At 45.0% G+C, this 288,358-nt stretch overlaps 1 protein-coding gene and 1 long non-coding RNA gene across 2 annotated transcripts; one reads left to right on the plus strand and one right to left on the minus strand.

The window, feature by feature from the left end:
• Nucleotides 1-5,640: 5,640 nt before the first annotated feature.
• LOC142769295 (uncharacterized) lies at nt 5,641-75,181 on the minus strand. Its single transcript, XR_012885754.1, has 3 exons — nt 75,100-75,181; nt 33,008-33,071; nt 5,641-5,768 (listed from the first exon to the last, which is right to left on the minus strand). It is a non-coding gene; the product is annotated as an uncharacterized LOC142769295 (long non-coding RNA).
• Nucleotides 75,182-107,047: 31,866 nt separating this feature from the next.
• LOC119166842 (neural cell adhesion molecule 1) lies at nt 107,048-232,914 on the plus strand. Its single transcript, XM_075891440.1, has 14 exons — nt 107,048-107,573; nt 184,575-184,922; nt 201,036-201,146; nt 206,547-206,753; nt 210,087-210,238; nt 212,444-212,588; nt 213,059-213,352; nt 220,552-220,839; nt 224,280-224,591; nt 226,288-226,431; nt 226,778-226,805; nt 227,386-227,609; nt 229,197-229,271; nt 231,333-232,914. The coding sequence occupies exons 1-12, from the start codon at nt 107,489-107,491 to the stop codon at nt 227,564-227,566; spliced, it is 2,295 nt and encodes a 764-aa protein (XP_075747555.1). The 5' UTR covers nt 107,048-107,488; the 3' UTR covers nt 227,567-227,609; nt 229,197-229,271; nt 231,333-232,914.
• The last annotated feature ends 55,444 nt before the right edge of the window (nt 232,915-288,358 follow it).

The raw sequence follows: 288,358 nt of genomic DNA on the forward strand, positions 1-288,358 counted from the left end.
TGCTCAGGGCCACGGTAATTTCCGTTTGGTGGGGGCGAAATAATAGACCTGTGCATTTTTTTCATCTTAGGGAAAGTGAAAGAAAACAAGATAGTCGGAATTTCCGTAACCCACAATTACGGTGGGCCTTATTATGATATCGTCGTTTCAACGAGTACCAACCCTCGATATTATTGTTAATATTACTATTAATATTATATGTTCGTTGGCACACACCAGTAGGAACACGTAGATGATTTGGGAGGAGAGTAAGAGACACGACGAGAAATTATTTCATGTGTAATACTGCGGAAGCATATTTACCGACCATTCGTCATCAGTATATGTCTCCGTGCAGGGCAATACCTCCATACAACTTTCGAAATTGCAAAGAAGAAAACCCTTAACTGGCTGTGAAACGGGACATTTATCGCTCGTGTGCCTTGAAATGGCAATAAATGGTGACGAAGAAAATAGACGCAGTACAGTTGAGCATACGCAATGGCGACAGCTGGCCATGCGATAAAACGTCCGAATAAGAAACTCGTGTGTCCCGGTTTCTAGATTGAACGGTATACTGCGCTGATCCTATGATGCCCACAGGGCTCAAACCAAAGGGCGAGAATTTTGTTTTCGATAGGATGCCTCTGCAAAGCGAACTGGCTCAGATAGAGGCCCCCAGGTACACAAAAATGCACATACGTAGCTTCGCTGAAGCACACTCGCATAAAACAGCAAGCACGCAGGCAAACGCGGCGCGAGAACGAGCGAAGCTCGCTTTGGCACCTATTTCGTATGTGACGGGACATCACGCCTTCTTCAAAAGAAATATGCGGCGCAACAAAAAGTGACGGAAGAAGTAAAAAAGAACGGTATTCAGCTGTAGCTGAGGCAAAGGGCTGGTATTACGATCACTATATAGCACACATTCATTCGAAGGCTTCAACCCTGTTGTATACGACGATGTGCATGGTTCCACGTTCTTTTTTTTCTTTTTTTACTTTTACTGCTTCTCCTATTCAAAAAGAGCATTCTTTAATTTATTTCTTCTGTTTGGGTACGTGCGTGGGTTCCGAGCAATAAGGGACACGATAAACGAGGCGGATCTAAGGGATCATTCCGCACAGCCTTCGTTCCATTTTTTTTAGAGCAACAGGTTTGCTTGAGAACGTGCCCATGGCACTACTTTTATTCCCCTCCCGAAAGTCATTTGTTACGGCCTTTTGAAGTATGCTTTTATATTAACGAAATTTTCTTCGAATATTTCCTGCAGCGATGCTTGTATGAAGATTTCAAGGTGCGAGCGCATGAAAAGCCAGCTTGTAGGCTACGTAAACAGACTATACTATAGCTTGGCTTAACACCATTCAGACCCCACTCTGAACTGCTGGTATAAAATAAATCTCCGGCATCTATGGGGAGACTTGAAATTATGGCATCATTATGCTCCTTATCGTGATTCTCCTTCAGCTGAAGGTGACATTCTTAAAGAGAAAGAATACGCTGTTTTTGAAGCACTTAACTTGTTATTTTATTTTGAAGAACTTGACAAGACCTTTTGGTCAATGCTTTAAGCGTACAGTTGCTCAAGAAAAAAAAAACGTATTCGCTAACTTTCGTTGGACAAAGAGAAATATCAAAATGTTTGAGTCAAGAGATATATCAGTTTAGTTTCTCTATAGTTCAGAAATCGTAGAAATTGGTAAACTGTTGAGGCGGACAACCGAGCTCTATTAGGTTGACATGGTGGGGCCACATGAGAAATACGAGGGGAGAGGGAGGGCCTTTCTGATAATTGTCAGCTATCAGTGAATATTATCTACAGTCATTAAAATTCGCAAATTATCATCGTAAGGCGTTGCCTATGCTTAAGTGTGAAGAGAGGGCAACACCAGCTAGAAGGGATCTTACTTTGTTCCGGTCTAACTCCATTAGACAACAAAACTACCATGTTACATTTCAGATAGGAAGTGAAAGAGAGAGGAGTGTGGTTCTGAAATCGTGCCCGGAGCTGCATAACACTATACTACGCGGGCCGCAGGTTCCCGGCACCTGCTCTAGTCAGTTTTGTTCTCGCTGCATACAAATCACGTTTCAGTGTGAACACTGTACAATGCTTTCGAGATAGTCAGATGACTCCTCCATAAAATCAGCCAGTGTAAACAGAAAAACAGTCACTGCGTGCTTTATAAACGAGGACACGGTAGCTTTAGATGAAAATACCACCGCAAGCCGCGGCTCACTGCTATAGGTATGACTAACTTCAGTTCACATTTGCGATATTCATGGCTCCGTCGAAACGACCGCTATATGCCCATCTGCCATCGTGCTGATCTAATGATGTGTAGTGCTTGTCTGGTAGCGCCGACAAAAACTTCCGACGACTCCAAGAGCAAGAGCTCTTGCTATCCAGTAGTTGATGTGAGTATAGATGACTATATAATACTGGCAACAAAATTAAGTCTGTCAAGATCCACAATATTTCAGGAGCTCCTATCGAGTTTAGCCGTCACTTACAAGACAATGACTGCTATAGAGTTAATTGGGAGTTTTCGATTAAAGCCCCTATAGTCTTGGGGCTCGAAGTGCTTTGCTTCAGGTCAAGTAGTTAAAAGGTTTTGAATAGCGAGTAGTGATTAATGTTTGCGGCGTAATTCCCGTTGACGGGCAAGCTATGCTTCATAATATTTAAAAGCCATCACGGAATATTACTTTCAGTAAATGTATTCTTTGAAACATTACTTTGCAAGGTGTAGTGATAACGGTTTCGCTGTTAGTCTCTGTCGCTTCTGTGGGTCGACATTGTTGCCGTCATCAGCCAATGCAATCCAACTTCTAGCCGCTATAGCTGCCCGAAGCTTGCACGAAGCAGCGTAGTGCTCGATACGCAGCGAAAGTGATTGGAGTCATGCTTATTTATTGCTATATATAGGCAGAACTTTTGCTTGGACTTCCGCTTGAACTGCGCTTGAACTTAACTGTATACCGATGTTGAACTTGGCTTGAACTAAGATTTAGTGATGTTGAACTTTTGCCTGAGCTTATTCGTCCAATATTGAAAAACTTTGCGCAACCGCCTTCTCTTAAGTTCAGTTTCATGGTGATAATATTCCGGATGCCATCGATGATGCCACTCCCGTCCTCGCTCAGCGGCAAGTCTTGCTTCTCAGATCACGGATTCTTTTTCGGGAGCACGATTTAGCGCGATTTATTTTCGGTCGATCCGTGGCTGCGTATGCTTAGGCGCGAGCTGAACACTAGCTTTTGCAAACACAAAGTATTACGTGGCAGGGGTGTGGCCAAGGTCGCGCACGCCTATGGCCTGCTGTTCCGAGGAGGTGGAATGGCGTGCTCGGATAGCCTTTCCATCAAGCACATATGCACTTACGATTACGATTGTCTTCTGAAAGGCCACACACATTTCGGTGGCACACACCCATTTGTTCGGCTAACTGCTGTCCTCCTCATCCCTAGTGCACCACTGGTAAGTAGTGGCATTTATCGAAACGTTTGGGTACATACAGTTTTATGATGACGATAGGGTCCTGGTACAGGGTGTCCAACGAATGCTTCTTAAACAGCTTCTCCATTGAATCATAAACTGTTTCCAATTTATTTATGAACATAAACTATTTATATTTATCTGTGTAGGCCATAAACTTAAGTAAACAGAGTATAACCCATTCCCCCCCACCCCCCCCGGCACAAACACATGTGAAAAACCAGGAGCTGATGAGGCCCTTATACCCCGATAACCTGCTGTGCCATAACGTTTTTTCTTTATATTGTCAGAAATCAGGTCAGTTTTCTTTTGGGCGAGAGCCGTCACTTCAATAGAAGCAGCCTCAATTTTTTGACGAAAAGCTTTCGGGCAGCCTTTCGGACTCCCGTTATATTTCGACATATAGCTTACCCAACGCAAAACCCAAACACTGGTAGGGTCTCGCACATGCTCTGTGTCCTAGATGCTATTTCTCTGCACACGAAACATAGGATTCCGCTATTAGAAAACTCCCTGAATGTGTTTGCGACGGCATTGCACTTAATGGAACGTTTTATGCCGCAGAGAAGATAATAGTCCGTCAACGCTACTTATCTCCACAACGCGCTAGTTAATAGCTGTGAACAGGATTAGCTCTTTGTCACTTTTGCGTCCGATAATACCTATACCACAACCAAAACAAATGGAATTGTGCATAGAATTTGTGCTTTTGCGCTGGCAAATTGTTATGCTATATACTCGTCACTGTGTGCTTTAGAGATTACGAGGAACTTTTCACTAGATGCCAATTGATTTATGAACATACACAATTTAAATTTATAAGTGCAGGTCGTGATCTTTTTGAGTCAATACAGTATAACGCCCCCCCCCCCCCCCGACCCAAACCCATGTGAAAAACCAAAAGGGCTGGCGAACCCCTTATACCCCATAAATATGAAAACAGCAGCAAAAATTTCAGAAATTTTTTTTTTTGCAGGAACGTATGTCTATGTAGATTAGTCGTGGTATAGAAAAGCTGGTTTTCCAGTTCCCGTCAGGATATATAGCGCAACTCCCACAACTACGAAATACCCTACTTCTTCAACTTTATAAAACATTATTGTTTTCCCATACTTCCGAATGCATTCACTCGGGAAACAGTGTAGGCCTTTCATTTTAAATTTCAGCGCCTGTCACGTCCCTTTTTAAGGGAGTGCTGTATCTATTCCAATATTTGGTTTGAAACAGCCATTGAAAACAAAAGGCAATGCAACTTACAGTCATTTGCATTTCAAAGACTCAACTTTGTTAGCATAAGCTCCGTGCATTCTAGTTATACGCGTGCGCGCTAAACAGCCTATTAAAGACAGGCGCAACGCAATCATGCGGCTCTTTGTTGTGGTGCTATGTGCGTTGGGACTGCATCGCAACCATCTTTAAAGGGCTATATTGGGAGGCATCGCATTCATAGGGAGGAGATGAAGCAAACAGAGTATCTACAATAGTAAGGCAGCGGGACCTTGCCACGTGTCTATAAACTGTTGAAGAGGGCTATACATCTGACGCACGCTCGCAAGAAGAGCGAGAATGCTATAAGGCAACGCAAATATCTGAACGTCGCTTGGTAGTAGAAACAAAAACCGTTACATGAGAAAAGTCATCGACACGTGTTGTATAGGACCATTAGACACAGCCACACACGGCAAAAGAGACTGCCACCCATTACTTGCATGTAGCTCATCTCTACAAGTGGCGTTCATGAAGGTGATCGCGCGAGTCGCTCGACCAACTTGCCGAGGCAAAAACAGCGCGTACTGTTGAAGATGAACCGAGAAAACACAGGGCAGATGCGCTGTGCCTCGTGTTTGTGACACAGCGCCTCTTTCTTGTATCCGTCCGTCCTCGTCAGTACTCGCTGTTTTCGCCTCAGTATGAACAACCAACTAGCTGTAAATGTTTTAATCCGATTAACTTTGACGAGAAGAGATGAAAAGGACTAACGCGACCATAGAGAGCAAAGATTAATGGATGATCCAAGGAGTACGCACATTGACTTGGGTAGATGACTGCTTTGATGGTTTTGGGACAGCCCCGGGATTTCGTTTTCCTTCACGTTTAAAGGAATTTTCAACATTACTTTTGAACCAAGCAGCAGTACACTGGTGTATACACTGACGCTGTTTTTTTGTGCGTGTCTACCAGAACCCCATGAATCACCAGAAAATCGGATTACCATGCAGATATGGTGCTTCCCAGTGAAAAGGCCATTTGGCAATCACCACATCAGTGGTCTTTATGTCACACTCCACTGAAAGGAAAATGATAAGCGTATGCATAAGGAACAAGAAGACCGAAGAGTGGATTAGGGAACAAAAGGGTGTTTAGATTATCATAGTCGTAATCAAAAAGAAATGGTCAGGGGCAGTGTACGTAGCGCGAAGGCAAAATAAACGCTCGTTATTTAGGATCACAGACTAGATTCTAAGAGAAGGCAAGCGGATGAAGTGGAGACAGAAAGTTAGGTGGACAGATGGGATCAGGAAGTTTGTGGGTATAAAGTGGCAGCGAAAAGCAAAGGACCAGGTTGACTGGCGGAACATGGGAGATGCATTTGCCCTGCAGTGAGTGCAGTAATGAAAATGATGATGATGATGATGATGATTGTATCGCTGGGCACTCACGCTCAGTAGCATGAACAACACCTGTGACGGAATTCTTGTATGTATGCGAAGACACCCGAGGGAGTTTTAGGTGGCAAGTACTGTTTGTTGGTGTGTAAACGTATTCGAGTGATTACAAAAAGAGAAACGTCGAAAGAAGCAAGCAATATGTTACGTAGCTACGCAGCATTATAGCTACGCAGCTATATGATAATGTTTTTTTGCGTCAACCATTGAAGTCGTACATAACATTCAAGCTATGATACTCATGTAGACATGTCATTTAGGTTCGTCATACGACGTCATCCTAGGCAACCTTTTGTATACATCAAGTTAACGCAGTGGCAACGAGAGCACAAAAAAGACACACGTATGTTCACTATAATCAACATGACACGCACGCGCTGTGCAATATCATTTATGTTCATCGCACGCTTAGTTAACACAACTGGAAGAATTTGGCCAGGTAGTGTGAGTGAGAAGATCGGGGTCATTCACCGCTGAGAGACAGCCTTCATTGCAAAACTTTATTTTTTACATATCTCACTTATTTGAAAGAGATCCTCAACTTGGACATGTGATTGTTCACAAGAATAAATGGCACATAAAATAGTCAAATGCTTATTGGGCAGTACACTTTGTACGCTAACGTGTCCCTGCTACGTGTAATGAGAAACTGCCGTAAACAATGTGTCTGCCGCAATGGTCATGCTACATTTCTTCCCCTCTTTTTTAGATATTTTACTTCTGTTCTCATTTTATGTGGTGCACTTAAATTTCATTCGCAAAAGTAATGCTTTCACTGCTTCTTGCGTTATTAATTTCAAAAATATAACTTGCAACACGCAACCCAGTGAGCTTCAATTTACGGGCTGCATATCCATCCTCCGTCAGAAAATACGTTCGTTTTTCAGTTGAGCCCACAGGCATCCTTAAGGCCGATTTCATCGTATAAATACAAATTGCTCCCGCAGCACTTTCTCGCAGTGGCTCAAAACGTCCTCTCGCCCCAATTTCACCGTCCTATCGAGAAGTCACGCCATGCGGACTCGTGCCGACTGCTCGTACATTCTCAGCTGTCTTGACGGCCACTTTCCTGTCCGCCGAAATAAAACTCTTCGTCATCAAAGGAGCCAGGGGGACGGAATTGCATGAAATTGTCCCGGGCATTTTGCCGACGTCACGCAATGCGAATGATGATCGTCGGGATAGGTCCCGTTTTGAAGTTGTGCGTTTTCTTCCGCTGCATGCCTTTGTATTTCACCCATGTATGGGAGGCTTAGACGAGTGCTCATTCGATGGGAGATCATCATTGCTCGGGAGCACTGACGATATTATCTATCTATCTATCTATCTATCTATCTATCTATCTATCTATCTATCTATCTATCTATCTATCTATCTATCTATCTATCTATCTATCTATCTATCTATCTATCTATCTATCTATCTATCTATCTATCTATCTATCTATCTATCTATCTATCTATCTATCTATCTATCTATCTATCTATCTATCTATCTATCTATCTATCTATCTATCTATCTATCTATCTATCTATCTATCTATCTATCTATCTATCTATCTATCTATCTATCTATCTATCTATCTATCTATCTATCTATCTATCTATCTATCTATCTATCTATCGACATCAATGTGGGGCATCACGTGTCAAAACGACATCCTTAATAGTCATGGCTTATTGGAGTGTGCTGTATTAATTCTGAAGTCTTGCATCCTGTAACGTACACCCAAATAAAAGCATGTGATGGCTATTTCCACAGCAGAATGAACGAGAAAACAATTGGAGGGACACAACACAGCGCTAACTCATTTCGCGCTGGGGAAATATGTCGATGGTAAATCATCTATTAGTTAAGCTACTGGGGAATCAAGCACGCGAGTCTTTTTCGCACTTAGCCCCCCAATCCTTCTCCGCCCATCAAAAATCAGCCATGATGTTGCCGGAAATGAGACCCTACATAGGTCTTCGACATCAGTTGCACAACACCTAAGCCGCTAAGGTACCAGAGCAGGTAAGATTATTCTTCAGGTACCAGAATTATGAACAATTTTGGCAGAAATAAGTAGCAGAAATCAAGCAACGCTGAGACGTAAAACTCGACATATTATTATTCTGAACCAATCAAGCAACAGGCATCTGCGGTGAGCGCCGTAGGGTGGTCCAGCTTAGGTCCGTCTTACGACACGGTGTCATGAGAACAGACGGCTTTCTGATAAGTTTCCTCTCCGAGATCATTGAACCACCACAAACTTTTTTCATGAACGTGTGCACTTTATCTCAGGAATTCATTTTAATACTTTAACGACTACAGGGCCCATTCGCCAATAGGATGGGTGATGAGTTCTCTACATGTACTAACTTACGTGGCCTCGTTCTCGTCTTCTCAGCGTCTCCCTGGCGCCTGTTCGCACGCGCATACGGCGCATAAACAGATCACGTTGGCCCCCCCCCCCCCCCCCCCCCCGCAAAAAAAAAGACTGGCTGCCCCCCTTGGAGCTGGTGCTCTCCATTTTGAATTTATCAAATTTATCACGTCTTCATCGCGCACTCTGTGACCCGAAGTCACAAACTGAAGCTTCTATTTGCTTTAAGTTAATATGCTAATTAGTATGCTTTAAGTTATTATTCCGAAAAGAACGATCTAATTGTTAATTTATTAGGCTTATCAGTCAGTGCCTAACATATGGCTTATGTAGCAAATAACACACGAATGCACGTGCTGATTTATTCTCAATGTGAGAGGGCCCAAAGCGTTGACTTACTTCCACATTTGATTTTCGCTAACGTGCAGAAATGTGGGCGAATAGCAAGCGCAAGTTCAGATCGAAGCAGACGGTCCCGTCTGCATGGACGCTGTCATGCTGATTTTCAACCCCAATTTCCAGTGGTCACTTAAACAGCTCTTAAAAAACACGCACATCAATGCGAAGAAGAATAAACATATCGTGCACGCACAGTAGACTTTCATGCACTTGCCCTCATAAGAAAGTTTATCTGGGAGTTGTGGGACGCTTGAGAATGCTGGGATATGGGAGCTTCATATTTGGCTTTTTATAATCTTTAAACACGAGCTTGGACAACTGAAATACGCGTCTGGCTTGAGCACGTTTCTTGCGTCAATATGGACGAGTTCTTACTAAATGAGTACGCTGAATGTATTCTCTTTTGCTCATTGCACAAAAACGAGTTTCATTCAACTTTGAAAATTTCTGTGTCAATGTACCATTTTGCGAAGCCTAAAAAGTAACGAATGGTCATTAAACTCGGAAGACAGATGACAAAGCGAGTAATCACTCTGCTGCAGCTTGTCATCCGTTTCTTTCTTTCGCCGAATGATTAGGCTGTAAAGGAGAGTGGACCTTTATAGTAGAATATAATACACGTGCATAGGGTTCGTTTATAGAAGCATTGTTTTGGGAAGCCTTATATGCCCAGCCGTATCCACTTTTTAGCCGAAGGCTCGCTCAACTCCAGACAACAAAAGCCTCGCGGACTCATACTGTCATTCCCATCGCGGCAACTTTTAAGGGTTGCATTCCTTCAAAATTGTGCAATGGTGGTGGCGCTAGGTTTTGTTCTCGGTATTATTGCGAGAAACTCTGCGTCATGCACCGACGTGACGTAACACGAGCCAAACAAGCGCAAATGTCTCAACGCTGCCTATTGTAGGGAACTATCTGGAACTACGTACTGCTGCGTAAACGTGTAGCTTGCTCACACCCCGTAGCCTTGGTAGTTGTAAACGGCAGTTGCGCGATAAAGTACCGCCCGAATATTCAAAGGTTTGACTTGAACAGTCCCATTTACTTCTCAGTATAACTACACTGTGACATATTTTTCGTAGCGTTATTGCGTTATCTATACATGGTTGCTGTATACATAACACCACTTCAACTTCCCCCATCATCGCACTTTGTCACGCTTTCTCCCCTTTTCCTTTACCCCTGCACTGAGATAAGCAGATTAGAGTGCACTAGCTCAGGCCGTCCTCTCTGCCTTCGATTAAATACTCTCTCTCTGTTGTTCGTGCGCTGACGGTGTTTTTTTTATTATATTCTTCTGAAGGCCCCTTTACCCTTTACTCGCTCAGAAAACTAAGAGTGGCACTTTATTCAGTTAATCCTTTCATTTTTGGAATCAATAATTATGTTCCTACACTAGGCAATCTTTCTCTCGTACACCCCACGTTATGATCATTAGAAAACGTGCCAATAGCGAAAGAGCTTCGTTATACAGTTTCACGTGCTCAATTGATGGTGCCCTAGTACACGTGACATACGTTTCCAACTCTTCAGCTGCTTTTTCGGGACCAGCACAGCCAACTGAAACACCGGTAATCTTTGCCCATGGTAGGGGTAGCTAAAGGTTGCCGACGTGTATTGGTAATACCAACACTATTAGTATGTGAGGTTTACGTCCGGAAACCAAGATATCAAAATCATATGTATTCGGACGCTCCAAGCTCAGTTCCCGGAGGGTGAAGGAATATCTTTTAACGCTTACTTTTTGATCGCTGCTCCATCTCGTTTAATGGTATATTCTCGAGCCGACAAAGCGTGTTGAAACGACCATTATCTCAAGTAAAAATAAAAAAAAGCTAGTTTAGTAGAGGAGTGCAGGCCTGGATTCGAGGCGCATTCGGTTTCACCACACACTTCAAGAATGCGGAAATAAGAATGACATAAATATCCGCACTTCTCAAACCTCCGTCTGCAGCACCGCATTCGTCTCCTAGGACACTACCCCCGCATCTCAACGCCTCGAGGATCCCCGCATAGCGTCGCGACAGGAGAATGGGTCTCTGGAAAATTTAAGGAAGCGTATCACCGCAATCAATTGCACCCGAGGCGCGTTCTCTATACAGCTGAATGAGATGGAAAAGGGAGATGCAACGGCCCTCCTGGGGTGATCCCAGCTTACAAAAGGATGCGCCAGACGCCGCAGCCGCTAAAGGGCTGAGGGAAGGAGAAACGACCTGAAGTGAAAACAAAAGTAGAAAAAAAGGCAGGGAGAACTATGCATTCGCGAAGCCCAGTTTTTCCGAGGAAACTGGCTGTTAGTTGTTTTCAACATTTGGTGAATCGTGGTTGCTCTTTTTACCGTTAAGCCACTTGATGAAAAAAAAAAAAACTGCAGAGCTTTATGGAGAAGAAAGATACCTGATCTTGAATCAAACCACTGCTTTTAAGTTTTGAAGCCAGGCTGTGTAAAGAACACGACACTTTACTATTATTATTATTATTATTATTATTATTATTATTATTATTATTATTATTATTATTATTATTATTATTATTATTATTGGTAGTAGTAGTAGTAGTAGTAGTAGTAGTAGTAGTAGTAGTAGTAGTAGTAGTAGTAGTAGTAGTAGTAGTAGTAGTAGTAGAAGCTTCTGGAGGACGCGCGCTGATTGGTCCAGTGTGACATGCCGTCCCTCTGACGGGCAAGCTAAAAAACGCGTACAGAGCGAAAGAGAGAAGGCCACAGATAAAACATTTAGAACGAGCGAAATTGAGAGGAACAAAGGACAAAAAACACAAAGAAAGGCAGATAGAGGAATAGAAAGAAAGTTTATAGAGAAAAAGACAGACTCAACGAAAAATTAAGAAAAAGAAAGAGGGCCAACATTGGCATTTCTATTGTAGTAAAGCATTGGTTAGAAAATAAATGCGAGTGTTAAGATGAAGGAAAGAAGGACTTGACAGTCCAGAGCACAGTATATCCTTGTACGCTATGTTCTTCTCTATTCACTCCCTTTTTCGTTCTTTCTTCACTCTTTTCTCTCACTTCGGTTTACTGCTTGCTTGGCTATACAGAGAAATGATACTGCATAGTTTGCCTGCGCGACGCTGCATTACGCTAAGTGATGACATGAGATTGCAGCGTACGCTAACTAGCACACTTCCTTCCTCCTTTCGCCTCACAACACTGCCTACTCCAACACTGACATCGATGCTCACACCGAAATTTCTCTGAAACGAGCCCTTTGATGATGTCGTGGTAATTATTTTGCAATGCTTCAATAGTTTAGGAAAGAAATCGTAGCGACCACACAACGCACGCCAGGAAAAAGCTGTGTAATTGTGTATCGAAAAATGCTTGTTGATTTTTCTGATTGCATTCTGCCTCAACTCGCGTTATCTCTAATTTTGACACTTGTCGAGCACTCCATATCTGGAACAAAAAGAAAAAAAATCACCTAGAACACCATGTGTCGGAAGCCATCGCATAGCATGAGACGCAGAGAGGTGCACGCACCACATAAAAAAAAAAGGATTGTCGACACTTTCCAACGCGTTGCTCAAACACAAAAACGTATAAAGTGTGACAGTTGTCAATTCAATCCCATTTTTCACATTCATATTTTGTCAATTCACACACACACACACACACACACACACACACACATATATATATATATATATATATATATATATATATATATATATATATATATATATATATATATATATATATATATATATATATATATATATGGCCTGGACCTAAAATTACAAGACCGAAAAGAATCAAGCTGTGGAATTCCCTTCCTTACGTAATAAAATCATCAACCACAGAACATGCATTCAAAAACCAAGTAAAGAAATATTTTTTGCAACAGTTGTCTTCATCTTAGCAACTGATTTTTAATGTAACGATAACAATTGCTACATGTTATATTGTCCTTACGTTTTGTATTATAACTTGCGCTTGTTTGTTCTTCAGAGTTTTCTTTTTTGCCTTGCTAAACATATATGTATTTTCTACTTTCGTTTTTTCGCACTGTGCTTTTTTTTTTCTTACTGAAGATACCGTAACAACTGAATGTTGTATATTTTGTTTCTTCTCCCGTTAACATCATGTATGGAAGCCCCCCTGACAGTTTCCAACTTTGGGGCTCCTTGTGTGTATTACCAATCCTGTACTCACTTTTCTGTAAACTGACATCGTTGTTGAATAAACTTGAAACTTGAAACTTGAAAACTTGAAAATATATGCCTATATGAAGCACACAAAAAATGTACGGTGAGCGGAGGCAAAAAATAAAACAGAACTAGGAGCAGGCGACGACTAGGCGATGTCAGTTCAACCCAAGCATGTACAACTTCGCTGATAACGGATGTGAACACACGTGAAGTAAAACTCTCGCCAAGAGCTTCGCTTCGATTTAGCTTTTCTAACGTAGCATCTATTCAATTTTAACGCGAGAGCATTAAAGAGCTCAGTTCGCAGGAAACCCGCCGCTGGCGTCAGCCCCGTTGGTTGTGAACGAAAAATTGTCTGTGCGTCCGTGACTGAAAAATCAAGTTACCGAGACAGCCGTGGGAGGCCGCTACTTGTCCACGCGCGCGCGTGTGATCACACTGAAAAAGCGGCGCATTCCAAGAAAAAAACTCAAGGTCACGAGGCGCGATAGTTTCTTTGCCCTGCCACCCCTCTCTGCTTAGCTTCAAGCGATTTCGTTGGGATGAGAGAAGAGATAATGCAATTGCAGCATGCGACAAACCTTTCTAACTACACTCGCACTGAACGAATTCTTAAAATTTTTGCGGCATTGCATTCGTAAGGCAATCAGCTCTTCTAGCGAATTCATTGGATGGCTACTTAAAAAAGTGTTTCAGAGCCCACTAACGCATTTCAGTCGACAGGTGTCACGACCAAAAACAAGCCCATTCGTCGATAATAGCGTGCGCTGGTCCAATCAATTGTGTGGGTGTTTGTGTGCGTGCGTGTGTATGTAACAAAACATATGAATAAGTATGCACTTAGCGGTTGAAGGGTGCACTATAGGGGCTGGATTTTGCTATCGCGTTCAACTCCTAAAGGCGAAGTTTAAGGATCTCTCAATTCTTTGTTGATTTTTCAAGGCTTTCAAACTTTCATCTATACAGCAGTAGCAGAAGTGTTGTAGGCAGTAAAGCATAAAGAGTGGTTGAAGGACAGTAAAGTTCGTAAGGGATAAAAGCGGGTGGAAAGGGATGGTGTTGGCGCTTACAGGTTAAAGCTTCTGATGTTGTCTTTCCTACTTTAATATTGGATTAGCAAAGAAATCAGGACGAGCGGAAGAAGAGAAGAGTACAGAAGAGACCAATATTGCAGCGAAAACCGAACTATTCTACATGCGACTCAGAGAACCAAGAGTCAAAGTATATGATGGCAATAATACTACAGGAAGCGCGTACGAAGCATCAGGTAATACTAAAGAACTCACACAGAAGAAACTAAAATGAAGGATATGAAATAGCGAAGGAATGAAAGCGGCAAGACTTACATTATATTTTTAAGAAGAAGATTTGAAATACGGAAAATAGCAGCGCAGAGTGGTCTGTGTAAGTCTTCTAGAATTAGAAATGAATTGGCCGAAAATTGGCCAGTACCGCTTTTGGTTGAAACCAAGCTCTGTAGCTATGGGAATTTCAGGATTGCCGACAGATATCACCGCTCATCGAAATAAATGTATAAATAAATCAAGAAATGCTGGGGCTTTACGTCGCAAATACACATTGTGGTGGTGACGCTGTAGGAATGGTATCCGAGACTACATACTGTGGCTATTGAACGCACTCATAGATTTAAGCACATGCTACTCTTACATTTCGCCTGCATTGAAAGGGAGCCATCACGGCCGGGAAGCGATCGTGCTACCTTCGGAATGAAGAAATAGAGAAACAAATGAAGCATAAATGAGGAATTGAACGAATAAATAAAACGGGAAAATAGTTAGAAGAAAAACCAAAATTACATCGTAATAACCGTCAATGGTCAACGAAATATTCAGGCGGCAGTTAAATTCACACTCACCTGAATGATCAACGAAATTCGCGGCCCCGGACCAACAATGGAAAGCTTCGAACTGCGAGACGCGAGCACCCTGCGTTCAATATCGCACACCCGTCTGGGGCTACGACTTCGCAATCTGGAGCCAGCTGCACTCAATAGATTGTCTTAGACTACAGGAATAGGATCTGGTCGAGCCGAGCACTGGGTCAATCTTGCACGAATAACGGCTCTGCTCTGGTAGGATATCTCACGGCGAGCCCTACACACCATACAGCGTGAGGAGCGAGAATATGAAAAAAAAGAAAAACAAACAATTGATAAAGGGATAAATTGAGAAAAAAAGCGCGAGAGTAAGAAAGAAGAAAGAAACAGAAAGGAAGCGTTGAGGGAGCCCGCAGCTGTCCTCTGCACGCCTTTGATAACGGTTATTCTTTTGAATGTGCCAAACTGTCCCTGCTGCTGCTGCTGATGCTGCTGCTTTCGTTTTCTGTAGAAGCCTTTTGACAACCGTAGGATGTCTAACAGCGATTGTATCAGCCGTCTACGTCTATGCGTGTCACATGGTCGTGCCATGACTCCAAAGCTGAAAAGACTTAAGAGACATGTTTTTTTTTTCTTGCAACACTGCAGATAAATCAGATCCAGAGGACGTTAGGGAAAGTATTTGACTTCGCTTTCTGTGAGCTGGTTGCCTGTGTACTTCTTACGCTCTATCCCGGTTCCAACCAAAATGTCCTGTTTTTCGAAGGCGGTGTTCATTTATTGGTTTAAATAAAAGTGATACAGTAGAGCCTGTATAATAATAAGCGTACAGCATCTTGGAAAAGATAATAAGTACAAATTAAAAGGAATTGTGAGAGACGAAAATGTGTGTCATGTTTCTCACAAGATTGTACTTGCTCGCAAACAAATTTATGCATCCTTATAATGAGGAACTATAAATGACAAACGTGATCTGTTTTCACACTCTTTAGTAGAGGGGAAAAGTATGAGAATTTTAATAAAGTCATTTAATCACCACACTTACGGTTATGCTGCTAGTGCAAACAAAATAGTATATTTGTCATGAGTAAATGACCCGGGCGACCTAATCAGTATCGGAAAAGGCGACAAGAAATGCGAAAATGGATTGTCATGACATTTAAAGCACACTGGATGGTCGAAGTCCTTAACAACGGCGTCCCTCATAATCGTATCATGGTGTTAAGACGTAAAACCGGAATCAAGTTTATTATTATCAGATTTACATGACTCTATTCGCTTCTTGATCGAAAGGATGCGCCGCCCGGTGGCCACTGGCTAAAGCGGGCCTAGTGTGAATTGCTCCCTGCATCGTCTGCTTGCGCCTTAAGACTAGCATGTGCGTTTACGTCGAACTCGTTCACGAATGGCTTTTTGATCCGCTCTGTTAGCGCAAGTTTAACTTTCTGTACGTTTGCCTGGCACCATGTACAGAAGTATTTGGTCTTGCTCGGCTGTATGTGCAATGCAATAAGATCGGTTCGAGCACTTGCAGAGAGGGCTGTGTCGTCGTAACCTACGTTAACCAAGATCATGTCGATGCAGATCTGCTCTTTAGTGGAAGCACATGTAAAATACACTTGGTGTCTTTCCATACATGAGGAGTATTGAATATTGTGTGAATGCAGCGTTTTAACAGCTCAGTGGTACAGGAAGTTTTGCATTGTTGTTAGGTGTCTAACTGCGGTGCCGTAACTTATTGGACGAGCCTTCATTGGGGCTGAAATAACTTTTTACTGTAGGGTCCGGTTCCACTACAGCAAAATATTTTTGTCTAGTAAGCCCTGCCATTTATCCCATTCAACCCACGTATCCGAAGGCAAGTTCATCTAAATTCATTGGAAGGCAAAAGAAAAAGTTCCATGATCGGGAGTCAAACCCATGATTCCAGGCTCTGCTGCAACAGATGCCCTACACGCTATTCACCGCGCCATGATCATTTGTTTGCTTTATTGCCTGTTCCCAGACGCTATATACAAGAGCAATGCGTAAAGGTCACAGCAACAGGTAGTGCCAGTCCTACTGCATAGACACCAATTTTGAAATTCCTTGTGAGCAGTCAAGAGTTTTACCCTCGACCACCACTCAGGGACAGACTTCTGTGTTTTCTGAAGATCCACAAATTTCGACATGCACTCTGTAAACTACAAAGTTTGTGGCCATGGGGCAGTGGGTCTTGGGTCAGATGCACAACCCACTGTGCCGTGCTCACATACTTTGGACCCTTAAAAATTACGCTTTTTATATCTACGACAGTCTTCTCAGCGTTCTTGGTAAAGGGCCGTAACGCTTCATGACCATAGCATCTGAGTTAAGTTCCTTCAACGAATCATTTAAAAGCATCCACCTGGAGGCTGAATATAGCCTTCGTCTTTTTACACGGCGCTAGTAGAGGCACGTCCACAGAAAATTGACCGGTAGTCTTGTTTTAATGAGATGGGCATCACTCAAAGCTGGTCGTATACGCAATTTGACGGTGAGGCTCAATCAACAACCCGAGCTGTTCCGATAACTACTTGCCTGAAACTGCTGATTTATGAGAAATGGCGAAAAAAGCACCGTAAGTCACTGACAGCTTTATAAAGGCGTTCCTTTCGTGGGATAGGAAAAAAAGAGCTGTTGGTGAGGTATTTAGGAACAGCAACACAAAGGACAGGGGGAGCGCTATTTCCTCTTTATGGAAATTCAGTACGTCATTTGAAGTAGCTTTGAATGCAATGATATGTTTTCCCAAAGCGTGGGGGTGCTGTGACCCACTGATCCTTTTCAGGTGCCTCACTGTGCTAACTATAGGACACACCGTTTTCATATCACACCTTCATACACCTTCATGCCTTCTGAGGCCACCTGTAAATCAAGCTAGTTTGCTTGATTTTACAGGTGGCCGCAGTTACCAGCAGATGCAGTTCTTCGTCGTCCGATGTGCGCGTGCTCCCATCATGACCATTTCTTGTTGCTGCTGCCGGACCCCCTGCCTTGCACATGCACTGTGAATTCATTTTTGTGTTGGCTAAGAATGCTACTCTTGATTTTTGGAGACGTCGAGTCTAATCCTGGTCCCCAAATTGAAGATATGCTGAAGGAGTTGCTTGCCGGTCCACAAAAAATTAGCCAGGACATAGCCAGCCTCACTACTACAGTAGCGGCTCTCGATAGTAGGTTAATAACCGTAGAGGCAAGGACAGCTGCGGCTGCGGACCTGGTTCCTCGATTGAACGAGCTCGAAAGCACTGTGAGGGACCTAAAAAACACCGTTGAAATTCTTGACCACCGTAACGACGATTTGGAAAACCGCCTTCGCAGGAACAACCTGATCATTTACGGATTGACGGAAACGGAGAAAGAGACTCCGGATCAGCTACTGGAAACTGTGCACGAACTCATAAATGTCAAACTAGACGTCAAGTGTGAAAACATTGAGCGGTGGCACAGGCTAGGAACGCAAAGAAAGAATAGCAGTCCACGACCTGTTATTATTAAGCTCATTGATTTTCGTACGAAACACAAATTTTAGGTAACGCAAGAATACTGAAGGGATCAAAAATATACATAAATGAAGACTTCTCGGCACGTGTTCGACAAATACGCAAGTCTTTGTGGCAGCACTCGGTTGACATCAGAAAAAATGCAGATAAAGTTCGACTTCGCCACGATGCTCGTATCGTGGACAGCGTCCGATATAGCTGGGACGAAGCCAGCGGCACCCTTGTCAAACATTCTCAACACGCGCCTGAGCGGCCGCCCGCGCATGCGCCTTTACATTCACGTCAACCACGACCTCCAGAGTGACTGCGTATTGATCGAAATTTGGTCATTTTGAATATTAATGCACGTAGCTTAGCAAACAAGATTGATAGCTTCAATTGGCTCATTGAGTGTCACCAGCCCTCAATTATTTGCGTCACCGAAAGCTGGTTAAATGATTTGGTTTTAGATGTTGAAATCTTGCCCCCGGGTTATGTAATTTTACGCAAAGACAGACTATGTGGTCGTGGAGGGGGTGTAGCACTTCTTATCAAAAATCACATTGACTTTTCTTTGCTTCCTGATGTTCCAAACACAGAATCTATCTGGTGCAAGTTAAAAATTTCTGGCCAGGCTATTGCTGTAGGAGCTATTTATTGCCCTCCAAACGAAAATTCTGACGTTTTTTCTGATATTACCAACTATATTTTAGATCGCAAGCTTCACCTAGGCAAATTAATTTTGACTGGCGATCTCAATGCCCCGTGAATTGACTGGAACAATTTTGCACCCTACGGTCGTGACAAAAAGCTTTGTGACTGGCTCGTAAATATGGCACTGTCATTTGACCTCACTCAAATTGTCACTTCCCCTACCCGTAAAAATTCAATACTTCACCTTGTCTTCATAAGCGACGAATTTTGCAAAAAAGGATACCACAGTGAGGTTGTCACAGGTTTGTCTGATCACAATGCTGTAATTGCGTACATCAACATAGTGTGCCCACCAAAACGACCTGAATTTAAGCGTGTGATTGATTTTAGTCGTGCCGATGACAACTCTATTATCGATAGAGTTGTCATCGGCACGACTAAAATCAAGTAACGTACAGTGCGTACAGTGTGAAACTAGATACGCTGGCATCTAGTTTTGAAGATTTTTTTCCTAGCAGTGAACACAGTGATGTAAATGTACTCCTTGGTCATTTTCATGGTATAGTGCAGGAGTGAATATCAAAGTTTGTGCCTCAAAAGTGCATTAAACGCAATCCAATACATCCGTGGTTTACACGGGAAATCATTCAACTAACTCGCCGTGTAAAGCAACTTCGCAAAGGTCGTCCTCTTTTGTCAGCGGCGCGATCACCACTGCTTAATTCTTTGAAGTGTACTTTGAAGGCGAAAATGCAGGAAGCGAAAAATTTCTATTTCAACAATACATTGTCACGGTTTATGGTAGAAAACCCGACCAAATTCTGGAAGTCTATTAACCCGAAGTCATCTGTTCAGTCTTGCTTCCTTATAAATGACCAATCATGCTCCGATTCTAACACTATTGCAGAAAGCTTCAACAACTATTTCAAGTCTGTTTTCTCTCGTGATGATGGCACTATCCCAGATTATGCTTGCAACTTTGTTCAGTCTACAATTCCAGACATCACAATCTCTTGTTCAGGTGTTCACAATTTGATACTAAAATTAGATGTGACTAAAAGTTCCGGTCCTGATGGCATTCCTAATACGTTCTTGAGGCGGTACTCCGAATGGTGCGCTCGTTACTTGACTGTCATTTTTAATAAATCGTTTGCTTTAGCCACTGTTCCCATACTTTGGAAGACAGCTAATGTTGTCCCGTTATTTAAATCTGGCAATAAGCAGCTCATTCGAAATTATAGGCCAATTTTCCTAATTTGAACAAGCTGTAAACTACTGGAACATATCATTCATAAACATATTGTTGAATATTTGGACGTAAACAACCTTCTGTCCCGGTGTCGGCATGGCTTCCAAGCTGGATTTTCTACAACAACGCAGCTCCTAGAATTCACCCACGACATTGCCACATCACTTAACAAAAGGGGTCAGACAGACGCAATTTTCATAGACTACTCGAAAGCTTTCGACAACGTATGCCATAAAAAACTTCTTCTAAAACTTAGTTCCTTTCTTAAAGATTCTAAATTACTCGGTTGGATTGCGGATTACTTGCGTTCTTGATCTCAGTTCGTTACTTTCAACCAGGTGCAGTCATCCCCTGTTGAAATCACATCCGGTGTGCCGCAAGGCTCTGTGCTAGGGCCTCTCTTGTTTATTATATTTATTTATGATGTTGTTAATGTCATCTCTGGAACCCCTGTAAACATACGCCTGTATGCTGATGATTGTGTACTGTATAACTTCATTACTACCTTTCAAGACCAGTCAGTCCTCAACAACGTATTCTCGTTATTTTGCGAGTGGAGCTCAACGTGGCAAATGCCCATAAATTACAAGAAAACTGTAACTATGACTTTCGCAAATAAAAAACAGCCTCTCAGTTTCAGTTATAACTACAATGGGTGCACCCTAGCACATGTGAGTGAATTCAAATACCTAGGCATCACTTTTACACATGACCTTAAATGGGGCAAACATGTTGATCAAATAACTTGTCAAGCTCTAAGGAAACTTGGTTACTTAAAGCGAAGATTGAAAAACTCGACCAAAGATTGTAAGTTAACTGCCTACAAGACACTAGTGAGACCGATACTCGAGTACGCCTCTGTGGTTTGGTCGCCTCATCATAGAGAAATAAAGGTTAAGAGTGGACACTCCCGTAGACCCCAGCGGCCCAATCGACACTAGCACACCTAGTGGTTGGTGAGAGCAAGTGGCGTGCGCTTCCTGTTTCGGTTTCACTGGCGCAAATTTTGAATTACTTTGCATAACCGACGTTTGGCTATGACGAAAGTTCATGATTTCAGACCACTATTCATCGCACAAATGGATAGGTTTTGTAGGTCGTTTTGATTTAGCGATTCCCTGTTTTGTTTTGTTCAGTGGTTCGTGCGAATCGGTCGTGACGTAATTTTTATTTCGATTAAGTTATAATAAAAAGAGATGCAGGTAATGAAAATTCACTACGGTTTTATTCATCGCGCTTGTGTTTTTCTTTTGGAACGAGTGATCAATGTATATATCAGTCAAAGAGACAGAGTATCCGTAATGTTTTATTCAAAGGCAAGGTAGAGTCTGAGAATATAAAAAGCACAATATGACAGAGGTAGACAACAAATGCATCTCGCCTTACAAATAAATTGTAACAAATACAGAGAGAACACAGACAACGCACACATCGCTAGAGTTGGCAGAAGCCGAGAAGCTGGTGAAGTATGACACACCGGGCCAGTGGGTAAGTAAGGATCTATGGCAAAAACACAGCGCACAATGCTGATGAAGAAGGAAGAAGTGACATATACACAGCAATGAAGTCGCGAATCACGCCTGGGGTTAACCGAAATAATGCATATAAAAAAAGAGCACACAGAAAGCACACGACACAATATAGCAGAAAGGCAAAGGTGCAGTGTGCTGGCTGTGCTTAAGAACAGCTAGTCCAAAATGAAAAAAAGCAGATTTGATGCCTGCTTGTCCTCAGAAAGGTAGGGCTTTGCAGCTTGCTCACTACGTGAAAGACAAACTTTATGCTACAACACTGGCAGGTTTTGTGGCTTTTGTTATGCGTCGCCTTCATCAAAAACTTAAGATCCCAAGTGATTTGCGTCTGGGTGTTGCTGTGACGCTTGCGAGCTAAAATAGATCGTAGTCATCACTTATCCAGAATTGTGGACCTTAATTGGTGCTACGAGAGCGGTATTACAGGGCTAATAAATAGCAGAAGGAAACCACTTTGGCTCATTATTTTTCACAAAGGCTCTACATCGTACGTTATCACTCAAAAGCTATATAAAAATAAAATGGCAGCGTCCGCAGCCCCATCAAACGCTACAAGTTTGAGTATTCTTTTGAAAATTTTGATGGGCGCGATGAGGAGGTTGATGAGAAGCTAAAATACGAAAAGCGTGATAACGTGAACAGTGCCCACTTCATACTGTGTTCCTTACCCGCTCGAAGACATTTCAACAAGCGGTTTTGTTATCGATATACTACTTGAGCTGGAGAGATAAAGCATACACAGTGACCAAGCGAGCCACAGTAAAGTGTACAGTTCGCCTGCATTTGCTACAAAAATACAGACAGGATACCCAACATTCTTTTTAAGGTTATGCAAATCACTTCGAGCGAATACACAGTGTCCCTACTCCTCATAGCGGGTAACCTAAACAATGTATGCAACGAAGGAGTGGCTAGTCCAGTTGAGCTGAATATAAGCATATAAGACCATAATGAAGTCTGCTGTAACGAAGTAATAACATAACAAAGCTATTGCAGGATTCGGCTCAACTCGAATACTTTAGTGTAAACCCGCCGCTAATTGCTAACCTTTGAACTTGTCAAGCTGTATGCCTGAGATTGAAGACTGGAACCTAACCCTATCTAAGTTTCGGTTCACAAAACGCACATGCCAACATAAACGAACCCGGCAAAACATTTTCAGAAACTTCGCGCGACACCCAGCAGAGCAGAAATGAAAATCGCCAACACTTGACAGATGGTGATACAAAACATCGCACACTTTCAGGTGATGTGCAGTGGCCTCAATTATGGCAAGAAAGTGAGATTCAAGTTGTTGTACGTATACAAAAGCTGCTTCTGATGGCACAGTGAGATTCCCAAAAAGTTTGCTGGGGACGTGGTATGCTTTGAGCATTGTGAAATACTGGTGGGTACCCTTAAGTGTCTCACTGTCGTCTTTTAGTAACTGTGGGCAACTGCAACCGTCACATGCATTCCGAAGGAAGTGTTTGATGAGAAAACCAGCTACATAATATGCAGCGGAGTAATCGATAATATGGAATTGAATGTTGGTCGCAAGTTCAGAGAGATCGTCTAGAGCGGGAAAGTCGTCAGGCTGTGGCTGTGCACACTCCTCATTATCCACAAGAGACGCACTGGTGAGGGAGAATGGCGAGAGCTGCTCCTGGAGGAGGTCACATTCATCATCCTCGACATTTACGTATTCTGACAGCTTGAAGAGTTTTTTATGCAGATGTGGTTCAGGTCACAAATAAATTGTGCTACATTGGGGTTGGTGTTGCAACCCTGTTTTTGCCTAATGTGGCCAAATATGTTCTCCAGAGGATCCTGTTGAAGCCTGCGTGTTAACAAGTATTCAAAATTGCAATTTTTGGAGAGGTCGTCCCATAGTTGACAAATTGCCTGAATTGTAATTTGCCAACTTACGATAGTTTGTGGTTGACGTCTGCCAACAAACTGCCATGATGCAATCCAGGGAAGCTGGCCTCGGAGGAAGTCAATCAGCTCTGAATCATTTTTCATGATTGCATGCCGCAGCTTTTGCGAAGTTCTTTTTTTACTCGAGCTGTTCAAGGCATCTAAAATCCTGTCCATACAATCACAAAATTGAGCTGTAGTGATGGCCGAGGCAGGCAGCACCTTCGCATACACCAATGCCGTGATAGCAATCAAAACTGATGCACTGAGGACCTGAGTTGCTCTGCTGACCTTCATATTAGAAAAAGGTTTCTGATGAACGTGCCGTTCAGTCAACTTTGGAGCCAATCGCAACCGCAACTCATGTGAGGATTGGTAAAGGCCTACAATGTGCGACCAGTTAACGATGTCATCCCCAATGTATAACTTGTGTGCTTGGACATTATTGCGCGTTGTTTTAATTAAATGCGGAACATCAAAAATGTAATATACCCGCTGACCATTAACTTAAAAAAAAAGGCTTTGCTACAGTCACTCTTAGTTGGTTAGCAAGACTTACATTTGAACTGCCCTGGTCACAAATGACTGCTTTCACTGTAATATTAATGCTCCTAAGCTCCAAAATGAGTGACACCAGCAAGTTATGCATAACAGATGATGGTGTTGACGTGTGCCCTATAGTAAAAGCAACCGGTTGAACCCACTTTCTCGAAACGCCAACAAGAAGAAAAACCAGTGCTCGATCAGCGATGGTTGAAGTGCGATGAGTGCTATCATCTGTAAAACCCTGGACAACGTCTCTTGCAGCATCATAGTACAAATTCTTTTTGAGTGCTATTTCGTCGAAAACTAAAGCGCACACTCGGTCCCGTTCATTCTAAGCTTGAGTATTTGTTGCAATGGAAGAACGGATTCCTGAAATTATGCCTGGAGTCATCTTTACATTAGCTAGCCACCTCCTTAATGAACGCCGGGAGGGCAAAGAAAAATATGGAGCCAGAAATCGGTATGCTCGCGGACCTCGGAAGATGGAAGAACGGATTCCTGAAATTATGCCTGGAGTCATCTTTACATTAGCTAGCCACCTCCTTAATGAACGCCGGGAGGGCAAAGAAAAATATGGAGCCAGAAATCGGTATGCTCGCGGACCTCGGAAGTTTAAGTGAAGAGCAAATTTCTTGAACCACACGAGAAACCGCTTGCCCTTGCGTTTGGGCCTCAAGCGAACATGTGCAGAAAGAAGTTTAAAAACCTCCTCGGTGACGTGCGGTCGGATAACTTCAAGGGCCTTTGAAGTCGATGACGGTGCTTGGTGAGGCTGTCTCCGCAGTCTTTTGATAGTTTTCCGCTGTGCTGCTACTTTGGCTTGCAGATGTTTAATGATTTGCTTGTACTTCATTGATGGAGACATTGTCGCTGGCACACAGGAACGCACTGCAATAAACAAAAAAATGGATGTAAAAGCGAAGAACAACTAATCCCATACGAGCACTTTCCTCACTCTTTCAGACCCAAGGTGCACAACTTTCTGTGTTGCAAAGTTTTCGATTCCACTACCTAAAAACAAACCATTCACAATGTTGACAATGCACACAAAAAAAATAAAAATCACTGAGAGCCCACCCTTACATTTTGTAAGTGCACACGTAGTGTCCTTTTGAGGATAGTTTCCTCAGAATGTCCTAAACATAAAATAGCACATTAAAAACAGCTGCAATAAAAGCATAGTCACCATTTTCTCTAGGGCACTCAGGCGTGGAGCTGTTGGCGGAGACGTCTTCTGGAGGATTTTGTGAAGCTTGTTCAGTGCCTCGGACAGTGCTGTCGGAACAATCTTGCGAGCGGCCTGTGGAAGTCTCTATATCAATCCACTCTGGTGTCGAAGTGAACATACAACTTACCGGTCACGCAAGTTCCTTTTGTGACAGCTGAATGACTGGTTAAGGTTTTCTCCGGCAAGACGAAGTCAGCGGAAATTCTTTCACCAGCTACAAGGGAGCTGCCACCTGCAGAGGTTTGGTCAACAGTCAATTTCGGTAAAAAAAAGAAATCGCGACACTGAACGCACCCTGTTCATCGGGGCACCTCAATGTGTAGGAGCCGCTTTTTGAAGCCTCTACCGCAGGTCCTGAAGAAATGAAATTACGACAATGTATCAGTAAGAGGCTTAAAATAACACAAACTGAAGCTCATCCGCACCTTGCAGTGCAGCTTCTGCAGCCATGTCACAGTCACTACTTGAAGCGACGCTCAGAGAACCTGCATATATGTGCAGTTGGTACAAGTTACAAAGCTTGTAGCATGGGGAAACTTAAACAGCTCTTTCAAATGCATAAATTGGTCGAACGTGGAAGAAAAGAGAAGGCACCAACTAGGAAACAAGTAATTTGTGATTTTTGGAATTATCAGCAGTGGCAGCTTTCACTGATGAAAGGTATACGTACATGTGCACTCAGGCTTGAAGATAACGTGAAATAGCCCTTTAAAGTCTTTTAAAACAAGTTGCACAGGTCAAGAGCATCAAAAAATGACAGAAATGTAAAGCTGCTGTTAGGAAGGTAATAGCCCACAATTCACAAAATTTAAGACTTTCCAAGTGTTACTTCCATAGTGAGGCTTCTCCATCGGCTACAAAGATCTTCACGGTTAACTGTCGCCACTGATTCAATACAAGTGGCTGCTATTGCACATATTTGAGTTTCAGTCAATCACTTACATGGTGCAGCTGGTTGCACACTGGGAACAGCCATTGTTGTAAGCCTTGTGTGCCCAGGGTCCATGAAACTTTGAGCAGTAAAATGGCCGCTACAAACCCTGTACGTTGCGTACAATAGGCTGGCCGGCTTATTAAGGAGACCATCGCGTCCAGCATGCTGCATCCATGCTTTCATCCTGCATTGGCAATGAACTATCAGCTGAAAGGGGAAGTGCTTGAATAGTGATTTTTTATTGTTACCCTCACTGAGTAAGTACGAACAGTAAGCCTAAAGACATGCAAATCATACAAAAGCTTTAACACACCTGCCGTCCCGTGGTATGCGGAAGAAACTCGTCCCAGGCTTCTTGTGAGTTCTGCCATTGTTGAAGCACCACGATACACAGCAGTAGCTGCCGTAGCTTGGACCGCCGGACGGCATGGCGTCAGCGCGGTCTGAAAATGTTAGTAAGTGGATGCTTCGCTGTCAAATTACGAAAAAGATATGTGCACGTCATAAGTGTACCAACAAACCCCTTTGAATGATTAGCTAATCGATGCACAATACAAAACCAGTGATACATCTCTGACCCGTAAAACTCTGACTTGCAAAGATATACGTCAAGACCACGTACAAAGATCTTCAGAAGTTTCCAGGCCGCTATCCCTTGTAATGCAATGGTATCGCGGCCTGGGAACTTTAGAACACCTTCGTACGTACGCAGTATCAGCAGTACCTTGGGAAGAAAAATCGTAGTTGAAATTTATGCGGTAAAATTATATTGGAAACGTCCAAAAAATTTGTGAGCAGCTTGCACTAGTGGCACAAGGCTAGCGAAAAAACGAAGATGATGGCCACTTGGCTAGTCCAGATGTGCCTCCGGCACACCAAGAAATATTCGTGTTCCGAGCCTTCGGGAAACGCGTCGTGAAGCATGCGAGGCCCAGCGAATGCTTCTCAATATTTTGCACCGAGCCTATGACCTAGCTGCCCAGCTACGCTCAGCGCACAGACGCTCGCGTCCGTGGCAGACGCTGCACGCGTCGCCTCGGCTTGACGCCGTGCCGCCTTTGCTATACTGCATACGTTGCCCAATGTTCCCGTCTAGCCGCCGCATAGAGCCACAAACTTTCTTTTTAGCGAACCTCCCAGTCCTTACAAGCTTCAGAAAAAGGTTACAACTGCGTGAATGAGACGCCACGTAAGAAACAAACTCGCACACTCGAAGCGCAACGTGTGTGTGTGTGCATCTTTCTATGTTTGTTGCATGGTGTCTTATTCGCGCAAGTGTAACCGTTTTCTGAAAAAATCACCCAACAAGACCAACAACATGTCATTCAACGAGCTTCGCTTGAAAACGTGCCTCACCAGTTATCTCACGCACGAAAACGCCGACGCAGCCGACGTTGACGAAAGCGACGAAAGCTTCTCGCTGTCAGTCATGCATGGGCTTGTCGCTGGGTAGATGGTGTTTATGACAGTACGGCTGAAGAAAAATAATCGCGTAAAGTGTGTTGAATAAATTGTTTTTATGTATAAAGAACATACCAAATTTGGGCGTATAATTATTATTTTGTAAAAACGATTCTGTTGCATTGATTATAACTGTTTTTTTTTGCGCTTGCGCCCTCTGACGTTTGGTGAGAGCACTAGTTCGTTACGTAGTCGTGACGCACTTCCTGAGGCCAGGTTTCGCGGAGTGTCCGCTCTTGTATTCTTCTTTCTCTATGGCCTCATCTTGAGCAAGATAAAAACAGGTTAGAATCTGGGCAGAATAAGGTTATACGGTTCGCTTTTAACCGTTATGATCGGGACTTCTCCCCGTCTTCACATGCTCATTTGTTGTCACTTAATTCACTGGAACACCACCGTACACGTGAGAGTATTATCTTGTTGCACAAGATTGTACACAAAATGACCCGCGTTCACGCGCCCTTATCTTTCGCTGATATACCAGCGCGTACAACACGTGGAACAGACGCTTTGAACCTTGTACCCTTCAGGTCTCGTTTGGAATGTTTCAAATTCTCTTTTTTTCCGCGTGTGGTGGAAGTTTGGAACAAGCTTGATGGTGCATTGCGTAGACTGAACACTGTAGAGTTCGAGAAAAATTTTATATGTTAGTCACATAAGTTTGTGCGCACTATTGTTTGTTTCTGTGCTTTTGTTGATTTTTCTGTACCCGCTCCTGCAATGTCCCAGGCATGGGACAGCAGTACTTCTAAATAAAATTCATACTGCACCTTCATATTATTATCTATACCTACAAGCAAGTCACTTTTAGTGCAGACTCTATTTAACTCATTGGTTATTATTATGATTTTATTAACATTTATCTTATTCTGTCATACAAGGCTTTCATGCTTCCTATGCGTTATTACTAAAACCATCTGTGTCTTTTGAATGACAGCTGTTATCTGTTCATCCATTTGAAATAGCATTGTAGGCCTTCAAACAATGCCCATTCTCTTGAAATACCACTGTAAGTATTCAAGCACCATATTTATTAAACAGTAGGTGATTTCAGCTATGTCAGTAGTCGAGGCAACTGGCGAATAAAAGAACACAATAATGACGAAAAGGGAAGCGTATAAACGTAATGTTGAAAAAAAAACAATGCGTACACTGTTGTCTTGATTACGAACTTAGGTGAATACATGCACTGTCTGATATCAGAGCACCAGAGTGTTGTTTATCCTGCCAGCTCTCTTTCTCTAAACAGTCCCTTGATTGATTGATTGATTGATTGATAAGTGTGGTTTAACGTCCCAAAACCACCATATGATTATGAGAGACGCCGTAGTGGAAGGCACCGGAAATTTAGACCAGCTGGGGTTCTTTGACGTGCACCCAAATCTGAACAAACGGGCCTACAACATTTCCGCCTACATCGGAAATGCATCCGCCGCAGCCTCTAGGCAGTCCGTGTAAGGACAATCAAATTTTGGTCAGCTCTACAATAAAGACTGATGGTTTCTCCTGGGAAAACTGCGATCTCTTAATTATTCCGTAACCGTTAAATCTGCCCTATATACAAATTGCTTCAGTGAAGACTCGATTTGCATTGCATGACGTTCATGCCTTCTTCGGGGTCGATAACCCTTATGATGGAAGAATTTGACAACTCACACCGCAGATGATGCAGTTCCTCATTTGGGAATACGCACACGCATCATTAGGTCGAAAAATTGGATTATCTCACGTACAGTGTGAATTGATGATATGCGAAGCACGAATGAGAAGTGTTGATATGTCACTTAAAATCAGCGCAACGTTACGAGGTGGAGGTAAATGATGCCGTGCATCATTTACCTCCGTGCATCACTTCCCTGTCATGATTCTCATGTTTGGATGTGTCGCTTACCTTCATCATCTATTCGCTTCACGTGATACCAAATTTAGTATAAGACGAAGCTAGCAAAACGGCCGTGGGCACTCCATGAGGGTGGTATGTTGTCATGTTTTTACATGACACGCGTGTCAGGTCATCATGTTTGCACCAGTCATATATTTCGTCATCCATTGACATCATGCAACACCAAATTTGGTACATGTGGAGCTTGGGAAATGGCCGCGAGCGCATCATGAAGGGCCTAATATAATCCAATGTAGCGCTGACGCGTGTGCATGCTGGGCACATAGACGCTGCGTTAGCAAAACGCGAGTACACTATAGTCTGACGCCAGGCGCGACCAGCGTCCACTGGCGCAGCTCCACGGCGACCGGCGCCAAATAAATCATTCTGCATTTTGCTCCGATGCGTCACCCAGACTACGCTTCGTCTCCCTCGTATTGTGACAGAGGGATGCCGGACGCTCTCAAACGCGCATGCGTCAAAGCAACGCAGCACGGCGCGCGCCTGCGAGTATATGGCAGGATTGGTACCTGCAGCGTGGCAACGCCGGCGTGACGCGACGAAATGAACGCCGGTGAGTACGCGCATGGCGTTACGTCTAAATGTATTGGCGTCATCACTGTGCCATGTAGTCATGTTGTCACATGACAGGCATCTCATGATTATCATTTTTGCACAATCACATACCTTCGTCATCCATTGACGTCACTTAATACCAAATGTGGCATATGTGAAGCTAGCGAAACGGCCGCGAGCACATCATCAGTTCGTCATCCATTGACGTCACCTAATAGCAAATGTGGCATATGTGAAGCTAGCGAAACGTGCGTGAGCGCATCATCAGTGTGGCATGTAGTCGTGTTCTTACATGACACGCATGTCGTGATTATCATGTTTGGATGTGTCATTTACCATTGCCGTCCGTTCGCGTCGCGTAATACCGAGTTTGGCGCATGTGAAGCTAGCGAAACGGCCGCGAGCACATCATGAGCGTAGCATGTAGTCATGTTGTGACATGACGCGCATCCAATGTTTATTATTTCATTAGGTTTGCACCAGTATCCAATCTTCGTCATCCATTCACGTCCCGTAATACCAAATTTGGTATAAGTGAAGCTAGCGAAACGGCTGCCAGCGCATGATGAGCGAAACATGTAGTAATGGTGTACATGACACGCGTCTCATGATTATCATGTTTGCACCAATCGCATACCTTCGACATCCATTCACGTACTGTAATACCAAATTTAGTATATGTGACCCTAGGGAAACGGCCGCATGCGCATCATGAGCGTGGCATGTAGTCATGTTGTTACATGACACACATGTCATGATTTTAATGTTGGGGTTTGTCGCTTTGCAACATGCCATATGAACGAAACCACCGCAACAGCTACAGGACCATGAAATGTAAATCATGACATTCATGACACACATTTCATGATTTTCATGTTATGACTAGTCAAGTATGTTCTTCATACAGTCACAATATGCCATACCAAGTTTGGTATCGATACCATTAACGAAACAGCCAGGAGAGCTAAAAGTCGTAGGTGGCTAGATAGATAGATAGATAGATAGATAGATAGATAGATAGATAGATAGATAGATAGATAGATAGATAGATAGATAGACAGATAGATAGATAGATAGATAGATAGATAGATAGATAGATAGATAGATAGATAGATACGCTCAAGGTAGCTGAAGTTCGTTAAGAAATGCTTCGCATTTAACTAGTAAATACGTGGCACAGATTCGGGCATTTAACAATTCTTGGCAGCCTCCATATACGGAAGCGGCACTTACTTCTATACACTGGAGTGTTTATTATGCTTATAAACTTTCATTTATTCTTAAACACTTCTTTATACTTATGACCTAATTAGTATATTTATGAGTCTGATTTTAGTAGTCAAAGTTTTGAGAGCACTCTCTGTAGGGCATCGGGGACAAAGGGTACAGATAACGTAAATGAAAAAAAGTTCCATTCCAACAATACACATTGTTCGATAGGTGTTGGTGAGACAGGAGGTGCGAGAAACAATTATGAATAACAAAACAGCGGAAAGTTGACCAAGTTGGTAATAATTCCTGATAATACAAATTGGGCGTCCATACGAGGACACAAGGGAAGAGATCACGATTGGACAATGGGAACGGACTTTGTGTGGTCTTCATGTTTTGTCTTGGGCCGCAGCTTGTACGCCTCCTTCCTTTTACCATGGAGAAGAAGCATGGATAAGCGAAAACGTAAAAAGTTACTCACGGTAAGCAACCCGCAAAGAAAGCGGTAAAATAAAAGACGCCTCAATACTACGGGAAAACTGATGCGAGGTCACATGCTACCCCTAGTCGTCTCGCTTGTATAGGGAAAGTGGGCGGAAGACGATGGAGGGCCGTGGGCGTAGCAAGGGCACCGCTTGGTTTCCCTGGCGCGGTACTGACGTGTGACTTACGCTAGGCAAGGCATCGGTGGCAGATGTTGCCCTGACGAGATGGAAGAGGTGCCAGAGTGGTGTCTGGCGATTAATTTCCACGCCCTCGATAAGCGGGTTGTCTTGACGCCTTTGTTTCTTTCAGTATACGGAGGCGTCCGCCCGTTTCTTGCCCAATCTGTCAACTTCCACTTTTCGGCATGCGCGAATAGTCTCGCCAATTTACGATGCTGCTTCATCTTTCCTGAGGCGGGATCATTCAGGAAACGTCGTAAGGGGGCTCGCTGGTATGTTTAGTGCCGTTTTTGTACGCGGATTCGTGCTGGGCCCTCATACGTGGGCTGAGGCCTTTATTTCTGAATCTACGCTTGCCAACCACGTGATTCAACAGATCTTCAAGCACACACCATATTGTGCGCCGAGATTATTGAGAAGTTAACAGCTATGCCTGCGTTATAGTACACGTGTCGATTTTCGCACCGTGGTGCATTTTGCCTGTGCATGAGAATGCCTTATTTTATTTTATCAGAGAGATATGGGGCCCATAGGTCGCCGTTTAGGCCTCCTCTGCTAATGGGTGTGCATAAGTGTGTGGCACAAAATTTTTCAAATCCGAGAAAAGCCTTTTTTAAAGAAATGATCACGTTAGCCACTTCCCCAGTTAAAAATATATTCGTTGAGTTAAACAGATTCCTCCCGTCGTCTCTGGTAAAACTTGACATAATTATTTCTCAAGTAAATTTGTCATAACACTCGGGTATGCACTTACCTTCAGCGATACCTGATAAGCGCCAGAAAATATTGCCATCGTTTTGCTGCTTCTAAAGGCACTCCTGCAAAAAATGTTCATACTGGAATTATCCTTTCTATCCGTTTAACTCAGACGAACGAAGAAATGCACATAAACGTTTACGCGAATGAGTACATCCCTTACATAGTCGTTATAACTATTTTCTTGTGTTATCGCTTGCTGTTCTGCTAAGCTAGATAACTGGGGAGTGCATTAAGGGTCCTCTATAGGCACTTTTCAAAGATACCAAAAACGAGCGTTATTCTCTTCCGGCGTTTCCCGTCGTGATGCCAGCACTTACCTTGTGGGACGTCAGGATAAAATAAGCTGTCGATCGGTCATCATACGAGACATATCTGCTGTGAATTCTCTCGTATTCTTTTTTGTCCAGCAGTCGCATGCCCATACTGCCTTCCGTCACATCGCAATTATTCGCGATCAACTGATCTCACTTTGTTTTTGCATCTTCCCAAGCGCAGATGGCAGCGTGTCATTGGAAAGGGCAAAACTCTGACTGGCTCAACGCTTACTGCTAAAATTCCACGCGTTTTATGAAAAGATAACTGGTTAGGACGAAATAGCGCTTCTAGGAAGTGTATATAGTGAAGGCGAAAGAGAAAAGATACCCTTGTGCCTTTTGTTGGCGTGGTTGAGGCGCCCTTTAGGGTTTATACACCCTCGGTTATTACCTTTCATCAGTTTTGCAGCAAGAAAATGAATGCAAGAAGAACTGCTTAGCCAAAATGAAAAAAAAAAACGCCAGGCCTGCGCGACAACAAAAGCTAGAAGAGCTGTCTTTCGAAGCCTTTTCTAAACATTCATCGGGTAACTGCTGCAAGCACACTTGGTAGGTAGCCTCTACGGCATTATTAACAACAATTACAAGGTAGTAGAGCAGCATTTACTATGCTATTTTTCGTCATTCTTCTGAGAAGCGTTGTATACGCTTAACACTTGCAAGGAATTTCGTGCCAATTGTTCATGTCATGGTTGATGACGATGAGGAATTATCCCTGAATCGGGTATGCGCCGCAGTAATTTCGGGAAAAAAGATTTTGTAATGGGTTGGAGCATTGGGCGACCCACTAGTTACGCCATTCGCATTGTGTGACGCTGGGTTGTTCATTTGCTGATCTAAAACGCTTTATTACTCATATTAACGCAATTCTTTTTCCGACATCAAGCCTGCCTAAGGCAAGTTTGCGAACAAGTCTCAAGCAGCGGCGTGACTCAGTGATAGAATACTGAGCTGGCACGCAGTGAACCCGAGTTCGTGCCCCACTGCATGCGTGCTTGGCACTAGGTTTTTATTTTATTTCGCGATAGTGTTTATGTACACCAGTGGCGAAAAACTACTGCGCCACGCATGACCCGAGCTTTGATCTCATAACAGCTTTCACGCTAAAAAATCACGCCATATCCATGGAGTGAATGATAATGAGTGGGTCGAAGCGTTCATCCATCCGTCCGTGCATTTGTGCTTCTGTCCATCTCTCTGTCCGTCCGTGCTTCCACACGTACGTACATCCATCCGGGCGTCCGGATGGATGGATGGACAGAGGTATGGACGGACTTATGGACGCACGGACAGAAGCAAGAATGAACGGAAGCATAAATGAATGGAAGCATGGCTGGACAGACAGACAGACGGGCGGACAGAAGCACGAATGTATGGACGGACGGAAGCCCGGGTGCATGGACGCGCAGACGGACGGACGAAAGCATGCATAGACAGAAAGACGGACGGACACACGAACAGACGGAAAGAAGCACGGACACATGGATGGACGGACGCACGGACGGTTGAACACATGGATGAACGGATGAATGCTTCACCGAACTCAACCTTCACTCCGTGGATAGCTGGGGAAACCATTAATGCCATGGAATGAAAAAACTTTATTTCGGTCCTGCAGGACGCGCTTAGCGCGTAGCGGGCGTCTCCCACGTAGGGACCGACAGGGAGTACCTGGCGGCCGCTTCGTGGGCCTGCTGGACGGCCCATCGCTGGTCGGCGAGAAGTGAGCTCCTGAGGGACCTCTCCCACTTGCTTGAGGTAGAGTCGGGAGGAGTTGTTCTACACTCCCAGAGCATGTGTTCGAGTGTCGCTGTGTGTCCACATGATGGGCATGTGTCGCTGGGGTATGCATCGGGATAATAAACGTGAAGCGTGGCGAGGTTTGGGTACGTGTGTGTCTGTAATAGGCGTAGGGTTAATGCCTGCGGTCGGTTAAGTTTCGGATGTGGGGGTGGAAAAATGCGGCGTTCCAAGTAAAAGTGCTTTGTAATTTCATTGTACGTAATTGGTGCATCCCGATTGGTATCCAACCCAGCAAGATGAGGTTGTCCTGTGGCAGTGCGGTCGGTAAGTGCGCGCGCTGCATCATGGGCGATCTCGTTGAGGTTGGATAGGGCACCCGGCACCTGGCCGAGATGGGCGGGGAACCAGATGACAGTGTGGTGCTTCAGGGCACTCGGGTCCGCATTGCGCAGGATACGTAACGCCTGGTTGGAGATGACTCCGCGTTCGAAGGCTTTGATGGCCGGCCTGGAGTCGCTGTAGATGAATTCCCGTTTGCTGTCGAGCATAGCTATAGCTATAGCTACTTGCTCCGCTACTTCGGGGTTTCGGGTCTAGTTATATTATTCCCAAAGACATATACACACAACGCCAACTCTTCAGTAAGTCATAAACTATAGGTGGTGTAAGGATGACAGCGCCGCTGGGGTTCTGGCACTTGATTAGCCAGAACTTGGGCGCATACTTGGCTCGAGGAACACAAAGTATACGACATTTAACACTCCTGGCCGTTTCGATAACGGTATCTCTAAGGAGATTGGTATGGGATAACATGACTGTATGACGACCATTAGTGACTAGTCATAACATAAAAATCATGACGTGTATGTCATGAATGTCATGATTTACCTTTCGCGGTCTTGCTGCTCTTGTGGTGGTTTCGTTTACATAATATATTTCAAAACTGGTATGGTATGACGTGACTGCATGGCGAACATAGGCGACAGACTCTAACGCGGAAATCATGACATGCATGTCATGTAAGTCATGACTACACGTCACGCTCATGGTGAGCTCGCGGTCATTTCGCTAGCATGGAAAGAGCGCAAGAGTTGCACACTTAACCTGACCTACATAAAAACACAACAATGACTGTACAACAGAGACACGTAAACGCACATGATCACAAACAGATACACGTTGACACCGATGTACTAATAACTGCAAGCAAGCAAGTACACATCGCACACACTGGCACTTTGGTATGGTCCTCGGACAGGGCCATTAGCTAAGTGCACCTTCCACATCTCGACAAAACAAAACGAGCCATCTGTTGCGCTTCCACTCGTTCTTTCCGTGTCGACGGGACTTTCATCGAAGAATGCCACCGAACACAAACGAGTCGGCTGCGGAAACTCAAACCTTACAGGAAGGTTCTTGTTCATCAACACAGCCTCCATCAATTTCTTTTTGTTTCAGGCTGCTATAATCAAAAACACTGTTTTCAAGAGACTGTATCTTACGTTACAGTAGTATATATCTTTTTTTTTTACAGTTAGGCGTCAGTCAAAACTTTCGCAGAACGTTAACGATTATTTGCGAATTTAGTTTTCTCTGCTGTCATTTGCTATTGTTTCTGCGTCTATTTCGAGGATGGAGTGCGACAATTACTGCGAAAATGAGCACAAATATTTTTTTAATGGCGATTTGTACATTTGTCCGCACCTGCATGCCCTGCGCTTGAGATTCCTGGAACTTTCTTGATCTTAGTTCAGATCACAACAAAGCATCAATACAATCAACCGAAAAGGAAAGGATGGGGAATAGGAGAATAAAAACGAGAGGAAAGAAGAAGATAATGAAGGTAGACTCTCTCAGGCCACATTGTTTCACGGAGCTACATTAGGTTATAGTCACAATAATGTCTTCTCTACTGCATTCGATCAAACAAGTAAAATACGTAGCATCCTCATTCATTTGTTTTTGTTTATATTATAGTTTTCTATATATTTGTTTTTATATTGATTATTTTTATGACGTACTATCTTTCATGTTTATTATCACATGTATGATCATCTCCGTCACAGTTTTCACCTGACAGTCTCATCATTTCTTTGTTATTATTTTCGTTCATTCGGTGTTTCAATTACAGTGGAGCTGTTATTGCCATGGTCTGCTTTGTGTTGTAAATGAAAAATTATCACCTACATGAATCGGCACAGGCTCTCTTCATCCTCCACTTCCACTTCTGCTTCGCTCCCGGAGCACGTGCTCTGATGGGACCGGTGTGGGATGCACTGACGGGCGAAAGAAAGAGTAAAGAAGGAGAGAGAGAGAAGGAAATACAAAGAAAAAGAGAGAAAGAAAGAAATTCTTGGTCAAAAAGATTTCGTGGTGAGGCGTTATTGAATCATGCGTATACATGATGCGTAGCTGAGCATCGTAACCTCTCGGCTATGTAGGCATGCTAGCATAGCATAGCATAGCCTTGTATAGAATAGCACGGTATGGTATTGTATAGTTTAACATGGCAAGGAAAGGGAAATGATAATTAGGGTAAGAAAGAAGGGAAATTTGGGAAAGTAAAGCACAGCAGGAAAAAAAAGAAAAGAGAGACAGCAAGCGGGGAAAAGAGAAAAAAGCGAGAAAAAAAATAACGAGAGAGAAAGACAGGTCGAAATAGAAATAAGCGAAGACCAAAAAAATACGAAAAAAGGAAAGCATTGCTATGTGTAGTAGAGTTAGCAAGGTGTGGGAGAGGAAGAGGTGAGAAGGTAAAAACCAAGCCACGTCAAGACGAGCTAGGTGCCAAACAGCTCTGATCTGTCCCAACCTTGAGTGACTTAGTGGAAGCTGCAATAATTAATAATTCTTTCACCTAAAGTTTTTTTAACTCTTTAAAGTCTTCAACTTAAATATCGTGTCTCCCGGTTCTTGGCCTACCACCCTTGTGGACGGGTGCCATTCAGAAGGGGACACGTTAATGATAACCATTATTGTCGTCGTTCGGTCAATGCGTAGAAGACACTGCGACTTTTACTTGAAGTGAATGCGCCTATTACCTGCATCCCTCTAGATTAAAAAATCACTCTTCTTGTTGATTTCTATGAAACAAATAAACGTTTTTTTCCTAAACACAATATTTCAATAGGCCTTGCTAGTACACTTTAAACACAGCATGTCCCCCATTATGTATCGCTGGCTGCACTCATCTCGCGGTTTAGTTTGCGCACTTTCTCATAAGATCGATGGCGTGGCTGGGGTTGGCCGCGCTTACATATTGTATTTCAATACATTGTTCCAAAAGAAAATGCGCTTTTACCAACATATCTTTCTGGCAGCTTTGTCAGTGCCAGATCGCGTTCATTTGAATACATCACGTTGCCTATACCGCCGTCTGATTCGGGGTTACGTCTAGCTGTCGCCCAAGACAGCACTCCCATTTCAACGAGGGTGCGACGACATGATGATGCTTCTCATGCAAGCCGTACGTCACTAGCGCCGATTGCTATGACGAAGGCGAGTGATTGCAGGGAGGGTGTGAAGGTACAGCGAGCGGGCTCGCACCATCACTCTCATAGGCTCGATATGTACGCTACCGGAATGCGTTATAACTGAGGACACGCCGAAACGATTGCGACGCGAGCTCGGAGAGCATGGCAACTGAAATTGATGGCGAGGCACGGAATAGGGTCACAGAGAGTCCCGTCATCCTCCCAGCTCCAGTTATTTGCAGCGGCACTGTTCTAAAGACGATAGCCTGCATGCTTCCACTTATTGGTCTGGTGGTAAGTCGTTTATGTACGAATGATAATATAGCACAGTTTTTTTTTTTGTGCCGTGCCAGTAATTCCTTCGACTTTGTGATTAAAGAATACACAATGAACGCTGAATGATTTCTGTGAAAACACGTTACATTTTTTTGTTATACCGATTCTCATGACCCAGGAATCAGTCATGTATGTTTTTTTCTCGTCCCTTTTTGCCCATTGATGCCTTTCGGTGAGGTCAAGCAGGTTCAGCAAAATTTTATTCTGCCCAGTTTTTTTGCAACTATTTCACCCTTTCCCGAGCATGGAGCTGCCAAAGGTTTCACGGCCAATCGCTGGAAATAAGGAACGCTCAAGACATAACTGCTGTGAAGTCTCCCCGTCTTCTGGCTTCCGCGATTCCGATGCAAAAGCCAGAATTTACAAACGAAGAGGTAATAATATAGTTATTTGTGTTGTTTCACGTACCAGAAGCCCAATATACTAATGAGACACGCCGTGCGTTCCACATTATTTAAACCACTAGGGTCTTGTAAACGTCCACTGAGATCACCAAATGCACTTGTATTAAGCCTATCACCTCCACCACCACCAGGACCTGTACCGTAACGAGAATGACTTGTATTACATATTCCTTTTGTTTCTATTTTTTATTATTATTGTGTTGCGAATGAGCAATCCGGAAAAATGATTGGTAAAAAAATATTGGCATATCCCACGTACAGTGGGAATCAGTGATATGCGAAGCACGTAGGAGGGCGGTTAATATGTCACTCTAAAAATAGCACAATGTTACGAGGTAAAAGTAAATGATGCCGTACATGACTTACCTGTCATGAATATAATGTTTGGATGTGGCCCCTCCACGGTGGTATAGTGGCTGAAGGTACTCGGCTGTTGACGCGCAGGTCGCGGGCTCGAATCCCGGCTGCGGCGGCTACATTTTCGATGGAGGCGGAAATGTTGTAGGCCCGTGTGCTCAGATATAAGTGCACGTTCAAAAATCCCAGGTGGTCGAAATTTCTGGAGCCCTCCACTACAGCGTCTCTCATAACCATATTGCCACGTTCCATTTCCCAAGTTTTTGTTATCATCCCAAAACACCACACAATTCTCAGCGCAAACGGCGCCTGCAGTTTTCGAGAAGGTTCCGGACTGTAGTAGATCACTTCGATAAGATCACGCCCACTGTGCGAACGGTACAGATTGTTCTGGAACCTACGCCACCGCCAGCGATAACGCCAGAACATTCGACGGCAAGAGTATAAATGCCGACGTGCTTCGCCGCTTGTCAGTAGTTGATCGAAGGCCGACGCTCCGTTCGCCGCTATCAGTCCGAGACTGCTATCTGTGCGAGACTGCTGCTGTAATTGGACTTTCCGTTTACCGGGCACAGGTTCGCCCAAATAAACAGTTAAATCCCAACACGAAGTCTCCTGTCTTCGGCCACGTCACGACCCCGTGACATCTGGTGAGGTGCTGCTTCGTTGATGTACCGGACGCCCCCGTCAAGCCGTGAGCCCAGCCCACGTCGCGGAGAAGACACCGACGTCAACCAGGAGCAACGAACAAGCCGCCGACAGCAAGGGCTACCACCGGAGTACGCGCTGCTACAAGACAAGGCGCGGAAGACCAAGGCCATGACCGCGACTGCAGCGACAATGACAACCGCAGCGTCCCAGCCCACGATGGTCATGCATCAACTCAGGGAACCACCAATTTTCCATGGGTCATCGTTCGAAGACCCGGAGCCCTGGCTCGAAACATACGACCGTGTGGCCGCCCTCAACCACTGGGACCATGACGAAAAGCTGCGTCGTGTGTTCTTCTATTTGGAAGACACCGCAAGGACCTGGCTCGAAAATTGAGAGTCCACGCTCCGAACGTGGGATGTTTTCTGCGGCGCATTCCTGCAAACGTTCGCGAGCGTCGCTCGCAAAGAGAGGGCCGCTGCTTTAATAGAAACCCGGGTTCAGCTACCAAATGAAAATGTCGCCATTTTCACAGAAGAAATGACCCGACTATTCCGTCACGCTGACCCAGACAGGCCTGAGGAGAAAAAAGTTCGTTTCCTCATGCGAGGGGTAACAGGAGCTCTTCGCGGGACTGATGAGAAACCCACCGAAAACCGTCCAAGAATTTGTAGCCGAAGCGACCACTATCGAAAAGACCCTGGACATGCGCACCAGACAGTATAATCGTCGCCTGACTGCAGACTGCGCTGCTGCTCAAGCCAGTAACTCCGGAGACCTGCGTGAAACGATCCGAGCGATCGTGCGGGAAGAGCTGCGCAAGCTGTTGCCTTTGGCACAGCCTCAAGTGGATTCAATCGCCGACATTGTGCGAGAAGAAGTTCGGCAATCGCTTCAAATTCCCCACGCACCACTGCCCGAGCCGGAAGCTATGAGCTACGCCGCTGCACTGCGCCACAACGCTCCTCCCCGTCCACGCCAAAACGCCGCCCCATCGCACTTCCGTCGACAGACGCCGCCGCCGCCACCACCCCCACCGACGTCATACCGTTCGCCAGCGGCCCAGCGCAGTGCACCGAGGAAAACGGACGTTTGGCGTGCACCTGACAACCGACCGCTCTGCTACCACTGCGGCGAGGCCGGGCACACATACCGCCGTTGCCAGTACCGACAGATGGGATTGCGTGGCTTCGCCGTCAATGCACCGCGTCCACAGCCAGGAGAACGACCACGTGACATCGCCGACTACCTGACAGGAACTCGGTGGACACCACGGAGCCCTTCGCGTTCGCCGTCGTCCAGCCGCCGCACGTCACCGCACCACCGGCAGTACTCTGGCCCAACGCGGGGCCGGTCTCCTAGCCCGTATCCGGGAAACTAAGGGCAGCAACCGGTGGAGGTGCGGTTGCTGTGCGACGAACTACCGAAGATCCTCCGACGATGACGACGCCGCGACGGAGCTTTCCGAACACAACGCCAACCAGGCAAAGCCCTGATGGCGAAAGCTCCCTTACCGAAGGTAAGTGAGCTTTCGTCATCATCGAAAATTCGGCAGACCCCAATCACGGAACATCGCATCATAACCGAAGAAAATACCAGACCACTCCGTCAGAGTCCGTACAGGGTTGCGACGCGAGAACGTGAGGCCATGAAGAGACAAGTTGATGAAATGCTTCGGGATGACATTATCCAGCCGTCCCAGAGTCTATGGGCATCCCCCGTGGTGTTAGTGAAGAAAAAAGAGGGGACCCTACGTTTCTGCGTCGATTATCGCCGCCTGAACAAAATCACAAGAAAGGACCTGTATCCTCTCCCACGAATAGACGACGCACTTGATCGGCTTCATAACACCAAGTACTTTTCGTCAATGAACCTCAAGACTGGCTATTGGCAAATCGAAGTCGACGAAAGAGACCGAGAGAAGACGGCGTTTATAACACCGGACGGCCTCTTCGAGTTTAAGGTGATGCCCTACGGCCTTTGCTCAGCGCCTGCAACTTTTCAACGCGTTATAGACACAGTACTGGCAAGATTGAAGTGGCAGACTTGCCTTGTGTACTTGGACGACGTCGTCGTGTTTTCCTCGAGTTTCGACGAGCATCTTCGGCGCCTTGAAGCTGTACTTCAAGCCATCAAGACTTCCGGACTCACACTGAAGCAAGAAAACTGCATATTTGCGTATGAGGAGCTCTTGTTTCTGGGGCACGTTATCAGCAAGTCTGGAGTTCGTCCCGATCCACGGGAAACAGCCGCCATCACCGACTTCCCGCCGCCCACTGACAAGAAAGCCGTGCGCCGATTTCTGGGCCTGTGCGCCTATTATAGGCGGTTCGTGAAAAACTTCGCCCGCATCGCCGATCCTCTCACTAATCTTACCAAGGCCGACGTGGAGTTCAAGTGGGAAACGCCACAGGAAACGCTTTCCAGGAGCTTAAACATCACCTCCAGACGCCTCCATTACTTGCCCATTTCGACGAATTCACCGAGACAGAAATACATACTGACGCAAGCAGCGTAGGCCTTGGCGTCGTTCTTGTGCAGAGGGCTGACGGACTCGAAAGAATTATTAGTTACGCCAGCCGATCGCTATCAAACGCAGAAGCAAATTATTCCACAACAGAAAAGGAGTGCCTCGCCATCATCTGGGCTACGTCGAAATTTCGCCCCTACCTCTACGGCAGGCCCTTCAAACTTGTGAGCGACCACCACGCATTTTGTTGTCTAGCCACCTTGAAGGACCCTTCAGGTCGCCTCGCACGATGGAGCCTGAGACTTCAAGAATATGACATTACTGTCATTTACAAGTACGGCAAAAAACACTCCGACGCCGACTGTCTCTCTCGTGCGCCTGTCGAACAACCGCTACCCGACGACCCGGATGACGACTACTTCTTAGGAACGATAACTACCGACGGCTTCGCTGAACGACAGCTGGCCGACCCGGAACTTAAGGCCCTAATAGAATACCTCGAAGGCAGCACCGCCGAAGTCCCGAAGGTATTCAAGCGCGCACTTGCGTCGTTCTTTCTACGAAACGGTCCTCTACAAAAGAAAAACTTTTCACTGCTTCGAGCTAAGTACCTCCTTGTGGTGCCTTCAGCCCTGCGACCAGAACTCCTGCAGGCCCTGCACGACGATCCGACGGCAGGGCACCTCGGTGTTTCTCGCACGCTCGCGAGGATACAAGAAAGGTACTACTGGCCACGTCTTACCACCGACGTCACTCGTTATGTTAGAACATGCCGGGACTGTCAGCGACGCAAGACACCGCCGACAAGGCCAGCCGGACTTCTGCAGCCAGTTGATCCACCTTGCCGACCTTTCCAGCGGACTGGTATGAACCTACTGGGGCGGTTCCCGACGTCGGCTTTCGGAAACAAGTGGATCGTGGTAGCTACCGACTACCTCACCCGCTACGCCGAGACAAAAGCCCTGCCAAAAGGCAGTGCATCCGAGGTAGCTAAGTTCTTCGTCGAAAATATCGTCCTACGTCACGGCGCCCCGGAGGTCCTTATCACCGACAGAGGAACGGCATTCACTGCCGACTTAACTCAAGCGATCTTGGCATACAGCCAAACAAACCACCGCCGGACGACAGCGTACCACCCACAGACCAACGGCCTCACCGAGCGGCTTAACAAGAGGATCACCGACATGCTGTCAATGTACGTCGATGTTGAACACAAGACGTGGGACGCCATTCTTCCGTATGTGACCTTCGCATACAACACGGCGGTGCAGGAGACGACGCAGATATCTCCATACATATTGGTCTACGGAAGGAGCCCGGCAACGACGCTCGATGCCATGTTACCCAGCGTCACCGACGAAGAAAACCTCGATGTGAGCGAGTACCTTCAACGCGCCGAAGAAGCCCGACAACTTGCGCGTCTCCGTATCAAGAATCAACAGACGACCGACAGCCACCGTTACAGCCTTCGACGACGCTTCGTAGAATACCAGCCCGGTGAACGTGTTTGGGTGTGGACGCCGATACGCCGACGTGTACTAAGTGAAAAGCTTCTGTGACGGTACTTCGGACCGTACAGGGTGGTTCGACGTCTCGGCCCACTTGATTACGAGGTTGTCCCCGACGGCATCACGAACTCTCAACGACGCCGATCGCGACCTGAAGTCGTCCATGTCGCGCACCTCAAGCCATTTCATACGCGTTAACAAACTGAACCACTGTCTTTTTTGTATTATTGTTGTATCGTAATTTATTCATTGTACTTTCTTGCATTATTATTGTACTTTCATCTTTAGTTAAAGCATCGGGACGATGCCTTTTTTCAGAGGGGGGCAATGCCATGTTGCATTTCCCAAGTTTTTGTTATCGTCCCAAAACACCACACGATTCTCAGCGCAAACCGCGCCTGCAGTTTTCGAGAAGGTTCCGGAGTGTAGTAGATCATTTCGTTAAGATCACGCCCACTTTGCGAACAGTACAAATTGACAATATGGTGAATTTGGGACGTTAAACCACGCATATCAATCAATCAATCAATCAATCAATCAATCAATCAATCAATCAATCAATCAATCAATCAATCAATGGTCAGTGATTGATATTTACATTTTCATATATACAGCGAGAAGCGTATAAACATATGCAATGCACTCGCACGCATGACTGAACTGTCGTAGCTTTAGGCTCGTAGAGGTAAATGGTATGTTCAGCGATGGCTCTTTTCCGGATTGGAGACACCATGACAAGCTGCTTGTGAAAACGCAATAATTGCCCAGTAGGACGTCTGTTCTCTGACAATTCATTTAAAGATGTTTATCAGCATTGTGACTACGAAAGCACTGGAATTTTACAGCAAAAGCGAACGTCTGAGCGTTACTTGTACGAAGACTATCTGTTCGGAATATTCACCATAGATTTGTCAATGTTGCTTCCAGGAAAATTGACAGGATGTGAACTACACTGAAAAGGACTTAGCGGGAGGCAAGCGGAGAATAAATTGTTTTTATGCGACTGTGCTAGTTTGTACCTGCCAATGACCCAGCTAAAATTGCGTGACTGATGTTGGGAAGCCAGCAGAGGATGTCGCCAGCCTGTCGCGTCATGTATAGCGTGTCGCGTTGTAAGCGCTTGCCGTCCCAAGTGTCTCTCAATGGGCCTCACGCGCGCGATATGCGTGGACGCGTTGAGCGGCACAGATAAGCGTGTACGTATGAAATCGCGTTCATTTGTCATAGTGTTAGAAAACATGCTGTCTCCTACGACACTAGCTTTAGGTTCGCCGATAGCGATGTTTCGAACGAGCTACGCCTACACGAGAGGGCCATATAGGGCTTAGAGAGTGCGGCTGGCCTTGGTTGCAGGAACAATGATTTGTCGGATCGGTTCGCTGATCATGCCCGCCTTCGATGCGGTTACTGCACACAGCCGTGCCTACCTTCGCGCAGCTGGAGAGCGTGGGCTATATAAGCACGGCATAGGACGAGATGCGTATTGACGCTTTTTTACGGGGTGAGAGACCGCTCCGCACGATTACTCAAGAGCGCCAACGATCAGGGTGTGAGTGTTTTTTTACCGAGAATTAGATTCTGGCAGCTTGGTTATCAAGTGGTCACTCCTAATGTTTTGTGTTTTTTCTTTTTTTGTTCCCCACGATCTAGATCGCCTAACAAAATGCCTCTCTTGGTGTCACTAGAAAAAAACAGATTTGCGTGTGCTTCATTTCGTGAAAAGTTGTCGCAGCTGGTGGTTATAGTTGTGTTGAGTTTAACGCGACAGTGCTAAAAAAGTCGTTTCGCAGAATTTCTGCCGTCGGCGTCGGCGTCTGCGTCGTTGGTCGTGAACAGAAAATAATCATCTTGTCCATGGTAGAAAGGTCAACTAAGATGCAAATAAAATAAATAATAAAAATTTCCTGGTCTATGCGAGGTTCAAATCCAGTCTTTTGCGTCACAAGGGGGTGTTCTACCACACAGCCATACGTTATTCTTTATCAAAATGAATCATTTTAGTTTTTATTTTGCAGAAAAACTGTAAGTACAATAGGGGATTATAGAGATACAGATGAAGGTTCCACAGTGAACAGACTGTACAGGGGACGTCCAACAGGCAATGAGTAAAAAAAGGTACGTACAATGGAGAGAATTATGAACACAAAGTAAACACTCTAACAAAAGAAACATAATGCTATTGTAGCGAAGCCTCCAAACTATGAAATGGGTCGAACTCTTGAGTACCTTCTAGTGGGGCTACCCAACAAGGACGCCGCTCGCGCTGAGAGCCCGTGCTTGGCTGTGACTGTCGCCATTGTATATTCTCGCTCGTTGCCGGCTGATAAACGCCTTAACAATTTCGTGGAGAGTGCTGCGATCCCTGTCTATGCCTTCGGAGCTACGATCACGTACCCTGCCATCTACTATGTACCACGACGCTTCTCAGCAAACGCCTCCTCCTATGCCACCCCCTTGTCCCTGTGTCCCCAGTTTATTAGCTCGTTGCCGGCTAATAAACGCCTTAACACTATCTAATTTTATAGCAAAAAAGTGCCAAAAAGCGATGATAATGAAATAATTATGCTGAGTGCAAGTAAAATCGAAAGTTGAACTTCACTGTGTGGGAATTAGTCTCCATGAAAATACACTGAAAATAACTTCCTTTGCTTAGAAATGCAGCGAAAATAACATTCCCGCTTTACAAACACACTCGTCATGTATACAGGATTCATAATACAACATGTAATATCGTAGTAATATTGCGTGGTCACCCTATCTGGCGTCAGAACATGGAATAATCATAGAGACTTTGTGTTTTAAAGCAAGCCGGCCATTCCAAAGACCGTGACGTTACTGCACGTATTCTCTTAAGAACATCTCATGGGTGCATAGCAAGCTCGAAAAAATTAGCGCGCCTAATTTTTCGTGGTTAAAGCATGCTACTCAACGCGCGAAATGGGGCCACATGCGACAGCTCCGCTGACACAAACCACTTTCTGTTTTATAAATTACATTGTAGTAATTCACAATTGAAACTTCTCGAGTAGCATAAAATGTATGCATTTGAGGGTTGAAGATATCGCTATCACGCTCATCTTTCAAATGCGAAGCTTAAGGATCCTCCAGTCTTTATGTGAAGAAGAGGAAACCAGTAGTCAAAGCAGGGTCAATAACCAGACGATGTTAGTAAAAATGAATATTTACTTGAAATAAAACAACGCATAACTGTGGGGGCAGCATTAAAGAAGTGAAATAAAATATCAAGAAAGGATCCATGAAGCAAAGTAGAAAAATCAGGCGCAATAAATTCGGGACGCGAACGTTTTAATTCAGCTTGCCCAATTTCAGTCTGACTGATTTATAATGAAGAATACAAACATTTGCGGCGGGTAGGGTATATAAAAGAAGATATGGTTATTACCCTTGACTGATGAGCTAAACGTATACGTAAAGTGAATCTATCTAATAAAGGTACGGTGCACCAGTTCTCTTACCCATAGACGTACAAATCGGTCTTTCGATGCAGCATCTGCAATACTAGGTCGTCATATCGTCAAAAGCTTAATATGTCAACAACCATAATAGGACAGCTCCGAACGAGCAGAGGTAAGGGGCAGATTAGGTGCCTTCTATGATAACTGGGTAAGGGATGGGGAAGGGGCAAATGCCCTGTTTTTTGTGCGCTTATATAGCTGACAACTTTGCGACAGCGTGTATTTATTTATTTATTTATTTATTTACAGATACTGCAATCACCTTTGGTTATTTTAGCAGGGTGGTACATGAAGTTAGTCATGAACAAATGGCAAGTACAGTGTCATATAATATATACAGGTTATACAATGTCTATAGGGCAAATACAAACTTCAACTGGCAATATCATACAATAAAAAATAGAAGACTACAATTATACAAGCATGTACAGTGGTATGTAATACGATTCAACAATTCAACTGGTTAGTGCACTTTCTAATTTCGAGGAAAACAATGCCAATGAGGGTGCTGAAACAATTGCATTAGTTAGTTTGTTCCACTCGACTATGGTGCGAGGAAAAAATGAATACTTAAAGCAATTATTGTGTGTGGGAAAGGGGGTTATGGTGAGGTCATGTCTCTGCCTGGTGTATTCGTAAAAATTGGGAGCAGCAGCGGAAACTGCCAACAACACCAGATCTGACCCAACTATAGTTGACATGTAAGCCATGCGCACGTGTAAACACATATAAATTGCTATTCACACTGGTTTGGTACATCTGAGAACCGTTTGCCAAATTGGATAAAAACGTGATGTCTGGAGGTTTGAAAACTAGGTCGTACTAATAGTAAGTAGATGCCAAGGTGCGGATTTTTAATTCGCTAACTGCCCGGAAAAGATGCCACCAGTGGTGAGAAACAGCACAGTGGTTAGGACAGAACACTAAAAACAATGAAAAGAAGTAAAAGTGAGGACTGCCTCAAGAAAAGAATGGGAACGCTGTCAGCAAAAAAAAAAATTACGTCGCAGTTCCTGTTCCTCTTGTCTGCGGCGCCATTGCGAACGTAAAGGCGCACTTTCTGTGTCCATGCAGTTTTCGCGTTACGAGCACGTATAATCTAGTCCGGGATAAAATAAATTTGCTGCGAATCATACCGGCTGCCGCACGGAATCCCAGTAGGCATTACTTCGAAGCACCACTGGTCCGTTTGGCTGTCTTTTATTGATGCATTAGGTGAGTTAATGAAGTATAGACCCACTCAGTACCAACTTATCTTTTATCCACTCTATTTTGATGGTGTACTTAGCGGCACGTCTGAAGCCATTTAGGAAGACGAGGGGGCTACTCGGCCTGAATCAATCGAACAACTGAATAAGGTCAAAACTCGGTTCAGACTCACGGCTTTCTCTCCTGGGCTTCGTCGGCAATTAGGTTTGGATCCCCGCATCCTCGCCTCTTAAACTCTCTGCACTCCGAATTGGGTCGCTGTTGGTTACCTCGGCTGACTTATCTCCTTGAAGCCACCACAGAGGTGGCCTCTCGTTAACGCAATTAGTAGCTTCCCATGACCAGACGTCTACTTCAATATCGATGATCTATTGCTATTCGTAATTGTACAAGAGATGTTTTAGTCAGCTACTGCCTTTGTTGTTGCGAAGAAGACTTGCCTCGCAGTGCAATGTAGCTCGATTCTTCTATATGTGCTGTAAGGATATCTTCTACGTCGTGGAGTGGGGGCAAAAGTTAAACCTTCCTCATACATCATACTGGCCAGAAAGCTTGTCATTACAGAATGATAATTCGTTCAATGATTTGTTTAATATTTTATAATGAACAAGAGCATTAAGAAAAATCTATATAACCAGTTTTGGTAGAATCGTGACAACTCTAGCTCACTTTGGTGAGCCCAGTTCACAACATTTTGAGGTGAACTAAGGTATGAATCTGATGTTTATGGTAAAGCGATATCACTGCAAAGAGCATGACAAGTGCCGGTCGAAGTGAGCGGAGCCACAGATGCCGAACACTGGGGCTTACTAAGTTGCCGATTGTGGTGTGTGTACTAGGAAAGCCCTGGTCATTCGATTCCACCAAACATTACTTGAAGATGCGTGATAACATAAAGTACGTATTTAAGTTTCTTTGATGTTTTCATACGGTGTTGCGACTAAGTACAGAAATTCATGTTTTTTGCAATGAACATTTGACTACATTATAGCTTTCAATGTTCTCAATGAGTTGCAGCCCAGATGCCGAATAATCCCGCAAAAAAAGGAGAGCAATATACTTACTAAGCCATGTGGGCAACTGTTCTGAGGTGTTATGTTATTGAACTAAAGTTGCTACATAAATGCATACAACTTAATTTCCTGGAGGCTTATAATAACTGGCTGGCCGTAGGTCAACAAAGATGTGCCTGAGAAGTTACGGAAGTCGCACGATGTGGCAGATAAGTAAATAATCGTAACTGATTCACTGTCTACAAGGTTGTGCTTGATTCGCGGCATGGGTTGCCACATGTTGTTGGTGGCAAAACAGAAATGGATTGCGCATCATTTGCATTCTGAATAAACCCATTTGACCGCAGTAAATTCAAATGTCGTAAAGAAAACCAGCAAAATGTTCTAATTTTCTACGTTCGACATGATGGTACACCCCGCATCACTGATGAAGTAAGCTCTGTTCTGAAGTTTCCGGCTTACTTTTCAAGACAATAGGGTTGCCTCAGAAACTTCGACTGTTCTCGGTAGTAGTTATTCCAATGGCTGCCATGGTAACCTGTGCCGTGACAGGGAATACGGCTGCGATTTACTGTATCACTGTTCCCAGGTCGCAGATGAGTTAGTAACATCCGCAGGTATGTTCATCGTCGCGCCTCGGAACGGGGCACCATGATTTGTATGAACAACTTGATTGCCTAATGCTTCGTAATTAAATCGTACTAACTTTTAAATGTGTGAAGAATTTCTGTGTTCCCGGACCACGAAAGTTTTCCCGTCAATGTAAAGCAACCGTGCAAAGTGAATACAAGGTCTATATTCAGGCCTCGTAATGTCGGCAGGATCCGTTACACAGGGCAGCCACAGGACGCATACATAAACTCGGCACACTCAATACACAGGAATGTAGATTCCGCATAAATGTTACAGAAGTGACAGAAAGTACATAGGATGACTGTAATCACCTATAACTATAGTATTCGTAATGGTTCGCTTGCGTGTTTTCTAACTAGACTATTGCGCTAGTATACAAAAGAGAGTCCTTCGAAGTGTGAAATTATCCTCTAGTGTAGCAGTTCCTCTTTCATAAAAAAGCTTCATATTGTTAAGGTTTTCGGTCAGATTAACGTACAACGTCAGTGGTAAATATCGAAGATGGGAAAAACTAGACACATCATGAATGGCTCTGTAATTTGCCCTTGCGGGCATCTGCCACCAAATTCCGTACGCCAGATAACTCTAGCACGTACACATCCACGAGTGTGAATATTGTGGACATTTGTTATGCGCTTCTTTTCATCTTTGCGCTAATATAATAATCATCATCCGTTTTTTTTCATAACATCATCATTCGTTGCGAAGCCCCGCAAGTCGTGGAATCGAATCTCGGCAGTGGCAGCTGCATTTTCGATGGAAGCGAATATGCTGTAGGCCTGTGTGCTCAGATATGAGTTCACGTTAAAAAAAACCCCAGGTGGTCGAAATTTCCGGAGTCCTCCACTACGGCGTCTGTCAATCATATGGTGGTTTTCGGACGTTAAACATCACATTTCAATCATAAATGGTTGCAAAGTAAGGAGCGATGACAGGCATGCCATTTTTCACATTTTAGCGCATGATCCTGCAGCACCGCAGGGGTATCAAGTGCATACGATAATGGTTGCGTACACATTGCGGTATTGTTGCGCTGGACTTAGGACCAGGTTGCACTTGCTCTTGGCCTGAGTGCTCTACTTGATGAAGTGAAGGGGGTCGCGCCTCCTAGCTGAGGTCAACGCTTCAAACGGCGTCATGTTTCACGGGTGGACAAAAGAGAATCTGGTCGATTTCAACATGGCGTGCCATGTGTGTGACCTCCGAGTGGTAAAGACCAATGTCCGTGTGCGTGTACAATATCGCTCAAACGACGAGCATGATTCTTTATTGCAGATCAAGCATTTTGACGGTGTCCTGTTAGAGGAGTGGCCCTTAAGGTCAGCTCAATGGCTTTGAAGTTCTGCTGCTGAGCACATGATGGGGGGATTGTTTCTCGTTGGTATGCGCAAAAACGTTTTTATACTGACCACTGGTGCATGTCAGCTACGTAAAGTTTAATGTAACATAAGGCCTGACGGCTGAAATGAGGGTTTAAGCATAGAAAATGACGCAAAGTTCTTACTTGCCTGATATATATATATATATATATATATATATATATATATATATATATATATATATATATATATATATATATATATATATATATATATATATATATATACGTAATACTATTCCCACTATAGACAGAAAAATAAGATAGTAATACTACTTAAAGTATTATTATACGCTCTGCATACAATGGCTATTTTCCCCTTTTATTTAAGAAATGAATTTTCCAGCACTAGTAACGAAGGTTAATTATTTGTGCAGTCTTCGTATAGAATAGAGAAGAAAATGAACCTCGGATGGTATAATATTATTGCAGCATCTTGCTTCACCCTCGTGATCCCAGGAGCCTGTGTGCAGTTTATTCTACAAGTGGATACAAAGCAATAAAGAAGTTCACACCTAAATTCACAATCGTACAGCACGTAGAAACATCCGGGAGTGGCCTGATAGCCTTCGACTGAGAGGTAAGCCAGGTACTACATGTCATGCACATAGTGGCAGTCCGTAGCACATTTGGTTGCAGAGAGAGAGAGAGAGAGAGAGAGAGAGAGAGAAATAATTAAAAGGAAGAGACAGGGGGGTTAACCTAGACGAACTGGTTTGCTACCCTGTACGGGGGTGGGGAAAAGGGTCTGAAAGAGGATAGCTATAGAGAGATATAAAATAAATTTTGGTTGCAGAAATTTACAAATAACGTCACGGTCAGCTTAAATACACAAAAACGATTCATTTCACTTACCTCGTGACAAGTTCACTCAATAAAGAGCAATGTATCATTTCACAGTAGAGAATCACACCAGCGCAAAATTATTATCACCGAGCACATATTGACTGATGTGTGGGGTTTAGCGTCCCAAAACAATCATATTGACGCAAGACAAACGCAGAATTCATACTACGCGTGCTAGTTCGTGCGCCCCCTAAGAGACCAGCAGCCCGATGATGAGACAAGAAGAGGCCGTGACGGGTCGCGCCTCCTCAGCACGCGATTTGGACGAAAAAGAAGTGGTGCACCGCTCGAGGGCTTCTCGGAGATCGCTTCATTTTGCTGCTCATCTGTTAGAAACGCTGCTACATTTTTCATTACTTTTCGGGCACAAGTTAGCCCCAATTAACAGTTATTCTTACACCATTTGGATTGTGTGTAACAATTCTGGTGGAGGAGCCGGGTAATGATCCCAAACCCAGTTGGACTTCGAGGAAGCAGCCCGGAACCACGACCAGTCGGACCAACTGAGCTCACGCCAGTCCATCAGCGCTCCAATTCCGGTGGCTCAAGTCTACGTCTTCAGCCACCGGAATTTCCTTTGTCACCTGAGCCTATAGAGTGTCTCCAGCTGTCTCCCGTGAGAGTATCGAAATGTCGTCTCCAACCGCCACCGCACACGTCGTTTCGTCTCCAGCCGCTGCCACGCACGTCGTTGTCGATGAGCCACGGACGCCCGACCCTTTTCATGGCGATCCTCATGAAGACGCCGAGGATTGGCTGGAGGGTTTTGAGCGCGTCGCCAACTGCAACGGATTGACCGAAGAACCGAAGCTCCGCAGCATTTGTTTCGTGTTGCAGTACAGCACACGAACGTGGTTCGAAAACCATGAAGGTGCCATTCGGTCGTGGCATGACTTCCGACGGGAGCTACTGGCCACATACCCGAGCACAGACCGCAAGGAAAGAGCTGAAGCTGCCTTGAAAGCAAGAAACCAGCACAACAATGAAAGCGTCGCAATGTATGTGGAAGACATGTGCCGGTTATTTCACCGGTATGATCAATATATGAGCGAGGACAAGAAACTTCGGCACCTGATGCGTGGGGTGAAGCAGGAGATTTTTGCTGGTTTGCTCCGATGCCCCCCGCAGAATGTCGTCGAATTTCGCCCCTAGGCGACAGTGGTTGAAAAGACTCTGCAACAGCGAGTGAGACACTACAATCGAGATGTTAACGTCACATCTCTAGACGCGGTGTCAGCAGTCTTCGGGAACGGCATCGACGTATTACGAGAGCCAATTTGATCGGTGGTTCGAGAAGAGCTCCAGAAGCTAAACGGCAACCCCTCAATAGTCTCCTCATAAGCGGAAGTTGTTCGGGAAGAAGTGAGACAGGCAGTCCGTGAGCAGCAGCCACAAGCACAGCTGGTTCTAGCGCCGGTTCCGATGCAGCCCGCAGTCTCGTACGTCGAGGTACTGAGAGGCGCCCCTGTACCTCCTTTCGTCACTCCTGGACCTTATTTCGCCGCAGCAAGCACGCATCTGCCGAAACCTCGATTCACGCCGTCCCCAGCCGAGACGAGGATCCGAAAAGCTGATATATGGCGCACTCCTGATCGAATTCCACTTTCATATCACCGCGGCGAAGCTAGCCATCTTTACTGGATGTGTGAATATCGCTGAGCTGGACTCCCGTCCAGGTCCGGTATTCCCGTAAACGCTGCTTGTCCAAGGATTGGGGAATGACCCTTTGAAATTGAGGAGTACTTGTCAACGCGTCAAGGTACTCACTCCTTGCAGCAGCACCAGTCTCGGTCGACAGCGCCACTGAGGTATCGGTCACCAAGTCCGCGCTTATCTTCAAACTCTCCGAGGCGACTTCCCCAAAGCCTGCTTTGGGAAAACTAAAATCGGTGACCTGGAGAGGTAAGGCCGCTGCCAACGCAAGAAAACAACCTCCAGTGGCGATTTCGAAATGTGATGATGGACACGAGACTACGTGCGGAAATGGTAACGTCGCTTCTGTTTTGTCAGTACTTAATGACGGCTACGAAACGAATGCTCTCGTAGACACAGGTGCAGACTATTCCGTCATGAGCAGGGGACTTGCCAGAATGCTGAAAAAAGTGCTGACCCCTTAAATAGGACCGCAAGTGTGAACCGCCGGGGTACACCTTATCGATCCGGCAGGTATGTGCACCTCTAGAGTCGGAATACGCGGTTTAACCTACATCACGAGCTTCATTGTCCTGTCAGAGTGTTCAAGAGATGCAATTATCGGAATGGACTTTTTGCAGGCCACTGGTGCAGTGATAAACTTGCAGGAAACTTGCGTCTCGTTCTCGACGAAACACGCCATCGCGACATTCGAGAGTGAAAAACAATTCGATGCGCTCCGGATTTCAGGTGATGATGTAACAGTAGCTCCAAGATCCATCATCGTTTTCACCGTAAAAATCAATGTATGCAACGACTATGAAGGAATGCCAGAAAGCAATACTGGGCTATTACTCGAGAAAGGGATATGTGCAGCAAGAGGTATTGTACGACTGCGTGATGGGTGTACGAGTGTCTTCCTGATAAATTTCAGAAATGAGGTGCAACATCTTGCGAAGGAAAATGTTGTTGGTCACTAGCACAATTACGTTCCGATTATGGATTTAAATTTTTCCGAAACTGCACCACTAAACCCTCATGGTATAGATTCTATACTCACATCTATCCACATCGAAGCAGCCCTATCACCGAACCAGAAACAAGAAATCAAGAGCCTTATACGGGAGTATGCCTCGTGTTTTTCCACGTCATCGAAAGTGCAAAGATCATCCATTACCAAACACCGCATCATAATCGATCAATCTGTTAGACCTATCTGCCAGCACCCGTACCGAGTGTCACCAAAAGAGAGAGAAGTCATCAGAGACCGAGTTGAAGAAATCCTTAGAAACGGCGTAAATCAACCATCAGCCAGCCCATGGGCCTCACCTGTAGGGCTGGTAAAGAAAAAGGACCAGACCTTGCGCTTCTGCGTTGACTACCGAAAATTAAACGTCGTCACAAAGCGGGATGTCTATCCACTTCCAATGATCGATGACACCCTTGAACACTACGAGACGCAAAATTCTTTTCCTCTCTAGATTTCAAGAGCGGATGCTGGCAGATAGAGGTGGACGAACGAGATCGCGAGATAACTGCTTTTGTCACTCCAGGTGGGCTATACGAGTTCAAAATACTCCCATTTGGCCTGTGTTCCACACCCGCCACATTTCAGCGGATGATGGGCACGTGCTGTCCGGTTTAAAATGGCAGTCCTGCCTTGTTTATCTCGAAGACGTCGTGATTTCTTCGGCTACCTTCGATCAGCATGTGGAGACTACGGACTGTGTTCGAAGTGATTAGTTTAGCAGGGCTGACGATAAAACCCCAAAAGTGCCCTTTTGGTTTTCATGAACTGCTTTTCCTCGGTCATGTGATTAGCTCTGAAGGCATTTGACCTGACGCCGAAAAGACAGCAGCTGTAGAAAAGTTTCCTAGACCAACGGATAAAAGGGCTGTGAGACAATTCTTAGGACTTAGTGCCTATTACAGAAGATTCATCAAAAATTTTTCGAAGATTGCGGAACCACTAATCCGACTGACGAAAAAAGACACACCTTTCACCTGGACAAGCGAGCACAAATAAGGGTTCAATGAGCTACGACAGTGACTCCTAAACCACCCCGTCCTTGCACAATCCCAAGAGGAGGAGGAGGAGGTAAAACTTTATTATACCAAGGGATTTGGGCACTTACGTCCCAGGGTCCCCGCACGACCCCACTGCGCTATGCGTTCATGAGTTCATGCAGTTCCATGACGTGGGCGGCCCGATCAGTGGCGATTTTCTGCTTGGCCGGGTCCGTCGAGTGCACCAAGGTCTCCCATTCCTCCCATGTGGTCAGTGGCTCCGGGCCCCGCGGGGGAGGGTCCGCCGGGCATTCCATGAGAATGTGGGTAAGGGTAGCTTGGGGGTGAGTGCATTGAGCACAGGACGGGGCGTACGCTCCCGGGTAAATGCGGGAAAGAAAATAGGGGGAGGGAAGGGTGCGGGTCTGAAGGCGACGCGATAATATTTGGTGAAAATTTTTGAGGGATCGGTGGGGTGGTTAGTATAGCTGGCGTTCGGCGCGATATGACTGGGTCATCTCGTTGAACGAATGCATGCGCTCCCTGGAAGAGCCCGACTCCGATTCCGCCGCCGCCCGGTTGATGAGACCTCGGGCGTGGTCATTGGCGGCTTCGTTGCCGGGATTTCCAGAGTGCGCAGGCACCCAGATTAGCTCCACATGGCGGGCCGGGTTTTTGGTGGGCGAGCTGAGAATTCTGAAAGCGCTCTCGTGGACTCGTCCTCGCGCGAAATTTAGGATTGCGGTTTTCGTGTCGGAAAGGACGTACCGGGCATCAGTGTGTGCGAGGGCAAGCGCGATCGCCGCTTCTTCCGAGGATTTCGGGGTGGATGCTGGAGGAAGGTGGAGAGTTGCAATGGGTTGGAGTGTGCGATTAACGACTGCAACTGCCGCGTCGTCGCCCGTGCAAGCTGCATCCACCCATACGGCGTCCTCTTCAGAACCGTAGTATTTGTGGAGAGTTTTTGCACGGGCCATGCGGCGGGCCGAATGGTAGGTAACGTGGGTGTTTCTTGGGAGAGGTTTAACTATTATCTGTGTGTGTATGGGTCGGGGGATGGGTAGAAGTGTGGGGTCGGCTGCTGGTATGTGAATATTGAGGGTGTTAAGTATGTAGCGTCCGGTGAAAGTCTGAGCTAAACGAGTGTATTGCGCTCGTCTGTGGGCCTCAATGAGTTCGTGTGTGGTGTTATGGAGCCCAAGCTGAAGAAGTTTAGTGGTCTGTGTGTTAGGGGGGAGGTGTAAGGTCGGCTGCTGGTATGTGAATATTGAGGGTGTTAAGTATTTAGCGTCCGGTGAAAGTCTGAGCTGAACGAGTGTATTGCGCTCGTCTGTGGGCCTCAATGAGTTCGTGTGTGGTGTTATGGAGCCCAAGCTGAAGAAGTTTAGTGGTCTGTGTGTTAGGGGGGAGGTGTAAGGTCGGCTGCTGGTATGTGAATATTGAGGGTGTTAAGTATTTAGCGTCCGGTGAAAGTCTGAGCTGAACGAGTGTATTGCGCTCGTCTGTGGGCCTCAATGAGTTCGTGTGTGGTGTTATGGAGCCCAAGCTGAAGAAGTTTAGTGGTCTGTGTGTTAGGGGGGAGGTGTAAGGTCGGCTGCTGGTATGTGAATATTGAGGGTGTTAAGTATTTAGCGTCCGGTGAAAGTCTGAGCTGAACGAGTGTATTGCGCTCGTCTGTGGGCCTCAATGAGTTCGTGTGTGGTGTTATGGAGCCCAAGCTGAAGAAGTTTAGTGGTCTGTGTGTTAGGGGGGAGGTGTAAGGTCGGCTGCTGGTATGTGAATATTGAGGGTGTTAAGTATTTAGCGTCCGGTGAAAGTCTGAGCTGAACGAGTGTATTGCGCTCGTCTGTGGGCCTCAATGAGTTCGTGTGTGGTGTTATGGAGCCCAAGCTGAAGAAGTTTAGTGGTCTGTGTGTTGGGGGGGAGGTGTAAGGCCACCTTGTAGGCTTTACGCAGCATGGCATCCAGGGTGGCTATTTCTTCTTGTCGAAGTTGGAGATACGGGATTGTATAAAGGAAGCGGCTCAGTGTGAAGGCCTGAATGAGACGACACAAATCGTGTTCCTTCATGCCATAGTGTTTTCCAGAAACTCTGCGGACGAGGTGCGAGAGCGCATCCGTCACCCGCTTGAGTTTCCGGATAGTGAAAGTGTTACGGCCGTTATTTGGATGTGAAGGCCCAAGATTCGGATTGTGTCGACCTCTGGGATAGGGCGCCCGTTTAGAGTAACGGTGATGGGGGCAGTGGGAAGAGTACGTGGTGAAGGGCGTATGAGAAGCAGCTCAGATTTTTCCGGGGAACAGGAGAGACCAATGCTTTGTGCGTGTTGTTGTGTAATGTTTGCGGCGGTTTGTAAGGTTTCCTCTATGTCGCCATCACTACCGTGGGTGGTCCACAGTGTGATGTCGTCTGCATAGAGGGTGTGGTGAAGGTGAGGGATATTGTGAAGAGCGCGGGCTAAGGGAATGAGTGTGGCATTGAAGAGAAAAGGGGAAAGGACCGAACCTTGTGGAGTGCCTACACCACTGAGGGTATATGGAGGGGACGCATGGGGGCCCATATGAACCTCGGCCGTGCGTCCTGATAGGAAGGCTTGTATGTAGGCGTACATACGAACGCCCACATTGATGGGGGAGAGAGTCGCCATGATCGCTTGGTGTTCTACTCGATCAAAGGCCTTGGTTAAGTCCAGGGCCAAGACGGCTTCAGTATGAGCGGGGATTTGATTGATTTGTGGGGTTTAACGTCCCAAAACCACCATATGATTATGAGAGACGCCGTAGTGGAGGGCTCCGGAAATTTTGACCACCTGGGGTTCTTTAACGTGCACCCAAATCTGAGCACACGGGCCTACGACATTTCCGCCTCCATCGGAAATGCAGCCGTCGCAGCCGGGATATGAACCCTATGAGCGGGGATGAGAGGATCAAGAATGCCGTGCGTCAGTTGAAGCATGGCATCTTGGGCGGAGAGACACGGGCGGAAGGCCACCATGCTGTGCGGGTATAGGTTGTGGTCGTGCATGTGTTGAGTCAGTCTGTTTAAAGCAACGTGCTCGAGAAGCTTCCCGAGACACGATGTGAGTGAAATGGGGCGGAGGTTTGATATGGTAAGGGGTTTGTTAGGTTTAGGGATGAATAAAATCTTGGCATGGCGCCAGGATTGCGGCAAGGTGCCTTCCTTCCAGCATTTATTAAAGTAATCTGTAATCTGTGCAATCGATTGATCATCCAGATTACGGAGCATGGAGTTAGTTATCCCGTCTTTCCCCGGTGCAGAGCTTGTTCGGATGTTCTGGAGGGCCATACGGACCTCTTGCTTCGATATGTCGTTGTCCAGGGCTTCATTCGGGGCTCCCGTGTAGGGCGGGAGAGGGGAGGAGGTGCCGGGTGCCGTGTGTGTTGTGCGTAGTTGGTCCAGAAGGGTGTCAGGGGAAAGCGTGGAGTTGTGAAGTAGGCGTGTAATGTGATGTTGTGACGTTGTGCGTGAGTGTGTAGGGTCGATAAGGTGCCGTAGGATGTGCCATGCGTACTTGGTAGAGAGGTTGCCAGCTATGCTGTTGCACACCTGACCCCAGTTGGAACGACACAAATCCTCGGCGTGCGCAGTTATTTGTGTCTGTAGCGTAGCCAGTCGGCGTTTTAACGTTCTGTTATGTTTCTGTCGTTTCCATCTCTCCAGTATGCTGTCGTGCGCCTCCCAGAGGTGGCCAAGCGAGTGTCCAATGTAGAGGCGTTGGGTGGTGTGGTAATCTTTTGTGTTTGTGCGGTTATATCATCTAGGAGAGATGAGACCCAATGATCAATGTCTTGTATCGGGGTATTGGGGAGTTCCCGACGAGTGGATCGGATAGCGTCCCAGTGAATCAGATTGTGGGTGAGGAGTCGAGGTCTGTGTGGTGTGTGAGGTATTTGTATGGCGATAATAAAATGGTAGCTTCCAAGTGTGTGTTGTGTACGAGACCATGAGATGTCTTTGAGAGAACGGCTGAGTGTGAGGTCTGGACTAGTGTCCATTGTTACGCTATTGCCGATTCGGGTTGGTGTGAGAAAGTTGTTATGTGTAGTGAGGCGCAAGTCTTGAATGGTAGTCCAAAGCCTGCGACCCCGTGCTGTGGTGTACCGATAACCCCAGTCTGTATGCTGAGAGTTAAAATCGCCGCCTATGAGTGGGGGGTTTCGGCCCGCGATGCGGTGAATTCTCTTCAATAGCGCATCGAGAGTGGTCATGGCCTGGCGTGGGGTGTGGTAGATATTGGCTATAAAAATCGGAGGTGTGTTAAGTTTTGTGGGGATGAGTTCTATGGGGACGCACGGAGTGGAGGAGGTGATTGTGTGTTCTTGGTAGGTAAGGGTGCGATGAATAAGTGTGGACACTCGGGGAGCGTCAGTGGGGTCTGAGTGTACTGCATGGTAACTTGGAAGTTTGGCTTGGTGTTGCGTGTCCTGTAACAAAAGAAGTTTGGGTATGGCAGGGAGGGCAGGTATTAAGAGCTGCAGCGGTGCGCGCTTGCCCCGAAAGCCGCGGCAGTTCCATTGGATTAGTGATAGGTGGGTAGAAGTATCACGACCCACCATATTGGAGCGTGGGCGGAGCTAGGATTGGTTGTTGTTGCTGTAGTGGAAGTGAAATAGAAGGAGCAGGTGTGTGTGAGATGTAGGTAGAAGACCCCTCATGTGATGAGCTGGTAGTTTCGAGCCTCTGAAGGCGGGTCTCAAATTGCGTAAACCTAGTTTCTAGAGTTTGGGTTAGGCGTGTGAATAGTGCATCCATCTGTTGCTCAAAACGAGTAGACAACTGCTCGACTATTGTTGAAAATTTAGCTTCGATGCGCGCCTCCAACGCTACCAATTTGGCGTCGAATTTGGCTTCCAAGTTTCTTAGGTCAGCCTGATAATCGTCGACTGAGTCTGAGCTGCGTTTCTTTTTAAGGGGGGGTGAGGAGTGTGTGGCGGGGCTGTTGGGTGACTGCGCAGTGGGTGGGGTGACTTGTTCTGGGGACAGCTGTTGCGAAGGAGGTGAGGGGGGAGTAGGGCTTTGTGTTAGAAGGGTCGTGAGAAGGCTTACCTCCACACTGTTGCGACGCTGCCACCGATCCCGCCGATGCCACCGCTGTTGCGAAGCGCACCTCCGACGACGTCACGAAGGGCGCCCCGAATCTCACCGCTCCAACCACTGTTTCGAAAGACGGCGACGCCAACACGGTCCCGAAGGCGCCACTGGTTCCAACTCCGCCGGGAAGGTCACCAGCTGTTTGGTAGCGTATGTTTCTCAGCTCGCGACTGCTTCTGCGCAGAGCTGATAAGACGAGCGGACGAGACGACGGTGAGTTAAACAAGGTTTATGTACAGCATATATACAGAGGCATTACAAATTCGGCACTTGGGCCGACAGAGACTCGAAGAGCCGAGCTCTCCTCTCTAACACATAGGTCTGCTCTCAAACGGGTCCGATCTGACACACAGGTCAGCTTTCCCTAGGACCGCCGATCGCGACGCGCCGCAAGGCTTCTTTTATTTGCACCGGGTCCAACCAAAATGTCCAATCAGAAGCGCCGCTGGTCGTCAGGGCAGACTCCTCCAATGGGGTCGCCACGCAATGCGTCAGACCCCCAGACATGAAGACGCCAGTTGTTTACTCGACGGGTCGCTTGCCGAGGCTGACTCACTGCACGTGCACGCCAGAGAGGCGCCGTTGAGTTGTTGATCGCGTCAGGCGGACTGGCCTTGACACAGATTGCCTTTTTCAGAGGCACGGCCGTTCGCTGTGGACTCGCAGGCATAACAGCACACCCGCCGCCAGACAATGCGCCGAAAAGACGAGCTGCTTCCACGGGGCTCGGATGACAGGCGCGCTCGTTCGCCAGGTTCCTCCAGGTTCGCCTCCAGGGCCATGGGGAGAATGCAGCTCCAGACTCGGTTCCGGGAACACATCCCATTCTTGACGACAGATCCCAGCTTCACTGGCTTGTCGCCACAACTTGCTGGCCAACTTCGCTCGTCTCTTCTGACCATCTTCGGTTTCAGCACTTGTCGATGGTTCTGCAACTTGCTAAGAACGGTTCGACAACAGACAACATACGACACAAGCAAGTGCCCTCGGTCACCCAACAGAACACCAGACAAAGCATAGTACAACATATAGCTATCTACGTGTCTATCGGAATTTTGTTCCCTCTACATCAAGAGGCACATGTGGGACAAAAGACCCTTAAAATGACAACTCAAATTTTTTTCCCAAGTACAACAACGTAACGAATTAGAATACCACATAAAGTTGGCCCCTTGAGATCACATTGAACGAGAGCGCTCAGCCCAGGTCGTGACGAGGTCAAAATTTTGCCCCGAATCACCAGCGAGAAACCGAAAGGTTGAGAAGGTACTAGCTAGAACGCACTGCTCAATGCACCTGCATTAGCGTTTAGCTTTCCTTTTTTTTTGATAGCGAACGTCAAAGTTGCGCTGTGGAGCAACATGCTCCATCTCAGCAACCGGCCACCTTTACGCGACGATACCTATGCGGCACCAAGAGCGGCTCACACTTGCGACGTTGCACAGGGGAACAACGATACGGCTTGCTACGAATTGACTCCTCACCGCTTAGCTCGATATCGTGTTCGATCACCCTCGTGTTTCCGGGGCGGTCCGAAAACACGTCTCCAAACTCGGAAACAATCCTTCTCGGGTCCTCCTTCCGGGTTTCACTTAACCTAGGCTCTAGGTTTATCTGCTCCCAGATTACTTTCGATCCCCCTGCGATTACCTCACTAGTACTCAAAATTTCTGCTTCCTCTTCCTTTGAAGCATTCAACAGCTGATCTACGACTGCTTTCAAGTTACTGTGGTAAATTTTGTTCGGCCGCCTTCCTAATTTCACTTCATAATTCGTATCGGAAAGCTTAGATATTTTGGCGGACCCTTCCCAATGAATCTCAAGCTTGTTCCTTTTGGACGGCTGCAGCAGCATTACCTGACTTCCTACTTCAAAAGCGCGCTTCTTCACCGATTTCTCGTAGTGCTCCTTCGACAGCACTTGTGCCGCGTTTTTGTTCCTTTCCACTGGCGCTTCAATCGAGAGATCCTCACGCTGCTCTCGAATGAGCGTCTCTCGATCAACTCTCGGCAGCTCGCTCCAACTTTCCGCTACAGGCGAGAGCGTTGCAACCCTCTCGCTCTGACTCAATGGCGCCATGTCGTCTCCCCCTACGCATACCTCGCCGGCCGCTTCCGCGACGGGCCGCTCGCGTGACCGCTCACATGACTCATGCGGAAAATTTCCTTTCTTGGGTTCCGTCGACCCGCCGACAAGGTCACTTGAGAGTTCACTGCATTGAACCAGATCAAGCTGCCGCGATAGCTTCCGCGCTTGCGATCGCGTGAGGGCCATGCACGCTAAGTTGGGGAAGAACGATTTGCCCTGCTCTTTGAGAAGCTGCTCTGAGTTGTTGGAGAAAAGATAAGGAAAACGATCATTTAGCGCGGCAGACACAGCCGCTTCGGTGCGAAGCTTACCGAACGGGCCTTCAATGACAATCGTGGCGATTGGTAAGCGAACACTCAGCTCCTCGGCGACTTGCCTGATCCACGCGCATTCTCCTGTAAAGTCATCCGGAGACACCAATGAAGGATGGACAACGTCCATGGTTGCCGCTGAGTCTCTAAGTGCTCGGCGCGTTTTCTCATTCACCCTAATTTCTTGGAGATACGGCTCCAACAACCGCATGTTTTTTTCTGATTCTCGGATCATTGCCAAGGCAAACTTTTCCTGACAGTTTCTCGCGATGTGTCCTTCCTTTTTGCAGTTGTAGCAGATTAGCGGCTTCCGTTTGTTTTCCGATTCAAATGTCTGTGTGGTAGAAACCTCACTCGATTTCTCCGCTTCTGTTTGCCCTTCCCCTACACTGTCCTTCGTAAGACACGGGTCCTTGAAATTACGGTGCGGAGCGGGTCTCCGTTGATCAGGTTTCTTTGAAAAGCCCTCTTTTCTCTCATCCTTTTCAACGCGCATGGCCCTTCTGTGCAACTTTCGGCGAGTATAATACTCCTCAGCTAACTCTGCTGCCTTCTTTAGCTGTACTTCACCAAGTCTGTCCTGCAGCCAAAGCCTGACATTATCCTCGATGCAGCGGTAGAATTGCTCCAATGCAACGCATTCCACCACTCTATCGCGGTCGTCATAAACACCTTCGCCCTTGAGCCATTCAATTAAATCGGCCTTAAGACGAAACGCGAAGTCAACGTGTGACTCATTCCCCTTTTCAGCATACCGGAACCTTTGCCTGAAAGCCTCGGGTGACAACTTATAACGTCTCAAGAGCACTTCCTTAACCTCGTCATAGCTCTCAAACGCTTCCTTCGACAAGCAAGTTATCGCGTCGGACACTTCGCCGGGAAGAAGAGCTAACAGGTTCTGCGCCCAGAGAGACCGCTCTAAAGCATTTCGCTCACAGACATGTTCAAACTTGACGAGATACTTCGCCATGTCCTCGCCTACTACGAACGGTGGCAGTTGGTCCCGAATTCTAAAACCGCTGACCTGAACTGTTGGAGAAGCTACGCTAGGCGCCTGCGAACACTGTAGTATTGCCAATTCTATTCGTTTCAACTCGAGGCGCTCCTGTCTTTCGGCTTCCTCACGGCGTTCTCGCCTTTCAGCTTCACGAACTTCTCGCCTTTCAGCTTCTTCACGTTCGCGAGCTTCTCGCCTTTCAGCTTCTTCACGTTCGCGAGCTTCTCGCCTTTCTTCCCGTTCGCAAGCTTCTCGCCTTTCAGCCTCCTCGCGGCGTGCTTTGATATCCACCCAGGCCTCATCGACTTCCTCAGCCGACACTCCCTCATCCTTCATGATCTCAAGGATCGCTTGCTTTCGTTTCGCACGGCCCAAAGTAATGCCGAGTTCCTCACAAATTTCGATGAGTTCCTTCACTTTAAGGTTCTCCATCGTTCACACTAGCCTCTTGCTGTTTGCCCCTGTTAAGAATCTACTTGCCGTATCCACTATAAGCCTAATAGCAAGACGCGCAAGCAATTTTTCACACTCCCGTGTTTACCCCCTCTGCGTTAACTTTGGTTTCAAAGCGCTTCGACTTGGCTTGAAACGATCAAAGCTCATTTCAATGCTTCACACAGCCCTTCTCTAAACTACTACAACCTGAGCTAGAGTAGTCTGGTGAACTGAGGGGAAAACATCAGGCACTCACCGCATCGATGTCGCTGACGCCGGCCGATCCCGCAGCTGCTAACCACTGTTGCGACGCTGCCACCGATCCCGCCGATGCCACCGCTGTTGCGAAGCGCACCTCCGACGACGTTACGAAGGGCGCCCCGAATCTCACCGCTGCAACCACTGTTTCGAAAGACGGCGACGCCAACACGGTCCCGAAGGCGCCACTGGTTCCAACTCCGCCGGGAAGGTCACCAGCCGTTTGGTAGCGTATGTTTCTCAGCTCGCGACTGCTTCTGCGCAGAGCTGATAAGACGAGCGGACGAGACGACGGTGAGTTAAACAAGGTTTATGTACAGCATATATACAGAGGCATTACAAATTCGGCACTGGGGCCGACAGAGACTCGAAGAGCCGAGCTCTCCTCTCTAACACATAGGTCTGCTCTCAAACGGGTCCGATCTGACACACAGGTCAGCTTTCCCTAGGACCGCCGATCGCGACGCGCCGCAAGGCTTCTTTTATTTGCACCGGATCCAACCAAAATGTCAATCAGAAGCGCCGCTGGTCGTCAGGGCAGACTCCTCCAATGGGGTCGCCGCGCAATGCGTCAGACCCCCAGACATGAAGACGCCAGTTGTTTACTCGACGGGTCGCTTGCCGAGGCTGACTCACTGCACGTGCACGCCAGAGAGGCGCCGTTGAGTTGTTGATCGCGTCAGGCGGACTGGCCTTGACACAGATTGCCTTTTTCAGAGGCACGGCCGTTCGCTGTGGACTCGCAGGCATAACAACACGCAGGGCCCGGAGCTCCTGGTCACGGGGGTCCGGGGCAGGCGTAGTGTTGGTTGCCGGTGGTCTGGTCCCATTGGGCGTCTTCAGCTTGTCCGCCCATGTAGGTTGGTCGGAACTCTTCGACTGCCCTTTTCGTTGGCCGGCATGTGGCTCAGAGCGTTTGGTGCTTGCACCGCGTAGTGAGTGGTCTACTCCTTCCTGTGATCGTGGTTCATGTGGTGACTTGGGCCTGGTTACTTTAGGTAGGTGCCGGTGCTTACACTCCCGGGTCCCTGACAGATGTGGGCCTTCGCAGATGATGCAGACTGGAGTACACGTTGGATTTGCCTCCTTCGGGTGTAATTGGCCCCATCTGGGGCACCTGTGCGTCCTAGGTTGTATGCATACATCCGTGCGGTGGCCTATGGTCCGGCAGTTACTGCACGTCTCGACCCTTGGTGTATAGGGCGTGCACAGATGCAGTCCTCCACCATAAATAATCTTTCGTGGGACGGTGGCTTGTCCAAAGGTAATGAGAATCGATCGCGTGAGTCCCATTCGTCGAGCGTCTAGTATAGTTTCGTGGGGGTTGCGGGAGATCAAGTCCGCGAGTAGTTCTTGTGGTGATTCCTTCCAGTAGGCGTTTGTAATAACACCCCTGACTGAACCATCGGGGGGTGCGATGTATGCCGTCATGGCATACTCATGCTTGTCGTAGGTGATGTGCTGTAGCTGCACAAGCTTGAGCGCGTCCTTTTCATTCACCGCAGACACTGTGCAAGTGTTATTGACAGGGTGAATCCGGAGGGTCAGCGTAGGTGGGTCGGTCAGCGCAACGGCCTGCATGAGAGCGGTGAGGAGGTAGCGTGGCTGGAGCGTCGTAAGGTCAAGGCCTCCCTGGGAGCAGAACACCACCTTAAATCCGTCGGGTGGAAGGGGCGGTAGTTGCTTGATCTTTTGGGCGGTTGTATGGAGAACGCGCAGCTGCGTCGAAGAGCTCTGTAGCCCGGGAGTTGTGGCGGTCTGCGGAGTCTCGCGCGACTGGCTCGACGTCTCTCGCACAGAAGGATCGGCGTTCGTACCGTGGGTCGCGTTTCGTGTTTCCCGGAGGTTTGCCTGGGCTCTGAGGACTTGGGTCCAGTCCCGAGGGTCATACTGGCTTGGGTCCATGTCCGTGCCTTGTACTCGAACCTCCATGCTGGCCTAAGGTGAGGAGGCTGCGGCGCGACGCCTCGCAAGGCCTAGCACGGCGGTGGCGCGACGGGGCCTGGTTTTTTGGGCCTGGTGGCCCTCCTGGGGCTCGCCGAAACCTCAAGAGGGGTTAGTGGAGAGCGCTCACCTGTATGAAGGCGTTTGTGTTGTTGAGAGCACTCGAGATACCAGCGATTGGCAATTTTCGCTGTCGCGGTACGGAGCCGAAGCGAAGTGCTGCTGCACTCCAAGACCCCTAGCGGCCAATCATCCCAAGAATAAGACGAAACAGAGATTCACACAGACGCAAGCAGTTTGGGATTTGGCGTCGTCCTCGTGCGGTTGCAAAACGCAGAAGAATGAGTGGTCGCATTTGCTAGTCGCACACTTTGAGAGGTGAAATAAATTATTTGGCGACGGAAAAAGAATGTCTGGCGGTAATATGGGCCACAGAGAAATTCCGAGCGTACCTATATGGTAGACCATTTCGAGCAGTGGGTGACCATCACTCGCTGTGCTGGCTCGCAGGCCTAAAGGATCCTTCTGGGCGACTTGCTAGATAGAGCCTCAGGTTGCAAAAATACGACATAACAGTCGTATACAATTCGCGTCGCAAGCACAGCGATGCTGATTGCCTGTCACGCGCACCAGTGGAATCTGCACTTGTGGAATGTGGAGACGACTTTCCGTTTCTTGGAGCCGTCAGCACCGCAGACATGACTGAATATCAACGATCTGACGCTGAGTTGCTTCAACTGATCAAGCATCTGGAAGGGCAACCCGTGCGTGTTCCTCGAGTCCGTTAAACCACACATATCAATCAATAATTGCCATACCATTAGATGCAATGCTGCCTGTAAGCGACAATACAGAGCACAAGCCTGACGTCAGCGAGTTCATTCAGCAATCAGAAAAGAGCACGGTAGTTGGCGCGACATCACATAAAACTACAACAACGCGTGGATGCAAACCGTTACAACCTTCGGCGGAGAGGAGTTGACTACGCACCAGGTGACTGAGTTTAGATTTGGACTCCCGTGCGGACGCCTCGCCTCTCCGAAAAGCTTCTGCGCCGCTATTTCGGCCCTTACCGAGTCCTTCATCGCGTGAGCTCCTTGAACTACGAGGTGTCACCGGAAGGACAACTGAGCTCATCAAGATGCCGAAGGAGCACAGAAATTGTGCATGTAGTCAGAATGAAGCCATACTATGACAGGCAATGAACATCGAACTATACACACCCAATCATAAAAACTACCTATATCTCCAATGGAAACCACGCACTCAGACTATCTCAGCAACATTGCTCCAAGAACGCATCGGGTCGATGCGTTCTCGGAGGAGGGATAATGGCGCTAGACAAACGCAGTATTCTAATACGTGCGCCCCCCCCCCCCCCCCCCAAGAGACCAGCGGCCCGATGATGAGACAAGAAAAGGCCGTGACGACGCGCGCCTCCTCAGCACGGGTTTTGACGAAGAAGTGGTGCACCACTCAAGGGCTTCTCGGAGATTGATTCCTTTTGCTGATCGCCTGTTACAAACGCTGCTACATTTCCCTTTAGTTTTCATGCACAAGTTAGCCTCAATAAACAGTTATTCTTACATCAATTGGGTTGTGCGTAACAATATCATTATGAGAGACGCCGTAGTGGAGCACTCTGGAAATTTCGACCACCTAGAGTTCTTTAAAAAGCACCCAAATCTAAGCACACGGGCCTACAACATTTGCGTCTCCATTCAAAATGCAGCTACCATGGACGGGATTCGATCCCGCGAACTGCGGGTCAGCAGCCGAGTACGTTTGCTACTAGATGGCCGCGGCGGGGCCATCGAGCACATATACGTTAAACATTCAGCGTTGTAAGTATGCGTGATATATTCCAGCACACTGCATAGATATTCCAACAGCCCCATAGGACTTCATTTTTTGAGCTTCTAGATCACTCGAGCTTTCCTGTTTCCGTAGGCATGCGTGAGCTCGACTGCTTCTAATGGAGAGATTAGCCTTACACAAGGGCTACTGCCGGAAGCACGCGCGAGGCATGGTATTAGGTCCAGAAAGTAGACCCATCACTAGTATCAGTGATGTAAAAGCCGATTCGGAATAATAGTTCATATGATGCGATTTATCTTAACCTTCTTTTCTTACAGTAATGAAAATACGGCACATTTTCAGGAAAAAAAAATGGAGCCTTGAAGAAGAGAAATCATTGCAACACGGGTTGTCACTGGAGGATGAAGAGGGAGATTCAAAGAGGAAGGACAGGGATGGTTGTCACCGGAACCTACGTTTCGACAAGCAGACTTTTATTGCTGGAACATTTGTTCCAGCTACACCCTTTTTCCGAAGGATTTTTACGGCGCGTCTCCTGATCAGTTTGTCTCGTCGCCCAAGAACTCGATGGTCTTGTCTTGCTCGCAGCGAACGTTGTGGTGGACTACTAGAGTTTCCGCTAGATTGACTTTTATCGCAAACAACCGTTCTTCACCTGCTCTTAGAATCCCGGCTGCAGCTGCTGTATTTCCGACGGAGGAGGAAATGTTGTAGGCCCGTGTGCTCAGATTTGGGTGCACGTTGAAGAACCCCGGGTGGTCGAAATTTCCGGAGCCCTCCACTATGGCGTCTTTTATAATCATATGGTGGTTTTAGGACGTTAAACTTCACATATCAATCAAAATGTTTCAGTCAAAGGAAGACTAGCAAACCATCAGTGTGGCATATCCACGATGAAGCATCAGTGTGGCATATCCACGATGAAGATAGATATTGCTAGATATGAATTCAAGCTTGAATACTCTCGGATAAGGTGACCGATTGTTGAAACGTGCGTCGCCTGTTATAATAACGCCCACCTTAAGCAAATAATTTGTAGCACTGTCTGCGACTGCTCAGGCCACTGGCGAGTGGTCACATGTTTCCTGCAGTGACCCTCCAAGTTAGGTGTTTCCGTGTGTTGTAAGAAAGCTGTAGTTACGTTGACAAAGAAATTAAAAAAAACAGTCGTGAGTGAATAGACAGGGGTATTGAAAAATGATATCCAGTTTTGGCGATAAAAAAAACAAGATGTACCAATAGTTTATTTCACGTATTTTTTCATAAAGGAGACAAAATCACACTCAGGACGTCGGTATTAGTAACTAATTCGAAATTAAAAAAAGGTGATGGGAAAGCGCATTGATAAAAGGCGTATTCAGCGCATTTCGGCGTGTACAGATAGGCGGTACACGGCACCTAACATATTGGACTACTTAGGCAAAGGGTGGGTACTTCGGTTGATGAGTACACCTTCAAACTTAAGTTTCCAGATTACCTTTTGCTTCTAGCATTTTTCAGTTACAACATAAGTGGTCTATGTCAGTCACATGGATAGAAGCGCAATCTGACTTTCCGTTTGCGAACACTCTAAGCAAGAGGTGACGTAAAACGGGAAAAATACACAATTCAGACACAATTAAGTTGTCATTCAGCGTACGGGGAAGCGAGTTATTACAAGCGCAGATGGTGGCAAAGTTTGGGGATGTTGTGTTTGGGGAAACTGTCCGGGGTTTCTTTAACTTGTTGCTATTTAATTTTGTAACAAAGGGTAGCAAATAATTATGGCCTGGATTCACAGTACCAGCATACGATCTTATAGTTGGCAAGATAGAACTTCAGCTAATCTTGATACTCGAAATATTTAATGACAGAGTATTTTTTGTATTACGACACAGCTATCTGTTTATGCATAATGCTTTCAGTTTACATGCGTATTAGATGTGTGCTGTATGACCGGGGTTGGGTATGGCGAGAAACAGTGTCTTGTTGGATCTGTTTTAATGTACCAAGTGGTCATAGCTGGTCGTGTCACAGTAGCCAAGGCTCGACTGCAGTATTGGACGTGATTGTCTAGATTGCAACCGTTGAGATGTTAATATGGTGTGCATGTGTTCCATCAGTGGAACCAAGCAGTGCGAAACAAGTGGACTCCCGCGGTTCATACTGCTTTGTTCATACATGTTCATACTGCTCCGTTCCAGTGACGGGGCAGTATGGAAGAGAAATTTTGGGAGCTTTGCTATATGACTATTGAGTGACAAAAATGTGAAACAAGAGTGCGCCAAGGCACCACACTTCACTCTGATCATGACGGCGAATTTTTATGGCCTTGAGGCCCCAACAATTAGACAGTTTTGTCCCTATACACAGAACTATGTTTGTTCAACATAGGCAATGGAGCGTCGCGTGTGCTCTAACCTCTTTTTTTAACATTGCGGTAGCCAGATGGAAACAAAGATGGAGAGGGACAGATGGGAGAAGGATAGAGCAATACAGAGAGACTTTTGAAGCGTGAAACATCAACTACCAGTTTTTGCTACCGTAAAAAGCTAGCGGCGAAGGTCATACTCCTCTGGGACGGCGTGCCTTATAAGGTTTCAGATCAGCGAGAACGCGTGCAAGAAAGGGCGATGCAGAATAGCAGGCGTCTATTAATGCCCGCCGCTCTCGTGGGAGCATGGTCTGCGAATTCCGCGCATTAACGCGGAGCCAGCACTACGCTTTTGCAGTCACCGCCGTCATGCGCCGAAAACTATGCGAGCTGCCGACGAAGTTACAGTATGTTTCGTTTTTGCTCGTCGAGCCGAAAGTCTTGATTGTAGGTGAAAGTGTGAGTTGGTAGTGGGAACTTTCTTGTGGGTGCAAGCTGTGACCTGGGCTCGAAAGAGCGCTTTTATTTAGTTTCTGACAGGTCTAATTGTAAAATAACGCTCGCACTGAATAAAAACGCGTAAGCCGAGAAAAAATCATCACGGCAATTCGTGGGCTCAAAACACAATGATGCTCTAATGTTCTCGTTGAGTCATATTGGTTTTCAATATACAAACGAAAAAATTACTTACTTTTCGCCTTTTCAAAGGCTATTTTGAAGCCTAACGGAGACGCTTGAAGGAAAAACACAACATAACGATGGCACATGCGAGGATTTTATGGAAAGGAGGGAATAGGCTGCTATCTTGCGTGCATACGTAATCTGGCATACTCGGTAGTCATTGGGATTGCCAGCGTAATAGCGTGCAGTGCTCGATTACTGCGCAATGAAAGTGGAGATTTGCATTTTGTTGCTGTTCAGGTATTTTAGATGTGTGTATTTAATAAAGCCGAATCCCCTTCCTTCACAGTTTACTAAGTACTTCACAGCACTTAGGTACTAAGTTCTTGCTTTGCCTCATTTCTGTACACATCATCAATATCCAAACGCTTGATTTAAGGCGGACTCGAAACTACGTCACACAGCGCACCACGATAATTTCATCGTTCGGTTACGACCACAAGAATGTAATTTTCTTCTCCGAGTGATTCATAATTATAATTCTTTGAAACGTTTCTGTCCCCGCCGCGGTGGTCCAGTGGCTAAGGTACTCGGCTGTTGACCCGCAAGTCGCGGGATCGAATCCTGGCTGTGACGGCTGCATTTTCGATGGAGGCAAAAATGCTGTAGGCCCGTGTGCTCAGACTTGGGTGCACGGTAAAGAACTTCAGCTGGTCGAAATGTCCGGAGCCCTTCACTACGGCGTCTCTCATAATCCTATGGTTGTTTGGGGACGTTAAACCCCACATATCAATGAATCAATCAACCGCACCTTTGTCATGTGTGTTATAAGTCAGTTCATTACTACTTTTTTCCCTTGCGGCTGTTAGCACTTCAATAAGCTGTGTTCAATTGCACCAGTTGTAGACCCGGACTGGGGTTCTTTTATTTTTAAATAAAGTTGTTCTCACTGTTCTCCCTTGCACCAGTCTGGGTTGGCCCACATAGCCAAATTGTACCATCCGAGCTGCTAACACTTCATGTAAATTGTGCAATAGAGTAACGTGAAGCCACGCACTATACGCTTGTCAAGCTTTGTGCTACCTCAAACGATGGCAGATAAAACGGCTCCCCGAAACAATGCTTCGCATAATATAGACGTCTACAGTGCACGTTATCTGCATAACGCTATCATCGTGTTTTAGTGCCCGAATACACACTAAGGGAGACAGCGTGTTTAAGATAGATAAACTGAGCATTTAAGTTTCTGTGCTTGTATGAAGCCGAAAAGGGCTGAGGCGACACCGACGCATGACAAAGTTTCAACGCTCATGTCAACAGCGCAAGGCTGCAGAAGACCACTCTCGACAAGCTCCTCTCAGCAAAGGTCGTCAAGGCTTCCTTACGCGTGGTGATGCCTAGCAGACTGCCTGTCCACTATGCGCACTCCCCCTTAATCTCACCATCAGAATAGGGTGCCGTTTCTACATTCTTTCCTTTAACCTCCGTTTTTCATCTCCCAGCATCACACTCTCAAAATTTCTGCTTGAATTTTTCTTCTATTTAAGGTGCTCGAAGGCAATAAGAAGGCCGCACTTAGTGTCACGTAAATTTATGGGCGCTCCCAGTTTACACAAATAAAAAGTGACAATCTTAAACGAATATTAGCGTGACGAAAACAGGTACGGGAAAGAAAAGACAAAGTACAGCGCTGGCTCGCAATGTGACCAAGAGGCAGAATATGTAGTGGTGGTGATGGAACGCTTATACCACGTCGTCTAAAGTGTAAACTTGTGGCCTGTCCACGCTTGTTATCTCTGAAACACTTCTGGATCCCTCTACCCTGAGCCACGCCTTAACACTGCTTGCTTGTTTTTTTAATTACATTTGTTCCTTACAACTTGAGCCTATAAGCTTTGTTTTTTTGTTGTTTCCTGAGACACCTTATTCATTTCTTGTATAGGGTAGTTTGTCATCGAAGCTATCGGGCACCGAGAGTGCACAACGCGCTTTTTTTTTTACTGATAATCGCCGTTCTACAATAAGCTGGAGAAAATGGTGCGAGGCGCTTTTGTGCACTACTACCCTGTCATCTTCACCCTCTTTTCGGTTATTAATCTGATCATACTCTACAACAAACCGCGGTACACCAGCGCGCTGTAGACTTGTCTAATGCACGCTCCTCTAAAGCAGGATATATCTCGAACACTCCACGGGATTTTCTTAAGGACAGTAACTTAGTTATTCTGATGTATTGATGACGGTTTATCAAAACTTTGTGTATTGAGTGGGTGAATAAACGACTCCGCTAAATATACATTAGTCTATTTTCAGCGAAGTTATGCTTTATTGAAGCGTGACATAGACCTTTGCGCGTGTGCGTATTGATCACTTCTACTCGTTTTGTTGATTTATTTTGTTGTTCATATCATGCAAATCTGATACAGTATCACTTGTTATGACTTCAAAATACACAAAATGGCTAGCTTCGACACCAAAGCTTGTGATGAACAACAACAACGAAAATATTTCGGCGAATTCCACGTACTTTGCGAATCGGTGTTATGCGAAGCATGTGGGTGGAAGGTGGTGTTTTTTTACTGAGCGAGGCATTATGAAGTGGCACTAAATATAATTACAAATTCATGCACATGCACAAGTAGCACAAATCCATGCACGCGTAGCACCATAAAGGTAAATTGAAATAAATACACACGTACTTTTGGCAGGTTTGCATGGTGGTGCAGATCAAACGTTTTCAACAGTTTGCCACCAGAGACGCCCTTGCAATTTTTTTCTCTATTCTAACAACTGAAGCTAGACAGTAGTCAGAGAGTTACTGCTACCAGAAATATTGTTTTGTTCAGTGTAGTAGATGCCTAGTAGCGTACCCTTTTTCGCCTCATTGTCCGCATAAATACGCGCCTATTTCACGTTCACACATTGATGCCTTGAACTTTTCAAGTAATTGTGGAAGTCTGAGTTTCTGTTTTTTTTTGTAATATTGAACTAGGTCCGTTGAAAGTTGTATAGTTTTCATCTTAAACGCGCTATAAAGACAGACTCAGAGCCTAAGAATCGATTTAATTAACGATATTTACTTTTTTGTGACTTTATATTTGTCAGCACTGCCATCTCCCCGCTTTTCAAAATAGAACAACTATGAAGCGACGAACTAAAACTTGTTGACAGCTAAATTTGCTCCAGTCAGTGGAGCTCCTGACAGTGGTAGCTGGTGATGGTTTAACGTTATCAAAATTTAACATGACCAAAATTAGAGAAACTACTAGTATAAATTTTATCAGTGAAGTAAAAAAAGCGAAGAGTAGGAAGATTAGCGAAAATCCAACATTCATGGATGGAGCTGACTGCAGCATAAAGCCTGTTCTATTCTGAAGTGAATACTTCGAGAAGTAAAGAAGCGTTGAAAGGGGGCCGGAGATAACTGTGTTAAGTCAAGCAAACGCTACATACGCGTAACCATAAAAAGTAAACAAAAGCGAAGCACACGAAAAAGAAAAACAGCCACTCTGCGGCTGGTAATGGCTTCTCAATTCCAGCTGGCGTTTTCTACATTGTTCTGCTGGCTTTCAGCGCATGAACTGCTTTGGCTGATTACACAGAAACGCAAGCGTTGGTTTGATTTGGGGAGTAGGCAAAACTTTTATTAGGAAAAAGATGATAAAAATAAAACTAATAGCTTAGTTGAAGAGCTGATAACTGTTTGATGAGTGAGTCGAATCAGCGTTGAGTCAGAAACGAAAGCAACGTTGTAATGGGGCTCCAGTTGAGACCACTGTTCGCGGAATGAATTTGGCTCATTCTTATCCGCCTAAAAACACACAAGCGTTCTCGCATTGGCTTTTCAACGAAAAAAAAAACGAGAAGATAGACAAAAGATGGTTGGAAAGTGACACACCAAATTTCGTAGTCTTGATACCAAAAACCAGAAAGAATTTTAACTTATGAATATAATATTGAATATCTGCTGTAAGGCTTGGTTGGAAAGCTGTTAACAGAAAATAATTGATGGTCAGAAGCCACAACCCAGCTAATATTATCATAATATTTGTTGCTGTAAGCTCTGCGTATTTTTTTATTTTTTCAGAACATCGCGGTTGATCTGCTTCTCGCCTATCAACTTTACGTCGCATGAGAAAAAGAATAGAAGTGTCAGGACTAAAATAGGAAGTAGGGTTGATTCCAACAAGCACTGAAGGCGTGATATTAAGAAAAAACCAAAACGAATCGGAGTAAATAATAAACAATATTAACTTATACAAATTGACCGAGTGGTATTTTATTGTTTTACGAATATTTTTACTGTGGCTAAAAATATAAATACGAGTTTGACGCTATAAAGTTCACCAAGATCTAGCATAACTCTTGTTCACACTCTAGCCGAATTATTATGAATGTGATTCTAAATGTCAGAGATTTGTTTGGTTTTCTATTATTTATAAAAAAGTTCGTGCTTCATTGTGAGGCGTTCTTCAAAGTGCTGAGGCGTTTTCTTTTGTCTGCAACCAGTCCTCCTCCTTTTTTTTAAAACTTAGATAATTTTGAACACAATAAATCACGTGCTTGATAAAAAAAGTGCAATGGAATGCGAAGCGAGGAAAGAAGTTGCACACACTGTTGCCCTTGTGCCCTTGAGTTTTCGACCTACACGTAATAACTGTACACTAGTTTGAATGGCCCCAGACAACCAAACAACTAAGCTTCTCACTAAAACAATACGTAAAAGCAGCGATTATTGGGGCCTCGCCTTTTTTTCCTGGTTGGAGACAGTCATGGTTTGTCACTGTCAACGCATAGGGGGTGAAATCGACTGTATGCCTGACTTTGTCAAATAGGTTATTCAGGTCTTCCAGCACCAACACTTTGAGAACTACAGTGTCATTCTACAAAATTCGCAACAATTTTGTCTCCTGGCTATCTAAAATGGGCAAGTGATCAGCCCTTGAACAAATTGCTGCTGGGTTCAAATCTCAGATTAAGAGGAATTTCAAATGCCATCCGACCGCTATACGTAGAAACAGCAGAGAAAATAGCTATCACTTTGGCTACTGTACAATTACAAAGGGACGTAAAACTTAATGACTCACAGATGGTGACACGAAACTTTACTAATGGCAGAATCTCCCCAGAGGCACCACGGATTCTAAAACCTTACTTAAAATAAAAAAAAGTGGCTATGTCACTCGGAGACGCACTCACACACTATCAGAGGACAGCAATGAGGCAGCGCATGTCATGGCTTGATGGCTTGTAGACAGAGCACCAGCTAGCCTTCCTCAAGGAATACCGACGAGTGGAAATGAAAATACAGAATGCGCACATTTCACGAAATAAGAGCACACCGTAGTTTGAAAAGGCGTATATTACCCCCCCCCCCCCCACCTCAGCCGAAATTGACCAAGAAACAGTCTGTTCAATGGTGGCAGTTACAAACCCGATGATATAGAGCCCAGCTATCAATCACGTATTAAGCCCAGATTAATACACGAAAGATAAGGGAAGACATTGCGACTCTGGAGCCATGTTAGAATGCATACTATGAGGGTGAGCAGGCATAATAAAAATTAACATTGATTCATCCCTAAGCAGCGACAGCCTCGGTGCACGCTGGAAGTCAGCGTTGCTCGACGAGGACCTGAAGCACCAACTCTGGATAATCTAGCGAGCCGAGAAAGCCACCATAGGTTACCCAAGCTTGGGCAAAACCTGGTCGGGGTTCAGGCCCATCCAATCAATTTTCGAGGCACTGAAAAAAAATAATTTAACCTCTCTAATCTGCGCAGCTGCTTTTCCGAAAAAAGTTACGAGTGGATTTTCTTCGTAGCTTTCTGGTGCAAACTCCTGAATATTATCTTTTCCCTTTGATGTAGCTTCTTCCATGCTACACACTTCCCCAGAATTAATTTCGGCACATTGAGCAACTGACGCTGCCATACCGTGACAAATAAACGAGATTATACGAGACAAATCATCACTTACTATATAGTCCTAACTTGCGTTGCGAGGCACGAAAGTGCGGGTTCGTTTCTGAGCGAAGAATACATATGAAGGAACAAAAAACAATCACGCTTTTCGATTTGAGTTGCACAACTCTCACTGAAAAAAATCATATTATAAACAAAACAATTTATATAACAGGGCACCAGCCGTTTCATGGCCGATCCCCCATGATGGGTAGCGCCGGTCTATTAAGGGTCAGCCAACCAGCCAACATCTTATTATACTTTTTTATTTGGCTGTTATTTTCTTCTTCTTTCCTCTTCTTTCTTTCTTCTTCACTTTTCCAATTATTTTTCTCTTTTTTCTCCTCATTTCTATTTATTTCTGACTTACATTTTATTTTTATTCTCTCTCTCCTTTTAAATTTCACTCTTGTTTCCTCTTTCAATTTTATACTTGGTTTGTGTCGTCGTGTTTCCCTATAGTCAATAGTAGTAAAATCCACACTTACTATCATGATTAAGGCGCTCGAAGAAGAAGAAGCCTTTTCTTTGGCGCGAGTGGGCGCTTTTTATGCTACAGCTAGCTGTGTGAAATGTCGTTTTGCATGCGCTACACCAACTAACGTCGACAGCATACTACAGCTAGGCCCCTTAAAGAGCTCCGAGCGTTGTTATGAAGGGGAGCAAACAAAAAAAAACTATGAGCACGGAGAGCGTTGCCACATTTTTTTGTGGTTCACTGTGACAGCAGCGGACTCAGCGGGGTATCATGGGTAATGGGTATTAATGAGGGCTCCCGCTGTGCGTCGGGGCCATGGGAAGCCTACGTATAATATGCAGCCGCAAAGGACCACAGGCGGACGGATGCGAAGGGAGCGCTGACGCACGCTTTCCGACGTCACTTATAACACCTCCACAGCGTCAATACGGAGCGTGCTGGCATAGATGGCAGGGAATAGAAAGTGACAGTTACAAAGTATGCTTTTGCGACGAAGGAAAGTCTCTAAGTGGACTTGTGAATGGCGATAAAGCCATCGTTCAGAGAAGTACAGCTGACTGCTGCTGTAGTATTGATAGCGCTTTCTCGCGATGGCTATATTTTTTTTAATTACTTGCATTCACCCACTTCCTCGCGACAACAGCTTTTTCGATCTGTTCAAGAAATCAAGAACAGAACAGCATCACAATCATTATCGCTTATACCACCATAAACACTGGAACGAATGTCCAGATCGGATACTTCGGCATATATACTGAAGCACACGGGATTCGTTTTCGTTTCCCGCATGGCCGCTTTGCCTCGGTGGTGCCGCTTGCACAAGAAATTTTGTGATGAATTGGCAATTCGAAACCAGGATTCATTTGCTACGCCAGCGCAGTGCGAAGAGCACAAAACTTATTTATCTGATCTAAAAATGATGCCAGGTCAACCGAAAGCTTGTTCAACTGAAGTGTTCACTATTTAGATCTTGGGTTAACCTATATTGGACCGTAGGCAGACTAACAACTATTTTATTTTCAGACGTTTTCCTCGAAATCATACACTGTGCTTTGTGCTTGTGTATGTCCAGTCCCCCACTGTACGGTTAAAAGCCCGTTAACTCAAGATGCAATACCAAGTGGCCCATGTAGCTGCTCTTATCACTATTTGAAAGCTCATTTACCTGAAAGATTCCTGCATGAAATGCATCAAAAAACCACAGAGGATTTCCCTAAATATTGTTATTCTAAAACAATTGTTAAACCAACGTTCATACAAGCGAGGCTTGGGTTCACGGTAATACAAAAGTGTGGTCCCGGGAATGATTAGAAAAGCAGTTAAGTGACACAGTCAGCGGTATCTTCTTACAGGCGACGAGAACAGCCGTGATAAATGCCATGCGAATAATGATGATCGAAGTAAAATCTGTCCAACCACTAAATGGCAGATTCTAAACAGCTTGCCTGCTTATGACGAATTGAAACACATTTTGGATGCCGTCACGTTTGCGAAAAGCGTAGATAACTTGCTTTTGTACTCAATAACCTGCAGACGCCAGAAGCCTGGCACCGAGCAGAATCGCGGCTGCGGCGGCTGCATTTCCGATGGAGGCGGAAATGTTGTAGGCCCGTGTGCTCACATTTGGGTGCACGTTAAAGAACCCCAGGTGGTCTAAATTTCCGGAGCCCTCGACTACGGCGTCTCTCATATCATATAGTGGTTTTGAGACGTTAAACTTCACATATCAATCAATCACCGAGCAGAATAGCGCACGCCATCTCGGAACGTGCTTCTCAGCACGGACATGCACGCAATGAGCCACGCTCATTATAGCGATTAAGTGGGGATTTCTGAGAAGGCCGTTGAAGTAATGTTCGAGCTAAACGTCACTCTATATCAGGCGTAGATGGCTGTCATCTCTCCTCCTGCCAATAGTCTCCCTCCACCTTACACCGCGATTCGAAATTCGTTCGGCCTCTATGCGCTAAACTCCAGAAATAGTTCAGACGAGAGCACGAAACAAGAAAAAGAAAGAAAAACACACACCTTGAATAATTTGTGGCAGCTGGTGGTTAAGCTATTCACTTGAGGATACGCATTATTATATACACTGGCTTTAAATATGAAAACATAACTACGGGCCGTCCAACTCACCTACAACGTGGCGTGGAGGCCGATCTTTCTCAACGTGCGAGCAGCCCTTTACAGGCTAGTTCAGGCCACGATTGACATCAATAAAGTTTTTTTCCCACATTTCATTCTACATTTCCATATTTCAAGCCTCGAAGTTTAATGAGTCGTAGCGATGTTTTCAGACTTATGACGGCTAAATTTACAGCCTTACAAACGCCTATATGAAAGCCTTAAAACCGACGTGTAGTGAGGATATTGAGAGAAAAATAGACAGGGAGGGGTGTGATTACCCCATACATTGACCTAAGACGACAGGAAGGCGAAGTTAATACGGTGCGGCAATTTTAATCTGCAGACTGTGTCTACGTCTAACGTTCAAAAATTAGCTGGCACTAACTATCAGTAATTATCTCACTTTAAGCTAAATTCACTGTGGCTATCATTATACACACGAACTTTATGATTTTAATAAATTTTACATACGTTCCGCTACCAACACACCAGTAGGCCGGGTTGGATGCACGTGAGCGCTGCTTGATTTTATACTGTCCACGCGGCCGGCTATGCCCCACAATGACTTCTAATGCCATATTGGTTGTTTCCTAGTACCATAATACTGAATCCTATCCACTATGAAGCGGGGAGAATCCATGACATCTCGGCTTTATTGCGTCGGTTTCAGGCTTTCTCAAACTTGAGGTGAATATTAAGCCGAAGCTGTTCTCAAACCTCCCCTCCCCCCCCCCCCCAACACACACACACCACAGGCGCAGGCGCCTACATACACACGTGCAAGCATGAACGCACCCCCGCACGCACAATACGCACAATGGCCTGCACGCACACACACACACACACACACACACACACACAAACACCACACACACAACACACACACATACAACACACACACACACACATATATATATATATATATATATATATACAGACACACACACACACTCACACACACACACACTCACACACACACACAACACACTCACACGCACACACACACAACACACACACAACACACACACACGCACACACAACACACACACACACAACACACACACACACACATATATATATACACACAGACACACACACACACACACTCACACACACATACTCACACACATACATACACACACACACGCACACACACAACACACACACACACACACACATATACACACAGACACACACACACTCTCTCTCACGCACACACACACACACAGACACACACACATACACACACGCACACACAACACACATACACACACGCACACACAACACACACACTCACACACACACACACTCACACACACACACACATACACACACACATGCGCACACACACAACACACACACAACACACACACACGCACACACAACACACACACATATATACACACACAGACACACACACACACACACTAACACACACACTCACACACACACACACACACACACACACACACACACACACACACACACACACACACACACACACACACACGCACGCGCGCGCGCGCAAGACAAATTCCAATTTAGCTACGTAGTCAGGAATTGGGAGTGCGATGTTTGAGAGTAAACAAAAAGCCCCAGGAAGACTGCATTACTCAAACACGTAGTGTCAGGAGTTTTTATAAACGGGATTTATAAGAGAAAAAGCGGTAGTAAGAGCGAAATTCGATATCAATACGCGATGAATGCACGAAGCCTCTAATAACTTGCAGACAAAGGAAACAACGAAAGAGGCTATTTTGTGGCTGTCAAAGGCACGTTCCCACGGAGAGCGGTTTGTTGCTCGGAAATCAATGCCAGAATAGAGTGGCGAAAGAATAGCAGGCTCCCAACAAAAGATGTCATCAGACAATGCCAAAGAGAGATCCCATAAGACTGCACCTAATGTGTCTTTCCCTGGATGTATCGTAATCATCAGACACAAAAGCCCCCCTTCACCCCATTATTCAATGGTGGTTTTTTTTTGCGTTTCAAGGAACCATGAATCACTTGGTATTCGAGAAGAAACCTTGCCCACAGCCTATGTTGATTTTGTGAGCGGCTTATCTATACGCATCAACAACTGCTTCAACCACAGCGAAAATGAAAGCATATTGCTCTAAGTGAACAAGCGTCCCTTCAGAAAAATTACAGAAACGTGGAAATAAAAAGGTATTTTTAAACCACCTGCACGGCTTCCCTGTGAGCGGAAGAATACCCTCTTAGAGTTCCATTATGTAGAGGCCCTACAGTCTTTAAAAGGATTATCCGGCCTTATGAGTAGGAGCTTTATGTAAGCCGTTAAGGCTAGCTAGCCAGTAATCAGCGCATAAAAAATAGTATATAGTGGTCCAGCTGACGTTGCACAAAATGGATACTCTGTTACCAAAGTTAAAACAAAAGATATCCACCATTATTTGCCTGCATGTACGTATGACGGAAGACCAATTACACAAAAGCCTACATATAGCGAACTCATATATAACAAAATACATGTTATAACGAAGCAAATGAAAATGTTCTTGCAATAAATACAGTGTTAGGAATATACCTTTATGACGAGTTCTCATATATAACGACCTTATTTTCTAGTAAGACGCAATTTTGTTATAGTGAGGTTTGAATTTAGCTTGACAAGTGAATTCGTTTAAGGACAATAGGATTGGGCGTGTTGGTATAACGTTATAAAGAGTGCTTAACAGCGCAAACGACACTCATCAGTGCTCTGTCTCGTCTCCTTTATCACCTCCTGTCGTTTGCACTGTTAAGCACTCTTTACCGTCTAGGGACTTGTTTGTTTGTTATTTATATTCTTATTTTCACAGCGTCAGCTAAGCTCGCAACACACTCTCCCGGATTGTGGTCGCGAAAGACCTACTGAGAAGGGCTTTGTGTTTTCATGTTCAAAACTGTCAAAACTTGACCTTTTGCACACGTCACTATGTCGGAACGCCGTTGTAGCGTCATGTCGCGAAGGGATACAGGAATAAAGGGTGTTTCTGTGAGGTTTTAACAGACATCCATGTATACATGAAGTACCCCTTGTAGCGTAACTATACTAATGCGCATACACCGAAATCAAATAGATACGCCTAAAGAGAAAAACGAGAGAACAAAAGAGAGAGAACAAAAGTAATAAAAGATGGACCCGTGGGGTGGCCTTAATGCAATTCGTAGAGTGCAGTTTCACAACAAAAGGAGTGCGAGGAGGCTGGGATCTATTAAGAGAGGGAGGATAATGGCCCACGTTTGCTGCTCCAGACTTTGTTTTACCCTTTCTCGAAAGAGACGTCAAGAAAAGTACCATAGGTGTCCGGCACGAAGTGAGAAAAATCACAGCATATCCACGAACTTCTTATTCTTCTCCTTCTTCTTCTTCATCATCTTCTTCTTCTTCTTCTTCTTATTATTATTATTATTATTATAAATTATTATTAATAATATTATTGGTCAGCACACAGCTGTACGAATGTTTACATCATTAGAGTATGAAGTAAAGAGTCAGGGCGAGGGATCATTTCGCGCAAAACACCCGAAGCACGTATGTACGAAAACTCGTACTTCCTCAACTGTCCACGTGCAATGCAGCTATACAGCATTCGAAATCTTGCCCAAAGAAATGCTTTACTGGGTGTGAAATGAGGCAGCCATCCATCGCATCTGGTGAAACGGTTCAAGGATAACTAAGAAGGCAGACCGCGAACCGTCAGGCATTCACAACGGCGGCAGCTGGCCATGAGATAAACCGTCCAAAAGAGGGAATTGTGCGTCTAACATTCCAGAGTGGACTGTGCAGTTCCAACGACGCCCGGAGGGGCTCGAACGGGTGTGGGAGAACTTAGTTTGTGATAGGAGACCTCTGCAAAGCGAACTGGCTCAGAGAGAGAGAGAGAGAGAGAGGCCCCCAGGCACATACAGAAACACATATAGGCAGATTCACTGAAACACCCTCACGTACACTAACAAGCACGCACGAAAACGCAGCGGCAGATGAAGCGAGGCGCGCTTTCGCACCTATTGCGTATATGACTATATACCGGAATAGTGGCAACGTGAGCGGACATTCGTCGAGCCTTCTTCAAAAAGAATCTGCTGAGCAAAAAAAAAAAAACAACAGAGAAATGGAAGAAGGAAAGAAAACTAGTAGAAGCAGAGCATTGGTATTTCGATGAGTATAAGATACATACATTCAAAGGCTTCTACAATGCTCTATGAGATTATTTGCGTGGTTTCCCGTCCTTTTTTTTTACTTTTAAAGCTATTATTAATCAAAAAATGCAGTTATTCAATTTATTATTTGTATGTGTGTGCTTGTGTAGCTGTGTGTGCATGTGCGCCTTTGGAGCAATAAGAAGGGCGATGAACGAGAAATATGTAAGCGATCATTGCGCTAAGTTCTTATACGTTTCTTCCTTTTGAGCAACAGGTACAGGTTTGCATAAAAAGTGCCATAGGCACTACTTTTTCTCCTGAAACGCAGTTGTTATGGCCTTTCAAAACATACTTTAATCTAAAAAAAATACTATACGAAGATACCCAGTTTTGGTGTTTGCATTATGACTCCCAAGGTACGTACGCATTAAAGGACGATGTGCAAGGCTCGCAAATGAACTGTGCTATACCCGGGATAAAAAATTGGCAGATCCCACGTACAGTGGTAATCTATTATATGCGAAGCACGAATTAGAAATGTTGATATGTCACTTTAAAACCAGCACAACGTTACGAGGTGGAAGTAAATGATGCCGTACATGACTTCTGTGTCATGATTATCATGTTTGTATGTGTCGTTTACCTTCGTCATCTATTCACGTCACGTGATACCAAATTTAGTATATGCGGAGCTAGCGAAACGGCTGCGAGCACGCTATGAGCGTGGTATGTTGTGATGTTCTTACATGACACGCGTGTCAGGACTATCACGTTTGCTCCAGTCATATATTTCGTCATCCAATGACGTCACGTAACACCAAATTTGGTATATGTGGAGCTAGCAAAACGGCCACGAGCGCATCATGAAGGGCCCAATATACGCCAATGTAGCGTTGAGGCGCGTGCACGCTGGGCACAGCAACGCTACGTTAGCAAAACGCGAGCACTCTATAATCTGACGCCAGGTGCGACCAGCGTCCGTCGGCGCGGCCCGACAGCAACCGGCGCAAAATGCGACACGCTGCATTTCGCACCGATGCGTTACCGAGACAACACTGCCTCTCCCTCTTTTCGTGACAGGGGACGCCGGACACGCTGAAACGCGCGTGCGTCAAAGCAACACAACGCGGCGTGCGCCTGCGAGTATATGGCAAGACCGGCGCCTGGCGTGGCAACGCCGGCGTCATGACGTGATGCGCTCAATCAATTCCGTACATACATATACACTTATACAAGCACGCGTAAATACAGACAAACCACATGCATACAAACGCCATCGGGATGGGTAATGTGCCACTAAACGTCAACATGGGTGCAGATAGATAGATATGTGGGGTTTAACGTCCCGAAACCACCATGTGATTATGAGAGACGCCGTAGTGGAGGGCTCCAGAAATTTCGACCACCTGGGGTTCTTTAACGTGCACCCAAATCTGACCACACGGGCCTACAACATTTCCGCCTCCATCAAAAATGCAGCCACCGCAGCCGGGATTCGATCCAGCGACCTGCGGGTCAACAGCCAAGTACCTTAGCCACTATACCACCGCGGGGGGGCGTACACGTGGGTGCATCCACGTAAAACATTGCCATGGCCACCAAGCAAAAAAGGCGTTGCGCGAGCTCTGATGCATCCATGCCCTACTGCTGTGAAGACACGGTTCACTTTCGTGTTATACCGATTATTGTTATACTAATCCCAACGCTGTTTCTTGCTTTTACTTTTCATGTGTATGCACCCGAAATTCATTCGCAAGAATAACGCATTCACTGCTTCATGCATTTTTATTTACAAAGAATCGTTTATTATGCGCATCACAGTGAGCTACCATTTACGGGCTACATGACCTGCGTTAAAAATACTCTCTCTTTCATGCGAGTGCATGCATGCATGGACATACGCCTGCCGACTTCACCATACATATATTTTAAATGCGAAGCATTTCATAGCGAACTTCAGCGACTTTGAGCGTATCTATCTATCTATCTATCTATCTATCTATCTATCTATCTATCTATCTATCTATCTATCTATCTATCTATCTATCTATCTATCTATCTATCTATCTATCTATCTATCTATCTATCTATCTATCTATCTATCTATCTATCTATCTATCTATCTATCTATCTATCTATCTATCTATCTATCTATCTATCTATCTATCTATCTAGCCACTTGCGTTTGGGTGCTTTCGTGGTGACCCCCTTAACTTGTCGTGAACTAAAATTAGCCTGCGAGGGTAAGATGATTTTACGAATACGACGCGCTGGTCAAGACATGAATAATGTTACAATTCCATCGCGTACGTCGTCAAACACTTCCCGCCAGACAGTGGCACATACCCATGTTCTGGTATGTGCAGCTGGTATGCGGATATGGGCCGCAGGTGATTAACACTTATTATTTACCCAGGAACGACGAGGACACACATTGGCAATCTCAACGCGTGAATGTTAAGCAATACCCGAAATCAGTAGCGTCGACCCAACGAAGGTATAGAATAAATGTCAGTATTAAGAAAAACCTGAGATAGGCAGCGTTGACCCCTCGACGAATGCTAATAATAAATTTCAGGGTCTCAGCAGTAATTGAACCCAAGCATTCATCGTGGCAGTCAAGCATTCTACCACAGAGCTACGCCACGTCTCAGAACTACATTTCAAATGAAAGCTACTCTTAGTGAAACGTCAATAGTAGTTGCATTGCTGCCTACCAAATTTTATAAACATTACGTATATACTGCTTCGATAGAACTTCGGGTTAACGTCGATTGTTGTTAGGTGTCACGCTCTGAAGTAGATTTATGTAGTAGTGTCCAGGGCCACCTTCGTCAGCATCAGCGCTTTATATCAGCTTCTGGGGTTGCTAATACGCATGTTCCAGTTGGCATCATTGTGCAAGGGCAAGCAACTGGTTATATAAACATCTACAACTCTTCAACATACGTCGTACGTGCAACATTTCTACATATCTTTAGCGTCATGTCATAATGTGTCGCTCAATAAAAGAATCGCAACACGGTCACCTTCGCTTCGCATGCTTCGCACAACGTAGATTCCCAGCTACGTTGGATCTGCCGAATTTTTTGCTGTAGCGTTTTTTTTTTGCAGTGGCCTAAAACCTCATCTTGCACCAACTTCACCGTCCAAGGCACCTCACCATGGTTCGCCATCATCTCTAATATTGAGAAGTCACGCCATGCCGACTCGTGCAGACTGCTCGTTCATTCCTTCCGTCTTGACAGCCACTTTTCTGTCCGCCAAAATAGAGCTCCTCGCCATAAGAGTAGCCAGGAGCACGGAATCACACGAAATTTTCTCGGGCGTTTTACCGACGTCACGCAATGCCGATGGTTACCGTCGTGATGTCTCTATTTTCAAACTCGTGCGTTTTCCTCCACTTTATACCCGTGTACTTCACGTATGTATGGGAGAGATCAATGTGCGCGCTCTTGATTGGAGAATGCATACGTTATCTATCCACTTCATTAAAAGAGAGAAGAAAAGAATGAGGTTGAGTGAAAGGCAGGGAGGCTAATCAGAAGGAAATTCCCGGTGGGCTACCCATCACCGAGAAAAAAAAATGGGCATGAATGCGTAAGGAGTGAAAAAAAAAAGAGAAAGAGACGGTTGAAAAAAAGAAAAAGAAAACGCGCTCACACTTCAGCTCTTACTCAATAAGTGGTCATACCCACTTACAAAATATCGTGATTCTGAGCTGCTCACTAAGAGCTTTCGTTTTCCTCAACTGATTGGAAATATTTCCTGCCTTTCTTGTTTACGTCCGGCGTATTACGGCCGCAGTAGTTCACTCTGGTCGAAATGACCAGTACGCTTAGGCCTGAACGTTTTCGCTCTGAAGAAAGTGTATAATGACTTAAGAAGTGTCTGATAACCATTTCAATGTAGTTTAGATCATTTCTGACTCAACGCAGGCTATATTTACATTTCATGACGCACAAATTATACTATAAATAGGCCGAGATAGGGCGTTAGAGTGGCTTACTGCTTCCCGCAGGTGACACACGGACTTACGTGGTAGGAGCACATGTGTAAGGACTGGCTGCTAGAGTTGATTTACTTTGGTTCTCAGAATAACACTAATGTCGTAGTGTGCTGACAATGATCACTTCTTTCGATGACGTGGTTATAGGAACTACATTCATGACACTCAATCACACACTTCAGAGGAAGCGCACACGCGCTTCGATCGAGAGATGACTGCTTTAGCGCATACGTACGTTTGTCCCTAACTAAAACTAAAGCTACATATGTGTAGGACACCGAATAGCATCTTAATTTCAAAAAAATTTACGATCAACAACTCGCGATCCAGTATCAAATCATACATGTCCACCCAGCACACCCAGTTTCTTCCACTGTGCTGCCAGTGTTCCCAGTGTGTACGGACACTGTACAGTGCGACTAGTGTCTTTAAACGAGCTGTAAGACGCTGGACAACATTATGTAGTGTCTCCAAATTCTTTCAGGGCCCTGAGCACATCCCGCATTGGCGACGCTGTACAGTGTGTCCCAACGCTTACCTCCGCAATGTAGTACACTGGGACACACTGTACAGCGTTTCCAGTGCCACCCAAAGCATTTAAAGCCGTTGGGTGATACTGAAAACGATGTTTTTAATAGGGTAGCATGCATTCAATATGTTTGCAACACTTGAACAGACTCTGGAAACCACCACAACCGACACAAGCTCACCCGCTCTTGACTCGTGGTAGGCGCAATTAAAGGAGACACCAACAGCGGGCCCTGTGCATTCGCTCCGAGCTGGATTCCTAAAACAATCGAGAGACTTCCTTTCAGCGCTTGCATTGGCGTTTGGTTACGCGTTTTAGTGATCCCACATTTTCGAAAGAACAAAGCGCGTTGAAACGAACACTATTCAACCAAACGTAACTAAAATATTCTATCATTCACTCGCTGGATTTGGTGCCGACCGGTTGTGCCCTGACTATCTCCAACGACAGCGTAGCTCTGGCCAACTGGACTCGTCCTACGCCATCTCCTGACGCCGACAAGAGCTCTCGTTAAGTGGTTCCCCGTTCTCGGACTCCTGAGACCGTCTTCATCTTTCCTATCTTCTCCTTACTTTGGTAGTTCGCTGTCCCTGCTGCCTTGCTCTCTTCTTCCTCTCTCTCTCTCTATCTCTTTACCTTTTAATCCTATCCTTTCAATCCCTCTTTACCCCCCCCCCCCCCCCTCGTGAGCTACTGTTGAGGTGTCCTGCCCCTGACAGACAGCTACGGGGCTCACTTTTCTCTTCTTTTCATTTAAAATTACTCCCCGTATCAGAGGAGCGCAGGTCCGTATTCGGAGCACATTTGAGTTTACCACGCAGTTCGAGAATGCAGAAATACGGATGATATAAGCGCCAGAACTTCTCCTGGAATGTGTAGTCTACAACACTTCAATTGCTTTTCAGGAAACTTCCCCCTTCCTTGCATCTCAACACCTGGACAATCCTGCATTGCATCACTGAAGGAGAATAGGTCTCTACAATTTATGGAATCGCATCACCGCTATCAAGTGCGTCTAAGACGCGCCCCCTGTATATCCGAATAATAGGAGAAAAAAATTAACAAATGGTATCTCCAGGTGTTATCTGGTGCGATAGAACAATGCGCCCGATCCCGTCGCCGCTAAAGTGCTGCGCAACGAGGAGAGGACCTGAATTGAAAAAAAAAGAAAGAGAAAAAGTAGGACAAAGACACCGAGAACAGTAAAGTTGCCAAGTTGGCTCTTTAAAGGGCTACCGGTCGTTGGTAGCTTTTGAAAGTGGATCGATTATGTTCACTTTTTTTTCCGTTAATTATGCACCTTGCTAAGTAACTGTACAACATTATGGAGAAGTGGGGTGCTCGGTCTGGACTAAAACCAGGACTGTGGAGTTTTTAAAAAGGGCGGTGTTGCTAAATTATATTTTTCTTCTTCTTCAACTATACTACTACAACTACTACAACTACTACTACTACTAATTATTATTATTATTATTATTATTATTATTATTACAGTGCAGCTCGTAAGATTTTTTATGCCCTGTGGCATGACCTGAAAACAATCATCATCAATATTCGGTAATCGCTCTCCGTCCTGCTCTTCATCTCCCGCTTCGCTTCTTGAACACGGGCGCCGATTTCTCCGGAGTGAAATCTAATAACTCTGATGGTTGCTGACCCGCAGGTCGCGGAATGGAATCCCGGCTATGGCAGCTGTGTTTTCGATTGAGACGAAAACGCTGTAGGCCCGTGTGCTCAGATTTGGGTGCACGTTAAAGAACCCCAGGTGGTCGATATTTCCGGAGCCCTACACTACGGCGTCTCTCTTAATCATATGGTGTTTTGGGACGTTAAACGGCACATGTCAATCAATAATTCTGATGGGCAAAAGAATAAGTGTAAAGAGGGAGAGGGAAAAAGAAAGAAATAGAAAAAAAATAAATAGAGAGAAACAGACGCGAAGAAAGGAAAGAAATAGAGAACAGTTAAAAGCCAGGCGAGAGAAATGAGAGATATACAAAACAAAATAACGGAGATATCGATCAAGAGCACTAATGTACAGTACAGTGTAGCAAGCTGTGGGAAAGGGAAGCGATACCAAGGTGGAGGGTAAAAAGGTGACATGGTAATGCTTACCATAGTTTTTAATGGTATGATATGCTCGACCCTCTCTCCTCCTATTTCTCTCCACAACCCTTCCCTTTTCTGCATACTTACTACACCATACTGTACATGACTAGGACACACAGTGTTTTGCCCAGGTGGCACCAAACATGATTATGACATGCTTCATCCTCTACACTCCTTCTCTCCTTTGCCCCTTACCTTCCTCATCCATTTGCTACAAATGGCTCCGCCATGCATTGTCGGCCTTCATGGCGTCAAACCACGACATGAGATGATAGGGTAGGATATTGCCACACAGTTTTTTCAAGTTTGTCTTCATTAGAGCCTCCTCTTTAGGTCATTGTCACCGGAATAACTGTTTTGCTGTACAAACAATCTTAATCGAAAGATGGTGGTTTTGAGTGCAAATCTCTCAATAAGTAAAATTTAATTTCTTCTAACCATTTCGTAGTTCATTAGATCTACAAGCAATATGTAACCCCCCTTTCTATTTTCTCGTCTCTTGGCCAATCCGCCAGAGTGTGTGTGGGTCATGCACTTAGGCCATCGTCACCATAATCATTGTTATCACCCCATTACAAGTGTTAGTGCTGCCTCAGTGCGCAAACTGCATCGATACTCTCGAGATAATCGAGATACCCTCGAGAACGTTCTAATCTTGGAACCTTCCTACGTGATTACGCGCACAGTATAAACAATGCAGATTATTATGGAACTTACTTACGTGGCCACTTACGATAACACTGGAATATTAATCGGCACAGGTGCAACTGTTGACGCGCTTCACCGCTTCTAGATTCTATCGAGGGCCGTCGCTATGTGCGCCGGCATCAGTGTACAGCGTGCGCTGCTTTCTGTATAGTTTCAATTCTCATCTTTCCAGCCTAAACTTCAGCCAAATAGAGTTCATTTTGGACATGCCGTCTCTGCCTTCTTCAACGTCAGGACTGTGAGACAATTTGACCATATACTTCATTTCTATAACCACCTGTCTTTCTTCATCCTAATCACCCTCGTGCCACTTCTCTCCGTCTTCGCTTACTTTCACTTACACTCATAGCAAAGTAACTTTTACGAATATGATATAGATGGCTACGCTATAATATTTATTTAGTTATTTGCTTAAATACCTACAGCGCCCAATTGGCATTAGTGTAGGAGGGAAAATAAAAAAGAATTCATTAAAGATGGGATGCTACATCAAAAACAGCAATATGTTTAAGATTGCATGACACTTGTACATTGAGCACAGAAGACTCGGAAAATAAGTAAATGAATAAATAAATATTCTGTTCAGGGATGTAATGTACTGTTCTCGGCTTGTCTCAATATATATATATATATATATATATATATATATATATATATATATATATATATATATATATATATATATATATATATATATATATATATATATATATATATATATATATATTGAGACAAGCAGAGAACAGAGCATTACATCACTAGAAAAGGCTGAAAAAAATCACAGCATACCTACGGAGTGAATGATTATGAGTGAGGCAAAGCGTCCATCTGTCCATCCATCTGTGCGTCCAGATAGACGGCCGGTGAGAGGCACGGACACACAGGCGAACGGACGGGTGGCTGGAAGCACGGACGGACTGATGGACGCGTCGGAATTGCGCTTCGCCAATAAAATTGAGTGCTAAGCGCGTTAAGGTTGTCCTGTTAGTCTACTGTTATTCACCATCGACATTGAAACATTATGTCCGTCCTGATCCTTTCCGTCCTGATCATGTCCGTCCTGATCCGTCCAGAACCTGATCCTTTGTGAGTTCAGAGTACAATCCTCAGAGGTTAAACTACTCGCATGTGCTGACGAAGTTGCACTATGTGGTACTTTTTATGATAGTATTGGAAAATCACCAAGAGATTCTATTTTTTTCGCTGATTATACAGGAAGCCACATAAACTGAGGTAAATGCCTAGGCTTTTGTCATGGACCTTGACCTACAACCTCTGTATTTTTCGCAGCCATTATATACAAAAAAAACGGCAGGTGAATTTCTTGGAGTTCCATTTGATTCCAATAACCATCAGCATTCAAAAATTTTGAATGTTATTGGAAATAACGAAGAAAAGAAATAACAGAAAAAGCAAATAGGTGCAAAGCAACTTATATGTTTATGTTTGCTAGAGCTAACAGTATGCAACTGGTGTTTAGTTTCTACGCTATGGTCTGTGAAACTAATGCTGTACTGTTCCCAGGTCCATGCGCGAAAATTATATCAGATGTTTACAATATTCTGTGGGTGTCTAACTGGGCAAGGTGCAGTCGCACGAATTTGTTTAGATGAGTGAACAGTGGAGGCCTTGGCACACCTGTTCATCAAGCAGTTAGTATACAAGTTTTTTTTCTTTTTCCGTGAAACCAGATATCTTTTCCTGCTAAGAGTGTGTCAATTAAGATAGGTAGACTATTGCCTAAGTTTGTTGTGAGCAGTGAAGTTGTGACAAGTGCAGTGCAAGGCTGCTTGAAGGAAGTTGTCGCCAGTGTACGTTTCTTGGTTGCGTGCGTGCGTGCGTGCGTGCGTGTGCGTGCGTGTGTGTGTGTGTGTGTGTGTGTGTGTGTGTGTGTGTGCGTGCGTGACTCAGCCACGCCGGTGATCAGAACTTTTTTTGCAAATTCACCTTAGGCAGGCTTTATGTCGGGAAAGGAATCGCGTTAATACGAGTAAGAAACGTTTCAGAACAGCAAACAATCAGGTGCCACATAGTGCAAATTGCGCAAAGAGTGAGTCGTCGAATGCTGCAACCCTGTACAAAACGTAATATTCTTCACTTGTTATCTGAGGTAAGAATTGTGGGGATCAAAAAGCTTCTGGTATAGTTCTTCATCGTCTTCAGGCTCAGCACAAAAAAATACACAAACTTTCCTTCAAGTGTGCAGCAGGCACCACACTTCTCCGAAGATTAATAAAAAATGGCACAGTGAATGTCAGCCTACCACACAATAAATAATAGCATAGTGGGTATCCTGCAAGTGCGCTTGCAGCAGCAATCAAAAGAGTGTTTAAAAAAGGGCTATGAAATGCCGCTCTTCCAGCTTTCGCCGGGACAGCGTTGCGAGTTTCGCGCAGGCCTGCATTTTGTTTTGTTTCTCCTAACCAAACACAGATTTCACTCTAAGAACCTTTCACACTATTGAAATTAGTAGGCATTCTCTTAATTACAAATAGTATGTCAGTGGCGCGCCTTGCTGCACGTGTACCAACGTTAGCAAATAATTGAAGTCTTCTCAAGACAAGTGATGTTATACAATGCTGCACGCAGCTGTAATAATAAAAGCGCTTTGCTGGTGGAAGGATATCCGGATGATTTGGAGGTTATTTGAAATGCGAGCCTCCGAGCCCAACGCATAACGAAAAGATATGTGCCACACAGCTTCGCGAGCGTTAAGTTGTTCACCACCACCACACAGTCTCGCGAAAGCGATTCGCTAGAAGCAGCTAGAAGTAACCAGACACAAAGTGAGTCTTGTCGAAGCTCACGTATGACACACACCACTGGATACCATTCCTGCGGCAGCTCAATCACTAGCTCCCCACTAATATGGGAAAGCTAAGGAATAGTGTGTCTTAAAACCTAAGACACCATCCACCGGTTGTCCCGGGCAAGTAATCGTGTTTAGACTCATAAGTTATTCAATGCCTTAAAACGAGACAAGAAGGTACTTTTTTTTAGACCGCAGTGTGAATACATTGGAACCATAAGTCATGCTCCGGCATGTTACTATATTATATTTAGCCGCACGTGCGCTTCTGAAAGCGGTGCTGCAGTGGAAGAATATTCACGCTGTATTTGCCTGCGTTTTTGGGACCTGGAAGTCGACTGCATTGCACTAACTCAAGTATACTCCCCAGAGAGTCAAATAAATGAATGGTCTCTCAATACACCTCCGATCTCTTGGGCGATTCCGGGTGCAGGTATATATGTCACACTATCATTGCATTCTAGTTTGTAGCAGTGCTTCTCACAAATCTGCCATGATGTATTATTGTCTGGCTTGACCATTAGTGCTTTTTCACGGCAGAAAGAGACATCGCTCCAACTAAACAAATGTTTGTGTCCGTTAATTGAAAGACAATAGCTTCATAGCGCAGTTTGCCCACAGAATTCAGTTTCGCAATACATTAGCATACAGCGCGTGAGCATTTTTGACTTCTATTCATGTATATCCTAAAGAAGAAAAAAAGAACTGGCCAAAAGCACCCAGCAGTCTCTAACTTTATGTGCGTTGGCAGTTCCACAGGAGTCCATAGCTAACATGCAGCCGCAAACGTTTTTTTTTTATGACTGCTGCGTGTAATAGCATATTTGCGCCCGTACCGCGTCCAGTTAATGTCAGTGTCCTTTGATGTCGATGTGTGGTAATAAATGCATTTTACTCGACACAGACCCGTGTTGATAATATAGTGCTTTTAGGAGAAGTTTTACTGTTTTACTGCTGTAGCTCTTAGTTCTACGTGGTGGTTTCAGAGGATCTCTAGTATGTTTTCAAATGCGAAGCATTTCTCAGAAAACTTTGGCAACTTTGAGCGTATCTATTTATCTAGCCGCTTACGTTTGGGTGCTCTTGTGGTCACCCCCTCAACTTAGCGTGAATAAAAACTAGCATGTAAAGGTAAGATGGTTTGACGAATATGACGGGCTTGTCAAGACATGAATAATGTCACAATCCCGTCGCGTACGTCATAAAATACTTTTCGCCAGGCAGTGGCACATACCCACGGGCCGGTATGTGCCGTTGGTATGTGCCACAGGTGCCACTTAGTATCTACCCAGGAACGACGAGAAGTCACATGGGCAATCTTAACGCGCTAGCGTTATTAAAAACTCGACATCGGTTGAGTCGACCCGACAAATGCAAATAATAAATGTCAGAGTCCCAGCTAGAATCGTACCAAGCATTCTGCGTGGCAATGAAGCATTTTACAACAGAGCTCAACTCGTTCTCTGGCAACCCGTGCGAGGGCATTCAAATCTCGGTCAGTTGTACATTAAAGACTAGCGACTTGTACCAGAGAAACTTCGATCACCAAATGCTTTGGGAAATGTTAAATCTGCGCAAACTTACGCACACATACACAGCGCCGCGGTAAAAGCTCAATTTTCATTCAACGTTGTCCATGGGGGTCGATAAACCAGTTGGTGGAGGAACTTCACAGTTCATATCACTATAGTGACAAAGATTTCTATTTTTTAGTATAGTTATGGCGGTGTCATTGCGTTACAAAGCGAAATACATTGCGAAGATCTGGACGTTTAACATTGAAAGGCTACTTTCATATATAGGCAGGATAATTACTACACACTGTGGCGGTGACCAGACTTGACATCGTTCATTTATAGTCTTTAGTAAACATATAAATATTTTCTGCCCAACGGTGAAGTATGCGGTGGAAGGTGGCTGACATCACCGCTGTCTTGATAGCCCACTCAGTGGTGTGTTTGCGTCAAAGTGTATAAAGGGCGCACATGAAGAGAAACAGCATTCGAACGATACAATTTGTTTAATAGGCGTTTGTGAGGCAAAAGGCAAAAAAAAAGATTGTGCGTAACAAAGCCTATAAATTTTAGCTAGTTGGTACGAATTCTTGATAAATCTTGTAGGCGCTTACACATAGGCAAAAGCGAAGAGCAAAACATTGAAAACGCTGTGGCGTTTGTTGTGCCTTGACATATTCTCTAATATCCCTGTCTGTACGCCTTTATTCTACCATCACCAAGAAGCATGATTAAACCAGAAGGTAGGAAGTTACTAATCGCAACCAAACTGAAAACAGAACGCTACGAATGAAAGCCCTGTTAATAATACTCCAATACCGCTTCACTACACCCCGTCAATGGGAGTAATGAAGGAAGGTCACTGGCTATCCCAATTCGTTTCGCTTGTATAAGGAAAATAGGCGCAAGACGTCGGCAGGGCGTGGGTGGGTTTGAGTGCGCCGCTCAGTTTCCTTGGCGCGAAACTGACGTGTGGCTTACGCCAGACAGGGCACTGGTGGCAGATGTTACCCTTTTTGAAAAGTAGAGGCATCAGAATGGTGCCAGGCGATTGATTTCCGCGGCCTCGACACGCGGGTCGTCTTGAGGCTTTTCTGCACGCACAAATGGTTTGACCAATATTAGACGCTCCTTTGTCTTTCGTGAGCCTGGAGAGTTCATACAATGTTATTACATGGGCTCTTCGCTTTGTTTGGTGCCTTGTCTGGTAGGTGGTTTCGCGGGTCCACCCTAATGAGTGGACTTGTGCTTGCCTCTGCGACTGTGCACGCACTTATTGATAGCATGGTTTAACGGATTTCCGCGCGCTCTCCGCGCTGCGTCCCGAATGAATTGAGGGGCCAATCTTTACGTCTACATTTTATCGCACATCTCGATGTTCGCAGTTCAGCATATTTTATTGCGATAGCAATTATGTATACACTCTCTGCGGATTTTGGCAGTCATCACCTTCCTAACCCGTGTCAGTGTGTATGTATGTATGTATGTATGTATGTATGTATGTATGTATGTATGTATGTATGTATGTATGTATGTATGTATGTATGTATGTATGTATGTATGTATGTATGTATGTATGTATGTATGTATGTATGTATGTATGTATGTATGTATGTATGTATGTATGTATGCATGCATGTATGTATGTATGTATGTATGTATGTATGTATGCATGCATGCATGCATGCATGCATGCATGTATGTATGTATGTATGTATGTATGTATGTATGTATGTATGTATGTATGTATGTATGTATGTATGTATGTATGTATGTATGTATGTATGTATGTATGTATGTATCTTTACCCAGTGTGCAGCGCTTCATATAATGTTATGACGGAGCGCTCACACAGGTTCCATAAATCCGTGTGCTTGTCTGCAAGAGTTTATGACAGTTTAATGAAGGTGATCGTCACCGTGATAACTGCGCACCAGCAACTGGGCAGGACTTGTAATCAGACCTTTTCGTAATCGCGGTGACCAGGATCGATGTTTAATGAACAACTAGTTTTAGAAATCGTGGATGTCTTCCAAGATGAAATGGTCTTTGTTGTTTTCTGTCCTGGACGAGTAAGCGAGGTGTTTTGAAGTCCCGTGCACATTGAAAACATATTTGATGTGTAAGCATCATGCGTTGTAACAGATGAAGTGAAAATTGCGTCGTTCAGGTGGGCAATGTGCGTGGCATCAATTAGTTAGAATGTGGAGAGACCCCGTGCCAGCTTCTTCAAGTGGACTAGTTCCCACTGACAGGCCTGCATCTTCTCTTATTCTACGTAAAATAGTGCTGTCATCAGTTTCCCTCGGTGACTTCTGAGTGTTTATGCAGGAAACGAAACACAAAAGTGTCACAACGCGTGCGCTTTCAAATATACATCGCCATGCATGTTTCGAACAAATTAACTTTAGAGTTTTGAGAACGCTGCTCTAATGGGGAAAAGGCCAGCCATCTGGATACACCGAGTGCTATGACAGCCTTTCTACGATTGCGGAGTATACTATAGGAGTAAAAGCGACTCTCTTTTCTCAGAAATCGTCTTTCTCTGTCTATGTAGGCCTTATTGCTTTTGCGTATTTGTTTTCACAATTTCCTGTTACTGTCATTGGGTACCGAAAAACTGTGGAGTGGTGATGGTTACAGTGGCTTATTTTTGCGATGATCTTCACGGAAGTTCATCTTCTTTCGGTGCTGTTGCTTTTGTCATTTTTGAGTGTGTTCACTTCGCGACAATTTTTTCACTCTTCGTCTCTTCCCTATTCACAACAACCGCTGACCGACGAACTGCAGTTGACGGAATTTAAGGCTGGTGCAGGTGTAGGAATTACTTTGATGAAGTTGACGGCTGACAAAGAATCCGTCCGTAGCGCAACGAAATAGGCAATCAATCCAATGAAGTAGTCTGTTTAAAGACTTTCGCAATGCAATTTTAAGAACTAAGTTATACACCACAGAGCAAATGTGCATCAATTGTTTTGTCTTAATATTTTTTTACAGACGCACATAATGGGTGACAAAATAAGGAACAGCTCCGGGGAACTGAACAACGGCGTATTCTCAACCGCAGAGGCAGTTCTCTATATTTCTTCTGAGAGCAGTCCGAGAACGAGTAGTGTGCTAGTTTGTACGGTAAATTCAACAAAACGTTTTTTATCATAAAACTGCTTTTCAATATCACCATCTGTTTATGTTCAAGCTTTCTCAGCAATGTCCCCGACACACTGAAATATAGCGAGAAAAAGTAATAATTGCTTACTTATGGCATGTCTTTTCGCAATGTGCCACTGATGACTCGTACGTATTATCTATTTATAATCAGCTGCGGGTCTTTCTCAACTGTATTTTCTAAACCACACTACAGCGACATCCCAAACCAGATTTAGTCACCAGTGGCTTGACCCTGTAATAGCAATAGGCAACAGTTAACTCCAAAAAAATAAAAGAATAACAGGCGAAAAAGACAATTATGTTTCACAGACTTTCCTCTGCACAAATCCAGGTCCCTTCGTAACGTAGTTTTCGCCTTTTGTCATCGGTCCCATGCCTTTTATCTAGTTAGAGGGATTTCGTGCATGGTTACAAAACAAACGAGCAGAGGCAGTGACGAAACCTTCGAAGACAGTGGATAGGTCATCGTTATGAAACACCGCGCTTTCCTCATCGCTTGAACCGTGGTTTATAGTGCAGTGATGGGGTATCCTTGACGCTTTGTGGTGCTACGCACATGCTCTCTGGCATATACCAACTGTTACGCTTCACGTACAATTGAATCACTTAGAATTGCTCGCGGGATTGCTGGAAGAAATGAAGAAAGCACAACTAGAGAGAGGGCAGGGAGGTTAACCAGGCACAGGCCTGGTTGGCTACCCTATACTCTGGTGGAATGGGACAGGAGAGCATAAAGATGAGAGAGAGAGAGAGAGGAGGCCTCAATCAGCAGCATAGTGGAGTATCTAGCAGGAGGAATACTGATTGCAAAGCTGAACTCAAAGCAACAATGCCAAGAGAGAGAAGAAACAAATATGAGAAAGGTAGGGAGGGTAACTAGACTACATCCAGTTTGCTACCCTACACGGGGCGAGGGGAATGAGAGGAAAGAGAGAGAGAGAGAAGAATGCGAGAAGATGAAACCGCAAACCAAAGTAACAAGAAAGAGTACAAAATGTCTTGAAAATTGCAAGCTGACCAGAGTTAGAAATCAGAACTCTAGAAAAAACCTCGTAGCAAATAAGTTCAGCAGCGTGTTCTCTGGACTACAATGAAGTCACGTCAACATCAACATCGCCTCTGGAAAGGTCGCTGCAAAGCGTCGCTGAGCAGTGCACGTAATTGCGCTCCTTTTTGATTCGCGGCTCGCGTATATGACCAGAGGAATGAAGAATGGCCGGCTCTGCATTTTATTAGGTATAAGCTTTACGACCATTTACGAGGCCCTGTCACCAAGAAAATAAAGCTCTGAGCATCGCTTATGGTATTAAGTATTTAAGTAGATGCATTAAAACCAGATTTGTCCCCATGTGCACGTCACCCGCACTACTATAGGCGCAGTAGTTTCCTAAAACCCAGCGTCCATGCCGAGACGAGCCTGTTTCATGTATGTCGCATCGGATTCCCGGACACGCGCTGATTTATTTATACTTCATCCTTCCTTGTTAGCTTTAGCTGCGGTCTCTGCAGACGCGAGAAATGCTCTAGTGTCGGCGCTGTCAAATTCACAACCGAATTTCCAGCCGGACGCAAAATTGACGGTTCCCAAGAAGCATGAGCCACGAAATCGCATGGTATGGCGCACTGTGGATAACGATGTGCCATCTGATACCGTGTGCCGGAAGCACTCCAGAAGAAAACTAAGATGAATAAGCTTCAGTGCTAGATACCACTGAAACAGCGAAAATCTAGCCTTACCCCCGCGTCCTGCGTAACTAGCAGAGCAAACGTATAACCTGTTCAGTTGTCTCCGTAACTTCGGAAAGTCGTAAGCAGTAAAGCGCCATGGTTACTCCACTTTTCTCTTTTTAACGCCAAAAGAATGCAACTAACAAAGAAACAAGTGATAACCAAAATAATATTATTGATATGTGTATGCTATGTCCTGCCTATAAAGTGCAATCGACAATGTACATCGAACATCTGTACCCATCTGAAACCATTAGTGCTCCCGCTCTGTTGGTTCTTAGGATCTCCTTATAATCATGAAGATAATGATGATATAAGATATTGACAGCCGTCTTGCCAATAATAGCACTCTACGTCTAACGCTGCATGGACATCACACTGTACAGCAAATGAAAATGACGAAATGGACTCAAGATGCTCAAGATGATGACCTCTTTTGGCAGGTGTCTGGTGAAACATCGAACAAGCACTGATTGTTTATATTCATATTGTGAGGAGTAAATGCATAGTGAAAGTGAAGTCAAAGTTTACACTTCACCTTTAGCTGTATGTGCCTGCATCAAACGGCGAGTATAGAGGGTCATGTTTTTCGCAGGAATAGTTTCTTAATAAAGGCAAGGAGCGTTAAGACAAGATGCGAGAAGAGACCGCGAAAACACAGCGCTGTCTCGCTGTATTTGTTATACTGCATGCTTTTAGTATACAAAGCAAAGAGAGTTTAAACAAAAAAAAAAAAAAAACAAGGCACCTAAACAAAAGTTTCGCACGCAAAGATCTGTTCTAGCTGTTACAGCATTAATGAAAGATGGCTCATTTTTTACAGAAAACATTACAAAATAAGATTGCGAAACATTACATAGGCACCCTCACAAGAGAACTCGAAAATATTGGAGCCTTTTGAGGTTTATGATTGAGCATGCACTTTTTTTCGTATATAAAGATGTCTGGAAAGAAAACTGAACATGTCGCTGCGACGTCACAGCAAGAATGTTTTCGTTTGCTGAACGTTTCTTTCGTTATGTTTCTCGTTTTGCTTATGCGGACTTGTCTAAAAAAGCACATCATCATAATAAACGTGTAAGAGTTGTTTCTCAGAATATTTATTGCTTATGGGTTTAACTGAAGCCATTGGTATCAGCTTGTATAGTGTCATATAACGGTGCTTGGCTTGCAATCTCCACTTGTGCGAGAATGTTTTCTGCACTTCAGTGAAAGAGCGTAATTTCGAGCTATGATTCATAACGCATTATTAAGAGCAAGCCCGATAAAACAATAGCGCAATACCTAAACAAGACATGTAAGCACCGCAAGAAAGATGAGGCAAAGTAAAAATGCCAAGGGAGGTTTTAGTCCTCAGAAAGGTCTCGAAATCACGGATAAACAAAACAGCTAAACGATGCCCTGTTAATTTAGATAACGCAAGTTCACGCAAAATAAAAAAAACCAAAATTAAGAATGCAGCTAATGACATTCAAGCCCATTTATGTGAAAAACAATGGGTTATTATCACTTCAACCCTTGTCAACTCGGTTATAGCGTTTCTTCCAGCACATATAATTTACTTTCCTATTATCTCCCCACAGAAGAGCGCTATGCTTAAAATATATATATATATATATATATATATATATATATATATATATATATATATATATATATATATATATATATATATATATATATATATATATATATATATATATATATATATATATATATATATATATATATATATATATATATATATAGATATAGATATAGATATAGCACCTCTTACACGATTCGTAAGGAAATGATGCCCTCTTTCAAGCAAGATTGCATGATGAGCTGTTTGTTGGTTGTTCTTCAATGGGGCAACCCACCACAGGGTATCGGCAGTGAAACGAGTGGTACTTTGCTTTAAAACTAATGTTTTTATATTTTCAATATACTTATAAATATATAGTTTTCTATATATCTAATTGTTACACTTATGAGAAAAGTTATATTAACAAAAGTAGGGTTGAGAAGTAAGCTTATGTCGAATAAGCCTAAAGTAGTGGTGACACCAAATTTCGAGGTTATCCCAAGCCTGTTGTGGGTTTACTCTGTATGCAAAGACTCTCCACACGAATAGTCGCCCACAACAAATGCGCAGAATATATTTAAATTCACTTCTAAAAGTGTAGCTGAATGCTCACTCTCGCATGCTAGGCAAATCGCTTGCGCAGCATTACTGACGTTTCAAAATAGGAGAAGCAACGGCAGTTTTCGTGACGTCACACCAGCTTTGTAGTGACGCGAGTGACCTCCGCCATCTCCGAAACGCATTTTGTGAACAAGGGGAGAACTAGCATGCCTGCTGTTACGAGCGTGCTGGCGTCTCTTTAAAAAAACCGTGGGCATCCTCAAGGACTCGACGTGCTTTCGAAAAGACACTCGACGCGTCGTGCAGGGACGCTGCGCGCGTCCAACAGCGGGGCTGTCTCATCCTCCATCAGCATCTCGGCGCCTATAAAAGGCTGGCACATCGAGCATCAGGAGGCTTCCTCGGCCACCTTCTGTACATACGTTGTAAATATAAACGCTTTGTTTCCTTCTTGCTGCCTTTTGCCATGCCTATCCATCGATGCCACTGCACCTGGCCATGGCGACTCAGCGCGTTTGTTTTGCTGGCGCTTGGTGTGGCACGTGTGCATGAGAGCAGACGAAACTCAACACGATGTGTGTCACAGCATTCTGTGCTCACGTGACCAAGCCACCTATGCATCGACGTCACTGCCCGATTCAGCACCGCGAAACCGAAACCGAAAGTGCTCCACATAACTAGAGCAATATTAAATTACTTAGCGAAAACACATGAATCTTGTAGTGTGTATCAAGCTACCTGGAGCTGAAGGAAACGCTCACATAAAAAACACGCATGCCACAAATTCGATGGCACCGCCCCTTTAACATTCAGTTTGTTTTATCTCACATGGAAAATTCCTTATGGCGTCACAAAGGTTCCTGTGGCGAAGACCAAATACGGTAGCGCTGAGAGCAAGAACAAGAGTAAGGGATAATATTAGGTGACCGTTCAGAGGTATTGCTATAAAATCTTTTGCTTTAGGCAATCTGTATATTAAGAATGTGTGATATAGAGCTTCACTCTCATTGCAATGGATGAAAGAACGTGAATGAGCCAGAGCAGACCTGTGTTAGGTAGAAGGTCCATAGGTGGGAGGAAAGCATAGTCTTTACTTTCACGGTGCTCGTGTATTCTACGTCTATGGTCCCCGTGAAGCTTTTTAGCGGAACGGCTCAGTGCTCTCTCATAGTTGAGTACGAAGTACTCGAAATCGTTAAACACTTTTTCTAAACACACATGGGACGGCTTTATGCTCTCTCTTAGTAGAGTACCAGTACTCAAAACTGTTCACCACTTTGTTTTAAACACGCCTTTGCTAATGTTTTTTTTTTTGTAAGATGTCCTCACCCTTCGCCTCCCATTAAGATGAGAAGGGGCATGTAACACTTTGGAGGCCGTTTCGAGTGAAGCTGACACCTTCGCACTAGAGCAGCATACACTCATGTCTCTTTAAGGTGTCCGATTACAGCAGCTATCACACTCAGGTCTCTTGAGGGTGTCCTATGGAAGGATCCATCAAAATGTGTTCACATGATCAGAAAAAATTGGCAGATCTCACGTACAGTGGAAACCGATGATATTCAAAACACGAGTGAGAAATGCTGATGTGTCATTTCAAGTTCAGCTCAACAATACGAGGTGGAGGTAAATGATACCGCATATGACTTCCATGTCATGATTACCATGTTTGAATGTGTCGTTTACCTTTTTCATCTATTCACGTTACGTGATACCGAATTTAGTATATGTGGAGCTAGCAAAATGGCCGCGAGCACGCTATAAGCGTGGTATGTCGTCATGTTCTTACATAATACGCGTGTCAGGAATAATATGTTTGCACAACTCATATATTTCGTCATATATTTACGTCACGTAACACCAAATTTGGTATATGCAGAGCTAGCGAAACGGTCGCGGCAAATAACTAGCCGTGAGCAGTTATTTTTTCACCCACTTTTCATTCTTCTTATTTACATTACATTGGTTCTAATAACTTTTCCCTGTACACTCATATTATTACCATTGTGTCAAAACACGGAAAAACGAGCCCTTAGGTATAGACTTCTTTCATTATATATATATATATATATATATATATATATATATATATATATATATATATATATATATATATATATACTATAAGTCATATCACGCTTCCTTATTATTTTTTCCTCTATTTATAGCTTTCTCCCACCGGTACTCTACGGCACTTTCAGATTCCCATTAATGTCTCTAAAACCCTAGAGTTTCACGTAGCCTCACACCCGAAAGTTCAATGGGATGGCTATCTCGATATTTCATCAGAGAATGCTCCATATTTTCTTTGTATATCCTCCCCAGCACGCGTGCAACAGAACGGGAAGCAATGAGTAGCAAGAATAGAGATAGAGTCACAAGAAAGGCTGGGAGGTCAACCAGGGCTAAGTCAAATAGGCTACCCCGAACTAGAACGTTGACACTACTAAAGGGGCTCAGACAGAAATGTTATTTGTCCGCGCTGCGAAAAAAAAAATCGTAAAGAGGGGTTAAGTCAAGCCGACGTTTCGACAAGGGGAGATTGCTGGAACGGGCTAGAACAGAAGGCTAGAACAAGGCTAGAACAGTACTCAAGGCTAGAATGGAACTTATTTCTTTAGCGCTACTGTGTTTACGCTTCGTACCCCCTCTTCCGTCCTAACAAGGGAGGGGGAGAGGGCAATCTTGAGGAAGACAAGTCCCTCCTGTCGAAACGTCAGCTCGACACAAACCTTGTTTATGAAATTTTTTCATTGCAAGCTTCTGTCTTCCCCTTGGTATACCATTTGACACCGCTGTTGCTCATGCTATACATGGTGAGCATGAAAAAATGTACTACAAGGTAGCAAGATCGGTCTTAATATGCCAGACAAACAGGGCGGTGTGATGACTGAGCAGACGCTTCCAGATTGATTTTGTGCTGACGATATTGTGTTATTCGTGGACACTCCACATGATATACAGCGGCGGGCGGATATGTTGGGAAGCGAAGGTGAAGCTTTAGGACCATGATTTATTGTACCAAAATTGTTATTGATGGTATGCAATGGTCTAACGACTGTAAAATGGTTCAACGACGGTAACAAAGTGTGGCCCGCCGTATTGCGGTGTGCCGTGTGGCGCCCTCTCACGTCTGAGTTCGCGACCCTTTCGGAGACGGAGGCAAGCTCGGCAGAGAGAGGGCGAGCTCCAAAGCGGTCGAAGGTGCGTCGCTCGCGGGTACGGGGCTTCGCCTCCACTTGTTGACGGGTGGCGAGCGCTGGGAGATGTGGTCCTTCCGGGACTTCGGCACTTCGATCTCGAGAGCGTTAACGCCGCCGTATCCGCCGACGGCGCTTGTCGGTAGCGGAGCTACAACGCCGCCCTGTCCCGGAAAGCGGCAGACGACACCATCGATGCCATCGGAGATCGCCCTCGCTCTCCGTTGAAGAAGCGAGAAAAAAGAACAAATTGAATGGTGCACTGCACTTCTCGGATTTACACTCCGTGTGTATGTGTGTCTGCGCTTTCGCCGGTCGAGCTTTAAGGAAAGAGTTACGGGTTGTTACCCGCTCTTAAAGACACAATCAACTGATCTCTGCCTGCCTGCTCGCTCATATGTGAACCTTAAGTTTCAGTCTAATTGATTCATTAGAATCTGTCCAACCGGTGCACTGGATAACGGTGGCGATGATTGACGCACGCACCTGGATTCTGTGCTGGGCGCTCACCTGTCTTGTTCTTCGCGGACCTCGGCCTGGAATAGCGCACGAAGGTGAGCCCATCAAACGTTTGCTTTCTCAAGAACTAAGAGAAATATGGTCGTGAAATTTTGAAACTTCTATTTAGTTGCTACAAGAATAACGAATTTATGTTCCTTTGAACACACGACATTATTTTTTTCCATAATGGAAGAACGAGATCACATGCAAGTTCTTTCGATAGTGTGTCATGTAAAACGCAATTTTGTGCTGAGTGGTTTCTTTTTTTGTTGTTGTTGTTTTCTTACACTGAATTCGGCGGTGAAGAACAGTAAAGATAACTGTACCACATGCAATTCGGAAAATAAATTAAGTGCATAGCAACTCAAACCCAAATGCTTTATGACTTAAAACCTAAATTAACAAATGCGTCAGTGAGTATCGCATTGATGTAATTTATTGTTAAAAGCGAATGTTTTTGTCGATTTATATTGGTGACATTCAGTACGAAGCTGCGATGTATATCTCCACGAAAAGCAAAACGACGTTGCTGCTCTGTTTCGGACCTCGTAATGTTGTAAAAGTTGCACTTGTATAATAAATGTTATGTTAGTATACATTTTCTTGGCCGTGCTGCATATATATGGGGGGGGGGGGGGCATATTCTCTGAAAATTTTTCATGACCATTCATTTATTTATTTTTTCATTTCTGGCCCATCAACATGTGGTCAATGTAATGCTAAAACGAACTTTCTCTCATCAATTCATCCGCACATTTAGCAGCTACAGAGGTGAAACGGTAATACTTTCAGTAACCGAGCCGCTCGCTGCTTTCTACAACCGAATGAAATAAAGGAAATACTTTTTTTGTCAAATAGAGATATACTTTCACAAATATTAGTCAGAAAAAAGAATGAATTTGTAATCTGGAAATATTCTGTGGTGGTCCGTACACTTTAGGACTCTTAGCGGGACGAGTGCCCTGCAGTGGAACAGTGGTTGTGGTGCTGGGCTGCTGACCCAAACATAGCGGTTTCAATCGCGGCTGGGGTGCATGGTCGCATTTTGGTGGACGCGAAATGGTTGAGGCCCGTGTACTGCGCTATGCATGAGCACGTTAAAGAACACCAGATGGTCAGAATTTCCGGAGCCCTCCACTGCGGTGTCTCTCATAATGATATCCTGGTTTCGGGACATAAAGCCCCAAATATTATTATTAAGTTCGCCAGATGAATTGTGAGCGCTAGCTAGAGAGTAAAAAAATGCTGGTGGCGGCTCCAGATAAATCGCGTGAATTTGTTGCTTTTTCTTTTTTGCTTTTCTCGTTAGGTTGTGGTAAGTGTTCCCGTCTGCCCCATTTAACCAGGACTGCCAAGATTTGTAAGCTTTCTGCGATCCTCCACTGTAATGCATTAGAAACGGTTTTAAAACCTTAACAACTAAATTACGCGTATGAGACCCCGTCTTTTTTTTTTCAAGTTACGCGAGTCCATGCCACGTGTTACCTGCTGATATAGCACTCGTTGTGACCACAGCGAAGAGAAACAAAATAGCGTTGCATTATACAAATGAAGTCTGTACCGCTGCGCTATCACGCCCTGTAAAGCCCCTGTGTAAACAAATGCGTGCGCTGCTTGTTTTCGCCATTTCCCTTTAATGGTGGTGGAAAAAACAAAGACTTTTGTACAACGTAAATTGAGGTTCGTGCAAATGAATCCCTCTGCACGCAAATTGTAGTCATATATGTTTTTAATGTGCTGCGCAGTGCAACACAGCACCACTTATTTGAAGTCCCTTCGTTCGACGAGGTCTTTACTGAGTTTCACCCCGCAAGCCGCGGCAAGACATCTTCTCTTGAGTAACGGCTCTTTGAATTTGCAATGTGTACGTGGTACTGAGAGACCACGTCTTTTATTATACTCTGGACAGCGAGGCGTCTTTGATGCATAACAAGTGAGTACTTAATTATTCTGCATTCAAAGGCCACCTAATGAAATGTAGAAAGCGTTATACTGTAATGTCAATGTCGTTCCAAAGTTTGAGTGACAACATCGTTTAGTACTTTCATACTAATACCTCTACGTACAATATATAACAATAATTTATTAGGCATGAAAGACACTGTTTTTTAGGGACTAGTTGTTTGTAAGACACGACCAAAATAATTCTGCGGTTTATTCCGAGGAAAGCGTAGGAGATGATAATGGTTTGGGGTTAATTGAAGTGCAATAATAACGGCGTGAATTGAATGAATTAAGGAGGTCAGAAAAACACGTTTTTATTGGGATCCATACCCACATTTCGAATTACTTGGCGTCATCTCACTTCAACGATTGTCAGCTCATGTCCCACTAGCACAGAGAGTGTTTGTTATTCATTTTATTAATAGCTTTTTACTTTGCTACACTAGTGCTAGAAACAGTTAACGGCCCCAGATCTTCCGTTTGCTGAATTGATTAGGTTTGGCCTAATATTTGAGGCTTATGCGCATATATAAACCCTGACGCATTTGTAAGTGCCGCTTATATTGAGCCCAGAATGAAGAAAATGGACACGTCGAGCGGGAAGCGATCGTGCGCGCGCAGCCGGGGAGCCTATCACGAAACCGTCATGGTCAATTGGTCAGAGGAGTTCCAGGGCACGGCACGCAAACGATCTCGCAAAGGCGCGCTCAGCAGCAAGTGGACCAGAGACATCGAACGAGAGTGGTCGGGCGCGGATGGGAAAGATCGGGAAAAACTGCTTGCTTCCACGGTGTCATTGGCATCGAGCCGCAGATGGCCGCTGCATGGTCACGTCACGAGGCCAACCATTACGAGGGGCAGACGTGCGTGGCGCGTTTCCTAGGCCGGCTTCATATGCACGCTCCGATGGGTGCTTTCCTGTGTTTAAAATGTATTCATTGAAGGTTTTTCGGCGACTTTCTTTTTTAGATAGCTTTTTAACGCTTATGAATTTTACGTTTATTACGTCCCCGTGGTTATGTCACTCGTCCTGCCGTGGTTTTACAATTGGTGATTACACGCTCGACAAGTGCATTCGTTACTTCGCCCTAAAAATAACACGTAAAGTACATGCCCTGTGTGACTCCTGTCGATTTGTTTCATATGATTTAGTTAGAAAAGCTTTTAACGAACCTTGATTTTGTACATAGCGAAGACCTTCAGTCAACAGAAACAAAACAAAAATCACAGTTTCACCAGAAGGGTGAAGCTATATGCGATAGATATGTGGGAATGTCATGCGAAGAACGCCAAGAAGCTCGATACTTGCTGCACGCTGCTGAAGCACAAAGAGGGATGCTCGAAAGGAACGCAAAGTTTTCATATTGAAGGAAAATATGAAAGTGCCACGTCTTAATGAGGTCAAGCTCCTCCGAGATCTGTGTACCGGCAGCGGTAAGTTTTGTAAGTACAGAAATAGCTCTCCGTTATTACGAATGTGTTGCACCTGGCTTAGCGTGTAACGCCGCGCGCTGAGCAGTGAGAAGTGGCTTGCTCGAATCCCTGGGCAAGTGGTCCGAAATTTTTTCAGGCGAGTGTCTTCTGTGGATCCACTGATAAATAAGAATAGGCTTGGGGTGTGGCATTATTGTCGGTTAGATCTCATTATTATTGCGTCAAAACACGGAAAAAATGAGCCCTTAGGTATACACTTCTTTCCAGTATATATATATATATATATATATATATATATATATATATATATATATATATATATATATATATATATATACATATATATATATATAGATATATATATATACATACATATATATATATATATATATATATATATATATATATATATATATATATATATATATATATATATATATATAGACAATGCCATTTATGGAAGGTGCCATATTTGCATCCATTCAACCGAGTTAAGTGACAGAAAAATGAGCGGTGGAAGTTAAGGATGGGTTTCTTGGTGATGTTAAAAATTGTATGTTTGTTGGTAATCTAGACTCTTGGAACGCAGCGCTATAGCCTCAGAGCGTGTGACAGACTTCTCTCTCTCTCTCTCTTTCTGTGTCGCACACACACAACGCGCGCACGCACGCACGCGCACACACACACACACGCACGCACACGTACACAAACATAGTTTGCAATGCGGTTTCACTTTGTTTTCCTATTGTCTGCATGGATTGCTCAAAGATCTATTCTACAAGATGGTGTTTAATGAAAACTACAAGAAATGGTGTACGTATGCATTTGAGCAACTACTAAAACATCAAAATATGGTAACGTCACTTGAAGCTCACCCCATGTTGTAAACTGCGCATCTGTAAAGACGAATGGTCGTTGTGCAAATTATTTCTACATTGAAAACGCTGCGAAAACCCCGGGGAAAGCAGTAAGAAAAATGTCTTACTCAGCACACCCAAAAGATAATTATGAGGAAACCTAGTTTGCTACGCGAGGTTAAAAAAAACGAACAAAGATTCTAAAGACGTGAGGCAGAGCTCCCCAATAAGTGCGTAAGTACATTAGCTATGCAAACGAAAATGTTGGCTCTAGCTATGCCTTTTCGAAGAGCTGCCTCGGTGAAACAACCTTTTTCGTCTTAGTGAGTGTAAATATAATTTTGCCACTCTATTTACAAAGAAACTCATTCTTTTTGCCACATTACTATCATTTCTTTGATGAATTGAACACTCGACTTTGCTATGAAGGAAAGCGAGGTTCCGTAGGATTGGCCATTGTTACTGTTAAGAAATAGTTCGTTTAACTTGAGTAAACACTAAGTGACCTATCTTCCTTTCGTATAGTTCTTGTTCTTCAAAGGAGCATAAGTTACGCAACATAAGCGTTTGCGTTTGTATAGTGAGTGCTATAGGGCCTCCTGCTTGGGTTTATGAGTGCTGTCCATAGACATATGCCAGCGTCATCAAAAAATCACTTACCCCTCGGTTATAAGACTAGCTAGTACTTGAGCATGCATGATAGTATGCAAGCCCGAACGGAGACCTTTAGTGCTGCAGTGGTGAGATGGCAAGATTGGTTGGAAGTGTAGTAGTCAATTACCGCCGCTTCAGCATCGCGTAGTGGAAACGCAAAGCAAGCACCGAAGCTTTCTGCATAATTACGCCCCCTATATGCACGAAGGTAGCGGTTGCTCTGAGGATAAAAAAGGCCGTCAAATTTACTAGCACTGATACAAAACATCAGTCCTCTACGCACGGAAAACAAGGCATAAATTGGTTAACGCAGGCTCATCTAACTTTATATTTTCATTCAAGTAACCTTATGTTTTCATCCAAGAAAATGGTGGACACAGAAAATGTTACCATTTTTCTAACCGTACGATGGGCTGTCCGTCTGTCTGTCTGTCCGTCTGTCTGTCTGTCTGTCTGTCTGTCTGTCTGTCTGTCTGTCTGTCTGTACATTTGTCTATTTGTCCGCTCTTAACGACTCTGGGTATACGAAACAGTACCAGCCGATACCCCAAACGGCCAACACCATCCGAAGCGCCCACCAGAGTTTCTCATGATTCAGCGTTCATACTTGTGCGATTGTCAATTAAAAAGCAATTATTGCGCATTTCTGAGGCACCATAACAACACGTATATATTCTGTATGGGCACCTTTTCCTAGAAAAGGTATACGTAAGTAATTCTAAGGAGCGTAGCGTTTATCACGCTGCGCTCACCATGCAACGCTTGCAGGAAAAGGCTAGTGCTTCCAACGCTTTGCTAAAACGACCCGGTGGTGACACCTACCCGTCGCGTTGCGTTTTACACCTTATCACCTCTGAGGCAGGCCCGCACGCCCATCTTCGAGCCACGCGCTTCGTTTTCGAAGAAAACTGCCAGATAGCGCTCATGTCTCACGTGTGACGTGACTCGATGCACTCGTTAGCCTCCGCTGCCCGCTCGAGACACTCTAACGCAGCGCCTCTAGAATACCATTTGCGAATTTCTTGCGCCGAACATCAAATAATTTTTTCTTTACTCTCTCCACACTCAAGACTATCGTCTTTTGGCGACATTTGCAGTGTAACATGCAGGTACGGGGCAAATGTTTTTCTCGGGGCAAGCGTAAGCGGGAACGCTGAGTTGCCAGGCGAGGCAGTTGCGCGTCGCAGCGCTGTTCTTCTTAAGGGTCATGGCTACGAGCGAGGCCGGTGCTTGGGCTAAGTTTGAAACATTGCGGTGTGTTATGGCACACTGAATTGCCCGTGTCATATTAGGAAAGTGCCGAATGAGACGTAAGCAGAGGGATGACATCCTGAGAAGTTAATTATAGAGGCCAGGGTCATGATTCATTATTTCACATCACCACCCAGCCAGCCAGTGAGAGGAAGGTGCACTAGTAAAGCCTCCAGAGTGTGCGACCGTGATACGGTGAATGGCGTGCCCGGCACGTGCTGTCAAAAACTGAGATGTCATGGGTTTGACGCACATTGACAAAGCTTTATTTCTTTACAGTCCTGTTGTGTTTTTTACGTTATTTTCGTGACCGGAATACGTCACCGGAGCTTTGATGGACCCCCGCATAAAACACTGCAGTGCTAACAGAATATTCTGGCCCTACTTCGTAGTACCACTTGCCTTTAACTACCGAATTAAAAAAATATAAAGACAAATCACAATAAGGTTTAATCACTGCCATCAAAGACAAGATAATCACATAGAACGACAAAACATTGCTATTTCTATACGATGTGAATCACGCGCTGAATTGCGTTGAGTTTAGGATTTGAACATCTTCATCTACGTGCATATCTACGTGAAGAAAGGCTCTTCACGTGTAAATAAGTTTAGTAAGCAATAGAAAGTTAAGCATCCACTACTAATTTGTTTCAATTTTTGATCCCTCGTAAGTAAAAAAATGTAGATCAAAAGGTGCTGCAACCAGCTCAAAAAACATTTTCAGAACTGCAGTACACGTATTCAACGCATTCGTGGAGCACGCATTTGTTCGAGCTTCATATGGTCATGCTTCCGACTACAAACATGGCAACGTGTTGATTCGTGCGTGCGTGCTGTCGAAGTTAAGTTACAACATATCTTCGCTAAGCAGTTGCCTACCGTCCTCTCGCTGAAAAGCCCGACGTGCCACCTCACGCACCCAAAGTTGGCCGCGGCAGGTACAGGTCTCGTTGAGGCGACGCCTTTCTATTTAGGTATGTTAAAGTACTGCAACGCCTCCTGTAATGATGGAGTGGGCCATCACTTTCTAGGCGGATAACAAAGTGTCAGAGGCTCGTCAAGTTTTTCTGACAGCTCTTTTATCACCTATGCTTTCAAACTTGATGCACAGTCTTTTTGGCGCATTTTTTAGACGATACCTAGTACCGTGCTGCTGAGTAAAACATGTTTTGCTTACTATATGCAATTATTTTGTTGGCTAGAAATAAAGTGTGGTACGTGCTTTTTGTAAAATATTTATTGATAAGCTCTTCAGCGAAATTCATGTTTTTGTGTACTCCTACCTGCCAGGGAACGAAAAGTACATTTACCTGTCACGGAAGGAAAAGCAGCAAGACAGGAAACCGGGAAATAAACGTTTCATCATTGTGTTTTTTATACCCCTTTTCTTCCTCTACAGTACGAACCGCAAACAATCTCAAGTATTTGCTCTATTCCGCTGTCTACCCAGAGAGTTGGCTATTGCATTATTTGAGACAGAAAACAGTGCTATATACTGAGCGTCGCTTTTTCTTCCCCAGTTTCTCGTGGTTTCTTTTATTCTCCAACCTATCATACGTATTCATAGCGTGAGACACGCAAAAAATGGGAATCTTAGCTTTGCAAATGTTGCTGGAGCGGTCCATCAGTAGTAGTGGTTTACGAACGAATACGCTACGCTCTTTCTTACTTTATATGTAGGCGAATGGTAGATACTGTAATACTGAGTGGTGCCTGGCACGTGTACATAGTAGCGAAGGAAACAGCAAGATGGTGCACATCTTGCTTTTGTTTCTTCGTTCTCGTTCTTGATCTTGATCTTAATAATAAGTTAGAACAACTCGTTCAGGTATCCTTTACATGTGTAATATAGGCAGACAAGTGCTGACATAACAGGTCTGACGTTGTAGCATTAGTTTTACAGCGTGTAGTATTTAGTAGCATGCCTCATAAAATATGCGGCCGAGCACTCAATCCCTAGCTAAGAATGTAGTGATGTGACAGAAAGAAAGGGGATAATAATAATAATAATAATAATAATAATAATAATAATAATAATAATAATAATAATAATAATAATAATAATAATAATAATAATAATAATAATATGTGGGATTTGACGTCCCAAAGCCACGACATGGTTATGAGAGACGCAGTAGTGGAGGGCTCCGAAAATTTCGACCATCCGGTGTTCGTTAACGTGCCCTGACATTACACATGAGCTTCAAGCATTTCACCTCCCTCGAAATGTGACCGCCGAGGCCGGCATCAAACCCATGACCTTCGGTTCGTTAGCCGAGCACCCAAGCCACTGACCCACAGAGGTGGACTGAAAGGTGGGGGATATAATAGAAAGATATTAAACAATTATCAAGTAAATAACCACAAGAACTCCTACTTAGACTATGGCAGTCCAATAAGGTATATATATATGTGCGAAACAGGCTTGCCAAAGCCCTTCAGTTAAACGCGCGTTTTTATTTGTGAGTAACACAATAAACGCACCGCTTGAAACTTTGTTCTTTGGGGTTGCAATAAATGTAATGAATTATACCTTTTTAAAAAATATTCGTATGAAGACACCAATGGCAAGCCACTGAGCACTTCATATCTGTTGGCTTGCCACAGATGTAGGTATAAACAACGGGCCCTTCCAAACATTCCGCTTCTTTCGTTCATCGCATATGCCTAGTCATGCAGCTGACCAAGCCATCAAGCCAGCATTATTCGAGTGAAGCGTTTGCCCGCCATTATAAAATATGACCGACCATTGGTGCTAGCTCTCACACCCGGGATCTTATTTTACCACATAAAGTCAAAGCAAGACCAAAAGTTCAGACAGCAAGCCATTGCGATGCAGGTGCATTACAACGTGTGTTGCAATGACAAAGTTGATGTGGCCTTCACTATGAAACCGACCAAGCAGATGAGTGGATGACTGAGTTAAAAACATGGAAGAATCTGGGTTATCACAACCTCCTCTATGGCTTCAGCCTTGCACATGTAGTGCAAGCTAACCAAATTCTTTTTGTATGCAAACAGGCTGACGCTTAGCGTCCACCACATGAAACGCTTGAAAATCACACCGGCGCCATGACAGTCACGAGTTGAACCATGACGTTCTAAAATCATCGATTTAGCGTCGGAGTTGAGGCGTCAATGAGCTTGACAAACGACCACGGTGAAGATCGGGAACATCCACCACGTTTATTCTAGCCGAGGAGCAGCGCTCACGCTGTGGCGCCACAATCAATCTATCAGTTTTATCCTGCAGACTATGCACACACGTATGCACACAGAAGTATAAGTTATATTATCACGTGGCCACCACGTCTCGCATTCAATTACACCGCGCTGACGGTGTATCCACTCACAGCCGCGTATACGCGGCTGTGAGTGGGCCTTAGACGGGTATAGGCGGGTAAGTATAGGTGGGTATAGGCGGATAAGTAGGGGAAATTTAGGTGGGTATACCCGCCTAAAGCCCATATACGTTGTGAAAGTACCACCATCTGCTCTCCCCTCGCCTCCTCCTCTACGCCACGTTGCTTTTTCAATGCGAAGCATTTCTTAGCAAACTTCGGCGACTTTGTGCGTATCTATCGATCTATCTAGCCGCCTAAGACTTTTAGCTCTCCTGGCAGTTCAATAATGGTATCGACACAATACTTGGTATGGCATAACATGACTGAATGAAGAAGATATTTGACTATATAACATGAAATCCATGACATGGATGTGATGAATGTCATGATTTACACTTCATGGTACTGTAGATCTTGCGGTGGTTTCGTTCACGTGGCATGTTGCAAAGCTGGTATGGTATGACGTGATCGCATGGCGAGCCCAAGCGACAGACCCTAACATGAAAATCATGGAATGCGTGTGATGTAACAGCATGACTACAAGCTCATGAGGAGCTTACGGGGTTTCGATAGTGTCACATATACCAAATTTGGTATTACAGTACGTAAATAGATGACGAAGGTATGTGACTTGTGCAAATATGATAATCATGAGATGCGTGTCATGTAACAACATGACTACATGCAACGCTCATGATGCGCTGGCGGCCGTTTGGATAGCTTCACTCATACCAAATTTGGTAGTGAGGAACGTGAATGGGTGACGAAGGTATGATACCGGTATGATAAACATGAGATGCATGTAATGTAACAACATGACTACATGCTACGCTCATAATGCACTCGCGGCCGTTTCGATAGCTTCACATGTACCAAACTCGGTATTACGTGACGTCAATAGATGACCAAGGTATGTAACTAATGCAAACTTGATAATCATAACGTGTGTGACATGTGAGAAAATGACTACATGCCACAGTCAAGGCGCCAATACATTTAGACGTGACGCGGTGCGCGTGCTCACCGGCACTGATTCCGTCGGGTCACGCAGGCGTTGCCACGCCAGGCGTTGGTCCTGCCATATACGAGCAGGCGCGCGCTGCCTGCGTTGCTTTGACGCATGCGCATTTTAGCGCGTCCGGCGTCCCTCCTTCACGAAAACAGAGAGACGCAGTGTTGACTGGGTAACGCATCGGCGCGATATGCAGCATGTCTCATTTCACGCCGGTTGCCGTCGGGCCGCGCCGACGGACGTTAGTCGCGCCTGGCGTCAGACTATAGAGTGCTCGCGTTTTGCTAACTTAGCGTCGCTCTGCCCAACGGGCGCGCGCGTCAACGCTACATTGGAGTATATTCACCTTTTCATAAACGCCTCCATGGGCACAGCCATAGCCATCCTATGGGCTGCGCAAATTGGCGCGTCCCCTCGAAAATGCACTGGAAACGCTGCGCCCTATACCTTTGTACTCCAACGCACAGCCCATCATAGCATGTTTTTTTTTTTCCTTCCTGTGAAACGGCGTATAACGGGCTCTTCGTGATGCGCTTGCGGCCGTTTTTCTAGCTCCATATCTACCCAATTTGGTGTTACGTGACGTCAATGAATGACGAAATGTATGACTGGTGAAAACATAATACTCCTGACACGCGTGTCATGTAAGAACATGATAGCATACCACGCTCATAGCGTAATCGCGGCTGTTTCACTAGCTCCAGATATACTAAATTTGGTATCACGTGCCGTGAATTATTCAGATGACGATGCTAAACAACACTTCCAAACACGATAATCGTGACACGGAAGTCATTAACGGCATCATTTACCCCACCTCGTAACATTGTGCTGATATTAAAGTGACATATCAACATTTTTTATTAGTGCTTTGCATATCATCGATTCCCACTGTACGTAGGATCTGCTATATTTTAGGAACCCGCATCTCATGAATATCACGTTTGCACCAGTCACACACCTTCATCATCCATTCATGGGACGTTACACCAAATTTAGCATATGAGAAGCTAGCGAAACGGCCGCGTGCGCATCATGAGTGTGGCATGTGGTCATGTTGTTACATGACCCGCATGTCATGATTATCATGTTTGAATGTGTCATTTACCTATGTCGTTTGTACGCATCACGTAATACCGAATTTTGTACGTGTGAAGCTAGCGAAACAGCCGCGAGCGCATCATCAGCGTAGCATGTAGTCATGTTGTTACCTGACACGCATATCATGATTATTGTGTTTGCACCGCTTTGGTCATCCATTTACGTCTTGTGATGTTATATTTGGTGTATGTGAAGCTAGCGAAACAGCCGCGAGCATATCATGAATGTGGCATGTATTCTTGTTACATGACACGCATCTTATAATTACTATGTTTGCACCAGTCACATACCTTCGTCATTCGTTAACGTCCCGTAATAACAAATATGGTATATGCGAAGCTAGCGAAACGGGCGCGAGTGCATCATGATTGTGGCATGTAGTCAAATCCTTACAGGACACGCATGTCTTGATTTTCATGTTCGGGTCTGTCGTATATGTTCACCATGCAGTGATGTCATACCACACCAGTTTTTTAACATGTCATGTTAACGAAACCACCAAGAGAGCAGCAAAACCATGGAATGTGAATCATGACATTCATGGCAAACATGTCATAATTTTCATGTTACGACTAGTCTCTTAAGCTCGTCATACGGTCATGTCGTGCGATGCCAAGTTTTGTATCAATACCATTACCGGAACGGACAGGAGAGCTAAATGTCGTAATCGGATAGATAGATAGATAGATAGATAGATAGATATATAGATAGATAGATAGATAGATAAATAGATAGATAGATAGATAGATGTTAGCTAAGAAATGCTTCGCATTTAAAATAATATGAACAAGTGTAGGACCGCGGTTGGAATTGGTTGCGTGGCAGCTAGATTTTCGTGCCGTCAGCTTGGGGAGGCAGGTCGCCGTTGGCAGGCAGCATTGTTTAATTGGCACTCGGTCGAAGCGTGTCCGATAAGATTTGCTGTAAACGCAGATAGTACGGCGCCAGCGTGGTACCCTGCGTAGTTCAGCAGCGCCAGAGACGGCCGAGCGTTTCGAGTTCCTGTTAACTCAGGAAAAGGAAACCAACCGCCACGTGGGCAATAAAAAGCATGAGATTATAAACTTCATTGTGACGGCACCCTAATTGCCTCACGGCACTCGCAGTCGGTTCACCAACGAGCCTCTTCCGAGACCCAGAGTGGCACGGCGACTCCTCATTTCGGTTCAGCTGAAGCCGAGCCGCATGCTGTGTTCGCGCACACCGTTTCGAGGCAGCGCGCGTTGCGAAAACTCGGAGGTCACCGACAACCTTTTGTCCCGGACCGGCTTAGCTCCGGTAGCAGTCGGAAGTGGGCGGGCTGGCGACACGCGAGAGCGTGGCTGATGTCGCGATGATTGGACGCCCAGTCGCCGATTTGGTGCGTATTGTCGCAGGGGCATGTCTTCGACTGCTCCCGCGCAAATGAGCTCGTAAGTGGAACCACGGGCGGTCAGCGAGGAGTTCCTCTTACAGAGCACAAGGGACAGGCGGATTGTTGCCCCGTCGTAGTTAACGCGTTACGGGAAAGCGTTAACTACGACGGGGCAACGGCAAAGCCGTTCTATGGACACCAAGACTAGTATGTGTAGCTCTAAGGGTCCAGATAATTGTTCGCTGCGGAGCTTGCCCAAGCCTCTATGACTTTTTATAGTTCTGTTTTATTTACATTTTGGTTGTTGTGTTATTCGGGGCGAGGGTATGAGCCTTCGCACATGCACAAAAGTTGCATCCTCGTGGCGAGTTTTTCATCCACCAAGTGTACTTTCTTATCAGTGGACAAGCTGGCGATGACGATTCGCCGAGAGCTGTGTAAGGGAGGAGCACCGCGGGGATAAGAAGAGGCTCCGAAGTTCCAACAAGCGTTCTGAAGCGGGCTTGCGGTTTAGACACCATTGGCTCTGCCGAATCCCGTAGGGTCACGCTACAGAAGTCGGTTCCTTTCCAAAGTGTTTCTTTTTTGTGTAACGTTGACGTCTGTACTCATGTAACTTTTGTACCGTCTGTAAATACAAGTTTTTCTCAGCCGACCACAACTTCTCCAACGTTTCTGCTTCATCTTCAAGTGACCAGAGAGTCAATCAGTGCTATTGGAATAGCAGCAGCACGTTTTGTCTCCCACTTTGCTATACCACCTCAGGTGGTGCGTCTCGGGCGCCGAGTGTTGAGAATTGGTTTTTACAACAGTCGAAAGAACCTGGATTTTACTACAAGTGAGTTTTAAAGTATTTTGTTACTGAAAAATCAAACCTAACACGCTAGTTAATTTCCGTAGCTGCACATCTTCCTCGGTGAAAAATGTTGCGTGCCGTCCGGTAATTTGCTATAATTTTGGCGTCTGACTCGTTCTCTGCACTTATGTATGTATACTCAACGAGTTTCGCTTAACTGAAGACTGAATAAGAGCTTTCGTAATTCCAGTCGACTTCCATCGGCTGTCCTTTATATAGTTAGCAACATTTTCAGACATCCCATTTTGGTGCAGCAATCAATTAAAAAGTTATTTTGCTTCGTTGTATACATATCATACTTTGCTTTTATGAACATACCGTATTTACATATGTCATACAGCTTCGCGTGTCTGGAGGCAATTACTTTCACTTAGCACTCAAATTAGCTGGGCGTCGGCGGTAGAAGTATTGTCGAAAACAAACTACCTGCGCAATTTACTTTTAAGAATCTTCATTAAGAGCAATCGAATGAGCGGAAGTAATTACTGGCTACGACAAATCACTCTGCGCACTTTCAAGAAATGCAAGCACATGCACAGAGCCTATAATACAATATTGCAGCAGCTACGTAAATTATCTCCGTGTCCTTAAATTCTTCTATCTGTGAGCTGTGTGACGTTTAAATAATGCACGGTGATCCTAGGCAAACGGCAAACGAGTAATAAAAATAACTGAAGAACGTGCATGCTAGGTATGTTTTTCGAAATTAATTTTGAGTCGAAAGAGATGAGTAGCGTATTGGAAAAACTGGCGCAGATATCATATTTGACAATAGGGGAAAAAAGCGAATCTCTCTGTACAATGTTTGCGAGGTCTGACTTGCCACACATAATTCTTTTCAGGGACAGTTTAACTAAATTTCGTCGTGACGCGCCGTCCATGATTCTCCAAAGATATATAATCTGTCTCTTCAGGAATAGTCGTCTACGGAAAAGTCAAAACTCTCAATAAAAAGTGTAATGAAACTTTTTACTATGGTCGTTTAACGTTTTTGACATCCAAATTCGCGGAAGAGTTTCTTCGTATCAATATGGACTGTCGTTACTGTATTTCAAAAATGTGTTTCGACAAAAATGAACGAGTGTAAAAGGATAATATTATAGGTACATTCATATGTTTGTCTCATTATGCATAAACTTCTTGCACTAAGTTATTAGAGCACAAGGCAGCTAACTAGGGACTGCGAGGACCAACACTAATGATGTTCTCTTGCTTTTAATTTATTAGCTGGGATAGCAGCAAGCTGGCGAATCGAGCGTCAGCATCTTCCTAGTAAGCGCTTGCAGGACCTTTAATTGTGCTACTGCATTTTCTAGAGGTAAAGAACACTTTTCCTTACGGCAATATATCTTCACCTACTAAATATTAAAGGAGGCCTTGATGTAAATGTCACAAAGAGTCATACAGATTGCTAACACCAACTTACTTGCAACTTGCTTGCAAAATAAAAGGAGGATAATGTCGAATGTAATGACCAAGGTAAAAACATAGCAACTGGATGGTACTGCGGAAACCCTGCGTCTTTCTTGAGATTCTTTTTAAGTTATTCTAAATGAAGGCGGTATTTCGGAGGCCTAATTTACCACATATGTTAGGTGAAACGTGCACACATCAACGAAGGAGAGATAAAAGTATTCGTCGGATCACTGAACTAATACAAAGGCCAATGAGGCCGAAATATGTAAGGCACTCATTCGGTGTAGTCACTCCACAATTTTCAAAACCTTTTTTTAGTCCCCTCTAGTTCTGCATGTTCCCATGGCACGTTAGATATATTCGGGCATGTCTTGGAACCCATTAAGACAAATAGGCAGTTTCACAAATTGATTGATTTTTAAATTCAAAAGCTTTTCTTAAATACCTCCTGAAGTTTCTTCATTGTCAACTCGTCTTCACTGTTTCGCAAAGGTTAAGTCAGTGCGCAACTGGTACACTTAAAGCATCACTTTATTATTCAGTTTGTATTTGATTTTTTTACGATTCGGGGGTAGGAAGCCACCTGAACTCAAGGGCTTGACACGTACATGGCATTATTTACGTAAATGTCTAAATAATTCGCCAGACCATTTAATAACGGTGTGTGCTCTGTTTTTTCATTTCAGTCAGTGCCTCGTGTTGACACCAACTACGCTGGCTTTTTTAGCTTGTGAGGCATATAACGCCTTAACAAATATAAACACCGTCATCATTTTTTTGTTTTTAAATTATGTTCTCGCCATGACAATTCTCGAGCACAAGGAAGTTAATTACAGATCTATTTAGTTAATACGGTGTGAAAGCCTGTCGAAAAGACTAAGATTTCCCAGCACAAATGGCTGCGAAGAACGTTGCCATGAACTTTTAGATGAAATATGTATCCACGTGGAATACGAAGAAATACATCGAAGGAGCGAGTTCGACAGAGACAAACTTTTCATTAGAACTAACTTGGTGAATTGAGCCCGGGATATATTTTAAAGACCTTCTCTGGGGAAGCCGGAAGTGGGAAAAAAGTAGGAACCTGTTCAGAGCACAGAGGCCAAAGGGAAGAAGCTTGCACATAAAACGTAGGTCTACTCATAGCCTTAACTCCAATCCCAGTTCATTCTCCCTTAATGAAGCCGAACTATCTTCCATATGAACCGGCACATAAAACCGGCATATAAAATGTATTAAAATTTCCAAATTGTTGAAGACGCGGAGGCGCGTCCTGGAGGGAGCATAAACTTATCTGCAGTTCTTCTCCCAATTCTGTCATGGATGTCGTGATTACCTCCCTCGTTCTCCCTTAATGATTCTCGAACGGCTGCGGAAGCTTGCCTCCACGCTACCGAGTTAAGCTCTCCACAACATTTTACTGAACCTTCGTTCATTTTAATGAACTCAGCCTTGCGCAACAAGACTGTCACAAAACTCAAGAAAAAAGAAGAGCAAAACGATGGGGTTTGCGAGCATTAGGAAGGTCGATGATGACGTCGTCGTCTGATGAAAACGAGGAAGGCTTCGCGAGGCATCTAAAAAAGAAGCAAAAAAAGGAAAGAACTCAGCAGCCACAGAGGGGCTTGATCGGTGCTTCTGGATAGCGTAGGAGGCTATGAAGGGACACGGTGGAGGACCGAGGGGAGCAGAGGGAATCTTCGCTTTCAACGTGATTGGCGCCTTACCGCCCACAGAACCGATTTGCGGGTACCCAGAAAGGGAATAGACTTCGCTCTGATTTCATTCCCTCCAGTGATTTGTCTTGTCGCTTTACCATGACAAGACCACTCAAGGCTGCTTAGGCTGCGTTGCCGGAAACCAAGCGCGTCGAGTTGGCAAACAATGCGTGCCGTGGACTATTGTGGGATGAGCGCACCCTCTAGCTTATTTCATTTGAGGGTCGAGTAATCTGGTTCTGATTTAGAAGTGCGTAATTGCACTTCACCGATTCATCATATACTGGACTCATCGACTGCCTTTTCTCCCATAGGATGCCTACTGAATGTAAGAGCTAGGAATAATCCAGCGTGTATAAATACGCGTGTAAACCTTGAAAGTGTCTAATATGCTTGGGTGCATGACACTTTCAGGCTGACCAAGTTAAATGCAAGAGAAAGGTGCTGCAGCCAGGCTACAAATAACAAATATATATATTTTAGTAATCCAGGCACTGAGATACGAGTAGAACAAATCACTCTTTTTTTTTTTGCTAGCGGAAAAACAGCGTGAACAATAATAACATAAAAAGAGCACAATACAAATACTTGCGGTGCAAGTGTAGACACCTAGATTCGCGAAGAACCACGTGAATACATACGCGAGATGTTTTCTCCAATAACATACGAAAGCAATGACTGCAGGTGCTCACTAAGAAATGATGTAGTCTGCGCATGCTGAGAGTGGTTTTCGCGACAGTTTGACCGACGATACACGTAATTCATTTTTCTGACAGTATAATACATATGATGCGCTCATCCAGTAGTGACCATGCCATGTCTATTTGCGTGTGCATGTTACAGACGAGGCCCCCTTGCGTATGTACCTATATACTTTCGTCGCAACAATAGAACTCAAGTGTTAGTCAGCGATATGTGTGCTTGTTTGCCTCTTTTGCTTCCTCAAGCGCCGTGGTCGTCTTGTGCGTGTATGCTGACCCTTTTTTTCAAAAGTGGCGGTATAGAATTCTGGCTGCAGTGGATGCACTTTGGTGTAAGCAAAACGCTATAGAATCCCGCGTGATTAGATTTACGTGCATGTTATAGAGCACGCTCCTACAGATCGAAGTTTCTGGAGCCTTCCCCTATACGGTGTTACTCACAATTACATCATGCATGGTTTTATGACTTAAAACCACGGTCATCAATACTACCTTCCTCGCTCTTAGTATTTCGCATTCTTCACCGACTTCAATATATTTGAACCAACTAGTTAACAGGTTCACCTGTATAGACCATTTCCTTTCGTTTGTTTGTTTGTAAGTCTAGAACCTTTTCCTGGAACTCTATGTGAGTGTGGGTCCCACGAGACAGCTCATTAGCGGCAAAGAGTGTCTCGTTTTGCAACACCGAACACTGCAACAAAGGAATAGATGGGAGAACTGAGTATGTCTAATGGTTTTTCCACCATCTTTTATGATAGCTTTCTTTTAGGGCAGCAAAGAAACGCTTCATTTTTGGCCAGCGTAGAAATTTACGCAAGAAAACAGGAAAGAAAAGAAAAAAACAGAACAAGATTGGTGCGAAAGCCAAGGGACTAGTTTTAGCGAAGCGGGTCACGGAGAGTTTCGAGCGTGCCTCATAAAGACATGTTCACGTCGTACGAGCGCCATACAGAGTGCAAAAGTAAATTAATAGTTCGAGGTCACTGGCAGAAAAGACGCGCAAGAAACAAGAGAGACAAGTGAATGTCATCAGTGCGCCAGGCAGAATCATTAAGGTCGCCACGTCCGGGACAGAACGGAGGAGGCCGCTTACCATTAACTTCATGCAGGATTCAAGCACAAACCTGTCGTACGTGGCACGCAGTGACACGGAGGAGTTCGGAAACCCAGCAATGGTAGAAGAAAAAAAAAATGAAGACAAAAGTGAGACATGAAGTGACATATGAAGTATTAAATGCTCAGGGAAGATGAGATAGCTTTCATTACGACACCTCTTTTTTATCTGTGTTTTCTGGCATGAGTCCCGGCGAGCTTTTACGCATATTCCTGCTCACTACGAATGCGTTGCGTGCACTTTACCGAGGTTGCCAGAGTACATGCAGCACGTCCCGGAAACGAGACGGGCGTTAATCCCATGGTCGGCGTGTCTCTCGGCTGTCATTATGCCCAACACGGCGACAACCCTTGCCATTCGCCACTGCTGTAAATGTGTGAGCGGTGAGGCGTGAAGCCTGCGGATCAAAGATGTTCAGAGAAAGGGGAACTCGCTAACGCCTTCAGGATTAGGCTTAGTACAGATGCGAAAATACAGGAGGAGTTGTGAGTTGGGGGAGAGCCTTCAGTGTGAGTCTATTGGAGACAATTATGCATTCCATGCGTTCCATGCGGAGGCTCTGTGTTTGGGTGTCACACGTACAACGTTTTCGTCTCATAATTTCGCTATTACTGCTTCTACCAAATCGACATAATAACAATGAAGTTGAACGCCCCTAAACTATAATATAATAACGAGAAAAGCAGTAGTTAAGGACTGCGGAATTTTCTACCCTCTGGGTTTTTTAACCTGCAGCTAAATCTAGCTACACGGGCTTTTATCAATTTCAGCTCTCCGCTGCCATTAAAGATGCTGCCGCCATGGCTGGCGTTCGATCCCGCGAACAGCGGGTCAGAATTCGAGCACCTTGACTTCTAGATTGCCGTGGCGGGTCTCGAAGGAATTCAACACCTCAACTAAAGATATTGACGAGCACCTACGCATTCATTGGCCTTATTGTGTTCAGTTTAAATATATATAACAAAGCTACTAATACCAGGCTGTGTCCCTGTTGCTGCACTGAGAGAAATTCAGTGCTTCTGCGTAACTTCACATTGTGTAATATTACTTCCAGCATAGGATGTGATCGTGAGACTAAATTTTACGTGCTTTAGAATTGTGTGATCGATCGGAATTTTGTCTTGGTTTTTGTGTCAACTTTTATAGCTTGACTGATTTACACAAACTTTCGCTAGGTGTTCTTTTATGTATTTATTTTTAATTGCCATGTCTTTTGTTTTCGAGTCTTATTATCCATGAAAAAGAGTAGGTAACTGGCGTTATGTAAAAGCGCTAACGTTTCCTATACGAGAAATATTATTAAAAAGAAAGATGGTAACAGAAACATCTATTCAGATTTATGGTCACAGCGGAAAAAAACAACAAATGAATACTTTAAACGGCAAATACGGCGCTTACTTGAAGCCGGTGTTTTGAATGAAGACTACTGAAGCCTTCGCTGTGGAGAGTTAAGTGGAAAACCTGCATATTTTTGCCGTCTTTTACAAGCCACCTCATTTTTTTTTCCTAGGATGCAAGTAAGTAGGACCTATAATTGAGAAAGGCATCCAATAAGCGAGCGAGGTACGAGTGGTTGGGTCACAGACGTTAACCTTGTGGCAACACCGCGTCGTAAATATTTGAACGGCGTTCATGAGAGTCATGACGTGCCCACAGCCACGGGTATATATAATGCATTCCTCCGAGAACGTGAAGACGCTTAGATGTGTCACATGGGGTGGAGGTCAAGTAAGCCATAGCTCGCTAATGCAGCTTTCATGGCTCCTGGTCTACTATGCGGTGTCCTCGCGTGCGTGCCCTCATCCGAGTGGGCCTGGTACTAGCAAACGTCCTTCGGTATGTCAAGTTTCCCCCGAATGAGAATCGCCAGAGCTAGAAGAGTAGGCTGAAAAAGGTGGCTTATCCCTCTTTCCAGGAATTGGTATAACATTGAAGTGAAACGTGTCTTCACAGAGGACATTGAGCGTTTATTGTGCATTGTTTCACAACAAGGGTGACGTAATGAATGATACAGCAACAAATTTTAAAGTCCCTTAAAGAACGGCCAGCAGCTCAAAACTTGCAACGCGCAACTTAAGCAGAAAGCTCGAATGCAATGAGCATTCACAAAGCTAGCGCGGAATAACTACTGTCAAAGAAAGACGCAAGAGACGAACGCACAAGTATGCACAGGCCAAACGTGAACGACTGTCAAAATTCCTACTTTGTGTGTAAGCGGCGTGCTCTTTTCGTAAATGCGGCCGCGGCAGCAAAGGAAGTGACCTTTGTGCTCTCTCAAGTAAGTAGTCGGTGAAACACGTGCGTAGTAGAGACTATGCTCTGTGGAGTTTCGGAGCTTTGAGCAGCGTTAAATCGTATATGGTGTATATAAACGCCTTGCTGTTAGCAAGTTTCACAACGTAGCCTAGTGGCTAGCACCGCGCGCTGCAGATCGAGAGGTCTCTGGTTCGACGCCCCACGACTGAACTTGTCGTTTGTGTTTTCATTGCAATCGGTTGGTTTATACTACGGTTGGTTTATAATTGGTTGGTTTACAATCGGTTGGTTTATAAATACGTCAGTGAAGCAGTGGTGTACCCCGGCATAAAACAATTTCATCTTGAATAAATGACCAATGGAGTTTGTGAAAGAAAGGTGTTATTTGTGCTAACGTGCCCTAGTGACTTCGGAATAAAATGTACAAGTGGTAAGTTTCGCTACGCATCCATGCCTTAACCATATGTTACATAATAGTTCGGAACTTCATCTCTCTTCGATCATCAGTTGCTCCGTAACGTTTTACACTGGCATGTGACTAGGCTCTCTCGCAAAATTCTTTAATTTAGTTTCACTGTCAGCTTCACCAAGACAAAAGTTGCTTTTTGCTTAATTTTTTTTTCTGTACCAAGTATACCAAGGGCGTGAGCGTGTTTGGCGCGTCGCTGCAACCTAACTGAAAAATCTGCTACTGACGGCGATAACAACAACGTCAAAGACGAAAACAATTTCATATCATAGTGAAGAAGAGAGGATATATATGGACATGATTTTAGTATTTCATAATCAGACGTTGACATAAAAATCAACAAATATTTCAAATGTTCTGCCTCTAGCACTTACCTTCTTAGAGCTTGTTTATATAGTTTGAGGCACTCGGTGCTTATATCTTTGACTTTCATGCGTTTTGTTACCAGTTATTTCAAGGCACTCAACAAAACTAGTACCAGGTCAGTTGAGTCCATATTTCTCTCGATATCGATATCTCTATAGCCAGAAGAAGGGTGTGCTAACCGATGCATATGCGACCGGTTATAATGGTGCTGTAGTTTCTGGTGTCAGGGCTGCGATACATACAACAGAGATTCGTAACGAAGAATGCAAACCTCCTATTTTCATTGCACTAATGATCCAATGAGCCAACGCAAGGTAGTGCAGTGAAGAAAATAGAGTTGTTTATATGTGATTGGCGTTCCCTGTATCCTATAAATCTTTTTCAGACTCCGCAATACATGCCTCAACGATCGTGTTTGCGTAAATGATCGTGGCACATGACAAGCATTCATTTTCTATTATTTTTGTTTCTTTACTGATAGCGCTTTTCGTCATAGAAAACCGCATTTTAGTCAGCCCAGCATGCTTCCGCGTCCACCATATGTTGTATTATTCTTGCGTAATAATATGTATTTACAAAACTTCAGAATACAACACTATGAATCAATGGCCTGCAAAATCAAATCATCAGCGTAATGAAAGCAAAATAAAATCACAGTCCACTGAGACAGCGTTTGAAAGAGCACAGGCGAAAGCCGATACCTGCACAAGGCAGTCAATAAATTACCGCGACGTTCTCAATTAATTGAAAAAAGAGCTCTACATGCAAGGGTTGAAGAGATTATAACGTCCAAACTTTTCTCAGTGTGTTGCAACCCTTGTAGTTTTCTGCCCATCATGTGGTCTTGCTCAGAGATCCACCCGCCTGAGATGAGGTTATGTGACTCTGTTATGTGTTGAAGTAATGTGATGTAGCTTTCATATTTTTCGTGCTGTCTACGTCGAACACCAGATTGTTTGACTGATGAGGCATATAACGCTTTTTTCGTAGCTGAGGATGTAGAAATGCCGACGATGAACCAAAAAGTGGTAAAAAAAAAACCGGGCCACGAAGCGCCAAAATGTCGTGAATTTGTACGCTGAAGAAAACGAGTTTTGAAAATAGTGCAAAAAGGGGGTGAAAAATTGGCTCCATCCCGCAGATGCACAGTCCAATCTTCTCGCAGTGGGACTACAACGGCCTAGCAGAGCCACCGCATAAGCAAGTTTCATCCTTTCTTGTACTCCTGTTCTACAAAAGGAGAGAGCGACAAAAGTATACGAGTTAGCGCAAGCGATAGAGCAGGTGTCGTGAAGCGGCAGAGCACGAAGTGCAGGCATTACAGTCACAACAAACCAATGAACAAGTGTGCTGGTGCTTCTCACCGAAAACGTGGGAGCTTTCACTATGATAATTTGTTCAGCAGCGAAGATACCTAGCAGCAAACACCCAAGCATTGAAAGCATGCAGCAACTGAGCACACAGTCCTCCGGCTGTGAATTCTACAATCAACCATGTCTTTACACTTCTATCACGCAGTAAGTTTTTACTGATAACACTATTGTCTAGGCGAACTCGAAGATGCAGTTTACTTTTTACTGCGCTGAAAATTCTACAACGAATATGAATTCACGTATTTTTGGCAGCATCACAGCTTGCATTGAAGTCTGTTTAATGTAAAACATTGCTCAGACCAGCCTGACCTGAACCAGTGGAAACGTTTGGTTTAAATCTTTTCATTTTCTTTCTGTTTTTGTTGCATATCTCTGTTCTTTGTACACGCTACGAAGGGACTACGCTTTCTCGCAAATGTCTCTACAATCCCTCAAAGAGTTTTCAAAGTTCTTCCGGTCCTAGCGTGAGCTGAGCTCTTGATTCGCCGTATAAGCTTTTCAGGCTCGTAACGATCAATAATGTTCCAAGTACACGCCAAGTGCATGCGTGCTGGCAGTGCCCTCGTTTTTGCTGACATGATTGCCCCTTTTATGTCCGGTTAAGCGGATGTCCCAGCCACGGAAACAGGGCCAGAGCACGGAATCACGCGAACTTGTCCACAGCGCGTACTTCCGTTGTCACGCGAATAATAATAAAAATACGACTGTATATCATCTGCTACACGTCATTCTCGATGTAAATTATTTTATTCAGGTGCTTTTAACCTTCTACTCCTGGCACGCCCTCCACTTGAACGATAATGTTGTCACCTCTATTGAACTTGCCTACTTTCTCTGTTCGAGTTTCCTTATAGCTACGGGTCAGATCATAATATTATATTAAAAAATAGTGCGTGCGTTTCAAGGTTATGGATTAGTGAGTGCGAAGAATGGAAAAGCTTTGCTCACCTTTAGCTGCAGTGACGTTCGATCCAATAGGTACAAACGATTCAGAAGATATGACAACGTTCATAGAGAGGAAAACGTTCGAATGCCTTCTGTCCTGTATGTGCATGAAGCAAATGTGAACAGATGTGCCTACTCTGACAAGCCAGAACTTATCTTTAGGTGTGTGTTTTTTTCCATACGAAAAATAACCTCCTGTCCAAACTTGTCTTTTTCTAGGTGAACAGTTCAGTCAGTACTTTCTTATTTTTTTATTGGCCTGCGAAGGAAGGCACGGTAACATCGATGTCGGCGAAACCATGCATCCATACTCTGTGTGCATCAAGCCGACACTGTGCACAAGCATACAAATATAAAAGTGAGCTGACAGCAACAGTATAAAAACTGTGAACGCCTAGTTATTTTCAACAAGATACTGTTTATTTTTGTATTCTTGGAATCAAGAATTTCAATGTTGCAACTCTTCCTTGCCACTGTATTCATTATTCGCAGTATTCATTGTCCGTCCTAGCCATGTAAAGGTTAGTACCCAATCTTTTGCTGGGGTAATATCATTGTGAAAACGTACAATAAAGGTGGACTAAACTATTTGCATATATTATGAACTGAATTTCCCCTTTTCTATGTGAATCGTGACTTGTAACGACGCACGTCCAGGCTTACATTGGTGGGATCTCGTTGTTCTTTTATATATGGCTTTTATTTGCGATTGATCGTTTGAAGCTTTTTTGAAATGACACACATATTAAAATGCGTCGAAGAACAACCACTAGGAGTATACTAAATAGATAATAACAGGCTTTTGGTGCGCCAGTTGATGAATCACTGAAACCATCTCACATTTTATATTGTACATGCTTTGACAATTAAGAGGCTGCTTTCCTGATTTTTGAAAGGTACGTTGCAGAAAGGATAATTTGCAATGCACTGCATTGCACATTTTTTTTAACTAATAGGAGTCCCACTCATAATTCAAATGAACACAATGTGCTTTATGCACCGGTATAGCTGTTTCTGTCATTCGCAGCGTTTCGTCCACTCGGTTACGTTTACCAGTGCAGAAGCTTCATTCGAAAGAACGTCATAACCTGGTGTGCGTGCTAATATTGATGCACGGGAAAAGGTTCAGTTCCATCGGAACGGATAAAGCTAGACCTGCAGGGGGTTTCGTATTTAGGACAGTTTCGGGCTAGCACTTGATGTTTTTGATAAAGAGACGCAAAACCAAAATATTCGCAGCGTTGGCGAGTTTGCAAGGCCAGCCAATGCGCACGTGTCAACAGGATTACCTTGAGGGGCATCGGATTAGAGAACGATCGTGATGCCGAGAGCTTTTAGATGCGAAGCAGCTCACGCCGTGGCTTTGTACATATCTCCCTCCTTCCTTCCCGTGGCATCCAACCCTCCTTGCGCATGCGCGTCTCCTCCTCGCTCTCTCCTCTAGAAATACTTTACTCTACGAGGTGGTGTGCAGGACAGGTGGTGCGACAGCTGCATACTCCACTGGTGGTGCCATATTATATATATATATATATATATATATATATATATATATATATATATATATATATATATATATATATATATATACGCACACAGTAGATTGCACCAGCATGCCATGACACCTGTCGAACAAGCTGCGTTAAAGGAGCCCTGAAACACTTTTTCAAGTAACCATGAAATTAATTCACTAAAACAGCTTACTGCCTCACGAATTCAACGCCGCAAAAAATTTCAGAATCCGTTCAGTGCGAGTGGACTTACAAAGGTTTGTAGCATGCTACAATTGCATTATATCTTCTCTCGACCCGATGAAAGTGGTGCCAGCTAAGCATGGAGCGGTGGCAGGGGCGAAGAAACTACCATGCCTCGTGACATTGAGCACTTTTTTTTTCTTCGAAAGCGCGGCTTTTTCAGTGTGATCGCGCGCGCACACGTGGACAAGTAGCGGTGTCTCGCGGCGATCTCTGTAACCTGTTTTTTTTCGGTCACAGATGCACAGACAATTTTTGCTCACAACCACTAGCGCCGACGCGTGCGGCGGGATTTCTGCGACATGAGCTGTTTAACGTGATCGCGTTAAGACGCTTTCGCGTTAAAATGACGGAGTGTGCAAGCTTCATTTTCTCTGCTCTGCAGCACCACGATGAGTGCTCGGGTGTTTGCCGCGAGCCGGGTGCGGCGACGTCGCAATTCTGCGCTTTGGGCTCGCGAAGCCACAAGGAAACGTGAACAGCGGCAAGCGGACCCTGTGCTCCGGGCTCAGGAATGGAATGGAAAGTTGAATTGACAGTTCATGTTGCCCTGAAAAAACTTACAGGAGCAGGAGCAGAGACGAGACTAAAGGCTATACAGCCTGACAAAGGGCCTCTGCTCCTAAACAGCTTGGCACGCAGGCCACAGAGCATCTGCATATCTAACGAACATTTTGAACATAATATGGCACATAAATACAACAAACATTAGCATAGTTTTATCACGCCGTGTGAAATAAACAGAGAACAAATTCATCGCCGAATCAAAATGTCAACGCTGCACTTCAATGACCACAAGGCCGTCATCTTCAAAGCGGTGCGTGCACCGACGCTAGGAATCGCAAATGATTTCTCAATAAATAAAGACGCAAGCATGACGTTCTCTCTTTTATACATTCTCATTGGTCCTCTCAGAAAGATTTCACCATCGCCCGCTAATTCTAACCACCTCCCACTGCTTCGCATTCACACATGGCTCTCTTTATCGAGAGATGATCCATTTTTTTATTTCATCACACTTCACTATTTACACTTTGAGATTGCACATTTCTTATCTTTTTCGGTTTTATATTTGGTATGTTTCTCCCATAACGTGTATACTGCTTGGAGGCAGAAACCTTACCAAGCAACGCTTTTGGAGCTTCTCGCGGGTGGCTAGGGCTGTCTGCGGGGTTTTAAACTAGCCGTCCGGCCTGCGGCAATACTATCGTGCTTGCAACTGCCATTTGTACGACTCATCATCCCTGAAAATTCAAATATGGATTTTTTCTAACCAAGCAGGAGCTAGAAAACGATATGCCAGATGACAGCAAATGTCAAAACAACCCCATTTCTGTTCGCCGTCCACCTGGTGTTTTGTTTTATGGCAAGCGACAAGGCTTGCTCTCCACGCCAGCGTGCGCTCGTGACAAAGCACTCTTATTACGCTAACATGACGTCGATGTCACTGCACCGACACGTACTTCACGGTCGGCTCACAAAATGGACCCCAGGGTGCGCGTAATCTCGCATCTTCCGCAACGGAGTGCTTCATCAATTAGCCCGGTTTCTACGCAATCTTGGGTATTCTTTAGTTTAGTTAACTTCATTTTAAATTAGAAACACAAAAGTGACATCAGCTTGCAATGCGACGTCGTGTGAAAGTTTCGTCACAATTTAGTGGCATCGCGACGTCTTTGCTGTTGCTATTTCTGTAGATTTGGTTTTCACAGACGCCTGAAAACGATGTATAAAATTATCAGGCTTCCCTTTGTTTAGGGGCGAAGTTCCTTAGGGTGTGGGTCTGTCCATCCTCCTATGGTATATGTAGCCACCGGTGGCACATACCTGAAAGAGCGGTCCTTAGAATGTCCGCTGTATGGTGGCACTTGTATATTGCCACGTTCTTTTTCTCAAGTATTGTTATCACCCCAATACACTACGCGATTCTCAGCGCAAACCGCACCTGCAGTCTTCGAGAACCTTCAGGACTGTAGTAGATCATTTCGATAAGATCACTCCCACTCCGCGAACTGTACAGGATATTCTGGATCCTACGTGACCGCTAGCGATAATGCTAGAACATTCGATGGAAAGTGTATAAATGCCGACGCGCTTCGCCGCTTGTCCATTGATCGATGGCCGACGCTGCACGCGCCGCTATCAGAGCAAGTGTGCTACCGTAACCCGACTTTCCGATTAGCGGGCACAGGTTCGCCCAAATAAAAAGTTTGGTCTGACCATTCTGTCTCCTGCCTTCAACCACGTCACGACACCGTGACAATGTGATGAATGCGTGTTGAAAAGACGTCAGATGGCTGTACTTGGAGTGTTCGCTAGATAGACGAATGGATGGATGGACGCACAGATAGATGGACGGACTGGTGGACGCACAGACAGACAGAGGGGTGGACGCATGGACGGACGGATGAACGGATGGACAGACAGACAGACAGAGGGACGGCCGCACGAATATACGCGTGGATGGTTGGATGGATGGAAGAATGGACGTCCCGAGGACGCATGGAGGGACGCACGGACAGACGGAAGCACGGACAGTCACATGAATGAACGGATACACGGACGGACGCAGGGACGGACGAAAGCAATAGCGAATAGGCGGACGAAAACACGGATGGACTGACCAACGCTTCGCCCCGCCAATCATCGTTCACTCCGTGAATATGCTGTGATTTTTTTTAAAGCGAAAGCTGTGTATGTCTATCAGAAACGAAAAACCATTTGGTATCAGCGTCAAAAGCGGTCTTCATTGGCTGTGCTATCAGTTACGTCATTCTCGGCGTCGTATCCAAGCACGTGCGCAATTGGCTGTGTTGCGAGTGACGTCGTCCACCTCGTCGCATCCGTGGCATCGAGCGCGCCCGCGTCAGTTTCTACTGAAAGCTTCCACTAGGGTAAGCCACAGATACTCCGAACTCCCGAACAGCGTAAAACTTTCCAAGAGCGCCGACAGTGAAAACTTGAGGGAGCTCTCACTCGCCGGGCCGGTGCTGGAGTCCGGCCACAGAAGAGGCCTGGGAGGCCGAGTGCCGGCACCAACTGCGTAGCGATAAACCGTCAGCTTTAACAAGCCGCGCTAAATCGCGAACGGTAATGCAAGCGTCGGTAGCGAGCGAATCCTGCTGACGAGGGCGCCGAGTGTGTACATCGCGATGTAAAACACTTGTACTAACAGCACGCCATACATGCAGCATCGTGAGCACAACAGCGTCAACGTGATGATTGCTGGATTGCGTTCGCCGGGGCGAACGCCCTCTTTCGGCAGGAGACCACCACGTAGGGGCTTTCCTCTTTCGTTATGAAACGTATTACATGTCAAGTATGCTGACCAGTGCATGTACTATGTTTACAAGTTTTTACGTTTCCTTACCCACATCAGTTGCATCACTTTCAGTGTTCCACGCATGCTTTTTTAATGAGCCTGTAAAACTCACAAAAATAACCAGAATGGTGGCACTATGTTCATGCTATTTTCGGTGGTCTCTATGTTTTATAGGTCTAACTGGAATCCCAAGGATTCCAAGCTAACTAACTGACGAAGTCGACATTGCTTGATGTTAATGTTTAGTGTCTGTAGTTTGCCTCATTACATAATGGCGCGCACACGTCTGCGTTAAAGAATTCGTGACTTTTGGTGAACCTGTTACCATTATTATTGATTTGATTTTGATTGATTTGTGGGGTTTAACGTCCCAAAACCACCATATGATTATGAGAGACGCCGTAGTGGAGGACTCCGGAAATTTTGACCACCTGGGGTTCTTTAACGTGCACCCAAATCTGAGCACACGGGCCTACGACATTTCCGCCTCCATCGGAAATGCAGCCGCCGCAGGCGGGATATAACCCGCGACCTGCGGGTCAGCAGCCGAGTACCTTAGCCACTAGACCACCGCGGCGGGGCTGTTACCATTATTATTAAGAACCAGTATATGAATTTTGGCGGAGCCCTGTTACCCAAGCATGTCTCCACGTCACCTTCGCGTCCACTGAATACGCAGCCTTACTTGACTGGGCAATAACGTAACCGGGCAGACACACCAAATACACTAATTAGGTGAGCATAGTTGACCTATTTCAGAGCCTTGTGTTCGTTCGTTTAAGGGTAAAAAGAACGGTGCGGGATAGTGTGACATTGTGGTATCAATAGCTTGCGTGCTACCATCTCGCATTGTATGACGCAGAAAACCTGCGCTGGTCTTTTACTGAAGACGCATTGAACGGTGCACCAATCGATTGCAGGTTACTTTAGCTTCGTTTGAAAGGTTGCACTCTCACCCAGAAATCGCGCTTGCATGCATTCAACGATGTGCTTCAGCCTCCATCTCGTCGGGAACTTTAGAAAATTGATGCTGAAGTAGCTGTCAAATGCACCTTGACAGATGGCGGCGGTAGCTAACGCCACACATAGTTACAGAGGAGGATTTGATACAGCCTCTGCTGGATTTAGTTTACATCAGAGGGCACGTTGCATGAAAATTTGCGTCGTGTCTCTTCCCCAAGACGTAGGACAGGAAAACAGCTGTCAGAGTTAGCTCCTATTAATTCATACAAACGAAAAAATTTCGGTGCTATAAAAAACAGGCGAAATATGGCTCTAAAATGACGACACCGCTGTGCGGATCACCGTCGGTGGTGTAACCTAGAAAAGTAACCGTTACACATAAAACGCTAACCTGTTTTTAATGATATTCCCACTTCTGCTTGGGCCAGAGTAGGGCCTGCAGTATTTGTAAATGAATAAATAAAACAAATAAATAGACGTTACCTGATAGGTCACCTAGCAGGTCAACTGACAGGTTTTCAGTGAAAACCAGCCATTCTAGCCCGCCATAAGCAATGAAGGCCTAGAAGCATCACAAGATCAAGAAGCAGCCCATCCTCAGTTTTTCTTCGGCAGAAACCTCATCAGATTAAGGAATATTATTTCTTCAGCGTTTTTTAGAACATACCAAAAATAAATTCCTTCTCAACAATGCAATGATACATGATCTATCTTATCCAACCTTCTGCAGCTAAAACAACCGAAGCCGCGGGCCATATAAAGTCTTCGATTCTTCTAAGGAAATCGTAACCGTCAAGGCGCTGAAATGTAACTTGAAGAAAAAGGCTTTGCGTGTGGCTTGACTTTCATTTTTTAACTCGTTTGAGAACATTGTTGCTCTAGTCTCACCTATTATTTTACTTGTACATAGACATAAAAAAAATCATGTCGCGCATGTTCAAGATGTTGCTTGACATTCGTTGGCAAAGTGACCCTAAGTCGATGTAATGTCGGGCGTAGAATGCCGTTAACTTACGTAATATAGTGTGGCAGCAGAAGGGTAACAAACCAGCCAGTAACCGAACAGCGCTGACGACCAAATGAGTGCGTGTTTTAATGCTACTGGCCCACTGGGAAGGATTCGATCAGCCCTAATCCTTTATCGTTTTCGGTCACTTTCAACATCTATATAGTGCAAAAGAGACCATATACATAACAACTGTACGCGCGTTGCGCGTTCCTCGCTTATGAGCAGAAAGACAAATAATGGCGTAGTGAGTGCTATTCTAATTAAAAAAATCTTATTCATGGTGCAGTTGATTCCTTGAGGAAGGCGGAAACTTCAAAAACTTTTGGCCTCGAAGCGACACGTCACTGCGCTTAGAAATCGCATAAGGCATTATAGTCATCCCTCATTTTTTCTTCTTCGGCAGTCTGTGCTTCCTAGTGTGTGCCATTTTTGGTACGCACTGTCTTATCGGCTCAGCTCGTCGGCGAGTCATATAGTTGCAGCATGTCATGTAGTCGCGGTCCTTCATAAAACGGGTGTGCGTCACAAAACATAGGCGAATCCCACTATACTCGGCACGCTTCCACTAAAAATGAAGACAACAACCGTGAGCCCAACAAATAACCGGCGACGGTAGCGTAGCTCAAACACCCTTTCCTGCATGAAGTGGAGAACGGAAATAAGCATGTATGGTGGTAGTCAAAGAATAAGGTGCATTTCAACGCGGTTTGCCTACAACGTTAGTGGAGCGAAAACAAGCTTCCCTACAAGTCAGATTTCAGGCCCGGCACCCACTAGTGGCTCACCAAAGAAGTATCTCTCGAAATATTGCATGCTTTGCTTCTACACAGGGATCACGCTATAACGGGCCTAAGAACAGCCTCCTCAACATGCTTTGCTCCTACTAATCTTTTTTCTTCTTTGCATTTAAGTGAACGCGCCCCAGAATAATCATGCGTAAGGTGGCTGGGTAATGCAGATGTTGTGGAACGCCGTGTTGGTTCTATTAAGACAACTTTGTTTCTGTTTCTTTGTTTTCCAGCACGTTTTCCGTCTCTCCTGGTACCACTCGACAGAACCTGAGATGACAGCAATCAGTTGCAGAAGCTATAAAGTCGGGGAAAAAAATGGCAGCATATCCACGGAGTGAATGATGGAGAGTGGGGCGAAGGATTCGTCCGTCCATTCGTTCTTGCTTCCGTCCGTCCATGCGTCCGTCAGTGTGACCGTCCATGCGTCTATCAGCCCGTTCGTGCGTGCGTCTGTTCGTGCGTCCGTCCCTGCGTTCGTCCATGTAGCCGCCCCTGCGTCCGTTCATGCGTCCATCCATGCATCTGTCTATGTGTCCGTTCGTCCATCTATTCAACACTCCAAGTACCACCATCTCGCATATTTTCATCATATATTCCCCATATAGAAGCACCGCCATTCAGCGGACATTCCAAGGACTAAACGAGAGGTGGCACACGCACACTTTCTTACGACTTGCGCTTCGGGTCCATTTCCCACCTTTAACCACCTCGAGTTAATGGTATATACTATTTCACTGTATTCATGGCACTGCGGCCGAACGCTCGCTAAACCTTTCTAAAATTAAGGAGGTTACGCCCAGCGAGTATGACGTAGCCAACGTTTTCAGTCAGATAGTGCTCAATGTACATGCCAATGGCTGCTAATGGGAAATGAGAGGCGGCGAATTCGGCTTTTACTTCCTTACGGCTTGCGCTTCGTATCTACTTCCCATTTTTAACCACCTCGAGTTCATTCATGGTATATACAAGTTCATTGTATTCATGGCACTGCGGCTAAACGCTCGCTAAACCTTTCTAAAGCTAAGGAGGTTACACCCAGCGAGTATAATGTAGCAACCCTTTCTTGTCAGATAGTGCTCAATGTACATGCCAATGGCTGCTAATGGTGATCGCAGCCTACGCGTTAACTAAAAGCCGAATGCTCCTGTCTCTCATTCCCCATCAGCAGCCATTGACGTGTACATTGAGCACTATGTTTTATTGTTCAACAACGCACAGAAGAAGTCTCGCACCAGCACCACCTTGGAGGTCAAGATGTTATACTTGTTACAGACTACGAAGGACGAACGGGTGCCGCTATAAAAAGCTTCGCCCCTAAAATGGTTGGTTAGTGCGTTGATAGGTTGGTTCAGAGGTTTCAACGTCCTAAATCAACTGGGGTCATGAAATGCGCCATACGTGTTGGACAGTTCCGGATAATTTCTAGCATCTGGACTCGAAGAACGCCTAATGCGCAGGCTTCAAGCATTTCTTCTCTCTTAAAATACAAACAAAGCCGAGTGCACGTCTATTGGTTTCAGGAACAGAGCATCGTAAACACGGGGTCACCACGGCGGTATACTCTGAAAACTATGAACTGAGTTTCACTGAAAATACTTTTTCTGCAAAGGCGCCCTAATGACTGTACGTTGGCTTTTGAAGTGGAATAGAGAACTTGATTTATTAACATATAGCGTGCACCGCTCACAGTGGAGGCTACTTGTAACTCTCTTCTGAGTGTCTCTACCCATGTTAGGTTGTTTCAGGCACCAGCTGGAATCGTAGCCGTTTCTTGGTAAAAAAAATGAAATATTGTGATAGCACTGAACGTTCTAGCTTCTGCCTTAAAAATTTTTGCTCAAAGCTCGTAATTACTATATCGCCTAATTGCCTGTTTATGCGTCACGCAGTGGAAACACTTCTCACTTCATGATTTTGCTGAGGAAGGGGTGCTCCAGTGTAACTTCAGTGGCATGGTCGCTTCTAAAGCCTCCTTGGGAATTGCAAATGTCTTCCTAATGAGTCGCTAATGCGCGCTGAATGCCAGTTCCCGGCATCAGCGTCGGAGAAAGATCCCTTAGTCAACATTGTATGGACGCCGTTAGTCAGCTACTTCCGGTATTCCCACAGCTGCGCGTCTTAGCGCATTACGGGAGAGACCAGGAATGGGGAGGAAGTATATGCTGTGCAGGATGCGTTTCTATAGCGCGAACACGGCAACTGTGTGGCTTAACTGCGCTACGTCTGGTAACTGCCATTACAGACACGCACGACTGGGATAGCCAACTCCGGGTTTTCGCTTGCACTCTTCCGCTTTCTCGATTGCTCATTTAGACATAAACAGTAACAGCATGGCTAACGTAATTAGAGGAGACTAGGAGTGCTGACGTAACTTTTGAATGCACTCATAAGGGGACATTTTTCTTTAGCCTGCATTATCGACACTCTCCACACACCAGAACGAAATAACGCACATAAAATATTTTGATGTGATTTTAAAGTTATCTTCGCCCAGCATCTGCAAGTATGTCACATCTAAGTGGACATCATCACGACAAGTCAACAAAGTTCTCTGAATATACGAAGTCTGCTTGCTGCATGCAGTCTCAATCGCAGAAGAGGCTTTCAGTCTTTCTAGAAAAGCCCCGCCACGGTGGTCTAGTGGCTAAGGTACTCGACTGCTGACCCGCAGGTCGCGGGATCAAATCCCAGCTGTGGCGGCTGCACTTCCAATGGTGGCGGAAATGTTGTAGGCCCGTGTGCTCAGATTTGGGTGCACGTTAAAGAACCCCAGGTGGTCAAAATTTCCGGAGCCCTCCACTACGGCGTCTCTCATAATCATATGGTGGTTTTGGGACGTTAAGCCCCACAAATCGATCAATCTTTCTAGAAAACAATCAACGCGTCATCGTTTTCGTGAGCCATAGGCGACTGGCTGCAAAATGACAGAACTTGCTAGTACGTTGCGAGTTGTCGTTTTCCGGTGATGTCAGACTTGTGTTGACACATCACTGCGAAGCCACCTCTTCGAAAATAATATCGCTGTTTTGAGATAGTGACAAGAAACATATGTTGAATATATTCCTAAGCACTATACGAATCTATTTTTAGGGTTCTTGACACCCATGATTTTCCCTGGAACGATAACCCGAAAATCATTAAATTCGTGTCAGTCCTCATTCATAGAAGCCCCAAGGTGTTCTTCTTAGGGTATCAGCGCTGATAGATAGATAGATAGATAGATAGATAGATAGATAGATATATAGATAGATAGATAGATAGATAAATAGATAGATAGACAGATGGATAGATAGATAGATAGATAGATAGATAGATAGAAACAAGATTAAAAGAAGATAAACAAGGAAACGAGAGCTTTTAGTTTACGAACATTTACAGCGCTTCTTCGCATCACTTTTCGGGATATCTGAAAAACACCACAACAACACATATCAGTGAGCTAGTTATCAGAGCTGTATGGTAAGCGTATGACAATTTGTCTTCTTGGTAACTATTATAAGGATTAAAAATACTATTTAACACGGTAATGCACCAACTGCCGACTCTCTTACCGCCATTAATGCACATTTCAATGTACGTATTTGATATCTGCCTCTGGTCGTCAGGGCATGAATGCCGGGAAGTACACGATTTGGTTCAAGAAGGCATAGATATAACAATGTGCTTTCTGAAAAAAATGGGCATGGATGTTTCTGCAGAGAAATATGTGGTGCTATTTTTTACCAGAAGACGTCGCGACTGGCAAAGCGTCTCGGTCAGCCAGACCATAATACCTGTTGTGCGCAAGCATCGTTTCCTTGGCATAACACTGTAGCGTATGCTAACCTGGGGACCTCATATTTCCAACATTGAGGAGCGGGTCAACCGGACACTGCATGTTCTACGTGTATTACAGAAACCAAATGGCGGTGGCGCATCAGAAGCACTTCTGAAGGTTCATAGAGCTCTTGTTCGACAAGCCATCGCATATGCATTACCAGTGATGCAAAGTATGTCTCAGACAAATGAGCGCAAACTAAACAACATCGTAGCCCGCCACCTTCATATTTGCCTGGGCTTACCTCGCTCAACTCACAGTGGCCTCGTAATCGCATAAACGAGGTAACCACCAATTCAGGTTCTTCGCATTCAATAACTCTACCGCCACTTCCTCCGCTTATCGCAAAGACATTATGCCCATCCGCTTTGTGAAAGAGTTATTCAAAGAAACGGGCGAATTGGTGACACCTTGCGAGCATACGAGGCGGCACTTCAAGGACAATATTCGTTGCATCCAGATATAAATTTTTTTCCTTGGCAGCCTAAATTACCTCCAGTCACTTTGGGCACCAAAGGGATCGAAAAAAATAATTCTCGACATACTACATTGAGGCCAAACTTCTAACGCTTCAACAAATGTGCAATTACCAAGACCGTTTCACATTTGTTTTCACGGATGGCTGTACAATGAAGAAAAGTCAGACTGCGGCTTTTAATATACCCGGATATAAAGTAGAAAAAAGATTTACAACTTTCTCGAAAAACTTTGTCAACGGCAGCGGAGCTTGTTGCAATATTACAAGCTTCAAAATTCACTGTTGAAAGCCAGCAAAGGCAAAACAGGGTAATCTATTCTGACTCCAAAGGGGTGCTGCAAATGATTAAGGATTTTTATTTTCATATAGATGACAACGCTACATATGAAATATTAAAACAATTACCATCGGTTATCTAGACAACCACAAGATATGTTTTCAGTGGATTTCAAGTTACGTAAAAGTGATAGAAAACAATTAGCCACTTCAGCACACAAAAAAGTTCATTCGACGCCTGTGCCCGTTTGTTTCTCAGAGAGCAAGAAGGTTCGTTCTGAACTGTGCCACAAATTATGCAAAGATGCTTGGTTTGACGAAAATACAAAGTCGTCCCTCTTATATCAAATACACCCGTCTCTCCGTTTTTCACCTAATCAAAAGATCGATAGACCATTCGACAAGCTATTGCACTGTCCACGATTAGGAGTTTCATACACACCTCACTTTTCATGCCCCATAAAAAAAAGAGCGTCCCCGCATTGCGAGCACTGCGATCATGTCGATGCGTCGGAGGAGCATATAATTTTAGAATGTCCGCAATACGATCAAAAAACGCGCTTAACTGAGGGATCGCTTGAACCGACTTGACAGTCGACCATTCACAATTACAAAAATACTTGGACAGTGGCCGCATTCGGATAATCAAAGGCGCGCAGTGAGCGCCCTCCACGATTTTTTAATGAATACAAATCTAATGAACTGTCTTTAGTTCATTTCATACTTTGCCACTATCTGTACGGACTCTATCCACATTGTGATCCCGATATATGAAGTAAACTATGACCATACATACTGTGCTTATTCATGCATTATAAGCCCTATATATTGTATATAGTATTGTGCATATTGCTTTTGATTAGTTTTTCTTATTATATTCCTAATTTTGCTTTTGGTGTGTTTATAATATACATGATGTTGGAATAGCCGGCTCTAACGTAGCCTACCTTCTCATGTTTCGCCAAATATAAAAAAAAAGATTAAGCATGCATGCCCATTTTTGGCGTTGTTGTTGTTGTTGTTGTTGTTGTGAGACACCTCTCTCCACATGGAGGCGTCGCTGGCACCAACGTCTTTTCGTAGCATTTTTAGCCACCGTTGTAATTAATGTACAAAGGAATCACGGCTAGTGAATTTTATATGAATTTGACACAACCGTCTTTCTTTAAGTTGTCATCCACATTGTTGAACAAGATTTCAAAAATAGTTACATGACTATGTCAAAACAACAACGTACATGCGTGAAAAAGTAAAAAAAAAAGCAGTTCGTATGCGCCCCTTCTGAAGCCATCTGTCCCTCTTGATTCACGGGACCGAACACAGATGGCGTCAAAAGGTGGTGCGGTAATGCATGCGTAAAGCATGCTATTAGTGAAAAGAAACATACCTCTAAGCCCCCTGTCTTGTCTCAGTCTACCGCATTCGAAGCACCGTATTTCGAAAGAGTTGTGCGTAGGTGGAGTGATACAGTGCAGTTTTTCAGACAGTCGTCCAATGGCCCATCCAATCTTGAACCAGGTGAGAAGAAGCCAAAGACTGGGGTTCCTAATAACGGAGCTGCCGGATATTCAGAAGCGGATTTCTTGCTGCGAAACGCCCGCGCCCTCACTGAATATGCTGCGCAAGCAACTCTATCTACAGTCGCGCCACGGTTCCAACTCGTAATGACATGAGCTAGACAGCCTCTCTTTCGTATGCGTGGTGACAAAAAAAAAAGAAAAGAAAAGCCTTAGTCAGCGCGAGAGTGCGAAGTGGGTTAGCCTGAAGAAAAAAAAAAGAACATTAGGTTTCGATTATTAAACTGAAAAGAGGGCTGAGGCAATCACACCCAGGTTCTGCAAGATATGGCTTGCGTTTTAAATTCCGCGCACACCAACATCCCCACGTTCCTGTCTCTTTGTAGCGCCGGGCTAATGACCTATAAATCTCCATAGTCTTCCTCCACCGCTTTCGCTTTGAAGCTCGCCCTGCGGAGCACTCTAATCCTTCTCAATTCACCCCGAGAGTTGGTGCAGCTTTGCACTTTCTCGCGCAGAAGAGCAGAAACAATCTCCGGTCTTAGAGTGAGGCCCCTGCTTGCCCAATGAGAATGCGTGTGCGTACAGGCGCAGGGCGGACAGCGGCAGATTAATGGAATGCCTTTACGCGAGCGATTCGCTGTCGAACTGAAACATTAAAGAAAACTCAAAACTATGCCGTCCCGCTGCGATACAGCTTTTGCAGTCAATGCTGCTGCTACCTTCAGCAAAGCTGCTGCAGCATGTGGACATTGGTTTGACATGTTTTCGATAATCATAAGCTTTCTTCGTTCTAAGTGAATGTCCGTAGCTTGACTAGAAAGGAGAAACGCCAACGTGGGATGCGAGTCCCTGGAAGAAACGTCCTCCTCGCCGCGATAGAAGCTTCGCGAGACAATCAGCACACGTAGGGGGCGGGCGGTCTTCCTTTGTTCTGACAGTCCGTGAAGTCTTTAGTCTGGATGCGTCAGTATTGCTACCGAAGCTATCGAACTAAGGGTAGAGCACATATGTGCTCCATAGAGCGCTTTCACCTTGTATATGGACAAACTTGTTAACTTGCTGCAGTGTTCGAATGTTTGCCTATCTCTCGGCGTCTTTTATTTCGCATTATTGTGTACATTTATGAATAGCGTTGTACGATTTATGAATTCACACACTTGATAGAAATTTCGCCTTTAGTTTACTGAAGCTAAAAAAACATAGATCGTGTTTTTTTTTTCTTGTAGAAAGACTGTCATGAGAGATTGCTTGTGGTCTCACGTTTCTCGTTCACTGAGGGTAATACTAGCTAGTAAATGATTTAAATAAGGACGAACCAAGCATATATCATGTTGATGATTCCCACGTCCATGCAGCTTCTATTTACCGCTAGGACGCATTCCTACGACGTATAAACACGTGCAAAACCACGTGAGACACGAGTGACAGCCGAGTACATCGGGGCTGTCTTGCTAACTAGTGATAAGGGGATGGGCGGGTGACAGTGGTTTATTGCCAACGCTGCATCTCTTCCCCCTTTAAAAGCCCAGTCGTTCCGGAGGGTGTTGTGTTCGCGTTGAACGACGGAGTAGATTCGGGACTGCTTCCGGCGCCCTGGTTGCTCGCGTCGAGACCGGCTACTGAGGGGTCGCTGGACTGAACTCAATGGTCACTGGACTGGCTTCTCGAGCGTCTGGGGCCGGCTGAGTTTCCGCTGGACTTGTGCCGGTTGCCGATGGGTTCTTTTCCAGCGTGCTCGATGTCAGCCATGCCCTCAGCTGGTCGACATGCCGGCGCTGGGTCCCCAGGGGGATCTACACTTTCACCATCCGTTTGCCGTCCGTTGCTATTACTGTCCCTGGCAGCCATTTCTGTCCTTGTTGAAATTGGCGGGACCAGATGGGCTTTCCGGGTGGAAAAAGGGGTGGCATTGTGACCGACAAAGGTCATTCTCGGGTAGCTTTGGCCTCTGCAGGCACTGCCTCTGCTGGAAAGTGGGCGGACAACCTTGTCCGGGGCTCGAATTCCAGCAGCAGTTGAGTTTGTGATTTGCCACTCTCGAGAGGCCTAGATCTGTAACGGAACAGAAGACGAGACAATTTTTCTTGCAATGTGCTGTGCTTGTTTTTATTCAGGCCCTCTTTTATTGTTTGCACTGCTCTCTCCGCTAGTCCATTTGATTGAGGGTAGTACGGCGCCGTCCGGACATGGCGTATGCTATTTTCACACATGAAATCTGCCATCGTCGCACTCGAAAACTGGGGGCCGTTGTCTGAAACCACACACCGTGGGATACCAAAACAAGCGAAAATTTCCCTAAGCAAGTGAATAGTCGCGTCTGTGGTAGCTGTTTTTAGTGGCATTGTTTCTATCCACTTTGTTTCCGCCTCAACTAGGACAAAAATTAGGTACCCGATAACAGGACCTGCAAAATGCATGTGAACTCGAAAGTACCGCTTTCCTGTCTTACGCCAAGGTGATGGCACTTGCGCCGCCAGCATGGACCACTCTTGCACACACTGAGCATAGTTTTGCACTAACCTTTCAATATTTTTGTCTAACCCTGGGTACCAGAACAGCGTGCGAGCGAGCCTCTTCGTGGCCCCAACGCCTAGGTGCGTGTCGTGCAGCTCGTTGAGTAGGCACTGACGGGCTGCCTCTGGCGCGACCACACAATGAGCCCAGTAAACGAGGCTATGGCTCACAACGACTTCATGTCGGCGCGTTAGGTACGATTGCAGATGCTGCTGCTGCCCTGAAAGACGTGATGGCCAGCCCTGCACGATCCACTCCCGGATTTGCCGAAGTGTGCTGTCCTCCCGGGTCAAAGTAATGATTTGTTTAGACGGAAGTGCAGTTGCGTCCAGACCCTGCGTATACAGTACGTATCCTGTCACTTCTTCACTTCCACGTTAATGGTCTCCTGGCAAAGGCAAGCGACTGAGGGAATCTGCGTTACCGTTTTAGGTCCCCTTGTGGTATTCTAGATTGTACTGATAGGCTGATAGAAGAAGCGCCCAACGCTGAATTCGAGCTGCCGCCATCTGTGGGATGGGCTTGTTGGGGTGGAAAAGCGCGGTGAGTGGCTTATGATCTGTCACCAGCGTGAAACGGTTCCCCAGCAAAAATCGCGGAATTTGCAAATTCCAATTACCAAGGCCAGCGCTTCTTTCTCTATTTGGGAATAATTGCGTTCTGCTGACGTCAGCGTTCTTGAACTAAAAGCTATCAGTTGATCCACGCCATCGATGCGATGCGATAATACTGCCCCTGAGCCATCTGATGAAGCATCACACTCCAGCCTCAACTCTTTCTGCGGATCGTAGTGAACCAGAAAATTCGCCTTTAACAAGGCGCGCTTCGCTCCTTCGAACGCTCTTTGATGCTCTTTTTCCCAATGCCAGCATTGTCCCTTTCCCAGTAAGCGATAGAGCGGAGCCAAGGTCGTGGCCGAATTCGGCAAACATTTTGAGTAATAGGTTATGAGCCCCAGAAATGGCTTACCGATGCTGCCCTTGGAGCAGCTGTTACGGCTTCAAGGTTGTCCCGCAGTGGGTGAAGGCCAGTCGCATAAATCTTGTGCCCCAGAAACTGCACTTCTTTTTCACGGAACCAACATTTGGCTTTGTTCAGTTGGAGGCCATTGTCAAGAAGTCCCTGGAAAACTTGTCGAAGCGTGGCAGTGTCCCGTTCTTTCTCGGCGATTATGATGTCGTCTAGGTATGCACGTACTCTTGGCAAGTCCCGGAATAACGACTCAATGCGCCGCTGGAACAATGCGGGAGCCGACGAGATGCCGAAGGCTAGTCGGTTTTACGAGTACAAGCCCTGGTGCGTATTGATGACAGTCATGGTTTTCGCTTCTTTATCAAGCGGGAGCTGGTTATAGGCATTGCTCAAATCCAGTGTAGTGAAGACTTCTCCCCCGTAAAGCGCGGCAAAAATATCATCCACCTTAGGCAAAGGGTGTCGTTCCAGGTGAGTGGCCGGATTCACGGTGAGCTTAAAATCACCGCACAATCTGATGTCTTCATTTTTCGTCACCACTGGTATGACGGGAGCAGCCCATATTCGGAAACACTCACCGGAGTTAGGACACCTTGCTCCACGAGGCGGTCGATTTCTGCTGAGACTGCTTTGCGAAGCGCGAAGGGCACCGGGCGGGTCTTCAAAAACCGAGGCACGGCCCCTTCTTTCTTGTACAGCTTGACAGACGGACCTTTGTAACAGCCGAGCCGATCTTTAAATAAGTCTGAGAACTCTTCCAGCAGCCCTTTTAAGTCAACTTCCGTCTGCAGCGCATAGACACTTGGAAGAGCTCTTTCTTCTAAAAGTGACACGCCCGCTTCACGAAGAGCGTCAATGGTGTTTCGGCCGCACAGTAGTGGACCGTCACAATCTACTACTACGAGCGAACTATTCACTCGAGTCTTGTCATATTCGACGCTCATGCCGACTCTGCCGACCACTGGAAGAGGACCGAAAAAGTAGGATAGCCGAAGTGGCGTTTTTTTCTAGTCTTGACCACCACTTACGGTTTTTCCTGAAGACCTTTTCTGGAATCACGCTAACTGATGAACCCGTGTCGATCAGCATCCGCAGTGTCCTGCTGCCCCAGACAAGGTTCCGTTCGATGGGCCGTGTATCTGGCTGGTCAACGTTGTTCTGGGCAGATAGGGCGAAAAGCATTTCCTCTTTACTGCCCTCTTCATCCGAAACCTCTCTGAGCATGTACGATCCTTGCCAGCCACTGCGCCTGCGCTGGCACATCCTAGCCAAGTGTCCTTTAGTGCCGCACTTGTGGCACACCTTTCCGACATGCTGACATTCGTGTTTCGAGTGGTTGGAGCCGCACCTCCAGCACGACTGACGCGGTGCGCCTGTGTCGTACCTGCTGTCTTTTCTTTGTCGGCTGCTACGACGCCTTTGAACCAGGTGCATGTTACCCTCGTCGTTCTCGCCGTTGACATCTTTCATGGACCGGGCGTTACGGTCAGCTGTTTCCGACGACATGGCGAATTCCTCAGCTTCCTGCACAGTCAGCTTCCTTTGGGTCAGCAGAAACCACCTGGCCTCATCATCCCGTATGCCGCACACTATCCGGTCACGTAACATTCTGTCCAGAAAGTTGCCGAAGTTGCAGTCTTTTGCAAGACGTCACAAGTCTGCGACAAAATCTTTGACCGTCTCGTTGTCTCCTTGCCTCCGCACAAAAAATGCGTGATTTGCCACAGTCTCGTTCACCGGCGGCTTGTAGTGTTCTTCCAACACTTTTGAGACGTCTCAGTACTTAGGCTGTTCACGGGCGTCGACAGGCATCGTCCCTGTATGGCTCCAGCCACGCTGTCACTGAGTGAAGCTACCAAAAGTGCCCGACGCTTTGAGGAGTCCGTGATATATTTGCCTTCAAAGTAGGCTTCGAGACGCACCCGGTAGCCATCCCAGCTGTTCGCTGCCTCGTCAAACTCTGGCGGCCTCGATCCCATCCTCGTCGCCAATGAAGTGACGCAACGTAGTGGCCACACGAACTGAACTGTTTATTCCTTGATACATGATATTTTTATAGTCTGAAACCACGTGAGACACGAGGGACAGCCGAGTGCATTGGGGCTGGCTTGCTAACTAGTGATAAGGAGATGGGCGGGTGATAGTGGTTTATTGCCAACGCTGCACCCAGTGTGATGCCAGTACGTTTTTTGGCACTAGTACATGCTGGAGACACTAGTACTTGCTAGCATTTACTGTTACTTCGCTGGGCGCACTGGGAAAATAATAGCTGTGTCGCACTGGCAAGGGCACTAGCTTAACCGCTGTGATGCTGGTGCACACTGGGAAGCGCTGGAAGTGCTGGAATTTTCACTGGCAAGCGCCGGTAAATACTGGAGCACGCACTGTTTTTACCAGAGCATCGTGTGCTTTTATGCCACGTGTGCCGTGGTATGTTTCGGCTTCGTTGAATATAAAACGCTTAATTTGATGGCACGCATAGGTGCTACCCTAACAGATCCAGAGCATACGCAATTTTCGCGGTGCACGTACGTATCGCAGAAATTAATGCACCTTTTTTGCATGCTCCCGCATATACCGGCCATGTTCGCGTCAGCCGTGTATTGCCGTAACGATTCCATGTTACATTGTTTATAAGACTTGAGCTAGACGCCACTTCTAACAGAAACAGGAAATTGTTTATGCAACCAAGTTGGCAAAACGGTAACGATCTCTCTCGACCACTTTGGAAGGTTTCCCAGCAGAGGCAAGCGAAAAAGCTGTCGTTCGATTCGCCCACACCACGTAAGGGGTTGTCTGGCAATGCTTATCCTTCTACTTACTTCAGGTAACATTTAAAAATGTTCCGAAGCTCAAATGCACAAACCTCAATCATCCCATCTCACGGCGTTGAGAGCGGTCTCACCCAGTGCCCAGCCCAACGAGCATTAGGCCTATCGTGCCGGCTGTGTCGGTGTATATGTTACCGGCGCTTCTTGCTTCGTGTACACACAATTTTAAATGTGAGAATAACAGTAAAGTATAGTGTAGACATCCATGAACCTGAATCAACTATTTTGTATTGTGTCGATGTTCGCACAAGGAGCGCTGACGATGGAACGTCGCGCTTTCAGCTACGCAGGCTGTCACCGAAAGCTGCCGGCCACACTTAGTTGGTACTTCTTTTACTTATATGCAACAACAAGCAATGTCAGTTGGTAATTTGGTACGCCTTCGTGAACTGACTCCCTGGCATACGTTTACAGAGAATTGCAATGGTATTTCTATGGGTGTTTTTTTTAATTGTTGGTATTGATATATTTGCATATGTCTGTACACTGGCAAGCCAGCTGTATACTGCCAGCGGAGGCCAGAAAAACGGCTGTCGCTCACCATCTTCACTCCGTAAATGCATTTCTGGCATTCATTGACCTTGCACTTACTTCAGGTACAGTTTAGGTAACAGTTAGAAATATTTCGAAGCTCAAATGCAGAAACTTCAAGCATCTCAACTCAGCTGTGGTGACAGCGGCCTTACCCAGGGCTGCGTCCCAGTAAGCATTAGGCCTATCGTGCCGGCCACGTGGGTGTACATACATGATACCGGCGCTTGGCGCTTATTTCTTTAAGTAGGCACAACTATGAAGTGTAAAAATGACTGTAAAGTACAGTTTAGACATCCCTGAGCCTAAATCAACTATTTCTCCGGGTTCGTGGTGCCTGCACAGGGAGCGACGACGATCGACGTGTCGTTATTTCAGTAACGCAGGCTGTCATCGTAAACTTCCTTCCGAGTGCACTAGCCGGTACTTCTCTGACTCCTATGTAAGAGCAGGCAATTTTGTGTTTGTAATTTGGTATGCCTTAGTGACATAACACACTGGGATACTTTTTCAGCGGATTGTATTAGTAACTTCTTCGGTGGTTTCTCAGTTGCAGATATAACTGCGAATCTGTACACTGGCACGTCGGATGTATACTGCTGTATACTGTCGCATGCACGAAAAAAAATACTCAAGATGCAGTTGTGTGCGCGCATATGTACCGAACAATATCCTCCAACATGCCCATATCCGCACGTCATCCGGTGCCCGGAAGCCATTCATCAATGTCGCATGAAGACGCAATTGGTATTGGGGAAAGAATATCGCGTCAATCTTGACTGTGCGACTTATAAAAGTGAAGTCTAGCGGTGTGTCCTGAAGACAAATACTGATTAGACAACCCAATCAACATGTTCTGGCGTGGCGTAGTGGGCACAGTACTCAGATTGAAATTCGAAGGTTGAATGTAAACCCCACAAATCTATCTATGAAAGTTTGAATGCTGTCGGTGGGCACTTGATTTCTACAATTTTTTTATTTTTATTGTGAATGTGCGCAATGTTGTCTTATAATTCTATATTTATTTAATTATTTATGGCGAATGGGCATCCACCTTTAACCCTGCGAAGCCATTTTGCACAGAATACCCAGCTCAATACTGGACCCATAATCAGGCATGGCGCTGGACGCAATAGGATTTTTGCAATAGGGTAGTCAATCTGCAATGGGGCATATTTTCACTAAAACCACCTCAATGTTGAATGCTCGACGAAAGATGTGCAAAAATGAACGTTCTCAAAACTTAGTCGCCACCTGTAAATGGTATTTTACGTTATATACGCCTGAAATTATTTTTAGTATTCAATGAAACATCCTGGAAATACTCTATGGTCAACTATCCTATTTTACTGAATGTTGTTCTAATATGAATGCCTGTTATGGACCGTCATATATACGTATTCTAGGCCACATAAAAAGCTTGCGAAAGCGTAAAAGTTCGTAAAACATATTTTAAGTAATAAGCTTACTATTGTTCTAAAGGTGAAAATTTGTCTTACCGGTGGTGGTGGTGGTGGTGGTGGTGGTGTTGCAGCAGGCGGGGCTAACCTGGCCTGCATGGAAAGCAATTGTTCCGCCTGAGCATCTCCTGAATTTGAAAATTGTCAACACGTGTCAGACCACCCAGTGTCTCGCAGAAAGACCAACAAAACTCGTTGCACGTTTCTCCTAGTTGCCACTTGTCCTTCAGGAAAAATGGCGTCAACAAATGTCCGGTGCCTATGACAGCCTTTTTGCAAGGTGCGGATCATCGATGCTCTTTGCACATCAAACTGTGGGCAAAGCCAAATGACATGTTCAATATCCCCGATGTCACCGCAGAAGGCACAGAACGGGGGAACGTATCTCCCAGTCTTGAATGACCAGGTCGGGGTGTATGCGAAGCCGGTTCTTATGCGGTACAACAGCGTCGCTTGTTCACGAGAAAGTCCATGAATTACACATGCTTGGTTGTCTTACCCTAATTTAGGAAGAATGAATTTTTTGACAACGTGTTTTATGATCCTTGGTTTCGAGCTTTTCGACAAAATTTACACGAGGCTTGCAGTACTGGCTAATTTTCTTCGGAAAAAATGCTTCGGGCGAGGACTTTTTGCTTGAGGTGGATGGTTCAGAATTTGTTTTTTTTAATGTAAACTGGAGATGGTTGAGCGCCAAGGTTGGGACAGTTGGCGTGGAATGACCTTTGTGATAAACGCGTCATGTTGCTTTATATCTATCCGCTAGAGAACACCAACGTAATTGTTCGAGTCATGCGACCATATGTCATGACAATATAACCCAGTTCGTGTTATCCGACAATATAACACAAACTGTGGACGCTGGAAAAGAAAGTACGCCCATTACTTAGCCCTAAAGTTCTTGCTCTCAACCCGTCAGTACTGTAGAAGAGCTAAAAGGACAACGTGACGCTCACGCTTCATATCCTCCACTTATTATTTTTTTTTCTTGCCTGGTGTTTCGAGTCTCGAGAGAATCTTCGAGCAGTGACAATAATATCTCCAATGTTAGGCGCCGTAGTTAGCGTGCAAATGGCGAATGAGATAGAGAGAGAGTAGTGCGGCCGTAAAAAAAGAATTTAAAAATATCTAAAAGCAGTTGCAGCACGCATTGCAGCACTTTGGGTTTTCCCTGAATTGATGCCTCACTTTGCAACATCGTTGTGATGACGAACCTCCAGCCCACTTCCACCTTTTAGGAGCGCAGCATATATTCTGCAGCATACTTTCACCCTTAATCTCTGCCCAGATGCTTCTTTATGACCACTATGTTTCAGAGGAATTCCAAGCTGAAAAATTCAGTACGCCGTTCTGGCCGGGAGCACCTGCAAGTCTTAGTTGTGCTTTTAGAAAGGCCGAATGCGAACGAGTGAACCACTCCACCTGGATATAAAATGACAAAAGAACGTGGTCAGAGGAGTGTAGTCAAAAGGGCTACGCTACGAAAAGAAACAGCTCGAATTGATGAGAAAGGGTCGAGCAATAGAGCATGAAAAAAGTTTTGAGAAAAGACATGATCGAAGTGGCAATAGGAAAGAGATGGACCACATTTTTCCGTACGAATAGCTGGCATACTAAACTCCCTTTAGTGTCCCGCTGGCACCCGCTTCTGTAGTTTCCCGGTATAAGCTATATAAACACACGGGAAAGACAGTTTTACGGCTGCAATCGTTCGGCGCTGCAATAAACTCCTAGACGACTCTACAGGAGCGAGGGATATGTGGTCAGGTCGATGCCCCCTTTACTGTTTTTCGAAGAGAGGTCAGAAGGAGCGCGTTCGCTGCGTAAGCTATGGTGGTGTGAACGGTACAGGGCCGAGATGGTGGGTGCGTTGAAGGCTTCGGCAATGGTCAACTCTTCGGCGAGTTGTCGCGTCTCTAGCAGGGCGAAAGGGGTGAGTCGCAATGTCAACAGCACTAGGTAGGCAAAACAGAGTGCCGGATCACGAAAGAGATTTGCTTGTTTTCTTTAGACGACCAACTACGAGGACACGGCCGATGTGGTGCTAACATGCACGAGCACGTACGAGACGTTTCGTGAGAGGAGCAGAGGGAGTCGATTGATGGTGGCTAAAAGAAAACGTGAAAAAAAGCTAATAATTAAAGCAAGTTAGCGATTAAGAAAAAGAAAACGCTCGTGACGAAGAAGTAGTACAAAATTGAATTAGCTAAACATAAGCATGCCGTGAATGCTTTGAAATTTCAAGAACAAAATACCAGGCGAGAGTAACAAAATCTAATGTGGGAATGAATCAACCACCAGAATATATCCGTAAACGAGAGAGATAGGTAAAAAGAGAGAGATGGAGGAAGGGAGAGAATGTTCTGCTTGTGGACACTCTCTTGGGATTAGGAAAGACATCTGAGCTGAGACTGACCCATCGTCGTGCCGTGACAACATGCTTATACTCTTTTTTCTACAAAGTGCCTAAAGTCACTGCAATAATGTTCGCAGCATGCCCAGAACTTTTGCGGAGTGGCCTGTTGTCTTTACGCTACATCAAACGCCAGCCGTGACATACGAGAAAAGACCATAAAGGCTGGTGCACACCGGCGACTAGCAGCGGTCGCGCGACCATTCGCGACTGGCGACCAAAAAGCGACTGATGTTCACACCGACAGAGGCTGCATGCGAGCGACCGGAAGTCGCAAAACCGGAGAGTCACGTCCGGATCTCGTTATGAGCGAGAACTCCTGAGACCGGCGCGATCAGCTGATCGCCGCCAGCTGAGTCCGTTCTCGCACAGCGTTCCCAACAGCGTCAAGTTCGATTCAAGCGAAGAACAAGACAATTTCATGGTGCTGATGCACTGTGCCATGGTGTCAGCGCTGGCATCACAGATGCCTCCAAAGAAAAAAAAAGCCGGTAGTGGATGTGACCATCCTTTCGATCGCGGGAATTGACCGGCCATGCAAGCCGCCTGCCTTCAGAGCTGCGCTGACACGACGAGGAGTATTTCCGAGAGTCGTACGTATTCAGAAACCATCCTTAAATTTCCCTTGACTTGCCACAGCCTACAATGCAGCACAAATGCGTCTCGAACGTGGAGTCTTAAGTCGTTGCCAAGGCATGAAGTACAAACGCCTTCCAAACACGCTGCGTTGAATGCGCTGACAAGTCAAGTTCAAGACAAAAAAAAAACTTTCCGAATACGGGGAAAAGACAGTGCACAATTTATTTTCTCTTTACTTTGACGGTGTTTAGCTTCTTGCGAATGCCACCACGTAAATTCGACAATTTGCTCGAGTTGCTGCGGCCCGCCATCTCCAAGCCAAGTATTCCGTGGTGGCCATGGTGCCACAGACCTAGAGGAACGCACTCGTTTGTATCTGGCGGCAGGAAGCCAGCGCAATGAAAAAAAAAAAAATTGAGCATCGCTGATTGGTTAAGCAGCTTTGCGACTGCAGTCGCGCGACTGAAAAATCGGTCAAGAAGCGACTGGCCAACGCAGTCGCTTTGCGACCGTTTGCGACCGTTCGCGACTGGTTGCGACCAGTCGCAAATGGTCGCGCGACCGCTGCTAGTCGCCGGTGTGCACCAGCCTTAACAGCCCAACCCTAACCCTCCACAAGGGAGACCCTATTCACAGTAAACTTACTGCCGTAGTCTTCCAGTAATTTTTTGAATGCATCTAACGAACTTGGTATATTAGTCAAGAATTGTCAGCAATCTTTAGGCTATCATTTTGCCCGAAATGTATCACTACCAAAGGTGACAGAGTAACAGCAAACAGCCCTACATGACCGAAAAGCTTTCACAATATATGCTCTTATCATATACGGTGCCTGGAGCTACGATCACTATACTTCCTTTCATTGGTGTGTCTGTTCATTTGCAAAGACTCGACGTTTTGTTTTTCTTTTTTGGGGGAAGGGGATATTGGAGGAAAGACAGAAAGCTACTATCTGTGCAGTATTATTCACAGAGAGAGAAAAGCTGGTGTTCTTATAAGCACTTAGCGTCATCGTGAGCAAGGCGACGAGTGATGCACTACCACGTGATTTCCCCTTATTTGAAGTGTCCTCGGTTCCACATTCCAGTCCACATTCCGTTATTCAAATAATTATTAAACTTGATATTACTGATACGCCTAAAAGCGAATATTCAAGGAAAGACGCACGCATTCTGATTAAAATTGACACTTAACGCTACATACCTCCCGGTATATAAATGGGAACTTCGTATCTAAATTTTGTAGTCCGTTTTGATGCCGATTATACGTTTAATTATGTCGCTGGCTTTACCATTCTTTTCGTTTGTTTGATTACCTTAAATGCCATAAAACAGCACTGTAGTTTTTCAAATTTGAGGTACAAATTTCTACGAAATTGCGAAGTGCTCCTAATGTCGTTCTACCATAACTTGTTTCCAAGATCACGCGAAAAAAGGAGTCACAGGGATTAGGATTATATGTCTATCTTATTGCTAAAAAACAGCTTGAAAGAACAGCGTACAAATCTGTATAATGAATACTCAATGTATTAGCACAACTTTTTAGTACTGTGTCTCACATAGGAAGGAGGGAGTGCAACTGTTGCAGCTTAAAAAATTACAGAAGAAAAGAATACAAGAAGTGAACTCAAAGCCATCGCAGTGAGGGTAACCAACTAAGCGTGAATCACAAGAAATGACACTGGTGTCAAAAAAAAAAAAAAACAGTAGAAGAAGTTAAGGATGGTGGATGTGGGGAAAGGCTAGAACACGATGTCATTTCGATTCAGCGGGGATACTGGGAAATCAATTCTTCTACCTCAATGAACACAATGTGTGGGTGCCAAACGTCCCCCTCCCCCTTCCGTATTCAAGCATTGGCTTCTACTCTGTCTCGCACAGCATGCGCATATTGGCACTTTCGCTTGTTTATTCGTATCCAGCCATTGTTATCGCTATGTTGCATCACCAGATTAAGTGGTAAAGCAAAATGAACAAGGGGCACAAAAGAAAAGTGTCCGGGAAAAGAAGTGAGACGACGCCAGCTACAGAAAGAAATGCGACACCAGCGATAGACCTTTTTTTTTTTCGGAGGGGGAGACTCAAAAAAAAAACAACAAAATTTCTCTGGAGGTAAAGAAGAGGATGAAGGCAACCAGCAACGTGAAAGTAACAGAAATAAGAAAAAAAAATTGCGAAACTCAAGGGGCAGATGCGCATGTCCCGGCAGAAAGAAACGTGGGAGGGAGGCTGGATGAGGAGTGGAATGGCCATGATGCGACGAGTCTCTCGAAACAAGAGACGGGGGCGTGAAGAGGATGATAGACGTCAAAGCAGAACAGAAAATGGCCGTTATGAAAAGCAGCAATGGAGGTAACGCGGTACCGTCAAAGAAGGAACACAGAAGCGCTGTAGAGACGAACACGCAGCTTGGCAGAGCAATAGAGCGGGGAAAAGCACTGGAGACGGAAGATGGAGCTTTGAAGAAGCGGGGCACGTTGCAGCGGGAGAGCTGCAGGCGGACGCAAGACGCTACTACTCCCACTGATAGCTTGCTGCCCCCTAATCCCAACTGTAGGAGCTTCAGACCACTACCCCGCTACCGACGGCAGATTTCTGAAGTGTTTCCCGCCGCTTGGGTGACTTGCTGAAAAGGGCTCATCTTTTTTCCCCTTTGCTGTAAGTTCTACCTTCGTTCACTAAGCGCTTTTCTTTAGCCAAATCCGAAGCTATTGGTGGCCACTATTGGGTGCGCAAAGCCGTAGCATCTGCGAGGTCGCTTCTTGTGCAAAGGTCGACGTTTCAGGACAATATTCGATAGAAGTCGAAGAACCAGGCAGGTTGGAAATTTCCGCATGTCCACCAAGAACCAGTTTCGACTAATTTTTAGGTATCGATTTCATGTGAAGCATTGACTACATGTTGAGGATTTCACGTAGGATGTACAACTGAACGAGCAAAGAAGTGGATGTTTTTTTTTGCGAACATAACACACATTGTTATACTCATATAAACTAAGAAGAAGAAAAACACTTATGTTTAACGTATTATTGTTTTGAATAACTGCGTGCTGTCGTGACGAGTGGAGTTGTGTAATAGATGTCTGCAGTAAGAAAAACAAAAAGAACCAAGGGCAACAAGTTACTTGCTTCCCAACTTTCTGAATTGGCATTGACAATTTTTATCAGGCCAGTCTCGAAAACAAGTGCTATTGTCTCTAGTGCTGTTTCCAGTAACTATGTACTAAACCATGTCTAAACCTCTCTGGCCGACGTATAACTGCTGGCATTCTGTAAGCTAAATGTTAGCTTTAGTGGCAGCATTGGGACAAAAACGCAGCCTGTGCAGCGCCACTGCGTAGCCACAGCGTTATCATGGTCGAAGACAGAAGAGAAAGTTCATAGCGTTTCCTGATATAGGCTGGTGAGACGGCGGCCGACCGGCACCCGTCGTTCCTGGGCTTTTCGATAACCGACTTTTCGTTCAAATTTTTCTGCGCTGCGCCCGCGTTTTCAGTACGACGCCGTTTTGGCAGCTGAAGCTTATATCGGCGATTCTATCACCCGCACCACCTACCCCTTTATTATGTCTGTATATTTAAACCTCTACAAAACAGAACTCGCAGTCCGTGAGTGATCCGGAAAAATTTTTACACAGCGTGATCGAAAAAAAAGAACGGCGCTACGACGACTTCGTAGAAATTCCTTCAGCCCTGTCGAGCTGTCACCTTAACGATATCGTTTGTTTTTGTTTCAAGCCCACAGCAAGAACACTCTTTTCACATTTTTGCCCTCTTCCGGGCCCCACAGTGTGACAGGTTTGATGGCACAGCTCTCGCGGCATAACCTTCTCTCTTTTGTTTTTTTTTTGTTCTTTCTGCAAACATAGGGCTCCTCGCACCTCAATACACCGGTTCTTTTTGCTGCCATGTGTGCATCTCATTCTATTCTTTTTACTGCCATGCCACATCTTTACTGCCATGTCTGAAATTATCGCTAGATGTCGGCGACGTACGAACTGTGCGGAGAAAAGGGCCATAGGTCTGGTTCGGTTCAAATAAATAACACCTGTTCGAAGCGCGTTTGTAAATCAGGCTTCTCCACAGTAATACTCTTTATGTAAAAAAGTCTACTTCTCGCGTACCTAGCGTTCAAAGGCGAATATATTGCGTCGTGCCATTTGTAGTACTTCACCAGCAAAACGTCGCAGGGGTAAACTTAACCTTTAACGTAATAAAGGATACCATAACAATCAACTAATTGAGAATACAACGCATGTGTTGTCTAATTCGACTAGAGTTAGAGCAGAGACGTTGGGGGAAGGTGAGCAAAGGGTATATCAGTAAAAAAAACACATGTATTAAAGTGTTTTACTATTTAACTCACTTCTCAATACATTTTGGGGTGAAGAAAAAAAATACCTGCAGCTTTCTCCCCCCCCCCCCCGCCATTTTTCAAATATCAGTGATGTGTATTCAGTTATCAGATCAAACGCTGCCTGCTTATCATATATTGAAACTAAATTGTCACCCCAAAATTATCTCAATTGGCAAGGATACCGACTTTAAAATGATATCTCTCATAATTCACGTTTTGTGCGAAAATAGTCCTAACATGCGCAAGTGCTCTACATACGGTGGTTGGTTACAACATGGTGATTGTTCTGCCAACTTTTCTTCTTTTTTGCCGCCACATTGAACAGCCTTTATCGCATCAAACTTTCCAGAATATTACAGTGTCTGTTGCGACGCTTTCATATATGAAGCACACTCACGCACACACACACACACGCACATACACACACACACGCACACACACACACACACACACACACACACACACACAAATACAGAGCAACAAAGAAAACGGGACAGCACCTGGTAGAGCGTATGGATGCATACTAAATTCTCAATACTGCAAAAGGAGAGTATTTTCATTTTTCGAAATAGTGTATAAAAACAAATGATTCGAGTAGAAACGATCACCGGCTCGCGTAAATACAGTCGTGCAGCGTAACCGACCTCTCGGCTGGTCCCTTTTTTTCGGAGTAATAAAGCTTTGATCATCATCATCATCATCAAAATAGACTAACGCAGTTTGAATAAGCATGCTTTTAAGTCAAAGATATTATTTTTATGTGGGTTCGAATCAAGCAGTTGTGCCTAATATATATGAAATGACATTAAAATGAAATATAAGCTAATAATAAATAAGAAAGAAAGGCCTGTCAAAGCGTTATTCTCTTCATGTTCAAGTGCATGTATACTTTTAAAGTCATGACTGCCTAAGGGCATCATCCTTTGGATTGGAATCATGAATCTGCCCTCTCCGTTTACAATTTTTTTAAAGTAGTGTGAGTAGCGGTGATTTTAACGGAAGAGCTAACTAGCACCGCAAGTAGCGGCTGCATTTCCGATGGAGGCGGAAATGTCCTAGGCTCGTGTGCTCGGAATTGAGTGCACGTAAAGGAACCCCTGGTGATCGAAATATCCAGAGCCATCCACTACGGCAACTCTCATAATCAAATGGTGGTTTTGGTACGTTAAACACCACAAATCAGTTAAATAGCACCACACATGTGTTTTTTGAGTCGGGATAACTGCTTGTTCCTTATCGGAGTCTTTAAACCCCCGGAGACGCTAAATGAGGAGAATAGAATAGAATAGATGTTTATTTCATGAGCTATACATATCATGAGGAGACATAGAAAGAAACTGCTTTTAAACAGCTAGAGAAATCTCTCACCCTGTGTATCTTGGGCCAGCCTTTGGCCACGGACATACTGTGAATATAATACAAGAAATAGATTATATGCAAATCATAAATACAAATGATTGAAACAGCGAGAATACACACTATTAACATTCAGAAAAGTAGTAAAAATATAAAAGAAAACAATACAGTTAACAATTCATACATGAACCTATAAGTACCTTTATACACGAAAAAAATTGTGAAACAGCTACGTTTATTTTAGATTAAAAGTAAGAGAAAAGACAAAGCGAATTCAAGAGAGAGAATAAAATGGGGGAAAGGCAGGGAGGTTAACCAGAATATGGAGCATCCGGTTTGCTACCCTGCACTAGGGGAAAGGGGAATGGGGAAGAAAGATTGGAAACAAAGCGAAGAGGGAAATAGACGCGCGCGAAAGAAAAAAAAGGAGGGGGGGAGCTGGGGTGTTACAGTCTATACAATAGGCCGCTGCCACGCAAAAAGTTCAGTAGGGCCTTCACTGATTTTCTGTGAGCACACAAATCATGTCGTCTTTCCAGCACTGATTGTTCAGACAAAGGTCTGTCGTCAAGGCGAGCTAACGCAGCAGCTAGTTGCCATCTTGGCACGCTGTAACGAGGGCAGTGACAGAGAACGTGCTCTATAGTTTCATCGCTGCCGCAATGACCGCAAGCAGCACTGTCTTCCATGCCGATTCGGAAGGCCAACGCTTTGGTGAAGGCGACACCAAGCCATAGTCGGCAAAGCACCGTTGTCTCGAGTAGGGAGAGTCCAGACGGAGGCCGGAGTCGACGAGACCTGTCCAGTCTACGCAGTCGCGTGTGCCGTAAGCACTCGGTGTTCCACAGGAATTTTAATTCTGCATTAGCGATTTTTCGGATGATCATTGCAGCATCAGTCCTTGAAAATGGTATAGATTTTTCTTCACCATCTTCGTGTGCTGATCGGGCAGCTGCATCGGCATGTTCGTTGCCCAATATGCCGCAGTGACTTGGAAGCCACTGAAACGTGATTCTGTGTCCTTCGTCGAAGAGGTGGTGAAGCAGCTTTCTAATTTCCAGCACTAGTTGTTCATGAGGTCCCCGGCGTAAGGCGAAAGTCAAACACTGTAGTGCTGCCTTAGAGTCCGTGAACAAGCTCCATTTCTTGGCTTCTTGGTATTTAATGACTTGAATTGCGGTACGTAGAGCAGCAAGTTCCGCAGCTGTCGATGATGTCTGGTGGGATAAACGAAACTTCGCCGTTGTCGCTGTTGCAGGAAAGATCACCGACCCTGCAGACCCATCCACTTTAGTTGAAGCGTCAGTATATAGATGAGTATGGTGACTGTATTTTTCATATAAAAAGAGAAGAGAAAGCTGCTTTAGCGCTGGAGACGAGAGCCGGGCTTTTGACCCTATGCCTGAAACCGTGAGTTCAACATGTGCACAGGTCATACTCCATGGGGGAGTTGAAATCCTCAATGGAGTTGTATATCCCGCAGGAATGCGTGTGCGATATGACAAGACTGTCTGGCAAAATGAGGCACGAGGTCGGGCTTCTGGCAGTGAAGCTAGATGATAGGCAGGGGCACGAGTAAGATGCCTCACGTGTGCTCTGAGCACTTCCATCATGATATGCGTCTTTAGCGGGTAGTCATTAGCGATCTCGATTGTCTCAGCTGATGAACATCGCGGTAGCCCCAGACAAACTCGCAGAGCCATGGCCTGGATGCTTTCGAGAGTCCGAATGTTGGTTCTACAGGTGTTGGTCAACACAGGCAAACTGTAGCGCAAATAGCCAAGAAAAAGCGTCTTGTACAATTGCATCATTGCATGTACTGAAGTCCTCCAGGTTTTTCCTCCGAGATACTTGAATAAGTTAGCAATTTCTGTCAGCCTCTTCTTCAAGTGGGCCACATGTGGGCCCCAGCGGAGGTCTCTATCAATGAATACGCCTAGAAATCTGTGCGTCCTGACATATGGTATGACTTGGCCATCGATTGATATAGCGTATGGTCTCATTGGCTTTCGACTAAAAGCAATCAATGCACATTTCGCTGGCGAGATTTTCAGACCCTGGTCCTTGAGGTACACTGATACCAACGTCACAGCTTTCTGAAGTCTTGCGCGTACCTGAGGCCTTGTCTCGCCAGATGTCCAGACGCAGATGTCGTCAGCGTACATGGATAACTTGACCACACTTGGTAATCGTTCTACAAGACCAATGAGAACGAGGTTGAAGAGGGTTGGACTCAAGACGCCACCTTGCGGGCCTCCACGATGCGTTGGGTGTTGGGAAGTTGGACCATCTGCAGTGTTCACAAACAAGGTCCGCCCTTGTAAATAGCTGCGTGTCCAACAATACAGTTGCCCGCCTAGGCCCACTGACTCAATGGCTTTGAGGATGGCGTCATGTAGAACGTTGTCGTATGCTCCTTTTACGTCAAGGAACATGGCTGCAGATAGTCGTTTACCTGCCTTTTGTTGCTGGACATATGTGACGAGATCTATAACATTGTCGATCGAACATCGGTGATGGCGAAAACCAGCCATGGCGTTCGGATATATCTCATAGTATTCCAGGTACCATTCAAGCCTGGCCAAGATCATTCTCTCCATTACCTTTCCTACGCAACTTGAGAGTGCGATCGGTCGGTAAGAGGCAATGTCCAGGGGAGATTTGCCAGGCTTAAGGATCGGTACCAAGCGGCTAATCTTCCAATCTTGCGGAACGACGCCAGCTTGCCAGGAATCGTCGAAGATGTTAAGGAGTGCTTCTCGTGCCCGTTTACCAAGGTTGCACAGCATCTTGTATGAGATGTCATCCGGGCCAGTTGACGACGACTTATTACATAAGACGAGCGCCGCATCGAGCTCCTGTGATGTAAACGGTAGATCCATGCGTGGGTCCCGTGAGTGAGGGATTTGATTCACTGTATGTAGGCTTGTGTACGCTGTCTGGCCCATGGTCATAGCGCAGAAATCTTCTGCTACCTCAATTTCATGCCGGCGATGAAAAAGTCCAAGGGCTTTGAAGGGAAAACGCTGCTCTGGAACAGAACGTAGGCCTCGCACAATTCTCCATATCTGAGACAGTGGTTTATGAGGATCTAGCGACGCACAAAATTTCCTCCATCGTTGGGTGTCTAATTTGTCAAGGTGCCGTTGTATCTTCTTTTGGATGCGCCGGGCTGTCCGTAGATCGTCTGTGGAATTGGTGCGTCGGTATCGTCTTTCGGCACGACGGCGTATCGCACGAAGTCGCTCCAGCTCGAGGTCATATTCAGAGTACTTCGAAGAGCGTATTATTGTGCGCATAGTCGCATGTGCAGTTTCCTTAATAGCTTGCTGAAGACCATTGGACAGGCCTTCTTCACAAGCATCCTCAAGTGGAGTTTTGAACACACTCCAATCTATTCTTTGTGTTGTGGTAGAGGAGTACGTTTTCGAAATACCTTTGATCTTCAGGTAAGTGGGGATGTGGTCGCTTCCGTGTGTTTCAATGTCCAAAAACCACTTTACCCATGTAGCAAATCGGCGTGATACAAAGGACAAATCAAGGCAGCTGCTATATGTAGTGCCTCGTAATAACGTAGGACTGGCGTCATTCAGAAGGACGAGACCATGGCTGGATACCAATGATGCTAGACGTCGTCCCGTTGAAATAAGCCTTGAGCTTCCCCAGATGGGATGATGCGCATTGAAATCCCCGGTGATAACCCGCGGACCCGGATGTACCCTTAATATGCCGTCTAGTTTGTTGGCGTCGAAACGACCTGATGGGGATATATACACACCTAGAAGTGCGAATGTCACTTTTCCTTTTTTAACAGACCAGCACACTAACTGATTGCCGTCGTGAGGTTGCACTGGCTGGACGACGTAAGTAAGCTCCCGGCGAATAAATACAACAACCTTGCTACTTTCGATGTCACTTGAAGAGAAAAATGACTCGTAGCCGGATAATCTGATTGGGTGCGATAATTTCGGTTCACATATAATCATGATAGGAAATCGGTACAGATGAACAAACTGGCGAAAATCAGATATGCGAGATCTCAGACCTCTTGCGTTCCACTGAAAAATCGACGCTTCTCTGACCTCCTGGCGGAACGACTTGTGATTGTCGGCCATGACTTTACTGGAGGCTTGCAAGGACCGGACTCAACGCGTCCAGCACCTGTAGGCCGCTCCTAGCAGTTGGCGTATCGATGCTTGTCAGAAGACTTCTGATGACACTCACAATGGATCGCAGCATAGGAATAATTTGACGATCTGCTTTTGGAGCCTCGTCATCAGCAGCATTGGCTTTCACTGGGAGCAGAGAGCGGGAAGGCTGCTCGGAAGGCCGTGCGTTCGCAAGCACCGGCCAGTCTTCATGGGAGAGAGGCTTCGCCGGTGGAGGTATTCTTGTACTCTCTGGCTTTCTACTGGATGCTGATGGTGGTGTAGACCGAAGTGGTGCATGAATATCACCATGACTGGAGCGCTTCCGTCGATGGCGACGTCGACGCCGGATTTTCTGTGAAGCTTCTCTATGGGTGGAGTTATCCCTTACCATTTTTTTCAGGATACCCATTTCTTTCTTGAGTCTTGGGCATTCCTTAGACGTGGCCTCATGTGTACCTCGACAATTGCCGCACCTATAAGTAGTTGCACAACAGGTGTCTACCGTGTGCGCCTCCGCGCACCGGGGGCATACGGTGGAGTTCGCACAGACGCCCTTGACATGACCGATCTTGAAGCACTTGTGGCACTGAAGCGGCTTTGGGACAAAATGCCGTACCACATGCCGGAAATGTCCTACCTTGACGTGCATAGGGATTGAGTCGCCCTCAAAGACTATCTTAACGCAGCGGCTGTTCCCGAGGCGGCTTATATGCTTAATGACCACTCCTTCGTACGCTGGTTTTATCAGAATGGGTAGATCCGTGTTTGGGATCGCCAAGTCAATGTCGTAAATGACACCTGCAGTGCAGGTTCCAGTCATCGGTACGACCGCTCGTACTTTGACATCTCCAAACTCTGTCATCATTCGAAGCTTCTCCAGCGTATCTGCATGTGTTGTGTCAACGGCTAAAACGTTCTTACGTGTGTTTAGCCGGACCTCTTTGATTTCATTCTCTGGTATTCCCTCAAGAACAGTGGAGATAGCTTGCCTGTTCAATTTGCGAAGGCTGACGGAAGGATCCACGGGCATGGAGAGAATGGTATGCGGCCAGCGTTCACTCCTTGCCTTCACGGTTGACGTGCTTGCTGGTGATGACGTCTTGATGAGCCTCCTTTTGGCCTTGCGGCTCATCACAGACACGAAGCTGCCATCTGATGAGTCGTCGCCGTCGACTGAGTAGATGTCCGTGTCTTCACTGGAGCTGCACCAAGAGCCTCGTTTCCTTGCGGAGCTTACAAATGTTGAGCTGTAGCCAGACGGGCCAGCAGTTCGTTCTTCGTCCATGGGCACGAGAGCAGGAGCATCTCTTGAGCCGTCGCTGGTGATGGACCATGAGCCTTGAGCCACAGAAGAGCTTGAGGGCGCTGACATTTGACGACGTGGGCCTGTAGAAGTCGCCGCTGCCATCGCCACAAGGCGGCACACAGGAAGCGTCCCAGGAATCGTGGAAAATATAACGAAAAATAGTTAGTAGTGACAGACGTGTTCTATCACTAAGTAACTTCGTCGTCGTCCCGGAAGCAGTGGTCAAATTCAAGCGAATTCAAAAGGTCACAAAATGTGATTGAAAAAAAGAGAAAGGCCCCGCCGCCGTGGTCAAGTGGCTAAGGTACTCGGCTGCTGACCCGCAAGTCACGGAATCGAATCTCGGCTGCGGCGGCTTCATTTACGATGGAGGCGGAAATTCTATAGGCCCATGTGCTCAGATTTGGGCGCACGTTAAAGAACCCAGGTGGTCAAAATTTCCGGAGCCCTCCACTACGGCGTCTTTCATAATCATATGGTGGTTTTGGGACGTAAACCCCACATATCAATCAATCAATCATCAAAAATAAAACAAAGCACAGAATTCCCGTTAAATGCAGCATTGCCTAATCTAGTAGAACGTTAAGTAGTCTATTGGTATTTATTGTTCATAAAAGTAATTGAATATTCTAGAATTGAGATAACACATTCTATCTTTTCCATAGCTTGTTCTGCTGAGAGGTACATTCAAGATGCTTAGTGCTATATGTACGCAGGTTTACTTTTAGTTTAGCAGGGACGCGCAAATTATGAGTGTCTTTCTTAATTTCGTTTTGCAGTGACAAACTTAGTTTAAAATTGTAGAGGCTATCTAAACTAATTAGGCCATACATCTTAAGTAACGGTCAAGTTTAATGACCTGGTGTTGTGTAAGCAATCACCCTTACTATTTTGTTCTGAATTTTTAAGTTTCAAAATGTTGGTAGAAACGACGGTTCACCCGACAAGAAAGCAGTATTCGTTATAAGACATAAACAAAGAGTTTAAAGAAAAAGTCTCATCTTCACAGGCGATGAGTCGCGTTGATGGTAAGAGAGTCCTAATGCACTAGACGCTTTGTTAGCTGCATGCTCAGTGTGCGAGTCCCATGACATATGTTGGTTAAGTACTACACCACCAGGTTTGAAATTGTTAACAACTTCAATGGGGCTTAGGTTTGGCAGGAGTTAATTGTGCGGTATGAAGTTCTTGATTTTGCCCGAAATACAACAACTCGCGTTTTGAAAACACTTATAACTAAACCCTTTACACGATGCCCAATCTGCAAGCTTAAGCAGAACTTGATCAGCACGCTGGAATAAGCGGCACTGTCATCGTAGTTGCAAAAAAGCGTCGTTTAATCGGCTAAGATAATATATTAAACATCTGGGTTCACATACGCTATTTCAACAATGTATAAGTTGAGAAGGTGCGATTTTAAAATGCTACATTGTGGCACTGTAGACAAAGTGCTCTTCAATAAAGATAAGCACTGTGTTGTCCATAGAGACATAATGCTTGTAGTGACTGAGGTAAGATTGGACAATTTGTCAACCTTTACCACAAATGCCATAGAAGAATAATTCCTAATAAGAATATTTCTAATAGGAGAATAATGGTAAGAACGGGATATGACGTAAAGAAGTAACGTGTACCCCACCCCCCCCTTTTTTTTTGTTAATAAGGTGCCCACTAAAGTTCAGTCGGGTTGTGAACCTCAAAGCCACATTACCTTTAAGTCAGTACTACCACGGGCAGGCTAGTAAACGTGCTGACAAAGCACAAAAAGAAGGCTTGAACAGGTTTGCCCAAGTAAGCCTAGAAAAAGAGTGTTTAGTGGTGAATAATTACAAAAAATTCAAGTACAAAGGAGGTATAATCTGTTCCGTAAATAGCACGAACGTACTTTAAGCGGAAAAAAAATAAGAAAAAAAGCCAACCCAGTAACACGAAAAGGAAACACTATAATTGAATAAAGGAACCAACGGAAAACCTGGTATACATGCCTACCAATAAAGAAATCGCGCTCACCAAAGTAAATCGGCCTCGTAGGGCAGAGCGAACCACAATTGAATGAGCGTGCGAAAGACATCGAAATAAAAAGAAAAGCAAAATAAATATCAAAAGAGGTCGCGCAAAACTCGAGCGCAGCAGACTAATGCCGGCCCGTTCACGCAGTTACGTCCTTACGCGTTGTGCGGTTGTATTCCACGCGCACATTTCCATTATTCCCGGCAAAGTTATTTGCTCGGGGGGCACAAAAGAAAGGTATTTTCACGGCCGCCGAATTGCTCGCTGAGCTCGCCTATAGGATAGCGTGGCTTACCCTATACGCTAGTACGGTGCCTCGCGGTGTCCCCCTTTTTTCATCTCCTGGTGTTCTGGCCAGATTGAAACGGGCGAATAAATCTGCAAAAATGTCTCTTGGTCGGAGAAATGGGAAGGCGGCTCGGATTTGCCGACCAGCCAGACGCGATCTCGGGTCCGGCTATACGCCGCACTGTTATAAAGAGCAGCTGCAGGCGTGTAAGACTCGCGAGTAAGTATAAATGTGTGTGAGCGAACGAAGAGTGCGTAATAGACGCTGAAAAGAGAGACGGAGATAAAAGAAAAAAAAAAGCAGCTTATATTTAGTCGAAAAAATTTCGTGCGCGTTCACGGTACCCTCTCATAGCTGATACTTTCTTGTTGTTTTGCATTTTCACAAGACCGGTTGGTATCGCGAGTCTTACACGCATGCGCAAGGCACAGGTCGTTTCTTTTTCTTTCATAAAAAATAAAACAGTTACATTTATGAATTTGTATACACCGGAACCTGGCTGTACTTGATTGCATAGAGCGAAAACTGAAGGGGTGACGTAATTTCTCGTCTATGAAAGTTCCAACAAGCTTCGTTTCAACTTTTTTTATTTCTTTCTTCGTAGGTTAAATAGTGTTGCGAATGACTCAAAACAGGCTGCTCGAAGCTCAGTGTGTGCATACTGGGCGTACTGAGTTTATGATGGGTGCATCTTTACGGATGATTAAACTGCTTCAACGTTTAGGCTATGGAATAAATAGTGATTTATATTGAAATATATATAGCGAGTGTAAAAAAAAACAAACAAATGAGACCAACATACGTACACAGCGCGTCCTTTGTATGCCTATGGGTTATTCTATTTGTCCCATCTTGGATGCACTCTACCTTTGGATGATCCTAGGCTGTGTGCTGCGTTTCATTTGTCTTTATTATCCATCACAGAGTGTGCACGTGTGCAGTTTTTGCGAGCCATAAACAGTGTCGCTGACTGCTGCTTCCATTAGCTTATCCCGTGAAACAGATCGCGAATGCGTGACTGTCAAGATCCACATTGTCTATACAGCAGCTTGCACTAGAGTCATAGACAGACGCCAACATTTCGGAGGCTCCCAAAAGATCTGGAACTGACCTCACTGCACGGACAAATGGGAGGAAAAATGAAGAAGGTAATCAATGATTTGTTATGCGGGCTAATGAAAAGACATTAAATGTAGTAATCTGCCGTCAACAAATTTCATTTTACCAGCTTGACAGATTCCCTCTTTCTCTACCAGTACGTAAATGACAGAGGTCTATGCTGACTCGCCTGCTAGCGTATACTTTATGTTATCGTATGCAGGTGTCTAAGAAAAGAAAAACCCGCCCGAGTAAGAACGCTTATATTGAGAAGGTAGGGTCCTGGTCCTCCCGGGAAAAAAAGGGTTCGGTGCCTCCCCCCGAACACTTTCCCGCTTATTGATTTTCTTATTTTTTGCTACGTTCCTTTCACTTCACGGAGCACATTTTTTCCTGCAGCTTTAAACTGCTCAGCTCACCATGCCGTTTCTCGTGCGCCTCAGATTATATTAAGAGCGGTTTTATATCGACTTAAATGAACGTGCAAACGCATCTCACTGCAATAGGCCCCGTAATTATAAAAATGGGAAGATAGAGAGTGCCTGTTCCGCTTCCTAGGACGATCGTTATGAGAAAGAGGTCATTGGGGAGCCAATTTAAAAAACTCAGTAGTATAAGTAATGCGTAAAAAATGCATATAAAGATGGTGAGTAAATTAGCCGTATCGCACCACCAGGAGTCATCAGTATTTGCTTATTTGCTTAAGAAAATACTGATGACTCCTGGTGGCTTATTTGCTTAAGTAAAGAATGGTGTCGTGCAAGTATGAATTCAAAAATGGTAATACGATATGAACGAGGAAGCAGAGCATATATTACGAGAGCGGTAAAAATGGGGATGCAGCGGGGTTTTTAAAAGCAACTTAATGCTTGCTCTCCCCCGAGTACTTTCCTTACGCTTCCTTGCTCGCAGCGTTGATGGTTCCGGCCACCCCGTCGCTCCTAGAATGGTTTTAATGAACCGTTTCTAAATGCACATTGAGGAATGAATGGAAGAAATGCGACATGTTGCAATCAGCTGAATCTTACCTATCTCGCTTGCGCGCTCCATTATCGTCGATAGGATCGGAAGGAAATTGAGGGGGGAAATTATACTGGCTCTGAGCCACGTACTAGGAAGAGCTATAGTTTTCTGGCTCAGTTGGGGGGTTTTCGAAGGGAAGTAGAGAAGGAAACAGAAACGTAGAAGGCAGAGAGGTTAACGAGAAATGTGTCTGGTTGGATACTCTACACGGGGCAGGAGAGAAGAGAATAGAGAGATGAAAAGAAGAGGAAGTAACGAAACGAGGCAATGATGAGCGAAGGAAATGTTGCGTAAGTGTGGCTTGCATCGTAATAATCAGAGACGTTCGCACATGCAGACCCACTCTGAAAAGTGGTTACTACATTAAAAAGGGCAGTGACGTTGGTATGAGCTCATTCTTAACATATAAATGTAGCAGAATGAAAGTGTAAGATGAGTTGCAACATGGCGCAGGGGGTATCAAGGGATGAGAATATCTGCTGCAGCATTCACATTAGAAGAGTCGTGAAAAAAATTTTGCCATTTACAAGCTGTGTCTATGTTCCTTAGCTTCTACTTTATTTTCTACTTTCCTCCGGTTCTATGCGTAAGAATTTGTTTTGGCGCGTCCACGAAGAAAGAGATCTGATATACTACTGGAAAAAGAAAGTAAACCACGTGATGAAGTTGTTGCTTTGCTGTAAAGTTTGCCGCACTTGATGCCGCATAGGGCAAGCAATGCCGTGTCTCTACTCCAAACTGTTTAATCAAAAAATAAAAATATTATAGAACACTGCTGCAACCCGTTGCAATGACTTGTAATCAACTCACCCAGTTTTCCGCACTTTTTGAGAAAAAGTAGGCAAGTACAACATAAAGGATGAGCTTCGCTTCCGATAGGAGAACATGATAGCGTAGTCGGGAAGTACGTCACCTATTCAGTCGCTAGCCCGGCTCCGCTTCTGAGTGGTCACCTAAACCGTTTCACACTACCCTACTAGAGTGACTATTGAAACTACAGTTGCGAAGTGCCTAATACGTCATAATGCGCCCTCTTGCGAATTGTTGAAGCACCCATCACACTTCCATAAGCCCACATGCGCACCTGCATAGCTGCACACTTAATTGATCCTGCTACTACTGCAGATGATCAGAGGAGAGAGGGGGGCGAGAGTAAGAAAGGAAAGGCCGGGAGGTTAACCAGACGTTGGCATCTGGTTTGCTACCCAGCGCTGTGGGCGGGGAAGTAGGGGCAAGAAAGAGGGGGTAGAAAGAGAAAAAAAAAACGCACGCGCACTCACAAAAAAAAAAAACGAAAACACACACAGGAAGGGTGTCCTAGCTACAACCGTTCAGTAAGTCTGGTCGATCGCAAAAAGTGCAAGAGCGCTTTCAGGGCCCTCTTCTGTGAAGTGGCATCCTGACGATACTGCAGAATTCCCTGCTCCGACAGAGGTTCATCATCTAATTTGTTGAGTTCCTTGCGAAGGCATAGTCGTTCTTTACTATACGTTAGGCAGTCACAAAGAATATGTTTGATTGTTTCCTCTTTGCCACAGTGGCTACAGGCTGCGGTGTCGGCCATCCCAATGCGGAAAGCGTAGGCGTTGGTAAACGCAACGCCCAACCACAGCCTACATAACAGGGTCTGGTCTGCTCGGCAAAGCCTCGACGGGACTTGAAGATTTAGCGTAGGGTCAAGCGAGTACTGTAGGGCATGCTTGAAGTGTGGCTGATTCCACTGTGATGTGGTTTGCTGGCGAGCAAGCCTGCGGAGCTTTCGTGCAGCATCTGTCCTAGAAAGTGGTAGTCGCAGTTTATGATCTTCTGTGTAGGCTGAGCGGGCAGCTTGATCAGCCCGTTCATTGCCGATGATTCCGCAGTGACTGGGCAACCACTGAAATGTAATTTGGTGCCCTTTCTCAGTCAGGTGGCGTATAACCTCTGCTATCTCTAGCACCAGCTGCTCGTGTGGTCCACGGCGTAAGGCTGATAGTAGAGACTGCAGTGCCGCCTTCGAGTCGCAGAAAATAGTCCACTTGCGTGTAGGTTGATCAACTACAAACTCCAACGCGGCACGAAGTGCTGCCGATTTTGCTGCCGTTGATGTTGTTGCGTGAGATGTCTTGAATTTAATTGTCGTGGCCAACCTTGGTATCACTACTGCTCCTGTAGAGCTGTCCGGCTGAACCGATCCGTCAGTGTATATATGTGTGGAGTCTTGATATTTCTCATGCAAGAGAAGTAGTGTGTGCTGTTTAAGAGCCGGTGACGACAAATTGGCCTTTTTATGGACGCCAGGTATGTTAATATTAATCATTGGTTGTGCGACGCACCATGGCAGAGCCACAGGTCTAGCGGCAGGAGAGAACGAAGTTGGGATTGACTCACCATGTGCGGTCACTGTTTTGCAGTAAGATGTGCATGGTCGGACCACTGGTAGAGAGGCTAGGTGATGCCGAGGGGTTCGAGCAAGGTGTCGTATATGTGTCCTCAGCACTTCCACATTAATGTGGGTCTTGATGAGGTTGTCCCTTGTGATGGCGATAGTTGCCGCTGTTGACGCACTTTGGGGCAAGCCTAAACATATCCGGAGTCCTTGAGCCTGGACACTTTGAAGCATTCGTATGCTTGTTTTACTTGCGTTAGTTAACACAGGTAGGCTGTACCGAAGGAATCCAAGGAAAAGAATCCTGTATAGTCGCCACATAGCAGTTGTGGACATTCCCCAGTTCTTTCCAGCAAAGAACTTGAACAAATGAGAGATGCCTGTCAATCGCCTTTTCATGTATGATACATGTGAGCTCCATGAGAGGTTTCTGTCAATTATAACACCTAGGAACTTGTATGATCGGAGGTGACGTATCTTTTCGCTGTTTATCAGAACGCTGTAGTTCTGCATTGGTTTGCGCGTAAATGCCACAAGTGCACATTTTTCAGAGGAAATTTCCAGACCTCGTTGACGGAGGTAAAAAGCAACTTGAGTGGCAGCTTTCTGAATTCGTGCTCGCAGCTGTAGACGTGTTACTGCAGACGCCCAAACGCAGATGTCGTCCGCGTACATTGACAATCTGACAGTACTTGGCAGATGCTCATTGAGAGCTATTAGCGTCAGGTTGAATAGTACAGGGATAAGTATGCCACCCTGAGGAATACCACGGTGGCTGTAATGTAGCGAAGTGTCACCATCCTCGGTTCTCACGAAAAAGGATCGCTCAGAGAGATAGCTGCGTAGCCATTGAAACATCCGACCAGATGATCAATTATGAATTGTTGTTTGGGGCTAGATGGGCCTCCAGGCCACCCTCTCATTATGCAAATCAAATAGTGAGACGCTTGGTGCTGTTTAACGTTTATGCAATGCAACACCAGATGGGTTAAGCTGACTACTCGCACTATACAAGTAACTCTTACCGTGTCTTTTAAAGTTGTTCTGCATACCATTCCTTGTCCGGTGGACCAAAAACTTGGTAGGGTATGCGCCACACGAATGGAGAAGCCTCACTACCGAAAAAAAAAGAAATATGGCTTATTCGCGAGAGAGAATACATATCGGTGGTGCAAAAAACTATCATCATCTTGAGCACAATAACTCGGCCGGCAGGTGCTCTCTTCGCCCTTCTGACTCATGACTCTCAAAATGACTCTTCGCCCTCGCCCTCATCACTCTAAAAACAAGTGGCCAGATTCGCCCGGCGTGGGAGGCAGTAACTGGAATGGGAAGGAGAGCGAGTACGAAGGGGAAAGAGGACAGCAGGAGAAATAAGAAGAAAGGTAGAAAGAACAAGGAAAAGAGAAGTTCAAAGAAACAAAAAACATAAAAGTAATAAAGTACATAGAAATCAAAGGAGAAAAAAACAGAATGAAGCAGACATTAAAAAGAGATAAAAACAGAGAGAAAGACAAAAAGAGATAAAATGTTCACTCACAATCAACAACGCCAACAACAGAACTTTTGTTCAACGATTTTTTAAAGACCAACGCGTCACGAGAAGTGTGCTCGCTACCCAGTCAAACTGACTTGCCATTCTTTTGAGCGGACTTTTCTTTTCGGTTGTATGTTTCGTGGTACGCTGAAAAGACGCGTAGCACGAAATGATAAGAAGTGGGCGAAATCCGACAGGATCTGTTGCTGATACATCAGGATGCACTAGAATATTCAGCGGGAGTCTTTCTGCAAGTTATTTTTTTCAGAAAGGCGTCGACGATCTATTCCAATCGCGTAGAGTCAACAAAATCTCAAAAGAAACGCAGAATCAAGGAAGTTGTTGCTTTTCAATGTTAGAATTGAGTAGGAAAAAAGCTAATAGCACAACTCGAGGAAGGTAAAAAAAATAAAGATGAACGGCTTCTGGGGAGAAGAAAAAAGCAGCTCTCGAATACATATGTGGCCTAACGGGATACCGAAAGCGCGTACGCTAACTTTTAGGCAAGAGGCATCGAATGGCGAGAAAATAAGCTTTAGTTCCGCCTGACCCTTCCTACGTGAAGTGATCATACCGGACTCAACGACGTGGTGTAGAAGGCAAGCTACGTCATCTGGACTTAAGGCCACTAACACAAACCTTTGTCCTGGGGCCTTGGCTGATGGTATCACAAACAAGCAAGACCACGAAAGCTCCCTTGTGCTCCTTGAGGACCACCGGACTTCAAGAGCGCCTTTGAACGAACATTGCGAGACAGTACTGTGTAGCCTCAAGCTGACTATTTATACATCTCTTCCTTGCTCTTTTTCTCCATCTCTGTCTTTTCTACAATTTCCCTTTTGCCCCACGCTGAGTGAGGGTAGCCAACACAGCCAAAGCTTAGTCTCTGCCTTTTCACCCCATTTCTCTCCTCTACGTCAAGCACTATGCCATTACATTTCATCAAAGTTTATTTTTATTGTCTCGTTTTCCTCTCGTATTAATCCTTCTGTCTCATTTTTTTACTTTTCAGCTTAAGTTGTGCTTGTGCTGAAATGTTCTGCACAAGATACTTTCCTTTTCTCTGATGCCTGACAAATTTCTTGTGTTTATCATTTTTATTACTGTCGCTGCCAGCTGGAAACGGCTCTCGTCCAAACAACCCAGATTGTCCAGAATGCTGTTGTAACGAACTATATTCCTTCGATGGCTGCTGTGAGAAAACTGTACATCTTTTCTAAAGCACAAGTCAGAACGAATGCTTGTGCAAAATGTAGAAAAAAATCACAGCATGTCCATGAGTTGAATGCTAACGAGTGGGGCGAAGCGAACGGATAGACGCATGGACGTACGTACGGATTGACGCACGAATGGACGCATGGATGGACGCACGAACTGATGGACGCTTTCACTCCGCTGATATGTTGTGTGACCGTTTTTATTGACATGCAATGCAATGCAACTGGCTACTGTGACTACTACGACTAGGACGACACGGGGCATATGACCTACAACGTCAGGGGCTTCGCCCCTAAAACCAAGCCCGTATTTGTTTTCTTGTTTAATTACCCGATGGCGTTATTAGCCTAATTTTCAGAAAACGTGCCCGAAAAAAAAAAAGTGGGAGAACAAGGAGAAGAACAGCACAAGTGCATTGTTGTGGAAGTTCCGACTGTTGAGCAAGTTCTTTTCTTCCTTGTCCACGTTTTTTCACGCACGTTTCCTAATACTGGAATACCAGTTTACACAAGAGTCTATTCTGAGTTAAATTAGAAAAAAATACGCTGTCCCGCTTATTGTGAAAAAAAAAAAAAACAAGAACGCCCGTATCCGCAACCTCCGCCGCTGATCTGGCGGCTACTGCATTCCCACGCAATAAACTCTACATGAGAGACCGATAATATGCGTGATTACTTATGAAATTTTAAATTTATACAAATATTGATTTTTATACAAAGATAAGTGTATCAAAACAGGCCACGACACCGGTAGATCAAAACATAAACTTACAGCAATGCTTCTAGTGCAGCATACAAAACGAGAAATTCGCATACAATTGATAGATTTTAGAACCACTTCGTCGGTTATTGGCTCTCTCCCTGTCAGGTGACTGCCATAACACGCCTAAGATACATGTCTCAAAAACAGATACACTGCTGACAATGTATAAACGAAATACTAATAATTCATTTGCACAGAAAGAATAACCATATAATTACTCCATCGTAAGTCTTCCGCTTTTGTCCTCGCCTACAGAGAAATAGTTCTCTCTCTCTCTCTTCGGGCATACGTTCATGTCCATGTATGCATGCGTACTGGTCTCTCCTTTTCTCTCTCTCTCTTTCTTTCTCTCTGTGTGTGTGTGTGCGTGTGTGTGCGTGTGCGTGTGCGTGTGCGTGCGTGTGTGTGTGTGCGTGTGCGTGCATGCGTGTGTGTGTGTGTGCGTGCGTGCGTGTGTGTGTGTGTGTGTGTGTGTGTGTGTGTGTGTGTGTGTGTGTGTGTGTGTGTGTGTGTGTGTGTGTGTAAGTATATAAGAATACCATGCCGACTTCTCCCTGCGTCTGCGCTAGTGATTATGATGTATCGCTTTGCGGGGGACGCTGGTTTGATTCCCTGATGCGGCAGTCACATTTCGATAGAGAGTAAAGTTCAGTAACAACACTCTTTATATTTAGGAGCACGTTCAAAAAATACAGGTGAGCAAAATTACCCCCGAGTGAGTGCACCGGTACAATGTGCTTCGTAATTTCGTATCGTAATTTCGGCGCGTAAAACCTCTAAAATTAACAATGTGTTGTTTGGGCACTCCTTCATAAAGGTTATGCGTCCTCTCTCTTGTTCATCGCCAAGGTATCTATGCGTTCGTTAACCTAACCAAAGGCATAGTGTTGCTAAAACCACACTTAGGCTGCTTCTGCAATGTCATGGAGCCATATTTATTGTATATGTTGCAATGCGGTGACACTGTGCTAACTCTAAGCAAAATGCGGAAATGCTGAATAGGTCAAAAATAGTCCACGTGTCTGTCAAGTTGATCTTCGGTTCACAAATAGCGCATGTTCTTTTTGCTTCATAGTACGCTACATGCACAGGCAGTCGATGCACCAATACTCACTCCATACTGCAAGCTAATGCACCGATGAATTCAATGTGAATTACGGCAGTACTAAACGTGACGTGGACCTTGCGTACTTCATTATTACAGTTAGCTATAGTCTAGGCGTATGACAAAGAAGGTTCTATGGAGCAAACTACCTGAACTGAAAGAGAGAGAAAAAAAGACAGAAGAAGGCTGTTGGATTATTGTGAGGGTGCATGGCAATGCTTTTCGCAGCTGATAGAGTTTTTTTTCCTACAACGTGTGCAAATAATACGTGCCCCATTGTCCTTCTGTTTGCGAAACAGGCAGTAAAAACCCTCACGCTGCATGAGAGCAATCTCCGCGCGCTATTGTTCCGCCAGAAAATGGCCTAAAAAGACAGTGCTAGATGAGAGCGGAGATCCGAAATTATTAGGCGGCCGTACATCTGCATGCTAAATATATTCCTCTCCAGAAGTTCCGGCACCACCAGCCCCGACTGTCGGATTAATTAAAAGAGCCCTCGGAAATTGTGGGCGCCCTTCTGTGCACACGCGGTCTGCAGCACTCTGGTTCAGCTGGCCTCGGCGAGACAGAAGTAGTACGGCTATACACGGAGCAGCAGAAAGGAGCCGGCTCGTAAAACTCGGGTGATAAATTATCTCTAATGTGGCGCATGATGGTCGACCCTTGTGCAGTATCCCAAAGGCACGGCCTGTTTTGCTGCGACCTCCCCCTCCCTCTTCTATTTATTCCGCCCTTTCTGGCACTCAGCGCTCGGTTGGAGAGTGCATGGGTACGAAAAAGGGCAGTGCGGCTCAGGCGATGGTGCGTATCGAAAGGGTAAAACTGGAACTATATAGCAGAATCTGAAGGGCGAAACAGTAAAGATCGTAGTTTGAAAGGTTGCCGTGTGCAGTGAAATAGTTGATGCTGGCTAAATAGAAAACACTGCGATCTATTTGTTCCGAGGTTACGGATGGGAGCCATTATTTACGAATCTGCCAGAACTAAACCACATAGTCGAAAAGTTTCGGGTGAACTGGAGACCAAATCTACTGGAGAAAACAGTGAGCTACAGAGATGAGCGAGCCTCTGTGACAGCGTTCGTCTTGGGATTCCTTTCTACATGACTGTGTCTGCCGTTTTTCGTGCCAGTTCGAAGCAGAAAAATAGGAGTAAAAGCATACGACTATGTCAAAAGCTGATGGTTCAATAATCTGCCTGATTGGTTCGTGAAGCTTGAGTTAAGAAAGCGCTTTTGAATGTCGCAGCAAAGTCATTGATTCGACTTAGCTGTTACGACATTCCGTAAAGTTACGTATGTCCTTGAAGCCACCCAAGAAATGCAAGATACACAACAGTGAAGGCATTCACCTGTATTAAAAATGTCATTTTTTGTCTAAAACAGAGCAGCAGAAGTGTTGCAAACATACGTAAATTGTGAATAAACACCCCAACAAATACAGTATGGGTATGAAAGTGTGTGAAGCACATTATGTAGACTTGATGCCTTCAGGGAGCATGCGAGAGAGTAACGGTCAGCTGCCAGCTAGTTCTAAGATCGTGCGATACTTCACGCTAACAGGCAAAAATAGGGTGGTACACTCGTCGTGGTGGCTTCTGGCGGCGTTGAGCGACGCTCCTACGCTAAAGTGGACGGAGGCGTGACCGCCGCCACAGCTTCATGGTAGAGCACCGAACGCGTTATTCGATGCTATCAGGCTCGGTTATACCCACGCCGAAGTATCTTATATACCCTTTTTCTTTCTTCACATTTACGTTATGATCACTTCGAATAACGTCCCCTATACTTTCCTTGGCGACACTGCCTGTTAATTCTCATTAACATCAGTGATAATGTGACAATTTCAATTAGGTACGTATATTATGATCAAATAGGCAAAGACATGGATAAAATACAATTTTCTTCTCTCCCCCACAACTTTCAACGATGACACGATCCGCGGCACATAAATGTAATTCTGAATGGCTTTTGGAAGTGATTTTTCTGCCCCTATGTAACATGTATGTCTCGTTAATAGTTTAGGCACTGCGCCACGCTCCCGACCGGGTTGCAGAAGTTAGGTGCCTTTTCTCATCTTCTAACCACTAAAACAGCACCATAGTTATGAACATCCTCATAAGGAAAAGCATCAAGAAAGTTCTTGGCATTCCTATGCGCACAAGCATTGAGAGCCTTATGAAACTTGGAGTCCACAACACACTTGAAGAAGTTATCGAGGCTCAACAAATGGCACAGGTTGCCAGGCTTTCAATCACACCAGCGGGGAAAAATATTCTGGTTGACACAGGGGTCAACCCCCTGACGCTCGAAGTGCGAAATACGCCCCTTGATGAATATATACGCTCTCACATCCAAGTGCATCCCCTTCCACAAAACATGGATCAACAGTACAACGTGGGCAGGCGTGTTGCTCGAGCCTCTTCCATTTTAGCTCAAGCTCACAACCACTCGACTGTTTCATGATTCGTTGATGCCACCCAGTACGGCGCTTCCGCTCACTTTGCAGTAGTATCCGTAGATACTAAGGGTCACATTTTATCCTCAGCATCGGTTCGAACCACTCCTTCTTAGAAAGCAGAACAGATGGCCATTGTACTAGCTCTCCTTGATCCACAAAGGACTGATATTTATGCGGACTCTAAATCCGCTGCTATGGCCATTGCTTCTGGTTTCGTGTGCAAGGAAGTTTTTAGAACTCTCGCTCACAAAGGACTCGCCTACCGCACTATTATTTCGTTCCCTGCTCACCTTGGCTTGAAGGTCGGGGGCCTACCCAATGTCAACGAGATGGCCCACTCAAAAATGCGAGGCTTCACGTAGTAAGCCGCGCCGGGACTAGTACTTCTTAGACAGAGGAATCATCCCCCAACCTTCATTTTAGGAATATTATGAATACCGTCAACGAAATCACGAAGCACTATATATAAGGCCATAGGTATTTTCTATTGCCACACGAAAAGTTGTCTAGGCCACAGGCAATCTCTCTTCGCATGCTTCAGACGGGAACATACCCTTACAGCCTCGTAACCTATAGCCATTACTCCGATATTTCAGAACTTTGTCCGGACTGCGCAATCGTAGTGATTTTAGCCACATGCTCTGGAGGTGCCCCTATTTGCAAGGAAAAAATGAAAAATCTTCTGAAAATTTCTTTCATTTAATGCTCAGAGGTCCGGTTCTCATACAAGTCAAGACTGAACAGAAGGCCCACGATGCGACGGTGAGGCTATTCCTCCCCGTGTCTACGTGGGAGCGGCCCGTGATCCTACCCCTATAAAACGGGGTGGAATCCTTCAGGGCCCCAATAAAGTTTTCTATCCATCCATCCGTCATAACTATGAACCAACAGCGACTCGCCCAACTGTCAGTGTTAATAAATATGTCTCAAATAGTTCTTTACGTGTGTTGCTGTACAAAATGCCCCTCTGAATAAAAACGAGCCACACTTTTTCTGAGAAAGAAAATATCTGACGGCTAGCGAGGACTATTTGTGCTTGATATAAATGGCTCTACCTGAAATACTGCGCCAACGTAGCTTGCTTATGGAACTTTGCATGGACGTTACGTTTAGGTCAGAGCACTTATATTAGAAATTTATAATCACCATGATGTTACATACGTATATGCATGGCACTGTTTGTCATTTAGAATTTAAAAAAAAATGTGCCACTAACACTAAAAAATGTCCTTTCTTTTGAGCACGGCTTACTTTCTTTTTTGAATTCTACAACAAGGAAATTACAGTATTTACTTCATACACCAACAAAAGTAGTAGATCAACACTTGTAGACTGTCGTTCATTTTTTTACCATAGAAAAAGCAGCATTCTTATTTCTGTTAGTGTTAGTATTGATCCAAAATCCCTTAAGGTATAGCTTGGTAGGGAGTCAAGAAAACGAAAGGGAAGTGCTACAATCGTAACATATGGTAAACAATTTCCCTACGCTTCAGATCGAATCAATCAGCAGTCTTTCTGGAAAAGTTGTGCAAACGAGAAGTTTGTGACCACAATATATGATTGATATAAGTAATTTAACATCAGGGTTTAACGTTTCAAAGCACCCCTGTGTCACGAGCGAGCCTCCGAACCCGCGAATGACCGGATGCTGAAACTGCTTCCAGATGTTGACTCCTCCCCTTCCCCGCTCGGCACAAACGAGCCACCGTCATTTCCCCCGGCCGTTCGGCCGCCGCCTCCATCCGAACAGGAATAAACTTGTTTTTAACCGTTCGAGGCTGTCTGAGCTTTTTGGACTACCGCGACCTACGCGTACGTCTATGGGCCGACGACAACACCGGACATAACAAAAACCAAACTTAATTTACGAATTTTTTCATATGCACTATATGACTATGCGCAAGGAAACTCTTGAGTATATAGACCAATGAAGCGAGCGTCATAATGTTACCTTGTAAACTTTCATATTCACCCTGTGCTTCGTGTAAAGTGCCTGGTGATATTATTGTTCGCTTTTTGATTCGCTCTAATATCCAACACTACCTTTCCTATACACTTGTGACGAATGAAGTCGTCTAAAGCTAGGGAGAAAAGGGGAAATGTCCACCGTAGTGGTATAGTATATATAGTTACGGTGCTTGGCTGCTGACCCAAAATTTGTGGGTTCGATCCGACCATGGCCGCCGCATTGCAATAAAGGCGAAATGCTACAGACCTGCATAATGTGTTATGCCAGTGCGCGTAAAAAAAAAAAAAAACATCACATCGTCAAATTTTCGGAGCCCACGCCCCAACTAAAGGGCATGCATGATCACTCTACAGCGATTTCGGTTGATCCCTGTCAAGATATGCGCGCGGAATGTTTGCAGGGATTCGCAGTCGGCTTACACATTCCTAATTGTGTTCTAATCGCGAAGTTTTCCTTGGGACCTCGGAAAGCACGAAGGATGCTTCGTTCGCTGTAGAGGCTGCGATTTCTTACGCGAGCATTTTGTCAAGCCGAAATGTTGATTGAAACTGACCTTTTTTTGTATGTTCATATCTCTTTACATATTATTGTAAACAATCCCCCAAAAAAGAAATCACATCTTGTTCTGCTTGTTTTTCAACGCCGCAGGGGGTGCTGCTGACCCCACAGTGGTGACGAGTCGGGTGGGTGGTGACGCTGCACTTCCGTGCCAGCTCCGACACGTCACGACAGACTCTTGGGCCGTGTCCGTGTCGTGGTTCAAGCGTGGCCTCTCCGTGCCCGTCTACACGGTCGACATGGGCTCGGAGAACTTCCAGCAGGCCAGGCACCGACCGGCACACCTATGGGCCGGACGCGCCTATTTCTCGTCGGCCGACGAACCGGCGCTGCTCATAATTGGAGACGTCACTGCTGCGGACGCCGGACTGTACGTGTGCTCGGCATTTTTTGCCAATGGCAGTGAGCGTAATTCCACGGTCCGCTTCGTCGTAGTTGGTATGTATCATTTCTCTCTTAGTGCTACTGATATACATCCTTTCATTGATCTCCGTGGTTTCATTGTTTGTGCGACCATGTCTGTGATGTAAAGGGATATGCAAATAATATCTGGTGTTTTCTGCGTCGAAACCACAGTATGTCTATGAAATCCACTACAAATGCAGGCTCCGAAAATACCGAGCACCTCTTCTTCTTTAACGTTCATTGACATAGCACAGTACGGGGGCTTCCAACTGCGTTATGTGGAGGAAAGGTGATTGATTGATGGATTGATTGATTGACTGATTGATTGATTGATTGATATGTGGGGTTTAACGTCCCGAAACCACCATATGATTATGAGAGACGCCGTACTGGAGGGCTCCGGAAATTTAGAACGCCTGGGGTTCTTTAACGTGCACCCAAATCTGAGCACATGGGCCTACAGCATTTCAGCCTCCATCGCAAATGCAGCCGCCACCGCAGCCGGGATACGAACCCGCGACCCGTGGGTAGACGAAAGGTGGAAATGAATTATTCCTATCACTCATTGTTTTGTGAATAGGTTATAATAAATGTCTCTACTTCCTGCTTTAACAATCACTTTTCGTAGGGGCCGAGCAATATGGCACTCCCAGCTTTGTGAAAAGCCTAATAAATTAAGCACACTGCCGCTTAATGATCGCCAAGAATGGCCATTCAAGCGGTGATCATACTCGATTTTTATTGTAGTGTTGCGCATATGGACGAAGACCACGAATACTTGCCGTTCCAAGTTTGAAAGGAAAAGAAGGATCAGGAGGATCTCTATCTAGTCGGCCACTTCTGAGCTCACCCTCACAAACTCATAAACAGTCCCTTCAGTTTTTGACGGCCTCCTTCAAGCGTAAAAATAGCAAAAGAAGACGTGTATTTACGTAGCCTAATAAGCGTGCTGGTATACACGGCTAACACAGATATAGCGTGGTCAGTAGTTATTACAAAACAGGTTTAAGTGCATAACTAAAGACGAAAGTAATAAAGAGAACTTGACAAACTGCGTAAGAGTCGACAGCTGTGTATGCATTGCACTTCTATTCTAAACGACGGTTTGGACTGTGCTTTCTTAGAGCGCATCTATTTGAGAAGACACTTCGTGTAACACATTGAAAATAACCCCGCTGCGTTTCCGACGTAGGAAGGAAGGAAGCTTCGGGAAGGTAGATTGACAAAGAGGAATGAAGATTATCCAAGCACAGGCTCGGTTGGCTACCCTACACGTGGTGTGGGAGAAAGGAGTATTAGTTGATAAGATAGATATGAGTGAAACAAAGAAGATAGAAACAGTCAGCGTGAACACACGAAACACGGTCGCACACCGGTAATCATAAATCTTTTTCAGCTTGGTCGACTTCAGGTATTACAATGGGCTTCCGTGGCCCTATGCACGTATACTCAACTGTGGACCAATCTCCCAGGATATAGTTTTTGGGAACTTTTTTGGCATCAGAGAAATGAAGTTGAGCTTTCAGAACACGTAGTTGAGTTTGATAGGATGGGTATGGGTATGCATTATGCTCACTCGTCTCCTCGCAGCCATGTAAGCTGCAGTATGCGCTCGTGGAATTTCCATTCAGAAATAAATATGCATTGTAGATGACACAGCAAACAGCATGCGACAAAGCCAAGTTCAGTCATATTGCTTACGTCAAGCGTTTAGCTTCTTAAAAATCAATATGAGAGCACTCATTTTGAATATTTTGATTTCTTTACATGCAGCACGTGAAGGGTTGACCGAAGCTTTGCATAATTATGCTGATGTCATCAACGGTGAGAGTCTATAAAACGAGGTGTTTGAGCGCGTGAAAAAGACAACTATGTAGACAATGACGACATAAAAGCAAGAATTTATTATGAAATTAAGCAAGACAAACTCAAATAGTATCTCGTCAACTGTTTCTTTAAGATACCCAGGCTTCACGTTATTGTGCAAAATGTGATTTTTATAAATGTATTGAAAACTCGAATGTCCTATTAGGAGGAGGAGGTGTTTGTGCTGCAGACAGTTCTCGCCTTGCGAAGGTTGCCCACGACTGCTTCTCGCGAGTGCTATTTCTATTTAACGCGGTGCAGTTGGAAGTGTTCCATATCTGGAAAGAATTCGTCGCGCGTCATGTATCACATTCCCTCATTTATAATTTATTGCTCGGTGTCGCGTTGAAACTTTAAAGGTGCCGAAGCAGCTCTTTGTTAAATGGCCAATGTCCGCGTCCGAACGTCAACGTCAACACAACCTGAGCACAACGTCACACGTGCTTTAGCGTGGGGCCCTGTTGCGTTTTACGCCCCCCCCCCCCCCCCATCAATATTTTGCGATCTGCACTCCACAATCAGCTCTCGTCGTTTGCAGCTCATTTTCTTTTATTTTTTACGTCATCAAGCTCTTATGATGCTTTGGCACGAAAATCGAAAATTCCAATGTTAACTTCGAGTTTCATCGAGCCATAGTGTTTGTCGGCGTACGCTATGCTGTGAAGACGTCTCGGGAACGTTTAAGAATTCAGAGCTACAGTGAGCGCCATGTGTGCTCTCTGCAAAGGTGATGGAGCGATGAAGTTGCTAGGTGATTAAAGTTTGGGTAAGCACTCCGGAATCGCCCATCATCAAAGCGCTTCCTCACCGCAATGTTTCAAGTCAGTTTGAACGAAGAACGTGACTGCTTCATTAATGATATATACAATAACGTAAAAAAAACACGCAAGAACAGCACAAGTGTAAGAATTAGCTATTGCATGAATTATGTCCTACCATCTATTATTAAAGAAAAAGAGTAATTTGACTCGCTTTTCCAAGTCCTGACTTGTCACGTATATGACTTTCTTCAAAATGACATGTGAATTATCTTCGGATATCCTTATACTCTTTTTCGAGAGTCATGTGACCGAGAAAAAGAGTTCAAGTGTCTTTTTAAGGAGAGTCATATATGCGCAAAGTACTCTCTGAACAGAGTAACACATAGCCATTCTTCTTTTTCTTTTTCTAAGTGTAGCCCATCAGTCTGTTCTTTTGAGCACCTGTGTGCTCTAAATAGCGAGGTCGACAGTCAATGACATAGAACATGTTTAGTAGTCTGGTCGTAACTAAACAAGGTTGTTCATACCCTGCTTTCATAACTCGAATTCAGTTGCATGGTAAGATATGTTTTGGTCTGCCACGTGATAGAAAATTGGTTCAAATACGCTCGAGTCCAACGACGCCAGTCGCGAACACAGGAGTCGGTTCTCTTTCATAGCCCGAGAGATGATTATGACCAGTTAACAGATATAGCGACCCTTTACTTGATGCAAACGCGATGCAAGAATTCTTCGTCGTATGTTAAGCACGTCGGCTTCTGTGCCACATTAATGGGCTGATCGGCGCAAGTGCTTTCCAGGCACATTTAGTCTGACGGTTGGTTCTACGCAAGCACGATGGAAGTAATTGCTTCGGCCAGCTCGTTAACCTAGGTAATGATAATTGGTCCAAGCCATTCGAGCATGACGTTGCACAAATTGTGGAATATCTGGTTCACGTCGGTATCATTCGTTGATGGGTGAGCAACAAACCAAGATGACGAGCCAGAAAATACACGCATCCAGTGTATTGATTGGGTATTGATCTTCATGGAGCTATCTAAAGACGCTTGCTACAAAACGATTGGTAATAACACATTTTTAGTTGTGCTTGAAACCAGTGTTCGGTGGCCTTCTGTCGAGTACCATTCGGGAAGAGGGAAAAAGTAGCAATTCGATTCGATGAACAACGTGTTTGTGACTGAGTGAGTGAGTGAGTGAGTGAGCGAGTGGGCGGGCGGGAGAGCGGGCGGCGAGGAGGTTGCTAAAAGATAAAATACTAAGAAAGGAAGCGGGTTAGGGGGAGACAGAAGGTTAGGTGGGCAGATGAGATTAAGTTTGCGCGTACAAATTGGCAGCAGCAAGCACAGGACCGGGTTAACTGGCGGAACATGGGAGAGGCCTTTGTCCTGCAGTGGACGTAGTCAGGCTGATGATGATGATGATGATGATGATGATGATGATGATGATGATGATGAAAGTACTTTTCGCTGAAGAAAGCTAAACGATAAAAGATTGCCAGGCAACCTTGTAAAGGTAATGCCACAAAATATTGGCATTCTATGCGAAGAAGCGGCTAGGCTGTAACGGCCCACAGTGCGATGCGATGAAGTTTTTTCATAGTTTCTACTAAAAAAAAATTGGTCACAATGATATGGTAAATGGCACGTCGCATTACTGTAAGTTTGTAAAGAAACGCCAAGTTCTAAAGAACTTTTTTCTTGATCACGTCCTAAACGCAGCATTTTCCTGCTATTAGAAGAGTGCTTGCGAAGACCCTCAGCGCCCATAAAATTCTTCTAGCAGAAGAAACTAAGCTGTTGAGATTTTCGAAAAAGCAAGCAGAAACGTCCTTGAATGATGGAAGTCGAAAGCAAAGCATGGGGGACCTCAAGGCGAGTGAATATTTCATGCCTCGAGCGAGTTCTCTTACACGGCCATGCGAGAAAAACACCGATGCATAAATCAGGGTATAATGGCCTGATGTATTACTGTTGGGCTACAGTTTTTTTGCTGTTTTCATTCTTTTAACCGTCCATTCCTCTCTCTTTGTCATTCATTCATGTCTATTTTCACTTCTCTTAGGTTCAAAATTGTCATGGACCTATATCAATGTGTATAGGAGTTCTAACATCAAAGTGTACTACCTCGTTCAGCAGCTCGGCGTTTTGTTTTTTCGCAATATAGTCATTGTAGAGATACGCTGGGGCGTGTCACGGCGTTTTGCATTTACCTTTTTTGTTTCACATAATTTTTTTGCTTTGCATCAACATTCGAAAGGAGTGTCCAGAGACTCCTACGGTGAAGGACACAGATAAATAAGTTGGTAGAGTCAATAAAAGGGTCATAGAGAGGAGAATTTATCTTGTTTGTTCTAGATTCGGTAGCATGTTGAGCATGCGCAATGTTCGGGAGAATTTTACACTCTCTATTACATCTGATAACCAAGACCTGCTCCACATTTGGTAATGCATAAGGTTATATACCAACTATGACCAGACCTCTGGCGATACATGTACAGCCGAAGTGGGATAGACACGCACCAAATTACCGAGACGATTTCAATTCAATGTATTTCTCTTTACCTCGCCCCCTTTTTTTGTGTGTTACATGGCGATGCCCTAACTCGAGAACCGATGCACCATTTACTGCCCCGCCGCGGTGGTCTAGTGGCTAAGGTACTCGGCTGCTGACCCGCAGGTCGCGGGATCGAATCCGGGCTGCGGCGGCTGCATTTTCGATGGAGGCGGAAATGTTGTAGGCCCGTGTGGTCAGATTTGGGTGCACGTTAGAGAACCCCAGGTGGTCGAGATTTCCGGAGCCCTCCCCTACAGCGTCTCTCATAATCATATGGTGGTTTTGGGACGTTAAACCCCACATATCAATCGATGCACCATTTACTACGCGAAGATAGCACGCGATTACGTCCCAAACTTCGGCAAAACGTGACGTTTTGATGACGTCGCAACAATATCCCCTTGATAACGTCGGTCACGTACGTTCTTCTGCAACCTTTCCCGCCTCTCGTGGTTTGCTGAAGGTCCTCGTGCAACGAGCTGCTTAAGGCTTTGGCGTTAGTAGTAACAATTTAGAGAACTTTTGACAGTTCATTTCGAGTACATTGTACTCTACTGCAGCAGCCAGTTCTACCTCGTAGTGTCATCATCACCTCAGCTATGTAGTTTAGGTTGTACGAAAAAAGTTCGGTAAAGTAACAGACACATGCCCTAGGGAAACTTTTACATTGACTAATAACTTGCGTCAGCATCCTATATAAAAAAAAATTAGACAATAGGTCACTCAAATTGCAATGATGGTATGCACTCTTCAAAGGCACTATATAAAAATAAGAATGCAAACTAAAGCATCAATCATACCGCAAGAAATATTATTGCTACCCAGTAATAATGAGAACTAACGGACAATGTCGCCAAAGAAAGTATAGGGGATGTTATTTGTAGCAACTGTTATCTATATGTGAAAAAAAGAAAAGTGGACGAAAAGATAACTTGCCGCTGGCAGACACTCACTTCGCAACACTTGAATAGTGCCTCCGAGCCTCTGCCAACTGAGCTACCACGGCGGCCACCTGCCGTACACTTTATGGAGTTTGCTTGCGCACTCAAACGTGGGAGCGTCAGTCAGCGCCGCCGTAGCCATGACGCCGAGTGTGGAACACTTTTTCTGCCTGTTGGCTTCACGTACCAGGTGACCTTATTACGAGCTGGGAGCTTACCATAAAATCTCTTGAATACTACTTGAAGGCATCTAGTCTGCAGAATGAGACCATCGATATTTATGAAGAGCGACCTTTTAGAGCCTTTTAAAACACTTTTTGGGTAACTCCTACAAGCACACTTGCTGGGTATCCACTACGCCATAAATAATCATAACATTTTGTAGTATATAAGACAGCAATCTTTATGCTATCCTTTGTCATTCTTCGGAGAAGTGTCCGATTCACTACCCAATCACTAGGAATTTTGTGAACGTTTTTATGCAGCGCCTGATGATGATGAAGAATCATGTCTCAAGTGGGTATGCGCCATAATTATTAGGTGATCAAGAACAAGTTTTCTAATAGGTTGGAGCATCGGATGTCCCACTTGTTACGCAATTCGCTTTGTGTGACACACGTTTGTTCCTCTGATGTTCTAAAACGCTTCATTACTCACAATAACACCACTCATTACCCGACATCAGGCATTTTTAAGGCCAATTCAGAAACAATGTCCAAGCACTGGCATGGCTCAGCGGTAGAATATTGGGCTGACACGCAGTGAACCCCGACTCGATTCCCATTGTGCCCTTGGTGTTTTTATTTCTCGCGATACAGGTTACGGACACCGGCGTTGGCGGACAGCTATGGCGACGCGCGTGACCCGTGTTTTGACTTATAACAGCTTCTACTGTAAAACTTAATCTGTCTGATTATCGTGCTGCTACAAAAGTGTAGTTAGCTGCCCTCTATTAGTTAGACTCTTTAACTAGCAACCTGGAAAATATACTTCCGCGCCGTTCAATTTTGTGCTGTTCTCGTAATGAGGCTCATTTAAGTTTTCAGCCGTCACTTTCTTTTGCGCCTCTGGGCACTATTTGCGTAAAATGAGCGTGTGTATTGACACCCGTTTATGTTATCGATTTCCATTTTTTTATCAAACTACAAGCATTCAATATTTTTCCTGTTTCTATTTCTTCCGTTAGTCGATTCTTTGTTAATAATTCCCTGTAGGGTGTTTGAAGTAGAGTACCGCCAGCAAAAGAAAGAATGGAGCCTAATTAAAAGCTGCACAAACTTCTTAAACAGGCTTCAGCGTGAGCGAGGATAATTAGTGTTTGGGCGTACGTGACCTACCTTATTATTGGAAACACACAACTGCCATGCTTCTTTCATATTTTGAAAGACGACACTGTGGTTCGGGCTACACTTTATTTGGCACCGTATATCTATATTCTAAGGGAACTACAAGCACAACATAAATGATGACAAGTTTTAATTTTGGCTTCGGGTTGTGACGTGCACAGCACATATGATTGGTTGAACACTCTCCAAAGCACGTCGTTAAATTACCGTTTGTTGGCGCTGAAAGACATACTGAAATTTATCATGTCGAATTGATGATGTGATCACCCGGTGCGTCATAGCTGATGGACACAAATTTAGATCACCCTGAACGTGCAGCTGAACGCAAATTGCATTTCGCTCTGATTCAAGTGGAGCCAGAGCAAATGATAAAATTCCAAACTAATTACTCGGACTTCGCAGGCCATTACGAGGCTGCTACGTCGATTACCTATATTAATTTAATGCTATTAAATGAGAACTAATGCATGAGAAAGTCTCTCTTATACGTACTCTATCAATGAGAGAAAGTTGCGAAAATAAATCAAAAGGAGGCTATTCAGAGTGCAGAAGACGACAAATGAAACTCATTCAGATGACTACTTTGAAGCAGCGTTCACAGATTCTTCACCAGTTGCGCTCGACTCAAAGTGAATGTTGAACAAGTTATGAGCAAGAAAGCCAACGGCGTGAATTAATGGACATTAATGTGTGTTATACAAGTTATAAACACCAATGAAACATGGAATTTTCAAACGCCAATGAAAATAAATTTCACCGATTGTGTTTCGAGAAAATCAACAGTATTTGCAAATGTGTTCTGTAAACTCACAGCAGAAGTGCGCTAGGCTATCAATGGAATCGAATGTAGAAATGTGGCTGAAATCTTATGAGCTGCAGAGAATGACATTGTTAAAAATTCTTTAAAAGGTTTGCAAGCGTGCTGACGACGTCGAACACACAACCTCACGTTGTCTTCATGCGAAGCGCTTGTGGCTGGTTCGCCTCCGATATAACACCACGACGAAGTATTCTGCTAATCGCGTAGTCGTTTATTCGTATAAATCGGTGGGGACTCCGTAATAGTTGGCCTTATAATTTAACTAAGCTTTTGTGTAAATATTGACAGGTGCGATCTTTGAAACCGGAAAAGTTTATATAAACTCAAATTATTAGGACTAACGTAAAAATATTACGAGCAAAAGGATAGGAAACGCCTTTTGCTGTAAATGTATGACAAAAATGTGACGAAAGTATAGAGTGGACAAAAGGATAACATGCTGCTAGCAGGAACCGACCCTGCAATCTTCGTATTACGCGTCCGATGCTTGAGCTCCAGTGCCGTTTATGCACCCCGTCCCCTTCGTTGGGTATATTTCCACATCTGCACCTGACAGTCTATGTCAGTGCTGTGCGTTCATTCCCTTAGTTGATACTGCAGCCCACCTATTGTTCAGCCACCGCGGTGGCTGAATAGATATATGCGGCTCTGAGATTCTGACCTGAAAAATACGGGCGTTATTCCAACCACGGTGGCCACATTTCGCTATACCAGAGCGTACCAAAGCCGTTTTCTGCCAGGCACCCTGCGTCATTAGCAACATCACAAAACTTCGGAAGTGAAATCCGCATGAAAATGGTCAGCAATGGCGGTATGAACAGATTCGCATTGTGTCGGCAGAGCCAAACTACTGCTCGACGGAATAAAGTGCATGCAGCCTGCACTGCAGCTTGGTTCAATAAACTTACTTTGAGGATACACAAAGAGTGGACCAGCATGTAACTGCAGGGTGTGAAATATACCGCACGTGCGCTTTATTTCAGAACTATATATATATATATATATATATATATATATATATATATATATATATATATATATATATATATATATATATATATACAGCCGGGGTTTTCACCAGCTGGAAAAGAATAAGGTGGTGAAAGCAAACATGTTATACAGAATTAAGACGGAAAAGACAGGCCGCGAAGGAAGCAAGAATAAAAGTGGGTGCAACAGAGAAGCAGATAGAAAATAAAGCGTAGTAACGGCCAGCTGGCGATAAAAATCGATGGTCAATGTCTCGCAGGATTGGTGGTGCGCGATGCACGCCCACCCGGCCAATGAGAGAAATAATAAAAGAAACAAGATTGAAAGGAAAAGCATAGGAGGCGCCGGTGTTGTGCACACCCTGCATCGCCTTTTCGTGAGGTGCTTTGATAAGCGCTGACGTATGTGCATCGGAGAGTCGTTGTATGGTTCTGCGCTTTCCGTCTGGGCTCAACGGCGTGGATGTAATCGGGCTAATGCAAGAAAACCAGCCGCCCACGCGTCCTCCTATATATACGACCACGACAAGAAAGGAATGCCGACAAGTAATGCCACGCAGTCGACCATGCTAGTCGACACGCTCTCGCCTTTCATTGGCGAAGTACGCGCGTTGCGCCTTATATATATTGCATAGCGACCGCCACTTCCTAGAGCGAAATATTTCCGGGGGGAACGGGATGACAGGTGTCGACGCGTGTAAAATAAGACGACTTCATTATCGTACACTCCGAGTGTGCGGGTGTTCTGTGCGAAGTAATATCCGGTCAAGCATTGAATACAACCTCTGGATTTTTATCTCGGCATATTAACTGTGGCCAGCAGCGTGTATTTGTGTTAGGTTACAGGAATACTGTTTCTTCTTTAGTGTCTTGCTCCTTTAAATTCTTGTTAACCGAGATAAGTTTTGTTCAGCCTTAAATTACACACGTGTGCCGTCATTCGCTCTCCGAAAAATTAAACAAAGCCGGAATATTGAACACGCTATGTGAGACCTGGGAACTTCGTTACTTCAACTTTCTCTCCTTGAATCAAATACAGTCAATCAAGAATCGAGGTCGCATTCATCAAGCTCTGTGTGTTTGCACTGAATTTCTAAATAAACGCTCTCATTTAAGCCCTCCCGTAGCACACGGCGACGCCTCCGAAATATACAAATTTCCTCAAAAAAGCCGAAAAGTGGGTGAAATGGTGTGCATTCATCGTTACTAAAGTCAGTGCATGCTCTCCAGTAATGATGATGATTTGATTGATTGATAAGTGGCGTTTAACGTAACGAAAACCACCATATGATTATGAGAGACGCCGTGATGTAGGGCTTCGGAAATTCCGACCACCTGGGGTTCTTTAGCGAGCAACCAAATCGGAGCACACGGGCCTACAGCATTTTTGCCTCCATTGAAAATGCTGCCGGTGCAGCCGGGATTCGATCCCGCGACCTGTGGGTCAGCAGCCAAGCAGTTAAGCCACTATACCACTGCGGCGGGGCCTCCAGTAATTATGAAAAAATATTGACTAGACGCCGTGTGCAGAGCAAAGAGGTGATTTTTTGCTCATCGAAGACACTGTGCTTATAATTTGACCCACCGCTGTGTATGCCTTGGGTGCGTACATACTCAAGGTTTGAATTTGAGGCTATGTGTTCTGGTCTATGGTATATAATGTACCACTGACATTTGCACCCAACTATGTATATATCTCCTTCCCATGCCTTTAAAGTAACAGATATGACACAATATTTATGCAAGGCCACTCAATACAACTTTCGTTGTACAATTTCAGAAGCATGATTTCGCTTCGTATGCCACTATGTTTTACGTTCAATGCACTGGGGATCCCAACCCCAAATGACGCCACGTCCAGCGTGCTAGACACTGAGTTCTCACTCAGCGTTACCTCAGTGCAGTTGCCACTGCACAAGACATAGGAGTTCACATATTTGGCTGAGTGGTTGGTATGATCTTTATACGTGCATACGCGAAAACACATCGCCATCGTAGCGGGCCGTGGTTGCACACCACGTAATTTGCGAAAGATTACGTGGTGTGCATCACACGCAAATCCTTCTTTTCGAGAATGCAGCGTGTTTGAGCACAATTTCTCGATTATACGCTCATGAATATAGCTTCAGCATGTCAACAGAGGTATACACTACAATGACGACAAAGACCTCAAACTTCGAACCGTCAAACATAACGTCAAACCTTCACCCCTCAGGAAGAAGCCGGTCAGGCTTCGAAACGTCAGGTTCCCGAATATAATTTTAAATGCGAAGCAATTCTTGGCGAGCGATTTTCGGTGACATTGCGCGTATCTATCTATCTATCTATCTATCTATCTTTCTATCTATCTATCTATCTATCTATCTATCTATCTATCTATCTATCTATCTATCTATCTATCTATCTATCTATCTATCTATCTATCTATCTATCTATCTATCTATCTATCTATCTATCTATCTATCTATCTATCTATCTATCTATCTATCTATCTATCTATCTATCTATCTATCTATCTATCTATCTATCTATCTATCTATCTATCTATCTATCTATCTATCTATCTATCTATCTATCTATCTATCTATCTATCTATCTATCTATCTATCTATCTATCTATCTATCTATCTATCTATCTATCTATCTAGCCGCCTACGACTTTTGGTATTAATACCAAACTTGGTATGGTATAATTTGACTGTATAAAGAACATATTTGACTAGTCGTGACATGAAAATCATGACATGCATGGCATGAATGTGATGATTTACATTTCATAGTCCTGACGCTGTTGTGGTGGTTTCGTTCACATGGCATTTTGTAATAACGGTATGGCATGACATGATTGCATGGCGAACACAAGCGACTGACTCTATAACATGAAAATCATGACATGCGTGTCATGTAACTACATGACTACATGCCAAGCTCATGATGCGCTCGCAAACGTTTCGCTAGCGTCACTTCTACCAAATTTGGTATTACGGGACGTGAATGGATTGCGAAGGTATGAAACTGGTGCAAACATGATAAACATGAAATTCGTGTCATGTAACAACAAGACTTCATGCCACAATCATGATGCTCTCCCGGCCGTTTGAATAGCTTCACATGTACCAAACTCACTAATACCCTATGCGAATGGACGACATAGATAAATGACACATACAAACATGATAATCACGACATGCGTGTCATGTAACAACATGACTACATGCCACACTCACGATGCGCTCATGGCCGTTTCAATAGCTCCACATATACTAAATTTGGTGTTACGTGACGTCAATGGATGACGAAAGTATATGACTGGTGCAAACATGATAATCCTGACACGCGTGTCATTGAAGAACATGGCAACATACCACGTTCCTAGTGTGCTCGTGGTCATTTCGCTAGCTGCGCATATACTAAAGTTGATATCACGTGACGTGAATAGACGGCGAAGGTAAACGACACATCCAAACATGACAATCATGACACGGAAGCCATGTACGGCATCATTTACCTCCACCTCGTAACGTTGTGCTGATTATTAAGTGACATATGAAGCTTTCTCATTTGTGCTTCGCATATCATGAATTCTCACGGTACGTGGAATCCGCCAATTTTAGCTGGTATTTTCTAATTGCCTCTTTCCTATTTCAAACAGGCAGACTTCTGCAAAATATTCACCTTTGATTTTTTTTATGGTTCTATACGGGTAGAATGTAAGTTGTTTTCACTGCTCACGTAGAGGAAATATTTTTTTTAACTTGGTCACTACCAAATTACAGGAATGAGCCTCGTTCATTGGGGACAATTTGGTAACGCAAACAAAATAAAAATACTGCTGTCGCCCGTGACTTCAGAGTAGCAGGAGTCGCTAGTGTCTGCCTTCTTTTTGTTATTAATTTATTGCTTCGTTATCCTGTGTTTTTCATTCAAAAGCAAGCATTTGAAAATTCATGAAGGTCGAGGCAGCTATTTTTAATTATATTCACAGTGACTTTTCCAAACACTCAACCTAGACAGAAACAGTTCAGTAACGGCTCATCACCCGTAAAGGCTTCTATATCGGTAAGTTATGTGTGCAACACCTGACATTATCAAACAGAATATAGTGCCCCGTGGCAGTCTCTGCAACGATAAAGACGGCAGGCTACATCGAAATTTTAAAAAATATTCTTGCATATATTCAAACGGTACACAGATAAAATAACGATAATATAATTCATGGAACAAACAGTAACATGTCTTCTTGCAGCATGTGCTTTTTCAGAAAATTTTGTTGAGGTAGCCCTGCTGCAGTCATACATTTGGAACATTAGAGATTTCAGCTATGCTCAAACTGTTAACAGACTGTCATCAGAATGTTCAATGAAATGAATGAATAAAAGGGATGTTCGAGAAGTTTATGTTTTTATAAAAAATGGATGGCCACCCCATTGTGTACGAAAGACATACACTGAAACAGCAGCCAATGCACTCAATAAATTTTAACTTCAGTTTGCTTGAATACTACGCTTAGCAATCGCAAAACGCTCGGGTTACTAAGAGCAGGAATAATTCAGTGCATGGCGCAGGTGGATCCATTCAAATGCGACATCCTAGCAAACATATCAATCCTTGAACATTCAGTTTTAATGGAAGATCACCGAGCAGAATGGTGTGCCCTTTTAAAAATGCATAGACGTGTAGCAACCCTATTTAACTCAAAGCGGTTTTCCATGCCGCATTACATAAAAAAAAATTCTGATCCATGTCTCACAAGGAACCACCACTGGTAGCTGCGCCCACTGGATAGGTCGCACTAAATGGACTTCGCTGTCCGGAGATTGTTCTTGGGTTCTCATTGAATCGAAAAGCAATGATGCCGGTAATTCATTTGTTCCAGCTGAATTGTTTTCACCCTTATAAACATTAGCATATTCTGAATTGAAAAACCCTCAAGTCCTCACACACTGGGATAAAAATAACGTAATACTACTTTCATACTCATTTGACACAATATATTGAATTGTCATGCGTCACGAAAAAATGTACGGATAGTTTTAGATACGACATGTCAGCCTATACGTTGTGCTTGCGCCTTGGAGGTGCGTTAGTCATTTTAAGGAAAAGTATTTTGCTGCATTCGATGCACCGATAAGCTCATAGGTTGTCTTACGCATTCGCCTAAGTCGACTGGCAGGCGAATGACAGCACCGCCACGGTTGCGATCGATTGTATTGTAATAATAATAATAATAATAATAATAATAATAATAATAATAATAATAATAATAATAATAATAATAATAATAATAATAATAATAATAATAATAATAATAATAATAATAATAATAATAATAATAATAATAATAATAATAATAATAATAATCGTTTCCATTATTATCATTTTTCTATATTCATGACCATCATGACTATTCATCGACAGTATCGATGATGAAGGACATGATTTTTGGCACCATTTGTGTTCACGACTGTGGTCTTTTTTCTCGCTTGATGATGCATATATTGTAATTCATTTAAAAAGATATCTAGGATGATCGCTGTGCGTGAGTGTAATTTACGGTCGTGTCACCGGCTATTGCTGGTGACGCCATCAGTATATGCGCGCTATCTTCTTTCGAACAATCCAATTATGTTCTCATAGCTAAAAAGTAAAGAGGTAGTTAGCCACTGCTTTTTTTTTCCTCGTGGTATCACATCCGCCGAAGGGGCAGCGCTTGCTAGTATCTGTTCACCAATTCGATCGACATCATATATCCTGATCTGGTGGCAATACCTACAACGCACCGCGCGTAGTGTCAAAGCTGATAAAAAAAAAATGTTCATATGGACTTCGCCTTTACATGCCCGTACGCTTCTGATTTAATCCAGCGTACCGTTTCTCGGGGGCAGTAAGTATACAGCCCGTACATGTTCGTGTATCCTCAGATGTAGTGAAACTTGAGCCAACCTTTTGCTTTTTAAGTTCATAGAGTTGGAAGTGAAACTGTAGAACTTCTCTATACGCAACAGTGCGCGCGAATAGTGATTGGCGGTGTTACGGCCAACGAGTTTGTTGCTGGCTTTCGAGAATTTTGTTTCACAAATTGTTGCCAGTAAGAAAAATAAAGACAAAAAAACAGTCTGAAAACCAGTGTGCAATATAGTTTGGATCAGTAAATAGAGATTAACCCGAATACTTGTAACAACTGACCTTAGGGTTGCATAGAAAATGTTTATCAGATAATGACGAGAAAAATGGCCTTTGGATACAGAAAATACTCTCTGCGCTTACAACACATGCAACGTTTTCGTTCATTGTAAGAAACCCGCCGTCGTCGTCAAGTGGTCATGGTGTTTGACTGCTGATCCGAAGGTCGCAGGATCGAATCACGGCCGTGGCGGCTGCAATTTTGACGGAGGCGGAGATGTCTGAGGTCTGTGTGCTTAGATATAGGTGCAATTTGAACAAACCCCGGGGTGGTCAAAATTTTCGGAGCCCTATACCGTCATGTCCCACCAGATCATATAATGCTTTTGGGACGTTAAACCCCAGTAATTATGAATTCGCTGTAAGAAGCGTTGAATCGATTCATCCTCCGGGAAGCTTATGCTCACTTATCTTTCACTTGGCTGGTTTCATGGGACAGCCAAAACTTTCAAAGGCAAATATTGTTTAACAGTTTTGAACTATGGAGCGTATCTTTAGGACACCTACCTAAGCTCCATAAACCTTAATGTATCATATACAGCGCTGTGTTTACGGAGAGGGTGGCTGGGTCCATAAAGAGTGCTTCGGCATCTGGCCTATAATAAATAACTTATTTAGCGTCCATGTCTGTTTCGTCGTATCTAGCCGTCTTGATTACATGCGCCTGATTTACTCTATTTCCAGTTCCACCAGAGACGCCTATCATCAGGGACAAGTTCGGCAGCAAGGTTGGCAAAGTGACAGGGCCTCATCGGGAAGGCGAGGCCCTAACGCTCACATGCGAAGTCAGTGGCGGTAAGCATCTTCTACAGATGATTGCTTTCATCGTTCATTTTAGCTCTGACAAAGTCCTCTCCTTGTCCCGGATTATTGTTTTTTATTGTGATAGCATTTATATGGACACTGGACGGGTTTTCGTCATCACCGTCACTATCATGTCCTGCATAAAATCCAAGTTGATCAAATCTCCGCGCACATTGTACGTTCTGGCCGTGGGTAATAGCGGACGAGTGAGGACGACGAACGCGCCTTAACGAGCCGGCCTATCTCCGCCACTCGGAAGGCGCATGGGCTATTGAAGCAGAGAGGAAATGCCTCCGGTGTCTTGAATGATCACGAAAAGATGCGAGGAGTGGAGTTAGAGTCGCTCTAGCAGCAACTGTGAACTTTAACGACGCGCGTTAACTCGCCATCTAGGCCACAATCAGCTGGCGGCTCTTCTGCTGCGCTCTAATCGCGAAGAGACTGCGTGAATAGCGCCCTAGGGTGACAGCATTCTCATTCACCAGCGTTTTGTAGAGTTGTAGATTGAATTCGAAAGAGTTAGCTACCAGCCTCACTTCGTCTAAAGTTACCATCGGTTGCTATAGCATTCATTGCATCTCCTTTGCGGGAAAACTGGGTTTGTATTTATTTTTTTATTTTTTATTCGCTTTTATATGTAGGTACATATTACTTGGGTTGCATATTTCGTACTCATAAAAATCTTTTAGATACGGCTTAGCATTTTCGAATGGCAGTGGTGTTTTCGCCGCGTGCAAAGTTAGCCTGTATATATACCAAACAAAGAAACTCAATATCATCAGTTAGGTGCAGAAAGGAAACATCTTCTGCGTGGTTAGGAAACAGCTCACGAGAAACGTGGAATGCAATAAACGGTGGCTCATGGGCAAATAAGCCAGTTCTATGGAAAGCAACTGTGCGCCACAAAGAGCCAAAATATAGGGTTTTTCTTAACAGACAATCTTTTGTTACCCATGGCTTCCTTTTAGCACCCTCTCAATCACGGTTGAAAAAAAAAATGAGATGAGGTTGCCCTAGGGGCACAGGAATAACGTACAGATTGCGTCGGTGACACCTAATGCATCACTTCCGCCATGATTTCCTGTCACCGCTATTGCAACTTGCCTTAGTGGTCATATTTTTTTTGTTCTTGCTTTACTTTTTACGTGTCCTGGGAGTGTTTTTCGCGAATGCTTCCGCTGAAATTACATAACCTTGAGATCCACTTCAGATCTTCATCCACGCTCTCTTTATTTTTCGCTGTGCCGTTGCTTTTCAATCTTTGCTGTTGACACAATTGTTCATCTTTTAACTGCAGCGTCACAGCCTCGAAGATACCTTGTCAGTCTTTTTATTCTCGACATATTAGAATAAAATTTACGTGAACGCTTGCCATCTCTCTTTATTGGATGCTTTATTCATCTTAATCCGACCAAAAGATTTATGTCATTCGTGTCATGGCAAAAGTGACGCCGCTGCCATGATAGACGGTGGAATAAAGACATGGCATCGAAAAGTACTTGGACTTCGTAAGGCCCGACCATTTAGTGCCGCTACAGCACGAGAAAGTGAGCTGGTGGGACATTACCGCGAGCTATCGTTTTAGTTTTGTCACGGAAGTGTGTAGGTAATATATATGCAAGTCATTGGCAAACCCATCGTTTCTAATTTTGTTATTTGTGTCTTCTTTAGAATTCATTAGATGCCTTCATCTCATATCCTAAACTAGTTCAATTTGTTTACGAAATTGCGTTCATTAAGCCAATCAGCGAATCTACGTCGCCATATTCACACATATATTCTGAATACTTAACGTCTTTTTTTCATTTCAAACTCCGTGCCATCAACGTTATCATTGAAAAAAACTGTCGCATGTGTCAATAGTTTGTCTTATCATTATGTGAGATTCACACAAAAGCAAACATACAAAACACTAAGCAAAAACGGGGAGAGAGAAGGCAGACAACTGTTGTCAACAAGAGTAAAACGTCTCCATTCCCCTTCGGGAGGTGTTATTTGAATTAAAAAGTGATGACACGAAAAGGAAGGAAGTTAACAATTATTAGGAAACACAGAGCAAAGCACAAACACATAATAACAAAGCTTTACAAACGGGAGGCCAAGTTAACTTCTTGAAGAAAAGACAGCAGATAGAGAGAGAGGAGAAAAGCAAGCATGATAGCCAGTCAACAAAAACTGGCGTGCTAACCTGGGGCAAGATCTGGGATAGTGTCAAAGTGAAGCGTAAACAGAATGTAATACACTGAAGGAAAGAAGACTGTACTGTAGGAAAGAGGAACGAGTACAAACACAGAAGCACGAAGCTGGTGTCTTCACATTCGCATTATTAGTGGTCTATAACCACCTTTTAAGTTGGCAAGCTACATCGAAACCCGGTTACATTGAGAAGCATCTACTCGGAAATAGGCAATTTTTCAGTTTTATACGCCTTAATACAGTTGAATTGTAGCTCGCACAAGCGTTCTCCTCATACGTGCGTGCCGTGCGGCGTACAGCGTCAGTAAGACTTACTGGACGAACTTATGACAGTTGCACCTCTTCATCGTTAAAAACTACGATGTGTTGAGTTGGCGTATCCTTTAGCAAATAGCCGCCAGTGACGAGTTGAAAGCAGCTCTGTAATGATAACAGAAATTAATTGTACGCGACTGAGAAACATTATATGGTAGCGACGCTTCATTAAATGTTTCATTGTTGTAGTAGTATTTTCCCTCGTGACGCTATTAAAAACTTCAACAGGAAATGAATGACAGGGTAAGTCACAGAGGGGCTTTTTTGGTCTCAGCAGGGATTCATGAACGAGGAGACATGGAAGAAACAAACAATACAACACAATTAGGTATAAAACCATACTAGTACAGAAGTCAGCAGCGTGGTTTAATTGAACGTCAGACTGCACCGCTTACTTCCGCCTGGCACGCCTTTATGACGTGCGGTTGTCTCTATAATGACGGTTAAGGTTGGAGATCACCCCTGCTTCCCCTGCTGGTATTACAATTTTATTTCGTGCTTTCTACTCTTACGTTTGTGCTCTTTACCCACGACGCAGCAGGAACACCAATTACCAGAGGTGATGTCTGGTCAGAAGCCCTTGGCGATTGCCTTTCCGTGTCTCAGCACATTCTTCGATAAGTCTATATATTGTACTTTAGCAAGAGCGCTTTAGCTGACTGGCCAGTCACTATGTTAGCATCACCGCCAGCTCTTTGTGAGCCATCAGGGCTGTATATAAATTGGACTAAGAACCAATACTAATGTGCTGATTGCCCAACGTCCTCGCACCGCCTGTTATAAGCACTGTGTCAACCCGAACGTCCGCTATCATAATGAGGATCCCCACACTATTCACGCATGTTCACAGATTTAAAGTGACTGCAGTCGAATGGCACATCGTCGATCTTCCCTCTTCTTTCGTTTCAATACCAAATGTTTTCTAGTTAACGTTAATAAATGTAACAACAGTTTGTGAGCTTCACAATGAACACATCTGTAGTCTCGCGCATCAATTACATCTGGGAATAAGACAATATGGGAATGTATAAGAAATGACGGATAGTGGGAATGTATATGGAATAAGAGAATACAAAAATGTAGATTGCACGTGCCATTCGCTAACGTTTGACCGATGTTGTCTTTTATTGCGATGGATTGAAACTTCTCTCCCAGGAGAGGGAAAACAACTCAGAGGTTGGTTACGCTGCATTATTTTCTATCTGTTTTTTTTCTATTAAAAAAGGTTTTGTTTGCTATGTCATTGTCTAACGCGATGATTCTCAAACGGAAATCAACAAACCCCAGGGGTTGCGCAAAACCATTTTTGGGAGCCTGCAAAAGCAATCATTCATAAAATAAAAAATGCATTGTTTTGGAGGCAGACATTGTTCTGTGGCAATTTCATAAATTAACAGTCATGCTGACGGTGTACCTGACATATGTTTTTGTTTTCATTAAGATGGTTGCAACGCTTTTGTTGGATTATTCAACGACCTATGCAAGTGAGCATGCTTTTTCCAGGCTTGCACAGTTGAATATCAAGCATAGTTAGAAACAAATTGAATATAGCTGCAAATCGCACAACCTATTGAAAACATGTTGAGATTAAATAAGCATGGTACCTTTTATTGCCAAGGAAAAAAAAGCACCCATTCCTCATATGCATGCACGTTACGTTCATTGATGACCCCCACCCCTATTTTTTTTTACCTCGCTGTAAGGGGTTCCTCATCACTCCCACTGGTCCACAAGGGGTCCCATATATCCATGGCTGCGAACCACTGGTCTAGTTCGTTCCACATTGTAGATCAGTCTAGCTGTAAGCGTAGACCAAAAGTCAAACCCTCCCTTATGCATCTGTCTCAGGTGACTCGAAGCTGAAAGGTACACCCCTCGGTTTTTATTATTGGGAAGTAGATTTTGTTCGGGGCTGTGCCTGTCCTTCCCTCACGCGTCCAATTTCACACTGCGCATGCGCATTCCTTCTCTCTCCACGCCTACGGTTCCCATCTCTCCCGAGTCGGCGGCGAAGGCAACGAGACGCTTCCTCAATACACACGCTCACTTCGTAGCCGTTAATCGTCAGTCTTGGGGCGTTCCACGATTCTGTGAAACAGAACTCGTCTGCTTTAGTTAGCACGGGATCAGGTTCATGGTTTCTGGCGTGTGCGTTGAGGAATGGTCACTGGTAGCGTTCACGGCAACGGCCACCGGCATCAAGCGATGGTCATTGGCCGCGTTAGTCAGGGAGAGGTTCTTAATGTCGGTGCACCTGCTTAAGGCGACGTAGACGAGGTTCTGTAGGTGCCATTACCATCTCCCTGCTCCTTCACATTCACACATGGTTCTCTTTAGCGAGGAATAGTGTAATTTTTTCTATCTGCACTCGACTGACTTTTGTTCACCGTCGAATGTGGTGTTGCAGTTTATGCACCCCTCCGACCGACAACGTCCGATATGACAACGTCATCATATGATGTCATGTTACGTGACGTCTTAGTGATGTCATCACGTGGTAATTTCTGGCATCACTCGTGCTAACGCCGATGGTCTCGTTTCGTGCTTGTTGAACGATCTAATGCAATCTGTTTAATAAATAGCATGACTGATGAGCACTGAGAACCCGGCAAGCTGGAATAGTTTCACGCTAAAAAAATGCAACTTAGATCTCCTGTCTGGTGCTCCTTTCTAATGTAACGCGGTCGTTTCGGCTCGGTGGTGTGAATGTAGAACATAATGCATGAAGGCGCTTAAGAACACGGGCAAAGAAGGAAACACGACCGTCAAGTGTGCACCCCTTTCTGGTCCGTATTTTTTATCGCAGCCTTGGATTACGCTTCTTTGCAGTCGAAATGGCAGCAGTGTGTTTGCAAGGATTGATGATCGCGTTTCTCGTAGGTATTCCACAGCCGACGGTGACGTGGTGGCGAAACGGCACGAAGCAGTTGCACCATACAATCGACAGCTCATCACACGGCGTCACTAGATCGACACTGGAGCTGCCTCTACTGCACCGGCATGACCTGAACATTTCGCTTTTGTGCAAGGCTACCAATCACAACGAAACCTACGTGGTCACAACCAGTGTCATGATCGACCTTTACCGTAAGTGTGCCCACATATTTTGATTGATTGATTGATTGGTTTGTGGGGTTTAACGGCCCAAAACCACTATTTGATTATGACAGACGCCGTAGTGGAGGGCTCCGCAAATTTTGACCACCTGGGGTTCTTTAACGCGCACCCAAATCTCAGTACACGGGCCTACAACATTTCCGCCTCCATCGGAAATGCAGCCGCCACAGCCGGGATTTAATCCCGCGACCTGCGGGTCAGCAGCCGAGTACCTTAGCCACTAGACCACCGTGGCGGGGCGTGCCCACATATTTTAAGACACATTATTTTCATACTCATCAGTAAAATTGTCTCAGCTAAGCGAATGCGTGCTGTATCAAGAAATGCACGCCATCACTGTGACGAGGATATGCTATATTCTTATCATTATAGCGACAACAGCAGCGATAATAATAATAAATAATAATAATAATAATAATAATAATAATAATAATAATAATAATAATAATAATAATAATAATAAAGCATCTGAGGTTTTACAGCCTGAAGCAATATCATGACTATAAGGCACACCACAGTGGAGGCAACTAAAAATTTCAAGCATCTCTCGTTCTTTCAAGTGCACTGGCATCGCAAAGTATAGGGGCCTTTTTTCCCTAGTTTCAGTAGCATGCATATGTACATTACCCCTTTCGTATTTTTAGTTAGCGCCTTCTCTTCCCTGCGAGTGTGAGCAAGTGTAAGTAAAGCGTTTAATTACGGCGCTCGCGTCTTGTGCTACCATGACAGTTCGTTCCCACATGCACCGCAAAAAGGTCGTTCTAGACCGTGCCAGTCTTTCGGCAACAGTGTGTTGTGCTGCGGAACGCCGCAGTGACAAGAATTAATATTCGCCCGAGGCAGTTTGCGGTGTTGACGTGCGCTCTCCCCAAAGAACGCAGGGCGCTACATTCGTTTCTTTCCGGGAGCGATATTAGCGACGTCAACAACAATCTGCACGGAAGCGAAGAATCATATACGGGAAATGACGCTATCTCAGCCTTCGCGGGAAAAAAAAAGAGCAAGGCTTCCGTATAAGAGTACGAGACCGCTGAAGGGATTTTTGACGTGAGCTGCTCCTGTTGTGTCGACGTTTATCCATATCGCGTCTCTTCCGGGGGGGGGGGGGGGGGGGGGCTAACGTGCGACAGCTGCGAGCGCACTGCGACAGCCGAGCTTCAGTTATTTGCAGGGAGTGGTCCCCGATTCCCTTCTTCCTGTCTGCCGGCACGCCTCTTCTCCGCGACTTTGTACGTTCCTTTGCTCCCTCGGCGTAGGAGCGTAATTTAAGCTCCCACTGCAATCATCTCAGCGGTCACCCACCCTTCTAATGCAGCCGAAAGTGTGAGGGTATGGTAAATGGAATGATAGAGGGGATAGGCTGTAGTCGAGACAAATGCGTGTGCATGTAGACGTACCCATTAAACAGTGCAAGAAAGACATAGAAAATAGCATTCACGCAAAAATCAAGAAGAGTAACGGAAGGTGTTGGCTGGCACGAGGTAAGAGGGAAAACGTAAAAAGTTGGGAACGTACCATTTGATATCGGTGTAGGCGGTACCTGCGAACGCGAGCTGAGCCCGAAATTGCGGGCGACGTCCATTACATATACACCGAGACGCATATGCGAAAGAAAAAAGAAAGACGGTCGCAATCGGAGCCCGCCGGTTCGTACTACCCGACAGTGGTAATGAAACTCGGTGAAAAAAGGAAGTTGGGTGCCCGTCCACATCGGTATATACACATGAAGCCGACGCGCCCGATATTACAATTCATGGCGAATGGTACGAGCAGCCCGTGCGTGCAGGTCATTGAGCGCACACTTTTTCTTTTTTTTTATTACTTTGTTTCACACGTCGCTATTTGTTTCGGGAGAGTGACGGCTGACGTCAAGCGTTTTGTGGAGCTTTGTGCTTGAACGATATCGTTCGCGTGCGAATGATCGCTTTGTGTACTACAAAGTAATACAGCTGAAGAGCTTGCGAGCCTCGCTATTGACTGCTGCCTCGCACATACGAAGAGGTTCGCGTGATAGTTGTGCGTCCAGTTTGTTTTGGAGATGACTTCCGATATCTAGTCAGGGTCGTTGACGCTTTTCAGCATTTACCGTCCTCGAGAGTTAACAGTCATTGTTAGCTTGTTTAAACTTTTAGCTCAGGAACATTTGCGCCATCAATGACTGCGGTTTCATGACAAGACGTGCAAGCCCACTTGCCCCCTGTTCAAGTTTGCGAATAATTTGAGTGCGTCTGAACTCGAGCAGATACTATGTGGCACTAGTCATTGGCCGTAATATAGTGCCACGAGCACATGAGCTCTCAATCAGCGTCGGCGACGGCTGTACAGAAGTTCTGGCGGAGAACTAGTAAAACACATAACGCATCCGTGAAATTGTGTTCATATGCAAACAAATGCGCGAAGCAACTATAAAGAAAACACACAAAAGGCAACTACTTCTAGCCAACGACATATTTGCGAGAAATAGTTGCTCAAAAGAACGCTTCCTCCGAGGACGCTAAGGTCGTCGGATGGAATCTCGGCTGTGGTGGTCCCATTTCGATAATGATGAATTTTGTAGAAGGCCGCGTAAAGAGCTCAGGTGGACGAAATTTCAGGAGCCCACCAGTAGGGCATGCCTGATAAGCATATCGTGGTATCAGGACATGAATTATGAAAATATATTTTAAGTGTGAATACACTTTATAAGCGACCCCAAACCATCCACCGCCGTCGGCGGCGTCTGCAGTCTTCTCTCTATCTTTAAAAGAAAGAGGACTTGGCGGGCCGCAGCGCGACGCTCTACCGAATAAGACACGGACGCGACGCTGATATCGGTGTCAGTAACGCGCCTTATACCCCCTCCCCCTTCGCTCGTTCCTCCGCTCTCCTCGCTCGCTGCAGCTGCGCGCGCACCCCTCTCTCTCGCGCGCCCGCCTTCTCTCTCAGTCTCCCGTCGAGAGCGGGTCGTGAGGGGGAGTAAAGTTAAAATCCGTTGGCATTCGCCAGTGAGTTAACGTAAACTCCCCCGTGTGATCAAATTGCGATTCCCAGGAACCATTACACCATAAAGGCACCATAGTGTCATTAATAAATATAATAGTGTGAATTAATAAATACCCCTCATAGCATCACCCCGTGTATTCGCACTTAACCATGTTCACCCTCGGGGAAATGCTTGGGAGTTTTTTATTATTAGCTACCCAGGGGAGCGCTTCAGCAGTGCCGCTGTCCATATTTTTCAATGACATTTATTATGAATCTCCTTCAACAGTAAAGATGGTTATTCTCTTTTTTTTTCTACGTGACCATTGGTAATCGTCACAGTGAAGCCATCCATGGTGCGCATCCGCTCAAAGCAGCGCCCGTTGGCCGCCGGTCTGCCAGCAGAAATTGAGTGCGAAGCCGCCGGCTCTCGCCCTGCACCGGTGATAACATGGTGGTGCGGAAAGGCCAAGATAGCCGACGACAACGTAAAAGTAAGTCTACGCGCTGCGTTGTAGTGTATCCTCTACTGTTCACTGGTTCTTCACTTTTGTGGCATCTCCGTAAATCTCCGAAGATGTTTTAGCACTAAAAATTAATAAATACGAGAGCTTTAACCTAAAGAAATAAAAAGCAGGTTGAACGGCTTTTGTACAGAAACGTGAGAATTTTTCTCCTGATACAATCTGCAAGAAATTCTAGGTCGATGGAAACTCCAAGAGCACACTTTTTCTGCAACTACACTTGGAGCTTGGGAGAACAAAGAGCTTAGCTACAAGATGACTGGGTGTACAAACACACAAACAACAAAGAAGTGTCTCTTTGTACGCCCATTCTTTTTATATTGTTCTGTAAAAAATCGATCGCAACCCACTGAGGTTGTCGAGTGGTCATGGTATTCGACTGTGGGCCCACAGTCCACGCCTGTCGCAACTTGGCCTTCACCGAAGACAATGTACTTAGATTTAGGTACACGTTAAAGAACCACAGGAGAAAAAAATTTCCGTAGCTCTCCTTTACGGCGTCTCCGAACGGACGTTGAATCCAGTTCTAGGACATTGAATCCAGCTAATTATTAATAAAAATTCAATCGTGGTGTCTTCTCACTTAAGTGTAACAGTTTTGGCACAAGGCCGAAGTAATGAAAGCGATAGCAGCACATTGTGTGGTTCTTTGAGGTAATTGGACGTTTTCACGGCACAATTTGCTAAAACGTCACCCCAAAATATCTGGGGCAGCGAGTTGAGTTTGTCCGTCTAGAGTGATAGTGGATGTGCGCATTTCGATGGGAACCAAATTCACAAGTATAAAAGAACCAGCAACTTCCCGAATAGTCCTGTATTGATGCGAAAAACTGTTCCTGTTGCTCCAGAGCGAAAGTGGAGCCAGAGACATTTTAAAATGCCCTTTCATCCAAATGTGTGTGCTTCAGTGAACCCACTCATCCATTGATTAGGGCAATTGGTCACGTCAATGTTTAGGGAAAGCATGTATGGCTTGTGCAAATGAAGTATATGCTTCGTTCGAGAATGTTTTTTCAATGCATTGACAATGAGCCAGTGGTAAACGGTGTATATACATAGCTTGCCGTCGGCGAGATGAATAGCTTGAACAGCGTGGTCAAGTTTGTTAATGCAGCGTGCTGAGAAGTGAGGGGTCGCTGGTTCCAATCACCGGTCGGTGCCTTGGAATATTTTTCTTCTCAATCATTCTTCTTTGTGCCTTTTATAAAAATCATACATACATATACATACGCGGGCATGACGGTGACGTCTACAGCAAACATCAGCCGAGAATGTCCATACGTATTGCTATCGCAATAAAAGACTTCCCTCAGTAAGCACTTGTAGACGAAACAGCTACGAACGTGGCTATGAGTTGAACCAGAACAAGAAGCTCTAGGGTTACGCGACATAACTTAATTAAACATTATGTTTAACACGACTGGCACACATGAAAGTCTCGGTAGACTTGCCTGCACTTTGTCAAAGGTTTGCAGTCAACTCATACTCATAGACATATGACCCAAATCACATTGCCCGGACCCGTATCCTCTCGTGTCAAAATGGCTTATTAAGCGGGTTTTTAGGTCACAAGCTTAAATTCAAAGTACCGTACATATCTCTCGCACAAAAACGTAGACAGCTTACTTATTTTTGTACACTTCAAGAAAGAGGAGAGTACCCAATAATCTTGTCACACACGCAACTATGTTAAAGCACGCAAGTTAACTATCTTTGGAAGGGTCTGTTCTGTCGTAGCTGGTTGAGAGTCGCGAATTGGCAAAAGAGACCTCATGTGTTAACAAAAAAAGAGAGATTTGTACATAGTAGGTGACAAATCAGGACTATCCAGAAAAAAATACGGGCACTTATTTACCTTTAAGATTTAGGATCTCAAAACTACATAAACATGCAACTTTTTGTATGTTTGTGCGTGTTTTTTATTTGTACTGAAGTGTTTTTTTATGAACACCACGAAACATTCGGAGTGTGCAGTAACTTGCACAATGTAAATTACTTTGTTTCAGCAACGGTGTTCAAGAGAAAAAAATACCCAAATGAGCGTTTTTTTGTAGTGTATTGAGTGGTGTGGAAACGAGAAACGTGAACACTGTTGGTAATTGTGTGCACATACAACTAGGGGCCTATCGCAGAGGTTCAAAATGTGTGAATGTTTCTTATTTGTTGTATACACAGGTGATGCTAATCGGAAATCGCGTTTTCTCGGTGGTCACATACACACCCAGAAGGGAGGACAATGAAAAACTGCTCCGGTGCGTTGCCGAAAATCCCAGCATCGCAGGAAGCTTCCTCGAAGCCACTTACAGCCTAGACGTGCATTGTAAGATCATTTACTTGGAATTCTATCAACCCAAACATAGGAGAAAATGTGTGTGTGTGTGTGTGTGTGTGTGTGCGTGTGCGTGTGTGTGTGAGAGAGAGAGAGAGGGAGGGAGCTTCATTGGATGAGTGAGGGAATATGTTTTTATGCATAGAAATAACACGTTCAATAACAGAGAGCTGACCTAGTTGGCAGGCATTGAGGTTTAAGAGACAACGCGTGCAACCATGGACAAAAGAGAGAAGTCGGCGTTTGTGTTGTTTTGACTTCTCTATTGTGTTCGTGCTTGCAAGCCCTGTCTCTACAAATAAATCTCTAAACGTCTACACCCTTCAATTTGTTAATATATTAACCACATTACCTAATAGACGATAGAGAGCTAATTCGGGCGTCATTTGAAATTCCTGACAGGTGCACATATTGTAACAATCCTCTTGTTATACCAACGCCTACTTTTTGTATTGACGCAGACAAGCCCATTGTAACCCTTCAGCTGGGAAAGCGGTTGCGGCTAGAAGAGATCTTTGAGGGGCAGGACGTGTACCTGGAATGCAGCATCGACGCCAATCCACGTGTGAGTGAAGTCACGTGGCGCTTCGAAAAAAGCCAGGAGGTCCACTCGGACCCGGCCGCCAAAGTGATCACGAGCAGCCAGTCACTCGTGTTCCAGGCCATCCAGCGTCTCAACGCTGGACGCTACACCTGCGTCGCCACTAACACCGAGGGCGAGTCGGTCAGCAACGAGCTCCATTTGAGGGTGAAATGTAAGTGGCTTGTAGCTATTTTGTGTTATCCACGCGGCAATCCAATGTACGACTCAAATGTATACACATCCCTTGTGCGTGTATTAGTCGATGAAACAGCGTTCATCAGAAGAACACCCCTATTTGTAGATGTCTATTAAGGTTATTAAGTCAAGCTTCTACACACAATCAAGATTGTGTAAGAAGAAAAACAATACGCCGTAGTGGGCCATCTCTTTAGCTAGAAGCCTCGAGCGTGAGCTGTTAGCTCTAACGCTGTGGTTCCTGTGTCGGTCGTTGCCGCCCGCTTTCAGTATTAATAGACCTGTTGTGCAGGTGCTGTTTACACGAATAAACCACGTTTCAGAGGGGTGGAAATGTGGGGTAACTCGAACTGGAACTCTGCAACAGGAAACTACCTGCCCCCCCCCCCCCCCCAGAAATGGCTGTCAAAACACCCAGCAAGGTATGACCCAACCTCCGATGGTCATCGTGCCCACCGCGCTATACACGTGCACGATCCACCTTTTTTTGACGGTACCGATGAACAAGACATTGAAGATTGGCTGTCGACATTTGAAAAGATAGGCGAGAGCAACAAGTGGGACGACCCTTCGAAGCTGCAATATGTGCCCTTCTACCTGAAAGAGGTAGTGAGTATCTGGTTTAACAACCACCACTCGGAATTCACCAGTAAGGTGTGCTTTCAAGCTACGCATTGCCGATAATTTCGGTCGGCCCGAGGTACGCCATCTCCGTGCTGAACAGCGCCTACAGGGACGCGCACAGCTTCAGGAGGAAGACTTCACAAGCTACATCGAGGACGTGCTCGATTTGTGAAAGCACCTTGACCTATCAATGATAGAAGCAGACAAGACCAGACACATCTTGAAGGGGATAGACGACGACACCTTCCAGATGCTGCTGTGCGAGGGCCCACGGACCGTGTCCGAAATCGCCGCTCTTTGCCAGAGCATTGAGGAGTGTAAACAACGGGTCATGACACCACGGCCAGCGGTTACCGACGAAACTCTCACAGCACTAACCTTCGGTGGAGACCACTACACGCTAGTGGTGGAAATGGAACGATATGTGCGCGAAGAGATGGCCAGAAAACTTTCGTGCCTGTCGTATCCACCGACAACTGAAACCTCTTCTGGGTGTCTTGCGCCCGCCATCAGGCAGGTAATACAGGGGCAGGTCACCGAGGCACTGCTGTCCCCCTCTCAGACAACACCTGTCGCCGTGCCATTGACTTACGCTGTTGTTGCTGCTAGTCCACCACGACCTCTATCTACACTTCCACACATCTCAACCGGTGCGAGTACCAGCGATACCTAGTACACCGTGGTCTTTAGGCAACCCTTGGCGTAGAGCTGATAACCACTCCAGCTGCTACGCGTGCAGGTACCCAGGCCATGTCGTGCGCTTCTGTCGACGGCTCTTCGCAGTGCCTCTGCCGAATCCAAAATACTCCGCCTACTGCTTCCGGGTCCCGTACGACGCGCGACGAAACCCACCGGCATAACACAAGCGATTACCAGGTGAACGTGAACCGCGACCAGATGAAAGAGACTGCCAACCTGCTCACGATTACCGACCATTCCCACAACGTCGCTTATCCCCTCCCCCGCCACGCTGCCGTTCTCTGTCACCTCTGCGTTGGCGACCAGGACCGGAAACTGACTACCACAGCTCCGTAGGCACGAGCTGCGTCGTCGTCACAATGTGTAAGTACTCGCCTGTCCCCCTCCAACGTTCTCGAAGTGTTTGTCGAAGGTTTAGAACTCTCGCTTTTGTTGATATTAGAGCTGCCATTTCTGTCATGAGCCGAAAACTTCGCCACTCTATACGAAAGGTCATGACACCAACATTCGTTTTTCGCTTATTATAGCGAGCGAGCAACAAATTTGACCAGTCTCAGCATGTATTGCTAGAGTCACCATTCAGAACATTTTGTACCTCATCAAGTTTCCAGTGTCGCGCCACCACGCCGTAATTGACTGCGCTCACTCTCAGGTGGAACTTTCTGTGTTCGCCGATGCCCCGTCTGCCAACACTGACCGACTTAGCGTTGGCAAGCTTCGTGTGGCCACTGACGCTGACGTTCCTCTTCTTAGTGCCGTCATTGTCCCTGTCAACAGAACTGACTTTTCTAACACTACGGTTGTGTTCACGCCGTCTGCCATTTTCAGTCATTGGCAGGGTACGTGTCTGCCATATGTCATTCTGCCGCCAAATGAAGATGCGACTGGAATAGTTGTTTACAATCGCAGATTATGTCCTCTCACCTTACACCTTCACGAGACACTTGGTCACGTTCACCCAGTAGACGAACGCTCTATTGTGCCTGTTGAACCCCATGACATTGGCCCAACACTTTGGTTGGACGCTGTAACGCCAAGTTTTCATTTGGATGACGTCTCTGCGGATTTATGCAACCGCTCCATCGACAGCGAGCTCCCTCAGAATCAACGGGCACAACCTATAGCGCTTCTTCAGGAGTTTAGACATTCATTCGACTTTCCGAAGAAGCCACTGAGCCAAACCAACACCGTCACTCACAGTATCGACACGGGAACGCATACTCCCTTGCGACAATGCCCTCACCGCGTATCAGTCACAGAACGCAATATCATTGCGGAACACGTGAGTGACATGTTTTGCCACGGTGTTGCCACGCCCTCCTCAAGTCCCTGGTCTTCGCCTGTAGTGCTCGTCAGAAAAAAATGATGGTTAAATTAGATTTTGTGTGGATTATAGACGCCACAACAAGATTACACGGAAAGATGTCTACCCTCTTCACCGCATCGATGATGCCATCCATTGCCTGCAAGGGGCCGAATATTTTTCGTCATTGTTGGCAGGTGTTGACAGGTGCCGATGGCAGAATGTGACTGTCCCAAAACAGCGTTCGTCACGCCAGATGGTCTAATTGAATTCACAGTAATGCTATTCGGTCTGTGCAATGCGCCTGCCACATTTGGAGCGAATAATGAACAGCATTTTATGCGGCCTGAAGTGGCAAATATGCATATGTTACCTGGATTACGTTCTCGTATTCTCCCCAGATTTTCCTACCCACGTCACCCGTTTGCGCACAACTCTTCAGTGCCTCACCAAAGCGAACCTTCAGCTTATTCTGAAAAAGTGCTGCTTCGGGGCACGTCAACTCGTTATACTTGCCGATGTGGTCTCAAAGGATGGAATACTTCAAGGCCAGGAAAACTTCGTGCAGTTGCCGTGTTTCCGAAACCGACGACACTCAAGGAACTGTGGAGCTTCGTCGGCTTCTGCTCCTATTTTCATCGTTTCGTCCGTAACTTTGCATCGGTCATAGCACCACTCACGAATCTATTTGCTCCACCTGCCAACTTTTCTAATTGGACCCAAGCATGCGATGACGCTTTCGACAAAATGCGCTGCCTGCTCGCATCACCACCTATTTTACGCCATTATGATCCAACAGCGTCGACCGACGCGCACACTGACGCTGGTGGCGTCGGCCTCGGCGCAGTACTCGCGCAACGTAAGCATGATATTCCAGAATACGTCCTCGCATATGCTAGTCACACACTCACAAAAGTGGAAGCCAACTACTTCACCGACAAAGAGTGCCTCGCAATTGTGTGGGTAGGTAGGTAGGTAGGTAATAAACTTTATTAGCATACAACAAGGAATTACTGGCCCGGGCTAGGCCTCCAGGAGCTGTCGTCTGCTGAGCATAGTGCGATGTCTTCGGCGATAGCCCTGACTTACTGGACAGCTAAGATTTGGTCCACTGCACGTGGGCTGAGAAAGGCGGCTCGCCACCGCTCAGCCAGTCGTCCTGGGGTACACTCACGCTCGTCCGAGTAGAGGCGGCGAACACTGCACTCACACTCCCAAAGTATATGCGCCATGTCGGCTGCCTAGTGCCCGCACCATGGACAGCCGGGTGATGGGTGCAGCGAGGGACACAGTATATGCAGATGTTGAGGATTATGAAATGTGTCGGTCTGCAGACGCCTCAGATCAGACGGCTGAGATCTTTCTAGCTGCAATTGGGGTGTTGGGTAACGTCGTCGCGTTTTTCTGTAACGGTTTAGGATCTCGTGGAAAGTAACCATGATGTCCTTGCAGTCCTGTAAGGCCTCAAGGTCTGTTATCGTCGTCATAGAGGTATTTTGTCCTCCGACCTCAGGTGCCTCGCCATCGTCAATGTGTCGCACATCGGCGGCCCTTTCGTCTGCGTCGCGGCAGGTTAGCAGTCTCGCGACGAAGTGGGCGCGCTCGTTGTGGTTCGACGGGAGGTCAGATCTTTGGTCGCTGCCAAGCTCTCCCACGTGCGCGGGGAAGCACTTGAGAGACTTGGCAGCAATCGCACGAGACTTGAAATTGTTGAGTTTTATGGCGCAAAAGCAACAATGGCTATGAAATCTTCAGCTCTGGCGTTTAGCATGTGCGCTGCCTCGACAGATACCCATCCCTTCGTAAATTTTCGGACCACCGTCTTGGCGTTACTCACGATAAGAGTGTCCTCGCTCGTTTTCACTATGAATTATTGCGAGGGCTATGGCCATTTCTTCTGCCGCCTCAGACCATGGGGCGTTAAGCAAGTTTCATCCTTACTTGTACGGAAAGACTTTCGACGTCTTCACCAGCCATCACGCACTCTGTGGTTAGCTTCTGTAAAGGACCATTCTGGCCATCTTGAACGTTTAGCACTGTGCCTCCGAGAATTGACTTTCGCGTCATCTACCGATCTGGGCGAAAACATTCTGACGCGGACGCGCTCTCTCGATCACCAGTGCCATCCAGCGAAGATCTGCTCTCAGAAATCGACATTCCCATCACTGCCATTCCCATCACGAGCATTCCATATGAGCAGCATAAATATCCATGGATTGCATCTCTTCTTAACGTCCTTTCCGACGCCTCCACGTCGGCATACCCATGTGCTCTTCATCGTCAAGCCACACACTTTGCGATACAAGACGCACTCCAATACCAAAAAAAAAAAACACAAAGTGGATGGTCGTAAATAGCTTTTGGTTATACCAAGCCGTGTGCGATCTGACGTATGTGCGCATTTTCATGCTGATCCACAACAGGTTCACACTCAAGCGCTGAAGACATATGAACGCCTCCGCCAGTGACACTGGTGTGGCATGTACACCTTCGTTAAAAAATACATCTGATTCTGTCCATTGTGCCAACAACGGAAGTCATTTGCCCATTCACCCAGACTTATACCATGTCCGGCACGTCCTTTCGACCATGTAGGCATTGATCTATACGGACCGCTTCCTTATACCGTGGCTGGCAATCGATGGGTAATCGTCGCCGTGGACCATCTGACGCGATACGCAGAAACAGCTCCGCTATCTTCAGCTGCTGCTCGGAACGTAGCCAACTTCATCCTACGATGATTCGTCCTGCGTCACGGTGCAACACGTGGAATACTCAGTGATAGAGGGCACGTGTTCTTATCTGGAATTCTTCCAGAACTTTTTCGCACATGCCGTGCGGTTCACCACACCCCTGATGCCTACCACCCACAGACCAATGGTCTAACGGAGCGCTTCAATAATCAGTCAAACTGGTATGTGGTGCTACCGTTTGTAACCTATGCATATAATACCGTGATGCAGTCAACAGGCTTTTCCCCTTTCTTTCTTCTATTCGGCCGTGAGCCATGCAGCAATCTTGACATCATTTTGTCGCATCGCCCGAACACTTCCAAATTTAGTCCTGTTTCTGATATTGTACGGCATGCTGAAGAGTGTTGTCAGTTGGCTCACTCATTCACATCGGACAGACAAGCCCTCGAAAAAGAACGCCATGACTGCAACCAGCCAGTGCAGAGTTTTGCCGTAGGCTCGCTCGTCTTGCTTCAACTGCCATTTCACTCTCCTGGCCTGTCCTCCAAGTTTACCCCAAAGTGCCACAGTCCTTACCGCGTCGTGAAACGTCGCTCTCATAACATATGTGATCGAGCCAGTCAACCCATCCACAGACAGGCGCCGCATTGCTCGCGAGACAGTTCACATAAGTCGCTTTAAGACATATTGTGAGCCTTTCCTTCTGTCATTACCTTGACTCTCCAGGATGGCTCCCCTTTGTTTGGGGGGGGGGGGGGTGTTGTGAGGAGGAAGAAGAACAATATGCTATAGTGGGCCAGCTCTTTAGCCAGAAGCCTCGAGCGTGAGCTGTTGGCCCTAACGCCATGATTCCTGTGTCGGACGTTGCCGCCCGCTTTTAGTATCGATAGACCTGCTGTGCAAGTACTGTTTACACCAATAAATCCCGTTTCAATTGTAACGTTTCATGTAGTAGCGTTCAGTTTAGGTCATTATGTTTGTGCACTATAGCGCTAACAACTCAGTGCTCACTGTGTTGGGATGAAACACAGTGCATATTTAACGGTGTTCGCATACTTACTGCACATGGTGTCTCTCATAACCGTATGGTAGCTTTGGGAAGTAAAACCGCAACGATAGTTATCACTTACTGTACCAGTGCATTATATATTTGCACGGGTGTCAAAATGAGGGGGACGAAAATTTTATTTTCTCAAAAATAAGTTTATAGTTTCTCGATCACCAGTAGCGACTGCTTGGTGACAACATGCCGTGGCACAAAGGGTGACGTCACGAGTTCAACTCCTGGTCATACGATTGTTCTTGTTGTTTATTAGATTGCAACTGCGAATTTAACAAGTTTAAAAAAGCTATTTGCTTGTATATATTTTAGATATCCACACACCTACATAGTATGCCTGGATGTTGATGTAAGGATAAGAAACGCTCCTGTATTTAAACTACACTGTAGCTAAACTGCTATATATTAAATGAAGAATCACGAGGCAATGAGAAATAGTGCCGAAGCTTCAAGTCAAAGCTTCAGTGTTGCTTTTAAAATTTAGCTCTATGGCTCATTAGCGAACCTAAGTGACTGAGCTTGCTCAACCAACTCCGCGTCTTGAGTAAAATAAATAAGCAGAACTCATTGCAAGGGTGCACCGGGAAACGTGCCGTTAGCTTCGTGCTCGCTATAGCACCCAGACTTGTCAGCAAAAGACCTCACACAGCCTACCTGGACGCGTACTGACGATACTCGGAAAAGGGTCACCTCGCTGAGACTCATTCGCGCTCAAGGGCTGGCTCACACGTGCGCGCCCAGTTACGGTATTGACTCTGGGTGCTCACCCTCCTAATTGCCTTTCTCTTGTTTGGCAGACTCGCCAGTGTGCAGCTTTCAACAGCGCACCGTGTACCCGGCTGCGGCGCACGAAATGCTGCAGGTGTCGTGTGACGTAGACGCTCACCCATCGGCCGTCAGCTTCCAGTGGGCCTTCAATGGCAGCATGCGCCGCCACGAGATTCTGACCTTCGTGTCTGAGGGCAGCCACAGCGTGGCGTCGTACGTGCCGCGTGACAGATCAGACTACGGCACGCTATTGTGCTGGGCCACAAACAAGATAGGCCGACAGAAGGAGCCCTGCCGCTTCCAGATTGTCCCCATCGGTCAGTAAATTTTTGACCCTGACCTCTCATTCCTGCCCCAAAACTAATCAATCAATAAATAAGTTTTATCCATAGCACTTGAAAATGAATGCCCCAACGGATATGCTAAGATAAGAGCTGGTCCCAACATCAGTTTGAGCAGGTTCTAATAAAAGATGTTGGAGTTTCACGTATCAAAGCCATGATACGGCGATAAGGGACACTACAGTGGAGGACATGAAACATTTTGACCACCGGAAATTCTTTAACGAGCACCTTAATTCAAATATTTATGTACCTCTAGCGCTTGTCCCTGTCTTTCTGTCCGCGTCTAAGTAGTGCGCTCTCATATCAAAATAGTCTAGCTTTTCCTGTCACTCGAATTGCGGCCGCCTTTAGTGTCATGGCTGAGGATACCTCAGTAACTGTGATGAAACTGTCATCCTAATGTACCCACTTTTACTTTTTTTTACCAGCTCCTGTCTTCCGTTCAAAAATTGCTTTCTTTATTGCGACAAACAGCGCGCTGAGTGCATGACAAACATCTACACGTGTACTCTTTTTTACTCTTATGGAGAATACCTTAAGCAAACCATGCCTTGAAACAAAAAAAAAAACGATATTCGCAGTAGCGGCTATTTGAATGCATCGTGTGCTATCCGGGGTAAGACGGCCTCGTGCTTATTCTCTTTGTCCCATGTGATCTGTACTAATTGGAACATTCAAATGCTTCTTAAATACGTGTTCGGTCTCAAAACTTGTTTACTCCTAATTTAGTTCACTTTGCGAGTTATCCTCCAAGCTACCGGAATCGATATTGCCACGTGACTGGGCTGTCTTTTTTCTTCTACACTCGCATATCAATAAAGTCACTATGATGTCGCGTCGTTTTCATTGCAGGGCGTAACGGCCATGTACCATTGCTTGTTCCTCGCGATAGTGATTTTTGGGTCACACTAATGCTCTCCGCTAGTTTTCGTATGACAAAGCGCTAAGGAAAAATGGGACACGCACGTGCCTTTGTCCTTTCAAACAACCAGTGAAAACAAACAAAACAAAAATGAAAGTAAAAATTGGTGGCGTATCTGTGTAGTTCGTCGGCAAAGGTCATTGAAAGAGGATAGCTTTCTCTCTGGAGACAGAGAATGAAACCTTTATTTGACGTTTTGCGCAAGAAAATTGGTGAGTAGGCACCGCGTGGGATATGGACGCCATGTAGCAGTAATTAGAAGAAATAAAATTTTTCTAGAATGCAATGTCACTGGTATAGGCGGCAGCATGATGTAGTTTTAGTGAGCGTAGAAAACACCCATTTTCTCGGTCATAGCGTTGATCGATTCATATGGTGGGTTTAACGTCCCAAAAAACCACCATATGATAAGAGATGCCGTTGTGGAAGGCTCCGGAAATTTCGACCACCTGGGGTTTTTTAGCGGTCATAGCGTCACATGCCAGAGCCGCGTAATAAGCAGTGCGGTATTTATAATTACGTATCTACGCATTTTATAAATAATTTAATGCACTACCCAATACTACCGTATTGCTGTTGTGCCCAAATATGCGTAATATTTGTTTTTTCATTGACAATGTTCACTGGTATGAACGCAGCCAGGAGATCAAGATGGGTGGTCGTTCATCAAAGGGTTAAACTTTCGCTCTTACGGCTGTATCGAGTGGCAGACAAAAACGAAATAACAGACACACAGATAGACAGACAAACCAAAATTGCTGCGTCGAAGTATCCCAAGAAAGGCTATCATCCTTAAAATCAATAATGGACACTTCTATCACTCATCATATGACACGAAATGTCTCTGTCACGAGTTGTATCTTCCCAACAATTTCTTCATTTTTATGAAGGGCGCAGTAAAAACACAAATAGCCAACCGTAATTATAAAAGTTTGTTAATGACTGGGTATGCATTTTTCTTGTTTCAAATTTAGAGAGACGTCACTGTGGAGCTGTTTGAAAGATTCTATATTCCTGTGGTTCGCGCTTCCTTCCGGAACAGTTTCTGTGATATTTCTTTCCATTTGAGTTGAAAAATACGCGCATTTTTTACAACTATAGTGGAAGGTATTTCGCTATCCCTACGCAGTCACTGAGTACCACGTATATTCTTGCGTTCAATAAAGAAAGTACGAACAGGCAAGACAATAATTCCACTTGCTTTTAATATTGACGCATCAAATCGGGGCCCATGAGGATTTTATAAAGAACCATAAAGCGGAATATGAGAGGTAGAACAGAAATCCAACGCTGTGATAGAATTTAACCTATGCAAAGCTTGTTTGAAGCCACGAGTAGTGTTCGGTCGGCCAGATTGTATTACACCTTAGAGATGTTACAGCAAGCGTGGATGGAGGCACAAGGAAACAAGCGCTATTGTCTTGTTTGTAGTTCTATGTGGTTAAACGCTTACTTTTTTTCTCTTTTTGCACATCCGGGTATAGTTATTTCCATAAATTTTCTTTCCAAATATGGTCTTTATAGACCAGACGGCATTACACAAATGGTCAGGGGGTTCTGTGTTCTACACGAGGGGTACAACGAAAAACATTTGGGCAGTACTTAACAGGAGAACCATAAATGCAGAAACAATAAGCGTACTTCAGTGACCGCACAAAAAAAAAAATTGACGCTAGACGTTACCAAGAATTGCCAGAGTTTTACCAAGAACGGTGATTCATGCATGAGGGCCCACTTTCAGTGGTTGACTGACAGCCACTATAAAAGATACATTGATACACTTAACCATACAAGCAGTTGAATGACATTTCCGATTTTGCTAAGTGACCCGGGAGCTTTACATATCAATATAAACTGAAATTATTCGTATATGGTTTGACTACGGGAACGAGAAGTGCACGTGCTAGAGCGTCATCTATAGCCAGTAATCAGTACTTCGAGACTGCTTATTGGGAAAAAAACGATAGTCGCATATTTAGGTAAACGCGAAAGAAAAGCACTGTAATATGAACTCATTTTTCAAGCTTGTATGCCTTATATGAAGTTCACGCACTTAGTTCATGGGGCTTTTTTAGCATCTCTCGGGATATAAACGTCGTCTTTGCTTCTTAGTATACGTTCACGCTAATTCAGCCAATTTCTCATTTTCGAGTTCACTTTCCCCTTGAGTTCCCGTCGGCTTTAAATATAAGAGTGCGGATGTAGAATTTGGGAAAAATATGTTGTAAATATATGTTTTGTTATTTTTTATGCTCGATGAAAGTTAATACGTAAAAAGACATTCAGACTTTGCAGCGAAGGCTACAACAAATACACGCTTATTTTGGTGGCCCAACAGGCTCCAGTTAGTGATGAACCAAAAGAGGCTGACGTATCATTGTATTTAACAAGTAGCAACAACGCTGCCCTAAAAGCCATGAATTATGAAAGGACTGACACTTCATTAAAAAAAGGAATGCACGAACTAAAGCATGTTACATGTACTCTGCAGGTCCGCCCAAGGCTCCGTACAATTGCACGCTAAGCAACCAGACGGATGACGCATTTCTGGCGGAGTGTCTAGAAGACCCGACCGATGGCGGCGAACTGCGACAGCTGTACAACCTCGAAGTTCACGACATCTCGTGCCACCGGCTTCTCGCCAACCTGAGCGCCGAGAGACCCGCCTTCTGGGTGCAGGACGTGCCCGTCGGCCTGAATTACGTGCTCGTGCTGTACGCCGTCAATGAGATGGGACGCTCGGAACCAGTGCTGCTGCGCGCCGACACCCCCGACCACTACTGGGATGGCACACTGCATCACGGTACGTGACAAGGTGGTTGTTCGAACTGGTTAATAAAACGTACTTGTAAAATAAATGGTGTTTTAATGCGCGGAACACTGGAACAAAACAGAGAACAAGATAGAACGGAGCCTACCCCTCCAATACTATCTCTTTCCAGGCTAAATAACGTTTTGATTTTCAAATATGGCACGTGAGGAGTAGCACACAACCGAGAGCCTGTCAACATTTTGATTTTTGAAACTGTGGTTACTTAGTTTTAGAGCCTCGCAAGAACTGCTTCTTTGTTATTTTTCGTTGGAGAAATTCGAAAACAAGAACACCACTGAACGGCCACATAGCAGCGAAGTGCCAATTTTTTGAAGAGAAAACAAGACGGACACTCGTGCAACGAGATAAAGAGAAGGGAAAAAGAAAGCAAATACACTAGTAAGACGGAAGTACGGAAAGAAAAAAAACAAAAAAGTGCATTGTACACTCTTGATCGGTGTCTAGTTACTAATTAAATACTGGTTATATTTAGAAAACCACGCTGAAAATGTCGGATTTCCGTGTTATATCTACTACTGTTACCGGGACCAGAATAAAAGTGTATGCAGAAACTCTACGCAGTGATCTGTCAGAAAATAAAATATCGATGTATGTTCATACATAATGCGAAATAGACAATTGTCCGCATGTAACCCACGGATTTTTGTGCCGCCAGCATTTGAGAAACTTCCAGAACAAATTCTCCATTTCTGCCAGCGTTGCCGTTGATGGCTAATTTGTGCCTAACTGGCTATTTTACGATCCCGTCTGACTTTAAGCGTTTCAGCCTGGTTTTGTGGGTACTTTGCAGCTACTTCGGAACTTATGGTATGATGCATTAGGTAGCCGTTTTATTATTTTCACTTGAAACGTGCTGTTTCTGAGCTTTCCTGTTATGTCACTAGATGTACCCGGCGTTCTCTTCTTACCAAAAGGCTGGTGCGCATCGAGGTGCCTCAAAGCAACACGTGGCATGCCTGCAAATGCGAATCGGAAAAGTAGCGTTTGTGTCGGCAACGTGTGGCTTGTATGCTTCTCACACTGCCCGCCATCTATGCTGATGCTAACGCGCAGGTACCGAGTTCTGATGGGCAGCGCATTTTCTAGTGTTAACATTACAAAACAGAGATCCACATCCAAATGAAGCTGGGCTCTTCACCCTCAACTCATTTTTTACTTGAAGCTAGACTGGTAATGCAGTAATTTATTATTGCATTTCGATCCGCGGCTCCAAAAAAAAGCTGCTGCAGCGTTTGAAGTTCCTACAGACTTGCGGGCTAGAAAATCATCCCGCATCTAATAAGAACTCAATTCATTCTACATAACCTATGTGAGGATGTACGGAAAATATTTGAATTATTATTAGTGGTGGCTTGAATACCAAACAAGATGAAAGAAATTGTGCCCATATTGCTATCCATGGCTTTGTTAATCAAATTTCTACTATTCATTGTTCAAGAATGAAAACTATTTACAATGTCATTTTCGTTCTACTTCGATACAAGAGTGGCGATAAAATAAGAATGTACGACTACTTTGGCTACATTTAGCTTGACTTCTGGCTCTATTTAAAATCTACCCAATGACAACTCTGGCCACTGCTGTGATCCCAGAATGGTGTTTTGCAAGTGATCCATCGGGATACCTTGATTAACTCTATTAACTTTGTTTACTTTCTGACTTCCAGATGGCGACTGGAGCAACTGCGAAGATAGCAACTCCCTCGTTGTCACCCTGATCACTGTGACCTTCTCCGCCATTTTCTTGCTTTTGTTCTTCGTTATTCTCGCCCATTACAGGGTGAAGAAGCAAAGTTTAAAAGCCACCACTGGTAAGCCTTCTTTCTTTCTGTAATGTTTAAGCGCTTGCGTGTTGTATTGTTTCTGTTAATTAAAATTTAATTGCCCTACAATGTCAGCCTTCTCAATATTCTACGTTTTCTTCAAGTTCAGTGAGCCTACACGAAATAACGGTTTCTCAAATTGTTACCATGAAGAAATTTTTCTGTGCGTGGCGCGGAGCGCTCCTGCTCGGAGCTTAATTCCAAGAAAATTATCTAGAGGTTTATACCGTGCCGTGCGAAATAACACTTTACCATATGACAAATGGGTACTTTTTCTTCCCAACAGTACATTTTGATTTTAGTACATTACAACAAAGTTCATATTTTCTTTCAGGCAATAAAGTGGTGCAGAACGGAAAGCCGTAAGTGTGTTTTTTTATTATCATTGTGCACAAATATTCACAAAACAGCAAAGGCATAAGTGCCTCTGTTATTCCTGCGACATGTGTTATAAAACCCACCCAATCATTTCAAACTACTCCCAAGTATGGCCCCATCGTATCTAATGCCACCCTTGACTGAGTTCCTCACTCTTTCGAATGCTCTGTGTTATACCAAGAGAATGCTCTTGATCTTTTCAATGTATTGCATGGTTTGTTCATCTATGCGGACTTGGCGCATGTAAATCAGAGATAAAGCATTATTCGAGCATGCATGTGCCATATTTCATAATGCTACCTTGTTGTAATTCACAGCTGCGCTTGCAGTTCCCAACAAACTGCATGGAGAATTGAAAGTTACTCCTACAGCCCTCACAGGTAGATAGTTGGAGCTAGTGAAAGGATTTCAGAGAAAAGCATGTTAGCACCGTGTAACTTCAACGTTACTTTGTCGGCATCCGCATAGCCTGATGAGGTGCTCGCTTAGTCAGTTCTTTGCTACAGGTATGAAACAAGCATTGATGATTCCAAAAATAGCACATTAGCATTCATGGTCTTCCAGGCTTGCCCACTCCTGCGACGGATCGGTCAGCATGACCACCTTCAGCCCTGCCGAAGGCCACGAGCTCCGCTCCACTACGCTGGACGCGTCACCGGTGAAGCCACCTCTACACGTTGACTACATAACAAATGACACCAACCACACGCCGTATTTCTGCCGCCAGAAGATTGTAGACTTCTGATATCCAGACGTGCTCCCAACAACCAAAAGAATGGAGCTATTCAGTGAGTCAATGCTCATTGACGATTGCAATCACTTGAAACAGTGACCTTAGTGTCTAATAATTATATATTTACCTCCAAAACCACGATGGAATTATGAAAGACGCCGTAGAATGGGAAGCTCCAGAAATCCTGACCACCTGAGATTGTTTGATATTTGATTGATATGCGGGGTTTAACGTCCCAAAACCACCATATAATTATGGGAGGCGTTGTAGTGGAGTGCTTCAAAAATTTCGACCACCTGGTGTTCTTTAACGCGCACCCAAATCTGAGCACACGGGCCAACAGCATTTATGCCTCCATCGGAAATGCAGCCGCCGCAGCTGGGATTCGATCCCACGACTTGCGGGTTAGCAGCCGAGTACCTTAGTCACTAGACCACCACGGCGGAGCACCTGAGATTCTTTAACATGCACTATAATGTAAGCATAAGGGCATCAAACACTTCGCCTACGTCTAAATGCGGCCGCCGCGGCCGGGATTCGATCCCGAAATCTTCAGGCCAGCAGTCACGCACGATAACTGCTAAACCACCATAGCGGCTGAGACCATAGTGTTTCTGGAAGTATGTTGCTTCTATAGATGCAACTTGGAGATCTCATCATAATTCTTGGGAGATATAGTGCTAATGAAAATCAACGTTTTCCATGTATCGTATAAGTCGATCGTATGCAAGCGTAGAACACTAATAGTAATTGTTCTATGTCGCATTTATTGACCCATGTCGCCAAAATATGTCTAGTTTGCATTCTTCTTCTACTGGTCATGCGGATTCAGTACTTCCTTGTTTCGTGCTTGGCAGTTCTAGTAAACTACAATTAACCGGCTGTTGAAAGGGAAAAAAAAAGATCGCTGAGATTATGCGTGAGTGCCAAACATGATGCTATTGCGCCCCGCCGCGGTGGTCTAGTGACTAAGGTACTCAGCTGCTGACCCGCAGGTCGCGGGATCAAATCCCGGCTGAGGCGGCTGCATTTCCGATGAAGGCGGAAATGTTGTAGGCCTGTGTGCTTAGATTTCTGTGCACGTTAAAGATCCCCAGGGGGTCGAAATCTCCGGAGCCCACATGACGGCGTCTCTCATAATCCTATATTGCTTTTGGGACCTTAAACCCCACATACCAATCAAACATGGTGTTAATTTTGGGCAAATAAATATTCACGCGCATTCGTCGAGAAATTGTACATTGTTTAAATAAATAAAGAAAAAATACAGATGAATACCTAAAGAAATACGACTTAAATGAGAAAAGAAATAAGGTTGCTGTAGTTGTGGCGAAGTTTTCTGAAGCTTGCATAATTTTCGCGACTACGGAGTCATATCGCAGAGATCTGTTTGGGGGTTCAGTTTCACACAAAACGGCAACCACGTGATCTTAACAAGAAGCACTAATTTTACTCCTCCTATGATTCAGTGGAGTAAAAATGGGCATCAAACACATCATGCGGTGCTCATCGCAACGTGTTGAGGAATCATGCATTTTATCTAACCTAACGTACAGGCTAGCTCATTGGACATATCTTATCAGTGAGACAGGATACCGCTGACTAGCAAACAGATATTTCAAACTAACGTTCCTATTTGCAGATATCATCGATGTGCATACTGGATACTACCGCATAGAAAACAACGCCAGAAGCAAGTCTATACGTTTTATAAAAGGTAAGCAAGGGCCCGTCATTATTCCATAGAGCATTTGAAATTTAAGACCATCGTAATATAGCATCAATATCATCATCGTTATCACCATCATCATCATCATCATCATCATCATCATCATCATCATAATTATTTTTATGCTTCGCCTTTCATAAAAATGTCTGCTTACAGTAGCGACATTGTGAAAGCATAAAGGGGTAACAAGGAACACGAAAATAAATAATGAGAGAGGAGGAGTTATGTGTGGTACTGGAATGCTAACAGACTTCGTAATAGGTAATTCAATGAAGTCCTGACCTACTTCTCATGCAACGAATGTTTGCGTAAGCACTGTTACGTATTCTGTCTCGGGCAATGACGATCCACTACAGCAAAACACTTTATTTAGATGACATAATCTGCGGTTGTATTCCGGCAGGTTAAGCATTGTTTGCATAAGCAAATATTTCTGACTTTCTTGCACTTTGATATTCCTGGACAGCTGTTCCCAACAATCTTTTTCCCGAATTAGGGACGTAAATCCCCAACAGTTGTTATTGCGGGCTTTTAACTCATACATGTACTTTTTACATTACGGTGTTACCGGAATACGAGATTGCGTTTACCGTTTTACCGGGACGTAGGTTTTAAGAAAGTTTCAGCTTCCCATGCGTAAACGTGTACGTATGTACGTATGTAAACGTATGAATTTATGCTTTCACAAACAACTAAACAGTGATAATAACTGCATTAACAGCGAAAAAATATAAATAAGATTGAATCTCCGCGGTGACAAAATTGCGATAACGGATTAAAGCCCGTACGGCATCCCGGTACACGCTAAGGGGCGCAGGATTACCGATTCGTCAGACGACGGTGCCAACATCTTTTGATATTTCGTGGAACCAGAATTACAGGCACAGCTGTTTTCGCCCAGTGATTTTGAGGATAAAACATATTTAAAATGGCAATTAATTCACTCTCACGTCTTTGGAAGGCTTTTAGATGAGACGTAGAATGCACCAAATGCACCATGCGTCTACAAAACCGAGTTGTGCTTGGCTGGTACATATCGGCCCCGCTAGATGTCGCCATCAATCTACCCTCTTGGGGGCTTTAGGCCTATGATGTTTTGAATTTCCGTATTCTAGATCACTCACTCAATCTTCGGCAATCCGGATCAAACAACGTGTCCGTAATTGGCGCTCATACGTCGGCCTATTTTTACTCGTCGGCTGCACTTTCTGAAAATCGGATATCGCGAGCAGCCGCTAACGAAGGTGAATTCACGAGCGATGGCCGCAGAGGTAACACTTATTCAGTGAGTAGTTTACCTTCCGTGATGGAAACTACGTTCCGCAAAGCTCGCAAATGCGGAGTCTCTAATTTGTATCTGGTAACACAGTATTGTGTAAAGGTGTACGTGTATACTAAAATTACCTACTAACTATATTTAAAATTTTGCAATTTTTTTGCAGAATTGCATCAAAGTGATTGGTTTCCGTAGGCTGTCATGAACAGTCAGTTGCCAGGAATGTTTCTGTGAACATTACGTGTACTTGAAACGGCACACAACCTAAGTACAGCAGCGGGGTTTAGCCAAAATATCTTTTTTTTTGGGGGGGGGGGGGATCACATTGTATGTATGTTGTGCGTACGTTTGTAGGTTTGCATTTTTTGCATATGAATAACACGAAAACATAGAAATGAACGGGGGGGGGGGTGGCTCAACAACACGATCACCTGACTAAGCCTGTGACTAATACGCCATATAAGGTAAACATCATTCATAATACACGAACGTTATCTCCAAAAAAAAACTAACTACCTACTGGAAATGAAATCCGCGCATATAAACAGGCTGTTTGTGAGAATGTGGTGTATTAAATCATATCTACAGTAATTATCTATCGAAACGGGATAGTGCATTATCCCACAAGAAAACTTCTTATATTTAGTATACGAGTAAGCTAAATTACAAATGAGATACGTCAAGATACACCAAGAATAGTGAAGCTGAAAGAAAAAAAAAAACCTCTTCACTGAATGTTTTTTCTCCTGAACCGTCTTTTTTTTTTTACTCAGGTTGGAGTGTCTGGGTTGACGTGACTTGGAGGTATTACTGAAATGGGCATTTCGGACCACCCGAAAAGTCACCCGGATTCCACGTCATTCAAGACTTCAAACCAACACGTCAACCACGCGATGTTCGAGCACATCTGCTTGCAGGGTTCTTTCGCCTCAAGTGCCTTCCAAACGAAACAGTCCGGGATGAACGGAGAAACCCAGCTCGAAAGTGACTCTCCAAAAACTGCACCCACTCAACTCGCTCAACTTGCAATGCGGGAGCAGTGCGAATGAGAAGATAACTTCTGACAGCTTTAGTACCACACACATTGTCCCGGTGCCCGTTAACACCATAGAGTCGATTTCGATTATTACAGCACACTAGTTGATAATCATCGTGTGAAAAAATTTTCTAAAGCACAAGAAGCCTCAGTCTCTGCTTTATTCTTGAGCGTCATAAATCCCTCAAACGCATCCGAAATCAAGTGTCAAATGATGAAATGATAATGGGATTATAGCCATTACATGTCGGGACGTTGACGCATCATGTTAACTTCATTAAGGCTCCGTTCAGCGAAAGCCTTCAATGAAGAAGCCAGCTAATAAGACTAAATGCGGCGAGAGCCTTTTGTGGAAACACAACTGAAGCAACGCAGCGGGCAATTCAATTATATTTTAACAGATATGTGCTCAGCAAAGAAAAGCTGGAAAAGACAAGCCGCGTTTGCTTCCCGTATCAACAAAGGTGTTCCTCACTTTTTAGAATGTATGAAGAAAAAGCGCAACTTCATTTAAAAAAATGTGTTGTATTTTTTTTCTAAGAATATAGCGTAAACGCCCACCGCTTGCTCCATGCATGTGCTCATCATTGGCAGCCTGAATAGGTAAGCCGCTGTACAAACTCACTTACGGACCCGAGAAAAACATGGAGCTGTAATCGCGTTCCTCGAGCTTCAGTGTTGCCGCACCCTTGCGTCATCTACTGCACCATCATCGCGTCTCACTTGGAAACAAAGTGTGAAGCAAGAGACGTATTTGTGAACTCCACAAAACTCTGCAAGAAAAACTGCGCCAAATGAAACAACGTCACAGCAGCAGTTGCGAACTGTGTCTTTGTGTCTCTGAGGCTGCAGCTGCGTGAAAATGGTGTCGATTGCCGTGCTTCATGCTCACTTATTCGTGAATTCATGTTTGTGTGCATGCATTGTGTGAGGGCCTACTCGACTTATGTGTCAGTGGGTAGCACGCTTGAAGTGGCTCACTTATCGTATATATACTGAACCAAGAACACGAGTTTATGGACTTATCGCGGTCACAGACATTTGTGTATGAATTTCAGGGTCCAGAAGAGAGGTGCATTTATTCGCTGGGAACTATATACAAACATTGATCCAGCTTGAGATGGTGTATACGTATTAAGTGTAAATATTGTACATAAATATCAATTTTTCGCAGTTCAGTGTGTTCTGCGTAACTCAGCCAGATGCCACCACACCTGCATTTTGGCATCTTGTACGAACAGGTAGGTAGCATTGCTTATGATTGTGGCAGCGAGCGTACTATACAAATAAAGTGTCAGTGACACCATGGGTGCCAAGAAGCTGATGGTCTTTACTGACATATTTAAGGACATTGAGCCTATCCAAAATAATGATCACTTGACTTTAAAAAGGAAGTACAATATTCAACGAAATATTTAGACATATTGCACTTCAGAGCAATGCATAACCGGCATTTCACGCGGCGTAACAGAAGTAAAAAAAAAAAAACATGCGCTTAGAGACTGTATGATTGACATTTTGTTCTAAACAAAAATAAAATATGTGACATGAAATATGCACCACAGGCAAACTTTAGCACAACTTCTATTGCAATGAGTAGTTTAATCACACTGCTAATATTCACAAGCTTATATTTCACACTGAAAAGTCTTGACAGCGAATATAGTACCCGTGAAGTTTGCATGTCCTTTAAAACAAGAACAAAAACAACAGCAACAGCAACAGCAATGAAGGCAATGCAAAAAATAAATAATCAAAGGAGCGGAAAATGTGAAGAGTTCTTCAAGGGCTAGATGACGTTCGTCTGCAGCTAAGGGAATAAGAAGGCAAGAACAGTTATCTCACGTGCCCGCAATCCATCATTCTTGGTAAAGAGCTATCCGAGACTTCTGCTGTTGACAAAGGAGTACCGAGACTTCTGAGGTCAGTCTAGCCTGCTTTTGTGCAGCGCGGAAACAACAGTGAAAAATGAGGAAAAAACTTGAACTTCTTTGGCTCAAAACATTTTTTTTTCAACTTGCAATGTAGCGTGAAGCAGCACCGTGTTTGGTCGCTCTGTTCCACCGGCGGATATTCTTATCTTGTTTTTCAGGGTAATCGATCAGCCTAAACATTGTCTAGGCAATCGGTTATCGGGTTTCTCAATGAGGTCTGACAGCACCTAACGCTCGCCAACGTATCGGTTATGATTTATTTTTGCTGTATTTCTTTTTACGCGGAAAACTTTAAAACCACTTCTTTTCGTATTTCTTCGCAGGTGACATACAACCACGCTTTCTTTGCCAGTTGTCTGTCCTGCAAGTAAAAACAGCTGTTGTTCGCGTATATGTGCGTGTTGTTTGCATCAATGACCAAATGTGCACTACGCAGTGGAGCCGAGCCGAACATACCTGTTCACGTATGTTACATGCGGTAGTTTCTATCGCTATATGTAAAGCTTTTCAAAGCGTAGGCTGGCTAGGCAACGTAAAAATAAATCACAGAGCCCTGACTTGTCTATCGGCAAGAGTTTTGCCTGTCAATGATAATAAACCTTCATAAAACAACTTCCTTTTATTCCGCTTCCCTCCTTTCCCCGTACCCCCAGAAAAAGAAAAGAATAAAAAGGCAGGTGGGGTAAGACAACTTTTGAGCTGAATGGTTAGCCGATTTTTGGTTGGGTAACTTGTCGAGCTCATGTAAGCAGTAATTACTGTTTATTTACGGAAACGTCGACGTAGTACTAGGAAGTTAGGTTTTGTTTTGTATTATTCAGGTTTTAACTTGTCTACACTCAAGCTTAACGATGTCGACCTTCAGTGGACTCACAATGCTGAATACACACGACTCCCTAAATACCGGCGTTGGTTCAGAATTTTGCATATTAACGCTCGCACTGTTTCTCACACCAACATCATTATACTACTTTTCTTTTTGTTGCTGGAAAATGGCTAAAATCTATTACTCTACATACACAAAGCAAATGTTAACACGAAAAACAAAATGGCCCCGTATCTGCATGTTAATCTGCAAATGTCGTCGAAAGATGATAGTCTTGCGTGTGGAGAGAGTTAACAAAACATTTATTTGATGTTCTGCGCAAGAAAATCGGTGAATGGTATTCTGGCGGCGCTGCGTTAGAGTGCCTCGAGCATGCAGCGGAGGCGAACGAGCGCATCAAGTCACGGCACACGTGAGACATGAGCGCCGTCTGGCAGTTTTATTAGAAAACAAAGCACGTGGGTCGGAGACTGGTGTGCGCGCCCGTCTCAGAGGTGACAAGGTGTAGAACGCAAGGTGACGGGCATGTGCCACCACCGTCTCGTCTTAGCAAAGCGTTGGAAACACTCGCCTTTTCGTGCAAGCGTTGCATGGTCAGTGCAGCGTGATAAGCGCTACGGTCCTTAAAATTACTCATGTATGATTTTTCTAGTAAAAGACGCACATGCAGAATATATAAGTGTTGTTATGGTGCCCAAGACATGGCAATAATTGCTTTTTAGTTGACAATTTCACAAGTATGAACGCTGAATCTTGAGCAACATTGGTGGGCGCTGCGAATTAGATCAACCGTTTCAAGTACCCGATGTCGTTAAGAATGGACAAACAGACAAATGTACAGACAGACAAACAAACCAACTTTTTGCTATCGTCTTTAGTATGAACATATGTTGCGACACGATTCGGTCCCAGTGGAGCAAAAAGCCTGCTACGCCTATTGTTACCTTCCAATAGTAAAAAAAAAAAACGAAGAAGCGTCACATCTCTACGGAGTTTGGCGTGTATATCCGAGCACAAAAGGAGTTCTGATGCGTTATTATCAGCAATTATCACAGCCTACTTCGCTCATTTGATCAACCTAATCTTTGCGAGAGTCAGTAAAAAAAACAGAAACGACCGCTGCACCAAAAAAGTAAGTATGCTCGATATTTCTGAGAAGCTAAAACATTTCCAGACAACTAAAAAGTTAGCTATTTATCAATTTTATGTCATATAACTCTACGAAAGAAGTGTTCGTTCCGCCTTTTCGGTAACTCAAAAGGTGCTCCCCCAGTACTACCTAAATCAAGATTTTTTTTTTCTTTTTGCTACCACTGTAATGAATATTTCAAACATCTGTCTTTGGACCATCGTGCTTTCACTGGAGAGAATGTTTGACGAGCTTCGCTGGCTGTCCCATACCAAACGTAAAAACAAAGAGCTTCGCAACACAGTACTACCTTTTTGACGCTAGTTGAAAGGACACAAAGAACGGTGACAATCAGAGACAATGTCTGCGTAAGCAGAAAACTGTTCATCACTTCTTGAATAATGGCCGCTATAGTTATAACACACACCGCTTTAAGTGCACTCTTCCTTCTTCCTGTTCACCCTGCTAGAAGAAAATTGAGCAAAAAAGTATAATGTATTGTTTAATACTTAAGGATGAGCAGATGAAAATGCATTTTAAGAGCAAGAAAATGGGACGTAACATAATTACTCAGAGCGAGAAAATGTAAAAAAAAAAACGCCAAGCCCGCGTGGAAGGCGCAGCAGAGTCACAGCGAAAGCTAGAAGAGCGGCCTTTCAGAACATTTTCTACACACTCCTCGGATAACTGCTGCAAGCACACTTGCTTGATGTCCACTGCGGCATTAATATTACAATTTGTGTGTACTAGGCTGGCATTCGCTATGCTATTTTTCGTCATTCTTTTGAGAAGTGTGGCATCCGCTAAACACTTGCAAGAAATTTTGTGCCAACCGTTCATGCAGTGGCCGATGACGATGAGGAATTGTGCCTGAAGTGGTTATTTGCCACAATTATAGCTGAACGAGAAAAACCTTTCGTGATGGTTGGGTGCGAGTTGGTTTACGTACATAATAAAAACCCACCGGTAAAACGGCAGGAAAGAAAAGAGGAGATAGGACAGAGCGCTGACTTGCAACTATAGTGTTTATTCAGAAATGCAAACACATATATATCAGCCCCGCCGCGGTGGTATAGAGGCCAAGGTACTCGGCTGCTGACCCTCAGGTAGCGGGATCGAATCCCGACTGTGGCGGCTGCATTTTAGATGGAGGCGGAAACGCTCTAGGCCCGTGTGCTCAGATTTGGGTGCACGTTAAAGAACCCCAAGTGGTCGAAATTTCCGGAGCCCTCCACTAAGGCGTCTCTCATAATTATATGGTGGTTTTGGGACGTTAAACCCCACATATTAATCAAAAAACACATATATGTCATGGCATGCTAATAGCACGTGTTTACCATAATACCACGAATGTCGCACGAACGTCACCATCACTGTGCCGCCACTCTGTCTCACAGTACACGAGTTCATCTCAAAATAAGAAACCAATATCTTTTTGCGAGAGGGTTACAGACGCCCTACTAACGCATTGATCTTTAAGGCGTGAAATTTCAGCCACTTCCATTATCTCCCTAGTTTTCTTTTCTTTGTGCCTGGCAAGAACCTTAGTGTCGCGAAACGGCGGTGTACAGCCACATCCGTGTAATCCCTAGAATCCCTCTTCGCCGTCCCAGTGTGCCGAGCGCGTACTCTGTCTTTTTATCTAAGCAGGAAGTGGCTGCTCCCGAAGTTTTGGTGCTTTTTGGTGGCTTCTTCCCATCTCAAGGACATGGAAAGAGGGTATGTAAGATTTTACGTGCTGTGTGGAAGAGGCAAGCAAGGTTCTACAAGGATTCCTTGTTCCTGCGCCTTCGTGGCCCAAATATACAGCCCCAACCAAGTAGGAAATGGAGAGAATTCAGGAGGCTGGCAGATTTAACAGCTGAGTTTATGTGGATGCAAACTTTAGCTGAAGTTCATGCTTCCGAAGTTAAGGTTACAAGGGCAAAATTAAATGGCGTCAAGAACCTCAGGGACGTGGCTCTTCTGGAAGGCATTCACAAAGTTCTGAACAGAGGACTTAAGTTCGCCATGCAACCTGAAAAGACTGCGCCTGAACTGCTAACCTTGGTGAGGCAAGTGTCTGAACTGGCTGCAGAGGCGGACGCTGACAAGTGCGTGTCTGAAGGTGTTGATGTTACGGTGAAGTGCGGACAGAAGCAGAGTGGCATTCGAGTTAGGAAGATGATGTCTTTCTTGAGAACTAGAGAGATAAAGATACAAGGAAAGGCAGGGAGGTTAACCAGACGCACATCCGGTTTGCTACCCTGAGAACTAACTATCTTCTTGAGAACTGCTATCTTGAGAACTAACTTTTTAGCTTTGTTACCGTCTGATAAAGTGGGCAGCTTCTGAATTTTAAGGAAATGCACGTTTAAATCAAAAGCTGAGGAAGCGATATCCGCAGCTTTCACCGTTAAGCGGAGTGTTTCCTTTCAGCACGTTAAGTCAAAATCCAAAAGGTTGCGTAAAAAACTAAATCTTGAGAGCTTGGTGAAATCGATTGATAAAAGCAAAGGTGGGAGTCTGCATATGTTTTTCATTGCAAAATCCATAAACTGGACACACCGTTAAGGGTAATAGTATCGAAAAATGATACGTGGCGGAAATTCGTGTCTTCCTTCCTGCAAGAAAATCTAAAGAAATTTGAAGTAAATGACCCCTTTATTGTGCGAAAATCTGACGATGTGATTGCGTTTTTAGATACCTGTAACAACAAAAAGTATATGACGTGCTCATTTGACGTAAAGTATCTTTACTATTTTTTGCCTCATAGTCAAGTTATGCTATGTATTGAAGAGTGTATAGTTAAGCATGGTGCAAACGCTTTTCAGAACGACACAGGGTTGTCAATTCAAAGTTTTTTAGAGCATTCAAGTATGTACCTTCATTCGACTTTTGCGACATGGAATAACAAGGTTTACATCCACACTGATTGATTAATATGTGGGGTTTAACGTCCCAAATCCACCATATGATTATGAGAGACGCTGTAGTGGAGGGCTCCGGAAATTTCGACCACCTAAGGTTCTTTAAAGTGTACCAATTCTGAGTACACGGTCTACAACATTTTCGCCTCCATCGGAAATGCAGCCGCCACAGCCGGGATTCGATCCCGCGACCAGCGGGTCAGCAGCCGAGTACCTTAGCCACTTGACCACCGCAGCGGGGCTACATCCAGACAAATGGGTTCTGCATTGGCTCTAGCATAGCACCAATATTAAGTGATGTTTTTAATGCATTTATAAATGCAAGTGCAGAACCCTATGACGGTTTCAAGGCTGACCAAGGTTTTCCGCAACGTAGATGATTTTTTAATTTGATTTGTGGGGTTTAGCGTCCCAAACCCACCATGTGATTATGAGAGACGCCGTAGTGGAGGGAGGGCTCCGGAAATTTAGACCACCTGGGGTTCTTTCATCACCACCACCACCACCACCACCACCACCACCATCATCATCATCATCATCATCATCATCATCATCATCATCAGTCTGACTACGTCCACTGCAGGAAATGGCCTCTCCCATTTCCGCCAGTTAACCCGGTCCCGTGCTTGCTGCTGCCAACTTATACCCGCAAACTTCTTAATCTCATCTGCCCACCTAACCTTCTGGCTCCCCCTAACCCGCTTGCCTTCTCTGGGAATCCAGTTAGTTACTCTTAATGACCAGCAGTTATCCTGTCTACGCGGAAAATGCCCGGCCCATGTCCATTTCCTGTTGTTTATTTCAACTATGATATCCTTAACCCCCGTTTGTCCCCTAATCCACTCTGCTCTCTTCTTGTCTCTTAAGGTTACACCTACCATTTTTCTTTCCATTGCTCACTGCGTCGTCCTCAATTTAAGCTGAACCCTCTTTGTCAGTCTCCAGGTTTCTGCTCCGTAGCTAAGTACCGGCAAGATGCTGCTGTTATATACCTTCCTCTTGAGGGATAGTGGCAATCTACTTGTCATAATTTGAGAGTGCTTGCCAAATGTGCTCCACCCCATTCTTAATCTTCTAGTTCCTTCAATCTCGTGGTTTGGCTCCGCGGCTAATACCTGCCCTAAACAGACATAGTCTTTTACAACTTGAAGTGCACTATTACAAATCTCGAAGCATTGCTCTCTTCCGTGGTTGTTGTACATTACTTTCGTTTTCTGCAGATTAATTTTTAAACCCACTTTTCTGCTCTCCTTGTCTAACTCCGTAATCATGAGTTGCAATTTGTCTCTTGAGTTACTTAGCAATGCAATGTCATCGGCGAAGCGCAGGTTACTAAGGTACTCTCCATTAACTCTTGTCTCTAACTGTTCGAATTCTAGGCTTCTGAAAACCTCCTGTAAGCACGCGGTAAATAGCATTGCGGAGATTGTGTCCCCCTGCCTTACACCCTTCTTTATTAGTATTCTGTTGCTTTCTTTATGAAGCACTATGGTAGCACTTGATCCCCTGTAGATTTCTTCCAGGATGTTTATACATACTTCATCGACGCCCTGATTCCGCAGTGTCTGCATGACGGCTGATATTTGTACTGTAATGATAGAAGAAGTCAGAAAAGCTTTGGAGAGCATGCAAAGAGGCAAAACTTTTGGTGAGGATCAGGTAACATCAGATCTGCTGAAAGATAGAGGACAGATTGTGTTAAAAAAACTAGCCACCCTGTTTACGAGGTCTCTCCTGACGGAAAGAGTACCAGAGTCTTGGAAGAATGCTAACATCATCTTAATACATAAGAAAGGAGATGACAAGGACTTGAAGAATTACAGGCCAATCAGCCTGCTCTCTGTAGTATACAAACTATTTACAAAGGTAATTGGTAACAGAGTAAAGCCAACGTTAGAATTCAATCAATCAAAAGAACAAGCAGTATTTCAAACAGGCTACTCAACAATCGACCACATTCATACTATAAATCAGGTAATAAATAAGTGCTCAGAATATAACCAACCACTACACATAGCCTTCATAGATTACGAGAAGGGGTTCTTTAACGTGCACCCAAATCTGAGTACACACGCCTACAACATTTGATTGATTTGCGAGGTTTAACGTCCCAAAACCACCATATGATTATGAGAGACGCCGTAGTGGAAGGCTCCGGAAATATCGACCACCTGGGGTTCTTTAACGTGCACACAAATCTGAGTACACAGGCCTACAACATTTTCACCTCCATCGGAAATGTGTTTTCTAACTGTTTCCCAATCATCGTAATATGTGAACCGAAATTATCAAACCCGATCAGACTATCCGGCTACGAATCAATCCCGTCCAAAACCCGAAACGAAAGCAGCAAGGTCATTGTGTATATTCGTCGGGAGCTTACCTACATCATTCAACCTGTGTCGCCTCATGATGAGAACCAATATGTTTGCCTGACTGTGAGGCAGAAAACCCTCACCTTCACATTAATAGGTGTCTACTTATCTCCCTCAGCCCGTTTTGATTGCCAAAGACTGGATGACATTCTTTCGAGCGTCCCGGATCCGTGGATAATTATAGGGGACTTCAACGCCCACCACCCAATCTGGGGAAGTTCAAAAGTCAATACCACGGGCCGGAGGCTGGCTTCATTTGTATCTACTCATGAACTGTCTCTACTTAATGATGGGAGCCCTACATTTCTGCGAGGATCAACGTACAGCAGCTGTTTGGACTTGACGTTCGTGTCACGTCGCTTCGCCACAAGCGTTAAGTGGTTTTTAGACATCGAGACACATGGTAGCGATCACATCCCCAGTTATCTCACCATCGAAGGCTTTGCTAGCGACCACCCGCCGAAAACCGTACGGAGGATCGATCTTTCAGCATTCACAACCAACATTGAACACGCTTGTGAAAAAGGCTTAACCTCTGGCATTGAGCAAGCGATCAAACAAGCAGCGCAGAGTGCGATGCGCACGCTGGCATATTCTACAAGGCCCTCAGAAACGGACGTGGAGCTAGAGCGACTCCGTGCGACTCGTCGGCGTGCGGAGCGTAGATATCGACGCACAAAATCCATTCAAGATCTACGGATGGTCAGGCGCATGCAAAAGAAGATCCAGCGTCGTATAGACAAACTGGAGTTTCAACGGTGGGCGAAATTTTGCGCGAGTCTAGACCCTCGCAAACCGCTTTCTCAAATATGGCGAACCGTGCGAGGCCTACACATATTTCCCCAACAACGTTTTCCGTTTAAAGCCTTGGCCCTTTTCCAAAATAGAAGGGATATCGAGGTAGCGGAAGATTTTTGTAGGAAGATTGCGGGCCCGCCAAATTGCACAGAAGCCCTTACTGCTGATTACACGCCACATTCACTTGACCCGCACCTGGACCTGCCTTTTTCAATGGAAGAACTGAATGTGGCTCTTGCTTCATGCAATCGATCGTCATCGCCTGGGCCGGATGGCATATCATACCGCCTATTATGCAATCTCGGTGATCGAGCACGAAGTGCTTTGCTGGAAGTATTCAATGAGTCTTGGAGAGATGGAACGGTCCCCAGAGAGTGGAAAACAAGCCGGTTGGTTGCACTTCTCAAACCTGGAAAATCGCCTCTAGAGCTGACATCATATCGCCCAATAGCGCTGGCTAGTTGCGTAGGGAAGCTGATGGAGCGAATGATCCTTGCCAGACTCGAGTGGTTCCTAGAACGCCATAGAATATATCCAGACGCCATGGCCGGTTTTCGTCGTCTTCGGAGCTCCATTGACAATGTCATTGACCTGGTGACCTACGTACAACACCAGAAAATGAGCAGACGGTTATCTGTCGCACTATTTATAGATGTCAAAGGAGCATATGACAATGTTTCTCACGAAGCCATACTTGACGCCCTCGAGTCAGTTGGTTTGGGTGGGCGAGTGTACCGCTGGATCCAATGCTACCTACATATGAGATCATTGTTTATGCAAACTGATGATGGGCCGACTTCTGAACATTATACACACCGTGGTGTTCCTCAAGGTGGTGTATTGAGCCCCACACTGTTCAACCTGGTTCTGATCGGTCTCGTTGAACGCATACCAGATTCCGTGCAGATATCTCTCTATGCAGATGATATTTGTGCCTGGACATCAGGTGTAACACGTCCTCAGGTACGTGCGAGACTCCAGAAAGCAGCGAATTCAATATCGGCGTACCTTAGAGAACAATGCCTCGAGATTTCTCCTGAGAAATCGGCGCTGGTCGCGTTCACGCGGAAGGTAATGACGTCATATCCCATCGCCATCGATGGACACAGTGTCTGCTACGCCAGGACCCACAGGTTTTTGGGGGTCACGATCGATCGAAATCTCTGCTGGAGTCCCCATGTGGCCACTCTAAAGAAGCGCCTAACGGCCATCGCACAACTTTTCAAGTTCCTCGGAGGCAAAACGTGGGGCACATCAGTGCACGCGATGTTGCATTTGTACAAAACGCTGTTTCTGGGGTACCTGCGGTACAGCTTGCCGGTTCTGACGAACGCTTGCAAAAGCAGTATACGCACAATAGAAAACGCCCAGGGCCAGGCACTCAGAGTTTGTCTTGGATTACCACGCTGTACATCAACAGCGGAAACCATCGCAATCGCCAAAGATCATCCGGCCACAGTGCACATTACGTTGGAGGTGCTTAGAGCTCATATTAGACACCTTGCTCGCGCCCCTGCCCACCACCTAGCTTCGCTTCCAGAAGATCGACCGAGTGCCTCCTTCTGTAAGAGAGTATTGACTTTCCGTGAGTGCCTTCCAACAGTCTACACGCCTCCGGAACGGATACTAACACCTCCTTGGTGCTTGGACCGACCAAAACTGCGCTTGACAGTGCCGGGGATTCGCAAGAAGGCGGAGCTCTCGGCGCCAGCTTTAAAGCAGATGATTCTACTCATGCTACACGAAGAATACAAAGATCATGTCAAACTTTACACGGATGGCTCGACAACTGTTGGAGGATCTGCAGGAGCTGTGATCTTCCCAGCAAGAGCCGAAACCATCCAGTTCAGAACGTCACACAAGACGACATCGACAGCCGTGGAGCTCGCGGCACTCCGCAGCGCACTCCGCAGGATTGACCAAGAGACACCACAAAAATGGGGCATTTTTACTGATTCGAAACCAGCTCTCCTATGTCTACACAATGCTCTACGTCGTGGACCTCAAGACCAATTGGCGCTCGAAATACGACAACTGTACCATCACCTAATAGACGAAGGACATGACATATCTTTTCAGTGGTTACCAGGCCATTGCGGCATCATCGGTAACGAGCATGCCGACAATGCAGCTAAGAATGCTCACGAAAATGGAGTGATGGAACCTATTCCACTATCAAGAAGCGACGCAGCAGCAAAGATTAATACGCTTGCGCAGGATGTCGCAAGGTCTATGCGGAATACGCCCGGTTTTCTCCACACCCGTCTTCACCGCCTGGACCCATGCCTACGACTTACTATTCCATCTGGCCTACCCCGATCCGAGACGACCCTTCTCTGCCGTATGTGGCTTGGGGTGTCTTTCACGAACGCTTTTGCCTGCCGCATCGGAATGAGAGACAGCGCTACATGCGACCATTGCGACAATGACGAAACAATTGAACATATTTTATGTCAGTGCCCCCAGTACAGCTCTCAGCGACAGTCCCTCTCAGCAGTGTTTGCCCGCCTCGACGACCAGCCATTCTCTGAGCAGTCAATCTTGGAATGTCGGAAAGATCGAGCTTCACGCCAGAAAGCAACGAAGGCGCTGATGAAGTTTCTGCGAGCGACCCGCCTCGTTGAACGATTATGACACTACTGTGTGCGAGTGTGTGTGTGTGTGTTTGTGCTTCTCTTCCCCCCTTTTCCCTTACCCCTTCCCCAGTGCAGGGTAGCAAACCGGATATGTTTTCTGGTTAACCTCCCTGCCTTTCCGCATTAAATTTTCTCTCTCTCTCTCCATCGGAAATGCAGCCGCCACAGCCGGGATTTGATCCCGCGACCTGTGGATAGGCAGCCGAGTACCTTAGCCACTAGACCACCGTGGCGGGGCGGCCTACAACATTTCCGCCTCCATCGGAAATGCAGCCGTCGTAGCCGGGATTCAATCCCGCGACCTTAGATGATTTCTTAGTCATGTTGTACACGGATGAAGCCGGTCTGCAACCACTAATGTTGGAAGTGATAAATTAATTACGAAAGTAATTCCAGCCACTTGTTTTAACGCATTAGTTACCAGTGGAGCGGATCATTAGGTTTCTAGATCTAAAGTTTATATTTGACGCAGATCACATATGCTGGGAGTATGAGCCACGAACCAGAAAGCCATTGCTACCTTTCGATTCCTTTCATTTTAAATTGGTATAGAGATCTATTGCCACAACGTGCTTTATGAATGCCTTAAAGAAGCCTTCTTGCCCATTTATTTCAGAGATCTTCAGGAAACAGCTAGAACGCCTTAAGACAGCAGGTTATCCACCACATCTGTTAGTTTCTGTCGCAGAATCTATTTAAAAAAAAACTAAGGCATACCCAGTACCGGCAATCACTATCGGATTGCAACAAACATCAAAAATGTACTGTTATATTGTATATGCATGGGATCGCGCACAATTTGAAAATGATAGGCAAGCATACCAACGTCAAAGTGCTGTTCTCCACGGCAAGAAAGCTGTTGTCCATGTGTGTGCAAGTAAACAAATCAGCAAGCATGCCACACATCTGCGCAATAAATCATAAACTGAGCCACATACAATGCGCGGAAAATGTAGTGTATTCGATCCCGCTGTCCAGTGGAAAAATATACGTGGGCCATACAGAAAGGTGCGTAAACACAAGGTTGAAGGAGCACGAGTATATTGTGAAGAGCACTATTAGCAGCCATCTTGGCATTCATTGTAGGGATTGTGGCTCCACACCGGAGTTTCGCGACACTAAATTCCTTGCCAGGCACAAAGAAAGGAATACTAGGGAGATAATTGAAGCGGCTGAAATTGCACGCCTTAAAGATCAATTCGTTAGAACGGCGTCTGTGACCCTCTGTCAAAAAGAGATTGATTTCTTATCTTGAGAAGAACATGTTCGGGGTGAGACAGAGTGGCGAAACGGTGATGGTGACATTCGTGCGACATTCGTGATATTGTAGTTGACAGGTGTTATTTGCCTGCCATCATATATATGTGTTCGCGTTTCTAAATAAAGATTAGTTGTAAGTCAGCGCTTTGTCCTGTCTCTTCCTTTCTTTCCTGCCGTTCTTGCGCCGAGTTTTTATTATTATTTCGTGATGTATTGGAGCATTGGAAGACCCACTAGTTATTCCATTCGCATTGTCCGATGACTGGTTGTTTTTTCGCTGTTTAAAAAGCTTTAAATGTCTTATTACGCGACTACTTTCCCGACATAAAGCCTGCCTAAGCAAGTTTGCCAACAAGTCCCAAGCACCGGCGTAGCTCAGTGGTAGAATACTGGGCTGGCACCCAGGGTATACGGGTTCGAGCTCCACTGTGTCTGGGACTAAGTTTGTTTTCTAATTTCATGCGCTACGGCAGAGCGTGACCCGAGTTTTGATCTCATAACAACTATCGCTGTAAAAAGACACGTGAAATGAACGAAATAAATGGAACGAATACAAGCTCAATGACATTTTTTTGCCTGAGATCGTTTTCGCTTAATGACGCGAAATGTAGCACAAGGACAAAAAAGAAGATTTGGCAACTGACTGCAGGAGAAGGGAAGACGCGCTCATTTATTTGTCAGACAAAACCTATTAGAAGCAATGGACAATGGAGTGGTAGAAATGTATGAGGACAGTATTTGTAGCCCTATAAGTGTAATGTAGTATTTATGAAAAAAAAATTTTTTACAGGCCTACTGTCACTTGCTGTTTTGAAAGCGATGGTCAGATCAACATTTCTAGACAATTTCTAGACACGATAATTGTGCGATCATGGTGTCATTGTCATCTCATTAACAGTATCTGTAGCATACCATCTCAAGTAGCTCTGTCCTTTGATCAAGCTACTTGAGATGTGATGACGTACTCGTGCGACGATACGGCACAAGGCGTCAGTTTGAAATCACAAACTGATGAGTTGTGCAATAATTCTGACGTCATGAAGTGACGTCACCTGTGATGATAATTTTTGCATTACTAGTTCCCGAAGCCATCCGACGCACAATACCGCTGACGCATGAGGCCGATGGTTCGGCAGTTTCGCATTTCATGAGGAATCTCAGGTTTTTGCCTTAAAAATTTCTACGAAGGCAAGAGACGTTTTCAAGTACACCCTTGCATGAAGCATAAGCAGAGCAGAGGTTAGTGCGATGCAAGCACATAAGTGTGAGGTGAAGTACATGACTGGTTTTCTTGTGTAAATGGCCACTCAAAACAATGGGAAACAGAAACAATGTCTTTATTGTATATACATAGTGCGACGAAAAATATTGTGACAAAAAACTTTATTACTTGTGAAGGATGATGTTCAAGTGCTCTTGAAGAAATAAATAGCCGAAAATAGCCGAATTAGGTTTGCAAGCTACTCAAGTCCCAACGCTTACCAAAATAATTTCATCTCGCTCGGTGTGCAAAATGTGTCCACGTTTCTCCGCAACCAGTGAAAAATAAGAAGGAAACATTGGGAAAAATATATTCTGAAGTTTCGCTTTCCAAAGGCGTCATATGATTACCGTAGTGTGGGTTATAAAACTCTACCAATTGGTGCTCCTCATCACACAGCTAAACCCAAGTACGAAGCTGTTCTTCCATTTCGACTTCATCAAAATGCGGTCGCTCCACGATTAGAATCAGAGTCGTCGAGCTTTGCAACGCTAAAATTTAGCCTCTAAAGTCAAAAACTAATAAAAAAGCAACACGCGGCAATTTTTCAATGTTGGGTGCTTCTTTGTTCTTTATTGCGAAAGAAAATGAACGAACGACATCACAAAAATGTGAAGTTGTTTTCTTCCCCGCAATTTCGGCTAAGGATTGCCCTTATTTCTACGTAAGTGTCCCTGCCACCAACACTGTGCTTCCACGAGTATGAACCAATTCGATGTCTGTTACCACTCATCTCCCGTCCACAATGGACTGACAGATGCGGCCTCTCCCTGGGTCATCTTGGCCCGTGTGGCCTCGCACGGCACAGCGCGTGCTCCGCCCGTTGTTGGTCTTCAATCAGCCAGCCGCGCAAGACCGCAAGAACAGCTTTCATCCGAACACATTGGCTTCGATCCCTGCGCCGACGGGCATGCCTGGGCCCCAAGAGTCCCCTTTCAATCCTCTTTACTGAGCCTTCCGTTATGTTCCCTGTGTATAGTTCTGTTCTCGTTCGCTGCGCCAATAATCCAAAGAAGATATCCAGTGCAGCGTGGAAAGCAACAATTGAAAAGATTATTCCGGCCGCTGTTGAGTTGGGAGGGTTCAACTATGGAAGCTCCAAGCGGGATATTAAGTGATAGAAGTCGAAACAAGAGTAAGAGAAAAATAAGTAGTACGGTTGTATAAAACAGTAGGAGAGCACTAAGCAGTCGGAACGTTTACGCTTTTTTTTTTCTCGCTCGCCTCCTTTGTTGCGCTCGATTGCTGCGGATTGCAAATGGGGACGTGCGTAACATACTGAAAAGCACATTTTTCTTCGTTTCGGATTGCAATATGTTTACCGCTTTTTGTATTGTGGATTTGGACATTAAGGTAACCTGAAGCTTTATCTCTTCCTCGTACCTGCTACTTGTATAAGCAATGAGATGAAGAAAAAGAAACGGAAGGAAAGATACGGTCGATTTCTCCCAAAATTTTCGTTTCTCTTTAACCACTTCGGCCAACTGCCGTGGCTGAGTGATGTAGGATGCCTCAATGTCCGAAGGTGAGTGCGCACATCGAGGCACCCTAAAGCGATAGAATAAGGTGTGCTCTCTCGCGGTTGTGTTTTGGCCTGCCTTTAAACTGCTACTTTGTTCGGCACACGTGGAAGTGGTGCATGAGGGTCGGACTCTCGCTAAGCGCTTTGGTATTGCAATCGGCGCGATCGAAAGCCGCCCTCGATCGCTTACAATATTCGACATTTAGAGTGCAGTTTAAATGGCGCATCCCTCGGCACCGTGACTACGCGCCAGATCAGTGATTGTTTTAACACCCGAGAAGAACTGTTATAAGCAACGTATTTCGCACAATATCTGTATGGTCAGATTGCTTCAGATATCCATCTTTTTCCTTAAAAGAAAAAAAGCAACGATATAAAACACACTCAGAAAAGAATTTATTGTCCAAAAATGACAGTTCTCGCAGCCTTTCATTCAGTGAATTGTGCAGAACATGGGACAAACTTTAAATAACGTTTTGTAGCCACTGACACACACAAAAAACAACGTTGTTTTTGTTGGCTTTGAGTTTTTTTATTGTTGTTGAATTGTAAACAACGAATAAAGTGCCAAGTGTTTCATGAAGAGCTTGCTTACGTGCGCCACTAATTTATTTTTCTCTCATAATATGAATGCCACGAAGACAACTATACGAACGCTCTTTATCAAAATTTTGCCAACTTATTTCTTTAAAACAGTGACTTCCGCAGTGCGAGTGCATCTGCAAATGGTATATTTTTAGAATGCAATCATTAAAAAAAACTAGTGTCACATTACAAAAAAAAATAAAATGAAAACGAGCAAGATTTGTAGGAGAGAGAAAGGGGAATATGGTTGCATGTCCGTATAGGGCAATATATTTTAAGAAAATATATGTAGCTCAGAATACTGCATTTGAGCAACGTGTTCTTGCGGCTAAAGAAACTGCCTAGTCAAATACTTTCTGCTAGCTTCTGCCTTGGCCAGCACCAATACTATTTGCAGAAGTTTTTTTTTTTTTTCTCCTCGAGTGCTGTCGAGTACGCGGGCAGGTCTGCCATGGTGGTGTAGCGGTTAGGGTACTCGGCTGGTGACCCAAAGGTCATGGGCTCGATCCCGGACACGGCGGTATCATATCAGTGAAGGCAAAGTGGTAGAGGCCCATGTATTGTGTGATGTCAGTGTACGTCAAATAACGCCAGGTGGTCTGAATTCGCGCAGCCCTCCACTACAACGTCTCTCGTAATCACATCTTGGCGTTGGTCCTTTAACGCAAGACATTATTATTGCGGACGAAGCAGCTTATGGTCGAGCCTTCTACCTTGTCCGTAGTCATATCCACGCCAGTCCTCGGAGTGCCCGCTAGGTGGCTCCGCGGTAGAGTGCTCGCTCCCCGTCGGTGCGTGCTATGGTATGAATAGAAACCGTTGGCGGCGGTGCGCTGCGCTATATAATGAAAGCGCTTATTGCTTTCCCTCTTCCTCACACACACACACACACACACACACACACACACACACACACACACACACACACACACACGGGACGTAGGAGCAGTATTAGTACTAATGAATACATAAAGATGAAGGCGTCGGAGGCGAAGGCTCGCAAAACGGCTCTGTGGGCAGCCATGAACGTCTACAGAGATAAATAAAGAGCGCCTCTTTACAGAACTTTAGGTCGACCCATGGCCGCTTCGCACAATACTCAGGGTTTGCTTTGCGCGGAGATGTGTGCGATTTTATTGTCTATGCTACATACGTAACTTTCATCACTAAAGTATTCAAGAGCACTGTTCCCCTTCCAGCAGTGCTGTAGTGATTGACAGTCAATTTGCTTTTCTGCCATTCGTATTTCCAATGTTACCGTAATAGATATATACACCACCCATTCCACCTCCATGCACTGAACATGCTCCTTTTAACCGTGTCGCAGTGCAAGCTTGTAGGTGCTGCATCATGAAACAATTATTACGGTACATGTGTACGAGGAATCGTGAACACAAGGTGCAACGCTGCAGTTCCTGTTTGTTCATTGTCCGTTCTTGTGTCCTACAGAGTGTACAGCCGTACAAATCATTAAGTAGCCAGCGCAGTGGCAACTTTACTGTGTCAGCGCCGTGTGGTAGAATGAGGCTGCCAAAAATTGTTCTGTGGCCCCGCGATTGGCCAAAGTCTTTTTCGAGCTTTATTCAGACATATGAAGAAGACACACACAAACATACACACACAAAATTGCCACTCATGCACAGTAGTTGAAAATTTTGCCGACTGTAACTGTTATAACAGTGTTTTAATTCTATCGAAGCAGTGCGCACACAGAGCTCTCAGTGAAGATGAACTTGGCTGAGACATTTTGCGCCGGCTTTATGCAACGCCGAGTGGATTCGAACTGAAAACGCACAGAATACGAGCACGTCCTCTTCGAAAGGATCGCTTGTGCAGTCATTCGGTATGCAGATAAGAGGGCGATAGGTATACCTCGCATACGATTCGCAGAGGCTTCCGAATGCAGTGCGAGCACCGCCAGGCAAGTAAGAATTTCGAGCAGTATTCTGGATCAAAATACTTTGTGACAGTACGCAAGGCTGTAGAAACCTGGAACACGAAGAAAGTTTATTCAGCGCAAGCCTGCTCTTATCGATAAAAGTGAAGCGGGAATCAAAGCACGGTTCGTTCTTGAAGAGCAACTTCTTGAAGTCGAACAAAGCGCGCTTTCATTATACAGCCCGAGTACGCTGTTTCTTCCGGTTCCAGTTCTGTGTGAAGAGCATGCGCTTGCGAAGCGCATAAAAATATGGTGTTCCCGGAAACTTCCGGCTAAAGCACTTCTATTGTACAAGTTCATCCCACCGAACGGCTATATATATGCTTCCGCCGTCGATCTGAATTCGCGTCTGTACTTCGTAGAAGTTAGAATGTGCAGTGCTCACTCACCCTTGCACACTCACCCTTGCTATACGACCCCACTAGGCAGTCCTAATTCCATGGTGATGAACTCGACGCTTTTCTAGCCCACCTGATAGTGGTTCCATTTTCATACAAGAAAGGACTTCAAAGAAAAGGGATTTAATTCTGTGAAAGTGTAAATAAGGAAGATTCGGCGCAGGAAGCAGGTGAAGGATGAAAAAAAAAAAAACATGGCTCAGAAAATGCGATAACATTCTCCGGAGAGTAGACTACAGCTAAAATATTGTCGAACTTTGATGAAGAAAAAATAAGTTACAAATACTGACATACTTGCATTATTCAGGTATTGTTCAGAAAAGTTCAACAGTAGCGTATACGCAGGCCGCAATCTAACAACCTTTATTAATCTGCATTCAATGTAGACACCGGTCAAATCACTCCGCAGAGTATTATCAAGAAGACAGTGCTAGCTGCATGACAACGATAGTGATATGTTTCCTTCATTGACCCTACGTTATAAAAAAAGTATGTGTTACTCTTTTTGTTGAATGCTAACTGGCAGGCTATATTATTCTCTTTAAGGACACACGTTAACATAATCAGTCCCCGACTGTTCAACGAATGTACGATGATTTTCAAACAGAGTTTGTGTGCTTTTTTTTTAAAATTGAGACATTATGTGGCATGTGAGTAGTAACAAAATAGAGTCAAACAACGACTCTATCTTTTCCTTGCACACAATAATGGGAGAACGAAGTTGAAATAGAAAGTTTTCACGGATTACTGGGCGTTTAGTTTCGAAATGTCACGACAGCCGAAGTGTTGTGACGGATCACGGCCACGACTCGAATGTCGCAGTAAGTGTGATTCCACCACAGGGACTGTGACCCCTAGAAAAAAAAAAGGGAAAGACAAATACTGAAAGAATCGAGCCGCAGAGTAAATGGCACAACTGAAAGCAAGAAATATTGGAACTCCATGGGCAAAGCCGCTCGGGAGCAGCGGAACGTTTTTTTCCAAGACTGGGTATGTAGTTCGCAAACAAGACCATGGTGAGTCGGACAACGACTGGCTTAACAGGCACTCAGAACTGCACACAGCCATTTGATCGTTGTGGAAGGTGATATTGTGTCGGAGTTAGATGGGGTCCTGCAAGGGGAACGCGTGAATGGGTGAATTCAAAGTAGAGTGGGGCAAGCCGAGGATTAGTATTTACTCTGGTGCATCAGATGCCCTGGGTAGGAGAGGAACAAAACTACGCTTTAGATTATGACATAGAGACATAGAATAGGAAGAGTAGAAGAAGAAGTGTGAGGAAGAGGAAGATAGAAAGCTTTTGTGGGAATGACCGTGGGGACTGGATTGCTTTTTCTGCACTTGAACCTTGCGAAGGGGCTTTGCACAATTACAATTTCTTATCGGCCATCTTCAGAGAGCTGTGAGGCGATAAAAATAATCCGGTCCAGTAGCAATCTACAAGTAAACGGTATGGTAGGAAGAGAAACGGCACGATATTGGTTCGGTCTGGATTAACAAAGCTTTTGTGAGACGTGTTCAACTCTAACAAAATGTTTTTTAACGATAACGAGGCTTTTTGATTACTGATAACACTATATTGCTTGGCTTGCCTTCTGAACTTATAAAAAGCGATATTTGTGTTCCTGTTAAAGTAACGTTTCATTGGTGCTTATTTCAGGATATTGGCTGTCCTGGTGCTTTTACTTCCGCTCCCTTAATCTGGCAATGCCTCGTGTGCAACCGTACGTTCTTTATGACGTGCCGAAAGACACTGGCCTTTTTGAAGTAAAGTGTGTCGTAGCGACAAAGTGAGAATCACACCTACGCAGACTGCAAATGTCCTAAGATTGTGAATGCAGGATGAAGGGAGCAACCAGAACCAACGCCTTGTCCTGTGGTTATTTTCTTCATCTATCCACTCTTCACGCTTTTCAAGGTACTCAGTCGTTTTATAAGACGTACCCCATAACTCAAGGGAGCACGCTCTTATGAAAACAAGTTCGAGCTTCCTCCCTCTGGATTGTGGCAAGGTGTTCTTGCACGGAAACACAACCAACAACACTATATTGGTATCACTGTTGGCAGATGTAACCGGATTGTTTGCGCATGATGCGTATACAACGCACATACCAAAAACAAACGTATGAACTTATCGCAGCTGCTTTATTGTCAGTTCATAAAAGCTGTTTGTGACAAGCAGCGCATGTGTGTAGAAAGAGGTGGATGATATGAAAGTCATAAGAAATACCGAAAAATTCGGATCCCCAAATCATACGCAAATGTCTTGAATTAAACTGAGACCAGGCTGATAGAAGTGTCGCAGAAAAATCACTTCATCACATCATTCTAACGAGAAAAGACAAGCAAGATGCTTGTAACCAAATTTCCAGCCAGTATCTAATAAGTAATTTTATAGTAGGATCCTCCACAGCAACACAGTATGTCTTTGGACAACGCAAGAATGTTTTGCGGGATAACTAACGGCCACATGGAAAGTAATTGTGAGAGTAGACTCCTGAGCCAAATTCGTATACAACAACAATGCAGTCCTATACGCCGCATTCCCGAATCGTCTGAACCACGGCTTTGTATAACACTGTGCGCAACAAATTCCATACGACGCAGGATATGCCCGAGCTCTTGACGTAACAAAGCACCGACATCGTGAGCTTTTACCATGAGCTACTACGGCAATCGCTCATACAGTACATCCTGCAACCAAAGATGCACAAACAGGAAACAGTCACACAAATAATAAAGAGAAGTTTATGTAGTGCTACGCACATTCTTTCCTTCCCCGTGCACAGCGTTTATTCATGCCAAATATAACTTTTTTTAGAAGCATCAGCACATGCGGCCAAAGCTGAAAGCGGTATTCATTACAATACATGATAGAGAGTGCGGGAATTCAGATTGATGATCAGGCATATTTATACTATGCTATGGCATGTTGGCGAGAAAAAATTCTGGCATAGAGGTTGTTATGGAGATGTGCGCGCAGCATGTCAGCATACTGACATAGTCTTACCATAGATATCCATTGTGAGTTGGTGAGCAATCTCACGATATATAGTAGCTACGCGTGCACGCACAATTCCCTTCCTCCAACGCGCACACACAATAATGTGCAATGTTATTTTTGTCGTCAACCAACTAGCCCTTTAAGGCACTTTGGCAGTACATAGTCACTCGATATTTGCTCAAGTAAAAAAAATTAACATTGCTTTAGCTTTCACCTTTCCTTACGAAATCCCGCCTTTGATAACACACCCCTGAGCTAATGAAATTGCTTAAACCATTTGTAAACAGGACGTCATGAATAGGAATGGTAAAAGAGACCAATGTTTTTTTGAATTACCCCCTTCGTTGACTATTCAAGACTTCGGAGGTCGAGGTTGTTTTTCAACTCGAGCAGTCTACCTTAGTGGCATTCTCATAACTAACTTAATTTTTTCGTATTCATTGATAACATTTTAAAATTATTCTGCATTGGTTGGACACATTTCCACTTGTTGGCCTCACAGGCTCATTTTCTCTTGCATTGTGTTTTCCTTTTTCGTGCTTTCCAAGTAAAAGGCAACCAAATGTAAATCTTACTTACCTCACTGTCCTTCCTCTGGTTCTATCTTTTTCTGTCTTTCTAATATTTGTCACCTCGTATCAACCAATCTACTTCAGCCTCCCAATAACGTGCCCTATTTGCAATAATACATTGCGGGTTAGGAAATCTTGTCCAGTTTGGAAAGGTTACGCCTTTCTTAGGAACGTACCAACGTACACGTCATTTAAAGTTTACTCTTAGAACCGGCTTTTGTGCCTTCTAATAAATCATCTCTTTTTCTCTACACTCAAGAAAGTTCGACGTCCAAGGCTGCGTCTCGCAAAGCTGGCTGGCTGCAGAAGTTGTCGGACAGTCGAACAGCGTGAAAGCAATCCTAACTCAATCTGTGCATTCCATTCAAACGCATGTGTGCATGGGCGTGCTTCAATGAGTGGGCGAGTGTGCGTTTGTAAAAGCTGGCTTGCCTCCGTGAGTGTATGCTGCCGTCGTTAACGTAATACTCGAAGATCTAAAGAAAAGGTCAACGTTTATGCTTACAGATATGCGGTCGTGTGTTGTAAAAAAAGCTGCACACATAAGTAACGTCAAATCTAAAGCTGACAAATGAGCATGCACACAAGCTTCATAAATGAAAACTACGAGGCAAAGATATGAAAAATGCATTCCTTTTATGTGCTACGCAATCCAATCTAAAAAGCTGTTTGTGCATGCCTCTTTGCAAAATATTTTATAACGAGCCCCTATAAAAAGGCTCTTCACGAGGTTCCTCAAAAATATCTTCTTGCCTGTTCTACGTATTTCGTGTGCCGTTGGACAGAGAAAAAAATATATAAAAGGCCACGGCTCCTTATTTACCCCGGAAATGCCACACAGGTTCTCGTTCGCTTTATCACGACGCGGAGGAAAAAGCGAAACTGCTTCAACCAAGCCAATATAGCCCAGTCGCTCGAGAAAATAAGTCGCCCCTTTTTCTTTATTTATTTCTTTTTTTCTTGCTTGAGTCAACATGCAAATCAAGCACCGACCACTCGCAGGCGTTGGGTGCATGTTCGGGAAGCCACCGTAACTTATTTTTTAGCAATACATCCACACCACCCGGTAATCCAATCTCAGAAAGCTGTGACCGACATATTACGCTTATACTGAACGGCAGCAGCAGAGGGATAGGTCGAAAGCCACGCTCCAAAATTTCGAAAAAAGGGTATTACTACCGCACCTTAAAGGGAAGCAAGGCAGGATAGCTTTAGAAGCGACATCGTACAAGAAGCAATTTTGAGTGGCGCAGTTGTAAACCACTCCCTTTTTTTTTAATTTTCTATCTCACGCCTCTTTTTTCTGTCACCGTACTTTCAGTTTTGGAGAGAAGTAAATACGCGGAAGCGAAAAAAAAAACGATATACACAGAACAAATACGTATTGGCTTTACGATGCGTCAGCGTCATCAATGCTTTAGTATAGTGTTACTACATGCCTCACGGGCATGCTTGTTCAGTTGTGCGTTTCCTTAAAACGTACCCTAACTTGGCCTCCCTCAAACACATTTTTAAGCGCACTCCCCTATGTTATGTCATTGCTTTCTTTGTAACGTCTTTCTTTAGGTATGTAAGACAGTGCTGCTTGCGATCATTGCGGCAGCGATGAAACATTAGAGCACGTTCTCTGTCACTGCCTTCGCAACAGCGTGCAAAGATTGCCGCTAGCTGCTGTGTTAGCTCGTCTTGACGACAGACCCTCGGGAGAACAATCACTGTTTGAAATCTGACATGATGCGTCTTTGCACAGAAAATCAGTGAAGGCCTCATTGAACTTTTTGCGTGGTAGTGGCCTATTGACTAGGTTATAGCACCCCGCTCATTTTTTTTTCTTTTTCGCGCGTCTATTTTGCTCTTCGCATTCTTTCCCATCTTTCTTCCCAATTCCCTCTTCCCTTAGTGCAGGGTAGCAAACCGGATGCCCCAATTTCTAATTAACCTCCCTGTCTTTCCCTCATTTTATTTTCTCTTCCTCTTTTTTCAGGCGCCGTATAATGCTGGCTTTCTTGGATATTGTCGAATACGTATAGCAGATGACTCTATCGCATTCAAATGCTTCATTGCCAAGATACCAGAATTCATACGAATAACGTCTCGTTTATCAGACAGCCCGCTTGCTACGCCTAGCTCGCAAGTCATAGTAATCCATTTATGAAAACGGTAAGGCTGTCTGTCAGCCCGAAGAAAAGGTCTGGGATCGTATGCTTTGGTTCATTCCTTGTGTTAACTATGTGCTTTTCATGCGGCGGAAGGTGATTTCAAAGGCCGCGCAGAAAGGAGAGAATGGCTGTGATATGGTTAGCAAGGTGCAGCATCGATCCCAGCTGTTCATAATAGAGACCACAACTCATTCAATAACCTCTTATATTTTCGTTACTTACACTAAGAAATAATTAGCCCTAAGGTGAAGTAACGTTAGTCTTTGATATAACTCTTAACTTGAGACAGAACTGTCAAGTTTCATTTTTTTGTTTTTTCTGAATAATACGAAAACCGACAATAACAGCTTAAGAGCTCAGCAGCAGTGATTGAAAGAAAAACACGTGCCCCCCCCCCCCCCCAAAAAAAATGCCTGTAGGTAAATTATATAAACACAGGTGATGAGTTGTGTCTTTTTAATTCAATCAGTTGATTTAGAAAAGACAACACTTTGGGGACGTTTGACTAGCCGTTGTAGTTTTTTTAGCCCCAATAATAGAACATGTCTTTTTTCACACTCAGATTTCTTTAATGGAGGATGAAAGTAACGCTTGACGGTTGAATGAACCGAAATGCAAGCAAATGATTGGTAGGTCTGTTTGTACGAATGAACAGACAGATACTTTCATAACAATAAACGCTTGTTCTTGCAAGATGCTACGTAAGCAATCCCCAAGCGATATGCAGAGGGGAAAAAGGGAAAGAAGGGAGGTTGACAAGACGTACGTCGGGCTTGCTACCCTGCATGGGGAAAGGGACAAGTTGTTATAAGCAAGACGAAAGTGTAGGTAACGAGAAAAACTCCCTTCTACTGTGTACTAAGTTTCACGCTGCAACATACATGTCAGTTGGAAAATGAGACGCAGCTAAGCTGTAAAGAGATTTTCCATGCAAGATTGCGCAGCTTCACGCTCTCTATATTGTGCGGTATTTTGTGTGCCTTTAAGACTAGAATATAGGTCTCCCGAAGATGACGTTGTGTATACACCCCAAATATTATCTTGGGATGGTCATAGTATACTTTATGGAAGTCTTCTGTGGGCCAACTAACACAAACTAAAGCGAAAATTGGAGGTGATAATGACAGCCGAATGCAGTGTCATTTTTTCTTATCATAGTGCATTGCGAGACTTGTTTGTTTAATATATATGCCACAGCCTACCGACAAAACCACAATCTTCCATACGCACCTTTAGAAGCAACGCATACGTCGTTTGCAAGAAGAAGAAACATTAATAAATTTTCTAAAAAAGTAAAAGCAAGTAACCTGCAAGGCTGCCATAATGGCTTTTCTCCAGTGCCGAGAGGGAAGGCGACGCAATCTTGACCAGTTCGCGGAAAAAGACACAAAATTATGTTTAGTTTTACTATTTATTTCACACCAGGTTATCGCAACTGAAACACGCTATCATTCAACATATAATCACCTAAAAATACTTGCAGTGAACAAACAAGCAGAACATACGGCAGACCTCTCAAAACAGGGTGAGCCTCTCTTACCGAAAACAGATTCGCAAGATAAAGTTGTGGACCATATCGTTCTAACAACCCTTCATGATCAACTTTTTGTGTGTGTGAGTGCGTGATTCTGTGTTTTCTATTTCACGGATTGTGGCTTACATCTGTTTTTTTTTCGTCAGAGGCTTAGCCAGGTTTGAAGTTAAATTCAACTCATTTTCCAACTCCTGAAATCTCATTTCAGGGGCAAGCGGCCTATATCGCGTTTCTGTTCGGTGCCAATGTATTCTACCGTGAAACCTCTTGTTATCTTTCTTTTTTGGTAACCTTGCCATGACTCGTGCTAGCCTTTGCTCTTACTTTTTCTATGTCCAGTGTAGGTTATTTCTTCGAAGCTCCGCAGTCGACATCCATCTGTTTACCGTAAACCTTACAATCTGTTTCGTTACCGCAGTGGCCTTTCTGCTATCCCCGGCCTGTGCAGCTTTTTCCTCTGCTGTGTAAGTTATCCTAATAGTAGGATGGCATCTTTGGTGGCTTAGGTATAACCGTAAGTTTTAATGACGTCGTAAATGCATTACCGTAAATGCATAACACCACGAACTTTCGTTCGTCTTTTTTTTTCTGTACACGAGTAGCAATGGACGGCGGCGTACACTGACGTGACTACTGATTATAGAGTTGAGTAGATAACGTGTTTGTACTCGCAAATAAACTTTGTGATAGATTTGCGTGCATATTAAGCAGAAAGCTTTGTTTTACACATCATTAGGTTTTGCGAATCATGGCTTCTCCAGCTGACTGCTGCTGTAGCACAGGATAGGTCACAATTAATATAATAAAGCAAATAATACCCAACTTCCATTATGCCACTATGAGTGCTGGATCAAGAGATTTCCACTTACTTAATTCTGATTTCATGTTGTCACCCAGATTTGGGTTGACGTTAAGGAACATCAGGTGACCGAAATTTCCGCAGCCCTCCACTACGGCGTCTATCATAATCATATGGTGGTTTCGGGACGTTAAACCCCACATATTAACAAAATGTTATAATCCGACTTCCCCAACTGGTCTTTTAAGGTTCAGTTCATGTTTCTAGTTGCACTCCGTAAGCTCACTTCTTTTCGTTTAGTCAAGCTAATTAAGAGCTCTGCGGCAAGCCTGTCTCAAAATTGTCGGCATCGAAGATATTGTGACGGGGCGAGATATAGGTTTATATTGTAGCGTCAACAGAGAATCGGCAGCCGAACTAGATGACTGAGTCGACTATCGCGCAAGCGTTTAACTTACAGGCATATTCGTCATCTTCGTAAAGGGCCACGCTTGCTTATGTCGATGATGCACCGTAACATCACTCCCCGGCGGCGGAAGCGCCGTCACGGCGGCGTCGAACTAGCAGGGTGATACGGTTTGAGTCGAGAAATGTGGACAACGTCCGTCTGGAGTGAGGGGGTCGAAGAGGCTTTGTTCAGGGGTGTGATCTCATAATTCACGTCACTGAGTTGTCGTAACACTTTGTAGGAGCCACAGTAGCGTGGTAATAGCTACTCTGATAAGCTAACTTGGCGGTTTGTTGTCAAGAGAAGGACCAGGGACCCCGGCGGGAAGTGAACTCATTGGTGGCGACTGCCTTAATGGTCTTTTTGGTGCTCTTGCGGCAAGTGTAGGCGGTCATGGGCAAGCTGACAAGCTGCATGGGCTCCAGAAACGACATCACTGGCATACTCAGTAGACAAGGGGGCAGCCGAAAGAAAGAGCGTGTCAAATGGTAACACTGGATGTCGGCCAAACAGGAAATAAAATGGTGAAGAACTAGCAGCGTCATGCCGTGAAGAGTTGTACGCAAAGGTGACAAAGGGGAGTGCTTTGTTCCAGTCACGGTGCTCTGGTGAATCGTACATTGACAGCATTCGCGTCAGCACTCGGTTCAGAGGCTTGGTCAATACATTCGTCTGTGGATGATAAGCGGTGGTAAGCTTGTGCTCAGTGGAGCAGGCGCGGAGAATGTCATTCACAACACGTGAAAGGAAGTACCTCCCTCGATCAGTAAGCAGCTGCCGTGGAGCGCCGTGATGAAGAATGACTTCATACAAGAGAAAGTCAGTGACGTCAGTAGAACAGCTTCTGGGCAATGGTTTATGGCAATGCTTTTGATGGCAAAGCGTGTGGCGTAATCTGTTGCGACTGCAACCCATTTATTTCCGGAGGTGGACGTAGTAAACGGGCCCAATAGGTCAAGGCCAACACGGAAGAATGGTTCAGCCGGAATGTCGATGTAGGAGGCCAGACGGTAGCACAGAGAGGCACTTGCGGCATTGGCAGCCGTCACAAGCAGTGACGTAGCGAACAACAAAACGATACAGGCCGGGCCAGAAAAAGCGACGTCGCACACGATCGTAGTACGAGAGACGCCTACGTGACCGGCTGTAGGTACGTGGTGTAGTTGTTCGAGAACGCTGGTACGCAGATGATGATTAGTGGAGTTTATTGGCGCAAGGGCCAGATATGGCCAAAGAGCGCCAGAGCGATGTTAATGAACTGTGCGATGTGCAGTGTGGATAAAACAGATGTGACGTGGCTGTAAATGGGCTTAAAAAACGGTCGCTGTAGGGGCGTAAAAATATACATATAGTAAAATTATGGCAATGACAAATGATGTGTGCTATGGAGACATAAAATGGTTTAAAAGTGATACGTATGTGAAATAAAAACTTGGCATGGAGCACCAGTGCCTCGACAGAGCCCTTAAAACAAGAGCATGGAGGCCTGGGCTCATTGAAAGCTGTTATCACAGCGGTATCCTCCGAACAGAGGATGCTCTGTGAACTTGTTGGGCTAAAAACATTCAATGTTGGGCTAAAAACATTCAATACTACATCCTTTAAAAAGCTCAGAACTGATTTTGCATTAAGAAGCGGCTCTTCGCCGAGGAACATAATCGGATGTAATGGAAGATGATAGCGGTATGCTAAAGGAAAATATTTCTTTCTTTCTCTTTCAGCTTCCGGACACTCCAGGAGGACGTGGAGGACGGTTAGCCTCTCGCCACATCTGCGACAAGTAGGAGGTTCATCGCTAGTCAGCAGAAAGCTATTGGTACCATAAGTGTGTCCTATTCTGAGGCGACAAAATAGGACATCAGTTCGCCGTGTTCTCGTAGCGGAGGGCCAGTAACCTAACTGCGGCTTAATCAAGTGAAGCTTATTATTTATTTCTGTGTCCCACAAGCGTTGCCAGTGGCTTCGCAGTTTCTTACGTAGGAAGGGTTTTAGGTCTGTTGCAGGGACAGTAGCGGTAGGGTTAATAGTGCGCAATATAATTGACGTGGCCATTTGGTAAGCTAACAGATTGCCCTCGATGCTTCTATGGCCAGGTACCCAGCAAATAGTAACATGCTGGTTCGACATATACGCAGTACACAGGACGGAATACAGCTCAGTTATTACCGGATTTCTGAATCTGAAAAGGAATCTTAATGCATTTACGACGCTAAACGAGTCTGTGAATATAATTGATTTTTGTATGTTTGATTTCCGTATATTTTTCACAGCTGACAAAGTGCATAACCCTCAGCCGTAAATATACTTGTTTCCGGGTGCAGTACACCGGATTCCGAGAAGGATGGTCCGACGGCTGCATAAGCCACCCCTGCATGAGATTTAGAAGCGTCGGTATAAAACTCTACGCATGAGTAGTTGGATTGGAGTTGTCGGAAATGCATTTTAATATGTGCTTCTGGTGCGTGTTTAGTGATCTCTGCAAATGAAGTGTCACAATGTATAAGCTGCCACTGCCACGGCGGTAAAAGTTTTGTTGTGGGCATAGGACAAAGTTCTAGCAGCGGAACACCCATTTCTTCACTTAAGTTTCACACACGCAAAGAGAACGGCTTTCTCGCTGCGGGTCGATTATGGAAGGGAGTGGCAGCGGTCATATCGTTTATAGCTGAATAAGAGGGATGCTTGATGTTTGCGCGTATCTTTATAAAATAAGTGAAACTGCTATAGGATCGCTGCAGGTGTAGTGACCACTGATTCGACTCTACATAGAGGCTCTGGATCGGACTTGTCCTGAAAGCACCGGTTGCAAGTCGGATACCCAGATGGTGAACGGGGTCTAGGATTTTCAAAGCACTTGGCGTTGCGGAATGATAAATTATAGAGGGATATTCAAGGCTCGAACAGACAAGGCTTTTCTACAAGTTCAAGAGACACTTCCGATCACTACCCCATGTTGTACGTGATAGGAGCTTTAGGAGGTTGAACGCTTTCAGACATTTCATTTTTACATATTTAATATGGGGAATAAACGTGAGCTTAGAATCTAAAGTGGTTCCCAGGAATTTATGCTCGCTGCTCACCGAGAGTTGGTCTCCGTTGATCGCAATATTTGGTAGTGGCATTACCCCTCATTTGTTGGAGAAGAGTACACAAGTACTTTTCTGGGTGTTTATTTTAAAACCATTTTCATCCGCCCATTTAGACAATTTATTCATTCCAAGCTGCACTTGTCGTTCGCAGATAGACATATTGCATGATTTGAAACTCATCTGCACATCATAACATTCACGGAATAAAACATTGCGCTTGGAATGACTGACTGCAGGAAGATCATTTTTACAAGAAAGAGTGTGCAACTAAGCACGCCCCCTTGCGGAACACCAGCCTCTTGGGTAAATGACCTAGAGAGAGCATTTCCCACTTTTACGCGAAAGGTTCGGTTAGACAGATAACTTTTAATTGTGTTTAGCATGTTCCCATGGATGCCCATGGTGGAAAGATCGCGTAGAATCCCGAATCGCCATGTGGTATCGTACGCCTTCTCTAAGTCTAAGAATACCGAAAGTACAAACTGCCTATGAATAAATGCATCTCAGATGTATGTCTCTATGCGAACAAGGTGGTCTATTGTCAACCTCCCCTCTCTGAAACCACACTGAAGGGGATCTAGTATACTGTTACTTTCTAGAAAGTGGATTAAGCGCCGGTTTATCATTTTCTCATATAGTTTGCATAGGCAGCTTGTTAACGCTATTGGCCTGTAGCTGGTGGCCAAAGACGGGTCTTTGCCTTGTTTAAGCACTGGGATGACTATCGCTTCTTTCCATGACAATGGAATATTCCCAGCTTCCCACATGGTATTTAAGAGGGTTAGGAGTGTTTTTAGTGCTTCGGGGTGAAGGTACTTGATCATTTCGTACAGTATACGATCGCTACCTGGCGCCGAGTTGTTGCAGTACGCAAGAGATGCCTTAAGTTCAGCTGTCACACAGGTCCCGTTAATTAGGGAGGCGATCGCCGGGCTAATTCCAAGGGCCGAAGTATCGGCCCCCCGAACCGCACCACGAAAGCGTGGACAATTTAGAAGTGGTCCTTTTTGGCGCGCCAGCGGACGCCAGCTGTGGCCCAAAGAACAAGTCAGAGCCGAGAGTTGATAAACAAAACAAAAATTATATTCTCAATAATGGCAGATTTAAAACCCATACACAAGTATGCACACTCCACAATAGTTGAGTACAATATGTCACCAATCAAACAACGTACTACAGAGTACAATCAGCCACACTCGAAACAACGGACACAGACAACAATACGCACTACAATGCAGTCGCATGCATTGAACAACCAAGACACTTAAAGACTAAAGAGATAGAAAACCTATTCAGTCCAAAGTTCTTGGAACAAAAGTCTAGATGATACTCTTCCGAGAATCACCCACTCAAAGTCCAGCGTTGTTGTCCTTCCGCGGCCCCCGAAGTTTCTCTTCCAGGAAACCTCACGTCTTCAATAGGCCACTCTCCAAGCTTCAAACTTCTTCGCCGGAAACACGTCGGCTTCACACACGCAGCTGTTGCCACGCGTCTTCGCTCGATAGCGGTAAACACACACTCTTGCCTGTAGCTCGAGTCGTCACCCCTCAGGTGGAAATCATCTTCTTCTCTTGCTTTGTCTCCACGGACAAAACCCTCGCCGACTACACGGCGGAATCCCTACGCGCTCTGGCGCTAACTTCCGTCTTCTCCTGATTTCTCGTCTCGGCTGCTCGATGAAATACCTTCCGCGCGAGATTCCAGAAAGTTCTCATCCTTTCGTCGGCGCGATACGCAGCGAAGGCTGGGGAGAGGACGAGACGGCTCGAAGGCCGTTCGCGATGGATGACTCAACCCGGCCTCGCCACGCCCCTTTCCATCTAGAAAGTTCGAGTGCTTGCTCGGCCGCCGTTGTGGGGTGAGGAGGTTCGTCGGCGAATCTACGCTTCCGAGGGAGGAAGTCGCGAACCCGGGGAGCCTGTTTTTTTTCTTTTGACCTCGCGGCGTCACTCCGGCGTTTCGTCGCGGGAATTTGGCGGCGCGCCCTTTTTGAGCGCTCGTTCTGTGACATCAGCAAATGAAAAAGGGCAGTTGTAAGTCTCCCTGGATGGACGTGTACATTTAAGGGATTGCCGCTCTTCGCGTTCTTTGAATCTTAAGAACGTTTCTGTATAGTATTATGCACTTGAGACATATTCAAAGTGTTCACCTAGGCAGTCTGCCTGCTCCTCCAGGCTCTCCCCTCGGCTACTTACCAAGGGTAGGGGGTGTGACTCCCGACCCATTAACTTGTTTACCCTATTCCAAACCTTCATTTCGTCGGTGTAAGAATTTATACCGGAGATGTACCTATTCCAACTTTCTTTGCAAGACGACGCGTTCTTCTGGCTTGGGACTTAATCTGTTTGAAATTGACGAGGTTTTCAGCCGTTGGGTAATTTCGGAGTAGTCTCAAAGTTTTATTTTGTCTATTGCGCGCTTTTCGACAATCGTCGTTCCACCATGGGATGCGATGCTTATTAGTCATTCCGTTAGTTTGCTTAATAGATTTCACTGCAGCGTCAATGATAAAACCTGTTAGGTATGCTACAGCATCGTCTATATTAAAATCAGCAAAGTCATCTCCGTCTAAAAATGTCATTTCTCGGAAAAGTTCCTAGTTGGCTGACTTGGTGTTCCAACGAGGAAAGTCAGGCGAGCATGTATCTTCTTTTGTTAACTTCAACATAATTGGGAAGTGGTCACTCCCAAAGGGGTTCTTGAGAACGAACCACTCCTGATATGGAATTAGTGTACTCGAAACAATACTCAGGTCTATAGAAGAGTATGTGTTGTGCGTAGTGCTGTAATATGTTGATTTTTTTTGTTAAGTAAACATGATGGGGAAGCACGAGTAGTAATTCTGGGCCATCGGTGTTGAAGCTGCGATGGTATAGAATGTTGTGCAGATCGAACAGGGGAACAGAAGGGTCTGTTGAAGCAGAGGTCAGACGCTCGATGATGGAGAGTAACGATCGGTCACGTCATTGTTGGGTGGAGATATCACCCAAAGCGCGGATGAAGTGCACGCAGGGGTCTGAGTCAAGGCTGTCAAGTCGGAAGTTTCAACCGTATGATGTCACAAACAGTCTGTGTCTGTGTGCAGGCGTCCCGACTTGTAGTTGACCACGAACAAGTATTCTTGCTGACGCAGCGCCCAGTGACTGAGACGTCCAGATGGGTCCTTTAGTGACGAGAGCCAGCAGAGAGCGTGATGGTCAGTAACAACAGAAAAAGTTCGGCCATAAAGGTAAAGCCTATATTTTGTGACAGCCCACACGAAATCTAGGCATTCACGCTCAGTGATGAAGAACTTCCGTTCGGCAGGCGAAAGAAGACGACTGGTGTGAGCAATTACGTGGTGCTTCCCGTGCTGTCATTGGCCGAGGAACGCCCCAATTCTATGGCCACTGGCATCGGTCTGAAGCTCTCTAGGTGATGCAGGGTCAAAATGCGCCAGTATTGGTGGCGTAGTTGTAAGGAGGATAAGAGCTGAAAAGGCGTCCGCTTGCTCTACGCCCCACGCGAAGCAAACGTCCTTCTTTAAGAGATAAGTAAGCGGTCGGTGCCGACTTCTAATTGAAGCGAAAAATAACAACCGGCAACAGCGGAAAACCGCGAGCACTAAACATTACAATGCATGCATGCAAATGAATGCCCTCAGTCTAAGCCATTACAATACCCACAAGCCAAGTGCAGTTAATTGAAAACCACAATATAATCTAATGTGTTATTCACATTTTATGTCTCACTGATGTTTCCATGACTCATGGAAACCTGTCGTTTAAGCATGCATTTTATTGCTAGGGAAGTTGTGCGTTCTGACTAATACATAATTTTTGCTGTAAAATACAATTTTGCAGCATTTCCGGCTCATACCTATCAACGGTGCAAAATACACGGCCCACAAAATGATGAGAACACAAGGCCATTTTTGTGTTCTCTTCAATTTGTGCCCCGAGTTTTTTTTCTTTTCGCAGTTTATTACTATGGACCCACACCAACTCTCCCAACTCTTCTGAACGTAAATTACGGCTCATCTGCAGCATATGAGGAAAATAAAGCGGGCTTCTGTGCTAACCACGAATCTTCCACGGCGCAACAGTACTTGCACCTTTCGATGGTACCTGATACGCCCGAACACTTGTCTTTTTTAACCGACAGCTTGCCTGAAAAACTTCTCAGTTTTTTTTTATTTCTTAAAGAAACATTTCTGATGCGCATCATTACGCGGCTCTCTGAAAGCAGGACGTCTGCCCCATAGAGTTTACTAATATTAATTTGAGGCAACTCTGGCGCTGCGATCGTTCAGCGACCATCCATGGGAATGACAGGTAGTACACAGATTTGTCTTGTCTTCGTACTTGCGAGAGGCGAATCGCACTTGTGGCTCCGTCTATTGCTGTTTCGGCTTAAGTTTCCAAGGAAAGTACAAACTCTTTTGAACTTTGTGACCAGATTTGGAATGGTGAGCCTAAATGAATAAAGTGGTGAAGTGCAACTGTCGAACATTTGATCATTTTTGCTTCGTGAGAAAACAGTTTCAAGCCACACGAACACACACGGATCAAGAAGTACAAAAACTCCACAAATCTGTGTACTACCCATCATTCCCATGCTCGCTGAAGTGCCATGTGATGCAGCTCCCATAGACACTAGAGTCGGAGTTCACTCTAGTGTATTTTTATGAAACAGTGTGGTCTGCCCACACAGCACAACTACTTCCTCTATTTCGTGCCCGAAATCCCTCAGAATAATTCACATACGGTGATGTCAACAAAACACCCCGTTCACAATAACAATCGACAAACTTCCGCTCAACGCTGAGCGAGTGTACCACCGTGGCCCTATAGATGTAGTGGCCATAGTTGTCTATTCGAGCAGTGCTGCAAGTACACAAGCCGCACCTTGAGAGGTAGTGAATAGCTAGCTATATGTACCGTTGCCTAGGGTTAAGTGTACAATGGTGCTCAAAGTATCATAGACAACGAGAGCGCGTCATTAAATGCCCCGCTGCCTTCTTATACGGCCGCTTGCGAAGCTCGAAAGCATGCACTGCGCACACACGTCCTTTTATAACTGTCAGCCTGCTTGTTCGCTCGCCTCAAGTGAACATGCACCAGAACGACAGAGAAATACGCGAGCCGCCACTTATATAGTCGCTGTGGCAGCTTTTAACAACTTTCCTGATCGAAAAGCTTTCTGCTTCATGAAAACATCATCGTAGTTCGGGATGGGTGGAATTCTTCGTTAGCTTCTGTTTTAAATACAAGTGTAATTTTCAACTCGAAAGTGTTTTATGCCAGTGTCTACCACAGATCCACTAACGTACTTTCGTTATGAAAGTGACGGTGAAAAATATGTAGTAAGATTGCAATGAAAAAAAAAATGGCCCCGTAGCTGCATGTTACACTGCAAATGCCGTCAAAAGACTACAGTCTTGCGTCTAAAGAGAGTGAACAAAACGTTTATTTGATGTTCTGAGCAAGAAAATCGGTGAATGGTATTCTGGAAGCGCTGCGTTAGAGTGCCTCGAGCGTGCAGCGAAAGCGAACGAACGCATCAAACCACGTCACACGTGAGACTTGAGCGATATCTGGTAGTTATCTTGGAAAACGAAGCGCGTGGCGTGCGTGCCCGTCTCAGAGGCGATAAGGTATAGAACGTAAGACGACGGGTAGGTGCCACCACCGTGTCATCTTAGCAAAGCGTTGGAAACACTTGCCTTTTCATGCAAGCGTTGTATCGTCAGCGCAGCGTGAAATGCGCTATGGTCCTTAGAATCGGTTATGTATGTATGCCTTTTCTAGTAAAAAGACACGCAGATAATATTGACGTGTTGTTATAGTGCCTCGGACATGCGCAATAATTGCTTTTTAATTGACAATCACACAAGTATGAACGCTAAAGCTTCAGCAGTATTTGCGGGTGCTCTGGATAAGGTGGGCCGTTTAGAGTATCGTTTGGTGCTGTTTAGTGCATCGTTAAAGGTGGACAAACAGACAAATGTACAGACCGACCGACCGACAGACAGACCAAAATTTTTGCGCCGGCGGCCTTCAAGAAAGACTATCGTCTTTAACAAATAAAACTAGCAGGCAAGCAATCGTCGCGCGCAATCAACCCATAGCAACATCTCGATTCTGAGCGCGTGGCGCTAACCACAACGCCACGAAACGTACGTTGTCTAAAGTGCTAACGACAAGCGATTTACATACGCCGTACACCGTTTGGCCGTCCCCAGAGCTTTGAAACTTTGGGGCGTTTCCGCTTCAGCGGCGAGATGGCACGAAGGTCGTCGCCTCCACGAAGCGCCACATTCACGGAGCGTGACTACTCCTGCTTACCGCTTATCAGACTCGTGATTCGGAAGAGAAGGAAGGTCACTTCACGCGCTGCCGCCGCCGCATTTACGAAAGGAGCACGCTGCTCACAAACAACGACGCAGGAAGAATTGTGCTAGTTGTTCGCACTTTTCCTGTGTATACTTGGCCGCTCATTTCATGCATCTTTCTGTTTGAACACGAGCTGTGACAGTTGTTAGTGCGCGCTCATCCTGCGTTTTCTAATTTCGTGCGTGTTTTCTGCTTGACGTGTGCGCTTTCACGCAACGCAAACGTGTGCGAGTTTCGGGCTGCTTGCAGTTCTCAACGTGAATTAGCAATTTGTTGCTTTTGCTTAAACAATGCACTATAAACACTTAACTACCCCTGTAAAGAGACGTTTCACTTTCCTGTTATACCGATAACTATATAGGGAGACCAGCCACGTTTTTTTTTAACTTTGTGCTATAGCCGCGCCGCGGTAGTATGGTGGCTAAGGTACTTGGCTGCTTACCCGCAGGTCACGGGATCAAATCCCGACGGCGGCGGCAGCATTTTCTATGGAGGTGAAAACACTGTGGGCCCATGTGCTCAGATTTCGCTGCACTTCAAAGAAACCCAGGTGGTCAAAATTTCCAGAGCCCTCCAAGACGGCGTTTCTCATAATTGTATCATAGTTTTGGGACGTTAAACCCCACATATCAATCAATCAACTCTGTGCCATAAACATACGGTTGCAGAATGTTTTTACTGCGCTTATGAATGGGCACAATATACTCGCTCTGAACACAAGAAATTGCAGCATGCATGATCTTGTTCAAAGCATGAGTTTACTGGATAAACTTAAATGATTTCTAAAAAAATTGACGCCGAGCATGTCTTGTGCGCCGTGGAGCGTCTCGAAACAAGGTGTCCAACGCTTCACGCACCGAGCATTGCCAGTACAAGTTTCGTATTTCGATTACAATCACATCGCTTGGTGCTACCGTGGTGGCTTCTGAAGTGGCACACTGCGTTTACTCTGGCGTTTCGGTGCATGCACACTTCATGCGAGCGAACTATAGTGGCTGGCAGGTAAAAAAAAATGGCAGCATATCCACGGAGTGAATGATGGGGAGTGGGGCGAAGCATTCGTCCGTCCATTCGTTCTTGCTTCCGTCCGTTCCTGCGTACGTCTGTGTAACCGTCCATGCGTCCATCCACCCGTCCGTGCGTGCGTCTGTTCGTGCGTCCGTCCCTGCGTTTGTCCATGCATCCGCGCCTGCGTCCGTTCATGCGTCCATCCATGCATCTGTCTGTGTGTCTGTTCGTCCATCTATTCAGCACTCCAAGTACCACCATCTCGCATCTTTTCATCATATATTCTCCATATAGAAGCACCGCCATCCAGCGGACATTTCAAGGACTAAACGGGAGGTGGCACATGCACACTTTCTTACGGCTTGCGCTTCGGGTTCACTTCCCACCTTTAACCACCTCGAGTTAATGGTATATACTAGTTCACTGTATTCATGGCTATGCGGCCCAACGCTCGCTAAACCTTTCTAAAACCAAGGAGGTTACACCCAGCGAGTATAACATGCAACCCTTTCTTGTCAGATCGTGCTCAATGTACATGCCAATAGCTGATAATGGGGATCGCAGCGTGCGCGTTACCTAAAGGCCAAATGCTCCCGTCTCTCATTCCCCCTTAGCAGCCTTTAAAAGGTGCATTGAGCACTATCTTTTATTGTTCAACAACGCACAGAAGAAATCTCTCACCGGAACCACCTTGGAGGTCAAAATCGTAAGGACCGCTATTTCGGGTATGTGCCACTGGTGGTTGCGTACTACGAGGGACGCACAAGCCACGCCATAAGGAGCTTATATGTACAGTTATTAGTACAACGGACTATGGACATCCTACGGACTTGGACACTTTAGTTTAAATGTGTAGTGTATGTTGTGCTTTGTCTTTTGTTTGTTATTGTGCCTGTTATACAGACGCTTGTCTCTTAGATTTGTTGCGTCCCATGAAAGAATAAACTTTTTCTAAACAGGAGCTTCGCCCCTAAAAGGACGCGAGTGCTCAGAGCAAGACTTTGAGCTACGGAAGCTGGCATCAGAAGGCGCCGGGGTACTGTTTGTCACGCGCTACGATAGACTCTAACTATAATTAACACCTGTACGGCACCCCGCATCTCCCGACGCAACCCCACACCTACCCCGTGCACGTTACTTGCGTAAAAGAGAAGCCACCGCGTGGTGAAAACTTGTCAATTAACCACTAGGTATATTGAGCACATTACTAGAAACTTAACGAGGACTATGAACTCCTTGAGTGCACTCCAACTGCACACCCGCTATACATTCTCACCTCTCCATTTCATCGCCGGGTGCCGGTAAAGCTTCTCGCGACGACAGTTCAGTAGCCCTCGGCGAGTCCATATCGGCGTGGTATCTTTGTGCACGATTTCTCATACGAATCGCCTGGGTCCATAGTTCACCAGCTGGTAAAGTTCGGGCACAAACATAAGTGGAACGCAGTCAAGGCTTCTTTACGTTCCACGCATAACTGACAAGCTGATCGATTCGTGTGCGAACAGCAGAAACGTAGCATTTAGGTGGAAAGCATACCGGCTGCCACTACACTTACTGCAGAAAAGCGAATGGCATGCGACAGCTGTCCAGAGCCGTCACAACGTAACGAGGCGACGTGGGTCCCATGTCCGCAGTTTCCATGACTTTGAGGTGTGTCCATTTCTGTTGAAGCACTGCAATGACGCCAGCATCGACACTGATGACTGCAATTGACGCGCGAAGCACGCCTTGGAAGCTGTGGCTATGGCGGCAGGAGCCGCGAAGAAACGAGGTGACTAGGTAAGCGTGGAGGAGCATTCGGTGCGAGTAACGCCGTAAAAAAAAGATCCTGTACTCTGCAGACACGTATACCGATGGCCACAGTTTACTGCGAAGGCCCTGAATAATTCCGTGTGATATCTGGACAGCGAGGCCACTATCACGCAGACCGGTCGTGTACTGATAAAACGGTGTCACTCGTCGCATTAGCCATGACGTGCAACTTACGAGCACGCGTCATTTCAAGATTTTTTCTTTGACTGCTGTTCCGCCGTTTTCTTTGACTGCTGTTGCGCAGCTCATCCGTCCATAGCCCCCCCCCCCCCCCACCCCAAAAAAAAAGAAATCTAGGCCAACCCTTAGCATTGCGCAATACCATGTCAACTCGCGGTATACAAGAAACTCATGATTTCTATTCATATTGGCTGCATTGAACATAAGCCGATTCCGGAGAAGTGGAACTACTTTATTCGTGCCATAAACGTTTTGAGAGAACAGTTCAAAATGAAACAGTCTGTTGCGTTGGTCCTGTGGTCACGATGCTCGGATGCTGATCCTAAAGTCTCCGGTTTGATCCCGGCCGCGGCAGTCGCGTTTTGATGGAGCTGAAATTAGGAAGGTCCGTGAAGTGTGCGATGTCGGACGACGTCAACAAACACGAGTTGGAAGAAAATGCTCCCGCATCCCTCCACATCAGCCTGCCTCGCTATCATAATATGCTTTCGACGCGTAAAACCCCACAAATCATTATTAGGGTAAGCGAGTGGGCGGATATCAAGGTGCGTATTGGTAAACAAGTTTGCCAAATGCGATCGACCAGATAATGTAAAACATGTACTGCATTTCGGTTTTTCGGCTGCAGCGTCAATGTAGTCGTCGGTCACACGACTCAAATTCAAAACATAAAAGGTTTACGTCAGCGTGTTATGGCAACTGGCGCTTCACGGGAGGTCATAATCCAATGACAGACGGGCGTGTGTCTCACTCGGCCGCCGTGAACTTGACACGTCTGTCTGGTTAGCTCACGCTAATCTCCGGTACTGACTTTTCGCGAAGCGCTGGTTGCTATGACTAAGGGAGATCAAACTTGTGCCTTGAAGTTTTTTTGTACCACTGATAGATACGCACTGCCGTCACTGAGCCGACGGGCGCCTTCCATTGTAGTTTTTGCCGTTCAGTCGCACCTCGTAATAAGCAAGCTTGAAGCATCGCCACTTGAATAAACAAAGATTGTGTAAAGGGTGGTCAGACGTTCCCAGGCCACCGTGGCTGCTTGCTACGTATATCAGGGAGCTCACACCGTAATTTAGCCTCGACGCATTTTGGGGTGAAGTGGGTGCGTGGCAGAGAAGTGTGGATTCGCTCTGTCTTTCTCTTGCTCTCTTGATAAAAAAAGCGAAGAAAAAGATAATGCGTCATGTTTCCGCATGCACTGTTCACTCTTTGAATTTTACGATCATGTGGCGTGAAGCGAGGAAGCGGTGTTAAGTAAACTGATGCATGACGCTTGCGGCAACATTTTAAATGGACACCAAATTCTTGTCTACATTTTTCGGCTACGGGAAGGTTAGTGTCGCGCGTTTACATTGCTATGAACGCGCTGCGACTTTCAGACATCTGCGTAACTAAATTTGCCGCATAGGGACGTGCTCGGAGCTATGAATGTATACTTTAAAAGTAAACACATTCGACAGAAGTCTGTCTGGTAGGGTAAAGCTTACGCAAATAAAACAAACTATGCAGCCGCTTTTAGTCTATTGCGTTTAATGCTAAAAGTAAAATTATACACTGCCCAAAGTTTCGGGACTGATTCGGTCCTTCCCCAGAGTGGCTGTCCGGCCGGGCGCTGCATGCGGCCTGAGAACTTTTGACCAACAGTGTACCTTAGAATGCGAGCTGTTTTTGAGCCATCCTGCTACACAGCCACGCGTGGCAATCACGGCTCTTACGATGACGCAAGCGCCTCGTAGTTTCGCCCGACGCAATGTTTAACTACTGGCCAATGACATGACTACCCGCTGTGCACGTGACGCCATTATTGGGGCACGAAGTTTGCGCATCCGTTGACCCGACCACTCGTGTCGGCATGCCAGCTGTGAAGAAATGCTGAGCTCGGTGAACTATCGATGGCGACGCTGACACGAGCTCCACCGACCCTCTGCCAAGGCTAGTGGCCTAACCCACACATCTGCGGGTACCTCTGACAGCTCCGTCTGCTCAAGACGCCTGGTGTGCTCTGAATGATCCGGCCAAGTCATCGTGGGACCCGCTCCTCTATGGCCACAACGACCAGGAGCTTTCAGTTTCGTCCGCTGGGTTTTTCGCAGGATCGCCCGCCAGAGACCCACTGGTTGCCGACGGTTCGTTCCCGTTGTCGACCTGAACTGTTCACGGGCCCTTTTTGTTTCTCGACCTGTACACTTTTGTATATACGTTATCATTGTTTTCGTTCCTGGTTCATTTTTGCGGGGGAAGGGGGGGAGAGTAATCTGTAGCGTCATAATAATCGTCATCACCATATCTTAGCAAGCTCGCCCCGCCTCTCTGCAGCTCATTCCTAACTCGAGCTGCGCGAGAACAGCACAGTTTCACGTGCCTGGCGTCGAAATCGGCACGGCCCCGCCAGCCGCCTACACGACGTCTCTCCTTCACGCTAAACATCCTTGGGCTTCACTTTCAGAACATTGGCACTGCGGCTCTTACGAGCACTCTCCATAGTACACTAAACGTTTTGTAATATAAGTGTAGGATGCAGAGCTTAAGCATATTGCATGCACCCTTCACAGCAGCCAGCAGCGGTTGCGGTCTGACAAGGGCAAAAAAAACTCCCAAGCATTTCCCCGAGGGTGAACATGGTTAAGTGCAAATGCACGGGGTGATGCTATGAGGGGTATTTATTAATTCGCACTATTATATTTATTAATCACACTATGGTGCCTTTATGGTGTAATGGTTCCTGGGAATCGCAATTTGATCACACGGGGGAGTTTACGTTAACTCACTGGCGAATGCCAACGGATTTTAACTTTACTCCCCCTCATAGCATCAACCCGTGCATTCGCACTTAACCATGTTCACCCTCGGGGAAATGCTTGGGAGTTTTATTACTGATGATGATGATTAAAGTGTAATTAATGAACTTAAGTGTTGTTTGTCATGAAGCATTTGTACACAGATACATTATATACGAAGTATTATTTATATACACTTCACGATTTTCGTACGATGCATTAAATGCACACATCGCGAGCGCGTCACACACACACACACAAACTACACTACAGATTAGCACCTATTCGTGTTATCGTTGTAGCTCACGGTTAGTACCAGCGCTTTGTTCGCGGCTCGATGCTGACGCCTCATCTCGGCCTCGCGAGCGCGCAGTTCGGCATCCGCTGCACGCTTCGCCCGCTTGCACTCGGCCTCGCGAGCACGCAGTTCGGCATCCGCTGCACGCTTCACCCGCTTACGTTCGGTCTCACGAGCCCTTCGCCGCGCCGCCTTGTCTTCCAACGTCGGCGAAACCACCGCGGTACCGTCACCTCCAACGACGTGTGCAGTGCTGGCATTCGGTTGTACTGCATTCGTTGTTGATGGTAGCGTTGCCTCCACGACATCCATCGCACGACCCGCTCTCGACGGGAGACTGAGAGAGAAGGCGGGCGCGCGAGAGAGAGGGGTGCGCGCGCAGCTGCAGCGAGCGAGGAGAGCGGAGGAGCGAGCGAAGGGGGAGGGGGACGCGCGCAGCGGCGTTAAATATATAAGGCGCGTTACTGACACTGATATCAGCGTCGCGTCCGTGGCTTATTCGGTAGAGCGTCGCGCTGCGGCCCGCCAAGTCCTCTTTCTTTTAACGATAGAGAGAAGACTGCGGACGCCGCCGACGGCGGTGGATGGTTTGGGGTCGCTTATAAAGTGTATTCACACTTAAAAATTACGTCTCACACGTAAGCCCCGATAAACGGCGACGCGGTATACTGGGATGAAGGACGTACAAAACACAACCAGAAGAAGAAGTAAAGGACCTGCGCAGGTGAGAAAGGGCAGACTATTACTGTTTAAATGAAATGCAGAATATTGAACAGAAAACTACGCGAGCATGTGCATAATTATTGCGGTACACACGCGTTACCATCAAGCTTCTCATAATGCATGTACAAAGCAGCCTCGACAGTACCAAAAGCAAGGTTGAAGAACACACACGGGCTGCTTTGTGTAAAAACCACCCAGATGGCGCAGCGTCTCCTGCGTTTTCTCTGGACCTAAACAAAGTGTTTACTATCATCACGATCATCAACAACATTTCCCGCTAAAGTAAATCATGTGTAGGTGTGATGCAGTGGGCACTGACGCTTACACTGGCGGCGGCGTTGGCGTTGGCGCTCATCATGCGCAAGCGCATGAGAGAAACCATGGTAGGCGTAAAGCATAGCGCACAGTGATAGACCGGCGTTTCCTACTGGGGCATGCCAATCACTGCTAATGGGAAATGAGAAGCAGAAGGCTCCGATTGGACACAGAGAACCGTAGCCCACTTTAGGTTAACGCACATTGTGTTATTTGTTAACAAAAGCGAATGCATTTCTTTGTCGGGCTATGTCAGGCGTCCGTCGGGATCCGTCCACCACCCTCTCTCATAGCAACAGTTGCGGGCGCACGCACTTATCCTTGCCTCTAGCGACTGGAGCATGTGGTGCGAGAGAGTGTAGGAGAGGTTAGGTGCATTGCTTCGTCACTCCTCTCTCTTCTCTGCGCTCCACTTTCCCGTCCACTCGCGCTTCACACTTGGCCGTTTGCTGGCTGGGTACCTCTCAAGAACATCCGGAAATGTGTGCTCAAGACGCTGCTATGAAACGCCGACCAAAAACGCTGTTTGTTTTGTTCACTTCGTAGTATTTTTTAACCGTGCACGCTAGCTACGGGAGCTGGAAACACATACTGCGTTTCTCACGACAGAAAAACGTCACGTGCGGTGAGCGGCGCTATTGGCTGCACGGTGTAAGAAAAAAAAAGCATCATATTCTTCTAACGCTGGGCTCTCACGTACGAAACGCCGTTATGAACGCTCCGCAATGCATTCGCATTTCCTCACGATTCCCTTCGGAGAGGTGGGGGCAGTTTTCGTTCAACAACGCACATATTTCCCACCGCCACTACCTTGGAAGTCAAGATCCAATGCCGATGTATACAGGACAGCCAGTGAACGGTTGTGCAGCGAGTTATCGATTTCTTCGATCAAGAAACTCGCCGGCAGACGCTGCCTGCGTCCGCGTTGCAAGGCGAAAGCGGAAGAGAGCGTAGGAGGAAAGAGATAAGGGGAGGAGACGCGCTTCCGCATTAAGGGAGGGAAGTCACTACGCTGGCATTACTATAAGATGCATCGGATCTAAAAACGAAATGGTTAGTCGCAGCTAAATGAAACCAACGACGTATGGTTTCTGTCCTCTGGCGCTTGTCAGAATATTTTTATATTGTCTTTAATTAGCTACTTACTGAAGATGAGTTCTATAAAAATTTAAGTTCACGTAACGGTCAAGTTATTTTATTACTGTTTTTAGAGGATATTTACGAACGACTGATCTAATTTCTCGGGGCAATGTACAACCTCAGCCACGTGTGTGTAAAACGCGCAAGCACCCGTTTTTTTTTACTGCGGGGAGACACCTTAAGGCAGTTTCGGACTCTGACAATCATCAGCCTTACTACTAGGCTGCGTACGCTCCTCACCCACCACGTAGCCCGAAACTGCCTCAAGGTTGTCCCCCGCTAAGCAAAAACTAGAGTGCCTCGATGCACTCTACAAAAACGGCCTGCTGATGCGCCCTACACAGACGTTGCCGAGGCTGTACATGCTACGTCGTGACAGTTTTCTGCGTTTAGGTAAAGCCCGCAAAGTATGAATTAAAGCCTCGCAAAAGCGCTCATGCGCTGCTGCATCATAGCGCTATCAGCAGTGCTTTGAACAAAACAACTGTTCGCACGGAAAACTAAGGGCGTATGTTTAACGTGCCATAAGCGTAAAGTCATGCAAGAAAAAAACGAAAAGGCTAAAACTCTTCCAATTACAACGACCCTTATTGAACAAAATATGTTTCGGCTGTATGTTTTTCGCTGTGGCCTTCATGTAATTTTTTTGCTGGCCGCAGTCATCACATTTCGATGGAGGAGAAATACCAGCGCCTCTCATAGCAGATCGTGATTTTGGGGTGAACAATTCCAGCCAATATTATCTAGTTAGCATGAGCCCAGGACATCTGGCTATCGTCAGTTTGACCTGCGGCAGTCAAACTAACGGCGTCAAACGAAACCCGAACAGCGGCCAGCCTTCGCGATAGTTTAGTGCATGCCGACCATCGCGAACGCTTGCCGCTGTCGGGGTTTCATTTTACACTGATAGTACAAGCATTACAAGCTGATCTTTCACAAAATAACCTAACGGCAGCCCAAACTAACACCTCAGAAGGTGACGTATTAGCGTCAGCTTAAACCAATGCATTTGGAATCACCATACGATAGGCAATATTGGCTCATCGTTACAATGATAAGATCCATAGTTAGAACGCAAAGAAAGAGAGCTAAGAATATAACAGCAAGTGTGATTTGACTTTCCCTCTGACACCATTACTCGAGTTGTAAAAAACATAAGCACACGAGCGAGTCATACTGTCTGTTAGTGCTCGTTATTATTGTATCTAAAAAACAAGTCCCTAAAATTTCGACTCTCCTTCATTCAATGCTGAGTCACGTTCGACAGTCGCACATATTCAAGTGAATTACCTTGAGCTTAATTACGGCTTGCTTTCTCAAATGTTTGTAAACGGCGCTTTTCGGTACCTGTCGCATGGGTGTAATCCAATTTGTACCGATGGACGGAGTTTTCTTATTCACCTTTCTTTTAAAGTGCTTCCATTCATTCATCCTTACGTGGTGTAGCTCCGCTGTGTGTACTGAATACTTGATTACCTAACCACGTACTTGGTAACAATAGAAAAACTCACAATCAGCTACAAGTAGAAAGAAATTATAACCAATTGTTTCATAATTACAATTCTCTTGCTTGTCCTGACAAAACAAACAAGAAGAATATGTCAAAAATCAGCATCCTTTATTAAGAGCTGTGAGTGAGAATAAGATAAACCATTATCTTCGCTAAAGAACGCGGTGGCTTGTAAATCTTTGAGGCCCCTTGTTCTTTCATGTTACAAAATTATTACGGCAGAATACTGCTGCCAAGGATACTTATGGAAACCTCAAAATATCTTATCAGCTCAGGCTTAGTGAAGCTTTGAGTAATTGTCTGTTCTTTTCGCATTGACAAACTACCAACGGTAATTGTTTTCATGTATCATGTCCCTTATATTCTTGTTTGTTTTTTGTACCGTTGATTATAACTCTCGTTTACTTCGTGAAAAAAAAATGCTTCCGACGATCACCATCAGCTGAGAAAGGGGTGGCTATCGTATTACGATAAAACTGCGATGCTCGGAGCTCCTTTGAGAACAACTTTACCGATTATTATGAACCATCCAAGACGTGAGAGCACATTGGGACGTATGAAAGAGACAGGAACGTGACGATGCTCATTTAGGACAAGCGAGCAGACGTTTGTACTTGTCGAGGATCCCGTTCTAAGCAAGCACGAGTCAAAACAGTAAGTTTTAGGGCTCGTTTTTTTGTTTGTTTGTTTGGCACGACATTGATAAAAACGAACAGTTCTCACGAATTCGGAGAGAAAACTTTATACGAGAGACTTCTTTTCAGTTGATGGCAAATAAGTGCTTTTGCAAACGCGCACTTGCAACTTGCTTTCTATGTCTTACATCTCACGTGGTACTCACGATGTAACTTTATTTGAGTGGTGTATACCTAACCTGAGCAAACGTAGAACGCGTTCTAGCATTCTCTCTGCAAAACGCCTTCTTGCTATGGAGTAAGGGCGCTCTTCTTTAACCAACTAGATTAAATGCAGCATTAACACGTAGCAAAAATTCGAAAGGTGTAATGGGTCAATAAACCAAACACACTACACAAACGGTACAGAAAGGAAGTAGTTCAAATTTATCTTATAGAGTCGCGCGCACCAGTTAAACTTTAGTCCCCATAAATCTTCGTCGAAACTCTAGCCGGATCTCTACATTATATCGGTGGATCTCGCCTTCAAAAACGCAGCTTAGAAACCTAGATATATCTGCCGAAGGGTATGAAAAACGCTTGATGGCACACCTTTCATACACTATCGTGTGTCCAGCATGTCTTCTGACTCAAAGCATGAGCTAGCAATCCTAGGTCACGTACGCTTCGCACGGAACCCTCTACAATGTCGTCCACGTCAGAAAAAGAAAAGTGAGTGGTGATTCAGTTGCGACGCCCAGCGGAATTGAAAACGCAAGTGCCTGGAATAAACCTGGACACAGACTTCAGGGTGTAATACAAGGTTTTACAGGTCCCAGTTTTGAAGCCGCTGATTGAAACTGATTGCGCAACTGCAAGCAATTTCATATTTGGACCTTCGCCAATCAAAGCTAAGTCGGCTCTACTACCTATGCCCGAGCGGTTCTGCAAGGTGTAGGGTTTATTAAGAAAAAAAAAAAGGCGGAGCTTGTTGGATCAGCCTTTTTATTTGAGCTACCTCAGATTTATAGATGGTTTCATCTTGCTGTCTCTAGTGAGCTTAATCTTGCCCCTGATAAAGCTTCTGGAAGGTGTGGGTGTAGCGCCATAGTGCCACATACAAGTACTTTAAGAAAGAAGGTGACATAAAAAAAGATGCACTTGCAGCTAAACCTTTTTTTTTTGCGTCGATTGAAAATCTGAAAACACGACAACACTACGTTTTATCGATAATATTGCCACATAGAGGAAGAAAAAACAGATAATACACCGCTGCACCGCAGGCCAAAGTAACATAGTTTCCCACATCCCCCTGACGTGCAGGGTAATATTAGTCGGTAAAACTGGATAGCGCCTAAACGATTATTTGAGGGAACGTATAGGGCATGTTAAAGAGTGGCCCAAGAAGTAACTTGAGGCTTCATTGCATCTAGTAGCGAGCGTCTGCAGACTACACAGCTGAGCTTGAGAAGACGAGAGTGTTAAATACATATATGAAAAAGACAAGAGCGAAAGTTATTTGAAGCTTATGTTGCCAACAAGATGGAAAGAAATCCATCAGCAAGCCGTCTTTTGACCTATTTTGATGTGAAATAGATTATCTCTATGCGATGTGCCAATGGGGTATTGTTTGTTTTCTTCCGCCATTTGGCAGTGTGTTTGGAAATGCGGAGTGTTTTCAAGGCTTTACACATGCAATCCGCGCAAAAGTTTAATTGTGAGTGCACCTCTTTCATACTGTCTACTTTCTTATCATTTTCGTGCATGGTGCTAAAATTATACATTTCACTGAAATACCAACTAGCCGGCATTGATTCCCTTGCTTAGCTTCCAAGGAATCACTAGACAAGAATCTATAAAGCCGGGGGGGGGGGGCGGTATCACTCTTGCAGCACGTCGGCAAGGTGTGATGTTGCGGCAATTGAGTGACTATACGCTCGCTTGCACCAATCGTGGGTAACAGCCGCGTAGCCAATTATTCATACCTGCGCAGAACTTCTCCTTATCTTGTCACACGCCAGTTGTGTGCCAAATCGGACAGCTAAAATATGCGTGAAGCGTCCACGTGGATACAGTATAATTAACGTAACTTCCGCTTTTTCCACTTGGTAATTGAAGTGTCGCCGTGGAAGCGGTTGCAAAGAGGCAAGAAAAAAATTGGCAGATCCCACGTACAGCGGGAATCGATGATATGCGAAGCACAAATGAGGAAGGTTTATCTGTCACTTTAGAGAGAGAGAGAGATAAAGATGCAAGGAAAGGCAGGGAGGTTAACCAGACGCACATCCGGTTTGCTACCCTGCACTGGGGAAGAAATAAAGGGGAGAAAGGAGGTTGCAGAGAGATGAGAAATTTAAAATCACCACAATGTTAGGAGGTGGAGTTAAATTATCCCGTACACTACTTCCGTGTCATGATTATCACGTTTGGATGTATCGTTTACCTTCGCCATCTATTCACGTCATGTGATGCCAAATTTAGCATATGTGAGTCCAGCGAAACGGCCAGCGAAACGGCCGATAGCACTCTATGAACCTGATATGTTGTCATATTCTCATATAACACGCATGTCATGATTGTTATGTTTGCAAAAGTCATATAGCTTCGCAATCCATTTTCGTCACGTAACACTAAATTTTGTACATGTGGAGCTAGCGAAACGGCCGCGAGTGCATCATGAAGGGCCCGATATATTCCAACGTAACATTGACGCGCGCGCACGCTGCGCACGGTGACGCTATACGTTGTCAAAATGTGAGAACTCTATAGTCTGACGCCAGGCGCGACCGGCGCGGCCAGACGCGAACCGGCGCGAAATGCGACATGCTGCATTTCACAACCACTACGTTACTCAGACAGCAATGCGTCTGCCTCTTTTTTGTGACGGAGGGACGCCGGACGCAATGAAGAGTGCATGCGTTAAAGCAACACAGCGCAGCGCGCACCTGCGAGTATATGGCAGGACCGGTGACTGGCGTGGCAACGCTGGCGTGACGCGACGAAATTAACGCCGGCGCGCACGCGCGACGTGTCACGTCGAAGTGTATTGGCGCCTTTTCTGTGGCGTGTAGTCATGTTGTCGCATGACACGCATCTCATGATTATCATGTTTGCACCAGTCACATACCTTCGTCATCCATTGACGCCACGTAATACCAAACTTGGCATATGTGAAGCTAGCAAAACGGCCGTGATCGCATCATGAGTGTGGCATGTAGTCATATTGTTACATGACGCGCATGTTGTGATTATCGTGTTTGGATGTGTCATTTACCTATGTCGTTCATTCACGCACCGTAACACCAAATTTCGTATATGTGGAGCCAACAAAATGGCCGCGAGCGCATCATGAGCGTGTCATGTAGACATGTTGTTACATGACACGCATGTCATGTTAATCATGTTTGCACCAGTCTCATACCTTCATCATCCATTGACGTCCCGTTACACCAATTTCGGTATAAGTGAATATAGCAAAACGGCCTCCAGCGCATCTTGAACGTGGCATGTAGTCATGTTGTTACGTGACACGCATCTCATGATCATCATATGTGCACCCGTCACATACCTTCGTCATCAATTCAAGTACAGTAATACCAAATTTTGTATATGTGACGCTAAGGAAATGGCCGCGAGCGCATCATGAGCGTGGCGTGTAGTCATGTTGTTACATGACACGCAGGTCAAGATTTTCATGTTAGGTTCTGTTGCTTGTGTTCGCCATGCAATCATGTTATACCATACCAGTTTTGCAACACGTGAACGAAACCACCGCAAGAGCAGCAAGACCATGAAATATAAATCATGTCATTCATGACATCCTTGTCATGATTTTATGATATGACTTGTCAAATATGCTCGTCATACAGTCATGTTATGCCATACCAAGTTTGGTATGAATAACACTATCCAAACAGCAAGCAGAGCTAAAGGTCATAGGCTAGATAGATAGATAGATAGATAGATAGATAGATAGATAGATAGATAGATAGATAGATAGATAGATAGATAGATAGATAGATACGCTCAAAGTCGCCGAAGTTGGCTAAGAAATGCTTCACATTTGAAAGATATTTGAAAACTGCCCTATTTCAGATTAGACCCGTCTGCTTGCGTCACGTTGATAAAACCTGATTGACAAATAAGTTGGGAACGTGCAACTGAGGTGTAATGTGGAAAGTGAGGTGTCATGATCAGTCAAGCCATTCTCGTACTTACTCTATGCACAAGCTTGCAGTAGTGGTCAAAATCTCACAGTCTTCTATTTCTTGCCAAAACCATTTACCCATACCCATATCTTTCAAAATTGTGAGCAAATATTTTGTGCCACTATACCATACCTTGTCTAATTTACACTTCATGCAGCAGCTATACGTCTTCTATATTAACCCTGCTATCACTCCTGATTTGCCAAAATAGAAGCTGGCGCGTCATACTGCAAATATATACTGCATGTGAGGGAGCTGGATAACCGATGCTTAGACTGCATACCATAGCAACGTGTAGTAAATATGAAATAATATCTCCATCTTCAAAGTATACCAAAGAGTACACCACTTCAAAGGAGTCGGTCTGCACCGTTAGCGATGACAGCAAAACAGCTGGAGCGGGCTGCTTGCAATCTTTCGAAGTAGAACTTCTCGGACATAGCACGTGTCCCCCTCAGACGCTCGTTCTGGTCGTTGTTGTCGTCGCCAGTTTTTCTTCGCGTTGACATCTTGTTTTTTTTTTCCCGCCGCTGCTTTTCCGAGTTGTTGGTTGCCGTACGGCGGCGGCACCTCCGTTGTCGCTGCTCGCGCGTGTTTGCCTTCCATCTCTTAGCCAAGACGCCCTCGGGCGCGCTATATGGAAGCAGCCAACACACGCGCACGTCTACACGCAACGCAAGAATAGAAGAGCGGGGACGCGTGAAGATGACGACGATGCTTGGGGAGAAGTACGAACCACTACCAACGCGGCGACGACGTTGAGAGCGATTGCACGCTGACACCACCGCGAGCAACTTGTTGGTCTCCTTTCTTTCAGTATCCTCTCTCGCGAGCCGCCTCCTCTATTGCTCACCGCCGCTGCAATTGCGGCCGTTTTGTTTTCGTTGTAAGTGAGAGCTCGTCATTAAAGGGGTGTGTTCTTGCGCCTCGGGGCGGCCAAGAGAGATTATGTTCGAAAAACTAAGTCTCGCAGTTGCTGTTATTGCTGCTGCCTCGAAGTGCACTTCTAAAGACCCCCTCTTCGGCTCGGGTGTATGATAAGGTCGTAAACGAGACATGCTAGAGAACTTTCCTGCATGCTCACAAAGTCCTGTCAGCGAAGCTGAATATGAAAAAGACGAAGCGGGCACGTGCCGGAGCATGATGAGGATAATGTCTGTTCGCAAGTTACACTCTGATGATCGCCTTGAACAGCGCTGCTCATGATTTGTTTATACGATTAGTAACCGCTAATAAATATAGCGCATACCCGATCTGCTTAAGATTAGAGGGCACCCGGTTTCCTAAATAACTTCAGTCACAGAAAATGTTCTCAAAAACTTGCTTTCCAGGAAGAACGCGTCCAAAGAAGCCGAGCAAAGCAGGAGAACATGAGCAGTTTCATAAAGGCGCAACATTTCGAATGGTCACAAAAACGTCGCAGAAAAGCATGGCCCTAAAGTTGTTGTTTCTGTCCCTCTGAAGCTGAAAGGCCTATGAAAGTAAATTAGCAATTTCCGAACCCCCTCCCCCAATATACACACACACACACACACACACACACACACACACACACACACACACACACACACACACACACACACACACGCACACACACACATATATATATATATATATATATATATATATATATATATATATATATATATATATATATATATATATATATATATATATATATATATATATAGTCGCAACTGTGTGGTGACTGTCCCGGATGTCGTACAGTCCCGCCCCCCCCTGTTCTTCTTTTTTTTTTCCTTCTTTAATTTTTAACGCACATTCTGTTCCTTCACTGACAAGGAGCCATCGCATATAATGAATATCGATGGCGGTGCCTCAATCACCGGCTTTTTCATTTCTCCCGACGCCACCAGCACGCACTCGAAGCGCTTAAGCCCTCCCCATTAACTTGTCCTAAACTTCAAAGAGGAACGAGCCGCCAGCGGACTACACGGAAAGGTGAAATACAAGAACGGCGGCTCACTTTCCACTTGAGGAAGAGTGGGTGCGGGGGAGGTATTGTTGACAACGATGACATTTCTTATCTACCTCTGCCCTACTCTGTTGAGATGCTGCCCCTTTCTAATTACGCCGTGTCGGTCTTGCTTCTTCTCCTAGATTTTCTATATTTTATTTTATGTTTGTCCTCCCGTTTCGCTGTTTCTTCTTCTTTTTTTTTCTCTCTCTTGTCTTTCTTTTTTTTCCTTTTTTACTTTTCTTTTGACCCCTTCCCTCCTGTCTCGACAGGCTATAAGAAGACACGGAACATGTATAAATAGTATTATGCCTTGAAAAAGACGGGGTTCCCGTCGAAACGTCGGCACAATAAACAGTTCTTATGTGAAAGCGCATCTACTTTCATATGTATATATATATATATATATATATAAAGTGCACCAAGTAACGTGTAAGCAAATATTTAGAATATTATGAGGGTATTGCGTAGAAAATTGTCATGACGTTAGGAAAATGTTTCATTGGGCAGACAGGGAAAAGTTTATGTTCTCCTAATCTTGCATGCATGCAACGTTAAGAGAATATTATAGGGAAAAGTTTATGTTCTCCTAATCTTGCATGCATGCAACGTTAAGAGAATATTATTATGCTGTAGAGGTGCTGCAATCACCAGGGCATTTTGCTACACATTGTGCAAGATATAGATGTGAACCCATTTTTGAATAAAAGCAGACAGATTGCAAATCAAAAAGAAGAAGAGAAATCCTAAAGGCATATCAGCGATATAAATCACACGATCACGTGAGATCTGCAACTGTTGCCTTCAATGAGACAGCCTTTAACTTCTTAACTCGCCCAGCTGTACGTGCTTCCCTTTAACTTCTTCGACGAGCGCCTTGCTACACACGCGGAACACTATAAATCACCTGAAATAAATCGCTTTCATGAACATCACGTTCTGACATAGTCCTTGCTATTGTCAATGTTTTCGTGTATATCTTTGGTGTGCGTTCGCGAAAAAAACCTGCCCTTTAATGCCTTCTCGAAATGTATGGCATAGAAGAGATATTTAAGTGCTGATTTTCTCTGTTTTATAAGCACCATAAAAAGTTGACGCGGCAAGTGGCGCTGCTTGGCTGCACATAGTTCTTAATCTTTTCTCCAATACTTGTATTATATTTTGTAACGGTGCTATAATTACATGGTAATCTTTCCCGCAAATTGCTGCAGTCATCTGTCAACTCCAATGTCAAGCTGCATCTGTACACTTTAGATATCGATATTAAAGAGAAGATGGTTCTCGTGATAATCATCGTAATGACTTATTGTAGATCATTTTCTCAGTGATATTGGGACACCAGGGTCGTCATGACAAAACATCATATTGCTTTAAAGGCAAAGTTCACTTTACCACAATGTTGGTTGTGTGCGTTTCACCTTATACACACAATGCCTGCGGAAAAGCACGCTTGTCGTAAAGCCCACAAGAATAAATTGTGCGTGGATTTCATAACTGAAATATTGGGCGGATTTAGATTTAGCTGCGCGTCCGCAGCAGCCGTACGAACGTAGCCTTCCAGCCATTCGCAACAGAAGGCTGCGTCCTGTACGGCTTCTGTGGACGCGCAACTAAATCTGTCACTTAACTATCACACATTGTTGCCTGGCAAAGGCGTCTTAGAACACGACGATATTTGACATTAAAAATCTGTTGAACTATCGCTTTTCAGTAGTAGCAATGCAAGTGACGAGATCAAATGATAACTTATGAGTGCACAACTGCGAGAAGCCTGTAGATCTGGGCCCCTTTCGACAGAAACGTTTTGTCCTCCAAATGTTCGTAAATTAAAGTTCAGCCAAAGTTAATGATGTAGATGTAATTAGAAATGCTCCGTACCAATGCCAATAAAAAAAAGCACTAATACCTTTGTAGGATTGACTACACGTGATTCTGCGTTCGTGATCGTGTTTAGATGAAATTTTTACTACCCTGGCCGCAGTTACCACACATACACGTTGCCCGCGCATGGGCCATGCGTTATGTCGCAGTTGACGGCGAGTCAGTATTGGCGGTAGGTGTCTGATGGGGACAGGCAGAAGGCTTTCATACACTTGATCAGAAGTCTCGAGTAAAAAATGGCTGCTCTCTACCAGTGACAAACAGATTAGTTCGTATTAAACAAAACACTAAATATAGTTAAATACACAATGTATTGGCCTTTTATTTAAGTTTTCTCTCTGCCTAGTAAGCTTCCGCCGGGCAGTGTAACGCGGGTAATATAAATGCGCCACCTCGACAGATAGGATGTGTTTTCAAAGGACTCGTATTGATACGCTCAGAGCATCCATACAAAAATGTACAAAAAACTTCAACATCGTTTGTGCGAGTGTGAATATCAAATCACGTTCTTACCTGTATTTTTTTTGCTGCTCGACGAAGCATGAACCAGTGCGAAAATGCAGTCTTCATTATTCCTGTGCTTAAACGAAGCAACATAGCACGCAGGCATTCAACTTTCGCTCTCAGACTATTCGCTTTTCATTGTCGATTAAGAGATGCAGAACATAAAACACCTAATTCAATGCAAAATTATCGTAATAATGCTTTTCAAGAACTCACGTTCATTAACAAGGATTGCAAATAAGCCCGGTCTGTGAATGGTGTGGC

This window comes from Rhipicephalus microplus, chromosome 1 (assembly GCF_043290135.1).
Source record: "Rhipicephalus microplus isolate Deutch F79 chromosome 1, USDA_Rmic, whole genome shotgun sequence".
Taxonomy (NCBI): domain Eukaryota; kingdom Metazoa; phylum Arthropoda; class Arachnida; order Ixodida; family Ixodidae; genus Rhipicephalus; species Rhipicephalus microplus.

What these genes read in the sequence shown, in the direction of transcription:
- LOC119166842 (XM_075891440.1), top strand. Translation starts at nt 107,489, where the DNA reads ATGATTGACGCACGCACCTGGATTCTGTGCTGGGCGCTCACCTGTCTT. An exon ending in CACATGCGAAGTCAGTGGCG is followed by an intron (nt 201,147 to 206,546) that starts GTAAGCATCTTC and finishes CGTTTCTCGTAG; the next exon opens with GTATTCCACAGCCGACGGTG. An exon ending in TGTCATGATCGACCTTTACC is followed by an intron (nt 206,754 to 210,086) that starts GTAAGTGTGCCC and finishes TAATCGTCACAG; the next exon opens with TGAAGCCATCCATGGTGCGC.